The sequence below is a fragment of the Lepidochelys kempii genome, chromosome 5 (assembly GCF_965140285.1).
Source record: "Lepidochelys kempii isolate rLepKem1 chromosome 5, rLepKem1.hap1, whole genome shotgun sequence".
NCBI lineage: Eukaryota > Metazoa > Chordata > Testudines > Cheloniidae > Lepidochelys > Lepidochelys kempii.
Genome location: NC_136384.1, coordinates 30,536,436 through 30,824,793, shown reverse-complemented (window position 1 = coordinate 30,824,793; position 288,358 = coordinate 30,536,436). Strand labels below are relative to the sequence as shown.

Here is a 288,358-nt window from a genome sequence, read left to right as displayed (position 1 = left end):
TGGGAAGCAAGAAATAAAATGGGGCAAGGACTGCAATGCACAGTCTGGGTGTGATAGGTAAAGTTCTGAAGAATGGGAGCACTTCTCAGGCATTCTGCTTTCTCAGAAAGAGCCAGTGTCCTGGGGAAGAGGTTCATAGCTAACTAACACAAAACAACTTGCAAATACATTAGCAAGCTGTGATTTTTGTGAACTTCCTTTTTGGGGGTTGCAGAAGGTGGAGCAGATGGGTTGTGTGGGTGAAAGTTTGTGCTGGTAAAAATTATTATTTGCAGCAATAAAACCTAAATTCCTCTTTATTTAATGTGCAGATTAGATAAAGTGGACATCTGTAGCGTATTCTTCCCCAATGTCCGATGACTGACCTCTGCTTGGTCTGTAGGTTCCACTCACTGGACCTAATTCATCTCTCACTGAACTAATTCAGGTTTCAGAGTAACAGCCGTGTTAGTCTGTATTCGCAAAAAGAAAAGGAGTACTTGTGGCACCTTAGAGACTAACCAATTTATTAGAGCATAAGCTTTCGTGAGCTACAGCTCACTTCATCAGATGCATATCGTGGAAACTGCAGCAGACTTTATATATACAGAGAGAATATGAACCAATACCTCCTCCCACCCCACTGTCCTGCTGGTAATAGCTTATCTAAAGTGATCATCAGGTGGGCCATTTCCAGCACAAATCCAGGTTTTCTCACCCTCCACCCCCCCACACAAATTCACTCTCCTGCTGGTGTCAGTCTGTTACACTAGAAATTAATTTAGCCTAGTAATTCTGATAAATATGAAGATAAATATTATCTTCAGTGTGACAGATTGGGCGGAGAGGCAGGTGGGAGGATTGTGTCAAACGGTGAACTCCATTTTGTTTTGTGCATGCCATTTTGATTGTAACACTCATTGTAGCCTTCACTTTGTATTATAACCTCTATAATGGACTAAGGCCTAGTCTACACTGAACACTGGTATAGCTGTGTTGGCTAGGAGTGTGAAAAAAATCACACCCACACAGACAACTACCAGCATAGATGCAGCAATGCCAACAGAAGAGTGCTTCTGTTGGCACAGCTAACATCATCAAGGAGGTGATGTTTCTATACTGACAGAACTCCTCCTTCTGTTGACATACACTGTATCTACATTAGGGGCTATGCTGACATAGGCTCTATAGTGTAGACATGGCCTAAGACTTTCGGGTTGTTTAGAAAAAACAGTCTAATTTTGATGAGGCCAGTCTATTCTAGAGACTGCCCTGCTCATGCTGGGGCATGGGACACCTCGGAGAGGGCTAACAATGAGAGGGTTATAAGCATGACTCTTCCCTACTGGAACAATGGGGTTTTTTTTGTTTGTTTTTTTACTAGTAGGGGTATCACCATGGACTTTGACACAGAAGCCAATGGGAGGGAGAGGGATTGGAGCCTGGAATTCCCCCATCTAAAGGACATGGGCAGAAGAGGAACAGAGACATTTTAAAGGTGCGTGCTCTTCTGAGTAACGAGGCCAGATTACTGCCACATACAAGAAGGCCAGGATAAGAAGAGAGAAGGCAGGAACAGCTGCGTAGCCTAAAGAGACTGACTAACCCCAGGACTCCAGGGAGGAGTTAGCTCAAACCAAAGGTTGAGGGCGGGTTGCATTCAGGATTTTGTTGTCTTTCAAAGATCTGTGTTTCTCTGGTGCTTTCCAAAGTAAAATTGACGGTTGTTAAGAACTTCTTTTGCTAAGCCTGTGTTTCTTCCTCTCCAGACACATTGAAGGATTTGATTAATAACCAACACTTCCACAGCCAAGGGGGCTCTGGGGAAATATGTCTATGCAATTGAGTGGCTCAGGAGGACTGAGGCATTTGTTTGGGGGTTTCGGGTGACAAGATAGCAGGGTCCCAATGACCAAGAAGGGTGTCAGACATAGGAGTGAGCCTGAGAGACCAAGAGCTAGAAATATTGACCCAGGGGCTTAGAAGCAGGTGGGGCCCAGGATCTGGGTCAATTTACAACAGACTGGTGTCTGGCCAGAGGGAAGACAGAGCCATTTATAAAATTCAATATCCAGGCATCTCTATTTGCTAAGGTAGTTAACTCCCTTTCTTGGTGAATTTGTGAGATCCTGTTCAAAATACAGGTAATTTTTCCCCCACATTTAATGTCGTGCCAAATCTATTGCTTAAGTATTTCCAGGCTCCCTATGCTGAATTCAAATGTGCAGCTTTATAGCTCTTTGTCTCAGAGGATAACTAGAAAATAATATAGATGTTAGCAATTTCCATCTCTTCTAAGAGCAGCATGGGTGATTTACTGTTAGAAGTTCTGCTCTTTCCTTCACTTACCTCTTGTCCCTCACGCACTGTACATGAAAACTTTCGAATTGTCGTAATCTCACATTGCTTTTCTTATCTTTTTTGCACTCTCAGCTTCACTGTTTAATTTTTCTGTTTCTCCTCAGCATTTAATGTTTGATTCCACATATATATTACTTCCTTGCCTTGGATTATTCTTTGTGGTTCTTCGTCCACGGGCACAGCTTGTAGACAGCCATATACCTAGAAATGCTGAGCTCCCATTAATGTCACTGCGGATTGAGGGTGCACATCAAGTGGCACATCAAGGATTTGGTGTAGAGTATTCCTACACAATTTTGCATATCCTCTTGATATTGATTACTCTTTCATTCCATTTCTTCTCTTTTCTTTCAAAATGCTTTATCCCATTCTGTCACATCTTTCATGCTTCCAAACCTCCCTCAGATGCAATATCCTTGTTTCCCTCTTTTGTCATACTTCAGACAATTACAAACAGACTAAATTCGTAAATGAGTTAAACGTTCTAACTGATACTAAGGTACATACCAAGCACATCATTTCCTTGCTTTCATGTGCTTTGTTTTTCAACTGAACAGCTGAGGACATCATGAAACTCACAACACCTATCTTATACACAAACACATTCATCTTATCAAGTATAAAGCAGTGACCTTATTCACCTTCTCCCATAACTTACTTGTAAAATAGGGAAATATTTGCCTCACACCTGAGGTAGGCCATGTTCAATATTCATAAGGGTTTTGAAGCGCATAGAAATACACACAGCAGTCATTGGAGAAGCCAAATGGTTAGAATCTGTGGTTTTCTGGCTCCTAGCCTACTACACCCTCCTGTAACCAAAGTGTTTCCTGTAGAAAACCATATCTCTGCTCACCCCTGTTCTATGGAATAGAGAGAAACTACGGCCTGTGGGCCACATCTGGCCTGCCAATTGTTTTGATCTGGCCCTCAAGCTCCCACTGGGGAGCAAGATCTGAGGCTTGCCCTGCTCCAGCACTCCAACTGGGGAGCAGGGTCGGGGGCCACTCCACACAGCTCCTGGAAGCAGCAGCATGTCCCCCCTCCAGCTCCTATGTGTAGGGGCAGCCAGGAGGCTCAGCTCCACATGCTTCCCGCACCCCAAGCCCTGCCCCCTCATCTCCCATTGGCCGGAAACCATGGCCAATGGGAGCTGCAGGGGCGGCACCTGCAGACAGGGCAGCACTCAGCAGAGCTGCCTGGCTGCGCCTCGGATAGGAGCCAGAGGGGGGACATGCCACTGCTTCTGGGAGCCGCTTGAGGTAAGCGCCACCCCCCTACACCCCAACCCCCTACCCCAGCCCTGATCCCCATCCTGCCCTCAGTACCAGCCTAATGCTGCCAGTTTCTCCTTTTCACAAATACTGTACATGTTGCTTCCCTTCACTGGGAAGTTTGTAACAAATTCTACCCAATATGTTGCTAATTTTAATTTCAAGGTCTCTATCTCAGTTACTTCCAAACCACAAAGTTGTTCGCATTGTGAATTTTTTTCCATGTTTTCTTTGTAAATTTTGTAACATAGAAGTTTTAATTTGTGATTTTAGCTGTACCATTGAAAACAAAAGGGCAAGTGCTCAAAGGAGTAAAGCCTGTCTCGTCTCATCTTGAATCATCAAGAATGGATGATAGATAAGAAAGAGAATATCATATTCTATATAAATCCATGGTATGCCCACATGCAGATGTGATCGCCCCATCTCAAAAAAAGATATTGGAATAGAGGTATGGAACAGCTTCCATATGGGGAAAGATTAATAAGACGGACTTTTCAACTTGGAAAAGAGACAACTAAAGGGGGATATAATAGAGATCTATAAAATCATAACTGGTGTGGAGAAAGTAAATAAGGAAGTGTTATTTAGTCCTTCTCATGAACACAAGAACTAGGGGTCGCGAAACAAAATTAATAGGCAGCAGGTTTAAAACAAACAAAAGGAAGTATTTCTTCCCACAATGCACAGTCAACCTGTGGAACTCTTTGCCAGAGGACGTTGTGAAGGCCAAGACTATAACAGGGTTCAAAAAAGAACTACATAAGTTCATGGAGGATAGGTCCATCAATGGCTACTAACCAGGATGGGCAGGGGCGGTGTCCCTAGCCTTGGTTTTGCCAGAAGCTGGGAATGGGCAATGGGGAGGATCACTTGATAATTACCTGTTCTGTTCATTCCCTTTGATACACCTGGCGTTGGCCACTGTCAGAAGTCAGGGTACTGGGGAAGATGGACGTTTGGTCCAATATGGCCATTCTTATGTAATATAACCCCTTTGGGGGAGGAAGGTGTCTTATTCTGTTTTGTAACTACAGTTTATGGATATTATAGAATCATAGAACTGGAAGGGACCTCGAAAGGTCATCTAGTCCAGTCCCCTGCATTCATGGCAGGACTAAGTATTACCTAGACCATCGCTGACAGGTAAAACAACAAACAAGGAGTCCAGTGGCACCTTAAAGATTAACAGATTTATTTGGGCATAAACTTTCGTGGGTAAAAAACCCCACTTCTTCAGCTGTCTGACAGATGTTTGTTTAACCTGCTCTTAAAAATCTCCGATGATGAAGATTCCACCACCTCCCTAGGCAATTTATTGCAGTGCTTAAATACCCTGACAGTAAGGAAATTTTTCCTAATGTCCAATCTAAACCACCCTTGCTGCAATTTAAGCCCATTGTTTCTTGTCCTATCCTCAGAGGATATGTAGAACAATTTTCTCCACCTTCCATACAACAAACTTTTATACTTGAAAAGTGTTATCATGTCCCCTCTGTCTTCTCTTCTCCAGACTAAACAAACCCAATTCTTTCAATCTTCTTTTATAGGTCATGTTTTCTAGACTTTTAATCATTTTTCTTGCTCTTCTCTGGATTTTCTCCAGCTTGTCCACATGTTTCCTGAAATGTGGCACCCAGAACTGGATACAATACTGTAGCTAAGGCCTAATCAGCAGGGAGTAGTGTGGAAAATTACTTCTCATGTCTTGCTTACAACATGCCTGCTAATATATCCCAGAATGTTTGCTTTTTTTTTTTTTTTTTTGCAACAGTGTTACACTGTTCACTCCTATTTAGCCTGTGTTCCATGATGACCCCCAGATCCCTTTCCACCATACTCTTTTTCCTAGGCAGTCATTTCCCAATTTGTATGTCTGCAACTGATGTTCCTTCCTCAGTGGAGTACTTTGCATTTGTCTTTATTGAATTTCATCCTATTTACTTCACAGAATTTCTCCAGTTAGTCCAGATCATTTTGAATTTTAATCCTATTGTCCAAAGCACTTGCAACCCCTCTTGGTTATCATCTGCAAACTTTAAAAGTGTACTCTGTGCCATTATCTAAACCTTTCAAGATATTGATGAGAACCAGACCAAGAATTGATCCCAGAGGGACCCCATTTGTTATGCGCTTCCATCTTGACAGTGAACCACTGATAACTTCTCTCTCAGAATGGTTTTCCAACCTGGTTATGCACCCACCTTATTATAGCTCCATCTAGGTTGTATTTCCCTAGTTTGTTTACGAGAAGGTCATGCAAGGCAGTATCAAATGCAAATTATAATTAGCTGTGGCCAAAGTGCTCCATATTATCACTGATAAAAGCTTGAAGAAAAATTGCACATGCTACAGAGATCTCTGAGGATCCTCCTCCATTTTCTCCCATTCCATCTGCAAGAGGATGCATCACATTCATTTCAAGAATGACTAGATAGGTCTTCAAAGCCCACTGGGTAACATTCACTCCTTAGGTGGCTGGAAATGGCTATGAGACACCCTATTCCACCACAAGCTAACTGTGATGCTTTCACTGCATTCCAAATGAATGCTTCCCTAGGGAGCAACGAGAGTCTAAGGACAAGTAGTAAATTGCACTGTGCCATGTGACAAATAACATTATCCCTGGGGTGCTGAGCTGTCTCCAGAAGTACATGTTTGACTGTACACTAGAAAAGAAAAGCTAAACATCTTACTCCTGACTAAGACCTCAGGGTCACCAGTGGGGTAGAAGCATGAGCAATGGAAAACAAGTGCTGTAAGCTGTTTTTTTCCAGCTGACTTCCTAAAAACATGAGGAAGCGGCACAAATACCTTGCTAATATGATAGATCTCGAGACAGAACATCCAGATGTATAGAGTGCATATGAGGACAATCTGTATCAAAGAATGCAGTAGCTTACACATCATTAGGACCAGACCATGCGTGTAGGTGCCTAAATAGGTGGATGAAACAACACAAAGGGATCACAGGAATATTAACTAATCCATATGAAGACAGCATTTTTTCCAGCTGGTTCCTGGACTCTGTTGCATGCTACAAGAATGCAAAGAGTATTTTTGTCTAGTAGGAAGTGTATGTAAAGATCATCATGACTTATCTACTGCTGTAACCTATTCAGCTGAAGGTAATCTTATGGTGCCATTGTAATCCCTTCACTGTTAAACATAGGTGAGCTTTGTTTAAATTCATAACCCTGGCTATTGTACCAGCCTGAACTATTGCGGGGCAGCCACAAGGGACAACAACATACAAATATTGTATGAGCAATAGGTACATCACAACATATAAAAAGAACAGGATACAAACCTTGGCATCTAACAACAACATAAAAAAGGTGAAGACTTGCCATACGTTTAAATCAAAGAGAATTCTGCTCCCTTGGGAAGTCAAAGCTAGGAAAAAACCCAATATTTTCAATGATAGGAGTCCAAAGATAGGTTCACAAATCCACACTCAGTTGACTGCCTGGTTTTCAAACATTCTGGGCACCCAGCTACGCCTGTTGAGGACAATGGAGAGAGTGGAATTTTATAGAAAGCCATTTTACACCCCCTCGCCAACCTTTATACCACCAGAACAGTGTAAGCAAGCTGCAGTGTGCAGCAGAACCCAGCCCATTGATTTCTATTTAATTTATCAAGACATAGTAATCACTCATATTATTTGTATTACAGTAGTGCGTAGAGGCCCCTGTCAAGGTCCGAGCTCGATTGTACAGGTCACTATATGTACATACAGGAATGGACAATCTCTGGCCCGGGGAAATAGAGGCACAAAATGGCAAAGTCACAGAGCAGGCCAGCAGCACAACCAAGAATAGAACCCAGCTCTTCTGAGTTCCAGACCACACTGTGCCTTTTAAGACTCATGGTGTTAAACCTTTGACAGAAGAGAGCTCATTAAATCTAAAAAAGGCTGCATAATTTTCCTATACTATGGTATGGTTGAGGCAGATCAGTTAAAGGTGAATGGAATGCCATATGTTTTAATACTGATGTGACCATTTTGTCTACAAATGTAGAGTAAAATTTTGAACAATGTTTTATTTTTTTAAATAAAAGAATAATGAAATAGAAATTAAACTTTTTAACTCTGAAGCTAAGAGAGATGAATTTCACAGATACCAAGTGTTAATGCTGGCCCTTCCATATGAAATTCTCATCTTGAGGAGCAATAAACAAATTACACCCGTTAAAATACTGAATGTTGTAGTGTTCTATAATTCACAATACTGCTAGAGGATATGTCTGTAAAGTGTTTCCATACTCTTGGTGCTATATAGATAGATAAATACAATTGCATTCAATGGAGCCAACAGACACAATGCACTCCCTTGTGCAAACTTGAGCAGCCCATGAACTGCTCTGACTTTGTCCAAGCTGCCCATGGCCCCAGGGTCCTGATGTGGCAGGCAAGAACAATGAAAGCATGGTGGCACTTCCATCAGAATCATGAAGTATTGGCAACCACCCCACTATGCTGATGTGCTGCCCCTATGCTACCCAGAGATTCCTCCAGCTCTAGAGGAATTCCCAGTGAGGCAGTTTTGCCAATTTTTCTCCTATTTGCACCATATGTGGATGGCATCAAACGGGAATGGGGTCCAGAACTGGGTCCACTGATTTCAATGGAAAGCATCAACAGTGTGAGTAAGGACGGTGTAGGGTATTTTTGCTATTCTGCATTTACTTCTCCCAGAAGTTTGCTGATTTTCATCTAAATGGCTGGTCTTTCATGCTACCTGACTTCTTTTATGTTGCATATGCTGCTGTGCATCCTCAGTAACTATGATTCAGTGGCCTGCAAATGGTAACATTTTTGGTATATGCAATGTACAGTGTGCACATTTCTCTCTCATCTCTGGGTGTCTGAAGAAATTAACAGGTCAAACAGCAGAGCATAAATATGGCCATTAATGTATCAACTGTAGTGTGTACATTTATGAACCCTGTCACACTGAGATTAGACCAGACATGCAGCTTTCATCAGAGGCATGAAATATAAATAAGTAAATAAAGTCTGAATATAAATAATAAGTAAATAAAGCCTGAATACTCACCTGACTTTCCCAAAAAGGGATTTCCCCACTCTCAAAACATTTGTGTCATTTATGTCTCTGTGGGAATCAACCAACTGGAGAGCCCTCTCCTATAAAGCCTCATCAGGTGTAATGAGTTGCCTTTGTGATAAGTCTAACTGCTCCAACATCAGATTCTCTAGTAAGTTTCAACACGGTTAACATTGCCTGCTCTTAACATACTGACAAAGGTAGTAAGGCACCATTGGAATTTGTGTTAGGACTGCTGAGAGTTTATTTAGAGTTCTAATGATGGGCAGTCTAATGATTTAAAGCAGTGGCCTGACAGATGGGCCTACTAGGTTTTATTCTCAGCTCAGGCAATGACTTACTATATGACTTTTGACAAGTCACTTAGTAGTTCAGTGATCTCTCTTTTAACATTGGTATATTTGTAGTTGATATACCTACCTTACAGGGATTTGGGCAGGCTTAATTATTGTTGGTAAAGTGTTTTGGGATGTTCAGATGACAGGCTCTGTTGAAGTGCAAAGTGTTATCAGATGTGTTAATGTTGCTTCCATCTGTCTTATGCAGTGTTTTCTGAGCTTCTCTTCAAAGTCATCATTTAAAGAAAATTCCAAATGACACTAGCTGAACTGAGAACACTTTAGGCACATTTTTTTAAACTTGTCAATAAGGCTAACATAAAGCACATCAAATAAAACCGTGTCAGTGTGGAGAGGCTTAGGCTCAACGATCAGAATGGTTGTATCCACAGTTTTTGAAAGGGTGAAAACTTGTCTCCTTTATTTGTCTTCCAGTTCATGGCTAAGCAAGTGGCATGGAAATTCCCTTCAACATTGGGAGTGTCTTCTAAAAATTCAACCTAAAATTGTAAAGTGGATCAACACATTCTTTTTCAGAAATAAGGGTATAGAACCTGTCTTGCTGCCCAGTGGAACTGCTGTGTGCTACTATATTGAAGTCCTGGGCAAGTTCCAGAGATGAAGCTTTTGGCTGCTTGATACTCAAATTTCAGCTATTGATCAGCGTAAGTTGGCTCTCTCTTGAGTATAGTAACTCACTCAACACTCGCAGTTAGACAGAATTATGAATTTTGTGCTCATCAGAAGAGGGCAAAATACAGGACTGGATGGCTCAGGAAGTTGGTAATAATACAGCAGTTACCATTTTAAAAGTAACTTACCACTTTCTGGCAGTTTCCACTATCTCAGACACTGTGTTGTAGTATCATTTCCTATTCTAAAGTCTGAGAACTACTATTTAACAGAACCTAGGCCCTTGGCTAAATCAGGTAGACGGAGACTGAAAGCTGCTCCTGTCTGATGGTTGTTTGGTAGTGGTCTCAGATGTCCACATCACAATGGAAATGACCAATTTGCTCCTTTGCTAGGATTACCAAGAGTGTGCAAAAGAATTAATGGGTATGGAGAATGATCTATGCTCCAACCTCTAGTTAGGATTCAGATATTGATATGGCAATGTGGGGAAGCTTCCACTACTATCTGTGCCGTAACTGTTCTATGGCTAGATGGTGCTAGGGTGACCAGACAGCAAGTGTGAAAAATTGGGATGGGGGTGAAGGCGTAATAAGCTTTTATATAAGGAAAAAGCCTCAAATATCAGAACTGTATAATAAAACTGTATTATAAAATCGGGACATCTGGTCACCCTAGATGGTGCTGTCACTTATGCAATCTTTCCCTAGCATTACATTACATGAGAGAGAGAGTTTCATCATCGCTAAACCCTTTCCTATGTGGAGTCTGCCTCCAACTGAAGGCATCTCAGTTTGACTTTGTGCAGTCATAGAGACATTTCAGTGAGAAAGGAACATACCTCACCCCACATTTTGCTGTGTTTATAATCCCATTCACTAATAAGATCTCAAAGCACAAACTGATAAGCACAGAGTTACTGATGTAGAACTTGTCACTGTTTAGCTAGAAAGATGTGATGGGTTAATTGCATATAGATGGGCCTGTGCCCATACAAATCTCTCTGCGGGGAGAGTCACGCTTTTGTGAAGCATTTGGAAATCTTGGCTGATCTGGGAATTTATAATCCAGTTGTTTCAATATCACAAAAGCATACCATGCCCTTTTGCAAATAAAATGGGAACTCAGAACACTGTTGGCTCCTGTACAACAAAATCATCAGCCTTTTCATCAACATCACAATGCAGAAATTATAACTTCACGTCCAACCCATCAAATTTGCAAGAATGCTAAGATGGATTTTGTGAAACTTTTGACTTTTTTCCAATGTGTTGATTTTCCACAGAAATTTCCTTGTGGAAGTAATACATGAATTATACAATTACATTACCAGATAACAATTCATAAAATTAGTAGTTTCCAATCCAATAAAAAAAAAGGGGGACTAGTATGGCCTCCACTCAGGCTCCTACATGCTGTTCCAGTGATGTAAAGGAGACACTACCACTTGGGGATAATTCCTCTGGTGCAGGAGCAATGTAGGATTTACAGGAGTAGTCTGACATTGCCTCGTTTACAGCCCTAAGTATTGGGCGTGCCCTGGTTTTAGGAGGGGGCACGTATACAGTGATCTGCATCACAAGGGGTTCTGGGCTTTAAAGCAGCCCACAGGCAACCATGATAATGATGCCATAAATTAGACCAGCCCTGGGGCCACAATGATCCCCACCCAGTTCAGGCAGAATCTAGGTGGTATAAAAATACATTTGCTGCACTCCCACCCTGCCTCTGAGCTATGCCTTTTTGATCGGACTATCCCTGGAAATTCAGTACAGAATCGGCTTCAGTATTTTTATAGGTACTTTCTGAATGTTAGTGAGCAACGCATGAATGTGAAACCAGCTTTATATTACAGAATTAGAATAGGTAGTCATTTTTCTTTGGGGTATGGACAATGCAAGCGGTGTCCTGCCATAGTGAAATTAAGGTGATCGGTTTGATCCTCTAATGCCACATGATTCAAAATCACCCTGGTGAGAAGGGCCATCTGCATTATTCAGGACCTATGGCAGTGTTGCATGAGCAGTGGAGACAAAGGATCAGCCACACAGGGCATTCTCTGTACCCATTGCACGCACCAGAGGCACTGCACTGAGGGCAGGCTGAGGGGCAGAGGGCCTTAAAATGGCAGTTGTGTGGAATTCATGGCCCTAACGTGACCCCAACCAAAATCACTTGGTCTGTGTGAGACGGGGCGTGCCTCACCACTGCAGCGCCTCCTGCTGGCTGTCCAGGGAATTAACACTGGACCCTCTTCTGGTGATGTTTCATCCACTGTCACTTCTGTTTCTGGACCCATGTCACTCCCAGAACTGCAGCATCCGCTTCAGTGACACTGCCCTCCAGCTGTGCCAAACTCTGTCCCCCCATTCCAGGGTGACCTGCAATCTACTGTCCACTCCCTTCAGTGGCAAACTGCAGTCCATGGTCCAGCCACTCCCTTTAGTGGCTCCAGCACCCTCCTTGCCCTTGTGTCAGGGTCTCAGTCTGCAGACCCCTGCAACCTTCCAGGATCTGTCTTTAGCTCCCTATGGTCTCTGCTTGCAGAACTGCTCTGCCCAGGGTGCTTGCTGCTGTCGCCGTCGTTGTGCAAGGCAGCCAGTCCTACTCCCTTCTCAAGCTCTAGGGAGTGACTGACTCTGCTCTGTTCTGCAGCCCTTCTTATATTGGTTAGCCAGGCCCTGACTGGCTGCTCCTATAAGCCCTTCTGTGATTGGCTGCCTCCTGCGCAGCCTCCCGAGGGCTGCTTTTACCCCTTTTCTGCCAGTATGGGCAGACGCCCCATCACTCTGTGTTACGGTTATGTGTTCATGAGTAGCGTTGTCAACTCTTGAGATTTTATCATGAGTCTGGCAATATTTGGCAAGTTCCAGAAAGCCCCAGCTTTTGGAGTCAAGTGATTAAATGAGAACCTCAGCTTTCCGGGTTTTTTTTTCAATGTAAGATTCAAGCAAAGTAAAGCTTGAAAATGTGACCTCAGAGCCCTGTGAAGGCCCAAAACCAGGAGGTAAAGAACCCAACATTTCTTTTTTTTTAACTTCATGATTTCAAAGCCAAGCTCACAGATTATTTTTAGGGCTCACTCAATTCTTGAAATCATGAGATGTCATGTCCTCGAAGAAAAACAGACCCTGTAGCTTTTAGGGAAGCTGAGGTAAGTGACTTCCTCTCAAGTAGCTTGACTTCCGTACTCACACCTTCTGTGGTGAGGTGATTTGGGGGAAGAGGGAGGCATTTGTGTGTACATGTATGCAGCTGTGTCCGTGTGCGCGTGCACTTCTGGCCTAGAAGCTGGGGTGGAACTCAGTGGCGCTTGGATAAACTGCAGTGGTTGACGTCTGTGGTTTGTGCTGTGTGAAGAAGCAAACTGTGGGTTAAACATGAAGGAATTTTCTGCTGTAGCATCAACGTTGATTTTATAGGCTGTTGTCAAATTGCCATGTGGCTGAGCAAAGGTTCTGTTCTGGTTATGCGTGGGTGTGGGTGTGTATACACAAACACATAAATACGCTTTTTTGGAAAATATATTGAAAAGACATTTTCTTTAGAAATTCTGTAGAATTTCAGTGACCATTGAGCTCACACGGGCAGCACAGACTATTCTGAGATCTTCTTCTCAACTGAATTGAATGTACAGTAACTTCAAAAAATAAATTGTAAATAAGACAGCTTTGACATGCACACTGCCTGTCCAGTTACAATGGTCACCACACGTAGTAGCTGGGGGCACATAACTTCATGGAGAGAACCCGTGAGGAAGGCAGCTGTTGGATCTTGGGGGGAGAGGATACAGGCTCGGGAGGGGATCTGGGTGGGACAGACTCATCATGGAGGAGATATTTGCTGGAGGCAACAGAGGATCAAGGCAGAGCCTTGTGCAGAAATTGGGCTTGCGTACACAGGCAAGGAGGAGGAGTGAGGGAAGGGTGGTTGGGAGAGTGAGGAGTTTATGATCTTATTGAGGTAGGAGGGAAGAAGGAAACATACTGCTGGGGAAGGACCCTGGGGGTGGTCATGATACTATGAGGGTCTGTGTGAGTGTCCACTTCCGCCTTCCAATTTTTCTTATTAAAGTTATTCAAATAACTTTATTATTTTTACACAAAACGTGCCTAACTTATATTGCCCTTAATAATCTCCACACAAAGAGACAGCTTTAAAAATGACTCTACATGCTGAACTGAAATGCTTAAATGCCTAAATGATGGGCACACTAGGAATACCTGAATTATGGCTAGGAAAAGGGCCTTCTGCTGATAGTAGTTTCAGTGTCACATATTTTCTCTCATTCTTTTCTTTTCAGAGTATGAAGTCTTCTCACCAGAAGTCTTGGACATTGCAAAGAACGGCAGTGTTTAGAACAAAACTCATTGTGTGCTATGAGCCTTGAAAGGAATTTTGGAACACATTGTTTATTGGATGTTAGCAGCTACTTGAAATTGAACTTTTTCTATGTGTATACATTACCATCCTCAAATCCCACAGGAATGATACACAGATATCCAGCTCTACTGATGGAAAACATAACAGGCTGCATTTGGCCAAGATCTGTCATTCAGAACTGACTTCACTGCCGGGGGAGGGGGGGATTAGAGGCTCATACCGTGTTGATTGGACATTCATTGGATAACACCCCCACTTCTACAAACCATCAGTGTTGTAGACAAAGTCCACCTCATTACCTCACCCTACTTCATTTATTTTTCATTTGGTATATACTTCCTCATGATGACAAAAGGTAGGTGGAGGTTGCCTCAACTGCATTAAATATTCTCACACAGGATCTGATCCTATTCCCATGGAATTATTGGCAAAACTCCTATTGAATCTAAGGGGAACAAGATTGGGCCTAAATCATCAAACCATATAGGACTAGCTTGTGCACCCCTTGCTCATATGGTGGAGCATTTACTCCCCACAAGCAGAGCCATTCAAGCTAGTGAGTAAATGCTCACCAGGGTGAGTAAGGGATCTCCAACCTGGCCTCTGATTACATTGGCTGAAAAGGGTCTTCCTCAGCAACTTGGACCAAGATCTAATAGAAGTCAGTAAGATACGAATACACGATCAAGGCCTGAAGATTCCTGAAGAGATTTATCATACAACCTTCCTCTTAAACTCTGACAGGACTGCAGCTGTGTGATGCTTACATGATTTCACCACTTGACTTCACCCCTCTTCTGCATGGCTGAAATATATTCAGCTCCTTAACTTAGTCCTTCACGATCATTACAGATATCCCTATGCACACCTAAGCAAAGTGGACTTCAAGTTGTGCATTGTCCCCCAACATCTTATACGTATGCTGCTTATCATTTGGAAAATAACAATTTGATTTTGTTTTTCAGGTCTGAGTATTTTAATCAACTCTTCATTGTTCTCCAACTCCCATGACTTTTTGCTTCCATGAACTTAGACCCTTAGTGAGCATTTAAGTAGCAATTCATTTCATGTATGAAAAAGTGTTTTCAATCTAAAGAAAGAGGTAATTATTTAAATGCACCTCAGACACAAGAGAATGGCAACCCAGTACCATATGCACATGCCTTGTTCTGAAGGAAGTGTCTATCAGATAAATTGGGTTTTTTTCATTATATTTCAATTCCTGACAAGTAAGGAGGGTTATCACATGCCTTAATTTCTGCACTGCCTATCTGATCAGGAAAGCACAAATCCCCCCTATGCCTAGGGCCAAAATGGCTTTATGCCCTGGATCCTGGGGTTGTCCATGTGCCAGTCCATACCCCAGGATATGTTAGTGTACCCTGATCTCTGCTCTGACTTACACCCAGCTGCCCACAGAATCAAGAAGTTGTTCCAGCAGCTGGGAATAGCAAAGCAACGTATCTATGCCATGCTCCTTGCCTCCTGGAAACATCCCATGAATCAAGAACCTATGAAGGAGGGATGGCAAAATGGTGCTATGGCAACTATTTGCCACCCAAGAATTGCCCTTTCACAGGGGTATCCTCAGGCCCCAACTTAAGCCAGCTTTCTGCTGCTTTGCAGCCTCAGAGCAAGAGTCAGTCAGTGCAACGTGACTAAAGTTGGACACTTGGAATTAGAGGTCTGGCCCTAAATGACTTCCTTAAGGTCACATAGCAATTTGTAATGCTGAGGATAGAATCCAGATCCCCTGATTCCCAGTCCACTGGACTATATTCCTTCCTGAAGGAATAAAAATCCCTAGATAACTTTCTAATGAATCAAAAATAAAGATACAGGAGTATTTCCAAATATTCAGTACTAAATTACATTTTTTTAATTTAGTAGTGACTAATTATAGCCCTATATCACTAAATAGATACAATTAGTGTCATTAAATATAAAAGCTAAGCAACTGCAATATTACAGTTGAGGTTTTAAGACACAGTTTTGCTTCCACTGAAATCAAAGGTAAAACTCCTACTGACCTCAATAGGAGCTGGGTTGAGCCTTTTAAACGGAGGTGAGCATAGGGTCATATATTATCCTTCTTTGTGCTTTCTTTGTTTCACAGGTATTTGTTTCTTGTTTATATTTGTGTTTACATTTTCCCAGGCTCTCTTAGTGCCTTGGGAAGTCATTTACGGGGCCATGATAATATAACACATTATTACAGCCCCATAAATTACTCCTTGAGGCGCTACAAGAGCCTGGGAAAATGTAAATACAAACACAATTATACAGATACAAAGAGTGCATTTGACTGAAAAAAAGTTGGGAAATACTGATGATGGACAAATGCAAAAATTAAAAAAAATGGAAAAGTACTTTGCAATTTATTTGTTTTTTTTTTTTAATTCAAGAGAGAAAATAACTTTCCAGCAGTCAAGCCCTCCCAGTTATTTTTTGTTTGTTTGCTAATGGACATCAAGCATGTAGTGATTAGCAGTGTCCTCTTGTTGTACTGAGAGTTCCAACTGTTATCTGTATGACATGAAAACCCAATGAGATCTATATGAAAAACCAGTGAAGTTAGCTAAATGACAACAATGTATTTACTTATTGCATCATTTAGAAAACCTAAATATTTAAAATCTAGGTAATGAATATTTAAGGACATCTTAAATATTACGCAGACCACATAGTAAAGAGAAATACATTATCTATTGTACTTATATAACGCCTGTTACCATAGTATCTGAGAGCTTTACAATCTTTAATGTATTTATTAAAGCTGGCCAGAGAATCAAAATCCCCTCAAAAACTTCTTTTTTTAAACAAATTCTCCCCCAAGGTGTGAGAAAATATCAAAGATATGAAGTTTTTCACAGGAAGGGATCTCAGGAAAAACTGCCTTTTGGGAGAGCCAAATAGAATGTTTCAGCTGCCTGCCTAGCATGCCTCTGGAAAATTTTGGTTTTGAAAAAAGGGGTTTTTTGGAGGGAAGGGGGGAATCATTCCTAACAGAAATTCCTGCCCATCTCTAATACCCCTGTGAGGCAGAGCAACTCTATATCCCCATTTTGCTGATGTGGCTCATCTGAGGCATAGAGAGGCTAATTGTCTTACACAAGCTCACACAGGAAGTCTGTAGTAGACCCGGGAATTGAACCAAGGTCTTTTAAGTTCTAGCATAGCACTGCAGCCACTGGCAACTCTGTCTTGGAGAGAGTTCTGGCTCTGCTACAGGTCCTGCAGGTTCTACAATGGGAGGCCATGATAGGATCACTCTCCTCAGCCAGAACCTCTCTCCTTAACAACCTCTCTCCTTAACTTGGCCTGTGTTCCCCGCATGACCTGAATCCCATTCCCTCTTTCACACTGGGACATGAAAGGTCACCTTGAAGGATGAGGCCAGGGAAGATGTAAACTATACTAACCCTACTATGTGACAGTGATTCAATATTGAATCAAAAGGCAGTATGGCACCTAATGACACCCATGCTAACTCCCGTCCAAGCCGGGCCCTATTTAGCCTGTGAGATCTGAGGAGATCCCAGGAAAAGGTTGTATTGCCAAAAGTAGCCTCCATTTTAAGTTGTAATCATGTGATATTAGTTGCTTCATAAGAAGTTTTGGACTCAGAAGTTAATCTCTGAACACTCAGACTAATGTCTGCAATAAAACAAATGTCTCCATGTTAATCCTGGAAACAATAACAACAAAAATAGGCCCATGTCCATTGTTTCCAAAAGTTTCCTTGACTGATTGGTCATAGAGGTTATGGATTTCAGAGGGAAGTGTTGATGTCAATTGCATTAACACTAATAACGGGTGCTCTGGGACTGACCCCTTGTGTATTTGTCAATAGGCAGTCCTCTTGAGCCTTAATCTGGCATCAGTTAATATGCAAATCAAACCTTGGGAAAGGAATCCAAGGATTTGTCTTGTATAATGTTATAGAATGAATTCTTGGTTATAAAATATTACCCTGGCTATGCTGCTGCTGCTGTTGTAGGGTTTGGGAAAGGTATTGTTCCACCTGCAGAAAAAGAGATGAAAAGTAATGAAAAATTTTGATCAGATGGGACATTCAAGGATGGATACAGCTGCTGGAAACAGATGAGGCAGATTGTCCCCCTCACAGTGAAGAGGGAACACTGAAGGGAGCTTATTGTGGCTCCTGGATTTTCAGTCACCTAGCCACAGTGCAAGTTAGAGATACACAGGAGCAGCTCTGATTTACACCTCTGATGTACTAATGTCCACAAGGGGAAAATGGGACTTCCATGATGGGCATTCTGGGAGAGGGAAATGAGCCTGACAGGGAAGACAATGGGGTGTGGAAGAGCAGAATTCCACTAAGCTCATCTCTCCATTAACGTGAGGTTCCTGATAAAAAGGAAACGGTATGTCCTTAGCACTCTCTAGACACATCTCCCTCCCTCCCCTTTTGCCAAGGGTGGGGTGGAAGCAAGAAGAGTTTCTGCCTCTGCCAATGGCGTATTCCCCTGCAGAGTGGCGGTTCTTCAGTCACCACCTGATGACCATTCAGTGCTAGCTGGGCTAAGCAGACCAGAGAATCTGACCCAGACTTATTTAGGCCACTAAAATTATGGACCCAAAACTGTAATCCTTATACTCATACAAGCAGTCCCATTGACTTTAACAGGGTTACTCATGTGATTTAGGATTGCAGAATTGGATCCCCTTACTCTAAAAGCCTTTACCAAGGTGGTAATACAATCCAAACTCCACACACACACACACACACACACACACTTTTTTTCTGAAAGCATTTAAAGTAGTTAAATTAAAACAATGTATTTTTCTAACAAGTCATTTACTCATCCTGATTTATTAAAAGGCAAGGAGGTGAACTGTTAAGGATGTCATAAATTTTATACTATCAATATAATAAGCATAAGCTTTAAGCTTTTTTGTACTTTTTAGACTCCTACAGTTTCATTAATTGGATTTAGTTAAACAGATTTAGAACAGCTTGGGTCCAAATGCGTGTTACCTTTAGAACAGATCTTTCTTAAAACATAAACATAATACCACGTGAGTTTAAAACTTCAAATTAAATGTCCTAACATTGCACCACATCAGTCCCCAAAGTGGGTCCATTCTTTCTTTTTATTTGTAAAATGGTGCTAAAATCCTATTGCATTTTTGTACAAAGTAAACGGATTTTTATTGTATTCTTTTGATCTCCCCTTTTTTTCTGTGACACATTTTTGTAATATTTTCTTTCTAGAGATCATCCAAATCTTCTAAGTCAATACTTCAGAGTTCAACAGTGCTCATCTTCTATGATAATTATAAAATATACAGTGATTTTAGCAGATGGCAAAATGTTCCATGAGAGAAGATACAGTACCACAGCCCCCTTACTCCAGCTGGTTCTGGTTTATATCTAGCTGTCATTCTTTATTTGTGTGCAATCTTTTTAATACACTGTTTAAATATACAGTAATGCTGCTGCTTGTGCAGTGGTATAAATATCAGACACCTAGAGTAGGTGACCACAGCTCTGTTCCATTACCAGGTTTCCTACTCTGGACCAGTTCAGAATTTCAGCTCAACTGGGGATGTGATCAAAGTTTTAAAAAAAATTATTTGCCTCATTTTTTTATAATGGTGCATAAAATGAAAGAACAAAAAGAAGCATCCACTTCAGAAGGTGTTCTCTAAATTGTGGCTGGGGAATGTGATTGAATGTTCAGTTGATTTAAAATAGTAAAACTCTACTCAAGGAAAATCTTTCCTTGCAGAGTTGTGGGGAAGAAGGGGGCTTTGTTTGAGGTGTAAGGTGGTGAATGCTGCCATCATCAAATACTGTTCCAGAAAGCATCCTTCCTTCAGGAAATGGATCTTAAAAAAACATAGTTAGAGAAAAAGGATGTGCAAGGATATTTTAAAAATCTCACAAGGAATAAATGAAAGAGATTTTATTATATAACAAAATGCCTGGTCTTTACTCACAGAAGTAGTTTTATTGATCTCAGTGTGATTTACTCATGAAAAAACTATTCACATGTCTTTGGGTTGCAGCACTCTGAGGATACTCTTGTTAGGTAATGTACTACAACATGAAAATATGAATATGGATTTCCATAATATTATTAATGTTCTCTAACATACAGCACATGAATCTTGACTTCCCTATGAAGTTCAATGCTACACAACCTTTTTAAAGCTTTTCTATAGTATCATTCTGTTGGTTACTAAATATTCTAGAACAGTTTATATTGACTCCAGAGGCAGCTGTTGGGGAGAAAATTCCTCATTTCAAGCCAAATATGGAGTTGGTGGCTTAGCTAAGGAATTGGATACAACCCAAGAATTTGTCAGGTTTTTTTCCTCTCGTGTGAGTTGTCCAATGCCCTCGTCCCCAACTCTAAAGTAATAAAATGTAAAGCATACCCAAAGAGCTTTCTTTACATAATCATTTCTTTAAATGGACAGTCTCAGATCAATTTATGCCTAAAATTTAGGTTTTGTAAAGCTAGGCTTTTACAAAGTATAAAATGAATAGAAAATATATCATGATTTTTTAAAAATATTCCGCTGAAAATAGCTGTTTGTATTTAAAGGGGCCCCTGCAGTATTCATAACTCCATGTGATGTCTCATTTTACTACTACATAAGAACCAGGAAATGAAACTGACTAGAAACAAAACTGAAACAGATTAGTCTACTTTCATTGTCCAAGCAGGGAGAAATGCAACTAATAAACAGCTTTAATCATAGAATCATAGGACTGGATGGGACCTCAAGAGGTTATCTAGTCCTGTCCATTGCACTCATGGCAGGACTAAGTATTATCTAAATCATCCCTGACAGGTGTTTGCCTAGCCTGCTCTTAAAAATCTCCAATGATGGAGATTCCATAACCTCCCTAGGCAATATATTCCAGTGCTTAACCACTCTGACGGTAAGAAAGTTTTTCCTAATGTCCAACCTAAACCACCCTTGCTGCAATTTAAGACCACTGTTTCTTGTCCTATCCTCAGATGTTAAAGAGAACAAATTTTCTCCCTCCTCCTTGTAACAACCTTTTATGTACTTGAAAAGTGTTATCGTGTCCCCTTTCAGACTTTTCATCTCCAGACTAAACAAACCCAATTTTTTCAATCTTCCCTTATAGGTCATGTTTTCTAGACCCTTAATCACTTTTGTTGCTCTTCTCTAGACTTTCTCCAATTTGTCCACATCTTTCCTGAAATGTGGCTCCCAGAACTGGACACAATATTCCAGTTGAGGCCTAATCAGCACAGAGTAGAGTGGAAGAATTACTTCTTGTGTCTTGCTTGCAACACTCCTGCTAATATATCCCAGAATGATGTTTGCTTTTTTTGCAACAGTGTTACACTGTTGACTCATATTTAACTTGTGATCCACTATGACCCCCGATCCCTCTCTTTAGTACTCCTTCCTAAGCAGTCATTTCCCATTTTGTATGTGTGCAACTGATTGTTCCTTCCTAAGTGGAGTACTTTGCATTTGTCTTTATTGAATTTCATCTGTTTACTTCAGACAGTTTGTCCAGACTGGTTTGAATTTTAATCCTATCCTCCAAAGCATTTGCAACCCGTCCCAGCTTAGTATTGTCCGCAAACTTTATAAGTGTACTCTCTATGCCATTATCAAAATCACTGATAAAGATATTGAACAGAACCAGAACCAGAATTGATCCCTGCAGGACCCCACTTGATATACCCTTCCAGCTTGACTGTGAACCACTGATAACTACTCTCGGGGAATGGCTTTCCAACCTGTTATGCACTCACCTTAGAGTACCTCCATCTAGATTGGATTTCCCTAGTTTGTGTATGAGAAGGTCATGGGAGACGGTATCAAAAGCCTTACTAAAGTCAAGATATACCACGTCTATCGCTTTCCACCCAACCCTCCACAATGCTTGTTACTCTGTCAAAGAAAGCTGTTAGGTTGGTTTGACATGATTTTGTCTTGACAAATCCATACTGACTGTTACTTATCACCTTATTGTCTTCTAAGTGTTTGTAAATTGATTGCATCATTATTTGCTCCATTATCTTTCCAGGTACTGAAGTTAAGCTGACTGGTCTATAAAACCCCAGGTTGTTCTTATTTCCCGTTTTTATAGATGGCACTATATTTGCCCTTTTCCAGTCCTCTGAAATCTCTCCGACCTTCCATGATGTTTCGAAAATAATCACTAATGATTCAGCTATCTCCTCAGTCAACTCCTTGAGTATTCTAGAATGTATTTCATCAGGCTCTGGTGACTTGAATACATCTAACTTGTCTAAATAATTTTTAACTTGTTCATTCCCTATTTTGGCCTCTGATCCTACCTCATTTTCACTGACATTCACTATGTTAAACGTCCAATCGCTACTGAACTTTTTGGTAAAACTAAAACAAAAGAGTCATTTAGCACTTCTGCCACTTCCACATTTTCTGTTGTTTTTCCTCCCTCATTGAGTAATAAGCCTACCCTGTACTTGGTCTTCCTGTTGCTTCTAATGCATTTGTAGAATGTTTTTTTGTTACCCTTTATGTCTCTAGATAGTTTAATTTTGTTTTCTGCCTTGGCCTTTCTAATTTTGTCCCTGCACACTTATGTTATTTGTTTATATTGATCCTTTGTAATTTGACCTAGTTTCTACTTTTTGTAGGACTCTTTCTTGAGTTTCAGATCATTGAAGATCTCCTGGTTAAGCCAAGATGGTCTTTTGCTATACTTCCTATTTTTCCTACGAAGTAACGTAATGGTGAACAGTACATTATATTTTTAGATTTTTAATTTTTAATAATTTAAGGTTCTATTAATGACACATACAAAAACTTAATTTTAAATATGACATTTATAACCTGATAGTATCCCTTTCAAAGAAAGCGTATTTTTCCTAGTGCTTGAGTTTCAACTATTAATGAAGGTAGTAATATAGGACCTGTTTTTCAAATGTATGGCCTACCATTTATCTGGTTGCTGTTGTTGGCATACTCATGATCATTAAAACACAAGAAGCAATGACCAAATTTTTCTCAAGTCAGTACAAGGATATATGTTAATGAGGAAATCTATATTTGTTACAATAAATATCTCAATTTGAAATTTGTTTTATGGAACATAGGTTCTATATATGTTGCTTTATTGTGCCTGTGTGAGCTCATGTATGAGAAAAAAGCAGTAAAGTGAAAAAGAACAAAATGTTATCACAACGGGACAGAAAATGCAGCCGTGTTAAGAAAATATTGCTCTGCTGGTAAATATCATCAGATCTTGCAGCAAATAGTTTCAACTGATGAGAAACCTGCTGGCAGGGAAACATAGTTGCCAAATAATATTCAATAAAATAGTGGTAGTGCTTAGGGTTAAAAGCAAATCTGCAACTGATAACTTCAAAAGCATGGAACACTGAAAGCAAATAATGCTTAATCCCAGTGATATGAGAGGTATTTTAAAGATTGTTTTTCTTTGATTGGGAATATCTGAGCAGTTATGAATTTTACAAAATATGTTTCTTGAATGTTATGGAGCATTCTTGATGGAGGAAGCGCACCCAGCTGATGTTGGTCAGCTATAAACACTAATTATGATCAGTTGTTGTGGAGGGGTGTCCCCCTCCCTGCTGCTTCCTGATTCTGGAAGACTATTTCTTAGTCATACACTAAATCGTCAGAAAACTACCAGATATCTAGAGATTGTCTATTCAAATTTGCATGGATGTTCTCAGTTCCTTTAACAGGAAATGAACATAAGCCCTTTATGCAACTAACAATACAGAAACAGCCCATCTGAAACTGTACTGAGAAAGGATAGCCTAGTGGCTAAAGTATTAGCCTGGGATTTAGAAGATCTAGGTTCAAATCCCTGTTCTGCACAAGCTTCCTCTATGATGTTGGAAAAGCTGCTTGTTCTCAGTTCCCCATCTGCTAAATGGGAATAACAGCAATTTCCTATCCCACAGGTGTGCTGTGAGGATAAAAGCATTAAAGGTTATGAAGTGCTCAGATACTGGGGCAAAAGGGACCACCCAGATTCTTGCTTTTGCCTGAGATAGAAGCATCACTTGTACTACACCCTCAGATGATGGGTTAATATGAAGGCTGTGCACTTGGTTTTCCATGATAAAAGCATGTTGGTTGAGGCTAAGTTAACACTGAATGCTTTAAAATGTTTCACTCAGTTTTAAAACACATCAGAATGACGATTGTTTCATTTAAATAATAGCTTCGTGCCAAATTCAGGGTAGGGTGACTATGGTGAGAGCCCCTTAGCTTTAGACTTCCTTTTGCCTGCTTATGTCCACCCACTTTACTTGTATGTAAACCAGCCACTGCGAGCAATGTCTGTGACACAGCTGGCATCCATACACAAAATTGCTCCCAAAAATGCACACACAAAATAAGTCTTAGCCAAAAGTAGCAAGTTTCCCTTTATGGCAGCTGGCCACATTTATCAGGTATCTTTTAAATGTTATTTGGAGATTGATGCTCATGTGAGTGAGGAATGGTGGTATATGCCTGTTGTCGTCCTTGGCCAAGTTCTGAAGGTTCTCATTTCCTTGGTAAAAGGTGATAAATTATTTACTAGGGTCTGAGCATGTGTTTGTAAATAATCACTCTTCTGTGATTCAGCAGTCTTACCAAGATGTCCAGGATGGTCCTCCCTGCATTTGAAATGTACAATTCTATTTTGCTCAGAGACACCTACATCGAATCCATTCTCATAGATAAATATGCTTCCAGGTGTTGCATTCACTTCATCACTTCTACCCAAGTGATGGCTCACAGATACAGGGTATCATCTTTGGGTTAAAATGTACTCATCATGTATGGTCAGCTGCTTGTATTTATAGCCAAGGCTGGGGCTATCAGCCCAACCTGGGCAGAGTAGACACACTGATTTTTCAGACCAGAGTGAGAACCAGGTAATGGAATAACCTGCACAGTTTCTGTACTGCTGCCTTTGATTCTCCATAAAGGAAAAAAAACCCTAATGACATGATAAATCAGATCCATGGTGGTAGGGATCAACATTGGCAGCAGAAAGTGAAAAAAGGTAAACCACTCACAGGTACCTTCACTTTTGGGTACAAGCTCCATAGGATGCCCTCTCACCCTACTTTCATTCAGTTTGGTGCTGCAGTATTTCTTGACAAACCTTTTTCTATTTTGCTTTTAATGGTCTTTTTCTCTGTCAGGAAGGTCTGATACTATCCAATGGAGTGTCCTGCTAAGAGAATTCTATTTTGCACAGCAGTCATATCCATGGCATGACACAGGGAAGAAAGGTAAGCAGTAGGATACAGACCCTGGACTTCAGGAAAGCAGACTTCGACTCCCTCAGGGAACAGATGGGTAGGATCCCCTGGGGGACTAACATGAAGGGGAAAGGAGTCCAGGAGAGCTGGCTGTATTTCAAGGAATCCCTGTTGAGGTTACAGGGACAAACCATCCCGATGTGTCGAAAGAATAGTAAATATGGCAGGCGACCAGCTTGGCTTAACGGTGAAATCCTAGCGGATCTTAAGCATAAAAAAGAAGCTTACAAGAAGTGGAAAGTTGGACATATGACCAGGGAAGAGTATAAAAATATTGCTCGGGCATGTAGGAATTAAATTAGGAGGGCCAAATCGCACCTGGAGCTGCAGCTAGCGAGAGATGTTAAGAGTAACAAGAAGGGTTTCTTCAGGTATGTTGGCAACAAGAAGAAAACCAAGGAAAGTGTGGGCCCCTTAATGAATGAGGGAGGCAACCTAGTGACAGAGGATGTGGAAAAAGCTAATGTACTCAATGCTTTTTTTGTCTCTGTCTTCACGAACAAGGTCAGCTCCCAGACTGCTGTGCTGGGCATCACAACAGGAGGAATAGATGGCCAGCCCTCTGTGGAGAAAGAGGTGGTTAGGGACTATTTAGAAAAGCTGGACGTGCACAAGTCCATGGGGCAGACGAGTTGCATCCGAGCGTGCTAAAGGAACTGGCGGCTGTGATTGCAGAGCCATTGGCCATTATCTTTGAAAACTCGTGGCGAACAGGGGAAGTCCCGGATGACTGGAAAAAGGCTAATGTAGTGCCAATCTTTAAAAAAGGGAAGAAGGAGGATCCTGGGAACTACAGGCCAGTGAGTCCCACTTCAGTCCCCGGAAAAATCATGGAGCAGGTCCTCAAAGAATCAATCCTGAAGCACTTACATGAGAGGAAAGTGATCAGGAACAGTCAGCATAGATTCACCAAGGGAAGGTCATGCCTGACTAATCTAATCGCCTTCTATGATGAGATTACTGGTTCTGTGGATGAAGGGAAAGCAGTGGATGTATTGTATCTTGACTTTAGCAAAGCTTTTGACACAGTCTCCCACAGTATTCTTGTCAGCAAGTTAAAGAAGTATGGGCTGGATGAATGCACTATAAGGTGGGTAGAAAGCTGGCTAGATTGTCGGGCTCAACGGGTAGTGATCAATGGCTCCATGTCTAGTTGGCAGCCGGTGTCAAGTGGAGTGCCCCAGGGGTCGGTCCTGGGGCTGGTTTTGTTCAATATCTTCATAAATGATCTGGAGGATGGTGTGGATTGCACTCTCAGCAAATTTGCGGATGATACTAAACTGGGAGGAGTGGTAGATACGCTGGAGGGCAAGGATAAGATACAGAGGGACCTAGACAAATTGGAGGATTGGGCCAAAAGAAATCTGATGAGGTTCAATAAGGATAAGTGCAGGGTCCTGCACTTAGGACGGAAGAACCCAATGCACAGCTACCGACTAGGGACCGAATGGCTAGGCAGCAGTTCTGCGGAAAAGGACCTAGGGGTGACAGTGAACGAGAAGCTGGATATGAGTCAGCAGTGTGCCCTTGTTGCCAAGAAGGCCAATGGCATTTTGGGATGTATAAGTAGGGGCATAGCGAGCAGATCGAGGGACGTGATCGTCCCCCTCTATTCGACATTGGTGAGACCTCATCTGGAGTACTGTGTCCAGTTTTGGGCCCCACACTACAAGAAGGATGTGGATAAATTGGAGAGAGTCCAGCGAAGGGCAACAAAAATGATTAGGGGTCTGGAACACATGAGTTATGCGGAGAGGCTGAGGGAACTGGGATTGTTTAGTCTGCGGAAGAGAAGAATGAGGGGGGATTTGATAGCTGCTTTCAACTACCTGAGAGGTAGTTCCAGAGAGGACGGTTCTAGACTATTCTCAGTGGTGGAAGAGGACAGGACAAGGAGTAATGGTCTCAAGTTGCAGTGGGGGAGGTTTAGGTTGGATATTAGGAAAAACTTTTTCACTAGGAGGGTGGTGAAACACTGGAATGCGTTGCCTAGGGAGGTGGTGGAATCTCCTTCCTTAAAAGTTTTTAAGGTCAGGCTTGACAAAGCCCTGGCTGGGATGATTTAATTGGGGATGGGTCCTGCTTTTGAGCAGGGGGTTGGACTAGATGACCTCCTGAGGTCCCTTCCAACCCTGATATTCTATGATTCTATGAACTGTTATAGCATGGACCCATTTGGCTCTTTGGCAATATAATAATTGGTTTACCCATTGCTCTGTAGAAGCCCTCTCTCGCTACATGTGAGATGGGAAAAAGCTTACTAAACTCCCATAGCAATAACTCCCTAGCTCTACTCAAGGTAGCACGCTAAAAATATCAGTGTGGACGTTGCAGTATGAGTGGCAACACAAGCTAGCCACCCAAATATGGACCTGGGGTGTCAAGTTTTTATCTAACCTCTCTAGGTGGGCACCTGAACATAACACCACATCTCTGCAGATGGCTTATGAGAGCCATTTTCTATTGATATGCTGGTAAACCTTCCACCATTACAGCGAACAAAGGGGACACGTTACATCAGGAGTGTCACTGTGTTTTGGGGGAAGGGGAACATGCCACATTTTGATTCATCATATGTAAGAAACTCAAACATATTCAGTGCTGCTGATTCTCATTTCTTGTATGGAGCATCAGGCTCATCACCACCCTCCTTACCATGTCGTGTGTCCTTTCTGCTGCCTGTTCAGTCACATTATCCCTTCTCCTCCTTTGAATGACACAAGTACTTTGTAGTTAGAGTCATATGAACTGGAACATGGGGGTACTGCACATTCCTCCTACTCAGCTACTATGGGGCAAAGACCACCTGGTGTTCCCACTCGTGACCACTCTGTCTGTACCCTCTTTCTCCTCCTCCATCTCATGGGCTAGATGGCAGCACCCTCATCTACAGCATTTCCATGATCCTGGGATCTCTTGGGTCCTTTATGTGTAGCATATAAATATATTTTTATATGTCTAGAACTGGCATCAAATCAAGTAATAGTGTTTCTGGGGATGTGTGAGGAGACTCTGGGAAAAAGTTGAGCTTACAAGATTTGTTCTTGTCCTTTTAGCAGGAGGAATAGAGCACTGAGTGAACGCCCCTGGGTTCGACTCCAAAGAAAGAAGAGATGGTAATATTTACAAATTATAGCACCACCACTAAGAGGGATGAAGATATGTATTAACATATTTGTACAGTAGAGTCCACCTTTGCCTGTCATTAATGTGTATATTTTTTAAACATAATTGAAATGACTTTGCTGGGATAAAAAGGGGCAGCACTAACCTCAGCCCCTAAGAGAGAGAGGAAGCTTCTTGCATCACACTGGAATGGATCTGTTTGGCCATAGCTCCCAATAGCCCTGATAAGCTTTGGAGACTCTGTTACCAAACTAAGCCAATGTTATAAAAGACCCTACCCTGGAAAAAGTTTCTGCCATTTTGGTCATTTTGCTTCCTTTGTTAAAGGAAAGCAGAGTTTTATTTGAGCTACATGTTGTTACTGTAATCACATTTGCCACAGTGGAATTATCAATTTAGCAAACTTTATGTGATTGGTTTCAAGCATAGTGTGCCCCTCAATATTAATGAAATATCTGCACTCAGAACAAAGGTAGAAAGTGCCCTGGATGTATCTGTTCCATAAAGCAGTTAATCCTAGTCTCACATCAAACTTTTTCCTCATTCCCATTTCTGGCCTGCCTATCTCAAATTTTGAGATAGTAGAACCGATGGCATTTTCTCTAAAGAAGCTTGCAGTGCCCCTGTTTACCAGAGTACTTTGCGTAACACCTATAGGTTATCACACTAGTTATTTGGCTTGTACAATAATGGGGTCCTCGATAAAGAGGTCATCGTTTGAACCCAAGGGAAGAGTGAAGCATATGTGTTCCTGCAGTTCTTCTGAAGTGGAGTCCTGGAAAATTTCATGTAAACTGTGCATAGCTGTAATGTGAAAGGGGCCATTTGTTTCTCAAACAGGAATTAGTATGGTGCAAGAATTATCTTGGCAGATAAACAGAACACAGGAAAATGTGTAAACAATGTTTTATTCTGTAAAACTTTAAGCAAACGAGCAGCCTCTTTTAAAAGGAAAAAAATGCACCCTCTCATTACCTTACACACACTCACAGCCACACACCTTCCCTTTAAAATCAGTTGACTTTTGTTGACACTTTAGACCTCAGTTGTTTGGTTTGATTTACTGATGGGTAGAAAAGGTGTCAAATGTCAAGCTGAAGAAAATCATTCATGCAAAAACATATTGGCACAGATAACTCTCCCTACGAAAACCACATTCTAGGATTCATAGTGTGGGGAAATTGCTTGTCTTCCCCCATTTCCTAAGAGATTATTCATATGAACATTTTTTTAATTACAAAAAGCACTGCACTCATGACTTTCCCTATTGTAATGTATTGGTTTCATCTACTCGATGGAATGCCTGCCCTTTTTAAATTGTAGGCAACTAAGTTCATCTCTATTGATTGACACACAGAGGAGTGTAAATTCTTTAAAATTACTGCATCTTAAGACTAGTTTCAGAAATTCTTCTTAAGCTCAAGTCATAGAAGGCCTGTACTTTTTGAGCAGACAGCGGCACGTTTAGGCCCAAATCTTCAAAAGTATTTAGGTAGCTAAATCACACTGTAGTTCAGCACCTAAACACCTTTGAGGATCTGGCCCCATGTCCGCACAAGCGCAGTTTAGCTGTTGACCATATCTATTATCAGCAACACATTTATTATAGTGTCACACATATACCCTGGTTATTAGAACTGGCAAAAAAATGCAAATTTATTGTCCAAGTTTTGTCCTCCATTTTTGGCTAAAATTTGAAATGTTGACAAAATAATTCAGTTTTTTGACCAGCTCTAATAATTATCTACAGTAAGTCTATCAACACTAGGGTGCCCAATATTTTACCCCTTTCTTCCAAATATTTATTTGTAAATTGTCGGGTGCATGGGTGTGTTTTTTTTAATGGAAGTTTGCAAAAAATATTCATGAGCAACCCTTTGATAACAAAATGAATGAATCTAACTGTAACCCTTCTGCCTGTCAGAGTTGGCAGCAACAAGGGCCAGGTTCAGTATCTAGGGGTTCCATTCCAATCCAATAACACAATGCAAAACTGGCTCGAGCCCCAACCCAGTGACCTGGGACAAACATATACCACCCCCACTGGGCGCCTCCAAGAGGCAATACTTTCCCTCTCGCAAGCACAGAGTCTGAGTGTAGCAAAAAGCCTTTTAATAACAGAGAGAAACAATGTGGCATTATGTTGGGGAAACACCACCAACAGGATTCCTAACACAACCCATGAGCAAAAAACCCACCCCAAACAAATTGGGGCATGTCCTTTCCCTTTGGTTCTTGAGTCCAGCAACCCAAATCACCCAAAGTCCCAAAAGTCCAACAACCCAAAAGTCTCTGTCCCTGGTCAGGGCAGCCCCAGAGTTCAAAAGTTTATCTGCAGAGTTTTACCTCCCAACCTGGGTGGAGATTGGGGGGGGGAGAGGGGGAGTAAGGGGCACCTTACGTGGTCCAAAGCTGATGGCCCCACCTCTCCATGGGGCTCCGCTCTGCCAGCCGCCCCATGAGCTGCTCTAGGCATCCAACAAACTGCTCTGCTCCACCAGCCACTCTGCTCTGCTCACCGTCCCTCAAACTGCTCTGCTCGCCATCCCGCAAACTCCCCCACTACTTAACACAACACTCAGTGATTTCAGCTCTTAGTAAGTTTAGCTCTTTTGTGATTTCAGCTTGAAGTAGGGGAGCCTCAGTGCTGGTGCACCATTAGCCCAAAGTGAATTCAGCTCAGCAGCCTGTAACTAGACTCCTAATGGAATCAAAATTAGCTCTGATATTCCACAGTGGAGAGAGGAGGAAGTGCAATTAGCATGTAAGGCCCTCACCAGGAGTCGCATGCCACCAAGTATTAATACCTGTCCCCAGCCTCTCTCAATTCACAGAGTTTTGGAACCCATGTCCCTTGCCTGGCGAGTCCCTCCATCATAACAAAAGGCCAAGTACAGTTCCACTGTCCTTGATTCCCATAATCAGGGTAATAACAATTTATTCTTCCTGCCCCAATAACAGAGACACTGGGGACCCCACAGCAGCCAAAGTGACCATTTGGGCAGCTATGGCCTCATTCTAGGCGGGGTAGGTGTGCCTATGCAAATGAGATCAGGCCCTGAAGTTCTTTTCCCCAACTTGCCACACCTTACCACCAGATGTCAGGGTGGAGCTCATCCTGACTCTGCTTACATAACAAAGGAAATATCTTCAGTAAGAGAAAACATTTGAATGTCTAGCTTCCAAAGAGTTGCTATGAACAAAGGGTACAGAATTCTAAAACAAGAACTAAAAACAAATGAATAAGACCCTGCCATTATCAATTGCATTATTATTTACTATTTGTCTTACCATAGCATCTAGGACAGAGGTGGGCAAACTATGGACCCCGGGCCACATCCAGCCCACGGGACCGTCCTGCCTGGCCCTTGAGCTCCCGGCCAGGGTGGCTCGCCCCCTGCCCTTCCTCTGCTGTCCCTCCTCCCCCTCAGCTATGCCACCATGCAGGCAGCATGGCTTGTGCCTGCCCACCTCTCAGGCTTTCTGATAAACCAGTCCTGCCGCTCTGAGTGGCATGGTAAGGGGGCAGGGAGCGGGGGGGGGAGGGGTGGATAAGGGGCAGGATGTCCAGGGGACAGGGAGCAGTTGGATGGGGTGGAGGTTCTGGAGGGGCAGTCAGGAGACGGGGAACACGGGGGTGGTTTGATAGGTGTGGGAGTCCCGGGAGGCCTGTCAGGGGGCAGGGCAGTCCAGGGACAGGAAGCAGCAGGGGTTAGATAGGGGGTGGGGTCCCAGGGTGGTGGTTAGGGGCAGGGAGTGCCAGGAGGGGGCAGTCAGGGGACAAGAAGCAGGGGGGGTTGGATGGGTCGGAGGTTCTGAGGGGGGCAGTTGGGGGCAGATAGGGGCGGGGACCAGGCTGTTTGGGAAAACACAGCCTTCCCTACCCAGCCCTCCATACAGTTTCGCAACCCCAGTGTGGCCCTTGGGCCAAAAAGTTTGCCCATCCCGATCTAGGACCCCATTATGCTAGGCCCTACACAAATACAGAACAAAGAGACAGCCCTTTGCCCCAGAGAACCTGGAATCTAACTATAAGCCAAGAGACAAGAGATGGATATAGACAGTGGAGTACAAGTAAACAATGAGATGATATTGATCACCATGATAAGTAGTGGTGTCCACAAATCTGCAGCCTAACCATTGTCAAGTATTTTATGGGTGTCACAGTATGCATAGTTAGTGATATTGACTAGGTTGTGACACACTGTTCTTTTCTCAGGTCTTGCCAGTAGGTCCCTTATGTATAGCATTTAAAAACATCTATGTATATCATGTTGTATAATACTAAATAGCTCTCCATTCACCCTATTCTGATTTGTTTGCAATGCTGAGAAAAAGAAAACCCTGGCATGCCTAGTGTTTTTTGTTAGCACTTACTGTTCATAAATCCTGTGTGTAAGCTCAATGGGGATTAAACATGGAATTTTACTATGACAGCTGGCTATCCCATGATTATCGTATAACTGCCCTAAGAATCTAAGAGGATTTTTTTACAGTAACATGATTTTCTGTTGGACACCACCCTTTGTGGCATCATGAATAATAAACTTGAATTAGAGTAACATTTAGTAAGGCATTATTATGTTCAAGGAGTGGGAAAGTTGGACATCTTATAGAATTAGCAGAGGAGCTCATTAGAAGATACTGGTATAGGTAAAGCTGATTCATCTTTGCTTGCTTTATCTATGAAAGTAGATACCTACTAGTAATGAGGGATTTTAATGGCCCAGACATCAGTTGGAAAAGTAATAGGACAAAACAATATGTCCAATAAGTTCTTGAATGTATTGGGGACAACTTTTTGTTCCAGGAAACGGAGGAAGTAATCAGGCCATTTTAGACTTGATTCTGACCAATAGGAATGAATTGGTAGCAAATCTGAAGGTGGAAGGCAATTTGGGTGAGAGTGAGCATGAAATGAGAGATTTCATGATTCAAAGGAAGGAGTGAGAGCAGCAGAATAAGGACAATGGACTTCAAAAAAGAAGACTTTAACAAACTCAGAAAACTGGTAGGTAAAGTCCCAATAGAAAAAATCTAAGGGGAAAAATGAGTTCAGGAAAGATGGCAGTTTCTCAAGGAGACAACAAAGGCAAAACTGAAAATTACTGTGATGTGAAGGAAAGAGAGGAAGAACAGCAAAAGGTCAATGTAGCGCCATTAAGCATTCTTTAATGATCTGAAAATCAAAAAGGAATCCAACAAAAAATGGAATCATGGACAAATATCTAAGGAGGAGCACAAAAGGACATGTAGGAACAAAATCAGAAAAGCTAAGGCATAAAATAAGTTACACCTATCACGGGCCATAAAAAGCAATAAAAGGAGGTTCTATAAATGTATTAAGAGCAAGAGAAAGATGAAGGAAAGTGTAGGACCTCTACTTAGCAGGGAAGGAGAGCTAATAACTGATGGCATTAAAAAAGCTGAGGTGTTTACTGCCTATTTTGCTTAAGTCAAGTCTACACTACAAAATTAGGTTGAATTTATAGAAGTCCTTTTTTCAGAAATCGGTTTTATATATTCGAGTGTGTGTGTCCCCACAGAAAATGCTCTAAGTGCATTAAGTGCATTAACTCGGCAGAGTGCTTCCACAGTACCGAGGCAAGCGTCGACTTCTGAGTGTTGCACTGTGGGTAGCTATCCCACAGTTCCTGCAGTCTCCGCTGCCCATTGGAATTCTGGGTTGAGATCCCAATGCCTGATGGGGCTAAAACATTGTCGCGGGTGGTTCTGGGAACATATTGTCAGGCCCCCGTTCCCTCCCTCCCTCCATGAAAGCAGCAGCAGACAATCGTTTTGCGCCTTTTTTCTTGAGTTACCTGTGCAGACGCCATACCATGGCAAGCATAGAGCCTGCTCAATTAACCATCACCGTATGTCTCCTGGGTGCTGGCAGATGTGGTACTGCATTGCTACACAGCAGCAGCAACCCATTGCCTTGTGGCAGCAGATGGTACAATAGGACTGGTAGCCGTCATCGTCATGTCCGAGGTGCTCCTGGCCACGTCGGCCAGGAGCGCCTGGGCAGACATGGATGCAGGGACTACATTAGAAGTGACTTGACCAGGTCATTCTCTTTAGTCCTGCAGTCAGTCCTATTGAACCATCTTATGGTGAGCAGGCAGGTGATACGGATTGCTAGCAGTCCTAGTGTACCATCTTCTGCCGGGCAGGCAAGAGATGAGGATGGCTAGCAGTCCTATTATACCATCTTCTGCCAAGCAGCCATGAGATGTGGATGGCTTGCAGTCCTTCTGCACCATCTGCTGCCAGCCAAAGATGTAAAAGATAGATGGAGTGGATCAAAACAAGAAATAGACCAGCTTTGTTTTGTACTCATTTGCTTTCCCCGCCCTCCCCCGTCTAGGGGACTCTTTCCTCTAGGTCACACTGCAGTCACTCACAGAGAAGGTACAGCGAGGTAAATCTAGCCATGTATCAATCAGAGGCCAGACCAACCTGCTTGTTCCAATAAGAACAATTACTTAGGTGTACCATTTCTTATTGGAACCCTCCGTGAAGTCCTGCCTGAAATACTCCTTGATGTAAAGCCACCCCCTTTGTTGATTTTAATTCCCTGTAAGCCAACCCTGTAAGCCATGTCGTCAGTCGCCCCTCCCTCCGTCAGAGCAACAGCAGACAATTGTTCTGTGCCTTTTTTCTGTGCGGACACCATACCAAAGCAAGGATGGAGGCCGCTCAGCTCACTTTGGCAATTAGGAGCACATTAAACACCACACGCATTATCCAGCAGTATATGCAGCACCAGAACCTGGCAGAGCGATACCGGGCGAGGAGGCGACGTCAGCACGGTCACATGAGTGATCAGGACATGGACACAGATTTCTCTGAAAGCATGGGCCCTGCCAATGCATGCATCATGGTGCTAATGGGGCAGGTTCATGCGGTGGAACGCCGATTCTGGGCTCAGGAAACGAGCACAGACTGGTGGGACCACATAGTGTTGCAGGTCTGGGACGATTCCCAGTGGCTGCAAAACTTTCGCATGCGTAAGAGCACTTTCATGGAACTTTGTGACTTGCTTTCCCCTGCCCTGAGACACATGAATACCAAGATGAGAGCAGCCCTCACAGTTGAGAAGCGAGTGGCGATAGCCCTGTGGAAGCTTGCAACGCCAGTCAGCTACCGGTCAGTTGGGAATCAATTTGGAGTGGGCAAATCTACTGTGGGGGCTGCTGTGATGCAAGCAGCCCACACAATCAAAGATCTGCTGATATCAAGGGTAGTGACCCTGGGAAATGTGCAGCTCATAGTGGATGGCTTTGCTGCAATGGGATTCCCTAACTGTGGTTGGGCCATAGACGGAACCCATATCCCTATTTTGGTACCGGATCACCAAGCCAGCAAGTACATAAACCGCAAGGGGTACTTTTCAATAGTGCTGCAAGCTCTGGTAGATCACAAGGGACGTTTCACCAACATCAACGTGGGATGGCCGGGAAAGGTACATGACGCTCGCATCTTCAGGAACTCTGGTCTGTTTCAAAAGCTGCAGGAAGGGACTTTATTCCCAGACCAGAAAATAACTGTTGGGGATGTTGAAATGCCTATAGTTATCCTTGGGGACCCAGCCTACCCCTTAATGCCATGGCTTATGAAGCCGTACACAGGCAGCCTGGACAGTAGTCAGGAGCTGCTCAACTACAGGCTGAGCAAGTGCAGAATGGTGGTAGAATGTGCATTTGGATGTTTAAAGGCGCGCTGGCGCAGTTTACTGACTCGGTTAGACCTCAGCAAAACCAATATTCCCACTGTTATTACTGCTTGCTGTGCGCTCCACAATATATGTGAGAGTAAGGGGGAGATGTTTATGGTGGGGTGGGAGGTTGAGGCAAATCACCTGGCTGCTGGTTACGCGCAGCCAGACATCAGGGCAGTTAGAAGAGCACAGGAGAGCGCGGTACGCATCAGAGAAGCTTTGAAAACCAGTTTCATGACTGGCCAGGCTACGGTGTGAAAGTTCTGTTTGTTTCTCCATGATGAAACCCTCCCCGCCCCTTGGTTCACTCTACTTCGCTGTAAGCTAACCACCCTCCCCTCCTCCCTTTGATCATCACTTGCAGAGGCAATAAAGTCATTGTTGCTTCACATTCATGCATTCGTTATTCATTCATCACACAAATAGGGGGATGACTACCAAAGTAGCCCAGGAGGGGTGGTGGAGGAGGGAAGGAAAATGCCACACAGCACTTCAAAAGTTTACAACTTTAAAATTTATTGAATGCCAGCCTTCTGTTTTTTGGGCAATCCTCTGTGGTGGAGTGGCTGGTTGGCCGGAGGCCCCCGCACCGTGTTCTTGGGCATCTGGGTGTGGAGGCTATGGAACTTGGGGAGGAGGGCGGTTGGTTACACAGGGGCTGTAGTGGCAGTCTGTGCTCCAGCTGCCTTTGCTGCAGCTCAACCATACACTGGAGCATACTGGTTTGATCCTCCAGCAGCCTCAGCATTGAATCCTGCTTCCTCTCATCACGCTGCCGCCACATTTGAGCTTCAGCCCTGTCTTCAGCCCGCCACTTACTCTCTTCACCCCACCACTTCTCCTCCCGGTCATTTTGTGCTTTCCTGCACTCTGACATTATTTGCCTCCACACATTTGTCTGTGCTCTGCCAGTGTGGGAGGACAGCATGAGCTCAGAGAACATTTCATCACGAGTGCATTTTTTTTTCTTTCTAATCTTCACTAGCCTCTGGGAAGGAGAAGATCCTGTGATCATTGAAACACATGCAGCTGGTGGAGAAAAAAAAAGGGACAGCGGTATTTAAAAAGACACATTTTATAAAACAGTGGCTACACTCTTTCAGGGTAAACCTTGCTGCTAACATTACATACATAGCACATGTGCTTTCATTACAAGGTCGCATTTTGCCTCCCCTCACCATGTGGTTACCCGCTCAACCCTCCCCGTGGCTAACAGCAGGGAACATTTCTGTTCAGCCACAGGCAAACAGCCCAGCAGGAACGGGCACCTCTGAGTGTCCCCTGAAGAAAAGCACCCTATTTCAATCAGGTGACCATGAATTAGATCTCACTCTCCTGAGGATAACACAGAGAGATAAAGAACGGATTTTGGTTGAATGCCAGCAAACATACACTGCAATGCTCTGTTGTACAATGATTCCCGAGTATGTGTTACTGGCCTGGAGTGGTAAAGTGTCCTACCATGGAGGACGCAATAAGGCTGCCCTCCCCAGAAACCTTTTGCAAAGGCTTTGGGAGTACATCCAGGAGAGCCGCGAATGCCAGGGCTAATTAATCCTTTCAGATGCTTGCTTTTAAACCATGTATAGTATTTTAAAAGGTACACTCATCGGAGGTCCCTTCTCCACCTGCCAGGTCCAGGAAGCAGCCTTAGGTGGGTTCGGGGGGTACTGGCTCCAGGTCCAGGGTGAGAAACAGTTCCTGGCTGTCGGGAAAACCGGTTTCTCTGCTTGCTTGCTGTGAGCTATCTACAACCTCATCATCATCATCATCCCCAAAACCTGCTACCATGTTGCCTCCCTCTCCATTGAAGGAGTCAAACAACACGGCTGGGGTAGTGGTGGCTGAACCCCCTAAAATGGCATGCAGCTCATTATAGAAGCGGCATGTTTGGGGCTCTGACCCGGAGCGGCCGTTCACCTCTCTGGTTTTCTGGTAGGCTTGCCTCAGCTCCTTAAGTTTCACGCGGCACTGCTTCAGGTCCCTGTTATGGCCTCTGTCCTTCATGCCCTGGGAGATTTTGACAAAGGTTTTGGCATTTCAAAAACTGGAACGGAGTTCTGATAGCACGGATTCCTCTCCCCATACAGCGATCAGATCCTGTACCTCCCGTTCGGTCCATGCTGGAGCTCTTTTGCAATTCTGGGACTCCATCATGGTCACCTCTGCTGATGAGCTGTGCATGGTCACCTGCAGCTTGCCACGCTGGCCAAACAGGAAATGAGATTCAAAAGTTCGCAGTTCTTTTCCTATCTTCCTGGCCAGTGCATCTGAGTTGAGAGTGCTGTCCAGAGCGGTCACAATGGAGCACTTTGGGATAGCTCCAGGAGGCCAATACTGTTGAATTGTGTCCACAGTACCCCAAATTTGACCCGGCAAGGCCAATTTAAGCGCTAATCCACTTGTCAGGGGTAAAGTAAGGAAATCAATTTTAAGAGCCCTTTAAGTAGAAATAAAGGGCTTCATCATGTGGACAGGTGCAGGTTTACATCGATTTAATGCAGCTAAATTCGACAAAGTTCTAGTGTAGACCAGGGCTTAAAGGTTATTGCTGACCAGCTACTCAACACAATTAACATTAACTTGTTCTTTCACTATTTTGGATTGCATTCCTTTCCTCTGGTTTTTAAAGACTATTTAGATAAGATGGAAGTATTCAAGTTGGCAAGGCCTGATGAAGTTCATCCTAGGGTACTAAAAGAACTAGCTAAAGCAATCTTGGAACCCTTCGCAATTATGTTTCAGAACTCCTGGAGGACAGGTGAGGTTCCAAAAGATTTGAGAATGGCAAACATAGTATCTGTCTTTAAAAAGGGGAACAAAGAGGATCAAGAGAATTATAGACCAGTCACCAGTGAACTTTAATACCTGGAAAAATACTGAAACAAATTGCTAACCAATTTGGAGGATAACAAGAGTGTGATGCATGTCTAGAAAGGGTTAAACATCCTGCAAAATAAATGACTCAAATTCAACCCTTAAAGACTTGTGGTAAGGTAATGGTTGTGTTTTTGTGTATTTACATATGTATGAATAGGGTCAACAATGTAATCAACAGTCCCTGTCTATGCTGTATTCTGATAATTCAGAGATCAAAAGAACATCCTAGCATTTAAATGAATTGTAAACATGGGATATCTCTGTATTCATCTCTCTTTGACATGTAATGTGTGAATGGTGGAGGAACAAGCAAATTGCCTTATGTTAATTCTATAGCTAAGTACCAGGTGATGGACCTCCTTCAAAGTCATCCTAATTACCGTTTTTTCCCCCAAGGAACTCCAACTTGTCAAAAAGGACATGAAATTGTATAAAAGATAGTTGGGTCTTGATCTGCTTAAGGTTTCATGCAGGGGAGGCCTACGCCATAAAGACTGAGATCCCAGTTCTAACTGAACCACCCTGACATATAAACATTGGACTATTTCTGAAAGAACTCCTAGCATCTACAAAGCTCACCATCTCTGCTATGAATCTGAATCTTTAGAACTGAACTCATGTCTATATAGATATTGATCTTTTAACATACTTTCTCTCTTGTTTTTTAATAAAATTTAGTTTAGTTAATAAGAATTGGCTGTAGCGTGTATTTGGGTAAGATCTGAAACATTCATTAACCTTGGAGGTAATGTGTCCGATCCTTTGGGATTGGTAGAACCTTTTATTTTATATGATGAAATAAGATTTTCAGAAGTCATCATATTTGACTTAGGTACCGGATGGAGGCCTGAGGCTGGATCACTTTAAGGGAACTATGGTTTTGGACTTCTGAGTAACCAGTAAGGTAATAAAGAAGTTTTTTTTTTATGCTGGCTTGGTAAATATAAAAATTGGAATATCCACTAGCTTTATGGGGATTGTCTGCCCCGTTCTTTGCAGTGAGTGACCACAGCCTAAGTGAGTGACCACAGCTGGCTCCCACTGAGCCACGGTCACAAAGGATTACAAGGAATAGTCCAGAATAGATTGGTCAAGAACAAATCATACCAAAACACCCTAATTTCCTTCTTTGACTGAATTACTGGCCTAGTGGGGGATGGAGGGTAGTTGAGATAGATCTTTTAGTAAGGCATTTGATACAGTCCCACATGATATTCATATAAGTAAACTAGGGGAAAATGGTCTAGATGAAGTTACAGAACAATTTTTCTCCCTCCTCCTTGTAACAACAATTTTCTGGAAGATTCTGCTTTAACCAGACACAAGTCGTTGGGCTCAATACAGGAATCACCAGATGAAATTTAGTGGCATGTGCTATACAGGTCAGGCTTGATAATCTAATGTTTTTTTCTGGCCTTAAACTCTATGAATCTATTACTATAAGGTGGGTGCATAACTGGTTGAAATATTGTATTCAAAGAGCAGTTATCAATGGCTTGCTGTCTAATTGGGAGGACATTATCTAGTGGGGTCAGTCTTTGGTTCAGTACTATTCAGTATTTTCATTAATGACTTGGACAATGGAGTGGAGAGTATACTTATAAAATTTGTGGATGATACAAGCTGGGAGGGGTTGCTATCACTTTGAATGAGAGGATTCAAAATGACCTTGACAAATTGGAGAATTGGTCTGAAATCAACAGGATGAAATGCGATAACGATAAATTTAAAAGTACTTCACTTAGGAAGGAAAAAATCAAATGCACAAGTACAAAATGGGGAATGAGTGGCTAGATGCTAGTACTGCTGAAAAGGGTCTGGGTGTTACAGTAGATCACAAATTGAATATGAATCAAAAATGTGATGCAGCTGCAAAAAAGGCAAATAGGGGTGTATTAATAGGAGTGTCATATGTAAGACATGGGAGTAAAAGTCCTGCTCTACTAAACACTGGTGAGGACTCAACAGGATACCATGTCCAATCTGGGTGCCAAACTTTAGGAAAGATGTGGGCAAACTGGAAAGAGTCCAGACAAGAGCAACAAAAACCATAAAAGGTTTAGAAAACCTGTCCTGTGAGGAAAGGTTACAAAAACTGGGCACGTTTAGTCTTGAGAAAAAAAAACAGAGGGGGGGGACCTGATAAGTCTTCAAATATGTTAAGGGCTGTTATAAACAGGATAGTGATCAATTGTTCTCCATGTCCACTAAGGTAAGACCAGAAGTAATGGGCTTATTCTGCAGCAAGGGAGAATTAGGGTAGATATTAAGCAAAACTTTCTGACCATAAGGGTAGTTAAGCACTGGAATAGGCTTCCAAGGGAGGTTGTGGAATCCCTATCATTGGCAGACTTTAAGAACAGGGTGGACAAACACATATCGGGGATTGTCTAGGATTATTTGGTCCAGCTACATTGCAGGGGGCTGGATTTGATGACTTCTCAGGGTCCCTTCCAATCCTACATGTCTATATTTCCATGTATTTCCTAAGGATTAGACAGATTAACCCCCTCACCAACATGCTGGGAGCCTGGAGGGAGGAATATTCAGTGAGGTTCTCTCATACAACATTATCATAATTCTTTCAGGCAGGGATCTGTGGAGGGTGAGGTTTGCTCCACACTGACTCTAGGATTCCCAGCTCCTTCCCTCTACTGCTGCCCTCACAATCCCTGTCCATGAAGCGTGGAAGGGGATTCCACACAAAGGGCACTGCAGAAAAGGGAATATTACTTGGGGCTTTCTTTATGGTAGAATTTACTCTACCTGCTGGACGTGGGTTGGAGATGAAGGAATGATACATGCCCCCCCACACTTCCCCTCACATGTGGAGCCCAGGATCGATGGAGGTCCATGTCCAGACCCAGCATCCAAAGTAGGACAGGACTTTTAAGGGTGGCTTCCTCTGTAAAGAAGGACAGAGGCTGGCACATAGAAGGCCCCCTCCATGAACAGTCATGGTGGGAATGACCTTCCCCTCCCCTCCCCTGTTTCCAGGAACGTATCTGGGGAAGAGAGAGTTCAATCTGAAATTTCACAGTGGCCTTTTGTTAGAAGACAAATATGGTGCTGAGGAAGAAAAGTGCACAGTGGTAGTGGAAAAAAAGTAAAATATGAATCCTTAATTGCTTAGGCACACACTTGTGGTCAGTGAAAACGCTAACATATTTCCACTTACATTTGCTAATTAAAACATTCAGTGCATAAAGTGACTACATTTCACAAGAAAAACTGTTTATAATCCTTGTAATCTGTTGCTAATTCCTTTAGGGCATCATTTACCCAAATTTGACCAATATGCTTAACTGTTAAAACAAAATTAGCATAGGTTTGTGTTGTACAGTACTTGGATTGCACGTAATTAAGAGTGCATGAGCTCAGTTTTCCCCTTAGCATTTAGTTTGGTTTTATAGTTAACATGGAGAGGCAAACGTCACCCTGGGGTAATTAATATTGTATAAAGTAATGAGGAGCAGGGGCAAGAGTCTGGCTGTGGGGTTATAACGGGTGGGCAAACTTTTTGGCCCGAGGGCCACATTGGGGTTGCAAAACTGTATGGAGGGCTGGGTAAGGAAGTCTGTGCCTCCCCAAACAGCCTGGCCCCCAACCCCATCCACTCCCTCCCACTTCCGGCCCCTGACTGCGCCCCTCAGAACCCCCGACCCATCCAACCCCCCCTACTCCTTGTCCCCTGACCGCCCCCAACCTTAACTGCCCCCCTGGGACTCCACCCCCTATCCAACCCCCGCTGTTCCTTGTCCCCAGACTGCCCCGACTCCTATCCACACCCACACCCCTTGACAGGCCCCCGGAACTCCCACGCCGATCCAACCCCCCTGTTCCCTGTCACCTGACCACCCCCCCAACCCCAACCCATCCAATCCCCGCTGTTCCTTCTCCCCTGACTGCCCCCCCTGCTGGAACCTCTGCCCCATCCAACCGCCCCCTGTCCCTTATTCAATGCCCTGCTCTCTTACCATGTCAGCTGCCGCTCAGAGCAGCAGGAGCTCGCAGCCCGCCCGCCCGCCTGCCCGGCCAAAGCCAGCCACGCCACTGCCCTGCCCAGCAGGAGCGGCGGGCCAGAGCGCTGGCAGCGTGGTGAACTGAGGCTGCGGGGGAGGGGGGAAGTAGGGGAGGGGCCGGGGGCTAGCCTCCCTGGCCGGGAGCTCAGGGACCAGGTAGGACGGTCCCATGGGCTGTAGTTTGCCCACCTCTGGGTTATAAGATACAACAAAACTGGAGAGTCAAAAGAGGTTCACATCTTTTGTGAACAGCATGTGATAAAGCAGCAGATCTGAAATGCTTGGAATGATTACAGGGTCTTTGGAAAGAGAGTAGTATTTGGCTAAAGCTAGAGAAGTGGATAACCACCTGACCATGTAAAGTATTTCTTACTTAGTCTTCTGAGCATACTAACCCTGGTCTACACTACAGGGTTAGGTTGAATTTAGCCGCATTAGGTCGATTTTAAAATGAATGTGTCTACACAACCAACCCCATTCCGTCAACCTAAAGGGCTCTTAAAATCGACTTCTGTGCTCTTCCTCAGCAAGGGGAGTAGCGCTAAAATCAACCTTGCTGGGTCGAATTTGGGGTACTGCAGACGCGATTTGACAGTATTGGCCTCCGGGAGCTATCCCAGAGTGCTCCAATGTGACCATTCTGGACAGCACTTTGAACTCCACTAGCCAGGTACTAGCTGATGCACTAGCCAGCTACACAGTAGAAGCCCCAGGAAATTTTGAATTTCATTTTCTGTTTGGTCAGCATGGCGAGCTCAGCAGCACAGGTGACCATGCAGTCCCCCCCAGAATCAAAAGAACTTCAGCATGGACCGAAAGGGAGACACTGGATCTGATTGCTGTATGGGGAGAAGAGTCTGTGCAGGCCAAACTCCGATCAAAAAGAAGAAATGCTAATATATATGCCAAAATTGCACAGGGCATGGTGGAGAGAGGCTACAACAGGGACACACTGCAGTGCCGCATGAAAGTGAAGGAGCTCATGCAAGCCTACCAAAAGACAAAGGAGGCAAACAGTCGCTCTGGGTCAGAGCCCCATTCATGCTGCTTCTATGATCAGCTGCATGCCATTCTAGGGGGGGACCCTACCACTACCCCACCACTGTCCATGGACACCTGCAAGGGGTGAGTCTCACACAACAGTGAGGAGGATTTTGTGGATGAGGAAGAGAAGGAGAATGCGCAGTAGACAAGCAGTGAATCCGTTCTCCCCAGCAGCCAGGACCTTTTCATCACCCTGGAGCCAATACCCTCCCAAGATGGGATCCCCGACCCTGAAGCCAGAGAAGGCACCTCTGGTGAGTGCACATTTGTAACTACAGTACAGGGTTTAAAAAGCAATAATGTTTAATGTTTTATTTGCCCTGAAGAATTGGGATGCATTCGTGGCCAGTACAGCTACTGGAAAAGTCTGTTAACGTGTCTGGGGATGGAGCAGGAATCCTCCAGGGACATCTCCATGATGCTCTCCTGGAGGTACTCTGAAAGCCTTTGCAGAAGGTTTCTGGGGAGGGCTGCCTTATTTCATCCTCCACGGTAGGACACTTTACCATGCCAAGCCAGTAGCAAGCAGTCTGGAATCATTGCAGCACAAAGCATGGCAGCGAAAGGTCCTGGGTTTTGGTCGCATTCAAGCAACATTCGGTCTTTATCTTTCTGTGTTGGCCTCAGGAAAATGATATCATTCATGGTCACCTGGTGGAAATAGGGGAATTTTTGTAAGGAAACAGTAAAAGGACCCCATCCATGCTGGGTTGTTTGTGCTTGACTAAAAGGGATCATCCCGGAGAATAGCCATGTGTTGGGTGAGGGGAGGTGTATGCTACATATCCACCCAAAAAACCGCACCCCCTCCTTTTAAATGTGAAACCCAACTGGCATTGCTTGCTATGGGAAAGGATGGTGCTGCAGTTTGAAACCATTCCCACATGTTATGAAGGCAGAAGAAGCCAACCCCGCATATCAAAAGGCTTACTATGGCTGCCTGGAAACCGAATTCTGTTGCCCAACCGTGTGTGATGTCTCACCATACAGCAGGCACTCAATATAAAAGGCAAAATGAGACCTTGTACCTAAAGCAACATGTTCTGTGTGCTGTGAATTGCTTGATTCACTGTTAAAGAGTCTCCCTTTTGTTCTCAGAAATGTATCCTCTTAAATTTTACTCTCCCTTTTTATCTCCCCCAGGTGCAAATGTTTATATGCTCCTCCTATCATCTCCATCTGTGAGGTTATCGTAGATTAGAAGGCAAAAAAAACCGCACTCACGATGACATGTTTTCCGATCTCATGCAGTCCTCCCACACTGATAGTGCACAGCTTAATGCATGGAGGCATTCAGTGGCAGATACCAGGAAAGCATTAAGTGAGCATGAAGAGCAGAGGCAGGAGGAGATGTTGAGGCTAATGGAGGAGCAAACGGACATGCTCAGGCATCTGGTGGAGCTGCAGGAAAGCCAACAAGAGCACAGACCCCCGCTGCATCCATTGTATAACCGCCTGCCCTCCTCCCCAAGTTCCATATCCTCCTCCCTCAGACACCCAAGAATGTGGTGGGGGGAGGCTCTGGGCACCCAGCCAGTCCACTCCAGAGGATGGCCCAAGCAACAGAAGGCTGTCATTCAAACAGTTTTGAATTGTTATGTGGCGACGTAAGCAATGTGTCCTTGTCCTTCCCTCCTTCCGCACCCCACCCCACCCGGGCTACCTTGTCAGTTATCTCATTTTTTTTTTTAATTAATAAAGAAAGAATGCATGGTTTCAAAACAATAGTTACTTTATTTCCTTTGCCAGCTGTGATCGAAGTGGGGAGGGTGGTTGGCTTACAGAAAATTAAAATCAACAAAGAGAGCAGGTTTGCAGCAAGGAGAAACACACACAGCTGTCACACTGTAGCCTGGCCAGTCATGAAACTGGTTTTCAAAGCCTCTCAGATGCACAGAGCACCTAGCTGTGCTCTTCTAATCGCCCTGGTGTCTGGCTGCTCAAAATTGGCCACCAGGCGTTTTGCCTCAACCTCCCACCCCACCATAAACATCTCCCCCTTACTCTCACAGATATTATGAAGCACACAGCAAGCAGCAATAACAATGGGAATGTTGGTTGCGCAGAGGTCTAACTTAGTCAGCAAACAGCGCCAGTGCGCTTTTAAACGTCCAAAGGCACATTCTACCACCATTCTGCACTTGCTCAGCCTATAGTTGAACTGCTCCTTTCTACTGTCCAGGCTGCCTGTGCACAGTTTCATGAGCCATGGTAGCAAGGGTAGGCTGGGTCCCCAAGGATAACTATTGGCATTTCAACATCCCCAACGGTAATTTTCTGGTCTAGGAAGTAAGTCCCTTCTTGCAACTGCTCAAACAGCCCTGAGTTCCTAAAGATACAAGCGTCGTGCACTTTTCCTGGCCATCCCACGTTGATGTCAGTGAAACGTCCCTTGTGATCCACCACCAATTGTGTGATGCAGCACCATTGAGAAGTACCCCTTGTGGTTCACGTACTGGTTAGCAAGGTGGTCCGGTGCCAAAATAGGGATACGTGTTCCATCTATCACCCCACCACAGTTAGGGAAACCCATTGCAGCAAAGCCATCCAGTATGACCTGCACATTTCCCAGAGTCACTACCCTTGATAGCAGAATGTCCATGATTGCAGTGGCTATTTGGATCACAGCAGTCCCCACAGTAGACTTGCCCACTCCAAACTGATTCCCAACTGACCGGTAGCAGTCAGGCATTGCAAGCTTCTACAGGGCTATCGCCACTCGCTTCTCAACCGTCAGGGCAGCTCTCATCTTGGTATTCCTGAGCTTCAGGGCAGGGGAAAGCAACTCACAAAGTTCAAGGAAAGTGGCCTTACACATGCGAAAGTTTCACAGCCACTGTGAATCATCCCATACCTGCAACACTATGCAGTCCCACCAGTCTGTGCTTGTTTGCCAGGCCCAGAATCGGCATTCCACTGTATCAACCAGCCCCACTGTCGCCATGATGTCCCAATTGCCACAGCCCATGGTTTCAGGAACATCTGTGTCCATGTCTTCATCACAATCATCCTCATGCTGGAGTCTCTTAGCCCGGGTCCGCACATACTCCAGGATAATGTGCAAAGTGTTTACGATGCTCACAACAGCCGCGGTGAGCTGAGCGGGCTCCATGCTTGCCATGGTATGGTGTCTGCATGGGTAACCCAGGAAAAAAGGTGCAAAATGATTGTCTGCAGTTGCTTTCACAGAGAGAGGGAGGGAGAGAGAGGCGACTGACGACATGTACCCAAAACCACCCTCAACAATGTTTTTGCCCCATCAGGCATTGGGAGCTTAGCCCAGAATTCCAATAGTCAACAGAGACTGTGGGAACTGTGGGATAGCTACCCACAGTGCACCGCTCCGTAAGTCAACGCTAGCCAAGATATTGAGGACACACTCCACCGACTTAATGTGCTTAGTGGGGACATACACAAACGACTCTGTAAAATCAATTTCTAAAAATCAATTTCTATAAAATCAACCTAATTTTGTAGTGTAGACATACCCTTAGTATACTGTGAAAGAGTCAAGATGATGAAAGGCAAACAGAGGGAAAAATTACTAATAATAGCTTTAAATTAAGAATGACTCATTTAATAGTTGTTTGCAGTGTTATTATAGCTGTGTTAGTCCCAGGATATTAGAGAGAAAAAGGTGGGTGAGGTAATATCTTTTATTAGACCAACTTCTATTGGTCAAAGACTCCACAAGCTTTCAAGCTTAAACACAACTGTTTTTCAGATCTGGGAAAGGTACTCAGAGTATCACAGCTGAATACAAGGGTGGAATAGATACAGCATTCAACTTACATTATCTTTTGCAACATATATTAAATCAGCAGTTTATACCTCTACAGTCAGGAGATAAAGGAGTCCTAAATCCAGTGTCTTTATTAAGTCCATACTATTTGGTGTCTTGTGGAGTTATGAATTTTAGTTCTCAGGCTCATCTTTTAAAAGTGTTGTGCAGGTTTCCTTTGAGGATGTGGACTGACAGGTCAGATATGCAGTGATCATTTCGTAAAAAGTGTTTGTCCATGAGTGATATGGCATTTTTGTCTTTTACTATTTTTCTGTGAGAGTTCATTCAAGAGCATAGTGATTGTCGGGTTTCTCCCACTCCATTGTTGCTAGGGCATTTGATACATCGGATGAGGTTCCCCACATGTTGTGACAGGCATGCATAGGACCAATGGATCTTGACAGTGTGTTGTGACGGGTATTGATCATCATAGCAGTCAAGATATGTCTGCAGGTTTTGCATTTGTTGTTCTGCAAGGCCTGGTGCCGCTTTGAGTTGGTGTATCCTGGTCTGCAGGGAGCTTCCTTCTGATGACGAGCTTGGCAAGGCAGTGAATTGTCTGAAGGCCAGAAGAGGGGGTTCAGGAAAGATTTTTCAGAATATGGGTCTGTTTAATAATAATTAATTCCAATGCATTTGATTCATGCTTCTATATATAGCAATAACTAATTTTTGCATGTACAGTTTGATTCAGAATAAAATGAGGGCTAATATGTTTTAGATGCATGAAAAAAGTGAACTTTGATTTCGTTTCCTAAATGTTTCTAGATTTTTGTATGAATCAAATGTTGTAAAATTCAAGAACAACTGAAAAGGGTGAAATCCTGCTGTTATTGGAGTCAATGGAAATACGGCCATTGACTTTATCAATGCCAGGATTTCACCCCAGAGCTTATGTACCTAAGTGCCAATGGCCATTTTAAAAAGCTGGCTAACCCCTAGAAACCCCTTAAATAGGTTTCCCTGCTATTTATAATCTTGCTATTCTATCAAAATAAAACGGTCAGTAATATTGCTCAAGAAGAAGATATTTTCACTTATCAACTCGTGACATAGGACTTCCAGTTCCATTTACTCTAGTGCTTGTAAGGGAGCCAGAGCAACTATAGCTCCTAGAATTCATGGAGAGAAAATTCAGGAATACATTAATTCTCTTCTGTAACGTTATAATTGAAAGTCATTTTCCACCATTAGTCAAGCTATTTGGTTATGAACTGTTTTGTCCTCTCGTAAAATGTGTGAGATAATCATCATCTTGGTCATGACTGGGAGATTGAACTGGGAATCTCCAGAGCTAAAAGCATGGGCCTATACAATTTGAGATAAAAAAGATGAACATCTATAGCTTGAAACTGTAGAAGAGGGAATGAAACACACCACAAATTGAGTTACATATGCACATACTGACTTCTGCCCAAGAGAAACTCAACCCAGCTCCTGAGTGCTTAACCGAGACTCTCCCCTTTTAGATCATCTGGTAGAGCTGCTGGCATAAAGTTCCATCTTAACCGTGGTAACAAGCAGGCTACAAACAGTGGCTTTGATTCCACTCTCTCTTCCCATGGTGTAGATCAAGAGTAACTTTATGGATGTCAATGCACTTAAAACCACTGTGAGATTACAATTCAATCTAATGCATCCATGCAGCCCTCCAAGATGGGGAGTTTAGTTAATTAAGTCTGATGTAGTTACTGGCCGGTTGAAGACACTCATTTCTCCTTCCTTTTTTTCTCCCTTGTTTATCCTCTTTGTTGCATCTCTCCTCTTAGTCTTAATTTTTCTTCATGGCTTTCTGCCTGTTTTTGCTTTTGGGGTGAATTCTCTCTCTCTCTCTCTCTCTCTATTTGCACATCTTTCAGTCTCTGCCTTCTGTTTCAGCCAGGTCTGCAGCTGCACAAAAACTCAGACGCTTTGGTGTGACCATGTCTATGTACTGAGTCATATTCATGCAGCAAGGCAAAAGCTAGCTTAGTTGCGTGGCAGGTTTAGAGTCCTCCTGCAGCTGCTAGTCTGGCATGCCGTTCAAGAAGTGGTGGGTTCATAATTGGGTCACACAGGTGACTATTTGCTGTAGATATCTCACACTTTGAGCTGACGCTTAGATACAAGGTATCCCACTTTGACAGCTACAGGAGGGAAAGAAAGAGGATATTCACTCTGAAGCTATCTGTATCGTATTATCTTGAATAGACTCACAAATTCTCTGCTGCCAGACTATTAATTTCTCAGGTATATTTGTGTGAAACAAGTGACACCCAGTGGCTGGTTCAGTTAATTACTATTTGTATTTAAGCCTTCACTTTTTGAGCCAGGTAGTCTGATGATCCTTCCCTTGCTCTCTTCTTTTATCTGCTTCCCGCCTAGGCTAAGGGCCTGTAGCATATTAACCTATCCTTCTGGCTGAAGATAGCTAGACAGCTCCTTCAAGAACTGCTCCATGAGGGCATGCTGAAGAGGGACTCCAGGCCCTGGTCTACACTGTGAGGTGGAGGGGGGTAAATTGATCTAAGTTAAGCAACTTCAGCTATGTGAATAACGTAGCTGAAGTCGACGTACTTAAATCGACATACCATGGTGTCTTCACCGCGGTGAGTCGACTGCGGCCGCTCCCCCATCCACTCTGCCTGTGCCTCTCATAGTGCTGGAGTACAGGAGTAGAAAGGAGAGCGCTTGGGGGTCAATTTATCGTGTCTAGACTAGACGTGATAAATCGATCCCCACTGGATCGATCGCTGCCTGCCAATCCGATGGGTAGTGAAGACATACCCCAGGATTAAGGGGGCAGATAAAGGAGCAACGACCTCACTTTATCACAAACTGGAATCCCAAATTTTGTACCACCATTTGACCACCAGGTCAGTCACAACAAATGCTGTTTGAATCTTAAAGCAACACTAACAATGTTTTTTAAAAGGGGTTTCATTGTACTCATATGAAACCACAAATCCAAGGGAGCTGCGTGGCACTTTGGGTCATAAGGAAAGGAAGGAGATAACTGCACTTGGCAAAAATCTAAAGCTGCACTTGACTGTGAGCATTTATATTTTGCTCCTGAAAAATATACATGTATATTGATAGCATAGCATAGCAACAGCCTATGTAATCTCAAGTGGGGTTAAGGGGTGAGACCTTGTGGAGGGGGCTGTAAGCATCCAAGGAATATTTGTAAACACTTGAAATTAAGTGCAACCAAATTCAAGGACATTTTTGTGGGTTCCAGAGCTCAGTCATTTCTGTAATAGACAGTTCTGTCGAGGATGCCGCCTACAGAGGTAGGGAAACCATCTCTGTTTTCTCAGTTGGAGAGAAAAAATTTAACAGGGTACCTCTGAGAATCACATGATTTGGAAGGAGTTGTTTGAACAGTGTTTGGCAGATCTCTAATTTGGCCTGTGACAGGTTTCAATTGGTCCACCGAGCCACTGGGGGGTGGTAGGGAGCTACTGCCTCACTGGCAGGCCTGGGTCACACCTCTTTGTCACTGGGGAATTAGCGGCGGGAGGTGCACCGGCCAGAGTCTGCGGCACGCCCCTGAGGCGGGGGGAGCGCCGGCCAGAGTCTGCGGCACGCCCCTCAGGCGGGGGGAGCGCCGGCCAGAGTCTGCGGCACGCCCCTCAGGCGGGGGGAGCGCCGGCCAGAGTCTGCGGCACGCCCCTCAGGCGGGGGGAGCGCCGGCCAGAGTCTGCGGCACGCCCCTCAGGCGGGGGGGAGCGCCGGCCAGAGTCTGCGGCACGCCCCTCAGGCGGGGGGGAGCGCCGGCCAGAGTCTGCGGCACGCCCCTCAGGCGGGGGGGAGTGCCGGCCAGAGTCTGCGGCACGCCCCCTCAGGCGGGGGGAGCGCCGGCCAGAGTCTGCGGCACGCCCCTCAGGCGGGGGGAGCGCCGGCCAGAGTCTGCGGCACGCCCCTCAGGCGGGGGGAGCGCCGGCCAGAGTCTGCGGCACGCCCCTCAGGCGGGGGGAGCGCCGGCCAGAGTCTGCGGTATTGTCAGGATTCTGCTACCCGAGGCGGGTTGGCCGGGGTAGGGGAACGCAGGCCCACCCAACTCCACTGCGTTCCAGCCCAGGGCCCTGACAGTCCCGCCACTGGGTCAGCGGGGAGCCATCCGCAACACGCTGACCAAATAGACCCACCACGCTGTGCAGTTCTGCCCCTGGGCTACTTCCTACCTGGTCTCTCAAGCGGGTCCCTCTGGTCCCTCCAGCTCGTCAGGGTATTCAGCTGCTGGCAGCTCCAGCTCCTCCTCTGCGTCAGGCTCACGCTGGTCCAGGTTATTGCCTGGCTCCTCTAGTTCCTCCGAGTACTCGGCAGCTGGCAGTCCTGGTAGCCCCAGTCCTTCCTCCAGGTCAGGTTTCTTCTCGTCCAGGGCCTCCCCTGGCTCGGCAGAAGGGTCTGAAGGGAAAAGCCAGCAATCTGTGTCTATCTCCCTCTCTGGTGCTGCCCTGACTGGGCTAAGGGCCCCACCCTTTGTACTTCCTGTTCCACCCCTTCCCTTCCGGGGGTTGGAGTAAGCTTGGTCTGGCCCCTCCCACACAGGCTGAGCGAGTGGCTCTTTACCCTCTGGTTCGGCAGGAAGCCACCCTGGCTCCCTACATGGCCATTCTGGAATGATTCCAAAAGGTAGATCTCCTAGAGCAGACTCAGGAATAGGACAACATTTTCATACAGCATGAGCTGAATTTATCATCTTTATGTTGTTCCTTTTGAGATATGTCTGATACTCAGATTTCTTAGAAAGAACACAGGTAGTTGAGACTCTTCATAGCAGCCCTAGCAAATCCTATGCCATTTAAACACTGACAGAACAAATATGCAAACATACAATTACCAAACCACTCCAGAAATCCAAGACAAATTCTGTGGCTGAAAGAGTGAGGTAAAGAGTGAGTACCTGGAAAAATAGATTAACGTGGCCTATGTGGTAGAGACATAACAGGAACATCTCCAAAAACAGGATGTTCCTTATCAACAAATGTTGGTAAGGAAATTTATTAAATGGCTTAGATTTTTAACAAACAATCCAATTAGGTAATGGATGAGCATTCCACACTGTGTAATTATGTTACAGATTAAAACTCATTAACCAATAATATTTAAAACAAATGTCACAAAACACTTTCAGTAATTTCTTGGGTGTCTAATATGAACATATGGGCACATGACACACTCTTTTATATACTTCTGCTTACTTATAAAATGTCTTGGATAAATGGGAGCAATCTGCTTTGTCAATGAATCCTGTGATCTCCCTGGTTGAGAACAGTATACGTGTTCACGTTTCACGTCATTGAATAAACTGAATCAGTTTCTTTAGTTTCTATTCTGTTCAGGTTCTTATACCCTGCCTATCGCTGCGGTTTATGAGTACCTTGTCTAAATCAGTTTATAAAAGCATTGTTCTAACTCAAACTGTTTTTTAAGGTACATCTTCTAACGTACATGTTGTGAATTTAGTGCTTGTGAAAAATCCTGGAGTCAAAACTCTGCAAGCTGAATCATTATGTTCAAGCATAGACAGGTAAAGAACGTGGTTGCCTGTCCTGACCTGCCAAAATGCTACAAACAAGCAGACTTAGCCATTTTCATTATGACTGCCAGCAAACGTCTCCAGTTTGATGGCACATATTAACTGAGAACTACGAATCATTTGACGTAGGCATTCATTATGTGGTAGACTTTTACCTACTACAGACATGGGGTGGATTCAGTCCAATGAGCTAGAGCTAACAAGTGCTCTCTAATTCTGAGACATCAAATCCTAACTAAGTGAAAGTATTTTAAAGACCTTCTTGTAAAATTAATTTCTGTTTTATTCTTTTTTTAAATAGCTTTTTTCCACTTTACACCACATACAGTCTCCTTATTCTTGCTATACCTCTTGCTTTCAACATAGTGCTTTACTCTTGGCTGTATTACTGTTAACATTCACGCTTTATTATACGTTTTCAAATGATGGTTTTCAACACTTTAGGGTTTAAAATAAAGTTAAAATCATTGTTGCCATAGAGGGAAATAGCTATAGAAGCCAGAAACATGCCAATTCCAGGAAAAACATGAGCAAGCCTAATGCCAGCTATGAGATTCAGTAACAGAAGAATTTTAGGATCCCCACCACTACCAATGAGTAAGGTTTCTCAATAGAAAAAAAGTTAAAAGCCATCATGGGCTTGGCTGACATGTTACTGAAAGCCCTCAGTACCTGGGGAGAGCAGGCCAATCTTTCCTGAGAAGGAAAGATCCTTTACAAAAGAACTATGCTGTAACAATCCCATTTCACATTCTGAAGATAATGTATCCTCCCATTAAATGTTATTTTTATAACAAACTATTTGATGTACACTTTTTTATGGCTAAAACAAGGATATACTTTAATTGCGGGAGGACATTTTGGACCAAATTTTCAAAGAATGGCACCTACGTGATTAACTGCAAAATGTGAAAATGCAAAGAGGAAATGGCATAAAAAAAATACATGTTTGTAACTGCTCTTACGCAAGCTATACAGCATCATTTGGGCCTTGGTGGCATTTGTTACTATGCTTTCTGATGACTGAAGGTAAAGTGTTAACATTGCCAAGCTGGGCAATTATCTTGTGATAACTCACATCGTGCACCCTCTATTGTGAGAGTCTAGGTGTGTATACTATTTGGGGTGACAATCTTTTAGAGTCTGTCCCTTCTGTGAGCATAGGCAGTTCCTTCAGGGCAGCCAAGATCCAAGCTAGGAGTCTCCTCTTCAAAATGCTCTACCTCCTGTGTCACATTATCTTGAGTTACACCTTTCGGTGAAAACAATCTCCAGATATATATATCACCTGTCCCTTCTTTTAGTCCAAATGTATCTGTCACCCACAAGAATACTATCAAGAAAGGGGAAGATTGATTTATTTTAAATTATAGATCTTAAATTTCAAGTTCAAAGTAAAATGTTTAAAGTTGATTAATTCTCACAGAGAATCCTGCCTTTTCTTACTTTGCATCCTGTGTTCCTCATTTCAACTTCAGCAGCTTGTGAGGTACATTTAAAGGTTCTGTTCTCCCATCAAAACAGACACACAATTCCCATTAGTAGCAATGTAAATTATGAACATATAGAATACAGATTGGACTAAGTAACTTGCAGTGTCTGTCATCTTAATGCCTATGCAATGTTAAGGTACAGAGTGAAAGATTTTCAAAGACAAAAAGGTGCACTTAAGTGTCCAATTTCTAATAAAAGTTGACTCTTATTTGTGCCTTTGAAAGTCTCCCCTGTACTATACTAATTTAGTTTTCTTCACAGTTTAATGTCCATAAAATGTTATCATGAAAAAGTTAATGTTTCCCTGGCTCCATTATAATATCAATTCCATCATCTATGTCCACTTTTTCCAAAGCAAAGTATAGATGATTAAGAAAACATTTGAAAGCCATTTTCACCCACCAAGTAAACTGTACCAATTTTTTCCAAGCCAAATACTAAAGTTTTTCTTAAAAATACATGCCACATGGGAAGCAAATCCTGAAAATAAGTGGACCAAAGAGGGATAGGATGACTTCTGTCTGGAAATGAAAAATACTAATTAACTTTAAAACACTGGCAAATATTCATTGCAAAGAGCATAATGCTCCGGAGTTGTTTAACTTCAAGCCACACTGATCAAAACCCAAATTGCTCCCCAAGTATTACTTAAGTTTTTGCTGTGACCCAAACAAACAAGTTTTGGAAGACTAGAAAATCATAGGCCTAAAAAACAACAAAGGCCAGATGCACAAGGGGGACTTAAACACCTAAAGAGGCAGTTAAGCACCTAAGTCCAACATTTAGATGCCAGTGGCGTTCACAAAGCCACTGCTCAGCTGCTGCCTAACCCTGTAGGCACTGAAAGTCCCCAGAGCACCTACATTTCTGCCAGTGAGCGTGTGCACAACCACCTAACTGACATCACTGAGCAGTTTGGTGCCAACCTCACGCCTAAGCCCCAGCAAGATTCACAAGCCAGGCATTCTCCCAACTATCTCACTGCAGGGCCCAATGCAGTAGGCACACTCAGAGGCTTCCTAAGAGCACACTTACCAGATCTTGTACATTGTTGTCATGGTACCCATGCCCCCCTTATGCCCAATAGTTAGCACCCTCATCCAAGATGTGGAAGAACCAGATTCAAATCCCTCCTCTGCCTGATTCAGAGCAGGGACTTGACTCCTAGTCTCCCACATCCCAAGTAAATATCCTTACCACTGGGCTATGACTATGCTGAGGTAGGACTCTCTCGAGCTCCCCGGTGGAAGTTGTTCCATTTCGTATAAATGCTTCAATGGGCCATTGTGAGTGAGACTCTAGCCTAGTGTTTAGCACACTCACCTAGGAGACCCCGGTTCCAGTCCCTGCTCCAATGTTTAAGAATTTATACAAAGTGTAACAGCTTCAAATAGGAAAGAACACCCCACCCCATAATACGCTATAGCCCAGTGGTTAGAGCACGCATTTGGGTGGCAGGAGATCTGAGGGTGTGTGTGAGTTCGAGTCTCTGCTTCTAATCAGGCACAGCAGCAATGTCAACCCGAGTGTCCCTCATCCCGAGGGCTCCAAACATTGGGATATAGAATATAAAGGGAGGGGTATCACCATCTTTCAGTTTTTCTTGAGAAAGGACTGACTTAGACACCTAAATCAGGAGAGAATTCCTGGCTGTGAATCCTGAGTGGAAACAGGTGCTCATTATGAGTGATGTAGCCCAAGCGCCACTCTCTTCCCTCGCATTTCCTACTGGCTATCCTAGGCAGCACCCCACTCTGCTTGCTGGCTTCTGTGAATCCCCTTTTTAGACTCCTAAGTCTCCCCGTGCATTGTATGGGAAGCCTGGGAGCCTAATTCAGGGTTGTGAATTCCACAAGGCAGGAGATCACCTAAAAGTTAGACATTGCAATGTGTAAGTCCCCTTTGTGAATCTAGCCCCATGTTTTAAATGCCATCTTTTGCAGCTTAACAATGAATTTGTTGAACACATTGCCATGGGAAAAACCTCTTTGCTTTCCACATTGGGTGAAGGGGTGTTTGGTTTCAGACTCCTTATCAAGATGCTCATTTACTTTTTAATTAAAAAGATGTAGCCATTATAAAATGCACATACAGCTACTTCAACCCAACACACCTAGAAGCCAGAGTTCCCTTGCTCATGATCTCCATTCAGCCCATGCTCACTCTTCAGCCAAAGACCTGAAAGTAAACAGAAAAGTTTATAGCATCACCTCAAACTGGCTTATGTACTATGGTGATACAGTGACACAACATGTCATGAAAGGCAACAGATTGTCTCATCCAGACTGACTGTGGAAGCTAATTCGAGAGAAGAGTGTTCAACAATAACACAGGTCCACCAGTCTGCAAGAGACTAAATCCTTCCACTCTTCTCGAGCTACCCATGGGATACACACTCAGAGGGGACAGATACTACCCCACTACACTCTAAGTGCTTCCTCTATATCAGGGGTTGGCAACCAATGGCACGCATGCCAAAGATGGCACGCTGCTGCCTGCCAGGGTCCCAGCCGCCCAGGCAGCAGCGTGCCATTAAAAGTCCTGCCTGCCCCAGCCTGCTCTTCTCTGCCCCCCACCCCCCACCCAGTGGGGGAAGGGTGAAGAAGCTTGTTCCTGCCGGCTACTGCTCAGGGCAGGCAAGCTCCCCTGCCTCTTCCACCAGCGTGCTGGGTTCCTGCCCCCTCTCCTCTCCCTCTCTGTCACCGGTCAGCTGATGGCCCTTGCTAGGGAGGGGGAGAAGCGGAGCCACGCGCTCGCTGCTCCGGGGAGGAGGCGGAGAAGAGGTGGGGATGGGGCCTTGGGGAAGTGGGGGTGGAATCAGGGCATATCCCCTCCAGCCCCCTGCCGTGAGCCGCTCAGGGCAAGGGGCTGGGCGCACCCCCACGACCCCAGCCCACACCCTAAGCCCTCTGCCCTGACCCCTGCACCCCCCTCAGCCCTCTGCCCTGACTTCTGCACCCCCCCACAACCCCAGCCCTCTGCCCTGACCCCTGCACCCTCCTCACACACCCCATGCCCTGACCCCTGCACCCCCTCAGCCCTTTGCCCTGATCACCGTATCCCCCCATGACCCCAGCCCTGACTCCTGCACCCCCACACATACCCAGCCCCCCACACCCTGTGCCCTGACTCTTGCACCCCCCACCCTGAGCACCAAACGGGAGCACCTGCACACTCGCACCAAATGGAAGCTGCCCAGGTAAGCACTCCACACCCAAACCTCCTGCCCCAACCCTAAGCCCCCTCCCTCATTCTAGCTCTTGGCCAGACCCTACACCCCAACCTGCTCCTTCACCCCCAGCCCTGTGCTCAGTGCACTCCCACCCTCAGCTCAGTGCAGAGAGAGAGGAAGAGAATGGGCTAGAACCAGGGAGAAGGTAGGTACCCACTCTATGTGGGCAGCGCCAGGATCCAGACTGGCAGTGGGCTGAGTGGCAGCGGGCTGAGCCGCTCAGCCCACTGCCAGTCTGGAGTTCTGGCTGCCGGCCCCTTGCCAGCCGGGGTCCCGGCCACAGGACCCGCTCAGCCTGCTGCCGGCCTAGGTGAACGGAACCCCAGGCTGGCAGCGGGCTAGCAGCGTAAGATCAGCATTTTAATTTAATTTTAAATGAAGCTTCTTAAATATTTTGAAAACCTTGTTTACTTTACAAATGACAATGGTTTAGTTATATAATATATAGACTTATAGAGACCTTCTAAAAAACGTTAAAATGTATTACTGGCACGCAAAACCTTGAATTAAAGTGAATAAATGAAGACTCGGCACTTCTGAAAGGGTGCTGACCCCTGCTCTATATGTACCAACAATACTGTCATTGTCTGTTTTGTGGTTCAAACCCCCACTCTCATCTATGCCTCTGTGGGCAAGCACTAGGAACACAGACACAACAGTCTCTTTTCCCTCAGTCTCAGATGATAGTGAGATTGGGCTGCAATGTGATCTTCCATAGTGGTCTCCAATACCCATTGAACAGGCTGGGTTCAACAGGCAGATGGGCAACTGTGCAATAGCATCGTCTAGGGAAACAGAACTCCATCCACTCTCATGGTCTGCAGGTAAGTTCAACCGCTTCAGGGTCACCCACATGGATGATTGTTCACAGATCTAAACACAGATGCTTAACCTTCATTTACTGGCAAGGAATTCATTGACCAATGAATCAGCAAAGTGTCAATACCAAAGTCAAGCCAAAAACCAGATTGAAAGAGGTCTAGGAACTCAAATGACTACAAAACCAGCAATTTCTCAGGATTAGGAAATGCTAGAGACACGGCATAACTGGTGCGTGGTAAAGCTGTCACTATCCAGAGACAGAGTGTGCTTATTGAGGGAAGCTGGCACCTTGTCCTCCCCTAAAGTATGCCCGTAATGGTCACAATGCTCCCTCTCTTGCTGTTTGCTTGCACTAACCACAAAAGGCACAAGTTTGTCTTGTAGTTGTGGCCTACGGCTCTTCCTGTACTTCTAGGAGGCCCCTCTGAGCCAGGGAGACTAGCAGAATCTCAACCATGGACCTAATACTGTTGTCAGCATGTCATACTACCTGTCCATTAGGATGAGATGGCCCTGGAACCCTCATAAAATCCCAAGGCCAAGAAATGGGAGCAGGGGGTAGAGAGAGATTCCTGCTGATGACCACTGTGGGCCACGCTGTGCAATACAAGGGTGATTTTAGCAATACTTAGCACTTACATGTACTGTAAATACATTAATTATAGCTTTTAAAATTGCATGTAGTACCAAACCAGTTCTAAACTGACACTTCAAAAAGAGAACGGTGATGTTAAAATAAAGAGTTGGTGTGCCTATAAATCAAAGGCAAAAGTCATCTTCCTGTGGTGTCTGCATGTTAGTAAATCCCTCCTAAAAGAAAAAACCCAAACATTTACGTTAATTGTCTCACAGGCTATAATGACGATAAAACTGTGATTTTCTGATTTAACATTTCTCAAACAGTTCTTCCTATCCACATCTGTAATATTTTAATAAAGAAAACAGGAAACTGCTATTATTGCATGGGACAACTTTAACATCTGCTAGAGCTTTTCAAAATGTGTGCTAGCTGTTAATTAAAAAAAATTCCCAGGAGCATAGAAACTATCAGTTACACTATTTAACAGAATAACAATTTTATACTGAACTAGAGAACAACCACAATCTTTTTTGTAGTCATCTCTTTTTGACTGTGAAGCCCTCTCAGCCCTTTTGTCCTTCTGTGACTTCCTTCCCACAAGGGAGATGGGGTTGGACAAAAACCAGCTCTCCGGGTCTAATCAGCATAGAACTGGGGAGATGGAGAAGAGGTTCAAGAAGCAGAGAGACCTTGTAGGACCTTTACGAGCACAGATCTAAAGCCTGATTGCAAAATATCCACAGTGCTAGCTAATTCACACATCAGCGTATTCAATAAAAGTACATATGCTGCAAAGAACAGACTTTTGTCCTATATGTAACACCTCTGCTCTTCATAAACAAAACTGAGATGTATAAGGCACAAAGCTATCTCAGAGCCCCACTGTCATTCATTCTTCAATGTTTACTTTATTACTTTAATAACCTTGTTTGTACACAACTTGTTCCCTTCATGAGAGAACATTGGCTTTATTATGTGAGCCATCACGTAATCATACAGCCAAAGCCAACATGGTTCTAATTTTCTCCTTGTTCGCATACTAAGAATATTGATACGAGCACAGCAGTTAAATATGGTTTATTAGTGATTCTGCTTCCTTTGCTCTTTCTACAGTTGCCATGCAAGGATTAAAATACAACCTATATAAAAAGGACCATTTGAAAATTTCAAGAGGGGTGGATTTAAAAATTAGATAGGGGATTTTACATAACAGTTTCTTTAAATTAGGTAATAAGTTGGACCCAAAAATGCCAGTGTCCTAAATCAAGGTTGTGTGCAAAACTGGACTGGAGGTTCCAAAGTTCAGAGGGAGGTAAAGACAGATTAATAGACCAAATGATTTAAAGTTTCATTTTAACATTTTTCTTCACGGACTTCTTGTTATCCAAATGTTTCATATCCATGCTTATGGAGATAAAGGTCCCGCATCCAAAAAGGCCACTGAGATCAATGTCCTGGGAGCAACCATTCTTCCATTTTAAAACCATTTAATTCCAAGCAGAGTTTTTCACAACAAGATTTTAGGATAGGTGGCTACAGCAAAATATCTAATTAGACATTTTTAGGAACTTGCATCTTTGAAAGTTTTAAACCAGCTACAATAGCATGTTCTGTTTCTTTTATACAACACTAAGGATCACATGAGAATAGTCTGTAACCTAATTAATGTAATATTTATTTTCTATGAGTGACTACAGAGCAACTGGATTATTCAAGTCACTGCCATTTTAGCAGAGGAATTTTTTCACCATCCTACACCAATCACAGTTGCTGGAACAATACCCAGTAAATTGGCAAATTTCATAAATTTAATATTTGAACCACTCTGCCTAGATATACGAACAAGGCGGCCCAACTTTCCCAATATTCAAACTCTTGAATGTAAAAAGTTCTCCTGTGGGATTGGAAAGTTTGCTCAAAGCAAAGCTCCACACACAGCAGTGGAGCATAAAGTTTATGATTAAGTCATTACAAAGTAAATCTGCAGGACTGGAAGAAAGGAATTGCAGCCTATGGTGCCTCTTCTGATGCTTGAGTTTCCATCACTTTCCATCTCTGAAGAAATTGGAGTCCCACTATACTTTCCAGGTAAAAAAAACTAACAGTTGATACAGCAGGAAATGAGTTATTCATTGCATCATCATCTCATTTTAAAAATACCAGAACAAAACACAAGTTTGACCCCTGGAGTCACAGGCTAACGTTTCATTAAGTACTCCTTTTTAAGAGCCATGTTAATACAATTTACACTATGCCATCACTTTGTAAGGTTGAATATGAAATGCAAGTTATTGTGTTGCAAAGTGCTTTCATTCCAGAGGATTGCAGATTACTTTACCGATTTATTCATTCAAGTTATATACTGGGATCACTTCACCCCTCACTGAAATGCAAGCCACATCTGAAGTCAAAACAGATAGTAACAGTAGAGTGCAAAACGACACACAGTTTAGGGCAGAAAGTGAATGGGATACTCGATAGCAGAAAGTGCAGGAGAAATGTATGAAGGCAGAATTTAGTTACTGAACTTGGAATGTGGCTGGGACATGGTATTAACATAGTTTAAAAAAATAAATCATGGACATTTTATTCACTATCCAGGTGCAGGAACTCTTACAATTTAACCAAATTTTGGTACCACAAAGGGTCCTGGCTCCAAGTTGTAATCAATCAAGAGGAAGAGAAAGCTACCTATTGAATCAAGGCCTCTGACTGCTGCTCCTGGATAGGATACCTACAAGAAAGAGCTAAGTTCTGACCAGATCCAAACTTGAAGAGAACAGCTTCCTTTTTACCCTGGGAAACCTGTCTGCAAGATTGCCTGAAGTTAGATTGTGTACTTAAGTAAGCAAATATAGGGAGATCATCATCCACTTTTATTTTAAATGTCATCAAGTGTAGAAATGTCTAACTTAGATTATTGGTACCATTACAACAATCTACGACCCCCAGCTGAAAGGACTAATAGTGAACTACATACTAAAAATATAAGAATTTTACCTCTTAAGATCAAGATGATTTAAAAAAACAAACAAACTTTTATTCAAATTTTAATCAAGAGCTTGTCAGCTCAGGACTGGTAACTATTGGTGAAAAATAGAAGCATCCAAAGAGATTTTGCTACAAAGGGCATAAAACAAACCTGCCCTGCCTTCAGTATAATGTTGATGCTGTGACTCCCAAAGTGGAGTGTCAGGCTAGTTACCTTTTTAGGCTACGCTATACTGAAGAGGAGATGACCAATGATTATGAACAAAAACCACATTCTTTAAACTTTTTTAATAATTCTCTGATGTTTTATGATAAAACACAGTTCTAAAGTTAATCCTGGCACCTCTGATCCATAACAAATTACATTTTTCATTTCAAATACAAAGGAAAAGGCATTTTAAGAAAAGACTAACTTTTAGTTAGCTACATGCAAGCAGAAATAAGTTGGACACTGCAGCCAATAATACTCAAATCAGACTTGGTCAAGCAAAAAAATTAATATTCCATGATTACAAAATTGCCCTCTATTTAAGTCCCTTTTCTCCCCTCTCTCTCTTTTTCTTTTTGCACAGACCCAACAGAAATATAGCTATTAATACAATTATATTACGAGGCCATACATACTGCATTCAAACATAGCTGCCCCAGTGTGTTAAGTTAGAATTTAATGACTCAAGTATTCCTATGCTGTGTAACAACATATTTATGCTTATATGCTAATTTTATTTTTGAGCTTATAGAAAAGACAGATTTTTAAAAAGGCTGTTACTTTCATACATTATTACATTTCTTGATATACTACCTGTTCAAAAAATGGGTTTTAAGTTATCCTTACATAAAAACAGAGGTAGCTAAGTGGTAATATTTCTCAAATGCTATTGAGTTATGCAAGGTCCCAATACATGATGTGATTAAAAAAATCAGTTTTATAAACAGTTAGGATGGATCAATTTTAAACTTGCTTCATAGTAGTTTGTTTTCCCCAGATGTTAATGCTTTCTAACACAAATATAACTATTTGTATTTAGCTTTTGTCACTGAGGACAACTGCTACATCATTGTGCAAACATGATTAATTCATTTTATTAGGCAAATATTTGAGTTCCATTCAAGTACTCTTAACATAATAAAAATAAATTAGCACTATATGCCATAAACTGATTTACCGCTTAGCCGTACTTATTATGAAAATTTAAATAGTGCACTTAATTAGATTAAGGGAAAGTCAAATATTGAAAACATTGATTGTAAGATTGGTATGCTTTTACAGTCCCCAAACGACAGCTGATTAATTTTAAAAAATGGTAATAAAGAAACTCTTGATTTGCATTTTCTCCAGCATCTTAAATATGTTAAGAAAGTGCCTTTTTCCAGCATTACAAAAATGTTGATTAAGAATGCATCAAAATACATTTGAAAGTAGCAAAATATAATTAAAAGTCAAAAGTGAACCGAAACTGAAATATCCTGCAGTGGACAAGATTTTGCAATCAGGTTAGTGTAGCAACTGCTGGTGCCCAAACAGAATTGATTGCGGGATTGGGGCCATTGTTTTCTCAGAACAGTTGAAATGGCAACAACTGTAGGAGGGGATAAAGATTTGAATTAGTTGCATTTGCTGAAAAATATTTCAGCACTTTAGGTGCATATGTTTATATCATGTCATACTTGGAAACTAATGAAACAGGTCCATGAAATCCTACATTTCAATTTATATTACCTAGGTGACTACTAGGGGAGAGGAAAAAAATTCAGTCCAACTGGATTCATCTAAAGATGAACTCATTCTGCTGAAGTGTTCCTGATTCATAGCATCCATAAAACCCACAACAGAAACACAATTCAGGTTTTTCTAGACACTTAACGTAGTATTGATTTTTTTCAGATGTCAAAATTATATAAGCCAATTTATGCACTCGTGTTTTTTTCTCATAACTTTGCCTTACATTCTGATGTACAAAATAATGGTCTTTTTGTTTTTCATACTGGCCAAATATTAACTTTGATAAGTGATTATCAGTATTTACATCTGGTAGGATTCTCTGACTTTGGCCTGCAGGGCATCACAGGTCTTCTTGGCATCTCCTAAAAGCATAGCGGTGTTGGGTTTGTAAAAGATAGGATTGTCCACAGCTGCGTAACCGACACCCAGAGATCTCTTCATAACAATGATCTGCAAAGGGAAGAGTTTATATTCGACATAGCACATATCAACCTTCTCCCTCAGTGCAGGAGATTTGAAAATAATCTCAATACACAAAATAAAAAAATAAGTGATTTGATATTATGTCTTGCAATAGATGACTTTATGGGTGCCAATATACAGAATATACTACTTGCAAGTCAATGTCACTCTGTCACATGAACAGGGTAGACAGGTGGCCTCCAAGTAATGTTCCACATTTCCATGCAGGAAACATAGGTTTGATTCTCAGTCTCCACCTCACCCCCGGCATAGGTAAGGTGTGTTCCTAGACCCAGGGAAGGAATGGCTTGCTTTAATCAAAAGCAAGACCAATGGCTGACTAGGGACTGTACTGGCACCCACAAGCCCTAACCCAATGCTCTCCAGCCACTGAGGGTATGACTACACTACAGCTGGGAGAGAGCGCCTCCCAGCCTGGGTAGACAGACTTACCCCAGCTCGGCTCGAGCTAGCATGCTAAGAATAGCAATATGAATGTTGTGACTTGGGTGGCAGCTCAGGCTCTGGGTCCGAGCATGACTAGCTAGCCCAAGCCTCTGCTGGGTCCACACTACTAGTTTTAGGATGTTAGCTCACATGAAGCTAGCACAAGTCAGTCTACCCAGGCTGAGAGTCTCACGCCGAGCTGCAGTCTAGACTTACCCTGACGACGGCTAGGAGCGTGAAGAATTATTATACTAAAACACTCCCAAGGGTGCACTGGACGCTGTACAAAATACTAAAGAAGTTAAAAATACAATGAAAATGGATGTAACAAAATGCAGGATGTGACACCTTAATTGCAAGCGCATGTAGCATCTCAGATCCACAGCACTTGAGACTGGGTAATAATGATCTGGTTAAAAAGTCTTATTGCACACACAAGTTACCTATGGAAACTCTACTCTTGACCACTGCATTTAAAGTTTACTGCGCGGGAAACAACACATTTAATTAACTGGGCAGAAAAAGCTGACTGCAGAAAGATGTCAGGAAGGCCCTTAAAGCATGATTAAAGAATCCCCTGACATCACTCCCTAATGTTTGATTGCAATGACTGGGAAGTGGATAAAGTGAATGATCATCTTTTAAATGTGAGTTACCTAAAGTCCATTGTTGGCTGTAATATTGAGTTGATTCAATTCTCCTCAAGAGTCTTCTGTGCTCTCAAAGGTGCTTAGTTCTAATCCACAGTTAACTGTTTCAGGCTGTGGAGCTCCAAGAAGCAGGCATAGCTTGGCAAAATGGTGCCTTCTTAGTCACTACAGCTTAACAGATTTTCATCCTCTAGAAGTTGAGCAATTTAAGACTATGCCAGCTTCAGGAGCACAGGTTTTTCCAACCTTCAGTGAAGTCTCTTGTTCGCCACAATCTTTTCATCTGATGTAGGATAGCTCTACATTATTTTTACACCTTATGTATCACAAAGGAACCGAAGCAAGACTTTGGCACTCAAGAATATTATACAAATAAAGCAACTGCTTTCTATTAGAACCCAGCCTCTCGGTAACAACAACCAAAAGAAATATTTGCGGGAAGGTCCTGCACCAATAGTTGATAAGATCACATTCTTGGTAACTATTTTCCAAGATAACCCGTTGTGAAATAATGGGTTGTCAGTTCTGAAGAAACTGTTTAGAAGAAACAAATACGTTTGGGATAATTAATGCTAGAGCCAATTAAGGAGATTAATCAGTGGACTTGGAGGTAGGGAAGTTACTGGAGCATAATGTGAAATGAGGCCATAACAAAGCATTCTGCATGGATAAAACATGCTTATATGTATTCCTCCAATCATGATAAAGGGCTATTGAGAGAACACTAATAATAACCCCATCACTCTGAGCACTTGAGTGTTTCAGGATGGCAAATCTGAATACTGAGAATTCACACTAGTGACAAGGAATAATTGATAACATTTGTACTGCTGCACTGATACAGATACTGTTGGGGTGAGGTGTGGATAAGAGGTAGAGTTACATTTAAGAATTTTCTACATGCTAGATCATTTTTCAAACCAGACTAACTCCTTTGGCTGCTTTATTAGTTTCACTATCTGAGGAATGACAGCTAATAAGGAAACGACATGGCTGTCTGTCCACTCCACCCTTCCCCAGGCCAACAGTGCCAAATATACTTGCCAACCTAATTCTACTCTTTAGCCTCATCAGTTGTAGCCACCATTAGCTTCTAATGCCATTAGCTTCTAATGTCTAGTGCTCTGCAGTGCACTTCTGAAGCACAGAATATTCTGTTGTGCACAGTGCAGTACATGATGGGGAAACTTCGTATGCAAACAGAAAAAGTAGGATAATCCTATTAGCATCTCCAAACAAAAGCTGTTTTAAAAAAAGGTGGATAAATGAGGTTGCTACTATGTTTTATTTGTTCGCCTTACCTGTTTTGACTTCCAAACTTCTAGAACTGGCATTCCAGCAATGATCGAGTTAGGATCCTCTTGAGCTGCTGAATTAACTGTATCATTAGCACCAATAACAAGGACCAGGTCAGTTTCTGCATTAAAAAAATAAAAAGGAAAAAACAGAACTTGAAAAATCAGGAACCACAATACAGAAGTTACTATGAATATTGATTTGCATTACGATAGCACCTACAGTGCCAACAGAGAGTGTACAGTGCCTCACACAATGGAGCCCCAAACTCATTGGAAGAGTCCCTACCCTGAACAGCTTACAACTTAAATACAGGTTTCAGAGTAGCAGCAGTGTTAGTCTGTATCCATAAAAAGAAAAGGAGTACTTGTGGCACCTTAGCCCTGGTCTACACTAGGAGTTGAGGTCGAATTTAGCAGTGTTAAATCGATTTAACCCTGCACTCGTCCACACGACGAAGCACTTTTTTTCAACTTAAAGGGCTCTTAAAATTGATTTCCTTACTCCACCCCCGACAAGGGGATTAGCGCTGAAATCGGCCTTCCTGGGTCGAATTTGGGGTACTGTGGACACAATTAGATGGTATTGGCCTCCCAGAGTGCTCCACTGTGACCATTATGGACAGCACTTTCAATTCAGATGCACTGGCCAGGTAAAGGCCCGCAAACTTTTGAATTTCAATTTCCTGTTTGGCCAGCATGGCAAGCTGCAGGTGAGTGCAGAGCTCATCAGCAGAGGTGACCATGATGGAGTCCTAGAATTGCAAAAGAGCTCCAGCATGGACCGAACGGGAGGTACGGGATCTGATCGCTGTATGGGGAGAGGAATCCGTGCTATCAGAACTACGTTCCAGTTTTCGAAAGGCCAAAACATTTGTCAAAAATTTCCCAGGGCATGAAGGACAGAGGCCATAACAGGGACCCGAAGCAGTGCCGCGTGAAACTTAAGGAGCTGAGGCAAGCCTACCAGAAAACCAGAGAGGCGAACAGCCGCTCCGGGTCAGAGCCCCAAACATGCCACTTCTATGATGAGCTGCATGCCATTTTAGGGGGTTCAGCCACCATTACCCCAGCTGTGTTGTTTGACTCCTTCAATGGAGAGGGAGGCAACACGGAAGCAGGTTTTGGGGACGAGGAAGATGATGATGATGAGGTTGTAGATAGCTCACAGCAAGCAAGCGGAGAAACCAGTTTTCCCGACAGCCAGGAACTGTTTCTCATCCTGGACCTGAAACCAGTACCCCTGAACCCACCCAAGGCTGCCTCCCGGATCTGCCAGGCGGAGAAGGAACCTCTGGTGAGTGTACCTTTTAAAATACTATACATGGTTTAAAAGCAAGCATGTTTAATGATTAATTTGCCCTGGTATGCGCAGCTCTCCTGGATGTACTCCCAAAGCCTTTGCAAAAGGTTTCTGGGGAGGGCAGCCTTATTCCGTCCACCATGGTAGGACACTTTACCACTCCAGGGCAGTAGCACGTATTCGGGAATCATTGTAGAACAAAGCATTGCAGTGTATGTTTGCTGGCATTCAAACAACATCTGTTCTTTATCTCTTTTGTGTTATCTTCAGGAGAGTGATATCATTCATGGTCACCTGGTTGAAATAGGGTGCTTTTCTTAAGGGGACATTCAGAGGTGCCCGTTCCTGCTGGGCTGTTTGCCTGTGGCTGAACAGAAATGTTCCCCGCTGTTAGCCACGGGGAGGGGGGAGGGACTAACCAAGTGGTGGGGGGAGGCAAAATGCGACCTTGGAACGAAAGCACATGTGCTGTGTATGTAATGTTAACAGCAAGGTTTACCGTGAAAGAGTGTACCCATTGTTTTATAAAATGTGTCTTTTTAAATACCGCTGTCCCTTTTTTTTTCTCCACCAGCTGCATGTGTTTCAAGGATCACAGGATCTTCTCATTCCCAGAGGCTAGTGAAGATTAGAAAAAACCACACTCGCGGAAAAAAACCACACTCGCGATAAAATGTTCTCTGAGCTCATGCTGTCCTCCCACACTGACAGACAACAGACGAATGCGTGGAGGCAGACAATGTCAGAGTGCAGGAAAGCACAAAATGACCAGGAGGAGAGGTGGCGGGCTGAAGAGAGTAGGTGGTGGGCTGAAGAGAGGGCTGAAGCTGAAAGGTGACGGCAGCATGATGAGAGGAGGCAGGATTCAATGCTGAGGCTGCTGGAGGATCAAACTAATATGCTCCAGCGTATGGTTGAGCTGCAGGAAAGGCAGCAGGAGCACAGACTGCCGCTACAGCCCCTATGGAACCAACCGCCCTCCTCCCCAAGTTCCATAGCCTCCTCACCCAGACGCCCAAGAACACAGTGGTGGGGCCTCCAGCCACTCCACCCCACAGGATAGCCCAAGCAACAGAAGGCTGGCATTCAATAAGTTTTAAACTTTTATAGTGCTGTGTGGCCTTGTCCTTCCCTCCTCCACCACCCCTCCTGGGCTACCTTGATAGTTATCCCCCTATTTGTGTGATGAATGAATAAAGAATGCATGAATGTGAAGCAACAATGACTTTATTGCCTCTGCAAGCGGTGATCGAAGGGAGGAGGGGAGGGTGGTTAGCTTACAGGGAACTAGAGTGAACCAAGGGGCGGGGATTTTCATCAAGAACAAACAAACAGAACTTTCACACCGTAGCCTGGCCAGTCATGAAACTGGTTTTCAAAGCTTTTCTGATGCGCACCGCGCCCTCCTGTGCTCTTCTAACTGCCCTGGTGTCTGGCTGTGCGTAACCAGCAGCTAGGCGATTTGCCTCACCTCCCACCCCGCAATAAACGTCTCCCCCTTACTCTCACAGATATTGTGGAGCGCACAGCAAGCAGTAATAACAGTGGGAATATTGGTTTCGCTGAGGTCTAACTGAGTCAGTAAACTGCGCCAGCGCGCTTTTAAACATGCAAATACACATTCTACCACCATTCTGCACTTGCTTAGCCTGTAGTTGAACAGCTCCTGACTACTGTCCAGGCTGCCTGTGTACGGCTTCATGAGCCATGGCATTAAGGGCTAGGCTGGGTCCCCAAGGATAACTATAGGCATTTCAACATCCCTAACGGTTATTTTCTGGTCTGGGAATAAAGTCCCTTCCTGCAGCTTTTGAAACAGACCAGAGTTCCTGAAGATGCGAGCGTCATGTACCTTTCCCGGCCATCCCACGTTGATGTTGGTGAAACGTCCCTTGTGATCCACCAGTGCTTGCAGCATTACTGAAAAGTACCCCTTGTGGTTTATGTACTTGCTGGCTTGGTGCTCCGGTACCAAGATAGGGATATGGGTTCCGTCTATGGCCCCACCACAGTTAGGGAATCCCATTGCAGCAAAGCCATCCACTATGAGCTGCACATTTCCCAGGATCACTACCCTTGATATCAACAGATCTTTGACAGCGTTGGCTACTTGCATCACAGCAGCCCCCACACTAGATTTGACCAGTCCAAATTGATTCGCGACTGGCTGGTAGCTGTCTGGCGTTGCAAGCTTCCACACGGCTATTGCCATTCACTTCTCAACTGTGAGGGCTTCTCTCATCTTGGTATTCATGCGCTTCAGGGCAGGGGAAAGCAAGTCAAAGTTCCATGAAAGTGCCCTTATGCATGGAAAGTTTCGCAGCCACTGGGAATCATCCCAGACCTGCAACACTATGTGGTCCCACCAGTCTGTGCTTGTTTCCTGAGCCCAAAACTGGCGTTCCACCGCATGAACCTGACCCATTAGCACCATGATGCCCACATTGCCAGGGCCCTTCTTTGAGAGAAGTCTGTGTCTATGTCCTCATCACTCTCGTCACCACGCTGACGTCGCCTACTTGCCTGGTTTTTGCTTTGTCAGGTTCCGGTGCTGCATATACTGCTGGATAATGCGTGGGGTGTTTAATGTGCTCCTAATTGCCAAAGTGATCTGAGCGGGCTCCATGCTTGCCATGGTATGGCGTCTGTACAGAAAAAAGGCACAGAACGATTGTCTGCTGTTGCTCTGATGGAAGGAGGGGCGACTGACAACATGGCTTACAGGGTTGGCTTACAGGGAATTAAAATCAACAAAGGGGGTGGCTTTGCGAGAAACTGAATGGCCCCCTCCAGGATAGAACTCAAAACTGGGTTTAGCAGGCCGTTGATTTCATGGACGAAGGGAGGAGAAAATGAATACAAAACAGATCTGGTCTATTTCTTGTTTTGAGCCACTTCATCTATCTTTATACATCTTGCTGGCAACAGACTGTGCAGTACGATCGCTGGCCATTGTCATCTCCTGGGTGCTCAGCAGAACACGGTGCAGTATGACTGCTGGCCATCATCTTTTGCTGGCTGCTGATTAAAAGACAGTGCACTGCCGGTAGAATTCAATCGCCATGAGACGAAACTTAAAAGGGAAGTGACCTGGCTGAGTCACTCCCGTGTTTGCCCAGGCACCCCTGACCTCATCGAGGACGGTTAAAAGAGCACCCAGGACTTCGACGACGGCTACCACTCATACTGCACTGTCTGCTGCCAAAAGGCAATAAACTGCTGCTGTGTAGCAATGCAGTACCACGTCTGCCATTACCCAGGAGACGTATGGTGACAGTTAGCTGAGCGGGCTCCATGCTTGCCGTGGTATGGCGTCTGCATAGGTAACTCAAAAAAAAAAAGGCTCAAAATGATTGTCTGCCCTTGCTTTCACGGAGGAGGGAGGGAGGGGGGCCTGACGATATGTACCCAGAACCACCAGCGACAATGTTTTAGCCCCATCAGGCACTGGGATTTCTACCCAATATTCAAATGGGTGGTGGAGACTGCGGGATAGCTACCCACAGTGCAATACTCCAGAAGTCGACGGTTACCTCGGTACTGTGGACACACTCCGCCGACTACATGCACTTAGAGCATTTGTGTGGGGGGACACACAATCGACTGTATCAAACTGCTTTCTACAAAACCGACTTCTATAAATTCAACCTAATTTCGTAGTGTAGACATACTCTTAGGTACTAACAAATTTATTAGAGCGTAAGCTTTCGTGAGCTACAGCTCACTTCATCAGATGCATACAGTGGAAAATATAGTGGGGAGATTTTATATACACAGAGAACATGAAACAATGGGTGTTACCATACAAACTGTAACAAGACTGATCAAGAAAGGTGAGCTATTACCAGCAGGAGAGCGGGGGGTGGAGGGGGAACCTTTTGTAGTGATAATCAAGGTGGGCCTTGATTTCCAGCAGTTTACAAGGACAGTAGCAGGGGAAATAAACAAGGGGAAATAGTTTTACTTTGTGTAATGACACATCCACTCCCAGTCTTTATTCAAGCCTAAGTTAACTGTATCCAGTTTGCAAATTAATTCCACTTCAGCAGTCTCTCGTTGGAGTCTGTTTTTGAAGTTTTTTTGTTGAAGAATTGCCACTTTTGGGTCTGTAATTGAGTGACCAAAGAGATTGAAGTGTACTCCGACTGGTTTTTGAAGGTTATAATTCTTGACGTCTGATTTGTGTCCATTTATTCTTTTACGTAGAGACTGTCCGGTTTGGCCAATGTACATAGCAGAGGGGCATTGCTGGCACATGATGGCATATATCACATTGGTAGATGCTCCGGTGAACGAGCCTCTGCTAGTGTGGCTGATATGATTAGGCCCTATGATGGTGTCCCCTGAATAGATACATTGGCTAAACTGGACAGTATCTAGTACCATTATCTCCTGTTGACCAGCCACTACAGGGAGATGAGACACACCACATACCATTGGTTTCACAGCTATTAGGCCTTCACAGCAAAGTAATGTATAGATCAGAAATCCTATGCTGAATTTCAGGTTCTGGAGAGGAGTGTTCTCTAGTGGTTAGAGATCTTTTAGCCCATTCCCAGCCGATCCCTTAGCATATCCCTTCCAGCCTGTTCCCTCTGCTCTTATGTTCCCCACACTATTTCTGTTCCCCACCCACCCACCTGTATTCCTATCCATCCCAATCTGTTTCTGTTCCCTTCTATTCTTGTTCCTGTTCCTTCCCATCCTTAGCCTGTCTACATCTCCTCTCTGCTCCTTAATCCTCTACCTTTGAGTCAGCATGAGTCTTCCCTCTCGTCCATGCTCCCTCAGCATCAGCAGGGGAAGCAGTGAGAATACAGAAAGGGGCCGGGGGAGGGGAGGAGAACACTGCCCTCAGGTCTCGTACTTGGTGCCACAGCCAAGGGAAAGTCCTGCTCAACCCCTGCAGCCTTGAGTTGGAGCATGCTTAGTGCAGATGGAACTTTGCAGAATTTAGTTGCCAGCCTCTAGCAAACCTCTACTGAACATGTGCCATGGCAATTTTCAGAGGCTTATTCCTTGGCCAAATTTGTGTAAACATTCATGAGGACAGTAAGAGGCACCTTTCTGACTCCAAGGTAACCCCTCTGCCCCATTTCAAGTCTCTGCTCCAGAATATGAAAGGTTAAAACTTGTTAATGAAGCATCTGTAAGAATGTTTTAATCCTTGGCAAAACAAACACTTTTCTCTAACAATGTTCACAAACAGCTGAACTGGTTTTGCTGAAACTTTCCAAAAGATTCAGCCTGAATGGTTAAAAGTTGGTAAATTTATAAAGCATATAATAAGAGAGTCTTCTAATAGAAAGCATTAAGCAGAGCTGGAAACAAAGCTTACCGTTGAAGTTGCCTATTGTTATAGACGTGTGCGGACAAACGAACACACACAGTATATTATATCTGCCTCTATTTTCATTTGAAAAATAAACAAAACATAACCACTGCACATTTCATATACTAGCAAATAACATAGTTTTCAAGTTATCACTCTCTCTAACCTGGGAAATCTTCATTGATCTCATCCATTTCCAGCACAATATCATATGGCACACCTGCTTCTGCTAGGAGCACATTCAGCTGACCAGGCATCCGACCAGCCACAGGGTGAATACCAAACCTAGCAACAAAACAAACAAACAAAAAAAAGAACATACTCATTAGCAGATATATCTTGTTTCATTTAATACTTTAAGGATGTGGCCAAGTGTGGGCTGGAATGCTAGTTCCTAAATGTGCTAATACCAAATACAGAATTACTAACAAAAAAATTAAATCTCCAAAGACAAATCACATGTATTTTTCAGTATTTCCTGGGAGTTTGGGGAGACAGAGTGGGAAGGAAGGAGCTATAGAAGAGGAAGATATTTGAAATCACATAAAGCCACTAGATTACGATTTTATATCTCAACCCTTCAGCCTCAAGGACCACAGATTAAATCCTTCAGCATAAAGCTGTGCCAAAACCAAATTCATGTGTTGGAAACCACAGGCAAGAAAAGCCCCTAAATTTGCCTCTTACCCTGAGACAAGATGGCCATTTATAAGGTTAAAGAACCACTGACGCATCCAGGACAAGAGAAAAAGTTTCCAATTCTGACAGATTTTAATTGGAAATTGAGTAGATTTTAACATTTATTTAATGGAGCAAGCCCTTTTAGTATGCTGATCCACACGGAAGCTGCCTCTGGAGATCCTGTAACAATGAGAATGACAGAGGCACTCCCAATTACAGCAGCAGAGGAACTAGTGGCAGAGGCTTTCAAGATAAGTGAATGGGAAGTGTCAGGAAATACATCACTGGTGAACAACACAGCAACAGTGAAGTAAAGTTTCCACAAGGTAATATTCTACTTCAATAGGGTGGGGTTTTAAAAACTATTTTAAAGATAATTGCCTTTTTCCTGCTCCCTTTTGGCTGACAAATCCTTCTCTCACCAGCCAAAGTGAAACATATATGCCAAATGTTTGTATCTCCCAAACAATACTAGAAGAATTAAAAACATATGAATGGCATATTTGTCTTTGGCTCCCAAAACAGATGTTGGGAAGGCTCCTTAGGTTATCAAGAGCTGCAAATGCTACATATAGTTAGGGGTGTGACCAGAATCAACAACTCTCCCATGAAAAATGGAACATGATGTGGGGTGTTCCACAACCAAAAGGTATCTCCCAACTTTCTCCAGAAAAATCTTCAAGGCTAAGTTAGAGAGAATACTTTACTCTGTTGGTTACAGATAAAATATATCCTTTCAAGAATTCAGACTGGAACACAAGAGTTTCCTTAAATGAAAGTTTGTCCCAATTATCTAGGACTTCAGCCGCTTCTGGATAAAATTATTTTAATTTCTGAAAGATGGGAACCATTGAATTTATCAGGGTAACAAGAGTAATTGCCATAAAATTACTCTCATGAAATGGAAGATTAAACTGGGGCGAGGGGGAGAAGGCTGTGTGCTCTACTTTATTTACTTCATGCAATGAACTCAAATGGGGCATTAGAAATCTGTTTTTAAGAAGTTGGCAGGTAGCTCTTTGCATCTTTTCAAAGAACATGAAATCTCCTTAGAATGAAAGAGGACACTCCGTCTCATGACATGTATTCCTCTAATCCCCAGACTCTGACATTATTAACAACTTTATTCCAATGAGAGGAAGGCAAGAGTAAAATGTCATCTGTACTTTGCTTGATGTATTATGCTGTAACTTTCAGACAAAACAGGATACTATAAAAACATAAGATTGGTGACAAGTTAGATCTACTTTGTTACAAATGAACTTTGTCAGGCAGAATTATGACCATTTCATCTGGTAGTCATTAAAAGAAAAATGCAAGTAATTAAGGTCTTTACAGTAGGAACAGAAGTCTGCTCTCCTTAATGATTATTTAGTTTTTGCTTGATTTTTTTCTTAGAGTGCACATGTTGAGAGTTCTCCTTTTCTTCTCCACTCAATACATTACCATATCAAAACACTGACAAAACGTACAAAGTTAGCATTGCAATTTTTTCTACCCAAGAAAGCCTTACTTAAGAGTTCATCTCTTACCTGAATATTTGTTGGAGGCAAGGGAACACCAGAGGATACAGTTATAGGTATATAAAGTTTTCCAGTACCTTACATCTAGTAGTGCAGCAAAACTACAAATAATGCAGGCCAGAATATGAAGTCTCTACCATATATCCTAACGACATTGCAGAGCAAGTTTAGGTAGCCAAAAGGTTATTCCGAAAATGGAATTTAACCAGGGCACCAGAGATAATATCCACTACTCTGGATGAATAGTAGATGGAGTTTTAGCCATAGAATTTTTGGTGAAGGCAAATGGTCAGGACCTCTGTTTTTTTCATCTCATCTAAATGATGGCAACTCCACAGAACAGTTCCTCCCTGCATCACTAAGGCTACACAGAGGTTAATAGCACCTCCCTACTCCTACTTGATATTCCCCAGCTTATGAATCCAAAGATACTATGGAGAGATTTGTTTCTGTAAAACTGAAAAACTGTCTTAATTATAAGGCTGCTTTTCACCCTTACGTTTGAGCCCAATATAGCAGAGTCTCAAATATTTCCATACTGAGGACCATTAGCCTACAAAAGATTTTCTCATGGTCATTTCCTTCCCACATTACTAATCATAAGCCAACATGTTCTCCAAAGAAGCAACGGTGATCAGAACATGAAAGTAGTACTAGGACAAAATTCAGGAGATAGGTGCTAACTTGCTTTAATCTCATGGGTATGACCACTTAGCTGTAACTCCTCCCACTATTTTAATGCATTTCTTCTCAACAGGTACAGGTATTTACATTTATCAGACCCAAATCACCTCCTTGTCTGCAGCCCCAACTTCTCTAGTCTCTCCTCCAGGCCACTTTGCAGGTGGGTTATGTTGTCCAATACCTTTGATATCCTCCAGTTTTGGAGTTGGCAATTTTGATCATGGCTGAATTTACACAAAGAAATGCCAAAGAGATAATTAAGTGACTTCAGTTCCTGTACATCAAACCAAAGAATCAGAGGTGTGATAAAGGAGCTCTTAAAGAAATATAAAAGAGCTCTGCTTGAAGACTGATGATTGAGCAATAGAAATTTGCTAGGACAGGAGAATTGTGCATGTTTCATCATTATGATGGAATCAGTTCACATAAACACCACCAAAAGTCCACAAACTACAGTTTTTGAACCACTGATGTATCATCATCATGTTCCTATTATGCCTCTGATGTTTAGGGCAGTGACGAAGCTCCTCCATTCCTGTCTGTTTCTAGCATGTCTTTCCCCAGCTGTGCCCCATGTTTTTCAGCTCGGCTTCCATAGCTCTTCACCATGTTGTTTTCTGGCAGCCTAGTTTTCGGTTGCCTTCAGGTGTCCATCTTATTGCTACTCTGGTGATAGAATCAGTTTCCATCCAAAGCATGTGACCGATCCATCTCCAATGCTTCCTGGCAATGATGGTGCTCAGATCCCCTTGGCTGCACTGTGTCAATAGATCTTGGTTTGAGATTGTTCTGAGCCAAAAAGATAAGGAGTATTTTTCTAAGGCAGGTTGTGTGGAATGAAGACAATTTGGACATGTCATACTTTCTCATTCCCCAGCATTCTGCACTATAAAGTAGTGTTGAAAGTATGCAGCTCTGATAAATCTTGAGTTTGGTTTTGGTTTTGTATGTTGATGATTCCAGACTGTATTTAAGCTCCTGAAGATGTTCCTGGCTTTACTGATTTTGTTCTGGATGTCCCAGCTTGTTCCACCGTCCTGGTTGATGGTGCTGCCCAAGTATGTGAATGTTTCTACATTGGTGAGAACATAATCCTCTATCCGTACTGGTGATGAAGAGACAATATTAAGGGTCATGATATCTGTCTTACTGAGGATGATTTTCAGTCCAATTTGCTGGCTGAATGCAGTGAGCCAAGTTGTTTTTTCTTGTATATGGTGTTGGGTATGCGATAGGAGAGCGACATCATCTGCGAAGTCCAGGTCTTCAAGGGATGAGAAGAGTGTCCATTTAATGCCTCTTGGCATGTCTTCTGTTGTATGCCACATTACCCAGTCAATGGCACTGCTGAAGAGGATTGCAGACATAACACACCCCTGACGTACTCCTGTTTTGATTCAGAACTGAGCTCGCTGTAATCAACACTGCATGTAAAGTTGAAATAGAAGCTTTTGATGATGTTGATTATATGGAAATGAATTCCATATACCCACAGAATGCGCCATAGGCTAGTCCTGTGAATGCTATCAAAAGCCTTTTCAAAGTCTATAAAATTTATGTAGAGTTGCTGTTGCCATTCTAAGCACTGTACTATTATGTTTCTTAGAGTGAAGATCTGGTCTGTGCATCCACGCCCCTTCCGAAAACCAGCTTCCTCTTTTCTGAGAACACTATCAACTGCCTCTGATATACGCTGGACTATGATCTTACACAATATTTTGCTTGGCACAGATAAAAGTGTGATACCATGCCAGTTATTACAATCACTGATGTATAGTGATTAGTAATTTTAATGCTGTACAAATATAAATTTAGAATGAGAATAATCTGGTCAACTACCAGTAGTAAGGTCGAGTTAAGGCAACTTGAATATCAGGTAATTTGAACTCCAAGTTCAAAACCAGACATATTGAATGATCACACCACTAAGCACTATTAGATGCTGTGACAAGATGCAAGTATCGTTAAACTTTGGTTCAAGAGTGGAATGGAAGCCAGTTTTATACAAGAGCTGCACAGGAAGGAAAAAGAATACATTATATTTAGCTGGCAAATGTTTGCGATCCTGGTGCAGAGGAAAATACCTAGAATCAGATACAGGACAGCAAAACAAATAGGACAAAATATTAACAGCTTAAAGTTTCACATCAACCACTCAGTAATGTAAACCATGTGCAGCAGCACAGTTGCTTCCAAACTGCTCCCAAATGCAATGATTTTTAGTACATTAGAAGAACTCTTATTTTGAAACATATTAGAAAATCATCACTATTTTGGCAAGGAACAAAGATTTCCCAACAAAATTCTCTTTAGTTTCTAATAAAATTATTTGAGCTTCTTTTTGATTAAAGCTGGCTTATAAATAAAAAAAACAAAATATGCTTGAGGTTTTTATTAAATACTCCAACACAACCTTGTTTCCAGGGCTGATCCCCAAACCAACACGTAAGTTGCCAAGTGAATGAAGTTTCACCTTTGACTTTCCCTCAGCAGAGGCAAGGGGAAGAAGAAAAAGAAGGGGCAAGAAATATTTTTGCTTGATGGGAGGAGTTATGGTATGGATCATCATCTGTCACAGGTTTTGACAAATACTGCCAGAAACCATACACTACACATTTGGGAGGTTTATGAACTGTTTATATAAAATCTATTTGACAGGAGACATATAAATGACTCCCAAAGGGAGTTTGTTTCTGAAAGTCTTGATGACCAAATATGACAGTGGCTTGCCAGTACCCCTTGGAAAAAATTCATGCAAAATTGTCAAACCAGATTTTTTAATATATATATAAATAAATAAAATATATACATTTAGAGATAGAGAGTGTGTGAGTGTGTGTACAGACACTCACCATGATCATGTTGATAAAGATTTCATACAGGCAACATTTACACAGATAGTTAGAGAAATTGTCCCCTCATCTCAAAAAGGAAGATCCTCCTACCAGCCATTCAGGTGAGCATGGCAAGGCTGAGAAGAAGCAATACAGACCAAGTTCCTCACAAACATGGAAGAGATTACACTAGAAACACCAGAAAAAGAGGACACTTTTAAAAATGTCCCATCTGAACACTGTATAACCTTGCAGAATTATTTTTATAGTTACAGATTTGCACTCAATTTATCATAAACAGAGGGGATTTCAACCTCTTGTTTTCACCGCCATCATGTGCAATGGGTGTGACATGTCCTGTTCACTGCACATTACAACAGCAGTTCTTGAAAACAACAAGCTTTTTTACGGGCATAAAATATTTGCCAAACGTATTCTCCCACAACAAGTTTTAAAATAAACCCATTTTTTTTCCTACTCATTCATTCCATTCTGGAAATATCTAAAAATATAACAGGAGAGAAACTTTATGGAAGAAATTGAAAATTGAAAAGATGGAGAATTATTAATAATCTTTAACTGCTTAAGAAGTATCTTTTTCGAGTGTCTTTAATATCAGTGCTGCAAGAACATCAGATTTTCTCAAAAAAAAATTGCAGGAAGTTTTTAGTGTTCGACTGAAAAATAAGAAATTTTAAAGGACCTTCTATTATGCAAATGTTTGCATCTCCTCCTGCTGAACTTATACGTGTCTGGCAAAACGTGTAGGCTACAACAAGTTCAGCCCAAAGAACTAAAATTCATGACCATGCTCTAGTTTATCGGAGGGGTTGGCTCAGTGCTGTACTAAAACACAGGTTCTCTTTTTGGACCTCAAATAAGTCAGATGGTACAATTCTGGGCCCAATTTTCAAAGTCTCTAGTTTCAGAGGCATAACCTTGTGCCCAAATTTTGTACCCATATGAGTTACCAGGAAAAAAAAACCAAAAAAACATGAATACATTTTAGCAAAACTATATCAAAAGATAAAATAAAATGGGGAGCTGGTTTGAAATCCAGCCCTTTATATGGGTTTCTTTTAGAAAAAGCTAGTTTCTGTGGGCAAGTCAGAAGCATTTGGATTCATGAAAATTGATTGGTAGAATTGTTTACACATGCTGATGTCTTCTGTTCTTTGTCTATATATTCTCTGCATATATGTAAAATTAAGCAGTGGGATGAGGGGGCACACTAGGCTGAAGAAGTCAAACCCACTTGTAGAGATGGCCTAGCATTTACAGTACAATGCGCACCCAGTCTCACCACCTCAGGGACATGAATAAAGGGTTACTGTTTCAGACTCTCTGCCAACACAGGAAGACGGTACTGAATTTGTTACAATCAGCTCACATTTGGACTGTCTTCTTCGCAGCCCTATTGGCTAGAAAGTTTCCTTTTTAAAAATGAAAGTTTAGATTCTGTAAAATCTGAAAATGCCATGTGAGCCCTATAAATAAATCTAGACGGTCACATGTTAAGCATTCCCCTACAGTACACACCCTATCGTGAAGAAACAAAGCCTTCCCAAACGACAAAACTAGACACTACCAGTGCTGATGCATTAACCCCTCCCACCCCCCGCCAGCTGAACGGACTGTATGTCAGGAATCCTGGGATACCAGTTTTCTGCACTGATCAAATAGCTTTAATTTTTTGTGCAATTTTGTCTGTGTTGAATTTAAACTCAGTTGCCGAGGATGTTATTACAGATGCAGTAGTATTCTATTTTTAATGCTTACTGAGGACTGAAGAACTTCAGAGTAGGATTTACTATTTGCGGTTAATGTAGTCAATCTTTTTACTCAAAACAGATGAAAAGAAAACAATACTATTTTCCTCAATCCTGAATAAGCTTATTTATATTTAACCCATTGCAGAAGTGGTTCAAGATCATTTCATTGTCATGTGACTCTGGTGTTTGCACTAAAAGAATGCATTATGAATTAACGTTAAACACAACACACAGGAGTCAGTGTTCGGCAATTTTCCTCCCAGAGCACTTCATCCATGTAAAAATAGGATTTCTGTAACTATGCCAAAGTTGATGAGACATAGGGTGCTCTAAGTAAGTTACATCTGCTTCGTGCCTATTTTAGCTTGCTCAACAAATTTTTTTAATTTCTGAACATTTGTAGAAGTTATACACACACAGGATAGCTTGCTCAACAGAGCCCAATTTCTCCCCTTTTAACTTTCTATGCCCTCTGTTCCACACATGCAGCTTCTCTGTTCCCAGTACATACACATCTGCCAAGTCTCTTAAAAAACACACTCCAGTTTCATGGAGAGATAACATGAATGACAACTGAAAGTACAAAGGGCATGCAGATACTCTAGCACTTGTTTATTGCTCATGAAAATCTGAGTTACGCAAAGCATAAGGCCTGATTGGAAAAGATTTTAAACTGTCCATTTTTACAAAATAGACCTTTCAGTCAAGAAAACACTTCCAGTTTTTCTTTTAGTAAAGTAAGACCTCCCCCTGCAACATGGGGTGTGGGTCATTTGCCAGGATTTTGTGGTTATATCTCACCTAAGCAATTCCTGGGCATTGCAAGGGTATCAGGCATTGATGCAACTTGTTCCCTCTTATTCTTTCCCTGTGGCACATAACAGAATTACAGACCACACGAGACCACACTGTGGTCTAATTTCTGTTGTTGGGTTTGATGTGCGGGCTCTGGTTGGTGTTTGTGGCCAGTGATATACAAGAAATCAGAATACATGATCTGGGGTCCCTTCTGGTATTAAACTCTATGACTCTTTAAGGCAAGATTCATTTAATTTGAAAGAATAATTTAAGAATTCAAACTAATTAGTTTTATTTATTTAAATGTAAAGAAAAGTTAAAGATGGCATCCCTCCATATGCTCCAGAAACCCTTAGCATAATTAAAATGCAACACCTAGTATCCTACATGCAGCAGTACAATTTGACTACATCCCAACACCTGTAACCAAAGTAAATTTAAAAACTCAAGTCCACTTACCTTAAAATTTACCCCATTTTCAAATGCCTAAGAAAGAAGATAGGGGCTTTGCCTTGTGTCCTGAGGTCATGAGACACTGGCACACAAGTCCTTCCAAGATATTCACCTATAAAAATTAGGCAAGACCAGCCATCTAGTGACTGAAGTTTGAGAAAAATATTCAGAAAGTAATCTAGATTTTCTCTCACAACTGCATATTCCACTGATTATGGCAGCTAAAAAGTAAAGAACCCACATGCCTGTGGCATTAGTCAACAGATTTAAAATTAAGTGTGTGCACTTTCTTAGACTACTTCAGCACTTGTATGGAACTTCCTTAAACTACTGTAATTGGTTACTATTGCACCTTGAGCAGAAATTTTAAATACATACATTCTATAAGAATGGCTATAAAGTCACACAACTGATATCATGGCCAAAATATAGTGAATCTAGAATGTCTGCAGACGGTGTTCAATATGCTATGTATTTGAGAATTTCTTTATTTTAAACACACCATTAAATATATAATTTAAGAGATTAAAATTCTATGGATGGATGTTTATAGGGTTTGCCTACACTGAATTTAATTCAGATTACGGTAGGGTATGAATTTAAAGTGGACTAGCTATTCCTGATTAACTCCCTATGTGGATGCTTTTGCTGTAGATTAAGAATGCCTTATTCTGAATTAGTTTGATCCATTTCTGAAGTGCATTAAGATAATTCAGAATCACGCCTTTACATGCATTGTAGTGAACCATTCAAGATATATGGTAAATGGAGAGCCTTCAATGACAGCTCTGTGGTACTACAAAGGTAAAGAGAATAAAACTGCTTGAAGACCAAGCGTCTTCCCTCTGGGAATGGATTCTGGGAACCTTCCAGTCTATGACACTTTTTGTAGCTCTACCAGTCAATAACAAGAAAGGAAAAGACAGCAGGAAGGTTGGATAACATGCAGTTTTCTTACATGATTCTACTAATAGATTTAATATGTGATATGCTGCAAGAGCATTTCAAGTCAGTGGTGATGTTAGCAATGCATTTTAATAACTAAAGCAGACTTAAGTTTGCAAACCCTCCTGTATTTCCGACTTTAAGACTTAGTCATAAAATGTTATACATCATGTTACATAATCTATGCTCTTCACTGAGCGTGTTATGACTACAGGCAAAGTTAAGGAAACAGTGTCTCTGAATCAATCATGAGCCATGAAGCAAAAAAAAAAGACCATATGACAAATGCAATTTTTCTTGGCACAGCATGGGCATAACAAACTGATGACAATCGTATGTCCAGGCTGGCACTCAGCCACAGCGGATGTGTGTGTGTGTGTGTGTGTGTCACTGCATCTGGATGCTGGGCGTGCTTGGGTCCTGAGGCACTTCTGACCTACTGAAACCAGAGGGACAGCAGCTGCACTCAATGAACACTGTGGGAGCTCCACAAAGTGATGAAAGGCCTAAATTACCACAAACTGTAAATACAGATTTATTTCATTAAAATACTAGGTAACCACTGCAGCAATCTCTTCCTGAAATTGACTCATTTTAAATATAATCCAGTTACTTCACAAAGCTTCATTCATATTTCTCCCATACAAAGCTGACATACAAGGTGAAATCAATAATACTTTATATCATTATGAAAAAGGAAGCTAGCCCACACAGAAGCCATAAAAGGAAAAATCAAAGAAAGAACAGGATATTGTCATCATATTACCCAAAATGAGGTTCTTTTGTTACATGCCTAATGGGCCTTCAGTATCTTTAATACAATTTGGCTATGCAACCAGCTTCCACTAGTGGTGAGAAAATAAGGGATGAAAAGAATTGCCATGGGAAAGAAAGACAGCAGGGGCCTCATTCAGCTTTCCTACATGCAGATTAAACTGCTACACAGAAGTGCATTATTTTGGGTGATTGCTAATGAACAAATTTTACTAACTGGTACTCTTATCCATCAAATTATATACTACAAACACTGCCAGGTACTATCAATATCATTTCGATGAATGTGGAAAATATTGAAGAAAAAAACACACTAATTGCTAAAACATTGACTCCAAAGCAAAGTCATCATGTACTTAAAATAAACATGCAGAAATTAGAGAATGAGTTTGGTTAACCAGCATCTGTCAGAGTATCTTTTTTTCAATATGACAACTGAGACTTGACTAATTTTTAAGATATTAAATTACCATAATTAAAAAATAGTTTCCAAAACAATTAGCGATGGAGACATGGCAGGTATTGAAAGCACGGGAAAGCTAATTCTTATGAGAAAGGAAGGAGGAAAAGACTAAAGTTTTCATGTTTGTTAGCTTCATTGTGAATTACTTCCCCTTTCTGTAACGTACACTCCATAGAATTTACCCCAATAGAGTAACACTTGTTTTGATTTCCAGCCTTTACCTGTAGAGCTAGAGGAGTTGATGTAAATATGGATGTGAAAATCTATAGTCCAACTTGCAACAGTAACTTCAGGAAAAAAACCTGGCCTCCAAATTCTTATGACTGGAGCTACAAAGGCAACAAAAGCCCATCTCTTCAGAAAGTAGCCACGGTGGGCTGGGCAGACACCAGGAACGTTCTAAATAAATCAGAAGCTAGGTGCTTTTACACCCAAGGGCATGGGGTGTAAAAGACTAAATGATGCAGCACTGTCATTTGGGAGAGTCCAATGGTGAGCTGCAAAGGGACTAGAAGGCTCATGCAGAGTTCTCAGTGTATCCTTTGCAAGTTAGTCTCTGCCACGGACAACAGAAAGACCCTGCGAGGACTTTTAGGAACACGCTAGACCAGAGAGCTAATCTTAACAGAGGGGACTGCCTGATCTGCCCTCCTCAGAATTAGACGTCCTTGAGAAGGAAACCTTTTGCCACAGTTTAGAGCAGGCTATACCACTTCACTGTTAGACATAGACTAAGGGGCTCCTGAGAGATCTCCAAGCACTCCTGCTGCTCTGTATGCCTCTCCTACCCCATCACCAGAGTTGCCAAAGGACCCCAGTGTCTGAAAGCCTGCTAGCACTTGTGCATTTAAAAATGAATTTGCCATCAAGTACTCTGCATTCTTAGCTAACTCATAACATGTTGGTTTTTGGGTTTTTTTTGGGGGGGGGAAGGGGAGACATGACGGACGACATTCAGTGGGTTGTGAGAAAAAGTTGAAATGTAGAATTTTTTTATATGTATTAGCCTTCATAAGAGAGAGAGAGATTTACCCAATATTTTAAATGCAAGCCTTTTTACCCTTTTTAGTGTAAATAAAGCCACCCAGGGTGAGCTGCCCACCTTTTGTGTTTTTACTGGCCACTACCGTGTGTTTTATTGGCTCCTCAGACTGTAAACATTGATTCCATTAGTATAAATCAGTTACTCTGGATTTCATTCTTAAGTTTCCTGAGGAAAATAAAGCCTGTACTCATGGTGTGAAGACTGCTGCCTCAGGGGGAGGTACCTTAACATCCTTCCATCTGGTATTGGATTGATTTCTCCTAGCAGTCCCTTCCCCTTCTTTCTCCCTTCCCTTCCTTCCTGCCACTCCTGAGTTCCAAGAGAGCCATATCCTCTCCTACTTTAAACCTCCCCAGAAGACAGTGACTGTGCAATAGGGAAGCATGAGTGAAGCAAAAGTTAGGGAACAGGGCTCTGTACTATATTTCAGTGAAGTAGACGTTCCTGCACAGAAGTCTCCTTCATGTGTTGTGTCTTTAGAAAACCAAATGACTGTTCTTTGAGAGATACTCCCAAGAGAAGGGGAATATAAAAAAAGAGATTCAACTTCCCAAAGATGTCATGAGCACTTATATTGAGCAACAGTAGTAAATGGTTAAAGAGTGTTGTCGCCATTGCTTGTAAGGATGGAGCCCAGCATGAGAAACCAAACAAAGTAGTACTAAGCTTAAAAAGATAAAGGGTTACTGCTGTACCCAAACACCAAATTAACTGCTGGCATAAATGGATGCAACTCCACTGAAGTCAATAAATGGCACCAATACCTGTGTGATTAAACAGTATCATGAAATTATTAGACTGTTTGGTAGGTTGATAAGACTAGAACGTTCCTCTAATTAGCTCGTTCTCGGATATCAGTAGAAGCATAATTGGTGACAGCAAAAAGACAGACTTCTAGGGCGTTTTCATACAATCAAAAATCCTTTGTTATGTCTCCCTCTACACACACACACACACACACACACCCTCACAAGTATCACAATGGTACTTGCCTGACATGTTTGCCTTGTTCTCTCAGCATCTTCACCAGGTCAGCGATGGGGTACTGAGCTTTCGCTGCACACAGACCATAACCTGAAAGAAATATTCCCCTTACTTAAACAATTGTTTCTCGAGTTTGAAGTAGGAAAAGTTGTTTCATTTACTTTTTGTGGACACCAGAACCTCTAACCATAAAAAAGCTGCACTCAAACATCACAACTACTCATGAGGGTTTCAGCACAACCTAATTTTTTCTTCTTCTTTTTGCTCTCTAGACTGAACTACATTTGTGATATCAATACATCTGTTTGGACAAATAATCTACAAATGGTAAACTTCAGTTTTACAGAAACATACATCCTGTTTTGTTGTACTGGAACAGGAGGCTTCACACAAAAATAGCCAAAAACTGGTGAAGAAGCTACTGTCATACCTTCAAACTCGTACCTTCCACCAAATTTTGGATATCTACAATGCAAATCCAGATGCAGCCTTTAGGGATATATAATTCTTTTACTTTCATTAACTTTGTACAGAAATAATGTATGGGAGCAACATGCATCACCCTTAAAACGCTCAAGGGCATAAATTGTAAGCAGCATTCTTCCAGTAATATAGTGCTGGAAGTACCAATGATAGCAACAAATGCCAAACACCAAAAAAATACATCTGTGTGCCTGTTTGAAGCAAAGGTAACTCTTATGAAACAGTGTATTTGCCTGAACGGCATATGTACAAGGATAATAAGAGTGCTGGTGGAGTTTTATAAATTAATAGTAAGATACTGTCCAATGCAGCCATTGGCATCATGTGGTTTAATGAAAACAAATCTTGAAATATAATTAATGACCAACTTCTCTTTAAAAGGATACTCTGTTACAGAAGTATACAAAACCTACATGTTTTTGGCCATAAAAAAGGTTTTATAAAACCTATGTAAAGTGTTTTCAGGATTTTTATTATCTCAGTGGTTGGATTTAGATATTTATCAGCAGTCCAAACAATAGAACCTTGAGTTACTGGAGAAGAACCACAAAATCTTCCAGTTCTAATAATCCACGGTACAGAAATTTAATTACTACCACTAGCTGTATTATGATAGTGCCTAAAAGCCACAACCAAGATTATAACTCTGTTGTGCTAGGTATTGGCTGTACAGAGTAAGAGACAGCTTCAGACATTAAGAGTTTACGAACTAAATAAACTAGATAAATGGTAGGAAGAGACACCAAGACACACAAAACTGAAGTGACTTGCTCAAGGAGGCTGCACAGTTGGCTAGTGGCCAAGTTGGGAACAGAACTAAAGACTACCAACTCCAAGTTTAGTACCTTAACCACTAAACCACATTGTCCCCTCTTACGATTGTGAATCATGAAGATTTATAACCTGACTACGTCCCTCTAGTATCTTACAATATCCACTGTCACTGCCTCTTACCTGGAGTAATGATAATGTTATTGGCCTCCCTTATCATTTCAACTGCATTGTCCAAGTTGACCTCTGTGTGAGTACCAGTAATTTCCATAGGTTTCCCACCAGCTGTTGAAGTGGTACCATAGCCACCAAGTATGACATTAGCAAGGGAACGATTCATGGCCTGAAAAACAAGGTGATGACTAAATCTAAGGATAACAGAAACATAGTTTTGTGAAGCAAACTTTCTTCTGTATCATGTTTTTCTGAAAATACTCTTATGGTTTAAAAAAAAATTTTTTTTTTACCCGAAATTAAAACATTTCGACAACAACAACAAAAATGGACACTTCAACAATAAAGGGGCTCTGGGGGTGGGAATGATGAAATTTCTGCAAAAGATGTTCCTCGTTTTTGACCAGTTCTTCCTGTCACCATAGAATCTCTAAACCATAGTATGATAATGGCCCTTATAGGTAGCTTGATACGCTGCCACCACAGCTTCAAGCTGAAAAATAAAATAGAACAAAGCAAAATACACAAGCCAAGCTAACCAAATACTAACTCAAACAATGCATTAGGGAACTGAAGAGGACCGAAACCAGACATTGGTGGACCACCAAAAAGAGAGTTCTAAAAGCATGAGCTCTTAGCTGAAAAAGCTGTTCCTCCTGAGAATTTAGTTTCATGGACTGACAACAAGAACCTCTAGCTGACACTAACTACTATGATGCATGCTTTTTTAATAGCTAGGGTCCCAAAATATTCAGGTACTACCAGGAAATAGGCAAAATTCATTGTAATTACAGTCTGACAAACTTTAAAGGGGAATAAAAGGGAAATAACTTGGCTCTTAGGTTAAGAGTGTGCGCACCATGCCAGGTTATAGCCCAGACCAAATCTTTTAATAAGAACGGATGTCAATGTGCATACATACAAATGAGAGGAAAACCCACAAGAAAGTGTACAGTGTCAAATTAAGTGTTTAAACAAAATCTGCTACAGCCTTAGAAGATGTGCCACTCTGGAGAATTCAAACACCTGTCAGAAGAACAAAGAAAGGGAGACAAGGATGTTACAAGTGGAAGGCCTTTGTTCGCAGGTGATGTGGTAACAGCACTTCACAAATCATGAGGACAGATGTTGGGCATGATCCAAAGCCCACTGGAGTCAATGGCAATCCCTCCCTTGACTTAAATGTGCATTGGATCAGACCCATTCTGAGACCTATAAGTAATACACAATTTTGGATGTATGCTATGACGCTTTAATACCCCCCTGTTTCAAGGGAAGAAGAAGAGAAAAATAGAATTTATTGGCAATTGCACGGTAGTGGCTAACTGCCAGGTAATGTGGTCTGGAAAGAGGAGAATGATCCCAACAAAACCCAATTGCCTTAAAGACACAGGGGCTGATCCTGCAGGATATAGAGCAACCTCCAGTCTTGTTGAAGCTTGGGGGGAGGGGGGAGAGAGGGGGAAGCAGCAGCTCCCTAAAGATACACAGGCCAACCCCAAAAGCTTGTACTTTACTTGGAAGGTCTTTACAAGTGAAGTTAAAAGGAAAGAGATACCTCACTGTGCAAGAACACCACGAAATCAGAAAAGGAGACAGTGCCCCAAGATATTACCAGAATAGTTAAGTCTTCTTATTGTCTAAACTTCACCGTGCATTCCACAGACAGGCAATTTGCATAGTGCTTAAATATTAGTTAACGGTTGAACAGCCTGTCCATCTATAGGTATAAACCAAAAGCAAAGGGGATGGGGGTTCTCCTAACAAAGCAAAAACTTTCTAAGAAAATAGGCCTGTGTTAAGGTTGTGAAAGTTGTTTCACTGGCACAGTTTGAGTCATGTTTGCATTATAAGAGTTTATATCATCTTAAATCTGACTTTGCCTACCAGGTCATGGGAGTAAAGTTTCTTTTTCATTATAGAGCTGCTGAAGAATAAAAGCTGTTCAGTCCCATGGATTATAGTAATGCATTTAAAGCGACATTTTGGAAGGCAGTTCATAACATGGAACAAAGTCCATTACTTAGGGGAAGGTAGAAAACTGACACCTGCTGAAAAATATCACCACATTATTGTGTTTATTGCACTTCAGTAACTCAGTTGCAGTTATGCTGATTGACTGTTATCTATACTGGGTTAAAACAGTACAAGAGTCACTGAATATCATCTTAAAAGCTAAACTCTCCAAAGTTTGCAAATATAACATGATTGCCCCTACTCTCCAAACTTCCCTGTGTACAGACCTGATCAGGCCATGCATACCATACCTTTTTACTTATCTTTCTTGAGCAACAGTTTAAACAAAAGTTCACATTAAATTATACAGGACATTTTGCACAATACCAACTCTAATTTAACAGGAACAGAGTAATGGAAGACAGTCATAGTTAGTAACAGGGAAATATCAGGAGGGGAACAGATGGCAACATTGATATGAAAGAAGGCAAGAGTTGGAGGAGAAACCAAAAGGTCTGAAAATTATATAGTGGAAACAGACAAAAATGGCAGTTGTTGCACAGTAAGGACACAGTTTTCTGCTATCTATCCCGCTTAGAAAACGAGAAGGGCTGGAGGAAAAGAAGAAAAAAAGACTAGTGTGGAAGCATTCCAGGAGCACAGTCCATTACTAATACTAAAATAGGATTACACATGACAGGTTAAACTTAAACCCTTAACATTATTCCAGATTTGTAAATAACAGACTAATGTGCATCTGCTGCCACCCAGTGGAGATTCATATTCATCAAACTCTGAACAAACCAATCTAACATCACTTAGGACTGTAGATTACTAACTCAAATGGTAAGTAAAGCCATCATCAGATTGAACCACACACATTACAGGCTTTGTAAAGGTTCATAGCTGAGTTCACTCATGAAAACAGGCTTTCCTGTGAACACAGACAGACAAGTCTCAACCTCATTTATACTGCTAATGGATAAAGATTACAAAGATGTTCAAGTCTGAGGAGTCAGACTACTTAGGTATTCATGGTGTGATCCTTAGCCCACTGAAGTCAATGGAATGACTCTCCCTGATTTCAATGGATTTTGTATCAGATTCCTAGGCTCCAGATCTGCAAAGCATTTAAGAGCATGCTTAACTTTGAATTGAGCACTGAGTCAATGGGAATTAAAAACAGAGTCTTCAGTACTTTGCTGCTTAGGGAAGGGTTGTTGAAATGGGGCCTTATAAAGGAGAAGTGTTTCAGAACTGCAGAAAAGTCAGGCATGTTTGATCTTTGAATTGCTTCTTCTACTTTCACAAAAGGTTCAGTCTGTCCAATCCAACAATTTGAATTAAGACCATAAAGAAATTTACCAGTCTCTAAACAGCATTAACAGGTCATAGCAGTTTTGCCTACATCCCTTCCTTGCCCAGTGCAGATTCTGAGCATGGCTCCCCAGTTATTTTGCAATACAACTTCAAGTATGAACACAATTTCTATTTAATTCTTACCACACACATGATGTAAGAGAGGATGGCACCAGAGGAACCAATGAGAGCGCCAACAATGGTCAGCAAGTTGTTGTTAAGCAGGAAGCCTTCAGCACACAGAGCCCATCCAGAATAACTGTTCAGTACAGTAATAACTACAGGCATGTCAGCACCTCCTATAGCCGCTGTTAAAGTGACACCCTGAAGATGAAAAAAATATATATACATTTCAGCATAACCTTACAAATTGTAAGCAACAGAGATGTGAGTTTTACTGCAGATATTTACTAAAAAGCTTTAAATTAGATCCCAAAATGATTTGATCCACACACTCAAGTATGTTCTACGTAAAAGAGATTAACATATAGGATTTCTGATAATTTCTGCCTTCAAAGATTAGACAGAAAAAACACATTACACAGCTTCACAAATAAGGTCTTTTGTTAACACTGACCTTGATTAAAAATAAGTGATTATATCCCTAAAAGCAACAGGTTTACAATTCAAAGAGAAACCATGCTGCTGATGTACCAAGAAAAAAAAAAGAGACTTGTAGAAGCTCTATAAATATGTTGTGGCATCGTTAAACAGGTCTCTCTTGATCGTCTTTATTTTATCCTATTTGTGAATAGTTCCATTAATTCGTGATACAGTACTTGAGTTAAAAAGGTGAATTCAAATTTTACTGTAATTTATTTTTAAAGTGAACTAAAAGGTATTTGTAAGGTGCTGAATGCCCAAAATAGCAAAGGCAAGAAGGATAATTCAGCACAGTAAACTAGTTTTGTCCTCACCAAGACCCAGATTCAGCAAAACTAAACATATGTGTAAGTACTTTGCTGAACCGAGGCCTAATTTCAGATCCTTTAAAGTCCCACGCTAGCTCCCATTCCACTCCAGTACCACAGTTTTTACCAGGGCATCACAGCAGAGGTGTCCAATATATGTGGTAGGAAGTAGCTTATGATATAGCATACTTCAGCAAAAAGGTAATATTTTACATTTTAAAGGGATACAAAAGTTACACATCTTGTAAAGCTATATGCTAAACCACACCTTACCTGAGTTCTTACAGATTAGCTTCATCTGCTCACATGGGTCCATGATACAGTAGCTCTGGTTTATGGCATGATAACCACTGCATCACAATAGATGATGGGACAATTTTGGTATGTGGCAAAAAAACACCTGACAATTCTGTACATGCTGATTCCCCTGGGCTCCCTTGCTATGTGGGCATTCAGCATATATTGCAGCAAAACAGATATTGCAACAAAATAAATTCTATATGTCAGTAATTGCTGTTCACTTTGTGTATTGTGCGACACACTGACTTACCATAATAGCAGAGAGTGCTGACACTGAACCTAAACAGGTAAGTCCTGTAGTATAACTAGGATCAATCATATATGGAATCATTCCACCAATGCTAGCGGCCAGCAAACCTGCATTCAGTAAGTGCCGGCCTGGCAGAAGGAGTGGTGCAGAGTTCAGGACACCTGGAATCAAACATTATCACATTTAAAACCTAAAATGCATGAGTGACAGCTGACTCCCCCGTCCCCCCCAAGAGATTAAAGGAAAGTAAAACTCCCAAAAACAAAGTTAAATTCAAAGTTAAAGGCAGAAACTGGCAGATATGGCAGTTTCCTAGACAAACTTTACTGAACTAAGTTTCAGTATCTTAGGAGCTCATTGTATTAAAAATGCAAGCATGTATCGTTGGATTGTGCATAACATCTCTAGGGAGGAGACATAGCTAATGAATACCCAGGGAAATGTTATGAGCTTTAGAGAACTCGTTGAAACAATGTGCTAGACAGACAAAGTTAAGTGGGACTCCTAGGAACATCAAATCTATTCTTGCTTGAGACTTCTTTTTTTGGGTGGTGGAGGGGAGGGGGCGCCCTTAGAGATGAGTATTTTGACTTTAACAGGAGGAAGGAACAAATATATCCTTTCCCTGAAGTGTTAATTAAGCATTGGCATTATATAAGTATTAACAAAAACGAAGTTTAAACTGTCAGAATAAAAATCCCTCCCTCTCAGTTGCCCAGTTTTTAGTGCCTTATGATGTTTATTAATTTCTAAAGTTCTCCAGTCACCACAGAATATTCCAAGGTAAACCTGACCTGAATTTCTCATGATAAAAACAAGCAGATTGGATTGGATTGGATTAGAGAGAGAGAGAGAGAGAATGTGAATGCAGAAAGGAACATGCATTACATATACAGTTCTAGCTCTGAGGTGAAGACTTACTTGTGCTATCTATAGCAGGACCAGAAGTACCACACAATGCCAATCCCCAATTAGGTACAGATTCTACATTCATATATATGTAAGCAGAATCAGGATGAGCTCTACCCTGACTTCTGATGGTGAGTCATGGTGGGTTGTAGAAAAGAACTTCAGGGGCTGATCTCATTTGCATAGGCACACACCCCCTGCCTAGATGGTCACTTTGGCTGCTGTAGGAGCCCCAGTTTCTCTGTTATTGGGGCAGGAATAAACTGTTATTATCCTGATTACATGAATCAAGGACAGTGGAACTGTACTTGGCCTTTTGTTATGATGGAGGGACTCACCATCAACTAAGCAGCACTCACTAGGCAAGGGTCATGGGTTCCAAAACCCAGTAAACGGAGAGAGGCTGGGAACAAGTATTAATACTTGGTGGTATAGGCCCCCTGGTGAGGACCTTACATGCTAATTGCACTTCCTCCTCTCTCCACTGTGGAATATCAGAGCTAATTTTGATTCCATTAGGAATCTAGTTACAGGCTGCTGAGCTGAATTCACTTTGGGCTAATGATGCACCAGCACTGAGGCTCCCCTACTTCAAGCTGAAATCACAAAAGAGCTAAACTTACTAAGAGCTGAAATCACTGAGTGTTGTGTTAAGTAGCGCGGGAGCCTGAAGATATACAGCAGAGCAGTTTGCGGGACAGCTGGCAGAGCAGAGCAGTTTGTTGGATGCCTGGAGCAGCTAATGGGGGCAGCTGGCAGAGTGGAGCCCCGTGGAGAGGAGGGGCAATCAGCTTTCGACCACGTTAAGATGCCCCTTAACCACCACCAGCCCACCCCCACACACACACACATCTCTACTGAGGTTGGGAGGTAAAACTCTGCAGATAAACTTTTGAACTCTGGGGCTGCCCTGACCAGGGACAGAGATTTTTGGGACTTTGGGTGATTCTGGGTTGCTGGACTCAAGAACCAAAGGGAAAGGACACGTCCCAATTTGCTTGGGGTGGGTTTTTTGCTCATGGGTTGTGTTAGGAATCCTGTTGGTGGTGTTTCCCCAACATAATACCACATTGTTTCTCTCGGTTATTAAAAGGCTTCTCTGTGCTTGCGAGAGGGGAAGTATCGCCTCTTGGAGGCGCCCAGTGGGGGAGGTATATATTTGTCCCAGGTCACTGGGTGGGGGCTCGAGCCGGTTTTGCATAGTGTTATTGGATTGGAATGAAACCCCTAGATACTGAACTCGGCCCTTGTTGCTGCCAACTCTGACGGGCAGAAGGGTTACATATATTTCATCAGAAAGTAACAAAAAAGGGCTCTGTGACTACTGAAGGCTTTGTGGTCCTACCACACACCAGGAAAGGCGCAATGAAGGTGGGTCCGCCACACCTAGAAAGGCTGCAGGGAAGCAGCCAGCCAATCAGAACCTGTCAGCGTTCACTCCCCACTCTGAACTCTGGAGTACAGAAGTGGGGACCCGCATAAAAGACCCCCTAAATTTATTTCTACCAGCTTAGGTTAAAACTTCCCCAAGGCACAAATCCTTTCTTTGTCCTTGGATGGTATTGCTGCCACCACTAAGTGATTTAGACAAACATTCAGGGAAAAGGGCCACTTGGAGTCCCTGTTTCCCAAAAATATTCCCCCAAACCTCTTCACCCCCTTTCCTGGGGAGGCTTGACAATATATACTAACCAATAGGTTAACAAAGTGAGCAAAGACCCTTTATCTTTAGGACACTAAAATCAATCAGGTTTTTAAAAGAAGAACTTTATAATAAAGAAAATAATAATGGTGGGGGACAGATAGCTCAGTGGTTTGAGCATTGGCCTGCTAAACCTAGGGTTGTGAGTTCAATCCTTGAGGGGGCCATTTAGGGATCTGGGGCAAAAATTGGGGATTGGGGTCCTGCTCTGAGCAGGGGGTTGGACTAGATGATCTCCTGAGGTCCCTTCCAACCCTGATATTCTATGAAAAGCAGCACCTCTGTAAAATCAGGATGGAAGGTAATTTTACAGGGTAATAAAAAAGATTTAAAACAGAGGTTTCCCCTCTAGGCTCAACTTCAAAGTTACAAAAACAGGAATAAACGTCCCTCTTAGCATAGGGAAAATTCACAAGCTAAAACAAAAGATAATCTAACACATTTACTTGCTATTACTTACAATTTTTGTAATCTTAGATGCTTATTTCAGGTAGGGTTTTAAGAGATGTTTTTTTCCTGCCCTGGTCCCTCTCTGTCCGAGAGAGAGAACAAGGAAAGCACAAACAAAACCTTCCCCCACAGATCTGAAAGTATCTTCTTCCCTTATTGGTCCTTTAGGTCAGGTGCCAGTCAGGTTATTTGAGCTTCTTAACCCCTTACAGGTAAAGGAGGGATTTTATGCTACCCTTAGCTGTATGTTTAATGACAGAACACAAGAGGCTCAGTTAAAAGGACCTGCAGTGCCTAAGCAGTTCAGTTCCTGGCTGGGACCAGAGGAGCAAGTAAGGGTGTTTGTTGCTGATCAATGAAGCTCGAGAACAGAATCAGAAGAAAGGTCCTGGTGGTACTTGCATTCAGTGAGGAGAAAGAGGATTTAAGCACTTCAGCCCAGGGGTCAGGGTGAAGAGAAAGGAGCTACAGGGGGAAAGGACTATGAAATAGCAGCAGCAAACCAAAGGAAGCAGTACGTGGCTGCTGTGTGTAGGGGTCTCTAGGCTGGGACCTGGAGTAGTGGGTTGGTCCCTGCACCGGCCATTAGCGAATTGGCCTCAGCCCTGACAAGGAGACAAGACTCAGTTGAGAGGCCCAAGTGAAGAGCAGGACTCAAAGGGGCCCAGCAGTGAAGACCATGGTGAGGGGAGACCAACAGTTCCAGTTGGACTCTTTACCTAAGGCCCAAAAAAGGGGCTAGATTTGAAGGGCCCCAAGACAGTGCTGAAGACCCTAATAAGGGCAGACTGTGTGTTGAACTTCTGTTACCCCAAGTTTGACTCTGTGACTTCACCAGAGGGCTGAGACACTGGAGACCCATCCAGCAAGGGCAACAACCCACAAGGGGTGCCAGAACCAAGAAAAACTGCAGCACCTCACCCAGCAAACAGGAGGAACTCGGGCAATGAGCATCTCCTATCACAGGTCAAGGCCTGTTTATTCAGAAGGAGGACCATTCTCGGGGGAGGGCAAGAAATCTCGGGGGAGGGCAGTCTTCCAGTGCTAGGAACAAAGAAGAGTATTCTGGTATCTCTGGCTCAGTAATGGAAACAAGGATGTCCCATCAATGGTACTACGAAGGTGAAAAGGGAGAGGAGATGGTGGATTGGGGCAGGCAACTCAGGATTTGAGCTCACGAGGTAGCAAGGAAAAGCTGCCCCCTCCTAAAGCACTCTACTAGAGAAATTATCTGGGCAAACCACCTTGTTTGTATATTCTATTTCCACCTTCTGTGTGAGGCCTTGTTTATACAGAGAAATTTCAGCTAAAAATTCCCAGTAGTGCTACTACAAGCTATACCAGGGTTAGCACCACTGTTCCCTCTAAGCTGTGCGTGTACACACAGATCCTAAACCCCGCGCACAGGGCGAAACATCGCACACACAAAAATTTGCACATAAGAAATTTTTTGCGCACACGGCCTGTCAAAAATTAGAGGGAACATTGGTTAGCACTGGTGAGAATTTTTAGCTAGAGTGCCCTAGTATGGACATGGTCTTCGATTTCTTGTACCTATGCACTGAAGTGTTCACTCAATCACTTCCACAGCAATCAACTTATGTCAAATGAAGGATTAGTACTTCAGGTACAGAACAATCATCAGGTGTTGGTGAATCTTTAAAGATCCTATGTATCACAGGAATGTTTATAAATGTAAAAAGAAGAGACAGATTTCATTTGGTATGTAGGCAGAAATGCATCTAAATAAGATTACTTTAATGAATTTGACTGTTTAAAATAGGGTCATGTAACATTTGCGAAGTCAATTGATTTAGTAAAAGAAATCTGTACTCTAAGTGAGAAATCCCATGGAAGTCAGTGACAGAACCCCTATTGACTTTAATAGGGCCATGATGTCACCCTAAATTGTCTACTTGGCCAGATGATTAATGTACTTTTAATTTTAATAAATTTCAGTAAAAGAAAATTATGTCCAGACAGCAAGCATGTACAGTACATGAAATAAAGAAATCCAAAGCAGTACTAAGTTTTGGATAATGTGGGCTAGGGATTGTTTACATTATTTGTTAATTAACATGAGAAATACTGTCCATAAGGAGACTGAACGCAGATCATCCACAAATAAAGCACTACACAACACATTTAAAAAGTGCAAGGCAGCATTTAAAAAACCCCTCAAGTTAAGCCTATATTAACTCACCTGATACACTTTCTGTAAAACAGAATTTTTTTTAACTCCACACACACAGTTTATTGAATGAGTGTGAGAGTCAATGACAAAAACAAAATAAATTTTAAAATTTGCTTTTAGCCAATATGGACAACACTCACCTTGCAGTTTCCCGTAAGCTATGAGGGAGCCACTGAAAGTCACACCACCAATGTATGTGCCAAGATACGCCACAATCTTGGTGAGGTTTGCAGCTGGATCAGTAGCGAAATGAGGATACTCAATCATGTACTCTGCTACACAGGTGAGCACGGCAGCCAAACCTACCAAACTATGGAAAGCAGCCACTAGCTGAGGTAAATCTGAAATCTGGATGCGTTTAGCAATTGTCAAACCTGGTAAGAGTTGGAGACAAAGAATTAAAATATTATAAGGTACTGTTTTATGTGATCATGAGCTTGTGTATTCTGTTCAATAGAGTAATGTCAGTAATTTTGTACCTAGGGGACATTGTACGAATAAGGAAATCAAAAAATCAGAAATTTATTAGTATTAGACAACAGCCACCTGAGAAGCTTCCACTGGAGTCAGTATTCCTTTTATATGCGGCAGCATAGTCTAAAAAGAGAGGAAATCTGACTAGACTCAGGAGACCAGATTTCAGTTTCTCAGTCAGTAACTAACCTGCAGTGTGAGCTTGGGCAAATCACTTAGTCTCTCTGTTCCTTAATTTTCTTACTGAGCGAGCTGGGCAACTACAGATCCATTAGTCTGACCTCAATAGTATGCAAGCCTTCAGAACAAATTTTGACGGAAATAATAATTAAAGACCTGGTGGTAACCGGAAAAAGGGATAAAATGCAACAAGGTTTAACAAAGGTAGATTGTGCCAGACTAGACTACCCCAATATCTTTCTTTGATAACTGTTTTTTTTTAGACAAGGGGAGTGTAGTAAATTTAATCTATTTGGACTTTAGCAAGGCATTTGATACAGTAATAAATGGGAAATTATTAGTTAAAACGGAGAAAATTGGGATTAGTACAGTAATTGTGAGGTGGGTGGCTAAAGACATGACACCAAGGGTTGTGCTGAAAGGTAAATTATCGGGCTGCAGGAAGGTTACTAGTGGAGTTCCTCAAGGATCAGCCTTTGAACTTGATCTCATTGAATATCTTCATTAATGACCTTGGTATTGAGCTTTGCAGCAGGACTGGTATCCCACTTGTTACTATGGCAGGGGGACGTGGGTGGGTAAAATGTACTTTGTTGTAAGCAGGCAGCTCCTTATCTGAGAAGTGGGGATCACAATTTTCATCCCACCAGAGTAAACTGCTTTGATAGAAGGATAAAAGCACTCTATAGGCGCTAAGTTAGAGTAAAGATATCAAAAGTGGGCATGTAACCATGAGCTATTAATTTCACTTGTAAGTTATAAAACTGACTTTTACATGGTGCTGTACTCACCTATGGTGCCACCAAGGGTCATTGCACCTGACATCTGAGCCAACAATTCTGGTGATGGTTTAAGGCCTCCAAGAGTAGCCGCCAAACCTCCGGCAACACCTATCATACCCAAAGCATTACCCAGGCGAGCAGTTCCTTGAGTGGACAGACCAGCCAGAGCACCAACACAACACAAGCCTGAGCCCAGATAGATCATCTTTAAAATAATGGAAACACACATATATATATTAAAATCTTTCTGATCATTATGTGAAAGACAGATTTTTTAGTGCTGATGGTTCACAAAGGTGGATTTGATCTTAACCAACGCTCCTGAGGAGGAGTTAGAGATTTTCCTGTGGTGTGCAAATTTGTTGCTGTAATGTGATTGTGGTCATTTTAAAATCTTGTATTTAAATCAAAATTTGAGGAGTTTTGCTTCAACTGTCCTAATGGGCATGGAAACAATTGTTGATGTTTACTTATGATACATTTGGCTTCCTGTTTACAAAAGAAAAAAAATTAGCTTACATGGATACATTTAAATAATCATTTAAATAGCATAAAATTGGTGTTTGTAAAATACTGTGTTATAAATCCCCGTGACAAAGTTAGTTTAGATTGTTACTGCCACAAAAAATAAAAGGTAATTTATTTCCATTTTCTTAAGTAGTATGATCTGAATCTGAACAAGCAGCACTATAATAAGATATTCTACCTTGTGAGAAATGGGATTATTTTTAAGACCTTCTCTCTTATCATTCCTTCTGGGCTGAATCTTTGTAGACATGGCCTTAGCTCAGAATCCCATCCCTCTACATGTCCCTTGTAAACCACATTTGTTGTGGGGTAAAGTTTTAAGACATAGGTAAAAGAACTCCTACCTTTGTTTTAAATTTTCAAAAAACTCTTCGCTCTCTATTTCGTTCTTAGGTATTGCTAGAGCACTCATTTCAATAGCATTTAAGCTTTATTTCTGCTATTCGTTTTTAAGAGATTTGTTCATAATGCAAAAAACCCTGCTGCTATTTTAGAAATATAAAGATATTTTAAAGAGGTTGTTATTTAGAAACTTTGCAAAACTAAAGTCAATGTCCAGGGTTCATTTGCAGGTTTGGAGCTAGCTCATGGAGTTAGCTAACACTTGGCTGCCTGTGTGGAAATAAACAGAGGATGAAAAGCCATTAATAGTTTGTGCCCTCCAAAGCCTATCAACAGAAAAGTATGACATGTCACTAGCACTCAGTGGATGCTTGCTCTAAAAGCCTGTACTTGACGTACAGACAAGCTCCATATCCCAGCCATCAGGTAAAGGGGAGAGGGAATTCATAATGTAAACTGAAGAGTGAAGCATTCCCAGTAAGTGGAAAGCATGGCAAAGCACAGAGAAGAAAGTAATGCTGAAAGAATAGCAATTCAGTGTGTGGGGGGAGAAAGGGAACAAGACCGACAGAGTGTATTTTTTCCTTTCCCACAATGAAGTTAATGCTACAATAGTTTTGGCATTTAAGTTACTTACAAACCTGCAAAATGTCAGAAAAGTCGTTTGACCTTGTCTTGCCTGGTTCTGATCCCTTGCCCATGTCATCTTACCACATGTATAAATAACGAGGTAAAACTAGAGGCAATTTGAGAAAGAGTTGGGTGGGAGATGAAGGACAGCGGGATACAGTTCCTTTTGCAGGTTTATTTCAAAACCTGTTTGATCAAAGTGATTTGAACACTGTGTACTTTAAGACCAGTTGCCAAATGGGAAAGAGACCTGCTGAAAGCTGGATCAGCAAATGACAGAAAATGAAGGATCTTCTTACCTGTTCAATATTATAGCCACCCTGGAGAGCAGCTGCATATCCCCCTACAAAGACACCAGCAGGGAGCAGGTACAGGTAATTGTATTCAGGGGGATCAGTAGGACGCTTGAACATATCCAGCATTCTCTGCGTAACCAGAAAGCCACCTTGCCAAAGTACAAAAGAAAAAAAAAAAGCTGAAACTAGGCCTTGGCCAACCTACTAGGAAAAAATGTCGTTAATCCTAGTAACCACTGGGACATGAGTAAGGGCTTTGGAAAACTTGGAATCTGGTGTACCAGCCAGTATACAGGTATCTAGAATTAAAGTCATATATAACTACTTTCTTTAGACTACACAGGAAATTCATCCAATTGGAGGGAGGGGTTGGTGGGCTGGAAACCACAGACAGATACCAAGATCTGTAGGACACCACACGGATTTGCAAGGTGGCCTACCCATCTGCCATTACTCTCAATTGTCGACCTGTTCAGCAGCATAGCTCATTGATGATCACACCACTCATCATCCATGCCTGTATCGTACTTCTCCTCTCTACTGTGGGACAGAAATGCACTGACACACACTGGAGTTTCCAATGAAAATTCTGCAGTGGTTGTCCTCTGTTTATGCCACCAACACCCTAACCACATGTCAAAACTTTTACCAACAGAGGTATCAGAAGGGAGATTATGCTTGCTCCCTTCCCTCCCAGTCCAAGCCAGGAACAGTCTTCAAAGGAGTCAGGTGACCTTCCATGTTACATAGTGGAAAGACTTATTTTCCCTATTTTTATTATGAGTCTTTTTGTAGATTGGCCACAATTTTGAACTGGAAAGAAGGGAGATGGACAAATACAATACCATCTCACGATGCAGAGGAATACATGTATTCCATGTAATCACTAAAGTGATTAAACTATAAAGGACCACTGGTGTCCTAAGACTTTCTCCAACAGAAAGTCACATCACAGAAGGGGCACACAAGAATGCAACCGTCAACAACCATACTCGCTTGTTTGCTTTTTAAGTGATTCCAATCCATAAATTAAATTAGAGTCCTTTAAATCTATACCACTACAAAAGTGGAAGGCATTAATGGACTGTGGTCACAGTGCATTTTGATTCATGTTCATAGAAAGTTAACATGCTCATACCGGCAATGTTGACAGATGACACAAAAGCGGCAAGCACAGCAAGACCCTGAGGAGTACTTTCAGGGAAATAGTTTCCTCCCATCAATGCCAGCCCACCAACTGCAGTCAGTCCTATTAGAAAAAGATACAAGTAAGTTATTGAATATAAACAGGTGATTATATACCAAGCAGCGATCTCTGTTCAAGAATCAATAGACACCACTTGATTATAGTTTTGCCAAACACTGTACACATTACTGTAGTTTAATCCCTCTGAATTAAGATTGCCAATAATTTTATTTCACTGCAAAAACTATCCCAGTGTGCTACAGAACACATTAGTAAAAAGTAACAGACCAATATATTTTTGGAATATAACACATTAAATGTTAACTTAAGCAGCACTGGCTGTACATCTATAAATGAAAGGCTGAGTTATTAGGCCACAAATGTGACCTGTTTTGTTGTTCATGAGGGCTGAGAACAGCCGTTATTTCCAAAGTGATGGCCAGTTTACTGTCAATCCTAATTTCATTATTAAAATGGCAGTAATTGCAACTCTGTATGGTGCTGTATAAACATTAAGAGGAGATGGCCTGTTTGAAAGATCTTACAGTCCAGGAAAAGCAGACAAAGCTGTTCAGACTCAGACTAGCTCAAGTGCTGGTGTAATTTTTTAAGGGCAAGGAGCGGGTTTTAAACCTCATGGAGGTCATTAGTGGGAGACTTTCCAGAAGTGAGTTTTGAGAAGGAACATGAAAGATGGCCACTCCAAGTATAAAAGCGTAACATTGAAGAAGGCATGAAGATGAGAACAGGAGAAGGAGAGAGGCTTAAGAGGAGTGAAGCGAGTAAAAGAGGAAGTAGGAAGAAGTGAAACCAGAGATGTAAACACAGATTGTTTAGGACCTGAAAGGTGAGGACTAAGAGACTTGAATGTGATGTGGAAGGGGAGGGAAGCAGAGAGCAGCAAGCCTGCCAGAAAGGAAGGAGACGAAGATGATTTTAGTTGCAGGATTTTGGATAGATTGGAAGGGAGAGGTATGGTATGCAGGAAAGAGGTTACCATGTCCCAAGCAAAAGACAACCCAGTTATATGGCTAATTGCTTTTAAAAATATGCAGTATGTTTGCCTATACAGATTTGTAACTAATTCTCTTTGAAGAATGCTACCAGTAGTTAGAACTACACATGAAATCTGTTATCTTTGCTATTTATGGCAAAAGGTTCAGTTGGAATAGCACCAAAACTGGCTCCGTGGCATCTTAAATACAGAGGATTAAACTGCTACTAAAAGCTCATAAAATATCATAGCTGCACCCAATATTTCCTCTAGACAACACACATAGCTGCAGGGCAGTCACCTACCTGAGATGGCATTAGTCACGGACATGAGTGGAGAGTGAAGAGCAGGGGTCACACCCCAGACCGTGTGGTACCCTACTATTCCAGCTAAACCAAACGTTGTCACCATCTGTGGGAATGCAGAATTAGGAGCTGCAATGCCCAGTCCCAGCAAACTAGTCAGACCTAAGGAGGACAAGGTTAATGCAAAATTGTGATCTCTGAATGGTTTATTTACATTGCTCCACTGAAACTAAGACACATTGAATATGTAAATCAGATTAAGCAGTTGATGACTGTGCATTTCCCGGTGTCCACCCCATTTCCCGAATGTACCCAACTGTACACTATTGAACACCTCTTACTTCTTGAGACTTCTTGGTGCTCAGATACTATGGTGAAGATACAGCTTGGATTAAAAACCCTCCCTCCTCCTCCATCACAGCATTGTACAATAATTCATTATCATCTTGGACAAATGAGTAGTGCACACCTGATGCCAACATTACACTACTCTGAGAACACACACATAAGAACATAAGAATGGCCATACTGGTCAGACCAAAGGTCCATCCAGCCCAGTATCCTGTCTGACAACAGTAGCCAATACCAGTTGCCCCAGAGGGAGTGAACCTAACAGGTAATGATCAAGTGATCTCTCTCCTGCCATCCATCTCCAACCTCTGACAAACAGAGGCTAGGGACACCATTCCTTACCTATCCTGGCTAATAGCCATTAATGGACTTAACCTCCATGAATTTATCCAGTTCTCTTTGAAACCCTGTTATAGTCCTAGCCTTCACAACCTCCTCAGGTAAGGAGTTCCACAGGTTGACTGTACACTGAGTGAAGACCAACTTCCTTTTATTTGTTTTAAACCTGCTGCCCATTAATTTCATTTGGTGGCCCCTAGTTCTTATATTATGGGAACAAGTAAATAACTTTTGCATATTTACTTTCTCCACACCACTCATGATTTTATATACCTCTATCATATCCCCCCTTAGTCTCCTCTTTTCCAAGCTGAAAAGTCCTAGCCTCTTTAATCTCTCCTCATATGGGACCCGTTCCAAACCCCTAATCATTGTAGTTGCCCCTTTTCTGAACCTTTTCTAATGCCAGTATATCTTTTTTGAGATGAGGGGACCACATCTGTACGTAGTATTCAAGATGTGGGCGTACCATGGATTTATATAAGGGCAATAAGATATTCTCCATCTTATTCTCTCTCCCTTTTTTAATGATTCCTAACATCCCGTTTGCTTTTTTGACTGCCGCTGCACACTACATGGACATCTTTGGAGAACTACCCACAATGACTCCAAGATCTTTCGCCTGATTAGTTGTAGCTAAATTAGCCCCCACCATATTGTATGTATAGTTGGGGTTATTTTTTCCAATGTGCATTACTGTACATTTATCCACATTAAATTTCATTTGCCATTTTGTTGCCCAATCACTTAGTTTTGTGAGATCTTTTTGAAGTTCTTCACAGTCTGCTTTGGTCTTAACTATCTTGAGCAGTTTAGTATCATCTGCAAACTTTGCCACCTCACTGTTTACGCCTTTCTCCAGATCATTTATGAATAAGTTGAATAGGATTGAGTTCCTTGGGGAACACCACTAGTTACCCCTCTACGTTCTGAAAATTTACCATTTACCCTTTGTTCCCTGTCTTTTAACCAGTTCTCAATCCATGAAAGGATCTTCCCTCTTATCCCATAACAACTTAATTTATGTAAGAGCCTTTGGTGAGGGACCTTGACAAAAGCTTTCTGGAAATCTAAGCACACTATGGCCACTGGATCCCCCTTGTCCACATGTTTGTTGACCCCCTCAAAGACCTCTTCTAGTTTAGTAAGACATGATCTCCCTTTACAGAAACCATGTTGACTTTTGCCCAACAATTTATGTTCTTCTATGTGTCTGACAATTTTATTCTTTACTATTGTTCCAACTAATTTGCCTGGTATGGACATTAGACTTACCTGTCTGTAATTGCCGGGATCACCTCTAGAGCCCTTCTTAAATATTGGCGTTACATTAGCTATCTTCCAGTCATTGGGTACAGAAGCTGATTTAAAGGACAGGTTACAAACCATAATTAATAGTTCCACAATTTCACATTTGAGTTCTTTCAAAACTCTTGGGTGAATGTCATCTGGTCCCGGGGACCTGTTACTCTTAAGTTTCTCAATTAATTCCAAAACCTCCTCTAGTGACACTTCATTCAAACCTCCTCAGATTTGTCACCTACAAAAGACGGCTCAGGTTTGGGAATCTCCCTAACATCCTCAGCCACGAAAACTGAAGCAAAGAATTCATTTAGTTTCTCCACAATGTTTATCATCTTTAAGTACTCCTTTTGTATCTCGATAGTCCAGGGGCCCCACTGGTTGTTTAGCAGGCTTCCTGCTTCTGATGTACTTAAAAAACATTTTGTTATTACCTTTTAAGTTTTTGGCTAGTTGTTCTTCAAATTCCTTTTTGGCTTTTCTTATTAAATTTTTACATTTACTTTGGCAGTCTTTATGCTCCTTTCTATTCACCTCACCAGGATTTGACTTCCACTTTTTAAAAGATGCCTTTTTATCTCTCACTGCTTCTTTTACATGGTTGTTAAGCCACAGTGGCTCTTTTTTAGTTTTTTTACTGTGTTTTTTAATATGGGGTATACAATTAAGTTGAGCCTCTTTTATGGTGTCTTTGAAAAGTGTCCATGAGGCTTGCAGGGATTTCACTCTAGTCACTGCACCTTTTAATTTCTGTTTAACTAACCTCTTCATTTTTGCCTAGTTCCCCTTTCTGAAATTAAATGCCACAGTGTTGGGCTGTTGAGGTGTTCTTCCCACCACAGGAATGTTAAATGTTATTATATTATGGTCCTATTATAGTTACCTCTTGGACCAGATCCTGCGCTCCACTCAGGACTAGATCGAGAGTTGCCTCTCCCCTTGTGGGTTTCTGTACCAGCTGCTCCAAGAAGCAGTCATTTAAAGTATCGAGAAATTTTGACTCTGCATTTCGTCCTGAGGTGACATGTACCTAGTCAATATGGGGATAATTGAAATCCCCCAATATTATTTAGTTCTTTATTTTGATAGCCTCTCTAATCTCCCTTAGCATTTCATTGTCACTATCACTGTCCTGGTCAGGTGGTCGATAATAGATCCCTACTGTTATATTCTTATTTCAGCATGGAACTACTATCCATAGAGATTCTATGGAACATGTGGATTCATTTAAGATTTTTATTTCATTTGATTCTACATTTTCTTTCACATATAGTGCCACTCATCCCCCCAGCATGACCAGTTCTGTCCTTCCGATATATTTTGTACCCCGGAATGATTGTTGTTAGGATATAGATATTCAGGCCTGTCTGTAAAGGACTATACGCTAAGAATTTAGGTGTATTCTTATCACTTAGCTAGTTTTAGAGAAATAAAAGAAAGAACCAAAATCACTGTCTGCCGGTGTTAGGTCCTTCTCTTACTGTGACAGTCTGAGGCCCTGTGCTTAGGCTAAGATCTTTGGCTAAGCAGCAGAGGCAGCCATAAGCTGGGAAGCGAATGGTCAGATCCTTACATTCCAAATTAGTCACATTGAAATAAGATGCTATTGGGCTGTTAGGAATACAATCCTGTCCTAATAATGCCTATCGCCTCCAGAGAAAGGGAAGTGCCTAGAAGATGTAAAAGGAAACTTCATTTTATAGCATCCTGTCTGGCAAGAACTCACTTAACAATAGCTGGGATGTGAAATCCTTATTTCTTTGTTGTTCTATCACTGTAGTCCCCATCTCCCTATTGTTTGTCTGTATAATTTCTGTCTGGTTCTATGATTGTTTCTGTCTGCTGTATAATTAATTTTGCTGGGTGTAAACTAATTAAGGTGGTGGGATATAATTGATTAAATAATCATGTTACAATATGTTAGGATTGGTTAGTTAAATTTCAGTAAAATGATTGGTTAAGGTATAGCTAAGCAAAACTCAAGTTTTACTGTATAGTCTGCAGTCAATCAGGAACTGTGTGGGGGGAGGAATGGGAACAGGGAATGGGGTGGGGAAATTGGAATCATGTTTAGCTAAGGGCAGGAATGGGAACAGGGACACAGGTAAGGCCCTGTGGTGTCAGAGCTGGGAAGGGGGACACTAAGGAAGGAAACTGGAATCATGCTTGCTGGAAGTTCACCCCCAATAAACACTGAATTGTTTGCACCTTTGGACTTTGGGTATTATTGCTCTCTGTTCATGTGAGAAGGACCAGGGAAGTAAGTGGGTGAAGGAATAAGCCCCCTAACAATTGTGTCCCATTGATTGTCCTCACTCCACCAGGTTTCTGTGATCCCTACTATATCAATATCCTCCTTTAACACGAGACACTCTAGTTCACCCATCTTATTATTTAGACTTCTAGTATTTGTGTACAAGCACTTTAAAAACTTGTCACTGTTTATTTGTCTGCCCTCTTCTGATGTGTCAGATTCTTTATCCTCTTCCATGCTCTCCTCCTGACTAAAACCTAGAGAATCTCTATCAATAGACTCTCCTCTAAGAGAAGTCTCTGTCCAATCCACGTGTGCATCTGCAGCAATTGGCTTTCTCCCATCTCTTAGTTTAAAAACTGCTCTGCAACCTTTTTAATGTTAAGTGCCAGCAGTTTGGATCTACTTTTGGGATAGGGGGAGCCTATACAGAAAGGATGGGCTCCACCTAAACGAAAAAGTGTCCCCAGTTCCTAGTAAATCTAAACCCCTCCTGTCTATACCATCGTCTCATCCACGCATTGAGACTCTGAAGCTCTGCCTGCCTACCTGGCCCTGCCCGTGGAACTGGAAGTATTTCTGAGAATGCCACCGTAGAGGTCCTGGATTTCAGTCTCTTTCCTAGCAGCCTAAATTTGGCCTCCAGGACTTCTCTCCTACCCTTCCCTACGTCATTGGTACCTACATGTACCACAACCACCGGCTCCTCCCCAGCACTACACATAAGTCTATCTAGATGCCTTGAGAGATCCTCAACCTTCACACCAGGCAGGCAAGCCACCATATGGTTCTCCCAGTCATCACAAACCCAGCTACCTATGTTTCTAATTATCAAATCTCCCATTATGAACACCTGCCTTTTCCTAATGACCGGAGTTCCCTCCCCCGGATAGGTAACCTCAGTGCGAGAGGATATCCCATCATCATCTGGAAAGAGGGCCCCAACTCTGGGAAGGTTTCCCTCTGCTCCCATTGACTGCTCTCCTTCTCTGGGCCTTTCATCCTCCTTAACAGTGCAGAGGCTGTCTGACCAGAGGCGGGACAAATCTACAGTCTCCTGGAAAGCCTCATCAACATACCTCTCTGCCTCCCTTAGCTCCTCCAGTTCCGCCACCCTGGCCTCCAAAGCCCGTACACGGTCTCAGAGGGCCAGGAGCTCCTTGCACTGAATGCACACATATGCCAGCCGCCCACAGGACAGGTAATCATACATGCTACACCGAGTGCAATAAACAGGATAGCCCCCACTCTGCTGCTGGGCTTCTGCCTCCATTCTCTCCTACAGCTACCTAGGTTAATGATAGGGTTTTTGTTTAAATCAAGATGTTTTGATTATAGTCTAGTTTAAAGGTTTTAAAGAATGGCAAGTGTACCTCGCCCCCTTTCCACTCCCCTTCCAAACTCCCTCTCGAAACTCCCCGTTAGCGGTCCCTGGTCGCTTGCTCACTGTTCTATAAAGCTCTGGCCTTCTTCATAGCCCCACCCCCTGACTGAGGCTCAGCCAATGAACAGAGGCTTGAAATGCAGGCCTACATTGAAAAGTGATCAATTATGGAAACATGTGGTTCCAGTTTGTTGTCCAGAATAAATCTGCACAGTTTACAGAAATAAAAGGTTTTTGTAATGGGTACTCCAAGCAAATGGCACATGGGATGTGAAAATCAGATGGTTGTCAAAGAGAACTGTGACAGAATGTTGACCTAGACAGTACGAGAGACCCGCAATCAGAAGGGACAAGGGAGCATCTCTCCCAATCTGACCAGACCATGAATAGCCAACTGTGTCACCCTTGATGCACTCCTGCTGACCCATGCACGAAATAGCATTGGCTGTGCACCCCTTGTTTTGCTGAAAATTATTTCTTGTGATGAAAGACAACAGGAAATGCCAAGGTCTGAAGACCAAGGAAGATTGCTGCCTTGCTGTGTAAAAGGTGAATGGAAGCCCATTATTCCTTCTGGCAGATCCAGCCCTAAACATGAGCCAAGAGAACAAGGTCCAGAGGGCCCTCACCCATCTGGCTCCCTCCCAGTGCTAAAAAAGACATGGCAAACTCCCAGGAGGAAAGAAAGGGGGAAATGCCATCCTCGTCAAACTGAAAGCCAGAAACAATGGAACAAGTCTATCTCAACCAGACTGCACTGGGCTCACTATTTAAACTAAGTTACCCAATAGCTGGTAAAGGCTCTCTCTAAAATAGTAATGCCCACTTGGAGACTCCTTAATTAGTAAATCATTAACTCAGCAGTTATAGTTATAGGGGACTAATTATAGCTTATCAGCTCAAAGGCTACTTTGAAATTTGAGTTGGCAAATCCAATAAGACTTTAACTGTCTGTGTCAGCCCAGGTGTTGGGAGGAGTTCATCTCAAGTTACTACTACTGTCCAGATTGCAAATGTACTTATAGCTTTAAATTCTGTACAATGGGAGTAAAGCATTTGTGACAGATATGACAATATCTTGGACAAACCTGACTGAATTAAATTAAAATTAATTCAATAAGGTTTAAGTACTGTAGGAGCCCATTACATTAAAAATGCAAATATTTATGTAGTATTGAGGGATTGTATGTAACTTCTTTTAAGAGGTTATGAAAATGCACTCACTCCAATTATGTAAGAAATCAGCCTTCTGAAGTTTCCCCCTGAAGGGGAAACCCATTGTCTGGCTGACTACCTATTCATGGTGTCTTCAGAGACCCAAACTGGATAAAGGAGGGACTCTCTGACTCACGAGTAGGCTTATTCTGAGGTGAAGCTGTGATGAACCTCTGACCACAGGAAAATCCCTGGGTGGAGTCTGAAGGACTGTTCACCAGACAGAGCCCTTGTTAGAGTAGGGAGATGATCTCTGGTAAGCTTATTACCATGCATGTATGTTCTTTTATTATTTGTTAATGTTTTCTCTTTTACCTTAAGAATACATGTGCTTGCTTAGAAAGCACTGTGTGATAGCTGAACTGTAGGCAATTATACAGTCTACTGTCTCTGAAGCAAAAAATAAAGCAGACCAGCGTAGGGAGCCGGAGTTTCTTGGGGAGGTCACAGTTCAGGAAGGGACCTGTGCAGTTGGGAAATACCCCAGTCAAGACAGAGAGAGACGTGGGTCTCTGCCCAAGAGAGGTACCAGCTGAGGAGCAGGGACCCAATAGCAAGTGCTCTTGCTGGGCCATGAAGGGGAATACAGATGCAGCTGCCCTGAACTGTGACAGCATTGAGCTAAATATCAAGTACAGTTTTGTGTGTGAATTTAATCAGATCTGTGGACCTGAAGGGAGGCTCTGCAGGTGCTGATCTTTATTAATAAACATGCTCTCTGGATTTTTCTTATGCACACAGACAAAGCTACACTGGTAGAAGAGCTTTCTACCTTAGGAAAGGTAGTGCTGAATGTGGTGTCTCTCCTGTTTTGATTAAATACAAAAGCTAAATAAGAGTAACACAATCATGCTGAAATTCCGTTGCAATACTTAAACCATGAGTTTTAAAGAAGAAAAGAAAACAAACATAGCAATTACATATTCTGAATTCCTTAATAGGCTAATGTACAATATTGGTGCACGTAAAATGCTAATTGAAAACCTACTGGCAACTTCCATTGCCTGCTGCTTATTCTTCAAAAACAAACTTGTTCCCAATACTTAGCAAAGTTGGTGGGCAATTAGTGTCTTTTATTGTCCAGTAAAGCGTGAAAAAATTCACTTCCAAAAAAGAACTCAAACACATACACTCCAAGAACTTTGCTGGAATACTAAGTATTTCACAAATTCGTAATTAAGTACGCCAAACATACACACATGCATGCCTAATTACTCTGGACTATTTGAGATGTTGTTATACCTGCATTTCTGGTGAGATTCTTTACGTTTTGTTCTCCAAGAAACAATTATTGCATTGTTTTTACACTAAGTCAGCAGTCAACCAGGTTAGAACTAGTTACTAATGGAAAGATTAAAGTTACTATTTTTCATTAAGAACTTGTCTACATGGTTATGCCCAGGAAAATTCATGTGAATTAACTTTTAAAGTGGATTAGTTACACTGCATCCTGTGTGGATGCTCTTATTCAGAATTAAAGTGATCTTAATTCAGTTCAGCTTGATTTACTTCCAAAGTGAATTAAGATAAACTACTTTCTCCATAAAAAGAAAAGGAGTACTTGTAGCACCTTTAGAGACTAACCAATTTATTTGAGCATAAGCTTTCGTGAGCTACAGCTCACTTCATCGGATGCATTCAGTGGAAAATACAGTGGGGAGAGTTATATACATAGAGAACATGAAACAATGGGTGTTACCATACACACTGTAACGAGAGTGATCAGGTAAGGTGAGCTATTACCAGCAGAAGAGCCGGCGGGGGGGGGGGGAACCTTTTGTAGTGATCACTACAAAAGGTTTCCCCCCCCCGCCGGCTCTTCTGCTGGTAATAGCTCACCTTACCTGATCACTCTCGTTACAGTGTGTATGGTAACACCCATTGTTTCATGTTCTCTATGTATATAAAACTCTCCCCACTGTATTTTCCACTGAATGCATCCGATGAAGTGAGCGGTAGCTCACGAAAGCTTATGCTCAAATAAATTGGTTAGTCTCTAAGGTGCCACAAGTACTCCTTTTCTTTTTGTGGATACAGACTAACACAGTTGCTACTCTGAATACTTTTCCCATGTAGACAAGCCTAAGGTTCCAAGAGGCTGAATTTAGCACACAACACGCTGACATTGCAACTACATCCAGGGTTAGGTAACTAAGTTCTCTCACCTGCAGTGTATGCTGATGCAGTAGTCATAGTTTTTCTAAAAGGTGTGATCATGGCTGCCTTCTCAGCTTCCAGCTCAGCCACACTCTTCTGTTTCACAGGGACTCCCTGAGGAATGTTGTTTGGTGGAGGTGCTGGAAAAATCACCTTGCCATCCTGACAATACAAAAAGTTACAGTTACTGCTAGAATGACAGATGGCTTGCCCAGCTGGTCATTGCTGCTTGTTCAAACAATAAATTATTTAGACAAGAGTCAAGATCCAAATCAAAGAATGACGGGTGAAAATCGGGTTTGTGGCTTGTCAAATAAGAGCCATCATTATGAACAGAATGGTCTTCATAACAAACATCTTTTTAGACAAAGTTAAAGATTATTGTACGGGACAATGGAACCAGAGGTGGGCAGGGGCTGGAACCCCCGCAACGGAAATATTGAAAGGGCGGATGTATGTTTCTGCCCTCCCCTCCCCTGCAAATATCTCAGAGGCAAGGGCAGGATCCAGCTAGGTTTCTGACCCAGAGGAGGGGCTGGTACGCGAGATTGGGCCGGCCATCAGGAAGCAGGTAGGAACAATTCTCTTCTCCCTATCTTCCAACTACTACAGGTCCTGGAAGAGATACTCAGCTTGGGGGAGGGCAGGAATGTGTGTGCCAGCCACTGGGGTGGGGAGCCAGGGCACCAGGAACTGCCATACAAACAGAAGTAGGAACTTCCAGGTCATCCCTCACCAGCCTGGAGCTGGTTCCCCCGCCACATCCAGTCTCAGTAGCTTCCCTCGCTCCCCCTCTTGTCCCTCCCGTTCCCCACTGACAGTAGCATCTCCCCACCCCCATTATTATTTATTCACAGAATTAACATTGTGCTAGGCACCTGAGGGAGTATATTATACTAGCAGCTAGAATTTCCAATCAATATCAGGGCCCCACTATGCTAGGCACTGTACAACATACAGTAAGAGCTTTGCTCTTTGCTAAAGAACTTACAATCTAAAGACACAAGACAAACAAGGGCCAGGAGGGCAAACAGAAGTACAGAAAGGTTAAGCAACCTGCCCAAGGTCATACAGCGTGTCAGTAGTAGAGTGGGTAACAGTCTCCTGACTATCGGCCCAGTGCCTTATCTAAGCCATGTTGCCTCTCAAACATATAGACAGACATATTTCCTGCCCAGAGGAGTCTCTCTTGATTACATGTACTGTTAAGCACACGTTAGGACAAAAAAGCACAATACAGTATCTATATATAACTCATTCCCTTCCCAGTTAAAGTTGGAATATGAGGAAACTAATTCAAGGTCTTATTCCAGGTTCTAGTGGACAGACACCAATATCACAATGAACAATCCCTCTCATTTAAACGTTCCATAAGATCACAAACGAGGCACATTAATATGGAAAGAGGAGAAATTTGCATTACCATTGCCGATGCTGGACCTGTTCTATGAATAAATTAAGGCCTTCAAGTTTCCTTTGGCTTTGACCTACACTAAAAAACAACTTGAAAGGACACTGTCTACTTGATCTATTTTTAAATGTAATGTTAAAATTCTATTTCTGCTAGAGCTCCCTTTAAGTAGAATCTCCTAATTTTTATTTGTTTAAATTCCTTAAAAATAGATTTTAGAAGTTTTAGTTTTATTTTATTTTTCTGCTCCCTTTAGGATGCTTATAAGGATCTTTTCAGCAAGGGGAACACTGACTATAAATGCGAACAGCATAAATGTTTACTCAGAAAGTATTGTCAAAATTCACAAAGCAAGCAAACAAAAAATACAGAAAAACATTTTTGTTTTTTGCAGTTACAGAAATCTTAGGCTTTTCTGTTAACTGTAGCAGGCACAGCATTTTCAGATAAATGTGCTTTTCAAATTGATGGTGGCCCTTTAATAAAAAAAAGTAGTGATAACACAATCATTGCACAGACCAGAGGAATGTTTAACATGAACACAGGAACAAGGCTGTGTTTCACAAGCTACACATAAAAGACAGAGAATATTTACCTCCTTAGGATGGATTTAAGGAGATTTCAATGATAAGTCTGGGAAGTAAACAAAAATACGTTATTAAGACATAGTATGCTGACTTACCTTCATTACCACAGTGCCTCTAACAACATGGTCCAGAGTGCCATAGTCAAATTGGTCCTTCAGATTGAAGTAGAAGTTTTCCTTATCAGGACTTATAGCCTTTAGAAGTTTGGTAACATTGTTGGAGTACAGAGTACTGGCCTGGGTAGCCATTCTACTTGGAAGGTCTGTGTAACCTATATGTGTAACTCCCTAAATAAAACCAAGTGAAATATTTAAAAGTCCAGTATAATTCTCAAAAGAAACAGGGTTTCTAAACATCCCAAACCTTTCTGGATATGCACATCAAGTAGCAAGTTTAGTTTTAGTACAGGTTTGTATAGATTTTAATGAGTTACAAAACAAACTGTTGCATTAAGATTTACACTTATTGTTTGTGTTTTTTACCAACAGTGTTTATATCACAACATGAGTAAATCCATCCACTTTGCACACCATTGGGATTAAGCCTGAATGTTAAGAGGGATGCACTACCTGAGCATTTTTTCATCTCTAATTTCAAAAATACTCTGTTATAACTTCAGGTACTTTAAGCAGCCAGATGAGAGGTGGACAGAATAGCCTATTAAATCTTTTCAGTCTTTTGGGAGAGCGTTAAGGGTGTGTTCCCAGATTGATGAGGGGATGGAAAGGAGCTTTTTTATAGTTGGTTGTCTGGCTGAGTCGAGTTATTTGTCCTTGGCTATATTTGCTTTTTTAATCACAATCATAAAATTGTGGGGCTGAAAGGACCTTAAGAGGTCATCTAATCCATTCCCCCATGCTGAGGCAGGATCAACTATAACTACACCATCCCTGACAAGCGTTTGTCTAACATGATCTTAAAAATCTCCAGTAATGGGGATTCCACAATCTCCTTTCGTAACCTATTCCAGTACTTAACTATTCTATAGTTAGGAAGTTTTTCCTAACATCTAACCTAAATCTCGCTTGCTGCGGACTAAGCAGATTACTTCTTGACCTACTTTCAGTTGATATGGAGCACAATTGATCATCATTGTCTTTATGACAGCATTTAACATAACTGATTATACTAAACTATTAGACTATTATAAGGTTGCCCTTCAGACTTCTTTTCTCAAGACTAAATATGCCCCCCTCCCTTCTTTTTTAACCTTTCCTCATAGGTCAGGTTTTCTAAACCTTTTATAATTTTTTTTGCTTTCCTTTGGACTGCCTTCAGTATGTCCACATTTTTCTTAGAGCGTGGCACCTAAAACTGGACAAAATACTCCAGCAGAAGACTCACCATGTCTAGTAAGTAGTACAATTACCTCCCATGTCTTAGCTACAACAATCTTTGTTAATTCACTCCCGAATGATATTAGCCTTTTTTTGCAACTTCATTTCATTGTTAGCTCATGTTCAATTTGTGATCTACTATAACTCCCAGATCTTTTTCTGCAGTACTACTTCCTGGCCAGTTATTTCCCATTTTGTATTTGTGTATTTGATTTTTCCTTCCTAAGTGTGGTACTAAATGTTGCAATGTTTAAGTTAGTTTCAGGGTGCTTAGAAACTTTCTATATGTATCATTTTATTGTTCAAATCTAAAGAAATAAAATAATTTAACTTCTAAGACTATGAAGACGTATTTCTGTTCTGTGAAACTGAAGTCTGCCAAAGAGATGTAAATTATATTCATTAGCAAAAGAAAAAACAGTTACTATCAATTTTCAACAGAACACAACATTTAACTGAAATAGTCAAATTATTTAACCTACCAAATTAGACAGATTTGGTCTTTTTGAATTAGGTATCCCAAAACAAGTTGAGTTAAATACAGAAGGAGAAAAAAATATCAGGCTATGGCTATTTTACAGCTTATGTTGATATAAGTTATATCACTTAGGGATGTCAATAAGCCACCCTGAGCGACCCAAGTTACACCAACTTAAGTGCTGGTGTGGACAACGTAATGTTGGCGGGATGGCTTCTCCTACCGACATAGCTACTGCCACTTGTGGGGCTAAAGTAATTAAGTTGACAGGAGCGCTCTCCCACTGGCATAGAGTGTCTGCATTAGCAGTTCCGCCGTAAGCTCTGTAGTGTAGCCATAGCCTTTGTCATAGCTGAGGCAGATCAGTCTTTACCAAGTCTAAGAAACATGATCTGTTTAAAGGCAATCCTTCTTGAGCAGGCCTTGAATTACATTTGTCTTTTAAAAATATGACTGGTGACAAAGTGTTAGTCATATATCTTTTTTTTTTTTTTTAAGCCTATATGGTAGACCAGGAAGCTACACATTTTTAGTGTTTAGTTTATAAGCTGTGGAGTCCTCAAACTACACACACTCTTATAAATCCAGAACAGCTGCATAAGAAAGCCCATACCTTGTGTACATAAAGCTCTCCTGGTTTAGTAGTTTCAAAATTTCCTCCTGCTTCTGAAGCTAAATCCACAACAACTGAACCTTCTTTCATTGATTCAATCATGTCTTTACGAAACAAGATAGGAGCTTTTTTACCTGGTAAGACAAGAAAACATAGCAGGCTACACTTACATGTCACATCCTGTGGCTAATATCCATGGGCCAAATTCTCCCCTCAGAGAAATATACCTATCTGCATATAGTTACCACACAACTCAACAGAAATTGTATGTGAACATTAAGGAGGGAATTTGGTCTCTAGTTTGAATGTTTTCAAACTCGTATGTGACCTACATTTGTGTGTATTTGCAGAGAGAAAAGATAGTATAATTTTTTCCCCAAATAAGTGTAAAACCTCCTCATGACCCCTCAAGAAATAATAAAATGCTGTTCTCCCAAAAGCACATTTTTAGTTATGTAAAAAACAATGTTAAAAGATGCTATTCTGCATTTTGTTTTATTTTATTTATCTTTGGGATATGACCTGCAAATTTACCTTTGAAAAATAAACTAGAAGTATTTCTAAAGTGCCTCTGGATCTCCAAATACAAGCAGCAATAGGATCTAGGAGCATTGTCATCCCTATTCATTCCAGGTGTATGGTTTCTGCAGAAGTTAGGCCTGGATCTTGCAAAGGGATTCAGCCAGTGGAATCCCAATGAATCCAGTCAAACTGTGCAAGCGAGTCTCTTTATGCAACAGGGGCCTTAAAAGAGCAACTTCAAGCTTATTTAAGTGAGAGAATGCATTTATTTCTGGATTTTTCTTATGTAAGCAAATATTAAAATAATCTATTGACAAGAAATGAAGGTAAGGAAGCTCTATGAAGAGAAATTTCAGATCTCACAGCTGAAGTCACACCCAACAATCACCAATGCCACACACAAACAGTTAAAAGAATATTAAGGTTGCAAAACAAAGCACTCAGAAATTGCTTGTCCATGCAACCTTAAACTCTGATCCCCCTGGTTTTGATTCAAATTTTAATTACATGATCACAAGCTACTATTGCAGAACGATTTGTCTTATTCACTGCACATGTTCCAGAGTCAATTAGGCAGGAGTTCTGCAGAGCCTCACCTCATTTAGTGCAAATTCCTTTTATATTTACAATAGCATAAAGATAGTACACATAGAAGTCAACAGACTTCATGTTTACACCAGTGTAACAGAGCATAATTTGGCCACCAACATCTAGGCTGGATAGTATAGAATGAATCAAAATAATTTTAGTTATGTTATATGTACAAAGAATATGAGGATTGTGTTAAAAGGAGAAATATTTAAATTAATTTAATCTGCACAGAGTTTTTTAAATTTTGACTGATAAAAGAAACTGTACATTTTCCCAATACCTAATTATTTTCTAGCAAGACTGACGGAACTTCACAAAATCAAGAGTCCTGAGGCTGCGGAAGAGTGCTGAGTGCGTGGCAAAATAGTACATTAGAATCACCAAGGTGAAAGACAGAGAGCCATCCCTGAAAGGTCTAAGGACCAGGAACCCCAACAGCAAAGGAGGCCCCTCTAACAAGAAAGTCCTTGATAAGGGAGGAATAGTGCAGCATGATTCGCTGGTTACTCCCCTCTAGACTGAACACCTGTTTTACATAAGGCATCAGCTGTGGGAAAGACAAATATGGCAACCTCTTCAAGAACTAGAACCCACCAACAGAAGAGGAGGGACAGATTTATGTAAATCTGAATTACCAACAGCCTTCTGCTCCCTTGCACTGGAGTCAAGATAGCCCCAAAGATGCACAAACTTACCTGAGGTTAGTGGAGATTGAATATTAAAAGTATTCAGAGCAGAAGAGGAAAACGTGTCTGCTGCATTGGTGACGTACCAGGAATAAGAGCTGTACTGATGATGATGTCAACTTCTTGGCATTGTTTGGCAAAAAGTTGCATTTCAGCTTCAATAAACTCTTTGGACATTTCTTTTGCGTACCCGCCTTGCCCCTCTCCAGATTCCTTTAAATCTACTTCTAAAGGCTCAGCACCAAGAGATTTGAATTGCTCCAAAGCTGCAGCTCTAAAGGTTTAGACAAAACACAGACCACAGAAAAAAGTCAAGTCAGCTTTTGTAGTGACAATTCAATCCATCCAGGATTTTATTCGAGACCCTTATAGTACCAATGAGAGAGGAAGAGCACAGAGAGAAAGTATGGTCCAATGACCAGTTACTCCTCTGTAAAATGGGCATAACAGCATTTTAGTACATGACAAAGATGTTTGAGGATATATACACATTAAAAATCGTGAGGCACTCATACTATAATAATACAGAACATAATCACCCCAGATAGACTGCAGTTGTTCCTGCACTCACATAATCTTATTATTGCAGGATTTTATTAACGTCAGGTGGCAGCACAGTGCAAAATATAAAGTTTCCAGAGACTACTTTCCAATTTCAATATAATCTTAACATGCAAGGAATTATGCACAGAAATCCTTGCACATCAAGATGTAAATATTCAGTTTGCTGAGCACATGTATTTTGAAAACTTGGAAAGTCTAAGGTGGAATTTAATTTCTGCATCTGAGAAACAATCCATTGGGAAGAATGCTTGCTTCTCCTCCTCCCCCATCCCACACACACTTTATATAATCAATTGTTATTTTTAAATGTAATGGATTGAAAGCTGTTTCCATAATCAGAGTGCTTCTGCCAGAATTTTTGCAGCATTTCACTCCATAAAAAAATTGATATGTATTCATTTTTATTTCTTCAAATTTGACAAAAGGTATATCCAAGCCTTTGGTGCTTGAAAACATAACCAGATACACAATATTACTACCAATACAACGTATAAGGGCTAGAAAATATGACCTATGAAAAAAGATTGAAAAAATTGGATTTGTTTAGTCTTCTCTTTTCCAGACAGAGAGGACATGATAACAGTTTTCAAGTACATAAAAGGTTGTTACAAGGAAGAGAGAGAAAAATTGTTCTTCTTACCCTCAGAGGCTAGGACAAGAAGCAATGGGCTTAAATTGCAGTAAGGGAGGTTTAGGTTGGACATTAGGAAAAACTTCCTAACTGTCAGGGTGGTTAAGCACTGGAATAAATTGCCTAGGGAGGTTGTGGAATCTCCATCATTGGAGATTTTTAAGAGCAGGTTAGACAAACACGTGTCCAGGATGGCCTAGATAATTCTTAGTCATGCCATGGTATAGGGGAGTGGACTGTATGACCTCTCAAGGTCCCTTCCTGTCCTATGATTCTAGGATATGCACACAATAATTCAATAAAAGCAAATCCTTTAATGAGAGAAACAAACATTTAAGGCTCATGAGGGAAATTTTTCTGGGCCACCATTACCCCATTATTCCTGGCTTGCCTCTTAAAAATGCCTTTGGAACAGGAGAATGATCTCTGAGGCAGAGGAAGCAGTCTTAGGATGGTAGCATTTAAAATGTCTCATACTGCTGACTCTGCTTCTCTAACTCAATGCTTGAGTTCCAGGAGCAGAGTGGGTTGTATCTCTGCTTCCCATTCAATGGCAAGGAAAAAGCCTTGCTCAGGAATTCCCAGATGGCCTCACTCTGGGATACAGGATAGCAGGGTTTAAGGGAAACATAGTCCCTTGTGGTAGCCAAGTAGTCCTGGTCTGAGGCAAGGCATGCTGGGAAATAAGAGTATATAAACCTTGCCTCCTCTCTTTCTTTCCTCCCCTGCAGCTTCCAGATAAGCAGAGACCTGAAAGGTGCTGAGGGGTTTCTCCTGAAAGTTTGAACAAGTAAACACTCTTTCATTCATTTTACTCGTATAATCCTCTGGCTTTAGTGGGTTCTAAGCCACTTCTTATGAACAATGTGAATGATTGAGGATATGATTTTTCTATTTTGGGGTGAACTGAAATAAAATCCTTGGCAGGACGATTTGTTTACATTCCACCATTTCATGAAAAGCTAAAGATAAGCTTGAGTTGCCACTAACATTTTAAACACCCACACTTACCTGGTATCAAATCCTCGAACCACTGCTCCCATTGATTTAGCTGCTCCTGCAGAAGCTAGCCCTGCAACTCCCCCTCCAATTATAAGGACCTAGAATAACATTTGTTATTAGAGATCAAGCTACATACAAAGTGATCTGGAAAAGCGGCACCAATTCTGTTTGACATAGTACAGAATTCCCCATAGGGAATGTGACTCATTGACCAGATCTATTTAACAGATTACCTTACCTTAGAGTACAGGGTCCAAATTGACTAGGGTATAGTTCATAATATCACATTATTTAATAAAATTCATTTCTAATGTCTAATAATTTGGGAGTCAGCCCATATACAGCATGGAGTCTACATAGACTGACGTAAGGAATATATGTTTCCACCATTTTACATAAACTTTGGTTTCCCATTCTCAACTGATTTTCTTTCATTCCCCCCATTAAACCCAACCAATGGCCACTTCTATCAGGATTCTAAGACACCAAAGTTCCAGCCTGACAATCCCAAATAGTTTCCAAAACCCTCCCCACCCTGCTAATGCATGAACTGATTTTATATCAGAAGCTTAAACTGAAAAAAGTTAAGCATAAGTGAAATTTATTGAAGTTCAACATTCTTTATATGCAGAGTTGCAGACAATGAAAACTTTGCCTGAATAAGGAGTGACTCAGAATTAATAAACAGGTTCTAAAATCTGAAACTAAAGCCAAGCCCATCAAAAAATATTTAACACCCATCAACAGGGGTTTGCTCTACTCATGAAATCACCTCTGCTACAGAATAAATTTTCTCAGTCCACATACCTTGGCAGGAGGAACTTTACCAGCAGCTGTGATCTGACCAGTGAAAAATCGACCAAAGTGATTTGCTGCTAGTACAACAGCCTTGTAACTGTCAAAGGAAAAAGATGAGAACATAGTATCACTATTTTTCCATGTCCAACTCCCACCCAGCCATTGCAGCAGTCAAAGAGGCACACATTTAAGCATAGGCATAGTTTGACTTCTATATTTGGGGTGGGATGACAGCTCCAGTAAGGCCAATGGGGCCACACGTGGGGAGGGACCAATTCCACGGCTTGCAGTCGGCGGGGGGAGGGGGGAATGCCCCCCTCCTTTCCCCTCCCAAACAACACCCACGCATTTAAGTGAAACATGCAAACTGATGTAAAAGCTATACGTTTATGCTCAAAAAAACACTTGAAAATGTAGTCAAAACAAGCATTTGTCATATGCCATGGAGAAGTGCTAGCCAGTTAAGGATGCAACTCACTTATAACAAGCCACTCTAAACACTTATTTTTGAGCCTCTAATTTTGATTGAAACTTGCCCATATTTATTCTGAACATAAATGTTCTTTAAAAAAGTTTGAGTCTTTTTGCAAAAGTTAAAGTTCCAGATCTCTAAAAAAAAAAAAAATAGCCTGAATGAAATGTTTGTCTGTATGCATCCCTGTAGCTCAAAATGCTTATTACTTCTTTCTATACAATTGGTACTTAAATCTTCTTAAAACCTTACAATGCACTTTCTACTTAAGAGCCTGTATTCGTGGGGCAGTGGAAGATTTCTGATGTCTCTAACCACTCATTCCCTTGCCTGGGGTTTTAAAATGTGATAAATATATTGACACTTAGCAACTAACTTTAACAGTTTACAATCCTGGAAGTTAAGTTCTGCAGCATCAGCTCTCTTAAGTATGCATAATGTGAGGATCTGCATATAGGGAAACTGCAGAGTACAGTAACTGTGATTTAAAGGTAGTACGGTCTGGGTGAGTAAGCACACAGCTGGGAGTCAAGAACTTTCTCATCTCAGGTTTATTAATGAATCCTTGTGTGGTTTTGGATCAGTTGCTTAACCTTTGTGCCTCGGTTGCGCCATCTGAAAACAGATAATAACCTACTTGACCGTAAAGGCGTGTTTGGAGGCTTAGTTAATATTAGTACAGCAGATTGTAATGTAATATGCTTATCACTTCATGCTGCCCCATTAGGTCTTTTCATTGGCCAACTTGCATTTCCGTAAATAGCAACGTGTTGACTAGCGTACTTGTTTCCTACTGTGCTCAATCTTCCCTTTTTTCCAGTGATTTTGCAAAGCGTAAACTGTAAGAAAAGGAGCAAATGTCCTTTTAAGTGCAGGAACGTTATTACTAACTTCTCCAGTGTAGAACGCAGCTTAGTCTTGTGGAGAAGGAAACAAAGGAGCCTTGGGGCCTCATTAAGGGAGTAAAGTTCTTCTGGTGTATGCTTCATGCCTGATTTCCCAATTCTTTTATTTTGGTCTCTGTTTTGTTAGAAATAAACTGGGACTTATTTCCTGCTCACCAGGAGTCCAAACATTTTACAGTAAGATATGGGATACCGACAATTCCGTATCTGCGCTATATTGGTGTTTAACACAATAAGAAACATGCTAATTGTTCTGGATTCACCAAAACATTATTTTAAGTGTATATTCTTTAGGAGGTCTTATGACTATCTCTAGTTCTGTACACAAAAGAATGCCTATTCTTTGGGTCAAAACTTATATTTTAAAGTTATAAAATTTATATTATGACATCCTGTCACATTCTATTAAAACTATATAAGATGAATGAGAAGACATGCAGAATAATTATTCAAGCCATTACCTGGTTTTCTCTAGTATAATTTAAAAAATAACATCAGCTGTATACATCCACAAACAAGCTGGTAATTTGCCTAGAGCAAGAGGCTAAATACATTTTGAAGGGCACAAAATGTTTTCTTACTTTGAAGAGTGACACTTTCACGCCTGTACAAAAAAGCAAATGTTCATAATACCTGCTGACAGCCAGTTTACCAACTAAGCTGTCACCACAGAAGCTACTGAGAACGCAAATCCTAGGGGAGTTTAGGCTTTCAGTCCCATCTGCCATGCTTGTGGGTTTCATTTAGAGCACTCTATACTGTCTTATCCCCAACCTCTGTGTTGGACATTAGTCACTCTGTGTATCTTAGTCTTTCGCTATCTCAACTATAGCTTGAGCCCACTCTGATCTAATTCATTGGGTGAGGCACTACAAACAAGTTCACAGATTAAGAATTGCTTTCCAATAAAAAAAAAATCTGAACACTGCAAGGCTGACCATAAGAGACTGACAAGTTTAGACAACTCTAATAGACTGATTCTTCTTGAAACAGCTGCATGAAAACCAATGCAGAATTGTTTTGGACACAACATATTAATACCAGAATGTTAGGTTACCTTTATCTAGCTAATTTACAGTCAAGGTGAAAAAAAGTTAGTTCCATACCCTGCAATGTTGGCCATGGAGCTAAGAGCATCATATCCCTGAGCAATGGTGACCCGTGGAACCTGATCCATAGCCAAGACAGTAGTTTTCCTTTCTACAAGTTTATTCAGTAGGTCTGGGTTTTGAGCTGGGTAGATAAAACTAATCAGGGTAGCAGCTGTCTTTAAAAGATCTGCCTCATGTACTCCTAGTGCAGGGTTAACGATAGGAGCCCTCACCTGAAGGAAAAAAGAAGGGTTTAGATTAATCAATACAAACAAATTACTGCATGTCCCATGGAAAAATATGAACAGGCAAAGAGGTTTATTAAGGATTGTTTACACAACTAAACTAATGAAACGTGCCTTTCACTTGTAGGTCACTGATTAAAATCAGACCTAGGTAATTTAGTGGCAGTACAGCAGGGCCGGATTAACTCTCCTATGGTCTGGGGCTATTAGATTTTGTGGGGTCCCTGTATACAAGTCTTTTTACAGAATTTAAAACAAAATGATCACAATTATGGCATCGAGGATATTAATGCTCTAATAAACCTGCCTTTTAATTAACATAAAACCATTCTGTGGTTACATTTCAGTCTTAAAACATGTAGAATATAGTTAATTCAAAATAGCCTATTTCTGACCTTAGAACAGCTGTTATATTAGTTTCTCTCTGGGAGGGAGTTTGGGTGCAAGAGGGGGCTCCAGGCTGGAGCAGAGTTTTAGGGTGCAAGAGAGGGTGAGGGGTGCAGGCTCTTGGAGGAAGTTTGGCGCAGGATGGGATTCTGACCTGAGGCAGGGGGTTGAGGTGCAGGAGGGGTGCAAGGTATAGGCTCCGGCCCGGAGGCAGAAAGCAGAGCCGCCCCCTCCCTGCCACGCCCAGGGCTGCAGAGACGTGCCAGCAGCTGGCCACTTCTGGGAGCGGCATAGGGCCACAGCATGCAGACAGACTGTCTCAGCCCTGCTGCACTGGGGCCTCCTTTAGCCCGGGGCCTGGGCTGCTGCCCCTAAAGCCCCTGCGTTAATCCGGCCCTGCAGTATAGAAATAGAATTCAAGGGTCCTGTGTGAAATGAGTTATTCAGCTGGTAATAGTTTTTGTGAAGGACATGTTTGCATTACTGTAATTAACATGTACACTGGCAGTCTCAGTCCTACTCCTCAAGAGATCAGGAAACCAGTCTACTCTTAAAGATATCACCACCTCTAAAGGCTGAAAAACACAAAGAAGCTTGCACTGCTGGTGTCTGCCTTAGACCCAGAGGGCTTAGATGTCCAAATCTGTTAGCTAGCCAGTCCCTCTCTTGAGCATATTTTTAAGATGGCCACTTCAGAGCACACTGCTGCCATAAGGTCTTTGAATGACAACTGGAGGATGGTGTGTGGCATTTATTCTTAAGCTAGCACCACATGTAGAGCTATTACAGGAAAAAAATAACTGATTTCTTTTCTATTATTAGTCTTAAGAGTGCACGTTCCTTGGGGCAGGGATCCTTTCTACTCAGTGCTCTGAACAGCATTCTCCTTACTTTGCTCTGGGAAATGCCATTACTCTGTGTGTGAACAGCAAGAAGTTGTCCTCAAACCATTTCAAAACTTCTGTTCAAAGGTTTAGTTCTATTTTCCAGCTTAGTAGAGTTTTTAGTGCCCAGATTTGAGTCAACAAATAATCAAGTGATGAAAATTAAAACACAGGTAAAACCTGAAATGTGCAAGATGTGAATTAAACAGTAGCTTTTTTTTTTTTTTTTTTTTTAAAAAAAAAGAGGGAGCTTGAAGTTCAGCAGAACTATATGAAATGGTTTGGAAAAGTCATATATTAGTCATATATTAGCCCTAAAACATTTAAAATACAGTATATTGAGGAAAAAAGAATTACTTTGAGTACTAAATCAGAAGCCAATACTTCCTTGGTCCCTTGGATCTTTGCTCCTGCCTCCCTGTAGTGGTCATCAGAGAATTTGGAAGCTTCTCCAGCACCTGATTCGACTACAACATTGAATCCTTGTTTAATCAAAGCCTGAACACCAGCTGGTGACAATGCCACCCTCTTCTCGTTCTGGAATATCTCCTTAGGAACACCTACAGTCAACTGCTTATATGGGATTCCTGTAAATGCATAGGAAAAGATGGCATTTAGTTTAGCAGTAATAAGAACTATCTGATGTTCTGTTACAGCATTTTCCTGTACTTTGTATTGACACTTATAGATACATCCCACATTAACAATTTTCTGCTTTCAAAACAGATATAAGAGGCTAAGCAATTTTTTTCCAGAAATGTAACATCTTGCAGCTCTACTCCCAAGCATCACTTTTCCTTAATTACCAACAGGTGACAGTAGCAGTTCAATGTAGTAGGAAAGTCAGCTCACAGGCAGCAAGAAGTCTCTAAAGATTCAGATGGGTATAAATTACACTAAAATACTATGGGCTTGACTGGCTTAATGAAAGTACAATAGAGCCTGGATCTGAACCCATACTAATCAGTGCTTGAGCCTACTCTTTTTACAAATGAGTATAATACTTACTTACCTTCCAGGGGTATCTTGTGAAACATAATGGTTTGTAAAGCACTTTGGGATGTTGGATGATGGTTGCTGTAAAAGCTGTTAAAGACTAAATGTTTGTTTGTTTTTTTTAAATTGGGATGACAGCCTATTAGTTTTCTCAGTTTGAAAGTTACAGTCATTTTCAAGAGAAATAAGGGACTGAAAAAGCCAACCTCAGTATTCTAAAAAGCTGAGAAGTTGTGTTTATTACTGACAACTTTGGTTCTCAAATTATCAACCTCTGATTTATGCACATTTAAAGACCCATTGTTGAGTCTCAAGTCTGAAATAGTTTAAAACCGTCTAATCCAACTGGGAATGTCTAAATATCCTCCAGACTGATAGAGATTTATTTATATAACACATACATCACACACAGTCAGTCAACCCTCACTATTTTGGTACTAGCACATTAAAAAATGTGTGCTCTATCGAATCTCAGCCCAGTCCTGCAAACAGTTACCACTTAAGTCTATGGAATTTCCACAGAGGAATAAGAATGTGTGTCGTGCTATTTGCAGAAGGTCCTACATACCATTTGCATTAAGGAGATGGAGATTTACAATTTATGTAGCCTATTCCATCCATAAAGATGGATGAGAGAGATGTGCCAGTCATACTCAATCTGTTTTTGTAAAAGTGAACTTTTGTTGCAAATTAATTTACAAGGTTTTCAATTTGACCATGAATGTTACATCCTTTGATACAAGATGGTGATAAACAGAGTTTGTAACAGACTTTATACAATGTAAACATTTGATACATAAAGTGTATGTTTGGGGGATTTAGGTGTTTGCTCTGCTATCCCACTCCCATCCTTTATTTATACAACTTTTTTTTTTTTAAAGGGGATGTTTTGACTCACCCTTGAGCCCAGAACTATCTTATAGCTATGAACCTGAAACACAAAGTGTTTATATTTAATCTAAACAGACACTTTTTTTAGGTTAATATTCATGCTGTCACAACTTTTCAATTCTTGATAATTATCTGGCATTGCTGCTACAAAAATCTGGATTTGAAGAGCTAATTAGATTAGCCAGTCGCCCACACCCTTTAGAACTGACGCCAGAACACACCTACCCATGAGTGGTAGTAGAAATTAAAGGGGAGGAAACAGCCCAACAGCCAGAGGTGTATTTCATTTAATTATTTCAGCTTTTCCTTTGATATTGACTGTCTTCACCCAAAATTTAATTGCTGCAATGGTGAAGAACAGTTTGAAAACATCAGTATGTAACGTCTACATACTCAGAGTACATCTACAGTTCTTTACATAACTCCTCCCCCATTACCAGACAAAACAGAATTATCAAAATAAGCAGTGTTTAAAGAATGCTACATCACTGTAATAGCCATGATTTGTATCTAAAACAATTAGTCACAAGTACCTGAGAGGTACTTTACAAACATCCGCTTCATCAATATACAGCCCTCCTAGACATCACAATACAACTGGAACAACATCCCCTACTCCCACAGTAGGCAAGTAGGAAGCTTTCTCTGCCAGCCAAATAGGAGTGCCAACAGCACTCTATTCTATTCTCTTGCTGCTTGGAAGAGGCACCTCTTCCCCTGCCTTTCCAGCTACCCAAGTAGTGGAGGACCCAGTCCTGACTCTATCTAATTCAGGTCAGTGAAAATGACATGCTTTTTTAGAAGTGAAATTAAGCAGATTATTGTCAATTTCACTCTGTGGCTCAGGGAAGTTCTGAACAGCAGAGGCTGATTTGGGGAAAGCGGACACAAAATGGCAAAAGGAAGGGAGAGAGTGGAGAAAACACACACACACACACACACACACTTTTACAAAGCCAGGAAGGAAGGAAGAGGAAGCTCCACAGTGCAGTGGCATCTGGGGAGCCTGAGGGAAAAATCAAACAATAAAAGGGAGAAGAGCGTGATCAATCCCTTATATCATTCTGACACTGGAGGGAGTGAGAACACAAAAGAACACAAACTTAATCTAGACAACTGTAAATTTCAATAAGCGACTTTAAAGCATTTTCTGCTACCACATGTTCAAGTTGCATTGCTAATTGATCGTTTTATTAGTTTTCTTTTTTATTCCATTTATTTTCCCCTGATGCTGTGTGGAAGGCTCAGGGGAAAATCCACAGTGTGACAGTTGCAAAGTTTTCTCATTTCTTTCACTCATTCTGTTAGATGTTACTTGCATGAAAGATGTATTTCTCTGGATGTTTTAATCTGATTTAGTGTCCTTTCTAACAGACACTACAATCTATCGCCAATATGGAAAGTTTTGCCCTTCACCTAGAAACAGGGAAAGCAGGTCACTGAGAAATACCCAGTGATTTTCCTGCTCTCCACCAACTCCACAAATGCACTACACGCTTTCCACCAGCCATAAGACTCCACTTCAGTACAGTGCTGCCCACTCACAATCATCAGCATCTAGCTGGTAGTAATCCAGTATGCTTTTCAAGCCCTGTATCTCAATCTGCAGGCATTTCATTTCCCAACAAAAAAGACCAGCTGTTTAACAATGCAGAGCAAAGAACTATATTAACGGGTTAGGGCAGGACACCACAATCACTACATCCAATGGAAACTACATGAGATATTCTGCAGGTGATATTTTACACAAGCAGAATTTAAATATAGTTGAGCTGGAACTTGTGGGTTATCATCACTCTTCAAATGAAATTTAAAACCCAGAAGTATCTCCAGGAGTGCATTGTCCACTCTCATTCTGAGTCATGGGTTTAAATAACAGGCTACATTTACACCTGGAGCTGCGGTTGTGATTCCCAACTTGAGTGGACATACTCGCGGTAGCTCTCATCAAACTAGTTCCCTAAAAACAGCTGTAGCCATGGAAGTATGGACAGCAGCACAGGCTAGCCTCTCTGAGAGCATACCCACAGAGTCCAGGCAGGTTTATACTTGAGGCTGCTAGCCCATGCTGCCACAGCTACTCCTCTATTTTAGCACACTAGCTGGAGGACGTTTACTGAAGTTGGAAATCACACCCCAAGATCCAAGTGTAAGTGTAGCCTAAGTTGTGCAGGGAGGGGAGTGTGAAGCATTTCCTACTGAAATACCAACAGCACTTCCTGCAGAACCTACCCATTCCATATAGCCTACATAGTTTGTAACATTAACAAGATTCTACAGGGACTCAAGTACAAGTGGAGACTTAGCCTTTTAACTGTAAGTCACGAGCTCAAGAGCAGCCTCTGGCAACAGCAGATGTTTTGATGGCTTATGTGAAATTAGGTTTATTTTGATCCTGTTCCCATCAGACATGTGCAAACCTCACAGCACAGAGCCTCTCCCTGCCTTCCCCCCACCAACCCAGTTGGTACTCAAGAGGGGCCAAGGACTGAATAGGCATGGAGACTGACCTGCCCTCTTACCCTACATATCAGAATTGAGGTAACTTGGGGGGGAAATGTTGTGACGGTTGAACTGCTTCCCATGCCATGGATAAAGGAATTCAATTTCCTGGAACCTCGCACAGGCACTGAGATGCCATTAAACTTTTCACTCATTTTCCATTCAAGTAATAGATACATAAAAGCTTGCTGATGCACAACTATCTAGCTTAGGTAATGAGAGGCACTTTATCACCTGGGTATCTAAGGTGGGATTCCAAAACTGCATAGTCCCATTGACCTCAAGAACAGTATACACAAACTGTAACAAGTAGAAATATTTTTAATAAGGCAACATACTTGCTGCTGTGATGCTGTGAAAAGTAAACAGCGAACTCAGCTGCTCATTGATGAGACTTTCAAAGTGCACATGGCCTTAAACAAATCTCCTCTCAACACAAAATAGGTAGACAAATTAGATTCCCAAGCTTTTAAAAGTATCTAACAATTGAAACTGAGCCTATTAGGAGTCTACTCTCCATTTAACTTCCACTTAAAAGATTAAATACTGAACAAGTCACTATATTAAACTAACAGGAAAAGTTAACAAGAACTGGGTAGAGAAATCAAAAGAAAAATACAAGCCCTTTTTTTCATAGTACTTTAACTTCAGAGAGTGCCGTGATACAGAGTGATACCAATAAATGTTATCAGAGAGGAAAATCAGACATAGTTTGCTGGGGAAAAGAGACCATCAGATTATGTGCTATGTCTTTAGGATGGGAAGGAAGGCACAAAACTCAGCTAGTTACCAACTTTAACATCAGCTTCAGAGGAAGCTGCTCACCTGTTCTCAGAGTTCTGAAGTAAGACGAGGAGACATTCTGAAGAACAGTGATGTGATGAAGACAAATGAATGGTGTAGAGAAGGTAGATCAGATGCTTCTAATTCCACATCTTATTACAAGAACAAGGGGACAATGAAACTGAAAGGTAGCAAATTTAACTAATGAAAGGAAATGTTCAGGGCTTTCTTTTTTAATAGACACAATAAACAGTTGGCCTGTGGAACTCATTGGCACTAAGAGCTTAGCAAGATTTAGAAATAATTGACAGTTACAAGAATATGAAATATTACAAAGGAAAGATTTTTAAAAAGCTTAAAGAAAAAAAAAAGGAGTTTAGGGAGGGATATGCACCATCACACTTCAGGGCATAAACCAATCTCTAAGGGAGGGTGTAGGAAGAAACGTTCTTTGTGAGCAAGTTACTCCATAACTGCCTACTGCAGGGTTTTTGCACCTTCCTCTGAAGCATCTGGTAATGGCCATAGATGGAGACAGGATACTGGACTAGATGGACCATTGGTCTGCTCCAGTATGGCAATTCTTACGTTCCTAAGAGACGAAGAAAATGGCAACCAGAACAAACAGTGACATGAAAGAATCCACCCTTCAATTTTACCTTTAATTTCAACTTTTCTACTGACATCCTTTCACTAACCTCAGTCTTACAGAGCACACATCAAACACTATACATCACACAATGTGGAAACAATCTTTAAATAGATGTAAGTATAAATATCTTCCAATGAATGATTTCTCAGTGGTAAATCTCTTCCCCATTTTGCTCGGACTATTTAATCTCAAATGGAAAAAGGGAATCAGCACAAAGTTTCCCTTTTTATTTTTTTTTTAAATAAAGGCTAAGCCTCTTCTGCAATACAAAGTGAGATATGGGGATATAATCTGAGGTAGCACCTACAAGCCTAAATAGCTAAACAAATGTACTAACATTTTTCAAATTATCTTCTTCTTTATAACAAGCTGATTCTGAATGCTAAATAATGTTTAATCAAATATAGATTTACATCACAGTAATTTACTAATTTTATTTTTAGAAATTGTGATTCTGAGGTTACAGTGAAATTTAGTAATTTAGTTCATATGCTGATGAATTTATTTATAGAATCCCCAACCCAAAAGAAAGTATTCAACAGAAATAAAAGTATACCTAGTCAATAACAGAGAAGAACATGACATTTTGTTCAGAAATTTACCCTTCATTTGCCTTTTTTGTTTATTGAATCCCAATGCTCAGATTATCAAAAACAAAAAAGTGGTCCAATTGAATCATCAACTAGCAGGGTTATTAAGTTTGGTTACTTTCAGTGTTAAATACTGGATGGCATAACAGTAAGTGTCACACACACATGATATTTCACGTGGATTGATAGTTCTGAAGACAGAAGTACTGTGTAGTTAGTAAATACTTTAAGGCATAACATCAAGTATCACATGAAGATGTCCATCCTAATCTGTAGAAACAATTACTACTGACTATCAAAGAAGCTGTCAAACTGCAGTCTGTGTCGTCTGTGGACTACCAGCAAAGTCTTTTTATGGCCAAAGGCTAAATTCTGTCTTCAGATTTTAATACACTAAATTCCCATTAGGCCCAGGGACGCATCCAGATTCGGGGAAGCATTTAAATATGTGCTTTAGTCTCTTAAACTTCATCTATAGTTGAACGGGTTTGCCTATATAGCTACACCAGCAAATCCCCTAAATGCAGACACAGTTTATGTCAGCAAGAGTTATTTTGATGTCATATTTTATACTATTCCCTGAATTAAATAAGATATACTCTCAAAAGAACACTTGTTGGAATAACATCATCTATCCTAGGGCATAGGATACATACATCTGTTAGAGGTGAGGTTTTTTCCCCACAGCTATGCAAGCAAAATTTAAGTGTAAACTAGGCCTTGGATAGCAATGGAACCTAAGCATATGCAGAAGTACTTTCCTAAATCAAGGCCATACTCAGTAGGAGCTCTGAACATATACTCAGGAGCATAATTTGGCCCCAAGGTGTTGGGAATTGGGAGAGGAGGTGGTTAAGGAGAAACTCTGTTACACAGTGGTCTGTGAAACAAATGTAAAGTTGTACAGTTTCTAATGCACTAGAATTAACTCAAATGATTCAGGGGCGAGTTTTGTACATTTTCATCTAAGCAGTACCTTTTCAAAATATACTGACTTAGGAAGTTTAATCTCCATGTTTAGAAAGGAAAACCTAGTTGCTCTACAAAATTGTTTTATTAAATTAATTTACCTGGTTTTACAGGTGCCTGACACCAGAGTACCTGATGGGTTTGGAACATTCGCAAGCATGGCATCTTCACAGTCTGCACTTTTCGTGACATCACATTGTTGAAGAGAGGATTTGAGCAGCTGATAACTGCTGTACGCAGGAGGCTCGCCATGTTGCCTGGGATCTAACAGCAAGGACTGCCACGTGTGAAATCCCTGCTGCAGCCTTGCTGTGCACAGAAATCACAAACAGAGGCATTAACAATTAATGGTACTAGAGAGATGAACTGTGTAGAGTCAGATGCTTATTTCAATTGACAAAAACCACACAAAATGCCCATCTGTCCCCTCCAAGTAGAAAACAAAGGCCACTTTTTCCTAAAAAGTCTGAACCACCATCAAAAATAGACAGATTGATGGCAGGAATAACAGTACCGTCAATGTACACAGCATTTTATTAGCACTAGTTCAAAGTTATAATACTCAAATAGGCAGGATAGATACAGGTCCCCTTTTACAGAGAAACAGAAAAAGTGTACGTGACTTGACAAAAGCCACACTAAATCAATGACACTGTGGGTATGAGATCCATTTCCCTACTCAGTCACATGCTTCATCAACTGCCATGCTTCCTCTTAAATATAAGAGGCATTTACAGCCCTCAATATAAATTGATATTTGACCATTAAAACTAAACCTTTAAGTGTTATAAACAAATGTTGATCCAACTAGTGAGAACTGATGTCAGTGACCCCCACCTCCAGAGAAATCTAACAACAATAAATCACACTTGCTTTTACATCCATTTTAACTATAGACTGATAAAGTCAATTGACTGTAATAAAATATTTTACATTACCTTTTCCTGTTGCCATGTAAGATGCAATTATTACTTAATTCAGACATTTGTATTGCTTATCAAAAAGTAGAGACTATGTTAGTGAACCTAAGGTTCAGCTTGAAGGTATACACCACTATACAATAGCTATCAAGTAGGTCACTATTGTCATCAGGATGCTGTCCTTCAGGATTAAGTCAATTTTACTGAAATTAAACAATTAGTCAGGATTTATGAAATCTGGGGTACATGAAGTTCACTCCATAGAAGTATAGATTGTGAAATCTGATAAATCAAGACTGAAGTCTAAATCTTCAATTATAAAAAACATTAAAAAAGGAGAAAATAGAGAGAAAAACCAACTTGCATAGAGATGCATGTAGACTTTTGGCATAGGTCTTAAGAGAGTCAAGATAACAATTCCTTCTACTGAAAGTTTTGGCATCAGCCGTTCCAATGTCAGACTCTAACCACAGCTAGCAGAAACATTTGCTAATTTTGAAGGATTGGGGCCAGTGCATTGCACACAGATGAACCTCTGCATCTCTGTGTGGCCCAATGACTTCAATGAGAACCTGGTAACATACAACATCTTGCATGAATGGTGCCTTTCTGATGTATCTGTCATGTTCACTACCCTAATTTGTTGGTCTCCTCTTTAGCGCCAAGTACAGTTCTGAATGCCTACACCAAACACTGGCAAAATAAAACAATAGCCATGAACTACCGGAGTACACTGATTCACATGCAATATTTTAATTTTTAAAAAACACAACAATAGGCTGAGATATGCTAGGACAATTCCGCTGTTTTGGCAAGACACACAGCTCTCCTAGCTGAAAAAACTCCAGCCCCTTTCCCCCTCTCCCCTGCCCGAAGTACCCAGTCACCACACAGCGTTCAGTAGGCAGCTATGGTTTCTAAAGGAATTACCATAAATAGAAAACATTGTAGCACAGTAAGTTACAAGTCCTCATGCCACGTATTCAGACAGGCACTTAGGATAAGAAATCTATCCCCTTCATTCGTAGTAGGGTTAAATAAACATGAATTGTGCCACCTCAGGTTACCAAGCAACATTTGTCTGCGAAACGGTCCCCCTTTAAAGGACAATCCTCACCCAACCCCACCAATGCACAAAAACGCGCTACCACGTCGGCAAGCTCCACAAGCAGCCGGCGTCCCGACGCCGCTCTCATTGGCTGCTTGCATTGAGCAATACTATTCATGCCTTACCCCAAGGCCTGTCTGATTGGCCACCGCCCGTCACCTCGTCAGTCACTCTCTCCTTGGAGTCTCCAAGTCCACTCATTGAAACAGCACTGAAATAATTTGAAATTCCTCGCCTAGAACTTCTGCGCGTTTAACTACCTAGCCTGCGCCTATCTTCCAGCCAATCGAAAAGACATGCACATTATGAAAGCAGCATGATCTGATGACTGGAGCACAAGAGTGGAAGTCAGCAGTTCAGAGTTTTATTTCTCGTGCCATAAATGACCTTTTTGACCTTGGCCAAGTCATTAAAGCTCTTTGAGCCTCATTTTGTCCATCTATATTTACATTCTGTGCCAAATGCCTTGAATCGAAGAACTATTTAGCACATGTAATTTCCATTACTTCACTGGGAATTGCTGGTACGATCAGCTCTTCATTTGTCTATATATAACTTAGAGCTAACACCTACAGGAAAGAAGTGATCTACAACGTTGAATTAAAAATGCTACAGCCGTGCAAGCATGACATCAGGCAGACTCACTGCATCTTCCTTTCCCTCCACATAAAACACATGCATACATCCACGCAGCAAGCTTCTTTTCACTTAGTCTCACAGCTTCCTTCTCCGTTCTACAGCCCCGCCCCTAAACCTTTACAAAAACTATGTTTCCATGAAAGCCACATTGTGTCTAGGTAGCACAAGGTCATCTCTCCCATTACTACTGTAGATCTGTCCTCTATTGTTGCCTCAAACTCAATACATTATCCCTCGTTACGACAGTGAAGTAACAGAAACTGAATCCTTGCTTCCTGCAAGTTTCATTCTTCAGACTTGATTTTTCCAAAATTTTTTCTTGATCACCACGTTTAACTCACTCTACCGGCCTGCACTGTAAAAACCCATCTTGAAATGTGATAGAGAACTGAACTACCACTGCTGGGATTTTCTCATGCATTGTTTATACCTCAGCACTGTCCTGCTATTGTAAAAGATAGAAACTTCCTTTTGTTCAAGTTTTTTCCCCCTGAAAACCTTCTTGCATCCAAGTTCTCTCGAATCAGCAAATTATACTGAGTCTCCAGCCCCAGGATCTACTTTCATTTAGTTTTTGTTTAGTATTACCCCACACCTCGTGATTGAGTGAAATGGGGATAGAGTAGGCAGCAGCTGTTTTACCCCCGTTGCAGTTCCAAAGAGAAGAGAATAGCACCTACTGGTTCATCCCTCCCCTGCTCCCCAAGCACTTGCTGCAATTTCAGTAGAAGGGGGGAGCAGAGAGAATAAATCAGCCTTTACTCCATTGCATGCCAAGCATCTGCTACATATAGTAGAAGGATAAAACCAGCTGCAATTGCAACGGAAAGACAGGGTAAAAAGCAGCTGATTATCCCCTAGCTCTGCATGCAATCGCAACTGATTAACCCATCCTTTTGCTAAAGAATAAATAAGACGCCTCCCCAGCCCCCTTATAGGAAACAATAGCACCCACCGGCCTCCACGTTGCGCTCCCTCCGACCCCTGCTCCCACTGCGCCGACCTTCGGGCATGAGCCGGCGCGCGCCAGGGCCCAGCCAAAGGGGCGGAGCGAACGTCCTCCAACCCGGAAGTACTGGGAAGAAATCTAGTTCAAGCGCTGCAGGCAAAGCGCGTCACGTGATCTAGAGAGTACCTAAATAGCGGATTTCATCACATGACGCTCATAGAACGTCTGCAGTATGGACCGGCGCGTGCGCCTGTAACTGTTCCGCCAAGCTCGCTCCCACGCTGCACTGTGCCGTGGGGCGAGTGTCTGCCGGCTGCTCTCCTGGCTGGCGCGGGCCGCGTCCTGGTGCTGCCAGCCGTGTGGGGGGAGGTCAAAAGCCGGGAAGAGTGTTTAAAACTAAGATATGGCGGGGTCTTTTTATTTGCCTTGTGGTGTTTCTAGGTCTGGTTTCCAAGCTTTTCTGGACAGCCCTGCAGGATAGGCGCTTCTTTAGTGAAAGCTAGAGCCTCGTGCAGTGTCCCTATTTCAGCAGCTGAGGCATAAAGAGAAACTCCAAATATTGTGAGATTTGTCTTAAAAATCACCAGAGCTGGAAACCACTGGAGTCTAGGGGAGGTGTCCTTTGTTCTTATTGTTAGGGCTAATGGTGGCTAGATGTATCTACATCTCCTTTGCTGTGTGTAATATGTTGTCATATGTGTGTTGCAGATTGCAGACAGGCACATTCAAGAAGGCAAAAGTTTGGGGTATAAAGTGCCTTAGGCATCTTGCTTAACTAATTAATTAGCTGAGTTTTGTTCAGGAAGCAGTCTGAACATGTAAAGCATTGCATAAATAGTACATTTTATTAGTTCTTGAAATGTGTGTGCTGTAGCAAAAGATCCTCTTTTGTGTGACAATCTTAGTGTGGCCTATACACCACAAAAAGGAGTGACTATAAATTCTAATTATTAGGATATCAGTAAAATAGGTAACATGATGCTTTACAGAGGACTGCTCACAAGGAACAATTTATCAGTTTGCCCATTTTATCTTCCATTTTTGTAGTCTCAAAATTCCTCTCTAGTGTATTATTTACAGGTACAATTTAGGCATTTTACAGTGGAATAGGCATTTTTGTAAGTTTTAACCTATCTGTGAGTGCAAGATGCCCCTGAGGTGGTGCGTCCTTTTGTGCTATGGCAATGAGTTCCACACTTACTTTTGTTTGTTTTAAACCCCCTGCCTAGTAATGTCAAGTCCAAAGACAGCATTAGAATCATAGAATCATAGAATATCAGGGTTGGAAGGGACCCCAGAAGGTCATCTAGTCCAACCCCCTGCTCGAAGCAGGACCAATTTCCAGTTAAATCATCCCAGCCAGGGCTTTGTCAAGCCTGACCTTAAAAACCTCTAAGGAAGGAGATTCTACCACCTCCCTAGGTAACGCATTCCAGTGTTTCACCACCCTCTTAGTGAAAAAGTTTTTCCTAATATCCAATCTAAACCTCCCCCACTGCAACTTGAGACCATTACTCCTCGTTCTGTCATCTGCTACCATTGAGAACAGTCTAGAGCCATCCTCTTTGGAACCCCCTTTCAGGTAGTTGAAAGCAGCTATCAAATCCCCCCTCATTCTTCTCTTCTGCAGGCTAAACAATCCCAGCTCCCTCAGCCTCTCCTCATAACTCATGTGTTCCAGACCCCTAATCATTTTTGTTGCCCTTCGCTGGACTCTCTCCAATTTATCCACATCCTTCTTGAAGTGTGGGGCCCAAAACTGCACACAGTACTCCAGATGAGGCCTCACCAATGTCGAATAGAGGGGAACGATCACGTCCCTCGATCTGCTCGCTATGCCCCTACTTATACATCCCAAAATGCCATTGGCCTTCTTGGCAACAAGGGCACACTGCTGACTCATATCCAGCTTCTCGTCCACTGTCACCCCTAGGTCCTTTTCTGCAGAACTGCTGCCTAGCCATTCGGTCCCTAGTCTGTAGCTGTGCATTGGGTTCTTCCGTCCTAAGTGCAGGACCCTGCACTTATCCTTATTGAACCTCATCAGATTCCTTTTGGCCCAATCTTCCAATTGGTCTAGGTCCTTCTGTATCCTATCCCTCCCCTCCAGCGTATCTACCACTCCTCCCAGTTTAGTATCATCCGCAAATTTGCTGAGAGTGCAATCCACACCATCCTCCAGATCATTTATGAAGATATTGAATAAAACCGGCCCCAGGACCGACCCTTGGGGCACTCCACTTGATACCGGCTGCCAACTAGACATGGAGCCATTGATCACTACCCGTTGAGCCCGACAATTTAGCCAGCTTTCTACCCACCTTATAGTGCATTCATCCAGCCCATACTTCCTTAACTTGCTGACAAGAATACTATGGGAGACCGTGTCAAAAGCTTTGCTAAAGTCAAGAAACAATACATCCACTGCTTTCCCTTCATCCACAGAACCAGTAATCTCATCATAAAAGGCGATTAGATTAGTCAGGCATGACCTTCCCTTGGTGAATCCATGCTGGCTGTTCCTGATCACTTTCCTCTCATGCAAGTGCTTCAGGATTGATTCTTTGAGGACCTGCTCCATGATTTTTCCAGGGACTGAGGTGAGGCTGACTGGCCTGTAGTTCCCAGGATCTTCCTTCTTCCCTTTTTTAAAGATTGGCACTACATTAGCCTTTTTCCAGTCATCCGGGACTTCCCCGGTTCGCCACGAGTTTTCAAAGATAATGGCCAGTGGCTCTGCAATCACAGCCGCCAATTCCTTCAGCACTCTCGGATGCAACTCGTCCGGCCCCATGGACTTGTGCACGTCCAGCTTTTCTAAATAGTCCCTAACCGCCTCTATCTCCACAGAGGGCTGGCCATCTCTTCTGCATTTTGTGATGCCCAGCGCAGCAGTCTGGGAGCTGACCTTGTTAGTGAAAACAGAGGCAAAAAAAGCATTGAGTACATTAGCTTTTTCCACATCCTCTGTCACTAGGTTGCCTCCCTCATTCAGTAAGGGGCCCACACATTCCTTGGCTTTCTTCTTGTTGCCAACATACCTGAAGAAACCCTTCTTGTTACTCTTGACATCTCTGGCTAGCTGCAGCTCCAGGTGCGATTTGGCCCTCCTGATAACATTCCTACATGCCCGAGCAATATTTTTATACTCTTCCCTGGTCATATGTCCAACCTTCCACTTCTTGTAAGCTTCTTTTTTATGTTTAAGATCCGCTAGGATTTCACCATTAAGCCAAGTTGGTCGCCTGCCATATTTACTATTCTTTCGACTCATCGGGATGGTTTGTCCCTGTAACCTCAACAGGGATTCCTTGAAATACAGCCAGCTCTCCTGGACTCCTTTCCCCTTCAAGTTAGTCCCCCAGGGGATCCTGGCCATCCGTTCCCTGAGGGAGTCGAAGTCTGCTTTCCTGAAGTCCAGGGTCCGTATCCTGCTGCTTACCTTTGTTCCCTGCGTCAGGATCCTGAACTCAACCAACTCATGGTCACTGCCTCCCAGATTCCCATCCACTTTTGCTTCCCCCACTAATTCTACCCGGTTTGTGAGCAGCAGGTCAAGAAAAGCACCCCCCCTAGTTGGCTCCTCTAGCACTTGCGCCAGGAAATTGTCCCCTACGCTTTCCAAAAACTTCCTGGATTGTCTATGCACCGCTGTATTGCTCTCCCAGCAGATATCAGGAAAATTAAAGTCACCCATGAGAATCAGGGCATGCGATCTAGTAGCTTCCGTGAGCTGCCGGAAGAAAGCCTCATCCACCTCATCCCCCTGGTCCGGTGGTCGATAGCCGACTCCCACCACTACATCACTCTTGTTGCACACACTTCTAAACTTAATCCAGAGACACTCAGGTTTTTCTGCAGTTTCGTACCGGAGCTCTGAGCAGTCATACTGCTCCCTTACATACAGTGCTACTCCCCCACCTTTTCTGCCCTGCCTGTCCTTCCTGAACAGTTTATAACCATCCATGACAGTACTCCAGTCATATGAGTTATCCCACCAAGTCTCTGTTATTCCGATCACGTCATAGTTCCTTGACATCACCAGGACCTCCAGTTCTCCCTGCTTGTTTCCAAGGCTTTGTGCATTTGTATATAAGCACTTGAGATAACCTGTTGATCGCCCCTCATTGCCAGTATGAGGCCGGAGCCCTCCCCTCACAGACATTCCTGCCTGTGCTTCCTCCCGGTATCCTGCTTTCCCACTTACCTCAGGGCTTTGGTCTCCTTCCCCCGGTGAACCTAGTTTAAAGCCCTCCTCACTAGGTTAGCCAGCCTGCTGGCAAAGATGCTCTTCCCTCTCTTCGTAAGATGGAGCCCGTCTCTACCCAGCACTCCTCCTTCATGGAACACCATCCCATGGTCAAAGAAACCAAAGCCTTCTCTCCGACACCATCTGCGTAGCCATTCGTTGACTTCCACGATTCGATGCTCCCTACCTAGGCCTTTTCCTTCCACGGGGAGGATGGACGAGAACACCACTTGCGCCTCCAACTCCTTTATTCTTCTTCCTAGAGCCACATAGTCCGCAGTGATCCGCTCAAGGTCATTCTTGGCAGTATCATTGGTGCCCACGTGGAGAAGCAGGAAGGGGTAGCGATCCGAGGGCTTGATGAGTCTCGGCAGTCTCTCCGTCACATCACGAATCTTAGCCCCTGGCAAGCAGCAGACTTCTCGGTTTTCCCGGTCAGGGCAAATTAATTAATGCATTCATAGCATTAATTTCAAATTTTAAAATGTTAAATATAAAGTGGATGTGAGTGAAGGTGAATGTGATTTGTAAGGAGATTTTTAATGAGGGAAGCCCTAACCCTAAATCAGAACAACTGGATCATGCTCAATAGTAGTACTCAGAAGTCTAGTAACAGTACTGAAAATAGCAACCTCAAAAGTTCAGACCCCCCCTCCCAAAAAAAAAAAAATCATGAGATTATTTTAAAAGGATTAAATCGTGTTTTGGCCTGTCTCATTTTTGAAACCCCTCCCTCCCACCTGTCTCTAAATTGTGTGTGACAATTACAGTGTTGCTAATTCTCACGTTTATAGCCTGTATGGTTATAGTGGGCACAGGCACCAAGTTTTCAAAGTGCCGGGGGGGTGCTTGACTGCCAGCTCTGCCCCGAGTCCACCTCTTCCCCCAAGGCCCCACCCATGCCCCACCTTTGTTCCACCCCCTTCCTACCCAGTTCCACCCCTTCCCTGAGCATGCTGTGCCCTTGCTCCTGCCTGTCATGAAACAGCTGATTGCAGCGGGTGGGAGGTGCTGATCTGCAGGGTCCGCCAGCGGGCGGGAGACATTAGGAGTGGTGGGGGGAGCTGCTGTTTTCTCCAGTGGGTTTTCCAGCCCCAGAGCACCCACAGAGTCAGCGCCTATGGTATTAGGTCCTGCTGTGAGAAATCTTGGTAGGGCCCCAACAAAGATTGGGGCCCATTGTGCTAGACCCTGTACAGACACAATAAGAAAAAGTCCCTGCCCTGAAAAACTTGCAATCTAGTGCAAAATGTAGCAGTGAGTTTATGATGTGAGAGCTGAAACTGGGATCCAACTCAGCTCAAGTAGGGTCTATCAAACATCCATTTGATGGGGATAATTTTTAATCCCTGCAATGATGGGCAGGATTCACATGGGTGACTGAGAGGCGAAAAGCTCTAAAGTCCATAAACAATGCCCTGAGTCATCTAATCCCCACATAACACCTGAGAGAATGAGGCTTCTGGCTGTGTACCCTAACGGGTCAAAAGCTAGAAGGCAAATAAAGAGAAACTTCAACTTTTAAAAAAACTCATGATTTTTAGGCCAATCTCATTGTTTTTGGGGGGACCAAGTTTTGACAGTTTTGGAGCTTACATAGGCAGAGTCTCACATGTTGCTCTCAGCAGCTATGTCTTCACTGCAAAAAGGGCTTTTTTATTTTTTTTTTACAATGGGACAATGAGTGTGGATTAGCTATCCTGCTGTAAAATTTTTATGGAGACAAGATACTGTAGTTTTTTTACCATGAGGTCAACTACACAAGGTCAGCACTATACCCTGTCCTATAGCTGACCTTGTGTAGTTGACCTCATGATAAAAAACTACAGAGCCTTTTCTCCATTAGCATTTTACAACAGGATAGCTAACCTATTAGGAGCAAGAAGATGAGTAATGGGGCTAGAAGGGGTTGAGGGGCAAATGAGTTGAAAGTCTCTAGGTAAAGAGGAGGGGTGGGGGGCAAAGGGGTCATAGTAGTGGTCTACTAGAGACCACTGAATCAGAAGAAGGAGGTGGATGAGGTACAACAACTAACAGCAATATCTGAAACACAAAAGCTGGTAGTAATGGGGGCTTGTGATGGGGCAGCTGCCCCTCACTGGCAGAAAAGGGTTTAAAAACTCCCCTAAGGAGGTTGTGCCAGAGGCAGCCAATTTAAAAGGGGCTGAGAGGAGTACCCAATCTGGGCCAGGCAGGCTCGTATAAAAAGGGCTGCAGAGCAGAGTTCAGTCGCTGACTGGAGCTTGAGGGGAGAAAATTAGGCTCTTAGAAGAAGAAGCCCCCAGTGCCTGGGACACTTCAGTGCTACAAGCATGTACCGGGGGATCTAGAGAGCTCCTGGCAGGCTGCTAGGGCCTACAGGCTGAGGCCCTGAAGTAAGGACAGAAAAGGGTGCTGGAGCCACATAGAAAGTGGCCCCAGGACAAAGGACTGTAATTGCCACTGAGGTAGTGGCTGGATGGAGATTGCAAGTCCCCCAGAAGGGGAGAACACAGTGTGGCACAGCTGGATAGCAGTGTCACTGAAGAGGATGCCGCATTCCTGGAATTGGTGCGGGTCCTGGAGCGAAAGTGATAGCAGCGAGGCACCACCAGAGGAGGGTGCCCTGGTGAGCAAAGCTAATTCCCATGGCAGCCAGCAGGAGTCACCAGAGTGATGAGTCCCACCTCACCACCGGGCTGTTAACTGCCCAGACATCTGTTGGAAAAGTAATACAGCAAAACACAAAATCTCCAGTAAATTTTTGGAATATATTAGGAACAACTTCTTGTTTCAGAAGGTGAAAGAAATAATTAGGGGGACAGCTATTTCGGACTTGAGTCTGATCAGGGAGAAATTGGTTGTGAGTTTGAAAGTGGAAAGCAATTTGGATGAAAGAGATCGTGAAATGATAGATTTTATGATCCTAAAGAAAGGAACAAGTGAAAGCAGCAGAATAAGGACAATGGAATTCAAAAAAGCAGACATTAACAAACTCAGAAATAGTAAGAAAGGTCACATGGGAAGAAAATCTTCAGGGGAAAAATTCAGGAGATCAGGCAGTATCTCCAAGAGACAATATTCAAAGTGAAATAACTATCCCAATGTGACAGAAAGATAGGAAGAATTAAAAAAGCCAATATGGCTCCATCAGGAGCTCTTTAATGAAGTGAAAATCAAAAAGGAATCCTACAAATGGTGGAAACATGACAAATTGCTAAGGAGGAGTACAAAAGAATTGCGATTTGTCCGTACATATTTTTGCTAAGGGTAAGCCACAAAATGAATTACAGAAAGAAGACGTTCTATAAATATATTGGGAGCAAGAGGACAATGAAGGAAAACGTAGGTCCTTTATTTAGCAGGGAAAAGAGCTAATGCTCAATGACATCAAGAAAACGGAGGTATGTAAGGCCTATTTTGCTTCAGTCTTTGCTAAAAAGGTAAATTGCTATCAGATACTTAAGACAAGTAATGTTAAAGGGGAGAAGGAATGCAAGCCACAATAGGGAAAGAATAGGTTAAAAAACATTTAGATAAATTAGATGTACTCAAGTTAGAGGTCCTGATGAAATTCACCCTAGGGAGCTTAAGGAACCAGCTGAAACAATCTTAGAACCATTAGCCTAGGCGCCGACTCTGTGGGTGCTCCACTGGGTGCTCTGCACCCACCAGCAGCCAAGCTCCCCTCCCCGCCGCACCTCACCTCCACCTCCTCCCCTGAGCACACCGCGTTCCCGCTCCTGTTATGCCATGAAACAGCTACTTTGCAGGGGCAAGCGCTGGGAGGAGAACCAGGGACACGGTGCACTCAGGGGAAGAGGCGGGGCGGGGATTTCGGGAAGGGGTTGGAATAGGGGCAGGGAGGGGATGGTGTTGGGGTGGGACTTTGGGGAAACGGTTGGAATGGGGGCGGGAGCAGAGTGGAGTCGAGCACCCACCGGCACCAGCAGAAGTTGGTCCCTATGACCATTAGCTATTATCTTTGAGAACTCATGGAGGACAGGTGAATTACCAGGGATCTTGAGAAGGGCAAATATAGTACTTATAGTTAAAAGGGGGCAAAAAAGGACCCAGGGGAAAAAAGAGGACTCAGGAAATTATAGACAATCATCCTAACTTGAATACCTCAAAAGACACTGGAACAAATTATTAAGCAATCAGTTTGTAAGTACCTAAAGGATAATAGGCTAACAAACAGCCAACATGGATTTGTCACAAAGAAATTATGCCAAGCCACTCTAATTTCCTTTTTGGACAGGATTACTGGCCTACAGGATGCGGTTAGGGGGAGGGAAGCTGTAGATGTGATACATCTTTAGTTTACTAAGACTTTTGACACAGCCCCACATGATATTCTTATAAGCAAACTAGGAAATATAGTCAATTTACTATAAGGTGGGTGTAGAACTGGTTGAAAGACAGTACTCAAAGTAGTTGTCCAAGGTTTGCTGTAAAACTGGAAAGATATATCTAGTGGGGTCTGGCAGAGGTCCTGGATCTTGTGCTAGTCAGTATTTTCATTAATGACGTGGATAATGGAGTGAAGAGTAGGCGTATACAAATTTGTGGATGACACCAAACTGGAAGGGGTCGGAAATACTTTGGAGTACAGGATTAAAATTCTAAACAACCACGACAAATAGGAGAATTGGTCTGAAATCAACAAGGTTAAATTCAATAAAGAGAAGTGCAACATACTACAGTTAGGAAGAAAAAAAATCAAATACCCATATAGAAAATGGGGAATAATTGGGTAGGCAGCAGTACTGCTGAAAAGGATCTGGGGGGTTACAGTGGATCAAAAATGGAATATGAACCAACAATGTGATGCAGTTTCTAAAAAGGCTAAAGTAATCCTCTGGTGTATTAACAACAGTGTTGCATGTAAAACATCAGAAGTAATTGTCCTGCTATACTTGGTACTGGGGAGGACTTAGCAGGAGTACTGATTCCAGTTCTGGGCACCACACTTTAATATGGATGTGGACAAATTGAAGAGAGTCCAGAGGAGAGCAATCAAAATGATAAAAGGTTTAGTAAACCTGACCTATGAGGAAAAGTTTTAAAAAAACTGGGCATGTTTAATTTTGAGAAATAAAGACTGGAGGGGGAGGAGGCATCTGACAACAGTCTTCAGATACATTAAGAGGACTTTTATAAAGAGGACTGTGATTACTTGTTCTTTATATCCACTGAAGCAAGGGAGATTTTGGTCAGAAATTAGGAAAAACTTTCTAACTATATGGATAGGTAAGTACTGGAACAGGCTTTCAAGGGAGGTTGTGGAATCCTTGTCATAAGAGTTTAAGAACAGGTTGGATAAACACCTGTCAAGAATGATCTAGGATTACTTGGTGCTGTCTCAGTGCAAGAGGCTGGATGAAATGACCTCTAAAGGTGCCTTCCAGCCCTACATTTCTATGCTTTTGTGAGTCTATGAAAATCTGTTTGTAGGCCAGGCCTAATACTAAAGTAATAGTTTCACCATGGGTTGGTTATACCAATATAACTATACTGGTTAAATTCACACCTTAGATAATATTGAAAAAACTTTTCCATGCAGATGAAGCCTTAGCAGCAGTTATAAACGTCTTATGTAGTGCAGCTACTAGAGGATGACACAGAGCCACACCTTTGGAGTGAGGCGTCTACAGCTAGGAGCTTCCTGGGATGTGCAGCTACAGTGCTGCCAACTCTTGCAGCATTTGTTCCTGGGGGCACATGATGATATGAGACTCTGAGTCTATTAAAAAAAGAACTACGTTTTTGGCCCTCAGAGTTGCAGAGAAAAGCTTAAAAATGTGACTGATACACACCCGAATGCCTCCAAAGCTGGGTGACAAGTAAAATAAGTCCACATTCTTGATGAGTTTTTTAAATCTCAGATGTGTCTGGGAGCCTGGCTGATGATTTTTGAACATGTGGGGTGAATCACACTGCACTAGCCAGGCAAAGTTTATTTCTTCCAGGGTAGCAGAGCCCATTTTATGCAGGGATGGCCCTAGACCAAATGGTACCCCAGGCGGGGAGCGTCTTTGATGCCCACCTCTCCCTTCCACTTCATTAGTTAAAATTTTCAATGACTGATGCACAATTTGTGTGCATAATTTATCCTTGTCATATAAGACAATAAATTTGCATGTTGGTAGCTGTAAATTTCTATTTATTCATGCCATACATAAGCAAATAAATCATTTTCTCTAAGCTTATAGAAACTTTTTAATTTTAAAAATAACTGAAGTGTACTAACATCTAGAAATTAAACTGTGCACCAATATTGGGTAGATCAGTATTACATAGTGTTAGCATAGGTGACAGCCTTAGAATGTTAACCCTAGTTGTTTAGTTCAAATAGTTGCTTTTCTCACCTTTGCCCTCATGAACTGAAGCACGGTGTCAGAGATCCAAAGACTGGCCAATGGCATTTTCAAGTGATGTCAGTCTCTTATCAGCCATCATCAAACCAAGATATGTTTTGCATGAGCAGAATCTTTAAAGCTATCCACACATTAGAAAAAGTGTCCTTCAGCTCTGCATCATGAATGAATTGGAGAACTTGGAGTGAAGAGTGCTTCCCATATTGCAAAACATGATGGATGTTGTCCAATTCAATATAAAGATCTTTTTCATCAATTTCTGAACATCCCCCAGGTGTCAGCATCCGGTGAAGGTCTGTACAATAGATCAAGAATGTTTTCTTATTCACCGGCATCCTACTAAGCTCATTAAAAATAACCCAGCTGTTTTTGTGGTGCTTCATTTCTCTGAACTTTTCTTGGATTGGATGGACACTCAAGCAGCGTCAATGAGCAAGCAAAAAACCTCCCTCTCGAATTTTTTTTCCAAGCTTCCCATCACCTTAGCTCTGCCCTTATAACCAAACTGTCTCTTCTTCCAAGGAATACGAGTATCCTTGAAGACAGGCTCAACTCCTAAGTTTTCCACCATTTCTTTGGCAGCAGTGATGGCATCTTCAAATCTGTCTCTGTAGGCCACTACAAAATCAAGGCAGCTTCTCATCAAAGTAGTAGTAGTCACAATGTCCATCGACTGAGTTTGTAATGCCTTGCTTGCAATGTTTACTTGTAACAGGATATTGTGCCAAACCACAACTGAGACCAGAAATTTGAAGTCAATGATCTGGTTTGCCAGGCTTTATGCCTCATGTCGGATTCCAGCTTCAGCTTTAGTGCCAGGTTCATCAGGGCATTGTAAACCTCAGTCACTTGGTACCTCATTGGGCTTATGCTGTCAATGCAGCTCACCCAGCAAGTGTCATTTAGTGGCTTCACGGTCAGATTTGTAACATTGTCCGTGAGGATCTTCCACATGATAGTTGATGCTGAAAACAGGACATTTATCCTTTGCAGTATTCCAAAGAGAGACTGAATCTAAAGAAGATGACTCTGCATCTGACACAACCAGGTTGAGGGAATGGCAGCCACAAGGCATGAAGAAAGCTCTTGGATTCAGTGCAAGGATTGTTGCCTGGAAGCCACTGTTTCTTTCCTTCATGTTTGCACCATTGTCATAGCCTTGGCTGCAGCAGTCCTGAAGCTTTATTTTGTTCTCATTCAAAATGTTCAGAAACAGTTGTGTTAGGCCTTTTCCAGTAGAGTCGTCCATAGACCGGAAACCGATAAAGTTTTCCTTTACTTGGATACGGCCATCCTCGTCGTCAACAAATCGTACTGTAAATGACATCTTTTCATTGTGACCAATATCGGGAGTGTAGTCTGTTATTACAGCATAGTTATTAGCTTTGCTGAGCCGCATCAATATGTTATCAAGCACCTTCCTCCTTCCCATAGGGACCAATCAATTTGTTTTGAATTGTTTTGCTGCAGTAATGGTTCATAGCTTCTTTATGAACTACTCAATGTGTGTGCTCATGCATAACATCGTATTTCCAAGGAGCTCTACCAAACCAAGGAAATTACCATTATGTTCTGTGAATAACTTATCTGACAAGCCCTGGAAAGCCATGTTATTCTTTGCAAGAGTGTAATTGAGATCAGACATCAAGCACATTCCTCCAGTGTTGGTTCTCTACATTAATAGTGTGCTAGTTTTCTGCATCTATGCATTTAGTCAGCTTGAGCCTGGACTCTGCCTCCAACCATTTGGAGTAGACTGGGGTTCCCAAACTTTGTTCGCAGCTTGTTCAGGGTAAGCCCCTGGCAGGCCGCGAAATGCTTTGTTTACCTGAGCGTCCGCAGGTAGGGCTGCTCGCAGCTCCCAGTGGTCGTGGTTCGCTGTTCCCATCCAATGGGAGCTGCAGGAAGTGGTGGCCTGGCCCGTACCATTTCCCGGAGCTCCCATTGGCTGGGAATGGCAACCCGTGGCCACTGGGAACTGTGAGCAGCCATACCTACGGATGCTCAGGTAAACTGTCATGCCAATGGTCTAACAGGAAACTAAGTGTTGTCCACTGTAATAACTAAGTTATCACAGTCAACAAGGAGGGGATTATAAGGTTTGTTTTTGGCTTTTGCCATTTTGTTTGCCCTTCATGTTTGACACCCTTCTTGTTCGTCAGTTGCCACCCTTTTTTAGTAAGAGTGGGAAATAGCCTGCCTAGTAACAGGAGAGCATAAAAGGCCGGCATGCTTCACAGGGCATCCCAGAGGCAGCCCAGTGTCTGCAGAATAACATCAAGAAAGAAGATCAACATACCTGTTTGAGAGTTCCTGATCTGGTATCGTTGTTCCTGATCCTCATCATCCAGTCTGTGGTGTTCCTGGTTGTGGTCCTCTTCCGTTCCTGTTCCAGTCATGGTCCTGATCCTGTTGTGCCATCCTTGTTCCCCTCTTGGTATCCCTCTGAAATAGTGATGTACGGTTTTACCTGTTTATCTTGTTAACCCATTTCTAGTGTAGGGTCCTGGCTTCATGTCAAATTTGTGTGTTAACTACAGTAAAAACTTTGTAATCCAACATGTTGGAGGAACAGGGGGTGCCGGTTAGTCAAAAATTCCAGTTAACTAAGAGTTATACTTACCAATAGAATATCAATTTCTAAAGAATTAGAATACAATAAAAAGAATAAAGTATAAAATGGTATACAGGTACTCACCAATCCAGTAGTAGTACTTCACTGGAGAGTGGTTGGTTTTCTGAAGCACTTAGTTGTACACAGGTAAAGTTTTCAATACAGTAAGTTCTTATGACACTACATATCACTATGGGCAGCGCATGGCATACACCCAGATTATTAAAAATACACAAACTATACTGAACATAGTTTAATCTTTCATGATTCAGAAGGCACTTCAGGATCTTCTAGTGCCTCAGGGTCATCATTCTCAACATCAATTCTTATTATTGTAGAAGGTTTAGGAGATTGGGCTGAATCTGTAATGACCTTATGACTCACCCTGGAAGCTGCTTTTTTGAATAAATCCCTGATAGCTTGCTTACTTGTCTTCTACCTCTTTTGCATAAAAGTAAAGTGCAGAATGTACAATAGCATAACCTCCTGAGCAGTATACTAGTCCTGGTTATTAGACTGAAGATTTGTATTGGGAGATATCAGAAATGCCAGTTAATAGAGCTTTCCAGTTGATAAAGTGCCAGATAAAACAGCTTTTACTGTACTCAGTTATTTTAATAAATCTTATTGTTTGCACCCCATTAATTGCCTAGTGCTCTTCCTTTGGTTGGCAGATCTGGGGGTGAAGGGGTGGGGAATGGAGGGGGATTGCTACTGGTGATCAGATACAGATCAAGGGGGCTTGGGGCTCCTCTGGCCATGGTGGGGAGGCTCAGCGCTCTGGCAGGCGGGACCTTGGGTGGAAGGGGTGGGGCCGTTGGGTTAGCCTCCCCAAAGGCAGGGGGTTCACCCGGCACTCATGGTTGTTCTGTTTCAGATCTTTTCCCATCAAATTTACCCTTTGCTGTAAACTAGATTTTACTTGAGCTTTTCACTTCCTGTACTGAACTCCTGAAGGCTTCTTTGGAGACATCTTTTATTTTCTACAAGGGAAAACAGAAACTAGTAGGCCTGGTTTACACTACACAGTTAAATCACGTAAGGCAGCGTATGTTCACTTAATTATGTCAGTGTCTACACTACAGCCTTGTCCCGCTGATGTAAGTGCCCTACTACACCGACATAATAATTCTACCTCCCCAAGAGGTGTACGGCTTATGTTGGTGTAGTTAGGGCAATGCGGTGTCTACATAGACAGTTACTTACGTTGGCTGTTAGCCAACAAAAGCTGGGCAGATAGAGCCCAGCTACCCCCTGCTCCTCATGAGAGTTGGAAGAATGGACCCTGCTCCCAGCTGGGAGCCAGGGCAAGAAGCTTAGACCCCACTCCCAGCGGAGAACTGGGAGGTGAGAAGCTCCAGGTGGCTTCCCCTATTCCCAGCAGGGAGCTGAGGGGGACGGGGCACAGTAGCCAGGCTTCCAGCAGGGAGTTGCTAGTGGAGCTGAGAGATCTTTGGCTCTCGGCTTCTCACACTGCCCCTTAGGTTGGTGGAAGTGCTCCTGGGGGGGAAGTGCACCACCAACACAAAGAAGGTAGTGTGGACATGCACAACTGCAGTAATTATAGGCCACAGCAGGCACCTGCCCGTTCTCCCCAGGGCGCTATAAGTTTACTTACCCTTAGGGAGAGCAAATGTCTATGTTCTGCAATCTTACAAAGTCATCAAACATATGTTAAGCATGGCAAAAGAAGTAACAGTATTTCTTTTATATTGTTGCATAGATAGGGTTCAATAGATACCTCTGGCATCTCATTAAAGATGTCCTTTATTAGTCACTACTTCCACTCTTCAAGTCTTAAAACACCAGTACAATTACCCAATAAAACAAGGTTCACGATATCATAGCTAGGCTCTCGCATCACTTCATTCTTCTCTCTCACTGACTGACTGGTCAGGAGGGGGATGGCTGACAACATCAAGGAAAATGTAATTTTATGTAATTAGATGTAAGGAGTCTAATAGGGGCGGAGTTGGGGGGGGGGACAACTTTGGGGAAGGGGTTGGAATGGGGGTGGGGCAGGGCTGGAGTCCGGGCAGGGCCCAAGGGGGTGGGGGGGGGTCTAGCACACACCGGCGCCAGCAGAAGTTGGCGCCTATGATCTGAAACATTTTACCTCAGTCTATTTTCCCTTTTGTCACTAACAACAAAAACAGCACCCGAAGCCCGGCACCCCCAAGCTCTGCACCACAGGCGGTCGCGTGCATGGCATGCCCCTAAATCCAGCCCTGTTCTTATGAATGGGTTCAGCTGGCAGGGAGCTGGCCCTTCCTTGAAGCTGCCCCCTGCTCCCCAGGAGAGTTGGGTCATGGCTGGACCCCACTCCCACGCCACCACCCTGCCCCAACCCATTCCCCGTGCCGTGAGGTGGGGAGAATTCTGAGCTATTTAATGCCCGTTAGACGCTCCTCCTAGGGACACCGGGTCGGGGCTCGCTTCCCCCTGCCCCGCCCGCCCTAGCCGCGCACCCCGACCCTCGGCGGGGTCCGGGTTACTATGGTGACGGAGCGGTGGGAGGCCTCCCGGCCGCTCGGGGGCGCTGTGAGCCGCCGCCCAGTGTGGGATGAAACTGAAAGTGAAGGGCTCAGGGCTGCCGAAGCCGCCGTGAGGGAGGGAAGCGGCCCGCGGGAGCTGCCTCGGGCCCGGCCCCTCGCTCCCTCCCCTCAGCGCTTGAGCGACCCGGCTCGAGCATGTCGGATTGCTTCGACCGGGCTCCTGGTGCCGGCCGAGGCCAGGGCCAGGGCCGGGGCCGGGGCCGAGGTGGCGGCGCCCTGCTGAGCGGATCCGGCGCCGCGGAGAGCGGGAGCAGCGGGGCCCGTCTCGCAGGCAGCGGCTTCCACAGCTCGGGGGCCGCCGAAACGCAGCACAAGCCGGGCTTCCTGCAGCAGCAGGAGCCGCTTCGGCCGCCTAAGACAGCGCCGCCGGGCACCGGAAACGCAGGTACTGCCCGCCACCGGGCAACGGAGCCCCGGGGAAACCCTTCCTCCTCCTCAGTTACCGGGCACCGGGACTCCCCTCCCCCAGCTCTGGGGCGCCGCAGCCCCGGGGAAACCCCAGGGAACCCGCTCCCGTACCGGTCACCGGAGCCCGCTCCTTCTCCTGCTCGCTGGGACGCCGTCCTGCCCGCCGCGCGCCCTGCTCTTCGAGGGGCACCATAGCAGAGGCCCCGAGACCCACGTCTCGTCCCAGTGGCGAGCTGCCCTGCGCCCCTCGCCCAGGGGCCCTGACCGAGCGGCGACCTAACAGCCCATGATACAGCCGAGTGCCCCCCCACCCCCAACAGAACAGAGCCAGGTCCCCCCAGGGCGCTGTAACCATCTCGCTGGCGCCTGTACCCAGGTTGTTAGATGTGATGTTGCATTATATTATCGCCACAGGCTTCCCCTGACCATCCTCGTCTGTGTTTTCTATCCATCCACACGTCTCTTTTATTTGGCAGCAGATTGTGAGGTCTGTAGCTCAACCTTTCATAAATGGTTCCCTCCTCAGCTCTCTTCTAAAGCAAATTTTTTTCTGTAAAAATAGTTTACTGAAGCAGATAACAAAGAAACAATACTAGGTATCAAATTTTTTACTTCCATAGCTCAGCTAGCTAAAGATAACAAAGATATAAAAATACATGTGAAAACGCAGATAACTTTTTAAAACAAGAAATATCGCTTGATCTGTTCAGGCAATGACTTACAACAGGGTGAATGGGAGGGGGTGTCTGTTAAAATATAAATTCAGCAATTTTCATAGTATTTGTCAATAAATGACAGTCTTAGAAGAAAAGGAGTACTTGTGGCACCTTAGAGACTAACCAATTTATTTGAGCATAAGCTTTCGTGAGCTACAGCTCACTTCACTTTTTTTTTTTCTTTTTGCGAATACAGACTAACACGGCTGTTACTCTGAAACCAGTCTTAGAAGAATTACTTTAAAAAAAGTTGAGAAATCCAAAAGATTAGCCAAATGTTTCTTCAGACATCTGTAATTTAGAAATGATGATTTTTGTAGTTTCAGATTTTTTGTATAATTGTCTTAAAGGGGACCTGCAAAAAAAGAAAAGAGGTTTTCGCTTCTTTCCAAAGTATAAAAAAGGCCTAAAATGTGTTTTGTTAAAAACAAAGTGGTTTTTTTGTGTTGTTTTGTTTTTGTTTTTAAGGTTAGAAATTCAGATCCTGTCTACTCTGGAAATTTTTGTGGTGATTAGAGAACTATTTAAGGCTTGGATCCTGCAAACACTTATGTATATGCTTTACTACCATGACTAGGCCTATTGCAGTAAATAAGCCTACTTAAGGTAGTAAACTTAAGCCAGTGCATAAGTGTTTTTATCAAAGCCTACATTATGACATCATAAGAAACTGAAAATTGAGCAACTGAAAAGAGAAGAGATTTTTAGTCAAATTGTATAGAAGTGTCTTGTTAAAACATTTGGGAGAAAATAATGTTTGCTAAAGATTCAGAGCCTTCTCCTGTTTTAGTTAAGGTACAAGAAATCACAAAAATCTGAGATCCTTACAAGTTTTCTAGCAAAACCAGTGAAGACCAGACTTGACATTTCTTAGAAATACCAGGTAAACAAAAAATCTCTTAAAACTAAAAACCTTTTAGGCCTTAAGAGCACAATACAAATTTTAAAAAGTTCTCTGCAGGTTACTTTATGTGTAACTCCTGAAGTCATCTTGTTTTCTCTTCCATCCCCCAAGAATATGAATTCCATTGTATGTTTTTTCCTTGTGTGAAATTACAGAACTTTGATAAATTCTAGGATTGAGGTGTTAACGTATAATGATGGCTTTTAAAATCTTTACAGAACATATGCCACAGACAAAAGTCCCCCCTGTATCACAAGATAAAATTGCAGCTCACGATTGTGGATCAGCAATGGCTAAACCTCAGTTGGTTGTGGCACCAGTGGCAACGTCAAAATTGTCAGTGAATGCACCTGAGTTTTATCCGTCGGGATATAATCCTAGTTTTACAGTAAGTGTTTAATATTCTGTCTTTGGTATCTAACTGGGTTCAAACTGTTTATTTTTTCTCATAATTTTTTGGTGTGAGATGTTACAGGTTTGAAAGCACTAGATTACCCCCACCAACTTCAGCCATGCCGGAGGTCCACTTCCTGCGGCAGTAAATTGGAATGTTAGGTGATCTGAATGAATATTACAGAATACACAAAAGTCTTTGTTGTGGGTTGATTTTCTGTCCCAGATAACTGCATTCCTTCTTGATTACACTACAAATTGATTTGACCAATATCCCAGCAGGCAGTCTCTTCCTGAGACTGCAATGCTTCTTCATGACCAGCTTATAAGTATAATGCAAGGTGAACCTCTCTGACCATCTACGCTATTGTCTTGAGTGTTACCTCTGTAATAATTCCAGTCCTGGGGAGGCATGTGAGAATTCTTGGAGTCTTTCTTTCCATTTATTCCATGATAATCACTCAGATCATTTAGCATTCCAATGGCATTGTCTGAACAACCAACCCTCAAACTTCAATGCTGTTATTTTGTAAATGGTGGGACAATTATTTTTATATTATACTGAGAAACTATGTTTTGAGAAACATAGGTGGAGAAATAAAAACTGGATTTTAAATATGATCCTTTAACATCACTTGTAACATATAAATGCTGATGTGTTTAACTGGCTAACAGGGTAAAAACTTTTTGTACATGGATGAAACTAAATTTATGTGACATCTGTGGTTGGTAGCTTCCAATTTCTAATCATATTCCAATTTTAACACGAGCTATATTAAAATATGGGGAAAGAGAACTGATTGTAATGGGTATAGGGTCCGTCACCTCTAAATCGGAAGCTTGTATTTGGAGCAACTATTGCTGTCAGACGTTCCATCGCCTAATAACCAGTAAGCTGAATACAAGGGGTAGCAAGTAGTATGGTTTGTCAGTTTCTGAAGACAAAGGAGTAGGGATGGAGATTGAGCTAAACCTTCCCTGAAAAAAGTGGTCCCTCCAGAGCATGGTGAAGGCACATAAATGTTGCCTTCTTTGTTCCAATTTGTCATGTCCTACATATTGATTAATGTTAATGGTTTTTTGATATGATGCTCCTGTTTAAAATGCTGGTACCCATTTTGCATGACATAAGGACCAGGACAGAAGTATAAATGGAAGCAAGAATACTTTGCTTTCTAAAGATATATTAATTTGAAATACGTAAATCAAAAGGTGCAGTACTTCAAAGCAGACTGCATAATTGGTGTAGGATAGAAAACTGTGTATCTCCTGTTTAATATATGTGAGTGTTTCTCATATGAGAATTAATTTTAAGATGTTTAATGATTTGATCAGATGACACTTACAACCAAAGGATTGTTGATTTCAGTTCATTAAAGATTCCCTTATACTTTTTTGCAAAAGTAAGCAGTTGAACTCTTATTCAGATCAAATTCAAATTGCATAATTACTTTGTGCCTAAAAGTCTCCCAGTGCTTTCACTTACAGTATTAGCTTCATAGTCTTATCTGCAGCATAGTGTTGCTGTGCACTGTTAAATAGCTGCTGTAGTTCAGAGATAACTGAAGTGATTCTTGTATCGCTTATATTTAAATTTATAAAGCCATTTGGAGTCCTTCAGGATAAGATGCTATGTGAATGTAAGAAGCTGCTGATGGCAAATCTATTTCAGTGTGCTAAGTTCCAGAGTTAATTTTTGGACTGTGTTCTTTTTGTTAGTACTTCTGTATTATCTTCCTCTTTTTAAAAAAAAAAAAAAAAAGGTCATGGGTTTTACAGAGGGACAATCAGAAACAGCCTTTTTCTGGGTGCAGGGGGGCTCTGGGTGCAGGAGGGTGTGAGGCTCGGTGGAGTTGGGAGGTTTTGGGGAGCTTGGTGGGTGGGGTGTTTCTGTATGGGGAGTCCAGATGAACAGATTTGTGAGTGTTCAGAGCTTCCTGCAGCCGGGGGGAGGTTTCTGGGGGCGGGTCTGACCCAGCCCCAGCTGCTCTTTGCAGGGGAAGAGCAAGTTCTGTCCTTCCCCAACCCAGCTCTACCCACACAGGCTAGGAGCCACCAGCCAGGGCGTCCTCAGCCCCGCTCCCCGCCCCCAGTGGTGATTTATCTCTCCGCTGCCTACTCCAGGAACCCAAAAGCAGGAACCCACACTGCTGGGGTAGGGCACATGACCACTCTTGCATTTTCCCTTTGCTTCCCCATCAGAAAGTCATTTTTCTGCGGGGAAGCAAAGAAATATAGTTCAGTGGTTTGAGCATTGGCCTGCGAAACCCAGGGTTTTGAGTTCAATCCTTGAGGGGGCCATTTAGGGATCTGGGGCAAAAATTGGGGATTGGTCCTGCTTTGAGCAGGGGGTTGGATTAGATGATCTCCTGAGGTCCCTTCCAACCCTATGATTCTATGAAATATGTGGGGGACAGTGTTCACTATATCTGAGGGAACAAAAGCATTTTTCTCTCCCCTCCCAACCCTTATCTCTCTCTCTCTTCCCTCCCCCCCCCCCCCCCCCGCTTACTAAGGGTGGGACAGACTTGCAGCCAAGGATTTGACACACAGCTTTTCATCTGTTTCTCTATCTCTCTCTAAAACAAACAATTGGTCCTTCTGTGTATCAGGTGCCACCATGCTGGTCCTATATTGGTAGTAGTAATACGTATAATGCATTTTTCCCTCCCATTTGGTACCCAGTGTCCTCAGACATAATTCCCTCAAAACTATAGTACACTAGAGCTGTATATGATGGATGTGGTACAGAAGTTATCCTTTAAACTACAGAGGGGGCGTATTAATGCAGGGACACGTCTAAGCTAACTGAAGCTTGAGGCCACCCTCAAAAAATGAATTCAGTTTTATCCTCCTACTTCTCCAAGATGAATTGTTACCTTCCTCCCATCTCCAAGTCCTTCATCTTTATGCCAAATGAGGGTGTCCAGTACATCCCAATAGCTGCTGCTTCTGATTGTCAGCTGTTGCTTTTACTTGTTGGTGTGTCTGCACTCCCCTCTGACTGTGGAAGCAGATTTCAAGGATGCTGTTTGAATCTACACCTGTTCTTCTGTACCTGCCTAATGTGAATAGTGGTTGCTATGCAGTAACTCAGCAGTTATGGGAAAGAAGAATTTTACTTTATTTTAGAATACTTAATTTTTTTTCACATAATCACATGATAGTTTACTGGATTATTAAAGACTGCGATACTTCTTAATGTAGAAATACAATACCTAGCAAGCAGTGTAAGGATTTGTTAATTAAGCATTACATATAATAATAATTTGTGTAAAATCATTGTCAAGTTTAGTGTTGCTCAGATATTATTTAAAATTGACAATTGTGTTTCAATAATTTTTTGTTAACTCACTATAGAAGGGATTTGTCATCTTATATGGTATGAAGGAGTCTTTACAAAGTCACAGTTCCCCAAAGTACTCTTGAATCAGTTTGGTCCCTTCAGTAGGGTCTATAACTTATCAACTATTTGTCAACTTAATTTAGATAATGTATAGTCCTGTAAAATTGAACCAGATAAATATTTCTATTTAATTTTAAAACAAGTTAAGGGGAAAACATAAAATGTTTTTGGGAGACTGTTAAAAAATGTTGTTTGTGGGACTCATTGCTATAGGAAGTCATTGAGGCCAAGAGCTTAGCAAGATTCAGAAAAGGCTTGGAAATTTATATGGATAATAAGAATATTCAGCCTTATAATACTTAATACTAACAATTTTTGGAGGGGATATTAACCTTCATGCTTCCTGGTTTAAACCAATGTCTAACTATTAGAGATTAGGATGAGATTTAATGTGCGAGGAGAATCATCCCACAGGTGCCCACGGCAGGGTTCTTACACTTTCCTTGGAAATATCTGGTGCTGGCCACTGCTAGAGAGGATACTAGCACGTATTATTTTAGATTGCTTTTTAAGTAGCCTCTAACCATAGGTGTATTACTTCATTGCTCTAGGATTCCTCTTTTGAAGATGGAGGTGATGGCTATCCAACTCTGACAGAATACGTACAGGATTTCTTAAATCACCTCACTGAGCAACCAGGCTGTTTTGAAACTGAAATAGAGCATTTTGCAGAGACACTGAATGGTTGGGTCACTACAGATGAAGCATTACAAGAGCTTGTTGAACTCATCTATCGACAGGTAGCCTGTGTATTGTTCTGTTTATAGCATTGTTCTGTTGTAGGGTTTTGCTACAGAGCATGAATTTATTAAGTTGTGTAAGATACATATCACCAGGAATCCTAGTTTTCTCAGATAAAAAAACATAATCAGTGTTTCTCCAAAATTAAAATGAAATCGGACAGCGGGAGCCCCACTGCCCAGGGCTGACAGTATCAATTTCCCATATTCTTGTGCACGCGCTGGTGGTACCGGGTTCTGCTGTGTATGTTTTTATTTTTTTTAAATGCAACAACTAAAGAGTCTCTTTAAAACGCAAATTCTGTTTGTTTAATCTGTAGCAAATGGATTTCTAGGATTGCTGCATGTCACCGTATATCAACTAGCATTTCTGTGTACATGTAATATTTTTATAGTATATTCCCATTCATACGTGAGATTGATGTTTCTGGCAAAGCTTTTTCCCTGTAAATTGAAAATAGTGACTGGAAGTGGGTTACTCTTTCATAGCTGCAAGTGGGAGGATAAATATCACTTGTTTGTTTTTGTACTGCCATTTCCAGCTGTATTCATTTCTCTGTTGCTCTCTGATAATGTCTTGCAACTTAGGCATAGACTTTTTCTACACTGCAAAAAAAAAATAAATTAAAAAAAAGCACAACAGAGAGTCTGAGAGCCTGGGTCAATGGAGGTTGCAAGGTTCCTGCTACAGGGCTAAAAATAGCAGTGTACAGGCTGGGGCTGGAGTCCGGGTTCTGAAACCTGCAAAAGGGGTGGGTCTCCAGGTTCTGGCCTGAGCCCAAATGTCTTCACTGTTGTTTTTAGTCTCATAGTGCAAGCTCAATGACCCGGGATCTGAGACTCATTGCTGCGGGTCTTCCTTTCCTTCCTTCCTCCTCTCCCCCCCCCCCCCCCCCCATGTACATATATCTTTAGTTTGAGATTCACTGATATGTGGGACTGAAAAAGATACTTGTAGTCCTCCTTCTGAGGCTCACTTTTAGTTTCTTGGCGTTTGAGGGCTGCCAGGGGCATATGTTGGAGTTCATATAATAGAGATTAATGAAAGATGACATCAGGTTCCTTTGAATCCTCCTTTCATCACAATCAATGAGCAAGTTAACACTTCCCAGAGCTATTGTTGCATATTCTCTGTGAACTCAGACAGACGTTGCTTCATCAGTTAAAACTGAGTCAATTTTTGAAGGTTTTCCTCTTAATAACAGTTAGAGATTTACTTTTTAAAAAACAAAAGCTGAGACTGGAAAACAATTGAGGGATCTGCCTATATCCCTTTGTGTGCCTGACACTGGGAAATGCTTCTCTACTGGCTGAAGGTTCTATGCTTCCATTGGAATGTATCTATTTTGGAAGATCATGATTGAAGAAAGAGCTAATCTCTGAGGTAGGTAGGTCCAGTTCCATGGATGGCCATGAATATGAGGATGAAGATCTTGAATTGAACTATGTACTAATTGGGGAGGCATTGGAAAGAGCTGTGTTGCTAAGCTAATCATAGAACTGGAAGGGACCTCGAGAGGTCCTCTAGTCCAGTCCCCTGCACTCAAGGCAGGACTAAGTATTATCTAGACCATCCCTGACAGATGTTTGTCCAACTTGCTCTTAAAAATCCCTAATGATGGAGATTCCACAACCTCTCTAGGTAACTTATTCTAATGCTTAACCACCCTGACCGTTGGTTAGGAAGTTTTTCCTAATGTCCAACCTAAACCACCCTTGCTGCAATTTAAGCCCATTGCTTCTTGTCCTATCCTCAGAGGTTTAGAAAAATTTTTCTGTGCTAATGAGCTAATATCAATTGTTCTTTCAGGGCTTTTGGCTTAATTTCATGCAACATTTGTAATTGCTACTTGTTACAGAAAGTGAAAAATAACAAATGTTGATTGAAACAAAAATTGTATCCAGATTTAAAATAGAATTTGAGAACGATCTTAAAATATTTCAGGACGGTGTAAGTTTATAAAGTGGTTTTGGTATCTGATGTGTGAGATAATTTGAAGAATATTGAGCTGAATGAATGGTTGATCAGTCATATGGGAGACTAGCCTGTATAAAATTTCTCATATTTTTCCAAAAAGACTGATTCCAATTAAGCAAACAGTTCATCCAACCTTCCTTTATCAGTGCTTCATTTGGCAGCATCACTATTATTTCTCCAATTTTAATTCTCTATGGAGCACCATGAATAGAGAACTAGTGTATGAAACTCAAATTTATTGTGGGGGAGGGAGGGAGGGAGGAAATAGGTAAAACTTTTTTCCATGTATAAATATGGAAGTAGCAAGGAGATTTCACGTAGAGTAAAATTGTCTGACAATTTTAATTTTTTTTTTTTTTTTTTAACAATTAACCAGGTTTTGCTTTAGTGTGTGTTTTTGAGTTGCTGTGATTTCCTCAAATGGGGTAGAGGAACCAGTGGAGATAAACCACCCAAAGTGATACAGTGCATAATGTATACGTTATGACTCCATCTTAAACATAAGGCACTTACAGTATCCACACCGAAAAGCTTGCAGTTCTGTATGTAAAACACAAGAATATAATATTTGATTTCCCAATCTACAAATTAGTTAGGCACACAATTATTCTTGTATCTCATACTAGATAAAATTATACTTTTACCAACTTAATTAATTTTTTCAGCATCTGACCTATTACAAAAATTTCAGATAAATAAATTCCGGTGTGTGATGAGCATTTGCTCAACTGCAGCTGTTCTAACTAGACAGAAGTACAGATCTTCTTAAAAAAAAAAAAAAAAAACCAACAGAAAACCTGTCAGTTCTGAATTCAGTTCTGTCTTCCATGATTTGACATCTACAACTTTCTACCATTTTGATGCAATGGTGTTGTCACACTGTCCTTTGGAAACATAGAATTTGGGCTTGAAACCTGAATATTCAATTTTTAAATGTCAGAGAATGACAAAATTTAGGATTACATTGCATTAACTACATTTTGGGTCTGAGGATGGGAAGAGGCGGTTTTGTTTTGGGTTCCGTTTCTGACCTTGATTGGATCAGTCATGTTGGCAAAGTATTGAAAAAGTTCCATAGAATCAATTTTCAATTTTGTTCTTGTGTGGTTCCAGTTCTTCACTTAGATCAGATGAGATTCCAGTGAAACTGCAACACTTTCTTCAGCCTGTAATCTTTCAAATCCCTCTGAAACCTCTTTCAATTATGTTTGTTATTTTAATACCCTCTTATATCAAATGGGTGCTGTTTCGATGGCCTGAATAGTGCAAATTTAATCATATTATCACTGTTGGATAGACACACAATCTTCCTAAGAGATCTAGAGTGTCTTAGGGAAGTTGAGGCATGATTTCTCCTTTTTCAACCAACCATTACACCAGTTAGTGGTTTGGGTTTTTTGTAATTTCCACAGTTGTGCTACTTGCTAAATGGGTTTTAAATAGTGTGCTGAATGCCCATACATTTTATTTTCATTAAGAAAATGGTAAAGATCTCCATGTCAGTATTTTTCTCATCCTTCTTGAATGGTATCTTTTGCATTTTGGACATAAAGCTGTGTGGTTTTAATTTCAGATGTAGAATTAATAATTAAGTAGGAATGCATTTTTCTTCTATGGCGTATAGCCATTATTCGATTATCCTGTTTGACAAACCAATTTACCTTGTCAGTATGGATTCTTAATTCTTTCCTATCTTTCTTTATTTGTAGTCTTTAGCAGTGGAGTCACAAGTATAAATTTGTCTGGTGGAGTATATCGAGGGAAAAGTGTTTCAATCATCTTTTAACTTATTCATTTTGTGCTACATTGAAGGTGATATTAGCATAAAGGAACTTTGTATCTTCCCTATCAAGTTCAAGTCTGGCATAATCACAGAATTTACCATTTTTGGGATGTTGCAGTCAAGCAAGCTTCTTCTGAAAGAAACTGAAATTGAAGAGTTGCTAGAAGTTCTGACTATGATGCCTGTATTGAGAATGTATTGCTTGCAGCAGCATCAAACTAATCAATTTTCTGCTATTTCATTTCAATAGAAAAAATTTCAATGACATGTTTGATTTTGAAGAATCAGAAGAAAATGGCTTCCTAGAAGAGCATGAATCCATTATTCATTCCTGAATAACTCTTGATAACATTTGTTTTAATTATTTCAGTCCAGTCATTTGTTTTGTACCACTTCCTTCATTCAGTTTTAGGCACGTTGAGTCAGGAATTAATAAGCAAATGTTTGCTAATCACTAAACAGTCAGTTTGTTTTACTGAACAATAGCTTTTCCATTTAGCTTTGCCTTTCAGAAAGAGAAACAACCATCTATGTGAATTCATCACTGAAGACTTAAAATGAACTAGCTGCCTTCATAGAGAGCAACATTATCAAATACCCAGCACACCTCCGTTTAGTTTCTAGACTCCAGCAAACCAAGCCCTCCTAACAGTTCACAATTGTACCCAATCCCATCTCTTCAGCATCTGACTGTTGATTGTAACTGCTAGCCATGACCCTCTTTCTAATCACCAATGTTATTTACCCGTTACCATTCTTCACAGGCTTCTAGAGGGCTCTTTAATTTTCATATTGCTCCTTAATAGGAATAACAAAAATCTTGATGTCCTTCCTTTTTCAATTTTTAGAATAGATTTTCATTCACAGATCAAAATGTTTCTACTGTTAAAAAACACAGCTTTTCAAATATTTTGCTCATTTAATTCGGAGTGATATAAATGTTCAAAAAATAGACCTCCCTTCCTCCCAAAATTAAGTACTGTCTTTTTTAGGAGAACGGGGAGAAAATAAAAGTTTTGCAACCTTGACTAGTTTATAATGGTTTTGACTCTGTTTCTCACGTGTTAAGTGCTTTGCCTGTTGAGTGATGCACAAGCATTTTTAGTTGAGGTTTTGGCTATTTTTATGTTCACAGCATTCTTAGGTTTCTGAACTTTGATCTAAGTATTGACATTTAGGTATTGTTTAGGTAAACAATAAATTACTAGTGGGCAAATAAACTGGGCATTGGGATGTGAAGGGGAGGAGGAATTAGGAGACACAGAATCATAGGGTTAGAAGGGACAGCAAGGGTCATCTTGTCTAACCCCCAGCCAAGATGTAGGATTTGTTGTATCTAATCCATCCAAGACACGTGGCTGTCCAGCCTCCTTTTGAAAACCTTCAGTGAAGGGGCTTTCACAACCTCCCTAGGCACTCTGTTCCATTGTCTTACTGTTCTTACAGTGCCTTTATGCTGGCGGGTGTTGGCATTTTTATGAAGTCAGAACTTCACGGTGTGGGAAAGCTTGTTTGATATTGAATTGCCATTAGACTCTGAGCAATCCTTTGCTGAAATTAAGCATGTTACAAATAAGTTATTGAAGTTCTCTCTTTTTGCTTAGTCTGCTGCTCTATGATATAGCCAGCTTTTAAGAAATCCATTGGTGTTGATCAAGTGCTTTTACTGAAAGATAATCTTTATTTCCTAATGAGCTAATTTTCGTTTATTGTGAATAATAATTTATTTTTCTGAATTTATTTTGGAAGGCCACATCTGTCCCCAATTTTTCCTACATGGGAGCACGGCTGTGTAATTATCTATCTCATCATCTAACCATTAATCCACAAAGTGGAAACTTCCGGCAGTTGTTACTTCAGAGGTCAGTATCTACCTGTATTTTTATGATCAGGAAAAACTAGTATGCTTAAAAATGACTTGTTTTCCTCGTCTTGTATTTTCCCCCCCAAACTTAGTTAAAGGAGTCAAAATACATATTTAATATAAAGCAAGGTTCAGACTGACATTTTAAATGAAAGCTACATATTCGAGACCAAGATACTATTTTTTGATGAATTTATGAATTAATAAATTACTAATAAAGCTGACTGGAAACTAGTTCCTCCAAAAATCAGTATAGTATCCCCGACAATCTTTTTCAAATTTTTCATAATTTCTAAAGTGTCCTGAATTAGTCTCTTGTTTGAAAAGGAAAATGTGCTTCCTCGGTGAAGTAACTTGCACCTTCCCCTTGAAATTCAAGAGTGCCATATCTCTGCAGCATCTGTATCATATTGCTTCTGAATTTCTCTTGCATGTCAATATGCTCTGCTGCTGTAACCAACAGTTCTTAAATTCCCTGAATTGTTTGTGTTAAAACGATTTTTAGGATTTTGATATTTCACTTTTTTGTTTTCAAGTTTTTTATGTCTTCTGATTCAAACTGTAGAGAAATACACTTATGAGACTAAGGGAGATTAAATGCAGTATAAAAATAGGATTCTCTCTTCAGAGTTCTTTTGGCAAAGCACTTTATTTTGAATCAAGAGTTCTGTTGAGGTAATCCTGTTTTTGAAAGAGGAGTATTTTTGGCCTCTAATAAATTATGGGGAGCACTTTTTATTAGTCTGTATGGCAACAGGCTTGACAGATTAGTGCACTTGAAAGATATGCTTAAATTTACAGTTTTTCTTCATAAGATTTAGTCTTTAAAAGAAATTATTCTTCCTTTTGCTAAGGGTCCTTTGGGTCATTGTCAGAGCTGTAAAGATTTGTTCTTTTCCTCTTAAATCTTTCTTATACTGCAATCAGTAGATTTCTAGCTAAACACATGTTAATCAGCATTGAGACTATCATCCTATCAGTGAATCGGGAGAAATCTGCTGCTGGGCAATAAGAGGCACTAATTCTTTCCCTTCTTAGGAGTCTGAATTTCTAACCCTTTGACCGCCCAGGAAAGATACTAGACATTGAATAGATGTTCTTTCTTTTAAATAACTTTTGACTTCTGTGGATTCCGAGGAACTCTCCAAAGGATCCACTCCTCTATTTCATTATTAATAAAATACTTCATTGGAGCATGTTCCATTACCATGTTGTTGAATATTTATTTCCTTCTTTCCCTGAGTGATTTGTGAGCATCATAATTATAGATTATTAATATTAAATATTACACTCAGATAATAAATATAGGACTTATATTTCTATCACTGACAATATTAATTTGTAAAGTCTACCGTGACCTTTGGTAAATTGTCCCAATAGTTAATTACCCTCATTGTTTAAAAACTTACACCTTACATTCTACTTTTTGTTTTGCTAGTTGTCAGATAATTTTATTCTAAGCAGTACTTTATTTCCCTGCTGGAAAGGCAAGGTTGACCACAACTCTGTGAAACTAAGTATAGTGCACAAGTGATTTGAGATAGAGATGGAAAGTTCAGTTGCTATTTAAAGCAAATTATTTTCTTAGAAAACAAATTAAGGACTTATTCAACCTCCCTTCTAGTTCTTCTATTCATTTGTTAGTTTCTGTTTTATTTTGTAACAAATGAAATTGGGGAAAACTCTTGGTTACACCCATGTGAGTTAAATAAACTTGTATAGCTTTTAGAAAACCATTATTTAATATATATTTATTAAAATTACAGGGTTAGTTACACCTCTGTCCCCTTTCGGGGTTGGGTCTCTTGTGCTTTCCTGTCTCAGGGTGGAATCTCATGATTCTTCCACTCTTAGTCCACATTTTCCAGTTGTTGTTAGAACTCAAGTTGCATGGCTTTGTGTGTGGAATACAGTTTTTGAAACGATGGTGTCAAGCTGTCTGAAGAGGCTCATGGACGTGAGTGCCAACCTTAGGGCAGATTGCCACAAACCAGGGCACAAGCCCCAAACTGGTTGTATGTTTTGTAGGGCTGTCAAGTGATTAAAAATATTAATAGAGATTAATTGCGTTGTTAAACAATAATAGAATACTATTTATTTAAATATTTTTCGATGTTTTTCTACATTTCCAAATATATTGATTTAAATTACAACACAATACAAAGTGTGCAGTGCTCACCGTATGTTATTATTTTTGTTACAAATACTTGCACTGTAAAAACTATTTAAAAGTAGTATTTTTCCGTTCACCTCATACAAGTACTGGGGTGCAATCTCTTTATTGTGAAAGTGTAACTTACAAATGTAGATTTTTTTTATTTTTTTTTTTTGGTTACATCACTCAAAAACAAAACAATAAATCTTACAAGTCCACTCATTCCTACTTCTTGTTCAGCCAATCGCTCAGACAAACAAGTTTGGTTACAATTTGCAGGAGATAATGCTGCCCGCTTTTTGTTTACAATGTCACCTGAAAGTGAGAACAGGTGTTCACATGCCACTGTTGTAGCCAGCGTTGCAAGATATTTACGTGCGAGATGCGCTAAAGATTCATGTGTCCCTTCATGCTTCAACCACCATTCCATGCTGATGATGGGTTCTGTTTGATAAAAGTCCAAAGCAGAGTGGACAGACACATGTTCATTTTCATCATCTGAGATAGATGCCTTCAGCAGAAAGTTGATTTTTCTTTTTTGGAGGTTCGGATTCTGTGGTTTCTGCATCAGAGTGTTGCTCTTTTAAAGACAACTGAAAGCATGCTCCAAACCTCATCCTTCTCAGATTTTGGACAGCACTTCAGATTCTTAAACCTTGGGTCAAGTGCAGTAGCTGTTTTTAGAAATCTCACATTGGTACCTTCTTTGCATTTTGTCAAATCTGCTGTGAAAGTATTTTTAAAACGAATATGTGCTGGGTCTGAGACTACTATAATATGAAATATATGGCAGAATGCAGGTAAAACAGAACAGGAAACATACAATTCTCCCCCAAGGAATTCAGTAACACATTTAATTTATGCAGTATTTTTTTAACAAGAATAATCAGCATGGAATCATGTCCTCTGGAATGGTGGCCCATGCATGAAGGGGCATACGAGTGTTTAGCATATCTGGCACGTAAATACCTTGCAACACCGTCTGCAAAAGTGCCATGCAAATGCCTGTTCTCACTTTCTGGTGACATTGTAAATAAGAAGCAGGCAGCAGTATCTCTCATAAATGTAAACAAACTTGTTTGTCTTAGCAATTGGCTGAACAAGAAGTACAACGACTGCATGGACTTGTAGGCTCTAAAGTTTTACACTGTTTTATTTTTGAGTGCAGTTAAGTTTTAAAAAAAATCTACATTTGTAAGTTACACTTTCACTAGAAAGAGATTTCACTGCAATACTTGAATGAGGTGAATTGAAAAATACTATCTTATCATTTTACAATGCAAATATTTGTAATAAAAATAATATAAAGTGAGAACTGTACATTTTGTATTCTGTGTTTGTAATTTAAATCCAATATATTTGAAAATGTAGAGAAACCTCCAAAAATATTTAATAAATTTCAATTGGTATTCTATTGTTTAACAGTGCGATTAATCACGATTAATTTTTTTAATTGCTATTAATTTTTTTTTTAGTTAATCATGTAAGTTAACTGCAGTTAATCAACAGCCCTAATGTTTTGTATTAGATTCCACCAATCAAGTAACAAATGTGAACTTGACAAGCACTGTAACAGACAGTCCCCTGGGACACTCCAGTTTATCTTGCCACCCATGCAAGCCTGCCTTTGTGGTAGATGGTCCCTTCCACCAAAAATCACGACGATATTCTGGTTACTCCAAATCCCAACGAGCCAGTCACTTACCACAGGTCACTTTAGCTCTCTCGCCAAAGGCCGTGCTTGTAGCCAATTCTGTAATAAACTGAATACAGATTTATTAATTAGGAAAAAGAAATTAGTTATTTTACAAGGTTAAAGCAGATAACCATACACACAAATGAGTTAGTCTGAAATTCCAAAAAGGTGATAGTAGCTGCTCTGTCTGCAAGCATTATGTCTTTTAGGGCTAACCAAACTAAGCGACTTGGGGATCCCTGGCTTATGCTTAGAAATATTGCCCTCTCCCAATTCCAAGCAGCACAGTGATGATGATTTCTCCTTAATGTGGATTTCTATTCCCTTCCCCCAGCGTTCAAACTGTGATGGGATGAGTGCTTGTGCACCTAGAATCAAAATCGTAGGACTGGAAGGGACCTCAAAAGGTCATCTAGTCCAGTCCCCTGCTGTCTTCATAGGTGCGAGGGAAGCAATCGACAAAGTCTTTTGTCCACTGATGTTCCACGATGGTTTGTCTGGTGTTTATGGGCCTTTTTTTGTTGGGGAGGAAATGATATGGTAAACTAGTACATCGCACTTGGTAATGCTTCTCTCCTGACTGTGGGGTATACAATCTTAGCAAACTTTTTATAGTTACAGAGCAAACACTTAAATATCACCCGATGATACGGAATACGGATAATATTAGTAAGATTAATACATGCAGCATCATACAAGCATTTCATAAAGTCTAAAGACTAAATACATTCTTAGAACTCTAATATCTATTTTAACAATAGTAACACACAGGTGAGTCAGATTGGTTTCCAGCTATGCATGTGTCCGTGTTCAGTTAGGCTTAGGGACCTTGGCATGAGCTGGCACCTCGTCTGCCAGCATCACAGATGGCACTTTGGAAGAAAAGCTATAGAAGCTTAGGCTTGAAAAAAGCAGAAGCAGGGAGAATAAGGGCATGGCTATACTTTCAAATGTAGAGCACTTTGAGTTAAACCAGCCTTCTTAGAGTGCAGTAGGGAAAACGCTGCAGTCTGTCCACGCTGACAGCTGCAAGCACACTGGCATGTCCACATTTGCGGCACTTGCAGTGGCATTGGGAGCAGTGCATTGTGGGCAGCTATCCCACAGAGCACCTCTTCCCATTCTGGCGCTGTGGGAAGGGGGTGGGGAGTGCGGGGCATTCTGGGTGCTGTCCCAATGCCCTGTGATGCATCAGTTTGAATCCAAGCAATCCCTCTGCTTCCGTCCACAATTGGCACCATCTTTCAACATTTTTTGTACTGCGTGCTCTGTCTTCCTTTTCGGTCTGTGGGAAGGGAGCCCAAACTGCTGAGGAATATGCTGACGAGTCTCACCAGCACATCGCATTTGGCAGTCGAGTTACTCCTTAAAATCCAAAGTGACAGTGAGGACTCCGACAATGATATCGACGCAAGTAACGCATACGACACAAGATTGCTTGTGGCATTCATGGACATGCTCACCACCGTGGAATGGCACTTTTGTGCTCCGGGAAATGAGCACTGAGTGGTGGGATCACATCGTCATGCAAGTCTGGGATGACGAGCAGTGGCTGCAGAACTTTCAGATGAGAAAAGCCACTTTCATGGGACAGTGTGAGGAGCTCGTCCCCACCCTGCAGCGCATGGACACGAGATTGAGAGCTGCCCTGATGGTGGAGAAGCGGGTGGCTTTTGCAATCTGGAAGCTGGCAACTCCAGACAGCTACCAGTCGGTCGCTAACCAGTTTGGAATGGGGAAGTCGACCGTTGGAATCGTGTTGATGCAAGTTTGCAGGGCCATTAATCGCATCCTGCTCAGAAGAACTGTGACTCCGGGTAGCGTGCTTGACATTGTGGATGGCTTTGCACAAATGGGTTTCCCTAACTGCGGAGCGGCAATAGATGGCACACACATTCCAATTCTGGCTCCAGCCCACCTAGCCTCCAAGTACGTTAATCGGAAGGGGTATTTTTCTATGGTTCTCCAGGCGCTTGTGGATCACCGTGAGTGTGTCACTGACATTAACACAGGCTGGCCCAGAAAGGTGCATGACTCATGCATCTATTGGAACACTGGCCTGTTCAGGAAGCTGCAAGCTGGGACTTCTTTCCCAGATCAGATGATCACCATAGGGGAAGTCGAAATGCCCATTGTGATCCTTGCAGACCCCACTTACCCTTTAATGCCATGGCTCAAGAAACCCTACACAGGGAGCCTTGACAGCAACAAGGAGCGGTTCAACAACAGGCTGAGCTGGTGCAGAACGACTGTGGAGTGTGCTTTTGGCCGTTTAAAGGGCCGCTGGCGCTCTCTGTATGGGAAGCTGGACCTGGCTGATAACAGCATCCCCGCGGTTATAGCTGCTTGCTATACCCTCCATAACATTTGTGAAGGGAAGAGTGAATGATTCACTCAGGCATGAAACTCGGAGGTTCAACACCTGGAGGCTGAATTTGAACACTCAGAGAGCAGGGCTGTTAGAGGGGCCAAGTGCGGGGCTACAAGGATTAGGATGCCTTGAAGGAGCAATTTGAGGCTGAAATCCACCAGTAATGTTTGGTGCCCTGCACGGGAGTGAAGTGCATTGGTTCCAATGTTAGCAGGAATCTGTTTTTGCTACATATGATACACTGACTTCCAGTGCCTGTTGCTTTCCTGGGCAAGGTATCTTTCCGAAGGTATCTTTTACTTTATACAATAATAAAGAAAGTTTTCAAAGCCAAAAAATCCATTTAATGAAAAGAAAATGCATTTATTGAAAAGAAACACAACTGCCTGGGAAACACAAAGGGCAAAGGGATGGGGTGAGGAACGGTACAATCACAGGTTTGCGTATGTCCTGTTATCATACTCAGCCTTCCTGTTTGGAGTGCTGTGCAATGAGTGCTGCACTTCAGGATGTCTATACTGCATGGTGATGGGGGTTGAGTGCAGTGGGTAAGGGTTGTAGTTTTCAGGGCTGGGTGGTGAAGCTACAAGTGTTGGAGACAGCTGGTGGCAATAAGAACCCAGATGTTGGGGAAAGTGGGTTGGAGGTGACATGGGGGCACAAGGGAAAGAGTATTGGGACAAGAGCTGCGGGGGGTGGGGTGGGCATGGTAGTGCTCCGCCACGAGCTCCTGGATCGAGTCCGCTTGGTGCTCCATGATGCTTATCAGCCGCTCTGTGCTTTGGTGCCGGCAGTCCACATTCTGCTGGCGGACCCTCCTTTCACTCTCCCATCACTCCAGCACTTTTTGATTTTCATTAAGGGAGTGCTGCATGACTTCATGCAGCATGTCCTCTTTGCTTCTACATGGCCTCTTCCTGATTCTTTGCAGCCTCTCAGCCGGTGATAACATGGACGGCTGAGATCTCAAAGTTGGATCTGTAAAGGCAAAATGCAACACTTAACAGAGGCAGCATTGTTCACACCAGACAGAGCAATGATCCTCCGTACTTAAGGAGGGCAAGCACAGTCTGCACAATCGCATAATTTGCCTGTCCCAAAGTAAGCAAACATAATCCCCAGGAGCCCCAAAATGGTGAGTAAGCACAGGGTCAAGGGGGACTGATTCTTTCATGGCTGTATTGTCCTCTGGGTTTCTGTGCCTTGGGGAGAGCCAACAGCTACAGGAGGCCCCTATACTGAACACTGTCCCCACATTTTCCGCAGGAGTTCGTCCTGGAAGATACCTCGATGCTGAGGGTGACCTGGGAAGCAAGAGAGGGTCTTCTTCCACAATGCAGCTTCTGCCCTGGCCCATATGCAGCTTGCCTGTGTACAGCAATGGTCCCCCCACCCCTCATGGCACAGTGGCGCGTACATGTTAGCTTGCCTGGGACAAGGACCACAATGGCTCTCCCACAATGCCCAAGTTCTGGATGAGACCTTTGAAGGGATCACTGAGGCAGATTACCACTATGTGTGAGAGTGCATCAATGCCCAATTCCGCATCTAGGCATGCATGCAGCCCTAACCCTGCTTGCCCCAAGAGCTCTCACCGAATAACTTCCTTCCCAAAATAAAAGCCAATTACCGGGAATCTCCTATGGTGTTTGTCCTTCCCGAAGCATTGGCCTCTGCAGCTGGCCACCTTCCTCCTGGCTTGAGAACAGCTCCTGGCTGCATGCATCTAGGGATGCCAGGGTATCTTCCTCCTCAGCACCCTCGCTCCTGCTTTGCTTTTCCTCCTCCTCCGGCCTTGTTGGACTGTACTCTGAAGTGTCCATGGTGCTACTGGGAGTGGAGGTGGGGTCGCCCCCAAGTATCGCGTCCAGCTCGTTGTAAAAACGGCAGATAGAGGGAGCAGCACTGGAGCAGCTGCTTGCCTCGCAGGCTTTGCAGTAAGCATTCACCACCTATTTCACTTTAATCCTGTAGTGCAGTGCATCCTGGTCATGACCCCTTTCCATCGTGTCCCTTGATATCTGCCCAAAGGTATCATAATTCCTATGGCTGGAGCGCAGCTGGGACTGGACAGCTTCCTTCCCCCAAACACTGATGAGGTCCAGCACCTTGCCATTGCTCCATACTGGGGATCGCCTGGCGTGTGGAGGCATGATCACCTGGAAAGATTTGCTGAGAGCACTCCACGCCTGGCTGAGCAAACAGGAAGGGGATTTTCAAAATTCCCAGAGAATTTAAAGGGCGGGTCTGACAGTTTGGTCATCTGAGGGCAGGGCAGTAGAGTTCAAAGTGATGACGAGAGTGGCTAAAACAGGCAATGTGGGACACTTCTGGAGGCCGATCAGAGCGCATTAACAGACCAGGGCATCCACACTGGTGCTGCGGCGCTCCAGCGGGGGCTCATCAAATGTTATTCCACTCACTGAGGTGGAGTACCAGGAGCGCTCTAGCCACGGAGTCAGAGTGCTCTACGTGCCTTGCCAGTGTGGACGCATCATGAGTTAGAGCGCACTGGACTGCTTTAATGCGCTCTAACTCGCAAGTGTAGCCATGCCCTAAGATTTGTCCAAGACCAGTATAGCAAGTCCACTTCAGTATTTCGGATTAAAATTTTATCGTTCCCAGTCCCCAAATCAATCCATTAAACCGCAATCGTAGTCAGCTCTCTAGAACTGTGCTTAGAAACATGAGTGTGTTCAGGAAGATTTGCCTTGTTAGTTCATCTAGAAAACTTAATTAAGGTTGCTCATGTGGTTTTCTTATCAATGTTGACACTGAAAATCCAGGAAATAACATTAATATTTATGCCAACCTCAACTTGCATGTTCTTCAATCCAATTCCTAAATCAGTCATACTCCTCAGCTTCACAACCAAGTCCCTTTCTGTTCCATCAAATTATCACTGACAATGCTTGATAATGAAAAGGATTGGTCCATAAGATTCTCTGTTGCTGTGTACTGGTATGCACATTTCCAAAGACCTTGTTTGGTATGGGTACTTAGAGTTCTATACAAAATTGCCCCTTATTCCCTTTCATCTTTTTTATGTTCTGTATTTCCATTCAACTGTAGTCCACCATCTCATTTTGATTTACAATTAAACCATATATATCAATCATTTATAACTGATGGGCCAAGGTTATAGGGGTGATACATGTTAAGTGGTGTAAAATAGTCTGTGGTGTTGCACACAAAGCCACTAACAGGAGGATATCAGAAACTATCATTTAAAGTATCCTTACTCAACTTCTACTTACTGTGTGAAGTTACATCTTTTTGGACCCATTTACCAATATTTAACTTGTATAGGGACAATGTAGGGAAATAATATATATCAGTGATATATTTAAAGAAGTATTGTGTTCTGTTCCATTTTGCTGTCTGCTTCCATTCTTTCAGCACTAGAAAACTTGCCTTTTTTTTTTAAATCATACAATTAAGTTAATTAATGTAAAAGAAGAAAATTCCTATTGTGTGTATGAAGTCCTATACATTCCTTCATGAATTAGTCCCTTTTTTATTGATGTACTGTATTCAATGTCCTTGAGATATTTTCTATTCAGTTTAGTAGTTCAGAGCATTATAGCGTGTTAAACAGTTAACTCTTATGAACACTAGAATTTCTAGCAGTAACTGTAGTTTGATTCTGAGGATGTTTTTGTAGGTGTCAAACGGAGTATGAAAACAGAGATCAAGCAGCAAAAGGTGATGAGGCTACTCGAAAACAATTTCATGCTTTTGTGCTGTTCCTAGCTGAACTTTATCTTAACCTCGAGGTAAGAAAAAAGTTCTGTATCATGGCCCTTTTTTGTTACTCATTTAAAATTTCTTTTTAAAAAAAAAACAGATTAAAATCAAATTTTATAAATCTTTTATGTTACTGAACCTTTAACCATCTAGGAACTTCAAAACTGATTCATTGTCATCAGAATCTCAGAAAACAACACAAGAACAAGTCATTTAGAGAATAAAAATGCTTCTAATAAATTATAATAAGAGCAGCTTTCTTAAAGTCAGTATTTGATACAGATGCTTTCTCTTTCTTTCTTAAGCTAGGGCAGACTAATCAGCATGAGGTGTCTCCTTTCTCTGTTTTGAAATGAGATTTTTGCCCGGTGAAACCACCACAATATATATTATTGTACCCAAATCCAAGAACCAGCTGATAGGGGAAGTTTCTTCCTAACTCTTATTAGTTAGAATTTGTCTTATGCCTTGAAGCATGCCAGTTCATTTTCCATATATATGAGGTTTTTTTTAAATCTTACCCTGGTGAGTTTCACAGGTTAAATGTGGTATGATTTTTAGAAAGTATATATTGCCTTTCATTGATTTTTTTAAATTTGATGCATGTTTCAAATTTCTTGAATGTTCCAATAAGTTAAGTATGTGCTTTGCTGTTTTGGAGACCTAATCACAAAATAAATGTATGTATTGCACATTAATTTGTTTATAACTAGACCTCAAAAAAGCCATTTGCTCATTTGCTGATGGCAGTCAGACAGTTTTCCCAGATGACAGCCATCAGCTCTTGCAGAGTCTAACCTTTATTTAAAAAAACAGTTTCTAGAACATTTAATTACAAAGAGAAGTTTCCAAATGTGAGGTGGAGGGGAGACAGGGCACATAATGGTGTGGTAGAAAGGTTTTTATTCTCAAGAGCTTGGGATGACCTTTGTCACTCATGAATGGGGAAGTCACAACAAGCATTTATGTAGGTCTTCCCAAACAAGTGCTAATACAATCATTATGCAATACCATCCAGCAAGTATGCTGTATGTCAAATTTTATAGAAAACCTACTTTAGAATTTTTGGGGGGAGTTTTTATTAAACTTTTTCATATTCCTCTACTTGTCAAGTCCAACTGCTGTATTATCACATTGAACTGTACAGAATTGAAGAGGGGAAACCTTTATAGCAAACTTTAGAAATAATCTGAATCTATTTTAAGTGTTCAGACATGGTTTTTGGTCATTTGTAGATTAAGGGAACAAAAGGACAAGTAATGCGAGCAGAGATCCTGCAGACTGGCCTTCGGGAATTACTGAACGCGCTTTTTTCTAATCCTGTGGACAACAATTTAATCTGTGCAGTAAAGTTACTGAAGGTAGGAAGAGTTCAGCATTCAGTGTTTTCTTTCTTTTAAAAGTGTATTGTAACTGCTACTTTTTGTAAACTTAAATGTTGATGAAATATTGCAGGTTTTGTCATAATATAACCAGATTGCCCTGCTGTATGAAAGTAAGTACTTGACCAACACTACCTTTTTATATGAAAATATAACTTCTGTGTTGAGATCAGTTAACACCAAGATATATTAAAGAAAATTGCTAGTTTAATATTTTCATGTTAAAATAGCTCCTTAAAGTGATTGCTATATTTTTGGATAGTTGCCTCTGAGATAAGGAGAGAGAAAACATTGCCTGCTAGTGATGCAAAGTGGAAGGAATTAACAATATGGCGGTTGCTATAGTTTCTGCTGGTAAACTGCAGACGATCTATAAAAGTATATTAAGAGCTGAAATCATTAATAGAATTTTATATGTAGCCATAACAAATGCAAATATGTTCATGTTTCAAAACATTGAAAAGCATTTCCTCCTTTGCACACAGAGCTCTTCTTCAGGTCTGGAAAACTTACTCAGGGTTTGTTCACATTTGCAGTGCTGCTGCAGCACAGCTGCACCACTTAGTGAAGACATTGCTTTCGCCTTTCTCCCATCCATCTGGGTACTCCACCTCCCTCAGCGGCAGTAGCTATGTTGAAGGGAGAAGCCCTCCTGTCAACCTAGTGCTGTCTACACTGAGGGTTAGGTTGGTATAACTTCATTGCATGGGGGGGTGGATTTTTCTGAGCGATGTAGCTATACTGACATAAGTTGGTAGTGTAGACCAGGTTTCTCAACCCGCGGGTCGGGACCCAAATTGGGTCTCCAGAATGTTTCCAAAGATCACATGGCAGCTCCTGTCCCAAGGGGCTGGCTGGGCTTGCCTACCTATTCCAGGCACTGCAACCTCTGGAGTCCCAGAGCCCCTCAGGTTTGGCCCAGTCATCATGACAACGGGAGTCTGGGTATGCCAAATTTGAGTGAGTGGCACTGCAACCCCATGAGCCAGGTCACAACTCCACTCTCACAAATTTGGTCCAGTCAAGGAGGCAGGTCCAAACGTGAGCTGTGCTGCATCCCCGGAAGTTGAAATGCCTGGAGCAGAGCGCCACACCCAGCCAGCCCCACAGCACAAGAGCTGCAGAAGCCATCACTGTTGGGTGAGTGCAGGGCAGAATTCAACTGAAACCACCCCAGGGCCTCTACCGCCAGACTATTTAGTGTGTCATGACAGGACATAAACATTTACAAATGGGTCCTGAGCCCAAAAAGGTTGAGAACCACTGTTGTAATAAGCCATAAATCCAGTGTCTCTATTCAGTCCATGATTTTCAGTGTCTAGCAAAGTTATGTTTCAGAGTAGCAGCCATGTTAGTCTGTATTCGCAAAAAGAAAAGGAGTACTTCTGGCACCTTAGAGACTAACAAATTTATTTGAGCATAAGCTTTTCTGAGCTACAGCTTTGTGCTCAAATACATTTTTTTAGTCTCTAAGGTGCCACAAGTACTCCTTTTCTTTTAGCAAAGTTAAGAATATAAGCTCCTACCCATCGTCCTCTTCAAAGGAGACCTACATAACACTTTCAAAAGATGAGACTCGGAGCTTACATTCAAAACTTTGCTATACACTAAAATCATGGACTAAATAGAAACACTGGATTTATGGCTTATTACAACAATCTATAGCCCACTAACAACATCCCCTCCCACCTCATCCCGCCCAGTTGCTGCTGCCTCCTCCTGTTTCCTTTCCTACCTATGGCTGGAGGGGTGTTAACAGGCCACTTTGCCTTGAATAGTCCTTTTTAAATATGCATTAACTACTTATGCTAAATAATCTGTTCCATCTTGTATTTACCTATGACGACTGATCTATACTACAGAGTTAATTGGATATAAAGCAGCTTATTTTACAGCTTTAGCTTATTACAGCTTGTAACGAGGCTGGTTCTGGCGGGACCCAGCTGAGAGTGCCAATTCAGGACAAATTGCTTAAAGCAGGGCAGTTGCAGCCCAACGTTGGGGTTTCTGTGCACACTAAGGCAAACCAAACCAGCCAAACAGAGAAGACCCACTGGCTAACCACAAGTCACACAGGCAATTCCCTTAGATACTCCAGTTTCCCAGTATCACTACCAGTGCCACTCGTTATGGGGACAAATGGTTATGAAAACCAATACCCCAGTAAAAGACAAAAGGTTCTCTTGATCCCAAAGGACCAAGCCCCAGACCCAGGTCAATATACAAATCAGATCTTACCCACAAATCACGCTGTTGCCAATCCTTTAGAATCTAAAATCTAAAGGTTTATTCATAAAAGGAAAGAAATATAGATGAGAGTTAGAATTGGTTAAATGGAATCAATTACATACAATAATGGCAAAGTTCTTGGTTTAGGCTTGCAGCAGTGATAGAATAAACTGCAGGTTCAGATTAAGTCTCTGGAGTACATCCACAGCTGGGATGGGTCATCAGTCATTTGTTCAAAGCTTCAGTGTAGCAAAGTCCCTCCAGAGGTAAGAAGCAGGATTGAAGACAAGATGGAGGAGCTGCAGCAGCTTTTTATATTCTTTTGCCATGTGGTCTCTGCTTTCTTTGTCCCAAGGAAAAGCTGTCCCTCACATGGCCTAGAAAAACCTCAGAGTTCTGTCCATAGGCAGGTCCCTGCATACCTTGCTGAGTCGCAAGGTGTGTCTGCCTTCTCTCAGTGGGTCAGTTGTATAGCTGATGGTCCTTAATGGGTCATCAAGCAGGCTAGGCAGAGCTGACACCAACTGGTCTGGGGTGTCACCCAGAAGCATAGCATAAGTTTGAAAAACAGACAGTATAGACCTAATACTTATATCTTTAAATACAAAAATGATACATGCAAAAAGATCGCATAATCATAACCAGCAAACCATAACCTCGTCTTAGACACCTTATTTGACCCCCTTTATACAAGATTTGGTGCCACTGCAGGACCTTGGTTGCAACAATGTTCTATATGGTCCCAGTTGAAGTCAGTAACGTCACACAGCTAACTCTGTAAGCGACTACACTGAAATGTAGCTCCCTCTCCTGTAACTTGCCCACTACACCAACTTAATAACTCCACCTTGATGAGAGGCATAGTGCTTAGGTCAGTGTAGTTAGGTCAATGCAGTGTCAGCGTAGACACTCTCTAAGCAGACAGAAGAGAGCTCTCCCATCGGCTTAATAACACCGCCTCCAAGAGAAGCCCTCTCCTGCCAACGTAGCACTGGATTTTTCACACCCCTGAGTAACATAGTTATACCAAAGTAAGTGTGTAGTGGAGACCTTGCATAAGTTTCCCAGACATGAAGAGCTCTTTGTAAGCTCAAAAGCTTGTCTCTCTCATCAACAGAAGTTGGTCTCATAAAATACATTATTTCACCCACCTTATCTCTCTAACATCCTGAGACTGACATGGCTACAACAACGCTGCATAGAACAGTTGGAAGTTTTGGCAGATAAGTAAAGGAGCAATTGGTTGGTTGGTTTTGGTTGTGTGTTTTTTGGTTGGTTGTTTTAAAATGTAAAATTTATTTGCGTTGTTTGAGTCTGCACATAACTTCAGCAAATCATTGAGAGTCTAAGTAGTTCATCTCTAACTACTGCAATTTAAGAAAAATAAAATTTACCTTTTCTCTTGGGATGATACCTAGTTACAGCAGTAGTTGTGACATCACAAGTATAATTGGTGTTGGAGAACAGGAGATCATGTTGTTCTGAGAACTGCTTCTATGATATCATCCAGGGTTTTTGCAGCTAAAAATAAGCCAAAAACAGCCTCTACTTCAAATAGATATCCAAATTTGAATTTTATTTAAGTTTAGGCTTCTGAAACCATATTTAGGCATTTAATTAAGCAGCCTGATATTCATAGGTGCTGAGCTCCCTGTGATTTAGTTATGAGCTGACTGGGTGCTGCAGATGCTTAGCGCTTTGAAAACTCATTTCTTTAGGAACTAAATCTAGGCTTTTATATCTTCATTAAATGTCCAAGCTTGGAATTTTTGAAAATATCTACAGTAGAACTATATAAATTAAAAACGTGGCGCTCTTTTTGAAGGTTTGTTTTATGTCTGCAGCATTTAAGATTTGGGGGAGTTCAGCTTATTTAAAAAAAATAAGTAAGGGAGTATAGGCACAAAGACTTCTGTTCCTTCTGTAGCTTTTTTCGTATTTCACACTTCTTTATTCATTCTGTTTTCCAAACAGCATTTAATCTGTTTTACATAGATTTGTGGTTGAATATTTACTACACCTGATGAAAGATCCTGAGTAGTTCATGAAGTCTGTGTAGAAATACATGTTTGGCCTTTTCCATTAAGGTAATACAAATAACTCTCTGGCTTACGGTGACCATGGTTACAAGTTCTGCCCTCAGTTACAAGTTAAAACTGCTAATCAAATATTTGACTGTAGTTGGCTTATCAAATGATCTACTGTATTTTGTTATCTTTTATTTTTGAAGTCATCAGGACAAACATGCATTTCAAAATCATTCATCTAAGACAGTGGTACCAGTAGAATCGTTCTGTGTTCATCTGATCATTTGAAAGAAACATTACTATCTTTTGTTAATTGGGTATTATATGGGATTTAACTTGGCAACAATTAAGTGGCATTTTCTAACTACAGAAAATATAGCAATATAACTTTAAAAATATTTGACTTTGTATATAGTAACTATAATTTCAATTTCAGAGTAGCAGCCATGTTAGTCTGTATTCGTAAAAAGAAAAGGAGTACTTGTGGCACCTTAGAGACTAACAAATTTATTTGAGCATAAGCTTTCGTGAGCTACAACTCACTTCATCGGATGCATTCAGTGGAAAACTGTTAGTCTCTAAGGTGCCACAAGTACTCCCTTTCTTTTTATAATTTCAATGGATCCCAAAACAGTTTAAAAATATATATTGCACCAGTGAAATACAGCAGCTCTGAGGCTGGAGGTCAGCAACCAGCTAGTGTACAGTACACAATAGTGGAGGCAGGGAAAATTTTGACAAAGATCACAAGCAAATCCTGGCTCTTCTGAGAGTGCCAAGATATTGTTAATCTCTGTACACAGCAGTCAAGAAGGCCTTGATTTTTTTTTTTTTTTTTTATACTGTCAACAGTAACGTGCATAGTACTTAATTTATATTCCTGAGAGTGAAGAAGGGCCAAATCAGTCTGGTTGGGTTTGAAGTCTGTTTATTAAGTCTAGCTTTATACATGATATATTACTCAATAGACCAACATTCGCAATTGCCATACGCATCAGTCATAACTTCATTAGGAAAAAATAGATATATTACATTTTAGTAATAAGGGACAGAATTTCAAATGAGTCAAAAGTCAAAGTTTCAGGTAAGGTCTAATCTTGCTGCTTTCTTCTCTCATACTTGTAGTCGTATTGGTCTTTTGTGATTCATAGAAGTTCTAAACTTGCATACAGACTGTGTTCTTTTTCTCTTCTTTAATTTCAGATATCCTAAAAATACATTTTTTTGAAATATGGAATTTGGGAACTTAGTACCAGTTTTTTTAGCTTTCTGTCATAAATCTAAATAAATACTACATTTATTTCAGAATTTAGTTTTGAAATAACATTGAAGTTTATCCTTCTCATGGTATTTTTGCCTAGTTGCAAGACCTATGAGGTAATGTCTACACTAAGTAATTTAGGAAGAGCTCCTCATCTCCCAGTGATGTGTGGGTTTTTGGGCAAACCTAGTGATATATCTCTCTTTTTAGGGGAAATAATTATCATAAAAATTGTAAAATAGAAAAGTCTTCATTGCTTGGAAAAACACCATCAGGTTTTGTGCACATGTTTAAAGAGTGAACCTTGCGTGGCTGCTTTAAAGTCTTGTGAGGTTACTGAAGAGTTGTTTTCAAGTTGTGGTTAGTGTAAAGTCCTGAAGATAACATAAATGGCAACAGGGCTGGTCATTCAATTTCTAAGTAGCATTACAAAGTGGAAGGTTCAGTGACCAAACTCACTTTGTTTACAAAAACCAAAGACCAGCTGTTGATGAACTACCAACACAATTTAATGAGAATTCATTAACTTATATCGGAGGTGGGCAAACTGCAGCCCGCAGGACTGTCCTGCCTGGCCCAGGAGGCTTACCCCCGGCCCCTCCGCCACAGTTACGCTGCTGCGCGAGCAGCAGGGCTACGAGATCCTGCCGCTCTGAGCGGCATGGTAAGGGGGAGGCGGTGCGCGCAGCGGTGGGGGGGTTGGGTAGAAGGTCCCAGGGGGTAGTCGGGACAGGGAGCAGGGGACGGTTAGGGACAGCAGGTCCCCGGGGCAGTCAGGGAGCAGGGGGCAGTTGGATGGGGCGGTCAGGGAACCGGGTGGTTTGGACAGGGCGTGGGAGTACCAGGGGGCCTGTTGGGGGTGGGGGCGGGGGAGGGACAGGGGACAGGGAGTGGGGGGGTTGGATAGGGGGTGGGATCCAGGGGGAGGGGGGCGGGGCAGGCAGTTTGGGACAGGGGACCCCAGGAGGGGGCAGTCAGGGGACAAGGAGCAGGGGGGTTTGGATGGGTAGGGGGTTCTGAGAGGGACAGTCAGAGGGCGGGAAGTGGGAGGGGGCGAATGGGGGGCAAGGGCGGTGGCCAGGCTCTTTGGGGGGCACAGTCTTTCCTACCCGGCCCTCCATACAGTTTCGCACCTCGATGTGGCCCTCAGGCCAAAAAGTTTGCCCACCCTAACTTACGCGGTCTGTAATGTTATGAAATTAAAGACATCTAGAAAATCAAGGTTAGCTTTTCCTTTAGGGTAGTCAAATAATGTGTCTACACTTGTCACAGAATTCCATGAACCTTAACTTATTTTATGTAGTGCACTTACATGCTTTTTTATTAATAAAATATGCCTTATTTTTTTTTTTTTTTAGTTGACCGGATCAGTTTTGGAAGATGCATGGAAAGAAAAAGGAAAGACTGATATGGATGAAATGGTCCAGAGAATTGAAAATGTTGTCCTGGATGCAAATTGCAGCAGGTGGGAGGAAAAATTAGTTGATCATTAATTCTTCACTGCTTTTCTTTACTCGTGTGGGGTTTTTCTACTTATTCTTCAGAGCTGTATGTCACTTAATATTTCTGCTGTATTCAAATTATGTCAATGTACAGAATGCATTCTTTGCAGAGTTATAGTAACCTTAATGGGTCTTTGTTCTTATGGGCCATGAGGTAATATACTTTATGCTAGAACATTCCCATACAGTAAAACCTGTTTCTAAAGAATGACTGGGAAATTTGTACATGTATAAATTAGATATTTTAAGCAATTTAATATAGATTTTAACCTTGGGTATTAAAATACCTTTTCAGTGCTATACTTCTATAGTGGACTTTATAATTTTTGCTTTTGTTGAAGTAACTTTGTCAGTTACAATATTTCTTGATTTTGTTCACAGTTTACCACCTTGGTAATTTATATACCATATGCGATGGTTGGTTACTATAGAATATCATGAATATTGTATATTTCACTGCTAATATATCTCTTCAGTATATTCATTAATTTGAACCAACAGCACTTCCAAAATGTACTGTTGTGCAGAAGAGTTAAGATTAGTTTTCTAAGAGAACATTTTGGATGCTATAATTATAAGTGGCAAAACTATTCCTGCTAGAGTATCTTGCATAGAACATGTTCATTAAAGATATTGTGAGGGAGATTGACTTCGCTAGTATGAGGATTTATTGACTTTATTCAGTGTCGCTGATCATCCCCAATAATTATTCTGCCTCCACAGTACCTCCTCTGTCTCTTATGGATCTGATTAGAGGTTGGAGAAACAATGGAGGAGTGGCTGGGTAAACGTCACTCTAATACAGGGGTTCCCAAACTTTAACAACCCGTAAACCCCTTTCATTAAATTGTGAAATCTCGTGAACCCTCTCCTAAAAATTAATATTTCCAGGGATTTAAGTTTAAATTTCCTCAGTGTGATGGATACGCTTGCTTTGCTCTGCATAGCTCTTGCAAGTCTGGAACCACTGGAGAAAGATAAAGTCTCAGGTCTGGTTCAGCATCAAGTCTGTTTCTGTATTTGGTTTTCAGATGTGTATATGAGGAAAATGCTTTCTCACATAAGTATGTTGTTGAAAATGGTAACAAAACTGTAATAGCTTTTTCTGCCAGAAGAGGGTACTAGTTTCTTAAACTCAGCCAAAAGTTGATTAATGACAGATTTCTGAAACTCCTTTTCAGTTCGTAATCACAGGAGATCTCAAACAATTTCTCTTTTTCTCAGTATTCAATATGTGTGTTGAGAAAGTGGTATCATCAGAAGGGTTATGAATCCAGTCATTATCGCCTGACATAGCTGGAAAATTGTGCAAAGTCCTTTTAGGTGTGCAGTTATATTGGTTTTAGTGCACTGATCCAACTGAAGTTTATGTTCTGCCAGGAAGTCATGAAGAGTACTGAAACACTCAGTTTGATTGTTTTTCAAACAACTTTCCCAGAACTGCAACTTTTTTTTTATCATGGATTCAACTCGCTCTTGCACATTGAAAACATTATACTGAGGCCTTGAAGAGATAAATTTAGGTAATTAATTCTTGAGAAAATATCTGCGAAACAAGCTAGGTTCTGGAGCCAGACGTTATTTTCCATACAGCTGGCAAGGTGGAAAGGGTGGCTGTTGAAAAAAACTAGGATTTCCATTCTAAGCTCAAACAAGCGCAAAAGGATTTTGCCCCATGAGAGCCATCTAACTTCGGAGGGGGTCAACGGACAATTGTGTATATTACCCATTTCTTCACAAAGTATGTGAAATATTCTGGAATCTGTTGGCCATCATTTTATGAAATTCACCATTTTCACTGCATTATCCAGCATTTCCTTCAGTCCCTCAGGCATGTGTTTTGTTGCAAGGGCTTGTCTATGGCTACTGCAATGAGTCCAAGAGACTTTTGATGCAACCTTTTTTGTTTGATCTACAAATCTAGTATACTTGCCCGTCACTGATGTGGCCCCATCAGTGTAAATGCCTAGGCAATGAAACCAATCTATTTCCTTTTCTTGAAAATATGCATAAGTCAGATTGAAGATCTCTTTTCCAGTTGTACGTTCTTCCAATGGTCAGCAAAACAACAAGTTTTCTTCAACCATAGCTTCATTCACATAACGTACAAACCACAGCAAAATAGCTAGATTATCTACATCAGTTGATTCATCCAACTGTATAGCATAATATGGACTATATTTCACTCTATGTACCATTGTAGTCTCTACATTATTTGAGATGTCATTAATTCTTCGTGACAATGTATTATTGGCAAAGGTGTCAATCCTTTTTGCAGCCTTTTCTCTGAGCATGCAATGAACTACATCTTTTATACATGGACCAATCAAGCTGTCTGCTATGGTATGGGCTTCTGATGCTTTTGCTACTCAGTAGCTCATGCAGTATGATGCTTCAAGTGCATTTGCATTATCAGTACTTGCTTTGGTTATAAAACTGGTAATGTCACTTTTCCTCTCAGCTAATTTTCGCTTGAAAAAATGAATAGGCTTGTCGAGTTGTGCAGGATGCCTAGTTTCTAAATGGCTCCGAAGTAAAGAAGGTTTGAGGCTGCTGTTTGTTGAACATCACCACAAATTACACACAGTGGTTTTGGACATTCTTGATCACCAATGCAAGTAAAGTCATATTTTATATAATCATTGTCATATTTTCTTTTCTTTGTAAGTGACTTTCCAGGACCATCATGATCATTAGACTTAGATTTTCCACAGTGTGGACTTGAGGAAACACTAGCTGATTCTTGTGTCTTTACACTTTCCTTTTTCAGCCACTTATCCATTGAACTTGTGTACAAAATATTTATTGTGTTGTAATAAAAATAACAGATAGAATGCTAACAACCAACAAACTAGAAAATGAGAAGATTCACTCATGTCTCACTGAAGCAAAACAGCTCTCCAGAGAGAATGACTTAGTATCGAATTACTAAGGCACCTTAATGCTGCTACACTGGCTACAATGTGGTTCCAGCTGGTTTGGCGCTCAAACCCCTTTTCTTCCACCACTAGGGCCATTCCTAGGGGGGTGCCCCATGAGGGACAAATTAGCCTGGATCACCCCCTCACATATAGCATGGCCCCTGCTCACTCTGCCCTTTATGCTGCCCAAGTTCCCCTGTTGGCCAAGGATTCGAGCTGCCACCTGCGCGTCTGGGGTCCCAGCTGCTGCCCTGCCCACCACGGGGCTCAGGCTGCTGGCCCTTCGCGGGGGTCTGGGCTGCCGGCTCTGCCCTCCACGGGGCTTGGGCTGCTGGACCCCATTGACTGGGACTCAGGCTGCCCGCTCAGCGCTCCACTGAGCTCGGGCTGCCAGTCCCTGCTGACCACTGGGGCTTGGGCTGTTGGCCCCAACTGCCCAGCCCCTCACTCCCTGGGTCTCGGGCTGTCTACCCTGCAACTGGGTCCCGTTTGCTGCCTCCCATGCCCGGCGTCCTCTGGCCACCATTAGAGAAATTTTTCTGGCTACCCCCTGTAATATGGTGCGAACCCCCAGGGGTGTGCGAACCCCAGTCTGGGAACCACTGCTCTACTACATTCAGCTTCAGGACTTCCACAGAGAAATCTGGACAGGAGTTTATTCCATCCCTCTGAGTTCACAGATCACAGAATATCAGGGTTGGAAGGGACCTCAGGAGGTAGTTCTTCCAAGGCTGCTATTACACAGCCATGGTGGGACCCAGACAATTGCAGCAGGTGTCCTGTCAGAGAGGAAGGCCAGTGGATCAGTAGTTGTCCTTGCAGGAACCTTGTTGCTGCTCAGTAGCATCTGTGGCAGGTATTACACCTGAGAGCTTCTGGCTTTGCATGGAAGGAGATTCATTTTTGTAGATACCCCAAGATCACTGGGAATGGGAGGACCTACAGCCTCAAAAATCCATGGTAACCAAAGCCTCTCTCACCAGAGGAAAAAGTCAAAGGTAAATTCAGATAAGTGAATGTTGTTGAGTTTTCATCCCCCCAGCTTTCTTATGCAGGCTTTTCGGTGGGAGGGGTAATAATGAGTGAAATTGCCCTGTTGATGTAAAATCACTGACGGCAATGCTGACATGAAAGAGAATGTTACAGACTCTGCTTGATTCACTCTTGCGGCAGGTTTGATATTTTACTGGAAACGGAAGTATTGTCTGTTGTGTATCATCTTTTCAATTATCTATTGAACTCTGAGGGAGAAAAGCAAATCCCTGATCTTGTGCCTTCTGTAGATCTAGTTGAGAGAAAGTATAAAGAAAAGTATAAAATCACCTCACTGCATCCAGATCCTGACGGGAAAAGAGAATTTATCCGAAATAAATCCCGGAACAAAACAAATCTGAAGGATTTATTGTCTTCAAGGTTCAACTGTATATTAAAAAAAAACAAACATGTCCTCCAGTTACCCAGTACTGTGACCACCTGAACATAATTGGATTTTTTTGTTCTGTTGCACGAACTTTATGGCTGTTAAGCCACTTCACGCAAATCAAAAGCCTTTGTAGTATCTTGGATTTTGCTTACTATTAACACTCAACTTTAAATAATTTGTGAGTTGTTACTTTTCATGATTTTATCATGCTGTATGCTCATCAGTAATTTTTTTTTAGAACAAGTGAGCTTTGAAATATGACATTTAATTTTTTTCTGTCATTGCACATATTTCATTGCCATTGATGGACTTACAATATCTTCCTTCACAAAAATAGGTAAGGGGAAAAATGGACTGTAAGCGATACTTTCAGGTATAAGTCCAAAATGATGATGATTAAGTTAAACAACTAAAATTTTGGGAAAGATTCCTCCAGCCTAGACAGTCATACAGTAAACATCTGGGAAAATTTCATGTTACTCATAAGAAGCGTAATGGGAACAGGATGATGATGACTGTTCTCGTATTCTCTTATCATCATGTTCCTATTACGCCTCCTATTATGGCATTTAGGGCAGTGATGAAGCTCCTCCACTCCTGTCTGTTTCTGGCAAGTCTTTCAGTTGTTCCCCAGCTGTGCCCCAGATTTTTCAGCTCGGCTTCCACAGCGCTTCGCCATGTTGTTTTCAGGCAGCCTCGTTTCGCTTGCCTTCAGGTGTCCATCTTCTTGCTACTGTGGTGATGGAATCAGTTTCCATCCGAAGCACATGACCGATCCATCTGCAATGCCTCCTGGCAATGATGGTGCTCAGATCCTCGTGGCTGCACTGTGTCAATAGATCTTGGTTTGAGATTGTTCTGGGCCAAAAGATACGGAGGATTTTTCTGAGACAGGTTGTATGGAACGAAGACAGTTTGGGCGTGTCACACTTTCTCATTCCCCAAGAACAGTACATCCTCTAATTTTATAAATAGCTACTTACTTATAAATGTAATAGTTTTTTGTTCTTTGTTTCATATTGCACGTATAAGTGGATGTGCTAGCTAAAATAGGGAGGGAACTTGGCATTTGTAATTGTATTTTGCAACGCATAAGAAGCGAGTAAAGATGTAAAACATCATTTGAATGTATTGATATTATGTATACTGTTTAGTCCTACATAAGTGGAAAATGTAATATCCTGGGGGACGATATTTAACATGTCAATGTGATTCTCTTGCACACTTGTTTTCTGTAATTGATTACGTTATACAATCAGAATTACTTCACTGCATCCGTGGTAAGAAACTAGCTCGCATATGTGTTCATTCAAAATCAATTGTGGTGGCAAAATAGATAGATTTTCTAAAACCATTTTACTGTAGATTTGTTTAGTAACTGCTAGAGTTTTGATATCTTACTGGTTTTTTAACCCTTTCTCTTCCCCCTACCTTTAGCTATAAATGTGTGTGAAACATTCTCTTTTAATTATTTTAAGGGACTTTGACTTAAATTGTAGCATATGCAGTGTTACAGAGATGTTGGATTGTAAAGAATCTTGTTTGGTTTTTTTTTACATTTTAATACAAAGTACTTAAGCAGTTCTTGGTGCTTTTTGTCTGTTTGCAGAGATGTAAAACAGATGCTTCTGAAACTAGTAGAACTACGCTCAAGTAACTGGGGTAGAGTTCACGTAACCTCAACATATAGGGAAGCAACACCTGAAAATGACCCCAACTATTTTATGGTATGAATATACTCAGAAACATCAATTGTTCAAGTTGATGTATTTTCGTAAAGAAATGCATAGAAATTTTGTTAACCTTGATAGATGTTCTGGAAGTAGTAAAGGCAATGAACAATTATCCTGTTTATATTAAATACGTATATAATTGACTGTGTCATTTCAATTTTAGAATGAACCAACATTTTACACTTCTGATGGTGTTCCTTTCACTGCAGCAGATCCAGGTATGTCTCCAGCTTAGCATAGTCATTTTCCTAAGAAAAATATAGCTAAGGGTACGTCTACGCTACTCACCGGTTCGGCGGGTAGTGTTCGATCTATCAGGGATCGATTTATCGCATGTAGTGTAGACATGATAAATTGATCCCCAATCACACTGCCGTCGAGTCCGGTACTCCACCGCGGCGAGAGGCGGAAGCAGAGTCGACGGGGAAGCAGCAGCAGTCGACCCTGCGCCGTGAGGATGCGAGGTAAGTTGACTTAAGATGCGTTGACTTCAGCTATGCTATTCTCGTAGCTGAAGCTGCGTACCTTAGGTCGATCTCCCCCTTCATCCCCCCCCCAATGTAGACCAGGCCTAAGTTGAGGAGGCCCTGTCCAAATAGGCACAAAACAATTTTTAAATAATGGAATTAGTGCAGTTTCAATGGCAAGTAGCGTGAAGACAGTAAAGCAAACAAGTGATTGAATCCTTCCAGTGTGCCTGCAGATGGGGACCAGAGAAAAAACAAAGCTCTTCTTATATCACTCCCTCTGTAAAGGGGGAGAGCTGGCTTATCCTGCTTTGTTGTTTTTCCTGTTTTCTAGCTAATGGAGAAGGAAAAAAGCCATCTTGTATTTTATGTGCACTCCTTATTCTCCTCTCCTAAATTTAGCAGCAACTTTCTCCTGTGACATGATCTGTTATTGCTGGGAGAATTTTATCCTGAAAAGAGCTGAACTAGGTCTAAAGAACCCATTATGGCTTGGGCAGACATGACTCCGACTCTGAAAGAGATATGAGGCAAGCCGCAGTGGGGGGGGTGGTTGTTAGTGGGTTATAGATTGTAGTAATAAGCTATAAATCCAGTGTCTCTATTTAGAGTCTGGGTGCTAAGACCAGGACACATCAACTCAAAGCAGCACCTGACCCTGCCAGAACAACAGATGCAAAACCTGCAGACATATCACCACTGCTACAATGATCAACACCCTCCACAACATACTTTTCTTGATCCATGAGTCCTTCACATGTGGTCTACTGCATCCACCGCACTAAATGCCCCAATAGCCCCTATGTGGGTGAAACCAGACAGTCATTATGGTCTTGAATAAATTCACACAAGAAAATGATAAAAGACAAAAACATCCTATCACCTGTGCGTGAACGCTTTTCACAAAGGGATCACTCTATCCATCCTCATCCCCAAAGGAAACTTGCAGAGCACTTACAAAAGACGAGCTTGGGAGCTTAAATTCATAACTTCACTGGACACTAAAAATCAGGAACTGTATAGAGAGACTGAATTTATGGCCTAATACAACAATCTATAACCCACTAACAACCCCTCAGCTGCTTCCCCCTCCCCCTCTTCCTTTCCTCCCTGTGACTAGAAGGGTGCTAATGGGCCACTTTGTCTTGAATGGTCCCTTGAAATATGTGTCAACTATGCTAAACAAAATGTGTTCCATTTTGTATTTAGCTGTGACATTTTGAGTATATTTCCCGGGCCTGAAGAAGAGCTCTGTGTAAGCTTGGAAGCTTGTGTGTCTCACCAACAGAAGTTGGTCCAGTAAAAGATACTACCTCATCCACCTTGTCATTAATATCTTGGGACCTACACAGCTATAACACTGCATGCAACATTTGAAATTAGAAAGGAAGATCACTTTTCTGCAGTATACATATCTCATTGTTTATAGAGTCTAATAAAAAGGCCATGTTCATACTGTATCATTGGGTGCTGGACTAATCTTACTCTATTTTAAATTACATTCTAATTTTACAAGACCTCTGAGAAACGTTCATATGTTAAAAGTAGACTATGTATAAACTTACAATATTTTTTTCTTTTGTAGATTATCAAGAGAAATATCAAGAGTTGCTTGACAGAGAGGATTTCTTTCCAGATTATGAAGAAAATGGAACAGACTTATCAGGGGCTGGAGATCCGTATGTTTTGTTTTAGTCTGATACTTTTGCTCAAAAATGTCTAAGTTGCATTTCAGTTTTTTGTTTAAGTTTTTATTGATTTTTTCATAAAGAAGCACAGTGAAAAGTTCAAAAAGGTACATGCCTTATAGCTTGGATATATTTCCAAATATAACAAGCTTCATGGGATCTATAAAAGATTTATGTAATTTGACAGTTTGTCAAAGCTGCAAGACCAGACAATACTACATAGACATAACATGTTTGGGTGGGGGTAACAGTAATAAAATATGAGAAAACATGCATGAATAGGGAGAAGAGAGAAGGATGAGGTGAGGAGGGGTAGGTGGAATGGAGGTCTGGCATTCTTAGAGCCATCCAAGAACTAATTTTACAAAAAAATGGAAGAGTATAGTCTTATGCCCAGAATAGAGCACTGCAGTTTTGAGAATACAGGCCCTACACAAAATACAAAGCATCGTATTGAGGGTTATGGTAGACTAAAGTTGGGGAGTTCTGAACATCTTAAGTTGGAAAATCAGTATTTATTTCCACAGCAGTGTTACCTTGGCTGCATTGTACAAACTACATATAATTAATTAAACACAAAAAACTACAGAACACTAATGATCCAAAGTCAAGTACTCCAAAGTTAGGAAATGCCAGAATTAAAGTTGCCTGTTCAACCTTAATTTGGTCTCCTTCTATGTCTGCATTATGATAGTCTTTAATTACATCATCCCATACTGTTTTTTCCCACAGAACCCCTGCCTCATTCAATGCACATGCTGAACGACATTCACTGAATGAGCTACCATTCAGTATTTCATTTTATCCTCATTGTTCAGTATAGCCCCATGCCTTATTAACTGCATGCTGTTCAAACTCTGCTCTGCATACAGAATTACTAACTTTCTCATTGGCTTTTGTATAGTGCTTATGACTATAATATCTGAACGCTTCACAAAGGTATGTCTCTTCACAACACTCCTGTGAGTTGTATGGGTATTATCCCCATTTTAGAGATGGAGAACTGAGGCATGGAAAGACTAAGACCAACCAATTTTGGGTGCCTAGTATGAGATGCCTAGACCTGATTCTCCCCCCCCCACCCCCGACCCTCTCAAGTATTTAGCATTCTAGTATTTCACTTGTTCAGAGCACAGCCCCCGTTGACATCAGTTTCAGCTTGAGTGCTTGGCACTTCTACAAAACAAACCCCACAGTCTCAAGTCAGACACCCAGAAAATGATGAACACACAGTTAGTGGCCACCTGTGAAAAATCTGGTTTAAGGGACTTGCCCAGCTTCACATAGGAACTCTGTAGTAGAGGCAGAGAGAGAATCTAATTCTCCAAGGTAGCATTCAAATGCCTTAATAGTGAGACAGACCATCCTTTGCCTTCCTGCAGGCCATTGCCTCAGTCAGTACACACCTTTCAGCTTCTGCAATGAATGAGGTGTGGCAGACTTACAGTCAGTAGCCCCCATCAGACAACCTTGATTCATTCCCAGATCTATCTTGTGCACTGAATGAGATGGGTCATGTGGAAAAAAGAGTATGTTTTCATGTAATTATTAGACTACTCATAATGCAAACGAACAAGACAACTGAATTAAGGTTGCAATCTTTCATATGTCAGCAAATTGGAGACCAGTTTGTCCATCTCAAACTTATGTACTTTATATATTCGTTCATAAGCTGAATTTTTTTAGTATAAAAGGGAAGCACCAGAGAAGGGGGTCGGCTTATGAATGGGTATAGAGGGGGGGAGAGGTGGGACACAGCCCCTCCCCCCAACAGAGGGGGCAAGGAGAGGCAGCAGAGCCAGAAGGGAAGAGGCGGGGCCAGAGTCTCTCCGCTTCTAGCCACGCTGTTCTCCCCCCAACCTCCGAAGCAGCTGCCGCTGTGCTGCTCGACCCCACCCACCAGAGCAGGCTGTGGCTGCGCCACCCGGCCCACTGGAGCACACTGTGGCCGTGCCGCCCGGCCCAGCCCGCTGGAACATGCTGCAGCCACACCACCCGGTCTGGCCCACCGGAGCAGGCTGTGTCCGCACTGCCCAGCCTGCCAGAGCAGCTCCAGCCAGGCCAGACACATCCTCCTGTAGCCCTCTCCCCAATAAGGTGGGAAGGGATGGGATGAGGAGAGGTGGGGGTCCCAGACTAGGGGTGGGGTCATGTGGGGGGGTGGTCACAGGGGTTACTCCCCTGACCCCCAGCTTCTCCCCCCAGAAATATTTCCCCACCAGTTGCTGTCCCGGCCCGTCGGGGTAAGCAGCTGGTGTTCCAGGACACTTTGTTTACTTAGGTTTACCTCCGTGCCTGCAGACACTTGAGGTAAACAAACCATCTCGGACTGCCAGTGGCTTATCCTGGTGGCCTAGGAGCCAGAGTTTGCTGACCCCTGAATTATAGGGTTAGCTTATGAATGGGTCATAAAAATTTTCCATTTTTACTTATCCATCTTGCAGGGGGGTCAGTTTATAAATGAACCAGCTTATGATAGAGTAGATATGGTACTGTTTTTTTCTGAATAAGGTTGTTTAATTAGTATTTGTTTGGGGAAATGGTGTGTATTTGAGAAAGACAATGTCAATCGATAATGGTCAGACTCCTCTTGTACTCTGCTACAAGTTGGGCTGCAGCTCTGTAGCACAGCTGGCTTCCATTTCTGTAACACTTGGACACTACATTCTGTGGTAAACTTCAGGTAAATTTTAAAAAAAGCTTTTATTGAATTTAACATGGAAAGGAATAATAAGTGCAATATCCCTTGAATTTAGTTTAACCCTGAATTTTATGGTATCACTACATTTTCAGTTTTCTACAAACGTTAATGACAGTGCATTACTACACTGTTGCTGGCGGCTTTTTCCATTCATGAGGTAACAGTTGAGGCTTTTCGGAACACAGGGGTGTGTGGGAGTAGGGTTTGGTTGTTAGTCTCCGTGCTTTCCTTCTAGAAAAAAGGGATACATCCAGTACTTAACAGCAGCCAGCCACTCCGCTGCCCTCAGAGCAGTAACCACTACTGAATGAAACTGATAGACATGGCCATTAGCTGGAAGTTTTTATTACAATGAGAAACAGTGAAATAATTAAGTCTTGACTTTGTCATCAGGTTTCAGGGCTTTACCCACTGATTTCAATGAATTTCATGTGTCTCAAATACATTGTTACAGACTCTCTGCAGGCTTGGGGAGACAACACTGAATTCCTTTCAATTCAGTTTGCATTTGGAAGGTTTTTTCACAACCCAAAAGGCTAGAAATGACAGCTTAAACGCTGATTCTGCATTGAGAACTGTTGGCTGCCCTGAGGCCCACTGACCTCAGTGGGGCTCTAAGGGTATGTCTACACAGCAAAGAAAACCCTGTGCCTGGCCTGTGCCACCCGATTCAGGCTCGTGGGGCTCGGGCCGCAGGCTCTTCATTGCTGGATAGGCTTCTGGGCTCAGGCTGGAGCTTGGGCTCTCGGACCTGTGGGGTGGGAGAATCCTAGAGCTCGGTCTCCATCCTGAGCCCCGAAGTCTGCACAGCAATGAAACAGCCCTGCAGTCCTAGTCCTGTGAGCCCATGTTGACTGGAAGGGGCCAGGCACAGGGTTTTCTTTGCTGGGTCGACCTATCCTTAATGGGTACACAGCTCCACCTGCATGGTCTGTGTTGCAGGACCAGGGTCTTAGATTATACTGAACAATATTGCATCAGTAGTTGGTTTAAGTAGCAAATTTTGAAGCTGTGGAATCTGAGTACACAAGACCTAATAATCGGCTTTCTAGACTCCTAATGGGACAAATTAATTTGTCATGATATATGAATAAAAGTTAGATACAGTATTTGAGCTGGGAAATTGACATGTCATTTTGTTACCTTAGAGACTAACAAATTTATTAGAGCATAAGCTTTTGTAAGCTACAGCTTACTTCATCGGATGCAACTCACAAAAGCTTATGCTCTTATAAATGTGTTAGTCTCTAAGGTGCCACAAGACCTCCTTTTCTTTTTATGGATACAGACTAACACGGCTGCTACTCTGTAACCCGTCATTTTGTTAGTTATGCATATAGATCGGGGTGGGCAAACCTTTTGGCCCAAGGGCCACGTCTGGGTGGGGAAATGCATGCAGGGCCATAAATCTAGGGCTAGGGCTGGGGCAGGGGGTTAGGGTGCAGGAGGGAGTGTGGGCTGTGGAAGGGGATGAGGTGAGCAGGAAGGGGCTCAGAGCAAGGGGTTGGGGCAGAGGAGGGGTGCGGGGTGTATGAGGGGGCTTAGGGAAGGGGGTTGGGTGCAGGAGGGGGTGCAAAGTGCAGGATGGGGCTCGGGGCAGGGGGTTGGGGTGCAGGAGGGGCTCATGGCAGGGGTGCAAGGAGGAGTGCGGGAGGGGGCTCAGGGCAGGGGTTGGGGTGCAGGAGAGGTGCGGGGTGCAGCAGGAGGCTCAGGGCAGGGGGTTGGGGTGCAGGAGGAGTGCAGCAGGGAGTTAGTGCAGGAGGGGTTCAAGGTGCGGGCTCCGGCCCGGCGCCGCTTACCTGGAGCGGCTCCAGGGTGGCAGCAGCACGCAGTGGGGCTCAGACAGGCTCCCTGCTTGCCCTGGCCCCGTGCTGCTCCCGGAAGCAGCCGGCACCATGTCCCTGCAGCCCCTGGGGGAGGGGTGCAGAGGGCTCCACATGCTGCCCCCGCCTCTGGGTACCTCCCCCGAAGCTCCCATTGGCCACAGTTCCCGGTTCCCAGCCAATGGGAGTTGGGGGGGGGGGGGCAGTGCCTGTACTGAATCTTATAAACTGAACAGATATGTCAAACCTCCAAGGATCTCCTAAGCACTACAGGAAATAGTTTTGGTTATTCACTATCCACTTTGTTACCAAACATAGTCCCAACATGGCAGTGTATTGTCTGGTGACCTTCACTTTTTCTTTTTCGTAAAAGAAAACAGTACAAATATAGCCTAACAGCAAATTTTTTTAAAAAATTTTTTTGTAGGTACTTTGATGACATTGATGATGAGATGGATCCAGAAATTGAAGAAGCATATGAAAAATTCTGCTTAGAATCGGAACGTAAGAGAAAACAATGAGATGTTATGCACAATATTAGCATAATAAAGCAGTTTAGGTATGATTAGTAAACAGGGAAAACCAAGAGAACTTGTCACATGTATACCAAATTAAGGATGTTGAGTTTCTCTGAGTATTAAAGTTATGCAATTTCCATTTTGTTAAACTGAATCTGCCAAAAATTGTAAACTTATGCCCTGTAACTTAAAATGTTGTGTATATATCATAGTTTATTTTATGTACAGTTAAATGAACAATGTTTTGGCTGCAATAAAATTGTTTTGAGAAGTATCACATGGAAATAAAATTTTACTAACTGGGAAATGTCCCATTTAAAATGCTAAATTTACCTTGGAAGAAATGAAAACCTTGAGTTAAAAATAAATTGCTCACTTATTTTAGTATACACTAGGATTGCCTCACCCTTTTTATCATACAGGAGTTTTCTGATATTACATATTTTTAGGTTAGGAAACTCAACTGCAGATGGGTAGATTTTTTTAAATGTGTATCACAATCATGAAAAAAGCTAGTTGTTTTTTTTTTCCCAACGTGTGTGGCGGTATTTGGGGTTCGTTTCTGGAATAAACATTTTTAATATGTGACATCATTAATACGCAAGCACTGCTTTGGAAGCCAGGTGCTTTAAGGACACTTGCCTATTTTCAACTTTTACAAGCAGAAGCTTCTGCTAAATATTTTTGCATTCTTCTACAAGAATACATTAATGTAACTAGGTTTTAGCCCATGCTCTACAACGTGTGCAGCTTTGAATCTATGTATTCTTGAATGTGATTAACATGATTAACATGTCTACCCTTCTGAGAGAGCCCCAGGACACTTCTTATTCCTCTAATTAATTTATACAATTTATTGTGTTGATTCTGTAGTTTGGTTTGTATCAATTTTTATATTTCAGATATATTAACAAATTCTGAAGTCAACTGCTGCTTGTCTCCAATCTAATAATTTGTATTGTAGTTTTTCTGAAATACCCAAAGACAATTCTTATTATTGCCTATAATTCAGTTGTAGTGGTTCATGCTATTTGGTATTGGATAGATGAAGTAGAACCCATTACCAACTCAAAATGCATATGTTTCCAACTTCCCAAGAAGTAAGTAAAATAGCTTATGTAAAGAAAACACATGTTGTAAATATGCATGTAAATAGTTCTGTTAATATTGCACTGTAATACCTTTGGTACAATAATTTGTGTCCGCTAATACTGTTAACATTGACTACATTTTCTTGCTGTTTGTTTAGCATATTAGTTTAGATTAAGTTTTGAAAAATAAAATTTAACTAGCTTTGTTTCCTTTGGAATATTTTCATTGTGCTTTTCTTTTCCTGGTTTCAAAAAAAAAATTTGATTAGAATTTTTTGTTTCCCCAGTTTATTTTAACAGTATCTGTGTACCCAGTGCCTAATGCTGAAACAACTTACTATCTCATATTCAAGCATTTATCAAATTATACTTTCAAGAAAGCAGCAAATTAACATTTTTTGATTACACAACTGGACTGAGAATTTTTTTCTGTAATACAGATTTGAAAAGCAAATTCATAAAAGGAAAATACATATATACAGGTACAGTATTTGCATTTAAAAATGTCCATACACAATCTGGAATTTGTAGGTAAGAGTAGATTAAATTTCCCTTACACATCTATTCTGCACATTTTCATGTACAAGTACATCACCAGAGAAATAATATAACTAGATCCATCAAAGCAGTTTTCTTGAAAAGAACATTTCATCCAAAACCAATTTGTTTTAACACCTCTCCCCCAATTATTTTTTTAAATCAGACCTTTATCATGGTCTCAGTTTGGGGCAAATTGCACCTGTATTTTCCCCTTAATGGTCCAGCAAGGGTATCCACTCTCAGGCTTCCTGTTTCCCTGGCTGCTGCCTCTCTTGGATGGAGACCTGTCTCTCTCTCCCTTCTGACCAGGATATTCCCAGGCTGAACTGTTCCCTGCCTTCACTGAGTTATTCTCAACTAAAGATCGGCTGCCTAAGCAGGCTTCTCTGTCAAGAAAAGTTTAGTCCATTCTTTATACAGTTCAGGGGTCTTTGATCTGGAGTTTTCCAGGAAAAGGTAATCAATAGACAATGGGTTTTTCTCAAGGCGCAAGCTTCAAAAGGATGGACTCAGAGCTAGGTCATTGCATTCCCCTGTCCCCCAGTATTTCCTAGGAAATCCACTTCAACACATATTGTCCTAAAAAGTCCTTTGACATTCCTGATCCTTTCCAGAGATTGCATTAGTCAGTCTCCGAGAGAAGTTACGTACAATTCCACAATAACGTATACACAATTACATTTTTAATACAGGAAACCCCAAACTTAATTCAAGTGTTTATCTTATTTGTTATATCTGTCACAATAATAGTCTCTCACATGGGGAGGGTTAAAGTAAGTTTTAAACTGATTTTCCTGTTTTCTCTTGTCCCTGTCCCTGCTACTGGATGTAAGCGGGAGGCTTCCAAGCTGATGACTTCACTGGTAGAAACCAGCAGGCAGCTGAGTAGTGTTCCAGTTGCTAGCCTAACTCACTAACCAGTCTGTCAAAATTCCTGTCTGCTACTTTTTTTTTTTTCTTTTTAAATAGGCCAGCTGGGGAGTGAGAACAAGGGGTAGCAGAGCCCTATCAATTAATTTTGGAGAATTCAAAACCTACCTATTTTCTTCAGAGGTTGGAGGAAGCTATGCAGTAGTGTTGCTTGGAAGACTTATTTCTTTAGGACCACAATGAGTGGTGAAGGAAGGGCCTTTATCTTGAGCTGCCTGTTTCTATGTAAGTTTTATACCACATTCTTCACTATGTTGTTGTTTTATCCAGCAACAATGTTTTCTTGGTCTCTGGCTGCTCTTCTAGCATGTGACTGTACGGTAAGAGAAGAATCTGTTGCTGCCACTGCCACTACAGAGTTGACTCAAGAAAGCCACCCCAGCCACAGTCACTGATTCTCTAGAGCTGCTGGTCAAGACTCTTGAGCACCTGACATTGGCTCTGTTTTCTGGCTCTCCTCCCCACTCCTCAATGTCTGTATATGTGTATGACTTTCTCTCTCTAGCTTCCACAATCAAATGTTGCTTATTCTCCTGGTTTGGCTCTTCTATGTCGCATTTCTTTCATGTTTGTGTGTAACTGCAGTAGCTTGGTGGCTGAGATCTAGATGCCTATTGGTAGTGTCTTCCCGTGTCGGTATTTATATGGTTAATCCTCCCGTGCTCTATCCATAGAGACCCTACTTGGAAGAAGTCAATTATAGAAAGCCTACCTAATGTGCCTCTCCTTGAGGTCCACAGATTTCCTAAGAAAGATTCCTGAAAGAATGAAACAGCTACTCAGGAGTCGAACAGATGGTAACAAAAATCAAGTGACTTGCAGTCAAACTGGGAGACTTAACAATCTGTAAAGGGTATTTTAATTTAACGGTGCCCTGTCCTGCTCACTGGGACACTGCCTGCACTCTTTTGCTGATAAGGTCACTAAGCCCCTCCACAGCCACTGCTTACACAAGCAGGAAGTGGAAATTGGTAAATAATTTTATTTAAAAGTACTTGGAAAAAATTGGTTTCATTCCTAAATGCCAAATCTAAATTTTAAGACTATATTTTACAAGATTTATATGAATGATTCTTTGTATGTGAGGAAGGCATGTCCAGAATTATGGATTTGATACTATAAATGATGTGATAATTTATATTACAAATAAATAATTCTTATCAGGAATTAAGGCTTCAGTGCACTGGGCACTGTAGAAATATAAAATAAAAAGATAGTCCTTACCCCCAGAGAGCTAACACTCTTGACTCTTTATTTTACAGATCTCAGTAGGTGGACAGAACAGGTGTGTGAGAGGAGGAAGGGGGCATGAGGTAACAATGAAAATGAGCATATTTTGTATAGAATGCAGTAGTCATAAATGATCACCTGTCTAGCTCCTATCAGCTGGCAGTGCTTTTGTAGGCATGGTGTCTCTTGGGAAACAAAAGGTGGTGAAGAAGCAGATAATGGCATTCAGGGGGTGGAGGGGAACTTGAGGAAAATATATTCAGTATTTTCAGCACTTGCACTTGAAAATGAATGAAGTCTAACAGCCCAGGGAAGTCTAACAGGCTCCAGCATGGTTCCCAGAGCTGCTGCTGCAATGCAGGGACCTTTCAGCCCTGAAGCCCTGGTTCTAGTGGTATTGCTAGCTACAGCCTGGCCGTGCCAGCACTGGTACACATTGCTCCTGGAAATGTCTATTGCAACTCCGGTCACCCTACCACTCATCCCAGACCTAATCACGCAGGATCACGGCTGCCTCCGGCATCCGATCCTCAAGTCGCTCCACCTCACAGCATGGAAGCTCCATGGTTGAACGCAGTGGAGCTGTCCTGTTCTGATCAAGTCAGGCAGGTTCTCCCTGGCAGTACGAAACCCTCCACAAGGGCAACGTACCTTGCCAAGTGGAAGAGGTTCTCCATCTGGTCAGAGCAGCACCATCAGTCTCCAACGTTGCTTTGGTGCCATTTATACTGGACTACCTCCTCCATCTTAAACAACAGGCACTATCCATCTCGTTGATAAGGATTCACTTGGCTGCCATCTCTGCTTTCCATCTGGGTGCAGATGGCTACTCAATCTTCGCGAATCCAATCATCAGCCATTTCCTTAAAGGTCTTTACAGACTATACCCACAAGTACGACAGCCTATCCCGGCTTGGGACCTTAATCTGGTCCTTTCCAGACTTAGGGGCCCACCCTTTGAGCCACTGGCGACGTGCTCCCTGCTTTATCTCTCATAGAAGATGGCGTTTCTGGTGGCAATGACCTCAGCTAGGAGAATGTCGGAGCTCAGGGCCCTTACATCAGAGCCCCCTTACACCGTATTCCATAAGGACAAGGTTCAGCTCAGACCTCACCTGGCTTTTTTCCCTAAGGTTGTCTCCCAGTTCACATCAACCAGGACATCTTCCTCCCAGTATTCTATCCTAAGCCGCATTCCAGTGGTAGGGAGGAGAGGCTTCACTCATTAGATGTCCGCAGGGCGCTAGCCTTCGATATCGAGAGAACTAAGCTGTTCCGAAAGTCCGTCCAGTTATTCGCAGCGGTGGCCAATAGAATGAAAGGCCTCCCTGTCTCATTGCAGCGTATCTCATTGTGGATCATATCATGCATTCGGTAGTGCTATGACTTGGCAAAGGTGCCCGCTCCGCCGATCACCGCGCACTCCACCAGGGCTCAGGCCTCCTCAGCAGCATTCCGGACACAGGTCCCCACACAGGAAATCTGCAGGGCAGCAACGTGGTCCTTGATATACACACTTTCACCAGGCACTGTGCGATCACTCAACAGGCCAGAGATGACACAGCCGTCAGATGAGCTGTGCTCCAATCAGTGGATGACTCCATCCCCACCTCCTGAGCTTTGGCTTGTGAGTCACCTCATTGGAATGGACATGAACAAGCCCTCGAAGAAGAAAAATCGATTACTCACCTTCTCGTGACTGTTGTTCTTCAAGATGTGGTGATCATGTCCATTCCAATACCCACCTGTCCTACCCCTCTGTCGGAGCAGCTGGCAAGAAGAAACTGAGGGGGTGGGTGGTTAGCAGGGCCCTATATTGGGTGCCATGAAGGCGTGACTCCAGTGGGCGCCCAGGCCGACTCTGTGGACGCTGCTAAGGGAAGAATCTTCCGGCTGGCATGCACGCAGCACCCACACACCTGATTGGAATGGACATGAACAACACATCTCGAAGAACAACAGTTACGAGAAGGTGAGTAACCGTTTTATCTCCTCTGTATTATGCATCATTCAGTTTCACCCAGTTATTGAGCACAGTAACTTGTTTGGATAAAGCAGACCTTACAAAAAAAGCATCCAGTCTTGATTTGAAGACAGCAAGAAATGCAGTATCCACTATTTTCCTTGGTAGTCTATTCCCATGGTAAATCACACCCATTCTTAAAAATTTGTTCCTTACTTCTAATTTGAATTTGTCTAGCTTCAGCTTCCAGTCATCCACTGGAGGCCAATTTCTTGTGATGCCTTTCTCTGCTAGATTAAAAAAGCCCTGTAGTACCCAGTATTTTCTCCCTGTGAAGGTACCTATATACTGTAATCAAGTCACCTCTCAATCTTTTTTGATAAACTAAACAGGCTCTTTAAGTCTCTTAGTGTAAAGAATTTTCTCCAGCCCTTGAATCATTTTTGTGGCTCTTCTGCACCCTCTCCATTTTTTTAGCATCCTTTTTAAAATGTGGACCCCAGAACTGTACATAGTAATTTTGTATGTCTTGCCATGGCATTGTACAGAGGTAAAATCGCATCTCTACTACTCCTGTTTCTGCAACAAACGATACACTAGCTTCTTTTGTGACAGCACACACCAGGTGCTTATGTTCAGTTGCTTCTCCACTCTAACCCTTATTTCTTTTTTCAGTGTCACTGCTTTCCAGGATAAAGACCCTCATTCTATAAGTATGGCCTTCGTTCCTTGTTCCTAGATATAGAACTTTGCATTTGGCTTTGCATTTTGTTTGAATAGATTCAGAGTACCAATCAATCCACATCCCTCTGTACAACTGTCATGTCTTCATAATTTACCATTCAGCTAATTTTTATTTCATCTACAAATTTTAACAGCAGTGATTTTATATTTACTTCCAGATCATTTTATGAAAATGTTGAATAGCATACGGCCTCATACCAGCCCCTGCAGAAATCCACTAGAAATGCCCCCTATTCGATGATGATTCCCCATTGACTGCTAATTTTTGAGCTGTTACCCAATTCTTAATCCTTTTAACATGTGCTTTACTGATATTGTATAGAGCTGTTTTTTTAAAAAATCAGAATATTGTGTGGGTACTAAGTCAAATGCTTTGCAAATGTCTAAGTACATTACAAGTTTGGTAACCGCAGAGAAGTAATCTCGTCAACTAATGAAACTGGGTTTTTTGACAAGACCTGCTTTCCAGGTTGAACGGCATTAGTTATATTCCTGACCTTTACTTCTCTAGTAGTTGAATCTCTTTTCAGTTTTTCTATTATTTTGCCCAAGATTGATGTCAGGCTAGGCAGTTTATAGGTACCCAAATCATCCCACTTGCCTTTAGTAGAATATTGGCACAATATTAGCATGCTTACAGTCTTCTGGAATTTCCCTGGTATTCCAAGATTTATTAAAAATAACGTAAGTGGTCCAGAGCTCTTCTCAACCATCTATTTTAGGACTCTTGGGTGCAAGTTATCTGGGCCTTCTGCTTTAAAAATCTTTATCCCTGGTAGATGTTAGCATCCTCTTCAGTTACTAAAGAACCAGAAAGTACTTCATCTTCATATGCTACAAGTTAATCATCCTACATACTTTAAAATACAGAATAAAAAAACTAGGACTGTCAAGCGATTAAAACAATTAATCGTGCTGTTAATAATAGTATACCATATATTTAAATATGTTTGGATGTTTTCTACATTTTCAAATGTGTTGATTACAGTTACAACACAGAACACAAAGTGTATAGTGCTCACTTTATATTTATTTTTAATTACAAAGATTTGCATTGTAAAAAGCAAAATAAATAGTATTTTTCAATTCACCTAATACAAGTACTGTACTGTGGTCTCTTTATCATGAAAGTAGCTCAGTGGTTTGAGCATTGGCCTGCTAAACCCAGGGTTGTGAGTTCAATCCTTGAGGGGGCCATTTAGGGATTGGTCCTGCTTTGAGCAGGGGGTTGGACTAGATGACCTCCTGAGGTCCCTTCCAACCCTGATATTCTATGATTCTATGAAAGTTGAACTTACAAATGTAGAATTATGTACAAAAAATAACTGCATTCAAAAATGAAACAATGGAAAAACCTACAAGTCCACTCAGTCCTACTTCATCCAATTGCTCAGACAAACAAGTTTGGTTACAATTTGCAGGAGATAATGGTGCCTGAGTCTTGTTTACAGTGTCACCTGAAAGTGAGAATGGGTGTGTGACAGGTTGGATCACAGAAAACCCCTTGGGAACTGCCAACTGATGTGCTGAGACTACCTCTGAGCCCATTTTCACTGGTGGCTTGGGATTTCAGTGCCATATCTGGTTCGAGCCGGACACTCTAGCCCGCTACAAACAGACCCAGGTCTGAACAACATCCCCCAAACGCTGCAGGCTTACCTGAAAACAGCTTAAGAAGTGTTCCTGTCTTCAACACTCAGATGCCCAGCTCCCAATGGGGTCCAAACCCCCAAATAAATCCATTTTACCCTGTATAAAGCTTATACAGGGTAAACTCATAAATTGTTCGCCCTCTATAACACTGATAGAGTGATATGCACAGCTGTTTTCCCCCTCCCTCTGGTATTATTCAGTAACCCAAAGTATGTATTAAGTAAAAAGTGATTTTATTAAATACAAAAAGTAGGTTTAAGTGGTTCCAAGTAATAACAGACAGAACAAAGTGAATTACCAAGCAAAATAAAATAAAACATGCAAGTCTAAACCAAATACTGTAAGAAAGTGATTACAGATGAAATCTCACCCTCAGAGATGTTCCAGTAAGCTTCTTTTACAGACTAGTCTCCTTCTAGTCTGGGTCCAGCAATCACTCACACCCATGTGGTTACTGTCCTTTGTTCCAGTTTCTTTCAGGTATCCTTTAAGGGTGGAGAGGCTACCTCTTGAGTGAGACCAAATGGAGGGGTCTCCCAGGGGCTTAAATAGACTTTCTCTTGTGGGTGGAGACCCCCTCCTCTCTCCTATGCCGAATCCAGCTGCAAGCTGGAGTTTTGGAGTCACATGGGCAAGTCACATGTCCATGCATGACTCAGAACTTTACAGGCGGCAGCCATTGCTCACATGCTACCTTGAAAGTCCCCAGGTAGACTTCTTATGTGTATTGAAGTCTTCCAAGGTTCCATTGTCTGTTAAGTGTTTCTTGACTGGGTACTTAACTCACAAATTCTTTTCTTAAGAAGCTGACCAAATGCCTTACTAAGGCTACTTAAAATCAAACAAATACACAGCCAATATTCATAACTTTGAATAAAAAATGATACATGCATGCATACAAATAGGATGAATATATTCAGTAGATCATAACCTTTACAGAGATTTGTTACATGGCATATATAGCATAAAACATATTCCAGTTATGTCATATATACATTCATAAGCATATTTCCATAAAGCATTATGGGGTGCAACATCACAGGGTGTTTGCATGGCACTGTTGTAGCCTGCGTCACAAGATATTTACTTGCCAGATCCGCTAAAGATTCATATGTCTCTTCATGCTTCAACCACCATTCCAGAGGTCATGCATCCATGCTGATGACGGGTTCTGCTCAATAACGATCCAAAGCAGAGCGCACCGACAAATGTTCATTTTCATCATCTGAGACAGATGCCACCAGCAGAAGGTTAATTTTCTTTTTTGGTGGTTCGGGTTCTTTAGTTTCCCCATCAAAGCGTTGCTCTTTTAAGACTTCTGAAAGCATTCCACACCTCATCCCTCTCAGATTTTGGATGGCACTTCAGATTCTTAAACCTTAGGTCAAATGCTGTAGATATCTTTAGAAATCTCACATTGGTACCTTCTTTGCATTTTGTCAAATCTGCTGTGAAAGTGTTCTTAAAACGAACGTGTGCTGGGTCATCACCCGAGACTGCTATAACATGAAATATATGGCAGAAGGCGGGTAAAACAGAATAAGAAACATAATTCTCCCCCAAAGAGTTCAGTCCCAAATTGAATTAATGCTTTTTTTTTTTTTAACGAGCGTCATGAGCATGGCAGCATGTCCTCTGGAGTGGTGACCAAAGCATGAAGGGGCATACAAATGTTTAGCATATCTGGCATGTAAATCTCTTGCAATGCCAGATACACAAGTGCCATGCAAATGCCTGTTCCCACTTTCTGGTGACATTGTAAATAAGAAGCAGGCAGTAGTATCTGCCATAAATAACAAACCTGTTTGTCTTAGCGATTGGCTGAACAAGAAGTAGGACTGAGTGTACTTTTAGGCTCTAAACTTTTATATTGTTTTGTTTTTGAGTGCAGTTATGTAACAAAAAATATCTACATTTGTAAGTTACATTTTCACAATAAAGAGATTGCACCACAGTACTTGTGTGAGGTGAACTGAAAAATACTATTTCTTTCATCATTTTTAAAGTGCAAATATTTGTAATAAAAAATATCAAGTGAGCGCTACACTTTGCATACTGTGTTGTAATAGAAATCAGTATATTTGAAAATGTAGAAAAACATCCAAAAATATTTAATAAATTTCAGTTGGTATTCTATTGTTTTTATCAGTGCAATTAATCGCGATTAATTTTTGAGTAATCATGTGAGTTAACTGCGATTAATCAACAGCCCTAATAAAAACGTATTGAACATGTTTACCTTTTCAGTATCATTATTAACAATTTTACCATCTCCACTTAGTAATGGACCTATACAATTTTTTTTGTTTGGTTGGGGGTTTTGCTGTTTGTTCCTAATGTACTTACACTATTTTATTGTGCTTAGATCAGCCAGACATTCTCTCCCCCCAACGTCTTTACCTTCTCTTATCATTTTTTATGTCATAACTTCCAATTTATATTGATTGTATTCTAATTCTATTCTCCTGTTTTTCATTTGTAATATACAATATTGCTTTTTTGTTTCTAATTGCTGCCTTCTGAACGAGCATGGGCTTTTAGCCAGAGTTGCCCTTGATTATGGAATTGTAGGTTTGGGGCCCTCTCATAAACTCTTCTTTAAGAACTCCCAATTTTCATTCGCAGTTTTTCTGTCTACATTTTTTTCTTCCACTAAATTTGACTCATCATTTTCCCTAGCTTTGAGAAATTAGCTTTTTGAAGCATCAGGATATATATGTTACTCCTTGTGACCTTCTTCAGTTTGGCCATATTCCGTGTAATCGGGTCATGATCATTAGTCCCTATATATATCTATATCTATCTATACGTGTATGTATGTATAAGTTTTAGAAACTAAGAATATTTTACTACTGGTTGCATGAAACCTCTTGTATGTCTCCCAAATTGAAGTTTTGTCCATAATAGCACAATTTTGCTTTCTACACATTAGACGGGTGCTTAAGAAATAACTCCCCCTATTTGCTGATTTGATTTGCAGGTCTGTAACTGATCCAGAAACTAAGGTTTCCCCCTCCCAACCTTAGCAACCCCTGTGATGTGTCACTCCTTCCTTAGATATTTTTAAGGTCAGGCTTGACAAAGCCCTGGCTGGGATGATTTAGTTGGCGATTGGTCCTGCTTTGAGCAGGGGGTTGGACTAGATGACCTCCTGAGGTCCCTTCCAACCCTGATATTCTATGATCTAACCACCATTTTAAAATCATGGAAATAGAGAGAAATTCAAGAAAGATATTGATAAATTGGACAGGGTTAAGAGAAGAGCCACAAGAATGATTAAAGGATTAGACAAGTCTTATAGTGATAGATTCAAGCTCAGTCTATTTACTTTAACAAAGCAAAGGTTAAGTGGAGACTTGATTACAATCTATAAGTACCTGTATTGGGAACAAATATTTAACAGTAGGCTCTTAAGTCTAGCAGAGGAAGATATCCTGATCCTGGAATTTGAAACTAGACAAATTCAACTGGAAATAAAATGTAAATTTTTAACTGTGAGACTAGTTTACCATTGGAATGATTTATCAAGGGTGGTGGTGGATTTTATATCACTGACTACATTAAAATCAAGCTTGGATTTTTTTTTAAATATGCTCGAGAAAATATTTTGGGAAAGTTCTAGGGCCTGTGCTACACAGGTCAGACTAGATTATCACAATGTGGTCCCTTCTGGGCTTAGAATCTATGACTAAAAGATGGTTCTGCAACGATTGTGATGGTTAGTTACCATCCAATCCCTAGCAGAGACCTAGAGAACATGTTGATCACTGACAATATTGCCAACCATGAGTGCTCAAAAATCAGGCTGCCCAAAATAATACGCTTTAAAAATCATGATTTTTAAATATATATAGTTTTTACTGGTATTCTGTTTTTTAACACTCAGATCATATTTTTAAGCTTTCCTGTGCAACCATGAGGGATAGAAGATTATTATTTTATAAAATAATGAAATCCTATAGTCACATGCCTCCAGGAGCTGGGGCTGTAAGAAATACACTGAATATTAGAATAATGCAGTGATGTCACATCCATTACTGAAAAGCTGATGTGGAAACTGGTTCAGTTCATGTATCCCCAGTAATTTATTTTATTTCAAAAATGCAGATTTAGCACAATTGTTCGCACAGGTTAGGCAGTGGTTGAAAGCCTACCATTTCAGTTTTCTCTTTTGACATTTCTGCAGTGACAGCTTCTATTATTGTGCACTCTTTAAAACTATTTTGATTAGTTCACAGTAACCCATCACCAGATCTCCATATCCATTGCATATATGTAAAACAGCCAGACCATGAAAACTAGTTTTAGGAATAGTATTTCTACCAATGGGTGGACTAGGTACAGTATCATTATACACACACGTCACATGCTGATGTCTTCAAGATCAGTGTTTTCTTACATGGGTAAAGCGCCTTATGGGGTGTCCACTGTCGACCGGGGTGTGATAGTATAAGAGCGGTAGGGTGAGCAAAGAGATGTAGGACCCTCAAACCTCTGCATTTCCACTGCAACCAGGTTCAGGGGCAGCGAGTTATATACAGTCATGGTGCCCAGGCTCCAGCAATATTCAGGGCCTGGGGGCCCAGCTCCACCAATGTTTGGGGCCGGGTCTCTCCCCTGGCCCTGCCTGCTTTTCCCCCACACCTTCCCCAAATGTCCCCCAACCCCCACTCATCTCCCCTGCCTTCGGTGCCTGCTCTGCGGGCTCCCCGCATCAACTGCTGCTGCAGGGTCCTAGTACCCCCCCCTTCACTAATGCCCCTAGCCCTGAGCCTCTCCAATGCCCCAAACCCCTCAACCCCAGCCCCAAACAGAGCCCTCATCCTCCCACACCCCAGTTCTCTGCCCTAGCCCTGAGCCCCTCCCACACCCTAAACCTCTCATCCTCAGCCCTCACTTACCCCCTCCTATCCCCAAACTCCCTCCCAGAGCCTGCACCCCCTCCACCCCCAAACTATCTCCCAGAGCCTGCACCCCTCACTCCCTCCTGCACCCCCTCCCCCACCCAAACTCCCTCCCAGAGCCTGCACCCCAATCCGCAGCCCAGGGCCTGCACCCCAGACCTCCTTCCCCCATTCAAACTCCATCCCAGAGTCTTAGGCAGATTTGGGGTACGGGTAATGGAGTTTGGGGCAGGGTGGGTTCTGGGCACCACCAAAATTTCTACAAACCTGCCACCCCTGACTGTGTCCCATTCCCTGCTCCTGCTATATATGCTCCCTCACAGTCAGCTCTAGGAACAGCTCCCGCAGAGCCAGGCCTCAGCCCCTTGCACCAAGCAAGGCAGCTCTCTGGTGACGAGCATGCCCAACCCTGCTTTGCAGAGCCCTCCCCAGCGTGCTGGAACAATTGTTATACTGGGGGTGCTGAAAGCCACTGAACCAACCTGTAAACTCTGTACCGAACTCAAATCGCCTCAAGCCAAGGGGTGAGCATTACCCTCTGCCCCCCTCTTTCAAGCAGCGAGGGCCGCCCCTTCCCGGCGGCTCCTCGGAAGAAGACGCCAGGGGAACGAGCAGGTGCCAAACACTGGAAAGTGCACAATGAAATGACCCCCCCCGCCTCGGCGAAGGGATGGGCAACGCCCCAGCGCCTGAACAGACCGCAACGGGAGGCCGGTCCGCCGCGGCGCGCTCGCCGGCCTTCTCCCTGCGCGCGCCATGCTGCGCGCGCCAGGCCCGCCGGGCCGGGACAGCCTCCCGGCGCGCGAGAATCTCGCCGCCCCCTCACCACACACACACACACACACACACACACGAAGCCCCACCCACTCCTCTTCTCATTGGGCCCCGGCTACAGCCCGCCAGAGCCGGCGCCGCTGAAGCGGGAGGCGCTGAGCCAGGCTCGCCGGAACGTGGCGGCGCTTCCCGCTCCGCTCCGGCTGCGGTGTGTGACCCGCCGCGGGCGGGGTTGTGGCTGGCCTGGGCCGTGCTTGTGCGGAACTGCCGTTGACTCTGTGTGCTGCACGGGGCACGACGCAGCTACCCTCCCGCAAGGTCTGGCTCCTGTAGAAAGGTGGGTGATAATCCCCCCAGGGCCCCGGTATAGTGCCTGTCTGCGGAAAAGACACAGTGTAGGTCAGGAGCATCGTCCGTGCTCCTCTGTTGTCCTGATGATTGTTAATAAGCAAATGATCAGTGTGGTGAAGCAAAAGGCCCCTTAACTTAAGCCTGCACTGAGCGTTTCAGCCTTGACAGTCAGCAGAATTAATAGAAGTTTCGATATTTACTTTCCTCCGGAACTGTTGATATTTGCCCTGGGACATACTGAATCTGTAAACGAAGCTTTAATAAGGAGTGGGTTTATGTGTATTCATACATATAAAAAGGAGCTTATGCTATTTGTTTGGTCCGTGCATGCCATGTAAAGTAAAAACTTGCTCCACCACCCCATGACATGATAAATTTGTTACTTGTGGATCTGGGACTGTACTGTAATCCTTTTTTGTAGATCTGCTCCTGTTTCATTATTTGTACATGTGCATTAGGAAGATTACCCTTATAGTCTAAGTCTGTCGTCTCTTAATGTAGACTCTCTTCGACAAACATTTTCCTTTTACTGCAATGAAGACTGAAAGTCTCATGACTCTTTATGAGGATGACTCTGTAGAAGTGCACTATACAGATGGATCCAGACTGCTTCTTTCCCCCTGTGGCTCTGAATTCCTGTTTGAAAAGGCACTTCCTGATTCTGCCCATCCTCTGCAGCCAGCTGAAAGGATTCGCCAAAGGACTCAGTTTGTTATTAGTACCTACCGAGTACGTGAGTTAAATTTCTTTTTCTATGCTATCTCCAAATAGAGCAAAAATAAAGGAGAAGAGCAGGTGGGATAAGAAGGTAGTACCATGGCACATTTTTATTCCTTCCATTATAGCAGCAAACCACATAAAAATGTTCTTTAAAAAGGTAGTCGAAATACTGAATGAACTGCCAGTGTTAGCAATCAAAGTAAACATTGTCAGTCAGCTGACATGTTCTTCTCAAATGTATAGAAGCCCCTTGTGGGTGGATGATATATCTGGCCCTTACTATTCCGAAAGTCTAGGTAGATATCTTAATGTTGATTGGTAGTTCACACAGTGCTTTTGCATTGTAGAGAAATTGTGATGGCATTGTTGGTTATCAGTGTACAAATAATGCTGAATTCTTAATCACTATTTTCCTCCCAAAAAGAGGAGATAAAGCAACCACTGAAATGTTCCCACTGCATAGCCAGTTCCATGATAACATGTCTCATACTTTTTCCTCAGGAGCAACTCCTACGAGCACTAGATTTCCGGAACCAGTTTTGTACTTCCTTGTATTTACCTTCAAGTATCATACCTTCTGAAAGGAAAAATGTAAGTTTTGCATACCTAATAATATTTTTGTAAAGTAAACTTCAGTGGGAGTCTGATTCAGTGATTTTTTTTTTCTTTTAGTTTGTTTTACTTTCATAGTATGTGTTCATTTTAAGTTTGGTAAATTAGGTTTAGAAAAAATTGATTTTAAGTTACATAAGAAGAACATCAGAATGGCCATACTGGGTCAGACCAATGGTCCATCTAGCCCAATATCCTGTCTTCCGACAGTGGCCAATGCCAGGTGCTTCAGAGGGAATGAATAGAACAAGTAATCATCAAGTAATCCATCCTGTGTCACCCATTCCCAGCTTCCTCCAAGCAGAGGCTAGTGACACTTCAGAGCATGGTTTTGCATCCCTACCCATCCTGGCTATTAGCCATTGATGGACATATCCTTCATGAATTTATCTAGTTCTTTTTTGAATTCTGTTATAGTCTTGGCCTTCACAACATCCTCTGGCAAAGAGTTCCACAGGTTGCCTGTGCGTTGAAGAAACCTTTGGTTGTTTTAAACCTGCTGCCTATTAATGTCATTTGGTGACCCCCAGTTCTTGTGTTATGAGAGAAAGTAAAGAACACTTTCTTATTTACTTTCTCCACACCAGTCATAATTTTATAGACCTCTATCGTATTCCCCCTTAGTCATCTCTTTTTCCAGGCTGAATTACATTATTAATTGAAACTTGAAAAACGATTAAAATGTTTCAAGCTTCAACTTAGATGTATTGTATGCATGGTCTCTACTGCTGAATAATAAAGAGATCACTTAACTTTTTTTTTTTAGTTCAATTTACCAGTAAGAATAAAATCCAAGACTTGTTGCAGTACATAGTATATCTTCATTTTGGCGTATATCTGGGGTTTGAGGTAGATACAGGATTTGGTTTACTTTGTGTAAGATGTTGGAAACTATTTTATTTAACGTTATTTAGTTTGGTAAAAGCACCGAATATTAAAATGATGGGCACAGTAGAAAAAGTTATACAAGAATGTAAGTTGAAGCAATAATCTGTACGTGGATGTAGCTAGGTAGTTGAGGTGTAACTGATCTAACGTCAGATTTTGACACCTTTTTTGCAAATAGGTTTAACAAGTACATTTTCAGGTACCTCTGAAATGTGATACCACAAAAGGTCTAAATTCATTATTATATTTTAAAATTTCCTTCGGAAACATATTCTAGGCACTTCAAAAGAGATCCACCTCACTAAATCACCACAGCTGCTGCCCTGTTGGTAGGCTTGGAAGGATTAGATTTATTTTTTAAACGTTGTTTTCACTGTACACAAACTGAAATAAACATATTTCTATCTATCATAATTGAAATTTACAGATGGGCAAAGTTTTAAAAAAAAATGCCACTTGAGAACTTCTTAGTTTTTGATTAAAGGATAATTACTTTGTATATTTTGACATGTGATGTTGACAAATTGTGTTTTTAACAGTTAAAAAGCTTTAATTTTTGAGTTCCAGCATCTACTGTCATTAAATAACTATTGTCTGACCTCCCTCCATGATTTTGCACAACTGTGAAAATTTAAATGGATAAAAATAAAAAAATGCTTAAAAATAAACTAACTCTAGCCACTGAAATTATTTTAAAAAAATTCAAATTCTATGAAGCCTACTTACTGGCAGTCTCAACAGAGAGGTCAACGATTAAATGAGCATGAGCATAGTAACTAAATTACTCCTTTAGAACTGGGTACAGTTCTGCTACAACAGGAAGAGGTACACTTGAGAAGTGAAGTGAGAAGTCTTATTTTATAGATAAATAGGAACCTTCACTCTTCACCACTGTCACCTTTCAGAAGAACTAAATTCACTTAAAATAGATTTTACTACCTTCTGTTCATTTTCTTCTTTTTAGATTCTTCTCTCTGATATCTCAGAAATCAATTGGCCGAGCCCCAATGCTACTGATGCAGCAGAATGTATGGATAATGGCAGTGTAACAATCTCATCCTTAGATGGTCATGCTTATCTCTGCATGTCAGAACTGCAACAAGAATTTACAGTGCAGTTTTTATGCAAAGTAAGCCAAAAGTATGCAGTGTCTTCATCTTTCTCTGAAAAAAACAGCAATAATGAAAACAAAGGTCAGCATGGAAAATCAAGCCGAAGTTTTATCTCAGAAATGTTTCCTAAACAGATGAGAATGGAGAATAAGAAAGAGGAACGTTGCTGGACTGTAAACAAATACAGGGAACTGGACAAATCAAAGGACTATTTAAACCAAATAAAGGGACAAGATGAGGCCCCATTGTCTCTTACATGCTGTTCATCTGAATACATGTGGGTTATGCAGCACTGGTCTGTTTCCTCATATCCAGAAGAATGGAAATACCCTTTGTCCTTGGCATTAATGTTCTATCAGTTGCACACTGATAACATACATAAAACATATGTGAAGAATAAATGCACTAGAGATAGAACTGTGGGATCTGATGTTTTAAAGCAAAGTGAAAAAACAAAGGCAGTTTCTCATCTGCCTAGAGCTTTGCCACTCAGCTGTAGTGCACCACATCTACACAGGTAACTGGAAATGTTTGCTTTTTAATTTTGTGTAATATATTACAGTTCCCTAGATCTGAACAGCAGATCTTCAACAGCCTGGTTGAATATTAACCATCATAAATGTCTATTTAAAATAAAACATGTAACAAACACCCTTTTCTTACAAACTTCATGAAATGTGGTATTCATAAGACCAACAATACTTAAACCGGTGTAAGAAATTGTAATATCAATCTGAAGAAAAATGCTAAGCTTTAATAGTTGGTTTGTTATGGAGAGAGAAGCTCTACTTAAACAAATATGCAATTAATAATGAGGATATTGAAAAAATACATTACAACCACTTTAGGTTTTGGGAAAATAATGCTTGGGAAGTTTGCCAGCGGCATGGACTATTTTTTTTTTTTTTTAAACTTTATTTTCAGAAAAAGGAAGAGGATGGGAGGGGTGTTGTTGGTTGTTCACAAAAACATGATTCATATTTGATTATAAGTAACTTTTTCCATATAAAGGATGAGCGGGAAAGTAGAGCTCTAACTTAGAAAGTCAGATTAAATGGTGGTAATTGAGCAGACTGAGTGTCCTTGAAACAATTTTTTTAAGGGTCACAAAGTTTGAACACTGTCTCACGCCAATTTACTCTGAGACCTTTCATTGACCTGAAGAATAATTTCTTAGCTAGTAGGGTGTTTCTCAATTCATCCATTTGCAGTTCCTGAATATGCGCTGCTTCTTTAAGTGAGTTGAGTATTGCATTTTATATATATATATAATTTTTATCAAAAATTAAGCAAGTTAAGCAAAGATTTCCCTGGCTTCTTAGAACAGTGCAAAATATTAGTAATAATACTGATAAACTGCAAACTTACTGCAGCTTTTCTGTCTTTGACTTTTGCACAGATGGAGTTTCTGTGACTTCTTTCTACAGAGGAAGCAAGACAGTGAACATAATTCACACCCTCTACTAATAAAAATTGTTTGGTGCCAGGGTATTGTTTACAGGTAAGAAACAAATTTGTTCACTTTTGGAAGCTTGTGCACTTCTATGGGAATTAGGCTTTTAAAAGATGAAATTTCCAGATTCAAATCCCTATTTTACTTACTGAGGAGTTACATTTAATGTTCTGATCATGTTTCTGCTGTGTTTATCAGAGTTCATTACTCTGAAATAAAACTTTGTAGACTGTGACTGTGGCCATTGTGGTATTAGCTTGGGAGTAAACATTTGTCACTGAATTGAAAAATGTTTTATTCAGTCATTTTTTAATTATATGAACTTTTAAAAAGGTGCTTCAGAATTTCTTGTGCTTGAAAATTCTGGGCTGGGTACGTATTTTACAAATAAAGTTAGGACTCTGAAACCCCTAAATTTAAACCCATTTAAAACCCCTAAATAAGAGGACTGGTGGATTTTTTTTTTTTTTTTTTTTTTGGAGTCGGGTGGGGGGAGGGGAGTATTGCGCTCCTGTAGGTCCTGTGGACATCTGCTGGAGTTTGGCTCCTCTGAAAATCATGCTCCTTGATTAGGGCTAATTTCAGGCAACCAAGTTTTAATATGCTGGTCTCAGTTTCTAAATGAATCCAGATTTAGCAATCAGCCAAACTTTAATATGGACTAATTGTATAGATTTATATGCAAATCATTTAAAATAGGGCTGTCAATTAATCGCAGTTAACTCATGTGATAAACTAACTCAAAAAAATTAATCGCGATTAAAAAATTAATTGCAATTAATTAAAGTTTTAATCGCACTGTTAAACAATAGAATACCAATTGAAATCTATTAAATATTTTGGATGTTTTTCTACATTTTCATATATATTGTATTCTGTGTTGTAATTGAAATCAAATTGTATATTTGATTATAAATATTTGCACTGTAAAATGATAAAAGAAAAATTTTCAATTCACCTCATACAAGTACTGTAATGCAATCTTTGTCGTGAAAGTGCAATTTACAAATGATTTTTTTTATTACATAACTGCATTCAAAAACAAAACAATGTAGAATTTCAGAGCCTACAAGTCCACTCAGTCCCACTACTTCTTGTTCAGCCAATCGCTAAGACAAACAAGTTTGTTTACACTTACAGGAGATTATGTTGCCCTCTTATTATTTACAATGTCACCAGAAAGTGAGAACAAGCATTTGCGTGGCAATTTTGTAGCCTGCATTGCAAGGTATTTATGTGCCAGATATGCTAAACGTTCATATGCCCCCTTCATGCTTTGGTCACCGTTCCACAGGACATGCTTCCCTGCTGATGACGCTCATTAATGCATTTTTTTAATTAAATTTGTGACTGAACTCTTTGGGGGAGAGTTGTATGTCCCCGGCTCTATTATGCCATATGTTTCATGTTATAGCAGCACATGTTGTTCATTTTAAAAACACTCACTGCAGATTTGACAAAATGCAGAGGAGGTACCAGTGTGAGATTTCTAAAGATAGCTACAGCACTTGACCCAAGATTTAAGAATCTGAGGTGCCTTACAAAATCTGAGAGGGACAAGGTGTGGAGCATGCTTTCAGAAGTCTTAAAGGAGCAACACTCCGATGTGGAAACTACAGAACCCAAACCATCAAAAAAGAAAATCAATCTTCTGACTCAGATAATGAAAATGGACATGCATCGGTCTGCACTGGTTTGGATTGTTACGAAGCAGAACCCATCTTCAGCATGGACACATGTCCCCTGGAATGGTGATTGAAGCATGAAGGGACATATGAATCTTTAGCATCCCTGGCACATAAATATCTTGCGACACCGGCTACAACAGTGTCATGAGAACACCTGTTCTCACTTTCAGGTGACGTAAACAAAAAGAAGGCAGCATTATCTCCTGCAAATTTAAAAAACTTGTTTGAACAATTGGCTGAACAAGTAGGACCGAATGGACTTGCAGTCTCTAAAATTTTACATTGTTTTATTTTAGAATGCAGGTTTTTTTGTACATAATTCTACGTTTGTAAGTTCAACTTTCATAATAAAGAAATTGCACTTTAGTACTTGTATTAGGTAAATTGAAAAATCCTATTTCTTTTGTTTTTTGACCATGCAAATACTTGTAATGAAAAATAAATGTAAAGTGAGCACTGTACACTTTGTATTCTGTGTTGTAATTGAAATCAATGTATTTGAAAATGTAGAAAACATCTAAATTTTTTAATAAATGGTATACTGTTATTAAGTGTGATGAATCGCGATTCATTTTTTTAATCGCTTGACAGCCCTAATTTTAAAGTAAGATTATTTAAATGCTTCTTTCACATTTGCTGTTTAACTGTCTTTATTTGAAAAAGTTTCAGTTGTCCTCAAGACACTGAAATGAGAGACTTTGGTATTTTGTCCTTCACAGTAGTATAGTGGGAAAGGAAATACTTTAAAGATTCATTCTTTCTCTAGAATATCTGTTTGCCAAATAACAGTGAGCGTGAAATTATTTCTGAACTTTCCAAATGTTTACCCTACATGAGCAGACTGGCTGTTAAGGCCCCAGTTCTGCAATTCATTCCACATGTGTTTCCCTGTACCCATGTAAAGCCATTTGGACTTCAGTGGGACTTTTTGTGGACAGAGCACACTGCACACCCAGATTAAGTTGGAGAATTGGGCCCTGGTCTAGTCATAGATCACATAATGTTATGTGATCATGTAATGAAAAATCCTGTATCATATCAAAATAACTATATGCAACGAAGAGGTGGTAAGGTTGCGAAGTTAGCATTAAATCTGAATTTCCTGTCTCTTGCAGGGTTTAATCAGAACTTCCCTCTAATGTGGACGTACACCTCACTCCTCCATCATTGCTATATTTCATTTCCAATACCTGTGGATGAATTATGTTTTTATGGGATAGCTACTTATATTTAAGAAACTAAAAAAAGGCTCTCTCCAATTTTGTAAAAACATAAAGCTAAGATTCCTTTTTAAAGGGGAAAATAAAAAGTAGCAATAAGAATACTGTTTGGGGAAACAAGGAAATAACTTTTCATGTGGTGGCTTTGGTGAAAGGATGTGTATTCACATCTAGTAAATTTAAAAAAAAAAAAAATTCCCTTTAAATGGCAATACTGATAGTTAACGACTTTTGTGTTCTGTCTTCTGATCTCATAGGCTTATCCATGATATTGAAAACTTTATAGAAATTTATCCTGGAGATGGATCAGTTTTCAAGTCAGAAGGAGCATTTTTGGGAAACTATTTTACACATTATTCAGTTCACAAAGAAACAAGACAGGTGGGAATCGCACTACTTAAAAAAATCAAACTGTTTTACTACTTGAATACTACTCCTAATTTTCCATTCAGTGTTATCAGCATATTTCACGTTAAGAAACTGCTATAACAGGACAGGTTTCAGAGTAGCAGCCGTGTTAGTCTGTATTCACAAAAAGAAAAAGAGTACTTGTGGCACCTTAGAGACTAACCAATTTATTTGAGCATAAGCTTTCATGAGCTACAGCTCACTTCATCGGATGCATGGACAGTTTGTACTAAGACATTGTTCTAGTTTAAGTCACACTTTAGTATTTTGCATGAAAGTTACACTGAAGATTTTTCAATAATGTATTTTTATCACTTGTGAATTAGAGAAAAATCTGGTTAGAACATTTATCTCAAACTCAAAAAAGTAGGTATTGTTATCCCATATTCTCCGTTTTTTTTCCTCTGTTAAGATTTTTCCCGTTAAAAACTTCATCTTGAATTTATTTTTTTTTAAATAGCATCAAATGTCCAGAGTGTCAATTTTAAGTGGTAGCTCTCAGTTCTTAAGCTCTCTTACTAAATTCTGATCTCCTTTATTAAAACAAGACAAATAAAAGAGGCAGTGTGGGGCAGTGGACAGGACCTAGCAGACCTGGGTTCTACTCCTTGTTCTGTGACTGACCTACTTATGTTTGGACAAGTCACTTCACCTCTCTGTCTCTGTTTTCCCTCTCACCCTTTCTTTCTTATCTATATTTATTTTATGTTCTTTGGGGCAGAGCCTATCTCAAGTATTTGTACAGTGCCTAGCATAATGGGTTTGGGGATATCCTGATTTTTGCTGGTGCTGCGATAGTATAAATAATAAAGGGGTGAGTGGAAAAGAACAGAAAATACAGGAAAATGCAGCTTGTGTGTCTAGGATGCAGTTCAGTTGCTAAATGACCGCAGGTGGCACAGCAAATGACTGAGTTGGCAACTGCAGACTCAGTAAAACCTCCACAGTGAATCAGTTTATAAGATGGTCACAGCAGAGTGTTGCAAAGTGTAACTTGTTCTGGCTGTCTAAACCAGGCTCTTAAAATGAGGCACTTGAAGGGGGGCGGGATGGAAATTGACTCACACGGTGTGTGGATAACATGAACCTTAAGTTCACGTCTTAGGAGTTGCTAAGAACACAACCCTAGAAATAGTTATGTTTGGTTCTGTCTCCTTACTTGGTCTGGTCAGAATATCTTTCAAAATCAGATAATAGGAATTTAGCATCACAGTTGGGCCTTGGTGAAAGGCCTTGGTCCAAGGGGATGACCATGACAGGATGCTTGTTTGATGTGGTGGTGGTGATGCCTCCTCCCATGCTGAATAAGATGTCTGGTGTGCCTCAAAAAGAACCATTCAAAATAGGGGCGGCAACCTTCATAATCTTTTTATTCCATCAAAATTATCCAATCAAAATAAGTTTCTGATGTTCCATAGAGGCAATATTGCTTTAAGATTTCGATGCATTGTCATGATAGTTTTGTAACCTCACCAGGTCAAGGTATAGTCATTCATTCCGTTTATATTTTCTTTGACTGTTCCCTGCTTTCTCTCAATATTTTATTTAACATGTTGACAAGGGAAAATGACTCCCTTGCCATCTTTCAAGCACTTTGGATAGTTTAAGAATTTAAAGCAGGGTAAGGTTCCACACAACAGGTCTCAAAACTGGTTCATTACTTGGAATAGCATCACATTTACAGATGATAGGCCAAAATGTGCCCTCATAAAAGTACTCTGTTCCTATTTAGTCTGTGCAATTTTTGTACTTATGTCTGAGTGTAGAATATGGTCTAATTAATATGACTGCCCTGTAGCTTTGAAAGGATATTCTTATTTGTCCTTCAGCACAAACATGCTGCTATAACAGTTCACTGGGCGAAAAAACGCCCCAAACTTGGTATCTTGCTAGTTCTTAAATACCGCAGTATCTATAAATAAGTCCTCTATTTTCTGTTATGTTCTAGAGAGAAGAAAACATGTATTCAGCAAACAGTCTGCCTCCGGATACACCAGAAAGTCCATACTCCATCTGTTCCATTATTACCCAGGCAACCAGGTGAATTACTCCTTTTGTTTTATTTTTGTTATATGAATTGCTCTAGCCCTTTGGAAGGACATTCAGTAACAAAGATGACAAATAATGATTACCATGTTGTTCTAGTTAGACTTCAACTATAACTGTGAGTATAAGAAATAAAGAAATTAAATTATATCAACAGTATCAGAAAAATATATAAACATAATGAAATTAGGTTACAAAATAGACCCTTAATAGTAACTGTGTGTAAATGAAGCTACAGTAAGTAATTGTGCAGTGCAGCATGTTTTCTGCATATGAGAGATGTATTTTTTCCTTCTCAGAATTCTCCAGTACTGTTACAAGACTAAACTTTCATTAACCCATAATTACAGTATCTGCTGCTGGAGAATGGTATGTAACTGAAGACTTGTAACTTGTAGACTTGTAAGTATGTTAACATTTGAACTGTTAGCATGTGTTTAGTAGGGTCTATAGACAGCTTCTGGGTAAAAGAGAGGTGGTGTTGGAATTAGTAATAACATTTGAAATTCATAATATTGATCTGGCTAACAACCAAACACTAATTTAGCCATAAATTCCTTTATTAAATCCAAAGGCCATATGGTATTTACACCATTGCTCTAAACATGCCTAAAAAGCCTAACTAATAAGCAACTTACTATGTCTATAAACAGTACAAAACATTGATAAGCATTTGATCAAGATACTTACAAATGAGCTAAACTTGTGGGTGCTTAGACCCATATTGGTCAGCTTCAGTGTGGTCAGGCAGGTATTAGCAATGAAGTAAGAGTTTACTTTTTATACCCTATAACAAACAAGTAATGTCATTGCCAGTTACTGACTTCAGCTAAAAACCAAGTTGAGACAATTCCCCCTTATTTCTAGTCTTAATCCAGATAAGAATTAGACCCTCCTTTCTTCCCAAGGCCTTTCCTTTCGTACCTTCTCCCTCCCACCCCCAAGCAGAACAGTGGGAAGATTTGGACTTGTTTCTTTTAAGATAGATTTTCTTTGTCTTGTTACTATAGCTCTTTATTTTATTAGTTACTTTTGAAACCATACATTGGGGTGGGCAAACATTTTGGCGTGAGGGCCACATCTGTGCATAGAAATTATATGGCAGGCCATGAATGCTCACAACATTTGGGTTGGGGTGTGGGAGGGGGTGAGTGCTCCGGCTGGGGGTGCAGGCTCAGGGGTGGGGCTGGGGGTGCAGGCTCAGGGGTGGGGCTGGGGATGAAGGGTTTGGGGTGCAGGAAGGGTGCTCCAGGCTGGGACCAAGGAGTTCAGAGGGTGGGAAGAGGATCAGGGCTGGGGCAGAGGGGTGGCTCAGGGGTGCTGGCTCCGGGAGGCACTTGTTATACCAATAAATTAAAAACCAGCAGGATCTTATTAAAAGGGGAAAAGGCAAAATACCACATTTATTGTGAATACAGAAAGAATCATAGTAGGCAGTTAGTTATAGTTATAACATTCCATTCAATCTCATATTTATTCACACATTCATTCATACACACACACACACACAGAGGTTGTTATCAAGGTTGCAAGGTTGTTATCATAGTTACCAGCCTTAGAGTTGCTCGTGCCAAGCCACTGGCCAGGTAGCCTGGACATGAGGAGGGAGCAGGGGCTTGTCAGATGCTCATCGATATGCTCCCGGAAGTTGGTTTGCAGAATCAGACCCCAAAGTTCTCACTTTCTACAGTCCATTTTTATAGGAATTTCTTCCTATGCCAATCTATGGGAATTGCTTCATCATGCTGTTGCTGAATCAATCAGCAGATAGCACATTCCTGGCGGCTCCGTTCTGCTAGATGTTATCTTGTTCTTTGGCTCTCCCATTCTTGAGGCTGTTGGGTGGATTCCAGTCTGCCTTCCGGGGGTCCTCTAGTTATTTCCACTTGACGCCTTTTTCAGCCGATGGACACTGGATTCTTAGCCTGGCACCTCCCTGATCATTCAGTTATTGTCCACACCAAGCATGCATCCACATACATCCTCTATCTCTATTTTAATCACAATTGTTAATACAACAAAAGGGCAGGGAGTCTCTGGGTGCCGTTTCTGTTGTTACAGAGTATTGCTTTGAGTCTCTCTCTATGTGAAATGCTTTGAGAACAGACTCTCTTAGAATGTACTAACGCAATTAGCAGCTTGCAAGTTTCACACATAGAGGGAGAGAAACAGTACCAAAAACCAAGAGACTTCTTAGTTTAAATTCCAGGGTATTACTAATTATGGGGAATCAAATTCATTTGTGATTTTAATACAGAACTTCTTTAATATGATCCAACACACTTACCTCGAGCAGTTCCTGGAAGCAGTGGCATGTCCCCTCTCCAGCTCCTGCGCGGAGGCACGGCCAGGCAGTTCTGCTGTGCATTGCCCCATCTGCAGGCACTGCCCCTGCAGCTCCCATTGGGCATGGTTCCTGGCCAATGGGAGCTGTAGGGGCGGCGCTTAGGGCGGGGCAGCTTGTGGAGCTGCATGCATAGGGGGCCTGGCTGCCCCTATGCAAAGGAGCCGGAGGGAGGACATGCCACTGCTTCTGGGAGCCACGCAGAGTGGCCCATGACTCTGGTCCCCGGCTGGAGTGCCGCAGCGGGACAAGCCCCAGACCCCACTACCCAGCGGGAGCTCGAGGGCCAGATTAAAATAGCTGGCAGGCTGAATGCGGACCGTGGGCCATAGTTTGCCCGCTCCTGCCCTACAGCCTTCCCACACTACAATACTAATTATTTTCAAGGCCTTCTTTTACTTGCTGTTTGGGGGCTTTTTATAAGAGACACACACAGATATCTATATCTATGATCTGAGATCAGCACTAATCTTTTACCTTCTGGATTGCTAATTTGTGAAGTGGTGCTCTGCTTCTCTTTTCTTTGTTGGTTAAGTCACACCTGTAACCAAACTTAAGATAACTTCAATTCTTTTGTGTTACATGTATTCTACAGGTGGGTATAAGCTAAGAACAAAGACCTAGGACTAGCTGGTGGGGCCTGAACCCTCTGAATGTAAGGGGATGTCAGCAAGTCAGAGAGCAACATAAGAATGGCCAAAATGGGTCAGACCAAAGGTCCATCCAGCCCAGTATCCTGTCTACTGACAGTGGCCAATGCCAGGTGCCCCAGAGGGAGTGAACCTAACAGGTTATGATCAAGTGATCTCTCTCCTGCCATTTATCTCCACCCTCTGACAAACAGAGGTTAGGGACACCATTCCTTACCCATCCTGGCTAATAGCCATTAATGGACTTCACCTCCATAAATTTATCCAGTTCTCTTTTAAACCTTGTTATAGTCCTAGCCTTCACAACCTCCTCAGGTAAGGAGTTCCACAGGTTGACTGTGTGCTGAGTGAAGAACAACTTCCTTTTATTTGTTTTAAACCTGCTGCCCATTAATTTCATTTGGTGGCCCCTAGTTCTTATATTATGGGAACAAGTAAATAACTTTTCCTTATTCACTTTCTCCACACCACTCATGATTTTATATACCCCTATCATATCCCCCTTTAGTCCTGGTCTACACTGGGGGGGAATGATGTAAGTTATGCAACTTCAGCTATGTGAATAACGTAGCTGAAGTCAACGTACTTAGATCGACTTACCGCGGTGAGTCAACTGTTGCCACTCCCCCGTCGACTCTGCCTGTGCCTCTCGCGGCACTGAAGTACAGGAGTCGACAGGAGAGCGCTCGTGGATTGATTTTATCGTGTCTAGACTAGACACGATAAAATCGATCCCCGTCGGAACAATTGCTGTCCGCCGATCCAGCGGATAGTGAAGACATACCCTTAGTCTTCTCTTTTCCAAGCTGAAAAGTTTAGCCTCTTCAGGGACCCGTTCCAAACCCCAAATCATTTTAGTTGCCCTTTTCTCAACCTTTTCTAATGCCAGTATAACGTTTTTGAGATGAGGGGACCACATCTGTATGCCGTATTCAAGATGTGGGCATACCATGGATTTATATAAGGGCAATAAGGTCCTCTTTGTCTTATTCTCTGTCCCTTTTTTAATGATTACAAACATCCTGTTTGCTTTTTTGACTGCCGCTGCACACTACGTGGACATCTTCATGGATAGTTCTCTGATGACTCCAACATCTTTCTCCTGATTAGTTGTAGCTAAATTAGCCCCCATCATATTGTATGTATAGTTGGGGTTATTTTTTTCCAATGTGCATTACTTTACATTTATCCACATGAAATTTCATTTGCCATTTTATTTTCCAATCACTTAGTTTTGTGAGATCTTTTTGAAGTTCTTCACAGTCTGCTTTGGTCTTAACTATCTTGAGGAGTTTAGTATCGTCTGCAAACTTTGCCACTTCATTGTTTACCCTTTTCCCCTTCTCATTTATGAATAAGTTGAATAGGACTGGTCCTAGGACTGACCCTTGGGGAACACCACTAGTTACCCCTCTACGTTCTGAAAATTTACCACTTATTCCTACTCTTTGTTCCCTGTCTTTTAACCAGTTCTCAATCCATGAAAGGATTTTCTCTCTTATCCCATGACTACTTATTTTATGTAAGAGCCTTTGGTGAGGGACCTTGTCAAAGGCTTTCTGGAAATCTAAGTACACTATGTCCACTGGATTCCCCATTGTCCACATGTTTTTGACCCCCTCAAAGAATTGTAATAGATTAGTAAGACATGATCTCCCTTTACAGAAGCCATGTTGACTTTGGCGCAACAATTTGGTTTTTCTGTGTGTCTGACAATTTTCTTCTTTACTATTGTTTCAACTAATTTGACCGCTACAACCAGGCAGGGAAGCAGGTTACTGGTGTCTCAATAAAAAAGCTGCACTGTGAATCTGGTACAAATTTAATATTAGTAATAACATAATTTTAAATATAGTAAATTTTATTTTTTCTTTAACACTTGGTTCACATTAGATACCAGGGACAGATGGAAGAGAAATGCTGCCAGTTCCGTTGCATGAAACAGTTATTCCCAATGTGGGAAGACTTGTTGCATATTCAGATAATAAAGTCCACGCTCTGTTTTGTGATGGGATGACCCTGAATATGGTTTGGGATTTCAGCTCTTGTTGTGGAAGAACACAGGTAATTCTCAGGAACAGGGAAAATAGCTGTTTTTAAAATCTTTCTATCTGAAGGTGGTGTTAGTAAATAAATGTGAAGTCTAGGGAAAGTTTTATATTTGGTTCTGATAGGCATAAAAAGCAAATTGTGCAGTTGGGAAGCCTCCATCTGCCCTGAGTTTGTAAGTCACATTGGTTATACACTGGTTCACTGTCACGAGCTGGTAAATTGATATTTCATCTAGTTAAAAATCTGACCTTTCCTTATTTGCCACTATTGATATATTGCCAATATTTTAACAAGGGGGAAACTTTTTCTCCTTTAGCCTGTAATGGCAACCCTTGTCTCAAACCATAACTAAGGAGAGAGGCACTGGTACTTATAAGTTTGTTTGCTATTATGTGAATTTTGCTGGAACTGTTTATCCTTGAAAAATATACTAAGTCTTGATAGTATAAGAGTGCTCAATTTTTTTTTTTGTAATTTGAAATGGAGTTTATCTCAGACGATCATCTCCTCTCAGAAAAAGTGTTAAAGTAAAAGGATGGGGTATAACTTCACTTACATTTACAAATTATGTAATATTACCAACTTCACAAAAATGAGTAAATCACCAAGACTGACATGAAGTCCTGTTTACACTGGACAAGGAAACCATATTAATTTCCTCTAGCAAGCCATACTTAAGCAAGCTTACTAGGCCAGTACTGATCGTATCTAAAGGCATGTGAGCTGTAGCTGGTTAGTTCTAGTTGAGAGCATCATTCTTGCCCTTCTTTTGCATCCTCTAAGAAATTAACAAATATTAAACACATTTCCCAAGCACACTTTTATTTTATTTCTTCTAAAAAGTTTGACACTCCTTTTTGTATTATTTTTTGGCATTAAATACGTCCTTTATCAGCAAATATTATAATAATGCAATATATGCTTCCTCTGTGATAAGTGACATGTGGAAATGGGATTCCATATTTATTTTGTAAATCAATTCAGTTTTCAAGTAAAAAATACTACTGCTTTTTTTTTTTTCCTGAGTGTCAAGTTGCAAACTCAGCGTTGATGGTGAGATTGAGAGTTGCTATGTGATTTCTAGTTCATGCATCATCGCTGGTAATAAGACTTGCCATTGAATGTTTAACAGTTCCACAGATAATGCTTGAGCTTGGGGAAAGAATCCAACTCACTCTTCTGTAGCTCTGTTGCGTTAGCATGTTAACTGAAGTAAAAAATACTTGGGGATGGGGGGAGCATTAGCAGATGTGACTAGTACATGCAGAGTAAGATTTGTTAAGAAATGATGTTTCATTTGTATGAAGTTGCTACTCTAACAATAACAACTTGAGGATCAAGACAAATCTATAACCTCATTCTACGGATGAGAGTAGAAGGAATTAAAAATTCTGAAAGACTGGACATTTCTTCACATGGGGTCAGACTGGAAGAGAAGGGGTTGAATTTTCCATTATTCTCAGACAGCACATTGAAATCGGTGTTTGGGCAATTCTTGGAACCAGGAACTCCCAGTTGGTGGTGTTTCTGTGATCATGCCACCAGACCACACCTTACATCCATAGCCAGATACAAAAGTTTAAATGAAGCATTTGCAGATATTTCTCTTTGAACTAGCATATGCTGTTGCTGTTATTTAAAGTAGGTATACCTCTTTGATTCCACTGCAGAACAGTTATGCTCTTTTGTCTGTCTTTTTTCCAAGATAAATCAAGGTGCTACCACAGGATGGTGTAAAGTAATCTGTCCTGATGGGGCACAGCAGCTAATCCAGATAAATCATCCTGGACTCTATGAAAGGTATAGCTGATGCATGGAACAAATTTAACAAATTCAGGAATTCAGTAAAAGTTTTTTGTGTCAAGAAATGTAAATAGTTGAATGTGTTTCTGTAAAACAGACTGTGGAAAAGGTTGTACCTGACTGACTAGCAAAGATCCAGATTGCACAGCTTAGGGCTTTAGACAGTTAATTTGATGGGATATTCACTTATTAATTTAATCATTTTTCCATCATTCTGAATAATAGCTATTAGGAGGTGAGGGAAGCAAAGCCTGTCACCTGAGGGATGCACTCAAGAGGGACTGCCATGGGGTCTAACTGTGATGCTACTTTTAATTGCTGGGGGGGGGCTCAAATAATGTATCCTAAGCAAAAGGGCTAGGGAGAGCACTTTTTCTTTGCTGAGGTACACCTGATATCCACAGCTACTTAAAGGGTTCAAAAAGGTTGCTTAACTTAAATTCTCTAAGAATTATTTTTATACAAATATTAACACAAATTTGATCAGACAGCAATTCTTGAATTATTTTAATGTTAATTTTCTTGTATCACTTCCATAAATTTGTTACGGCCAATTTTACTCACCATGATGACACAAATAGTCTAACTGAAGTTAGTGGGACTGCTGTTGTGAATATGCAAACGAGAGAAGCAGGACTTAACCCCTTAGTTTGCTCATTGGCAGGCAGTTGTGTTAATGATGCAGTATAACAGCATGTAGTTTTTCTTTTAGAAAAACAACATGCTATGTCCTTATCCATTGTTTCTTGGACAGCTGCTTAGGGTGTTCAGATGCTGCTATGTAATATCTTACATTTACGTAGCTCTTCTCATCATAAAGATTATCCAAGTAACTTGACAAACCGTGCACACCAGAAATTACTTGATCACTGAGATGCAACCAAGTGGACAACTGGCACACTTCGCAATATAGGAGTGGGAAAACTGTGGTCAAGGGCAACCTGTATTCTTACAAAAATTCCTGTGGACTTTTTAATATCCATGCAGAGAAGACAATACCTCAGTTTTAAAGTTGCATTCAAATCACATGCATATCAAACTGAATGGAACTTAATTCATGGAACTCCTATATTATGAAGTTTAAGGGCTGAGTTGACCATATAGCATTCAAAACTCTGGTTTTTGGTTCCAGTGAGTTTGGGCATATCAAATCTGATGCTTTAGACCACTAAACTGTCTCTTTCTATCTTCAGTATCTAATCTCCTCTTCTCTCTATCACCTGAAACTCTAAAGAGTGTTTCACAAGCAACAAATTAAATGCAAAGTAATGTTCCTTGTGGTTTTTTTAGACATCATAAAATGTACTCAGTTGTACGGTAAGGTTCTTTTCATTTATATACAGGATTAATAAAAGGAAAAATTTCTTCACTGGGTAATCGCTTACTGATTCTGGAAGGTTTCTTGTTTTCCTCTTTTATCAAATTCACATAAGAATATCCTGGAGGTTAGCTCTATTCTGTTCCATTCCCTACTCCAGATTTATTGTTTTATGCTGTCAGTTTTCTGTTCAAATTTAATTAAGGGGTATTTGTCTGATCTAAATTATTATTTTTCTTTTTTATGAATTGTCTTCTGAATACAGATACATTGAAACAGTAGTAGCATGGTGCAGAAGTTTGAATGATGAGGAGGGAGAGACTCTTCCTGCAACTGAGAGAAACTGGTACTCATCACATATAACTTGCTATTCATAGTATAGAAGGAAACCACCAAAGTTTTAAACCCTAAATATGACATACTGCATTTTTTTAAAGATGAAAAATTTAAACCCATTTATATTTTGACTCCACATAATTTTTCTTACAATATTTTAAACTATACAGGCAGCTTGTGTTTAAACAGAGGCTTGTTTCCTCATATCTATTTTCTGTTTCTGTATTGAAGCCATAATGCTGAAGCTCTTGCCAAAGCAGAAGACAAATATTAAACAGTGTTTTGACTTTGTTGCAAGATCAAACAGAGAAACTGGGCTATGAGAGAATCATCCTTATTAAAAAATAAAATACGTCCATAATAGCATAGGAAATCCAGAAAATTCTAGTCCCAAAATGTATGCTTCCTTGTGACAGTTTACTATAAAAATTTTATAATCAGAAGAATATTTAAATTCTGTGTACACTCCGATCATTTTGGGAAGTGCTCAGATAGCATGGTAATAGGCACTAAGAACACAGATTATAAATATGTACTTTGAAGGATAGGTACTGGCTTTGTACTCTTCCTGTTGCTAAAGTGTTTGTTTGAATAACCACTATTCTGACCCCACAGGAACACATCTTGTGCTTCTACAGAATCTGCAACATTAGTGAAAGGGACTATTTAATCATATTTATGTCTGAATTAGTTTTATTTTTATTAACTGTTACAAGTAACATCTAAAATTACTACCTCAGAGATAGTTAAGGAAAAAATCTTTTATTGTTTGCTTTGTGCACGTCACAGGATTTTATATAAGCAGTTTATGTACAGTTTTCCGTGTGTGTGTCTTACACAACAATAGAGGAAACATTTTTTTTTTTTTTTAAATAGGGAAATGTGATCACAACCCCACAGTAACTGGCAGAGGGCTTTAGGGGCAGGTGTAGTACTTCCAACTGACTTTTTAAATTAACTAGACTTCTAGCTGTGTCCTTTTTGATTAATATGTAAGCTATTCCCTAGCACTGTGCTGACATTTAAGAATACTGGTACACCTATATAATTTGGCATTAAAAAGCTCTAGATTGATTGAATTAAAATTGGCGGGGGAGAATAGTCTCAAAGTAGAGCCCTCATCCTGTAAACAATTGCACATATTTAACTTTATTCACGTGAGCAGTTCCATTGACCTCAAAAATATGAAGTGGGGGGAGGAAAAAGCAAATCATTCTTTTACTTGCACAGGTCATCTATAAAACTGCATAAGGAAATAAAATCATAAGGGCGAAAGTACACATGAGAAATTTTTCATTATCTATCCTGCTATATAAAATAAGTTTGTTTTTTTTTTATTTTATTTTAACAGGTCTGTGGTTGCTGAACTTGAGAAAATACATAGATTTAACTGTATCCTTTCAACAAAAATTTCTTTTAGCATATTTTGAGTGCTAAATGACCGTGTCCCTTTACTCCTTTTATTGTATAGGTCTCTGCTTTCAATGGTTACTATTTTATTGTTTTTAAAGTTTCTGCCCAGTTATTTATCCTAGGCCTGCCCCCGTGTCACACCACTGGAAACGCCAAAAAACTGGCAGAACACACAGAAATCCTCAAAAGGGAATAGTTCTGTTGTTCAAACTTCTATATTGTATCTTTTTATTAACCTTTTATTGTAAAGAGGAGTGATGTGTATGCCTTTTGGGCATAGACTTGGACTAGATAACAAAGTTATCAAGTGCCTCAACTTTTCTCCATTGTTAAGCCAGCTGAAAAAAACCTGTTACTTCATATACTCAAAACATCATGTAATTATCCCTAAATTTACTTTAGCTTTTTAACATGCCTTGTTAATTCCTTTAGACTGCACAATCTGATATCTTCCTTGATGGTTTTTCTTTTAAATACGCTTTGATATATACAGGAAAATACTAATTTAATATAGATATTTGATTGAAATAAGATGCGGACATATTAAAGAACTTTCACATATTTGATTTCATAGTTTTATTTATTGGTTGCAGTATGCGTTGGCAATTGAGAACCATGGTTAAAATATTTAAAATTTCTTTAATTATTAGAGGGAAGACAAAACAGAAATTTCCTTAACAACGCAACTGCTAGTCTTACTGCAGAACAGCAATGTTCCAAACAAGACTTCGTCTATGAAAAATAATCCATCTCATATTACTGATAGACAACCAGAAAACAGTTTACCTGAGGATATTGGTGAACAGAGCATCTCAGAGGCTTTGGAAAAAACTTCAAAAGTCATCCAAGATATTGAATCTCTCCTAGCTTCTTCTGGGAAGTGACACTGGAGCAAGCACTTGAAAGACAGCTTTATTTAAATGTTTATGGGCTCTATCCTGCAGTCTTGTGCATCAAGTGGGATTTCTGGGTGTTCAAGGAGTGAAAGGTCAGGCCCTAAGAGCTGTAGTTTTTGTTCTGAATAATTGACTCTGTCCTTCTGTAACAACAGAATTCTAATATGCCATACAAAGGATAGAACAGAAACAAGGTATATTTATGTAGTCTGGTTCTACTTACAGGTAGGGCTTGAGTAAAAGTGCCTTCTTTAATAGAAATTAAATGACAATGCATGTTTGTAAATTCCAACATACATACAGAATTGTTTTTAGCAGTTGTTACTGGTCAAATAACTGACTAGGCTATCGTAATCTGGTTAAGCAATTTTTAAATTTGAAAATCTTTTTTTTTAAGAGATCAAAGGAATATTTAAGATGGCCCCTGAACTATTTCTGCTCTATACTTTTACTGTAAAATACTATTTTAAGAACGTCTGAAAATAAACAGTTTTGTGTTTTATTTAATGAATACTTCCTTATAGTGCCTTGCCTAAAACGAAAATAAGTTTTAAGTTATCATACTTATACATACTGTAGATAAAGAAAAAGTCTTCTAGAACATCTTGTCTGTTCCTAACCTTATCAGCCAATACTACTAATCTAATCGCCTTCTATGATGAGATTACTGGTTCTGTGGATGAAGGGAAAGCAGTGGATGTATTGTTTCTTGACTTTAGCAAAGCTTTTGACACGGTCTCCCACAGTATTCTTGTCAGCAAGTTAAAGAAGTATGGGCTGGATGAATGCACTATAAGGTGGGTAGAAAGTTGGCTAGATTGTCGGGCTCAACGGGTAGTGATCAATGGCTCCATATCTAGTTGGCAGCCGGTGTCAAGTGGAGTGCCCCAGGGGTCGGTCCTGGGGCCGGTTTTGTTCAATATCTTCATAAATGATCTGGAGGATGGTGTGGATTGCACTCTCAGCAAATTTGCAGATGATACTAAACTAGGAGAAGTGGTAGATTCGCTGGAGGGCAGGCATACAGAGGGACCTAGACAAATTGGAGGATTGGGCCAAAAGAAATCTGATAAGGTTCAATAAGGATAAGTGCAGTGTCATGCACTTAGGACGGAAGGACCCAATGCACCGCTACAGACTAGGGACCGAATGGCTAGGCAGCAGTTCTGCGGAAAAGGACCTAGGGTGACAGTGGACGAGAAGCTGGATATGAGTCAGCAGTGTGCCCTTGTTGCCAAGAAGGCCAATGGCATTTTGGGATGTATAAGTAGGGGCATAGCGAGCAGATCGAGGGACGTGATCGTCCCCCTCTATTCGACATTGGTGAGACCTCATCTGGAGTACTGTGTCCAGTTTTGGGCCCCGCACTACAAGAAGGATGTGGATAAATTGGAAAGAGTCCAGCGATGGGCAACAAAAATGATTAGGGGTCTGGAACACATGACTTATGAGGAGAGGCTGAGGGAACTGGGATTGTTTAGTCTGCAGAAGAGAAGAATGAGGGGGGATTTGATAGCTGCTTTCAACTACCTGAGAGGTGGTTCCAGAGAGGATGGTTCTAGACTATTCTCAGTGGTAGAAGAGGACAGGACAAGGAGTAATGGTCTCAGGTTGCAGTGAGGGAGGTTTAGGTTGGATATTAGGAAAAACTTTTTCACTAGGAGGATGGTGAAACACTGGAATGCGTTACCTAGGGAGGTGGTAGAATCTCCTTCCTTAGAAGTTTTTAAGGTGAGGCTTGACAACGCCCTGGCTGGGATGATTTAACTGGGAATTGGTCCTGCTTTGAGCAGGGGGTTGGACTAGATGACCTCCTGAGGTCCCTTCCAACCCTGATATTCTATGATACTTTACAGGATTATTCCCTCCAGGATATTCTCCGCTGCTTTAACTAGTCTTGTGTTAAATTACTAATGAAAAGAAGCTTGTACTACCAATTATTTCCAAAACCCACAACACTCCAATAATTAATAAAACACTCTTAACCTGCTTAATACTGAAAATTGTTTGTTTTTTTAGCATTGATACTTTGGAGCAAAATGGTGGAGGTGTGTATAATCTTCCTGAAAAGGCATTTGGGAGTCCCTGTCATGCCCTATGAATCAACCTGCAACCAACTTTAGTATTAGTTTAATTTCAAGAAAGAAAGAAAAAAACCCTTAACTTCAAAATATTAAACCTGGTGCTTGAAGTTTTTTTTTTTTTTAAACTAATAGTGCTCATCTGTAGATGATGTAAAGAAACTGGAAAAGATCCAGAGGTGAGTGACAAAGCTCAAAGAGAGAGAATGTAAGCCATATGACTAAAGGCAGAAGGAACTGGGTATGTTGAGTTTGAAAAAAAGGAGATGAAGAGGGGACAAGATATCAGTCTTTAAATACTTAAAAGGCTGCCATAAATAAGATGGAGAAAAATTGTTCACTCTTGTTACAGAATGCAGGCTCAGAGGCAATAGGTTCAAACTGCATCATAGCAGATTTAGATTTTCTGCGTGGACTCCTCCTAACGGTCAAAATGACAGACTGGACTTCTACATAGAGTGCTTCCGCAGACATGCACAGGCTGAAATTGTGAACAAACAGCATCACTTGCCCCATAACCTCAGCCGTACAGAACGCAATGCCATCCACAGGCTCAGAAACAACTCTGACATTATAATCAAAGGGGCTGACAAAGGAGGTGCTGTAGTCATAATGAACAGGTCAGATTATGAACAGGAGGCTGCCAGGCAACTCTCCAACACCACATTCTACAGGCCACTATCCTCTGACCCCACTGAGGAGTAGCAAAAGTAACTACACCATCTGCTCAAGAAACTCCCTGCTACGGCACAGGAACAAATCTACACGGACACAACCCCGGAGCCCCGACCATGGGTATTATATCCGCTACCCAAGATCCATAAACCTGGAAACCCTGGATGCCCCATCATCTCGGCATCGGCACTCCTACAGCAGGATTATCTGGCTATTTGGACTCTCCTCAGACCCTACGCTACTAGCACTCCTAGCTATCTTTGAGACACCACCAACTTTCTGAGGAAAGTACAATGCATTGGTGAGCTTCCTGAAAACACCATCCTGGCCACCATGGATGTAGAAGCTCTTTTATACCAATATTCCACATGAGGATGGACTACAAGCTGTCAAGAACATTATCCCTGATGAGGCCACGGCACACCTAGTGGCTGAGCTTTGTGACTTTGTCCTCACCTACAGCCATTTCAGATTTGGGGACAACTTATATCTTCAAGACAGTGGCATTGCTATGGGTACCCACATGGCCCCACAGTATGCCAACATCTTTATGGCTGACTTAAAGCAACGCTTCCTCAGCTCTCGTTCCCTAGCGCCCCTCCTCTACTTGTGCTACATTGATGACATCTTCATCATGTGGACCCATGTGAAGGAGGCCCTTGAAGAATTCCACCTGGATTTCAACCATTTCCACCTCACCATCAACCTCAGCCTGGACCAGTCCACACAAGAGATCCACTTCCTGGACACTACAGTGCAAATAAGAGATGGTCACATAACCACCACCCTATACCGGAAACCTACTTACCGCTATACTTACCTACATGCCTCCAGCTTCCATCCAGGACACATCACACGATCCATTGTCTACAGCCAAGCCCTAAGATACAACAAAATTTGCTCCAATCCCTCAGACAGAGACAAACACCTACAAGATCTTTATCAAGCCTTCTTAAAACTACACTACCCACCTGAGGAAGTGAGGAAACAGACTGACAGAGCGAGACAGGTACCTAGAAATCATCTACTACAGGACAGGCCCCATAAGGAAAATAACAGAACTCCACTGGCCATCATGTAGAACCCCCAGCTAAAACCTCTCCAGCACATTATCAATGATCTACACCCTATCCTGGAAAATGATCCCTGAGTCTCTCAGACTGTGGGAGACAGGCCAGTCCTCACTTACAGACAGCCTCCCGACCTGAAGCAAATACTCCCCAGCAACTACATACCACAGAAACATAAACCCAGGAACCCATCCCGGTAGCAAACCTCATTGCCTACGCTGACCCCATATCTATTCTAGTGACACCATCCGAGGACCCAGCCACATCAGCCACGCCATCAGAGGCTCATTCACCTGCATGTCTACTAATGTTAAAAATGCCATCATGTGCCAGCAATGCTTCTCTGCCAGGTACGTTGCCCAAACCAGACAGTCCCTACATAAAATAATAAATGGACACATCAGACATCAGGCATGGTAACGCACAAAAGCCAGTGGGAGAACACTTCAATCTTCCTGGACATTCTAAAACAGATTTGAAAGTAGCTATATACTCTAACAAAAAAAACTTCAGAAACAGACTTCAAAGAGAAACAGCAGAACTACAATTCATTTGCAAATTTAACACCATTAATTTGGGCTTGAAGAGGGACTAGGAGTGGTTGGCTCCTTACAGAAGCAACTTTGCCTCTCCTGGAATTGACACCACCTCATCTATTGTTGGGAGTGGAATACATCCACCCTGATCAAACTGTCCACTTGTGAGGTAACTCCCTTCTCCATGTGTCAGTATATTTATGTCTGCATGGTAACTTTCTCTCCATGCATCTGAAGTGAGGTTTTTACCTACGAAAGCTTATGCTCAAATAAATGTTAGGCTTTAAGGTGCCACCGGCCTCTTTGTTGTTTTTGCAGATGTAGATTAAATCTCAGTTAAATTGTTCTTAAGTAGGCTAGGACAATGGAACAAACTGCACCGGGCAGTTAGGGAATCTCCTTCCCTGGAGGGTCTCAGGAGCAGGCTGGGGTGAGCCCTCTCCCTTGGATGGTTTAGACACAATACAGGCTCCACCTTGGCAGGGGCCAGGGTTAGACTGTCTGAGCCTTAGGGGCCTGTCTAACCCTGTCACAAGCTGCTCTTGCTTTTCAGCTAGAAAAAAGCATCTCTGGGGCTTTTAACTGTTGGCTGCCCGGGGGTGCAGCTGGCGATGCGTTTACAGTCCCTGACCTAGGCGTGTCCCCAACGCTATCTGGGCTGGCCTGGGGCCATCGGACGCTGCCACCAGAGGGCCGGGGGCCCTGTCTACCTTGGCAGCTGGCCACAGGTTTTCCCGCGCCGCGGCAACAGGCGCCGCCCCTCCCCTGCTGCGGCGAGAGCAGCCGCAGGCGCGGCCAGGGCCCCTGGGGGCGGGGGTCCGGGGCGACGCCCAGCGGGTTTCCGGGGGGCCACCCGCAGGCCGGGCACCGCGCCGGGTGGGGCGGCTCCTGCAGGCCGGTCCGCTAGCCGCTATCCCAGAGTGCTCTGTGCCTTTTCGCGGGGGGGAGGGGCCGCCCGCTGCGTCGCTATAGGGATACGTGGGCCCCGCCGGCGGCAGCGCCTCCCTGTGAGCCGAGCCGGCCCTTGACGCTGGGCGCCGCGCGGAGCGGGAGCCGCCGTCTGGGGAAAGAGGCGGCAGCACCAGGAGCGGCGGGGACGAGAAAGGTCTGCGCTGCTGCCCCGGCGTGAGCGGGGCGGGGCTGGGGTCAGTTCGGGCGGGGCCTCGTCCCGGCCCACCCCGGCGTTAGGCGGGGGGAGTGGAGGGGCCCTGGCGTCGGTCCAGCCTAGGTTGGGCCGAAGCCCTGGTGTCGGTCCCGGCTGGGGCAGCCGGGGGAGCTGGCGCTTCGCCCCCCCAGACGCTCTCTTGGCTGCGTGGCCTCAGAGACTCAGCGCTGCCGCGGATTCCTCTGCTGCCTTAATTAGGCTCCAGTGTCACGCGCCCTGCCGCAGGGTGAGGGAGGGTTCACACACGCCCCTTCCCTTGGCACCAAAAGCTGGGACCCCGCGGGTCACAGCCTACTCAGGTTTTGCTCGGAGCAGCCGAGAGCCAAGACCGCCTAGTCCAGGGATCTGGGGCAGAGCAAGTGCTGAGCTGCTGCTTCGTCATCGCTAGAGACTAGCGGCACCCGGGACAGCTGGGCTTTAGCTCTGCTCTGTGCAGCCAGGTAGTAGTAGATTTACTGACTGCTCTTCAGAACTGCCTCTGTCAGGCTGATAAACTCTTCCATGTGGAGTCCTCCCCCGCACGCCCAACCTGGCCATCCCCTGCTTGCAATAGTTCTGCTACCTGACTTTAGGTGCCTAAAAAATCATAGGAACAACGCTGTGATCTATAAAGCTGAGTTAAGCACCTAGGCTCCCGAAACAAGGGGGGGTGGCAGGGGGAGAGAACTAGAGAAGCATCTAACAATATGATCCACAAAAGCTAGGGTGCTAAACGGGGACTTGCCTAAACTAGCCAATCAGAGATGCCAACAACAGGAGCGTGTCCTATACCCTGCTTCTCCCTCCAAGATAGGTGCCTCCCTGCAGCCTGGATTTAGGTGCTTATCTTTGCTAGCAATCCACAAACAAGAACCAGTCGCTGCTGGACAGTCTCTACGTAAAAGAATAAATGGACGCAAATCAGATGTCAAGAATTATAACATTCATAAACCAGTCAGAGAACACTTCAATCTCTCTGGTCACTCGATCTCTGACCTAAAAGTTGCAATATTACAACAAAAAGTCTTCAAAAACAGACTCCAACGAGAGACTGGTGAATTGGAATTAATTTGCAAACTGGATACAATTAACTGAGGCTTGAATAGAGACTGGGAGTGGATGAGTCATTACACAAAGTAAAAGGAAAAGGAGTACTTGTGGCACCTTAGAGACTAATCAATTTATTTGAGCATAAGCTTTCCTGAGCTACAGCTCTATTTCCCCATGTTTATTTCCCCCCCCCCCCCTTCCTCAGACGTTCTTGTTAACTGCTGGAAATGGCCCACCTTGATTATCACTACAGAAGGTTTACTCCCCACCCCACCCCCGCTCTCCTGCTGGTAATAGCTCATCTTAAGTGATCAGTCTCCTTATAGTGTGTATGATAACACCCATTTTTTCATGTTCTGTGTGTATATAAATCGCCTCACTGTATTTTCCACTGAATGCATCCGATGAAGTGAGCTGTAGCTCATGAAAGCTTACGCTCAAATAAATTGGTTCATCTCTAAGGTGCCACAAGTACTCCTTTTCTTTTTCCGAATACAGACTAACACGGCTGCTACTCTGAAACCTGCTTAGAGTTAGGCATATTAGGCACCCAAGCTGTTTCTTACATGAATGAGTTAGGTACCTGCCTCACTCCTCACAAAACAGCTGGAGGAGGTGGTGATGCCCACGTTTTGACTTTTGGCCTTGACTTAGAGCACTCATCTGGTATGTAGGAGACAGAGGGGTGGAGAGGATTTGAACAGGGGTCTCCCACCTCTGAGGAGAGAGCTTTAACCGCTGTGCTTTTGGATAATCCAATGTGGGGTTCTTGCTGTCACTACTGTTGAAGCTCTTCCAATATGGATAAATAATGGAAGAGTGATAGGAGCAGGAGGACTGGACCCAGGGTCTTTTCACCGCCCAGGTGCATGTCCAGATTACTGGACTACAGAGAGAGGGGTAAATTGGACCTGGATCTCCCACATCCCTGGTGAGTGCTCTAACCATTGGGCTAAAAATTACAAGATGTACACCATCACCTCCCACTTCTCCTTGCCAAGGAGTTCTCTAGTGGACTCTTTTAAAACAGTGGGCCAGATAAGACTGAACTTTCAGTTCAGTGGGTTTCCTAGAAAATATTTAGGAGGGGAATGCAAGTTACCCAGCTCTGGATCCATCCATTTGAAGTTGCAACCTGAGAGGAAACCCATTGTTTGCTGATCACCTGTAGCATGAGGATGAGGTCAGAGCGCTATACTGGATAGAAGAGTGACTCTAAGATTCATGGGTGTGTTTGTTCTGAGCTAACAGCTGTTGTGAACTTGTGACCACAGAAAAACCCCTTGTTGGGGTTTGAACAACTGTTCATCAGTCAGAGCCTTTGCTGGAGTTGAGGCGATCTCTGGTAAGGTTATTAGCATGCATCACATGTAGGATCTTTAGTTGTCTTTAATATATTTTCTCTGTAATGCTTTTACCGTAGGAATAAATGTACTTGATTAGAGAGGGCTGTGTGGTAACTTACAACAGTGGCAATTATACTGTTTGTAGCCTCTGAGGAGAAAATCAGAGCAGGCCTGCTTAGTCAGTCTGACTTTGCTGGGAAATTCACAGTATAGGCAGGAAATTGTGCAGCCTGGAAATACCCTGGTTAGGAGACAAAAAGATGCATGCTTCTCTGACCAAGAGAGATGACAACTGGGGAGCCAGAAGCCCAAGAGTGGACACTCTTGCTGGACCATGGAGGGAGAATACAGTTGCAGTTGCCATGAACTGTGACAGGCACCTCCTTCCGCTCCACCTCCCAGATCTTCAATAGGACTTGATCTGATAGGCATGTTTAGTGGTTGCCTACCAGATCAGGCCCTGCATGTGACTTAGGTGGACAAACATGTATCTTCCCCTATTCGTGAATTGTTCTGGGGCTTAGGCAGGACATAGGCTCCAGGGTGCCTAGAGGGAGACAGCAGATTGCATGTCCCAGGGCACTGAAGTGCCTAAAGAATTTTTACTGCAGAAAATTAGGCTCTAAGTGAGTGTAGGTGCTTACAGGGTTAGGCAGCAGCTAAGGGAGAGTTTCGTGAATTGCAGTGGTGCCACAAACTGGGAATTTAGGCACCTAAATTGCTTCGTGGATCACACCCCTAAGATCCTACCTATGTTTTGCATATTTCTGATACATCCCACCCCAAGTCGACTACTGCTGTAACTTCTGATTGCAAAGTACACTTTTAATGATGAATGTTTATGTGGAAAAATATAGCAGATTAGATTGTTTTGGGTTTTGATCTCTTGTCCCACTAGGTAATCTCTTGAGAGTTTGCTCCAGTGTCTTGAATATTAATAGTATGTGAATGGGGTAGCTTGTAGAATTTGTTTTTTTAGGCTTGAGACTTAATAGATTTTAAGGCCAGAAGGGACGAGTCAAGTCTGACTTCTTGCATAACACGGACAATGGAGTTTTCACCCATTACTTCCTGCATTGAGCCCAATAGCTTGTCATTGAGCTAGAGCAGATAGTTTAGAAAAATATCCAGGCTTGATTTTAAAAGTTAGTGATGGAGAATTTACCACATCTTTTATAATCTTTTATAATCTATTCCTGTTGTTAATTATCATTGCTATTAAAAATGTGTACCTTATTTCCAGTTTCAATTTGTCAAGCCTCAGCTTCCAGCCATTGGGTTTTGTTATGCCTTTGCTGAATTAAAGAACCCTATAGTCTAGTGTCTGGTATCATCTTCCTGTGAACAAAGAATGGCCACACTGGGTCAGACCAAAAGTCCATCTAGCCCAGTATCCTGTCTTCCGACAGTGCCCAATGCCAGGTGCCCCAGAGGGAGTGAACAGAACAGGTAATCTTCAAGTGATCCATCCCATTGCCCATTCCCAGCTTCTGCCAAACAGAGGCTAGGGACACCATCCCTGTCCATCCTGGCTAATAGCCATTGATGGACTTATCCTCCATGAACTTATCTAGTTCTTTTTTGAACCTTGTTATAGTCTTGGACTTCAACATCCTCTGGCAAGGAGTTCCACAGGTTAACTGTGTGTTGTGTGAAAAAAATACTTCCTTTTGTTTGTTTTAAATCTTCTGCCTATTAACTTCATTTGGTAATCCCTAGTTCTTGTGTTATGAGAAGTAAATAACACTTCCTTATTTACTTTCTCCACGCCAGTCATGATTTTATAGACCTCTATCATATCCCCCCTTAGTCTCTTTTCCAAGCTGAAAAGTCCCAGTCTTATTAATCTCTCCTCATGTGGCAGCCATTCTATACCCCTAATGATTTTTGTTGCCCTTTTCTGAAACTTTTTCAATTCCAATATATCTTTTTGAGATGGGGCGTGTGATGGTCTGGACCCCCAAGGTGTCATCCGGTGTGCTGGGACACCACTGAGTCAGACTATTCTACCCTTTCATCTAGTATTGCTGGGCTTGGCTCCCTAGCCTTTTCCAGCCAAGCACACAGACAGGGACACGCCCAGCTTCACAGAGAGACAGAGATCCGTTCTGGGAAGGCTCAGCTTAAGGTGCTTGCCACAGCACCCAGATGTCTACCCCCCCCGTTTGGAGTACAAACCCAAAATTATATAAAATGTGCCTCTTCCTTCAATGTGGAGGAGGGTATACACAGCTTCTGGCCCCCCCAGCTTAGAAATCACATAAACTAGGTTATATTGTAAATCAGAAGTAAATTTAACAACTATAACAGGTGTATTTTAAGTAGTTAAAGAGGTAGCAGACAGAACAAGGCAGATTACTAAGAAAATAAAAATGAGCACTCAAACAGCTTAATACACTAAAGAAACTGGTTACATGCAAGTTCTGATCCTAAATGTGGTTCTAATAATCTTCTTCAGAGGCCAGATGCCCTTCCAGCCTGGGTTCAGTTCTCTTCTTCCAGTTTAGTCTAAAGGCACATCTACACTCGCAAAATTACAGCGCCAGTAGTTACAGCGCTGCTCAGAGAGCACAGAAGGGAAACTGTTGTTGTGTGTTCACACTGACAGCTGCCTGCGCGATAGTGTGTTCACACTTGCAGCGCTATTCAGAGCAGTGCACTCTGGGCAGCTATCCCAGAGAGCACCTCTTTTTCTTTTGTTGCTAAGACTTGTGGGAAGGCGGAGGGGGCTGGGGGACATTCTGGATCCGGTCCCAATGCCCTGTGAAGCATTGCTTTGCATCCTATCAATCCCTGTGCTTCCGTCTGCATTTGGCACCATCTTTCAACGGTTTGTGTACTGCACGCTCTGCCTCTTTCAGGCTGCAGGAACAGATCCCAAACTGCTGACCAGAACGCTGGTCGCTCTGACCAACATGTCCCGAGTGGCAGTGGAGTTATTCCTTAAACTACAAAGGCAAGAGGAGTGCGAGACTGATCTCACCACGCATAGTAGTGTAGCGATTGCTTGTGGCATTCACCGAGGTGCTGACCACAGTGGAACACCACTTTTGAGCTTGGGAGACAAGCACTGAGTGGTGGGATCGAATCATGATGCACCTCTGGGATGATGAGCAGTGGCTGCAGAACTTTCACATGAGGAAAGCCACATTCATGGGACTGTGTGATGAGCTCACCCCAGTCCTGCTGCGCAAGGACACAAGAATGAGAGCTGCCCTGTCACTGGAGAAGCGCGTGGTGATTGCGCTTTGGAAGCTGGCTACTCCAGACTGCTACTGATCAGTCGCTAACCAGTTCGGAGTGGGAAAGTTGACCGTTGGAGTCGTGTTGATGGAAGTGTGGAGGGCCGTTAATCGCATCCTGCTCCGACAGACTGTGACTCTGGGCAACGTGTGTGACGTGGATGGCTTTGCACAAATGGGCTTCCCTAACTGTGGAGGGGCAATAGATGGCATGCACATTCCAATTCTGGCACCAGACCACCTAGCCACCGAGTACATTAATCGCAAGGGGTATTTCTCAATGGTTCTCCATGCGCTTGTGGGCGTTTCACAGACATTAACGCAGGCTGGTCCAGAAAGATGCATGACACACGCATCTTTCGGAACACTGGCCTGTTCAAGAAGCTGCAAGCAGGGACTTTCTTCCTGGACCAGAAGATCGCCGTAGGGGAAGTCGAAATGCCCATTGTGATCCTGGGAGACCTCGCCTACCCTTAATGCCGTGGCTCATGAAGCCATAAACAGGGCAACTTGACAGCAGCAAGGAGCGGTTCAACAACAGGCTGAGAGAGTGCAGAATGACTGTGGAGTGTGCATTTGGCCATTTAAAAGCCTGCTAGCGCTGCCTCTATGGGAAGCTGGACATGGCCAATGGCAATATTCCTATGCTTATAGTCACATGCTGTACGCACCGTAATATTTGTGAAGGGAAGGGTGAAAGCTTCACTCAGGGCTGGACCGCAGAGGCTTAGCACCTGGAGGCTGAGTTTGAACAGCCAGAGACCAGCGCTATTAGAGGGGCATAGCACGGGGCCATAAGGATCAGGGATGCCTTGAGGCAGAAATTTGAAGCTGAAAGCCACTAATATTTGTTGCTGTGCTCGGGATTGCAGTGTTTGTAATGCTAGGAGGTGACTGTGCACATGATGCAAGAAGGGACCTTAACATTATTTTATGTTGTTTGCAGTGCTGTTTTTGCTTTCGCTTAATAGAATAAAGATTGCTTTCAAACAAACACAATTCTTTTATTAAAAGACAACAACCGGAGGAGAGAGTCAAATTAAAAAAATTCATCGGAAGGGAAGCTCTCAAGAGGAGGAGGATTCTCGGGACAGCTACAGATTTGTGTATGTTCAGGGGAACATACCCAACCTTCTCCTTTGGAGTACAATGCACCCGGTGCTGTACTTCAGCAGGGCCAAACTGCTGAAGGATGGGTGTTGAGTGCAGTGGGTAGTGGGAGTCCACACTGCTGGACTGTGAGGAGGGAGGAGTGGAATTCTGCAGGTAGAGAGTGGAGCCAGGAGGTTGATAACAGTGTGTTGGCAGTGTGTGTGGGGCACATGGGAAAGAATTTTGCGACAGCGGCTGCAGGAGAGGGCGGGGGCGGAGCTGCTTGGTTTGAAGAGCTAGTATCACCTGGAGTGTGTCCACTTGGCACTCCATAACTGTTAGGAGCTACTCCGTGGCTTCTTTCTGGTGTGTCGCATTCTCCTTTCGGTCCTTCTTCTCGCTGTCCCGCCATTCCTTGAGTTCCTGTTTCTTGGCAGCTGAGTGCATCATAACCTCATGCAGAAAGTCCTCCTTAGTTCTTCTTGGACGCTTTCTATTTCTCCGCAGCCGTTCTGCCACTGATAAGGGAGGCTGGCCTCCCAAGGTCATCTCTGTGAAGTTTTAAATGCAACATTTTACAGAAGCAGTATTGTTTGCAACAGCGATTCAGTGCTTTAAAACACAGGTAGTACTCTCACACCTGTCACTAACTGGCTGACCCCAAACAAGCACACATGAGCCACAAGACCCCCAAAATAGTGAGTAGCCATAAGGGCAGGGTAAATCACTCTTTCCGGACCCTGCTGTACACTTGGCACGTGGCTCTTGGGGACAGCCAGCACTCTAGGGTGGTTCTGGTAATAATTTCTGTCCCCACACTTTCCACAGGAGGTAATCATTATGGAAAATATTTCGCTGCTGAGGGTGAGCAGGGAATCAAGGGAGGGTCTTCTCCAAACCTGCGGCTTCCACCCTGGCGCATATGCGGCTAGCCTGTGTGCAGCAATGGTTCCACCCCTCCTCCAGTCACGGCAAAGTGGCATGAGAAAGTTACTGTTAATGGGGCAAGAAACAAAGCAGCTCTGCTGAGGAACCTGCAGCAGCAGCAGCAGATTGCCCACTATCTCCACGAGAGTTTCCTGGAGATCTCTGAGGAAGATTCCCATGAAGTGAGGGAGTCTATCAACAGCCTGTTCTGCTGCTCAGACAAGGCATGCGGTGGGAGACAAGCCTGCTTCTTGCAACCCTCCTGCCCCCAACAACTCCCTTCAGCAATTCCCAAAATCAGATCCGCTTACCAGGGGCCTCCTCTCCTGTTTGCACTTTGCCAAGCTCCAACTGCTGTGACTGGCTAGGCTCCTCCGGGGTAGAAAAGAGCTCCTGACTGCATGCATCTCTGGCTTCCGAGTCATCCTCTGTGTCCCCGTCCCCCTCTTCGTCCAAGATTTCCTCCTCGACTGGCACGTCAGCCAACAAAGTATCCACAGAGGCCTTCGCAGTGGAGGTGGGGTAGCCACCAAGTATCCTGTCCAGCTCTTTGTAGAACTGGCCACTTGTGGGCGCAGCACCAGAGTGGTAGTTTGTCTCCCGTGCCCTGTGGTAGGTGTTCCACAGCTCCTTCACTTTTACCCTACACTGCAATGTGTCTCAGTCATGGCCCCTTTTTATCATGCATCGTGAAATCTCTCCGTAAGTATCATAATTCCTACTGCTGGAACGCAGCTGGCACTGCACAGCTTCCTCTCCCCAAATGCTGATGAGGTCCAGCAGCTCGGCATTGCTCCAAGCAGGGGATTGCCTAGTGCGTGGAGGAGGCATGGCCACCTCGGAAGATGTGCTGAGACCACTGCATGCATCACCGAGCAAAGAGGAAGGGGACTTTCAAATTTGCAAAGGAATGTACAGGGTGGGGCTGATGGTTGGTCACCTAGGGGCAGAGCAGTAGAGTTCAAACCAGTGACCAGAGAGGTGAGAACAGGCATTTTGCGACACCTCCCGGAGGCCAGCCACAGCGCTGTAATCGCCATGGTGTCTACACTGGCACCGCAGCGCTGTAGCCCCGGCGCAGAAAGCGCTACGCCTCTCATCAGGGTGGTTTTTTATAGTGCTGCAACTGCACAGTTTCTGCGCACTAAGTGGCTTGGCAGTCTGTACATCTCGGGAGTTACAGCGCTCAAAGCTGCTTCAGTGCGCAGAAACTTGCCAGTGTAGAGGGTGCCTTAGTTGTTTCCAGTCCTCTTGGGTGGGGTAGCAGGGGAGAACTGACCACCAGGATTACGTCACTCCCTACCCTTAAATAGGATTTGCATAAGGTGGGAGTCCTTTGTTTCCTAGTTTGACACACACACACCCCGGCTTGTCGTGGAAAAGTACAGAATTCAAGATGGGTTCCAGTATCGGGTGACATGATCACCTGCCTCTGTAGGACCCCTAAAGAGAAAAAGAGTACTTGTGGCACCTTAGAGACTAACCAATTTATTTGAGCATAAGCTTTCATGAGCTACAGCTCACTTCATCGGATTCATGCAGTGGAAAATACAGGAGGGGGATTTTATATACACAGAGAACATGAAACAATAGGTATTATCATACACACTGTAATGAGAGTGATCAAGTAAGGTGAGCTATTACCAGCAGGATCATCAAGGATCTACAACCTATCCTGAAGGACAACCCATCACTCTCACAGATCTTGGGAGACAGGCCAGTACTTGCTTACAGACAGCCCCCCAACTGGAAGCAAATACCAGCAACCACACAACAAAACCACTAACCCAGGAACCTATCCTTGCAACAAAGCCCGTTGCCAACTGTGTCCACATATCTAGTCAGGGGACACAGTCATAGGGCCTAATCACATCAGCCACACTAGCAGAGGCTCGTTCACCTGCACATCTAATAATGTGATATATGCCATCATGTGCCAGCAATGCCCCTCTGCCATGTACAATGGCCAAACTGGACAGTCTCTACGTAAAAGAATAAATGGACACAAATCAGACGCCAAGAATTATAACATTCAAAAACTGGTCGGAGAACACTTCAGTCTCTCTGGTCACTCGATTACAGACCTAAAAGTGGCAATATTACAACAACAAAAACTTCAAAAACAGACTCCAACGAGAGACTGCTAAATTGGAATTAATTTGCAAACTGGACTCCGTTAAATTAGGCTTGAATAAAGACTGGGAGTGGATGTGTCATTACACAAAGTAAAACTATTTCCCCATGTTTATTTTCCCCCTCTACTGTTCCTCACACATTCTTGTCAACTGGGCCATTTCCAGCACCTTGATTATCACTACAAAAGGGTTTTTTTTTCTCTCCTGCTGGTAATAGCTCACCTTACCTGCAAAAAGAAAAGGAGTACTTGTGGCACCTTAGAGACGAACAAATTTATTTGAGCATGACCTTTCGTGAGCTACAGTTCACTTCATGAAGTGAGCTGTAGCTCACGAAAGGTCATGCTCAAATAAATTTGTTCGTCTCTAAGGTGCCACAAGTACTCCTTTTCTTTTTGCGGATACAGACTAACACGGCTGCTACCCTAAAACCTATAGGGCCCATGTGGCCATTCTTCACAGGGTGACCCACAGGATCACAGGAAGGCTACGCTCTCTTACTGTCCATTGTCTCTTGCTGATGGACCGTCAGCACTGTTGGGCTTTTTCATTGTTGTACCTGAAGTGTTAGTAGTGAGTGTTACCCAGAGTAGCATAGTTGAAATACAAATACATAGTCAATAGTCCTAATTTCAGATACAGAAATGATACAAGCATACAAATAGGATAATCATATTCAGTAAATTATAACCTTTCCAATGATAGCTTACAAGAGTTATCTTGCATAAAGCATATCTTAGTTATGTCATATTCCTACCACAATCATATTTTCATAAGAATATGGAGTGTAATGTTACAGTGCGATTACATCTATACGTAGTATTCAAGATGTGGGCGTACCATGGATTTATATAGCGGCAATACGATATTCTCTGTCTTATTATATATCCCTTTCTTTATAATTCCCAACGTTATGTTTGCTTTTTTGACTTCGACTGCACATTGAGTGGACGTTTTCAGAGAACTATCCACAATGACTCCAAGATCTCTTTGAGTGGTGTCAAGGTTCCTCCCCCACTCTGAACTCTAGGGTACAGATGTGGGGACCTGCATGAAAAACCTCCTAAGCTTACCTTTACCAGCTTAGGTCAAAACTTCCCCAAGGTACAAAATATTACCCCCGTTATCCTTGGAATGGCCGCTACCACCACCAAACTAATACTGGTTACTGGGGAAGAGCTGTTTGGACGCGTCCTTCCCCCCAAAATACTTCCCAAAACCTTGCACCCTACTTCCTGGACAAGGTTTGGTAAAAAGCCTCACCAATTCGCCTAGGTGACTACAGACCCAGACCCTTGGATCTTAAGAACAATGAACAATCCTCCCAACACTTGCACTCCCCCTTTCCTGGGAAATGTTGGATAAAAAGCCTCACCAATTTGCATAGGTGACCACAGACCCAAACCCTTGGATCTGAGAACAATGAAAAAGCATTCAGTGTTTTACAAGAAGACTTTTAATAAAAAATAGAAGTAAATAGAAATAAAGAAATCCCCCCTGTAAAATCAGGATGGTAGATATCTTACAGGGTAATTAGATTCAAAACATAGAGAACCCCTCTAGGCAAAACCTTAAGTTACAAAAAAGATACACAGACAGAAATAGTTATTCTATTCAGCACAATTCTTTTCTCAGCCATTTAAAGAAATCATAATCTAACACATACCTAGCTAGATTACTTACTAAAAGTTCTAAGGCTCCATTCCTGTTCTGTCCCTGGCCAAGACGACTACAGACAGACACACAAACCCTTTGTTTCTCTCCCTCCTCCCAGCTTTTGAAAGTATCTTGTCTCCTCATTGGTCATTTTGGTCAGGTGCCAGCGAGGTTACCTTTAGCTTCTTAACCCTTTACAGGTGAGAGGAGCTTTCCCCTGGCCAGGAGGGATTTCAAAGGGGTTTACCCTTCCCTTTATATTTATGACACGCCCCCCAAATCTCAGCTAGGGTGAAACACTGGCTGGGATTTCTTCCTGGAGCTCTAGGAAAACGGAGTTAATAAGACACATGCATCTCTAAATATACTACCAAGTGCATAAAGACTAACAATATTTTCCACATCTCAAGGACGATTTTAACCAGTTGATTCTGGGAAACTTTCACGGGAGAGTGCATCAGCCACTTTGTTAGAAGCTCCTGAGATGTGTTGGATGTCGAAATCAAAATCTTGGAGAGCTAAACTCCACCGAAGAAGTTTTCTGTTAGTTTCTTTGACGGTGTGAAGCCACTTTAGTGCAGCATGGTCGGTTTGCAGGTGGAAACACCGTCCCCAAACATATGGGCGTAGCTTTTCCAGAGCGTAGACAATGGCATAACATTCTTTTTCAGTGACTGACCAGTTGCTTTCCCTCTCAGACAGTTTTTTGCTGAGAAACACTACAGGGTGGAATTCTTGATCAGGTCCTTTCTGCATTAAAACTGCTCCCACACCACGCTCGGATGCATCTGTGGTTACTAGGAACGGTTTGTCAAAGTCTGGGGTCCTTAGTACAGGGTCAGACATGAGTGTCGCTTTAAGCTTGTTAAAGGCCTTCTGACACCTTCCGGTCCACTGAACAGCATTTGGCTGTTTCTTTTTGGTTAGGTCTGTCAGTGGGGCAGCGATTTGGCTGTAGTGCGGTACAAATCGTCTGTAATAACCGGCCAAGCCTAAGAAGGATTGAACCTGTTTCTTTGACTTTGGGACAGGCCACTTTTGGATAGCATCCACTTTGGCCTGTAGGGGGCTGATAGTTCCTTGACCCACCTGGTGTCCAAGGTAAGTCACTCTGTTTAGGCCTATTTGACACTTCTTAGCCTTAACAGTTAGTCCTGCCTCCCTTATGCGCTCAAGGACTTTTTGTAGATGTTCCAGGTGGTCTGCCCAGGAATCCGAAAATATGGCCACATCGTCAAGGTAGGCGACTGCATATTCTCCTAATCCCGCTAGGAGACCATCTACAAGTCTTTGGAAAGTGGCGGGTGCATTTCGCAGCCCGAAAGGGAGTACATTAAATTCATACAGCCCGAGATGTGTGATGAAGGCTGACCTTTCCTTGGCAGATTCATCTAGCGGTACCTGCCAGTACCCCTTGGTTAAGTCCAAGGTAGAGATGAACTGGGCCCTTCCCAGTTTCTCTAATAGTTCATCTGTGCGTGGCATGGGATAGTTGTCTGGGCGAGTTACAGCATTTAGCTTACGGTAGTCCACGCAAAAACGTATTTCCCCATCTGGTTTGGGAACTAGAACCACTGGAGATGCCCATGCACTTTCAGAGGGGCGGATTATACCCATCTGTAACATATCCTGGATCTCCCGTTCTATAGCAGTTTTAGCTTGAGGAGACACCCGGTAAGGGTGGACCCTAATTGGGTGAGCATTACCTGTGTCAATGGAGTGGTATGCCCGTTCAGTCAGTCCTGGGGTGGCTGAGAACGTTGGCGCGTAGCTAGTGCACAGCTCCTGGATCTGCTGTCGCTGCATACGCCCAAGGGTCATGGAGAGGTTCACCTCTTCCACACCACCAGCACATTTCCCTTCGTAGTAAACACCTTCAGGCCACTCAGCGTCGTCTCCTCCCTGGGCTGTAAACTGACAAACCTTTAATTCTCTGGAATAAAAGGGCTTTAGAGAATTAATATGGTACACCTTAGGCTTTCGGTTGGAGGTGGGGAATGCTATGAGATAATTAACAGCTCCCAGGCGCTCCTGGACCACGAATGGCCCTTCCCACGATGCTTCCATTTTATGGGCCTGGAGCGCCTTTAAGACCATGACCTGGTCTCCTACTTTGAAGGAACGCTCTCTGGCATGTTTATCATACCAGGCTTTTTGCTCTTTTTGAGCATCCTGTAAGTTTTCTCTAGCAAGGGCTAAAGAGGTTCGGAGGGTGTTTTGTAGGTTGGTTACAAAGTCCAGAATGTTAGTTCCTGGAGAAGGTGTAAATCCCTCCCATTGCTGCTTCACCAACTGCAATGGCCCCTTAACCTCACGGCCATATACAAGTTCAAATGGGGAAAACCCTAAACTGGGATGTGGTACAGCTCTGTAGGCAAAGAGCAACTGCTGCAATACTAGGTCCCAATCATTGGAGTGCTCATTTACGAATTTACGTATCATGGCCCCCAAAGTTCCATTAAACTTCTCCACCATGCCATTTGTTTGATGATGGTAAGGAGTGGCAACCAAGTGATTTACCCCATGAGCTTCCCAAAGGTTTTTCATAGTTCCTGCCAGGAAATTAGTCCCTGCATCTGTGAGGATGTCGGAGGGCCAACCTACCCTGGCAAAAATGTCTGCTAGTGCCTGGCACACACTTTTAGCCCTGGTGTTGCTTAGAGCTACTGCTTCCGGCCATCGGGTGGCAAAATCCATGAAAGTCAGTATGTACTGCTTTCCTCTGGGTGTCTTTTTCGGAAAAGGACCCAGAATATCCACAGCTACTCGCTGAAATGGAACTTCAATGATGGGGAGTGGCTGGAGAGGAGCTTTGACCTGGTCTTGGGGTTTTCCCACTCTTTGGCACACCTCACAAGACTGGACATAGGTAGAAACATCCTTGCCCATTCCCTCCCAGTGGAATGACCCCCCCAAACGGTCTTTGGTCCTGTTCACCCCAGCATGGCCACTAGGGTGATCATGGGCTAAGCTCAAGAGCTTGGCCCGGTATTTAGTTGGAACTACCAACTGTCTCTGAGGATGCCAGTCTTCCTGGTGTCCCCCAGAAAGAGTTTCCTTGTATAAAAGTCCTCTTTCTACAACAAACCTGGATCGATTAGAAGAGCTGAGAGGCGGTGGGTTGCTCCGTGCCGCCGTCCAAGCTCTCTGGAGGCTTTCATCTGCTTCCTGTTCGGTCTGGAACTGTTCCCTTGATGCTGGAGACATCAGTTCCTCATGGGATTGTGGACCTAGGCTTGGTCCCTCTGGAAGCGATATAGGGGATGGAGCTGTTTCTGTTGACTGTGAACCGCTCTCCGCTGGTGCACTATGTTGGGATTCAGGCTCCGGCTGAGCCTCTTGTGTAGGGTTATCGGCTGCTGCCAGTTCAGGTTCGGTGGGGCCCTCTGGTGTTGAGGTTGCAAGTACTGGATTCAGTGCTGACACGGGGTCTGGTGTTGGTTGTTCGGCTGGTTCCGGTTCTGGGACTGGTTCCGTCTGGGTCTCTGGGACTGGATCCACTACTGCTGTTGCAGACATTGGCCTGGGGTCCAGGTCCATCACCTCTGACTGGGTCCTGATAGAAGTTTCCGGAACAGAGCTAGGCCTCACGGCTTGTTTAGCCTGGTTGCGGGTGACCGTTCCCACCCTCTTGGCCTGCTTCACGTGATTGGCCAAGTCTTCCCCCAACAGCATGGGGATGGGATAATCATCATAGACTGCAAAAGTCCACATTCCTGACCAGCCCTTGTACTGGACAGGCAACTTGGCTGTAGGCAAATTGAAAGAGTTGGACTTGAAGGGTTGAATCGTCACTTGGATCTCTGGGTTGATTAAATTTGGGTCCACTAAGGAAGCATGGATAGCTGACACTTGTGCTCCGGTGTCCCTCCACGCGGTGACCTTCTTCCCGCCCACACTCACAGTTTCCCTCCGCTCCAAGGGTATCTGGGAGGTATCTGGGCCTGTGGACCTCTGGTGTGATTCCGGTGCAATGAACTGTAATCTGTTGGGGTTCTTGGGGCAGTTGGCCTTTACATGCCCCAGCTCGTTACACTTAAAACATCGTCCAGCTGACGGGTCACTGGGACGAGGAGGGTTGCTGGAGAACGGGGTGGTGGGACGATAAGGGGTCTGGAGGGTTCTTTGGGAGGTAGGTGGGGCTTTGGGCGGCCCCCGGTAATAGGGTGTGGTCTGGGGTGGTCCCTTCTGGTCTCCGCTCCAACTGCGACCAGTTTTCTTCTTCTCTGCCACCTCCACCCATCTGGCTCCAATCTCTCCTGCCTCGATTACAGTTTTGGGTTTCCCATCTAGGATGTATCTTTCTATTTCCTCAGGAACACCCTCTAAGAATTGTTCCATTTGCATTAGGAAGGGCAAATTTACTGGAGAGTCAACACTTGCTCCTGATATCCAGGCATCCCAATGTTTCACAATGTGGTAGGCATGTCGGGTAAATGACATGTCTGGTTTCCACCTTAGGGCTCTGAACCTCCGACGAGACTGCTCGGGTGTTATCCCCATTCTGACTCTCGCCTTGGATTTAAACAGTTCATACTTGTTCATGTGTTCTTTAGGCATTTCAGCTGCCACCTCAGCTAAGGGTCCACTGAGCTGTGGCCTCAGCTCTACCATGTATTGGTCGGTAGAGATGTTGTACCCAAGGCAGGCCCTTTCGAAGTTTTCTAAGAAGGCCTCAGTATCATCACCTGCCTTGTAGGTGGGGAACTTTCTGGGATGGGAAGTGGTACCTGGAGAAGGATTGCTAGGGTTTGTTGGTATATTCTGCTGGGCCTTTATCCTCTCCACCTCCTCCACATGCTTCCTCTCTTTTTCCTTCTCCTCCTCCACATGCTTCCTTGCCTCCATTTCCCTCTTGTGTGCAGCCTCCTGTACCTCCTTCTCCAGCCGCATGAGTTCTATCTGTCTTTCATGTTCCCTTTGTTTTTCCTCAGCCTGAAATTTGGCTAATTCCAGCTGTAGTCGAGCTGAGGATTTGGTCATTCTAACCTCTCTGTTTTTAACTAACTTTACACCTGAGGTTTAGAAATAAACAAACAAAACTTGGCTGTAAAATTTTGCTGTGCTGGAATAGAATACCTATTCTCTGATAGTGATTGTCAGCCTACAGAAAAAGACAATTCCCTTGTCTCTGCTCTGGGCCCAAATTAAAGCAAAAAACCTCCAACTACTTGGAAACCTGCTTACCCAGCCCAACGAAGAAAAAAAAAATTTCTTTTCAAACCTGTGCTCCTTGTAAAACAAAAAAAAAAAATCAAAATCCTAAAAAAAACCCTGCCACTTTTGTCTCCAGGCAAATGGGTAGAGCACACACCCCCTATTTACTTTTAGGAAGAAAAGAAAAAAAAAAAACAAACCTCTGGGTTGGAAGACTGTGAATTTCCCTGCAGGAGTTAAGTACCCTGCCTCCAGGCAAATGAAACCTGCAATTCACAAGATAATCCCCTTTTGTCTCTGCTTGGCCACAAAGCAGAGAGAAACCAAGCTGCTTTCAGTTTCAAAGCTGCCTTCTGGACTTCCTAAAAATTCCTTTTTAAAATCTGTATTTCTAGTTCAAAAAATCTCAACTGGATCTCAAAATGATTTCAGGTTAATCCCACCACTGTGCCACCATGTCAAGGTTCCTCCCCCACTCTGAACTCTAGGGTACAGATGTGGGGACCTGCATGAAAAACCTCCTAAGCTTATCTTTACCAGCTTAGGTCAAAACTTCCCCAAGGTACAAAATATTACCCCCGTTATCCTTGGAATGGCCGCTACCACCACCAAACTAATACTGGTTACTGGGGAAGAGCTGTTTGGACGCGTCCTTCCCCCCAAAATACTTCCCAAAACCTTGCACCCTACTTCCTGGACAAGGTTTGGTAAAAAGCCTCACCAATTCGCCTAGGTGACTACAGACCCAGACCCTTGGATCTTAAGAACAATGAACAATCCTCCCAACACTTGCACTCCCCCTTTCCTGGGAAATGTTGGATAAAAAGCCTCACCAATTTGCATAGGTGACCACAGACCCAAACCCTTGGATCTGAGAACAATGAAAAAGCATTCAGTGTTTTACAAGAAGACTTTTAATAAAAAATAGAAGTAAATAGAAATAAAGAAATCCCCCCTGTAAAATCAGGATGGTAGATATCTTACAGGGTAATTAGATTCAAAACATAGAGAACCCCTCTAGGCAAAACCTTAAGTTACAAAAAAGATACACAGACAGAAATAGTTATTCTATTCAGCACAATTCTTTTCTCAGCCATTTAAAGAAATCGTAATCTAACACATACCTAGCTAGATTACTTACTAAAAGTTCTAAGGCTCCATTCCTGTTCTGTCCCTGGCCAAGACGACTACAGACAGACACACAAACCCTTTGTTTCTCTCCCTCCTCCCAGCTTTTGAAAGTATCTTGTCTCCTCATTGGTCATTTTGGTCAGGTGCCAGCGAGGTTACCTTTAGCTTCTTAACCCTTTACAGGTGAGAGGAGCTTTCCCCTGGCCAGGAGGGATTTCAAAGGGGTTTACCCTTCCCTTTATATTTATGACAAGTGGTAACAGCTAATTTAGACCCCATCATTTTATATGTATAGTTGGGATTATGTTTTCCAATGCGCAATACTTTGCATTTTTCAACATGGAATTTCATCTGCCATTTTGTTGCCCAGTCACCCAGCTTTGAGAGATCCTTTTGTAGCTCTTTGCAGTCTGCCTGGGACTTGACTATCGTGAGTAGTTTTGTATCATCTGCAAATTTTGCCACCTCACTGTTTACCCCTTTCTCCAGATCATTTATGAATACGTTGAAAAGGACTGGGCCCCGTACAGACCCCTGGGGGAAACCACTATTTACCTCTCTCCATTCTGAAAACTGGCCATTTATTCCTACCCTTTGTTTCCTATCTTTTAACCAGTTACCAATCCATGAGACCACCTTCCCTCTTATTGCGTGGCAGCTTACTTTGTGCAAGAGCCTTTGGTGAGGGACCTTGCCAAAGGCTTTCTGAAAATCTAAGTACACTATATCCACTGGATCCCCCTTGTCGATGTGATTGTTGACCGCCTCAAAGAATTCTAGTAGACTGGTGAGGCATGATTTCCCTTTACAAAAAACATGTTGACTCTTCCCCAACAAATTATGTTCGTCTGATAATTTTGTTCTTTACTATAGTTTCAACAAGTTTGCCTGGTACTGAAGTCAGGCTTACTGGCCTGTAATTGGAGTCATATTAGCTATCCTCCAGTCATTTGGTACACAAGCTGATTTAAATGATAGGTTACAGACTACAGTTAGTAGTTCTGCAATTTCACATTTGAGTTCCTTCAGAACTCTGGAGTGAATACCATCTGGTCCTGGGGACATATTACTATTTAGTTTATCAATTTGTTCAAAAACCACATCTGATGACACCTCAATCTGGACCAGTTACTCAGATTTGTCACCTAAAAAGAATGGCTCAGGTTTGGCAGTCTTCCTCATATCCTCAGTTGTGAAGACCGATGCAAAGAATTTGTTTAGTTTCTCTTCAATGGCCTTATCATACTTGAGTGCTCCTTAGCATCTTGATCATCCAGTAGCCCCACTGTTTGTTTAGCAGGCTTCCTGCTTCTGATTTACTTAAAACATTTTTTTTGCTATTACTTTTTGAGTCTTTGGCTAGCTGTTCTTGAAATTCTTTTTTGGCCTTCCTAATTATATTTTTACACTTCTTTTGCCAGAGTTTATGCTCCTTTCTATTTTCCTCACTAGGATTTAACTTCCACTTTTTAAAGGACGCCTTTTTGCCTCTCACTGCTTCTTTTACTTTGTTGTTTAGCCACAGTGGCACTTCTTTGGTTCTCTTACTATGTTTTTTAAATTTGCGGTATACATTTAAGTTGATCTTTAAAAAGTTTCCATGCAGCTTGCAGGGATTTCACTTTTTGCACTGTACCTTTTAATTTCTTTTTAACTAACTTTCATTTTTGTGTAGTCCCCCTTTCTGAAATTAAATGCTACAGTGTTGGGCTGCTGTAGTGTTTTCCCCGCCACAGGGATGTTAAATTTAATTATATTATGATCACTGTTACTAAGCGGTCCAGCTATATTAGCTATCCTCCAGTCATTTGGTACAGAAGCTGATTTAAATGACAGGTTACAGACTACAGTTAGTAGTGCTGCAATTTCACGTTTGCGGTCCCAGGCAGGCTGCGAAGAGCTCCAAAGGGTCTCTCAGAACTGGGTGACTAGGCAACAAAATGGCAGATGAAAGAGCCCCTAAATGCCCACAGGCCCACTATACTGCAATGCATATCAGGCTTGACACATTCACTACACCCAACATAAGTATCATATTATGTGTCTAAAATGTATCGTGAGGTATCATATGTAAACTGGTGACATGCTGGTTCCAGAAATGATTGTGTGATGTATGTACACGTTGAGTACAAAGAGTTATGCATGTGTGCTGGAAATATGTTCTTTAAATGCATTTGGGAGGCAATGCATTAACCCATCCTGCCCTAGACAAAAGAATACGGATTCACCTGTCTGTCTTAATTATAGGCAGAGGACAATAAAAGTACATTACAGATGTAAGCAGGGGCTGAATGAGCTCTCCCCTGACAGCTAATTCGGGAAGGGGAGAGACTTCAGGAGCAAACTGTATTTACACAAACACACCTACTCTGTGTAGGTATCTAGCAGATAGGAGTGGTGTAGCTCCAAGCTTTGGCTGGTGTTGGGTTACAAATCACGTTAGTATGGCATGCAGGGGTAGAGAAATGTTATCAATGTTAACTTCATTGTATGACTAAAGGGGAGCAGAACTGTGCTGAACTTGTCCCAGTTGAGATGTCATCCTCAGCTGAACGGAACTTGTAAATCAGGGGCTCGAATGCCAGACCCCTGTGAGAGTAAGAAGGGTGGGGATAGGTGTCCCAGCCAGGAGGTATGGCCTCTCCTATGGGCCTCCAGTCTGTTCTTTCCCACTGTTCAAAGACAGAGCTAATTAGGCTTCATTAGGAGCCTTTTGTTACGTCAAAGTGCTCAAATGAGAACTGAAATCACTTTTGGTGGGGCAGTGTTTCTGTCCAGTCTGCAAAGAGCTGAAAATCACTAAGAAACTGATATGCAGAGATCACAGCAGAGAGTCAGGAGGTAACAGAAGATAACTGACAATCAGCCAATGAACGAGCGGCTGGCGAGTCGGTAGGTGAACGAGCGGCTGGCGAGGTGGCTGGCCAGAGCAAGTGTTCGGATGGCAGAGCAAGCAAGGTGCCTTCTTCCCAGGTGGGAAGTGAACTCACACAGGTGCACCTCTGAACCCTGGATCCTCGCTGACCAAGGACAACAACTGTGAGTGGAGTGTGGTGAGGGATCAGAGAGGGGCACAGAAAAGGAACTTTTGGTTGTAGAACTCAAGAACATGAGACAGAAGGCACTGCCCTACGCACTCTGGGGTGAGTGTCCTCCTCACAGTTTTATGATTATGAATTCTGCTTGTGGCATTTTCCCTAATTAATGTCAGGTGATGTCCTTCCTTTCATTAAAAGTTTCTTTTCCACACTCAGACTCTGTGATTGTGAGTGCGGAAGTATTGCCTCTCAGAGGTGCCATGGGGTGGTGTGTAATTTTCCCAGGTTACTGGGTATGGGCTTGAGCCGGTTCTGTGTTGTATTGTTCAAGAGGAACCCTTAGATATTGAACGCAGCCCTTGTTGCTGCTGGCTCCACCTGGCAGAAGGATTACACATACAAGGTAAACAAAGCAATCAAATTATCAAGAAATGGAAGAAGGAGTTTACTGAGACCGGGGGCCGAGTCTGCACCCCCAGGAAGTCTTCCTGGCTCTTGAGACAGAGATAATGGACTCTGGAAAATATAAGAAGAAGCAAAGAGATAATGGACTCTGGAAAATATAAGAAGAAGCAAAAAGATGTTCTAGTTATACAACACTTATGGGACAAAAGAGGCCCGAAGTTCTTGGAATCTGTGAAAGGTGGATCCTTCAACCATGTGGGCTGAAGTCTCTGGGAACTGACTATCGGTGAGTAATTGCCTGAGACCAGGATTATAATCTATTAAATTTTGTATACTAGAAAGCATGTTTTGTTTGTAACCAGACCTGTCTCTTTTGTTCTTGGTTAGTATCACTTAAATTCTGTTCTTCATTAATAAATTTATTCTAGTTTCATTACAAAACAGTCTCATTGCTGTGTATTAAAGTGTGGTGTGAGTCTTCACCTAACCTAACAGGCTGTTGTGTACACTTGTTGTACCAATAAAATAAAAACCAGCAGGATCTTATTAAAGGAAAAAAGGTAAAATACCACATTTATTGTGAATACAGAAAGAATCATAGTAAGCAGTTAGTTAGTTATAGCTATAACATTCCATTCAATCTCAAATTTATTCTCACATTCATTCATTCATACAAACATACACACACACACACACACACACACACAGGTTCTGCAAGGTTGTTATCATAGTTACCAGCCTTAGAGTTGCTCATGCCAAGTCACTGGCCAGGTGGCCTGGACATGAGGAGGGAGCAGGGCCTTGTCAGATGCTCATCTGATGCTCCTGGAAGTTGGTTTGCAGAATCAGACCCCAAAGTTCTCACTTTTTAGAGTCTATTTTTATAGGAATTTCTTCCTATGCCAGTCTATGGGAATTGCTTCATCATGCTGTTGCTGAATCAATCAGCAGATAGCACATTCCTGACGGCTCCAAGATGTTATCTTGTTCTTTGGTTCTCCCATTCTTGAGGCTGTTGGGTGGATTCCAGTCTGCCCTCCGGGTGGGGTCCTCTGGTTATTTCCACTTGACGCCTTCTTCAGCCGATGGACACTGGATTCTTAGGCTGGCACCTCCCTGATCATTCAGTTATTATCCACACCAAGCATCCATCCACATACATCCTCTATCTCTATTTTAATCACAATTGTTAATACAACAAAAGGGTGGGGAGTCTCTGGGTGCTGTTTCTGTTGTTAGAGTATTGCTTTGAGTCTCTCTCTGTGCGAATTGCTTTGAGAGCAGACTCTGTCTTAGAATGTACTAACACAGTTAGCAGCTTGCAAGTTTCACACATAGAGGGAGAGAAACAGTACCAAAAACCAAGAGACCTCTTAATTAGTAATACCCTGGAATTTAAACTCTGGGGAATCAAACTCATTTGTGATTTTAATACAGAACTTCTTTAATATGATCCAACATAATCCCCCTTTTGACACTAAGATTTATAATCGTCAGTGTCACTTTCTATGTAGCCTATTCAAGAGAAAGTACTGTGAGGCAATTTGAGTTTGTGATTCCAATTCATGCCACATACATGATCCTAGTGATGTATCTTTACTACAAGGTTCTGGGGCAACAGGCAAGGTGAGGCACACCCACTTTTGAGGAGTCCATTCGGTACAACCTCTAGTGTCCAATAGCTTCCTTCCCTCCCCAGCCCACTGGCTCAAGGTCCAGGGTAGCCAGAAGGATCCCATGTGTAATATGGGGAGTGGGTTAACCTTCAATACCTTTGCCTCCAGGAACTGTTAGTGTGCAATTTTGACAACAATTTCTCCCATTAACAAGTCTGGTTTACAATACTGGAAACATATTGCATCCATTCATATTGATAAGTGTCAAACAATGATCTCTTTCTTTGTTTTAACAAATGCACCAAACCCTTAATATTTCCCAATATGACCCAGAACATTTTGTGTTTCAAAGTAGCTAGTGCAAGTATCTGCATTTCAGTGCATCCCATAGCTATGGCTGTGTAGTTTCCTATTTCTAATATATTTTTTTTCTTATGGATAAGCCATGTGGTAGTATTAAGCCATTACTAAAGATTCCATTGGCCTTTTAGGTTACCCAGACCAATTTGGACCAAGTCTACATTGGCATGTACTTGTTTTTGTATCAGGCTGTCCTGTAGCTGGGACAGAAAGCTTAATTTATTTTTAAGTTCCTGCAGGTCTTCAGTATTTTTTTTTTAACACACAACAGTGCTAGCAACAACACAAAACACAAGACAAAACATAGAACACAGAACACAATTTCTATTGTGACAGTAGATTCATGGTATTGGGTTGCTTTTCAGCTGGCAGCTTTTCCTGATTTTCTGAAAGACAAAAAGAACATGTTTCTACCCCTTTTGGGGTGGCAGATTATTGCTTAAAATATTTCTTTTACAAATACCCTTGCTGATTGCAGGCAAAACAGAGAAATTGCCCCCATATTTTCCTGTTTTTGTTCTATAGGCAGGCCAGGTTTCAAAGGCTTTTATCTTTTAAGGGTTATGGGGAAATTATCCCACTGTTTAGTCATTAAATCCCTGAGTTTTCCTTCTTATACAGCAGACCAAGTTTATAATGTTTTTTCTGCTGTGTTAAGCTTTAAGTTTTATTTACAGGTAATAACTGAGAAGCATCATTACCATACGACCTTAAAGGATTTTTCCAAAAATCATACACACTATACGTTGTTACAGGGATACTTATTATCATTAAATTTATTAAAATTATCTTGTTATCCCATGACTTTTATTTAGACAATTTGTTTGCTGACTAGGTATGTCCTTTATCTGCAGCTCCTTTGTGCTGCTAGTTCTTTCCTTCCTTTATCATTTAGGTAATTTGCATTTTCACAGAAACTTCCTGCTTTTGGATTTAAAGCCATCAGCAGCTCAGAGACTCTATCTTAAAAGGGACACAATCAACTTTCACCAGAGTTTTGATTACTTTTAACTTCTGCTTCCAAAACACACAGCAATCTGAAAAAGAAAACCCAACCTATTGTGGCTCCCTTTGGAGCCCTAATAGCATTTTAATTAAGTAGCATGGTATGTTTGCATTTCTTTTGCCCCTTCTACAATATACCCTGCACATGTTCTGGGGCAAATGCACATTCCTTCCATAGTTTAACTTCTATAACATTATCCAGATCCATTTTTACATAAGGTGTCACTATTTCTTTTTTTGCTTACAGAGTTTTCATGTACCTTTATCAAAGTGACAGTCTGATTACTCAGAGCCATTTTAAGACTCAGTGTTTCTAACATTGCTCCTTTTTGTTTTGTGCACCTCACCCCTGCTGTTGCTTCAGAGAGGCACTGTCTTTTTTAATTTTTTTTTTTTTACTACAACTCTCATCTGCTATTTTGTTACAAAAACAAACAAAAAACAAACAAACAAAAAGAATCCAAAATATTTTTTTTTCTATTCTCCTGATTTTGACTGCCCTGCTGCAGCCACAACTTAAAAACATTTTAAATTTTGTAAAGCATTGAGTTACCTTTTAAGGGTTAAATGCCAAATCCCAAAGCCAAACAACACTAATTACCTGTGTCTAGCAAAAAGGTCTGTCAGTTTTGCAACTTTGAATTAAAGAGTCAAATGGATTTTTAGTGGCATTAACAAAAACAAAACTAACTGGTCCTTAGAACTTTACATATTTACACACACACAGACAGATACATACACATTTTCTTTTCCTTAACATCCCTTCCACACTGCTCTGTTTTTTACATCTTACATTCCCTTTATACATTTGAGGCAGTTAAGCTCCAATAGAACCCTCTTATGTTCTTTTAGCAAATTTGACTAAATTGTCCAGTCAAATGATTTTAATCAGATAGTTTATTTTTGCCTGGCTAATTTACGGACATTCCTTTGGAAAAGGGCCCATTTTTCTTTCAGAATGGCTGCAAAGAAACCAAGAATGCTCTAACACTTTTCCTTTTTAACATTTTCGGTTAAAAGTTGTTTGGGTGAAATACAAAGTTTAACTGCTTAATTCCCTCCAGCCTCTGCAGAGTTAACTTTCTTTTTTTTTTTTTTTTACTCTCTTTTCTCTTTGTAATTATGCCTGGGGGTGCCGTACATAGGACCTTCTCCCCCTTTACCTGCCTCCCTCCAGCCTCTGCAGAGTTAACTTTTTCGCTCTTTTTGTATTCCTGGAGTGCCTCTTTCACTATTTTCAGCTGGCTTTGGGTATTTGTAGCCAGCACCTTCCAATTGTCTGCTCCCTTTTCCATTTGTGCCTTTTCCTCTTTACATGAAGACAAGCGGAGGGAAGAATCCTTACATGCCTCCCACAACAACCAAATTGCTGCTGCATCTCTTTTGGCAGCACTAGAAGGTTTGTATATGAGGATATACTGAGCCAATCTATCCTCTAGGTCCGAAATAGTGCAGACATCAGCTAGGGCTTGTTTAGTCCAAGGACTGTGCCCAAATTTTTGAAGGATTTGTTTAAAAGGTGTAATTTCTTTAACAAAAGGTGAGGTTGGAGTTCCTTCTGACTCCATTCCTCCCTCTGGTACTGGCTTACCCTGTTTTCTTTTAAACATCTTAACATGGATATTTCAATCTCTTTGTCACTGCTGGTATTACTTAGCAAGTGACACAGCCTAGATTCTGAAATCATAGCTTAATCTATGCGTTTTTCCCCTGCTACCTTCCCGGAGGCCAGCAGGTCCCCTGCTACCTTCCCAGAGGCCAGCAGGTCCAGTTAACCTATTTCTCCCTGCTACCTTCTCGGAGGCCAGCAGGTCTGGTTAACCTGTTTCTCCCTGCTACTTTCTCGGAGGCCAGCAGGTCCGGTTAACCTGTTCTTCCCTGCTACCTTCTCGGAGGTCAGCAGGTCCCCTGCTACCTTCCCGGAGGCCAGCAGGTCTAGTTTAATCTGTTTTCCCTGCTACCTTCTCGGAGGCCAGCAGGTCTGCTTTAATCTGTTTTCCCTACTACCTTCTCGGAGGCCAGCAGGTCCCCTGCTACCTTCTCAGAGGCCAGCAGGTCTGGTTTAATCTGTTTTTCCTGCTACCTTCTCGGAGGCCAGCAGGTCCCCTGCTACCTTCTCGGAGGCCAGCAGGTCCCCTGCTACCTTCTCGGAGGCCAGCAGGTCCCCTGCTACCTTCTCGGAGGCCAGCAGGTCCCCTGCTACCTTCTCGGAGGCCAGCAGGTCCCCTGCTACCTTCTCGGAGGCCAGCAGGTCTGGTTTAATCTGTTTTTCCTGCTACCTTCTCGGAGGCCAGCAGGTCTGGTTTAATCTGTTTTTCCTGCTACCTTCTCGGAGGCCAGCAGGTCCCCTGCTACCTTCTCGGAGGCCAGCAGGTCTGGTTAACCTAATAGAAATGCCTAGCTCACTAGAGCTGGCGGTGTGCACACCAATATTTACAATAACTGAGGTTTTTTACCAATATTCCCCCTTTCGCAATTCTCCACCAAAATGTTGTACCAATAAAATAAAAACCAGCAGGATCTTATTAAAGGGAAAAAGGTAAAATACCACATTTATTGTGAATACAGAAAGAATCATAGTAAGCAGTTAGTTAGTTATAGCTATAACATTCCATTCAATCTCAAATTTATTCTCACATTCATTCATTCATACAAACATACACACACACACACACAGGTTCTGCAAGGTTGTTATCATAGTTACCAGCCTTAGAGTTGCTCATGCCAAGTCACTGGCCAGGTGGCCTGGACATGAGGAGGGAGCAGGGCCTTGTCAGATGCTCATCTGATGCTCCTGGAAGTTGGTTTGCAGAATCAGACCCCAAAGTTCTCACTTTTTAGAGTCTATTTTTATAGGAATTTCTTCCTATGCCAGTCTATGGGAATTGCTTCATCATGCTGTTGCTGAATCAATCAGCAGATAGCACATTCCTGACGGCTCCAAGATGTTATCTTGTTCTTTGGTTCTCCCATTCTTGAGGCTGTTGGGTGGATTCCAGTCTGCCCTCCGGGTGGGGTCCTCTGGTTATTTCCACTTGACGCCTTCTTCAGCCGATGGACACTGGATTCTTAGGCTGGCACCTCCCTGATCATTCAGTTATTATCCACACCAAGCATCCATCCACATACATCCTCTATCTCTATTTTAATCACAATTGTTAATACAACAAAAGGGTGGGGAGTCTCTGGGTGCTGTTTCTGTTGTTAGAGTATTGCTTTGAGTCTCTCTCTGTGCGAATTGCTTTGAGAGCAGACTCTGTCTTAGAATGTACTAACACAGTTAGCAGCTTGCAAGTTTCACACATAGAGGGAGAGAAACAGTACCAAAAACCAAGAGACCTCTTAATTAGTAATACCCTGGAATTTAAACTCTGGGGAATCAAACTCATTTGTGATTTTAATACAGAACTTCTTTAATATGATCCAACACACTGTCTCTTTGGAGTGAATGAATTTAATTATTTTTCTGTGTGTCACAGTGAGCGGGCCTGGACACTGCAGAAAGACATCTCTCAGGAACTGGTATTCATTGATTATCACCTATAAGGCCAGGTTTAAACTAGCAGAATCTTGGAGTTTGCTGGTGTGGGGCTACCCCACAGCCTAATCTCCAGCAGAGCTCTCACCTGCTGAGGTAAGGTAGCTTACAGTTCTGGATGTTCTGAATATAATGTCATGAAATGTCAAATTAGTGTGAAATAGGCACTTGTGTTTTAAATGGGAGGGTTTCCTCTGTAGCAAGTTATCTGTTTTCCTGAGTGCCTTCTATCTTTAACTAACGATCAATTATAAAAAATGTTAAGTTTTGTTGATATCCAGAGTCTTTTATAGGTCATCTGTGGTCTAGTTTATGTCATTTCTCATTTGGTGATCATATTTGTTTAGGAACTTATCAGGTAAAAGTTTGGTGAATGGGGATGTTGGGGTTTCTTCCATATTTTGATTTTCTGTTCTGTGCTCATATATATTTTGTAAAACATTTGTAAAGCTTCTGTGCTATGTGAGTGCTTACTGTTACTTGGTTTGATTTGTGCAAAGACAGGACCAGCTGTCTGTGCTTACTGGGATTTGACTGTTTATGTATTTCCTTACCTCTGTAGTCAGAAGTAGGGAGTGTGAATATCCCAAAATGATTTGAGTACAGCAAGCAGGTGCAAATGCTATAATCTGTGGACTGTAAGCCAAATTTGCTATTGAAGTAAGTTGACGCAACTGCAATGAAGTAACTAGAGATATGTCCACTTACTCCAACTGTGCATGCATGCATATGTATGTATGTACAAAGAGCTTTTAATGTCTCTTAATGAACTCTTCCTAAACAGGAGTCCTGTGCATGGTATATTGTGAGCTGAGACAACATCCAGTCTGACATGGAAATCAAGTAGAAGTGGTCTTTTTAACTATATTTCTCCAGTTTTCCAGCTCTTTTCTCCCCTACCCTCCACGCTGTGCGAACCACTTCTTTAATAAGTGCTGCTACTTGGTTGGCTAGGAAAAGGTTTGGGAGATGCTGGGGTCACTTGTTTCTTAAACTGGAAAAAAAAATGGAATTTAATTCTTCAAAGTGTGATGTTTTAAATTATGAATCTTTAAAAAAGTACAAAGACATGCTGCAGAAAATAGTTCATGTTACATGATTACTCTGAAGGGGTACAGTCATGGTTAACAGGCTCTAAACTTGACCTACTTTTTCTCATCTCTATGCAAAGTTCATGTATTATTCATTCTTTTTTCAAATGAATGCTTCAATGAACTTTTTTCTTTAAAATGAATGTCTGGCATATGAAGCACTTTTGGACAATCTTACAATACACTTGCATGTGCTTAGGATGGAAGAAATATTTGTTAAGAAAATTTATTTCAGTTTCAACTTTTGTACGGTTTATAATAAAGAACTTATTTGCAATCATGAAAAATTTCATAACAATGTCTTTCAAAAATAATTTTTAAGGGCACCACTTAACATGAGTATGAAAATAAATTGTCTTATTCAATTAAAAAAAAATTATTTACCAAAAAAATAATGTAGAAGAAAGGACTTTGTGCTTATCAAAGCTTTACTGCATTATAAGGAGATAGCAACCATCATGTAAAGAGTGCATTTTAAATAGAAAATATGCTTTGAAACTAATGTGTTCCCACAGATTTTTGAAATAATACAGGAGCATAACTATCAGATGTTTAGAACTAAGACTGTGTTCTGAGAGGCAGTTTTGTTATGTATGTATGGTAACAAATTGCAGGGGGGAAACAGGTGTGTGTGCATTATATAAAAATATTTCTAGAGGTGAAAGAGGCTGCATAAAAAACTTCCCATAGTAGTGAAAGACTGCAAGTTGTGATGTGAAATTCAAAGCATAAAAAGCTCTGAGGTTTTGAGGATCTAATCAACCCCAGAATCAAAACAACTTGGCTACAAAGTAGAGGCATTAATGTGGTGAAAATCCTGATATGAAAGGAAGGGGAAATCTCGGAATAAGTCTGGGATATGATTGGATATAATTCTCAGATTTTGTTTTATGAAATTGGAAATGTCAAAAGATAGTCAATGCATGAGTGTACTAAAGTGTGTGTTTGTTCTCATTAAAACAGCACACAATTTTTGATTCAGATCCATACTGTTTGGGTCAATGAATTAAGTTAATTGTACTTAGTATTTCTGGAGAATCTTAGATTTTGAGCAATGAGTTTGCTATTAGGATATTACAGCTGGATTTTATTACAGCTGCAGATATAGTTGAGTTTAACAAGTATTTAGTGCTGGTTGCCACATTTCTTCATTAAGACTTTTCTCTTTGATAATTTACAGAATGACTGAAGATTAAAAGGATAATGGGCTGCGTGTATCCTGATGGCATCTTGTGTACAGTGACATGTTACTTGCTATGGCATCTGAGACTGAAAAGGCTCATGCTCTTCTCCAAACTTTCAGCACAGCTTCAGTTATTTCCAGTTTAGGACTGGGAATGTTCTGCTTCATAGCAGACCGACTTCTGCAGTTCCCTTTCATTCAGCAACACGACTGGCTCCGAGCTCTCTCTGATAATGGAGTGCACGGCGTGGTGGGAGTATGGTCCTGGGTGATAGTGATTGGGCTCAGGAAGAAGAGTGACTTTAGTGAAGTCATTTTAGCTGGTTTCCTCTCTTCTGTCATTGATGTGGACCATTTTTTTCTTGCTCACTCCCTTTCATTACAGGTAAGCAAGATAGATCAAAGTTCACTTTGTTTTCTTAATTATTTTTGCATTTCCACCTACTTCTAAACACTGTCAGCTCTTGGAGCCTAAACTTTAAAGTCAGAGGTCTCATTGTCTTGATGTGTTTAATTGGTTACAAAATGTTTTTAAAACATATATAAAAAGCTATATTTTATGTTAAAATTCATTTACATCTCACTGCATATTTTTTTTAAGTTTAAAGGCCCAATGTGGCATTTTTTCTGCCTTTTTAAAAAAAGTGTAGTATCAGATGTAGATATTTAAGTTCTGGAGACTCTATACATGTAGCTCCTAACATTTGTATATCACTCGCTTTATTAGCCAAGTTACACTTTTGTGTGTAGCTTCATACACTTTGTGTCTATTTAAATGAGATTGTTCCTTTTTTTCTTTTAGAATAAGTAGTAAAAGCAGCCAGATGACAGAACGTCCAACTGTTATTTAGTTTAAATAAGATTGACTGTGAAATAAGAATAGGCATTGACAGGTTGAAAATTAAGCCTAGCTAGGGCTCTGTTTTGCACCTGCAGAAGGAAGTGGGGGGGGGAGGTGTAAATAATTACAAGCGAATTTTAGGACCACAGCTATTTGTAGCTATATAAAGTCACTTGTGTGTTGCAATTATTTGTGCTTGCAAATTGTGGAGGAAAAATGGAGACCAGCATTTGAAAAATCTCACTCCTAACAATTTGATGTTCATAGCCAACTACCATTAGGAGGTACTCAAGAAGCAGTTAGAAAAGGAGTACTAGTGGCACCTTAGAGACTAACCAATTTATTTGAGCATAAGCTTTCGTGAGCTACAGCGTGGAGAGAACCAGATTTGAGTGTTCTGTGTAACACATAAGTTAAAGCTAATAAAAAGTAAAGAACAATATAAAAATGTTTCAACTTGGGAAAAATTGAATTTTCTAAATTAAATTTGTAAGGAAGTTTTTGTGTAAAAGGCACTATTATTCGTAACAGAGATTTTAAAATCATACTTGTGATTGAAAATGTTGTACCTCTTATTCTTACAAGATATACCTACAATTGCTATAAATGAAAGATTAGAGAGGGAAATCTCAGTATTTTCAGTTTGTGTACTTTGTGCATCTGACTGTACTCTTTGGATAGTCAGTTTCCCCTTTTGTTTCTGTGGGACTTTCATATAACAGAAAAGGCAGAACACTTTTGAATTTTAAATAGAAAAATATTTTAAAACCACAAAATTGCCAGAGGGCACTTAACTCATTATTTGAAACTGGCTAGTTTTCAGGTTGTCCATGTCCCAAAAAGTTTAGCCAGAATTTATTTTAATGAATACTTGTCATCTGTTCATCCACTTATTTTTAAAAAACTGCTTTGTATATGTGAGTCACTAAATACTAATTATTTTTAAAATCTAGTATTTTTTCTTTTTTTAAAATCTATTCGCTATCCTGAGGCTTTTTTTTCTCAACAGGAATATTCTGAAAATAAGCCTTTTCTTAACTATTTCCAGTAGATGGCAAAATTTCACCAATAGTATGTCAGTGCAAAAAAGATAATATTTGCATGTACAGTACTCCAGCTTGTACTATCATTCCTGTTTTCAACTACAGTACTCTGCTTGAACCTACTTTTGTGAATGATTATACTTTATTTTTTTAAATGCATTTATTGTTTGAAATTTTGTATTAAACATGGACATTAATTTTCTTGCTGTTAGTTTGTAGTCTAGTAAAATAGTATGTTTTTTTTCAAATTCCAACTCTGACAGTCATTATATATTATGAAAATTCAACACCCAGTATTACAATAGATAGTGAAAAACAGTATGCTTATGAAAGGATTGTGACAAGAACAATTGTTTCTTTAGCTACAGTATAGAGGAACTATATTAAGACTTTTCACCTCAAGATTTGAATAATGAAAAGTACCTGCACTAATGAAGAAAGGAATAAAGAATAACATCCTTTGACACCAGTAAGATGTCATATTGTTCATTTCTTTCTTCAACATAAATCTGTAGGACCTAATCCTACACTTGAAGTCAGTGGTCACTTTACCATTAACTTCAGCAGTAGCATGATAATGTATTTTCTTCTCTGTTAGAAATGGGCATTCCTGAAGTACTTAAAAGTATCTAAGAAATCCTTTTATTCATTCTTGTTACAAAATTTTACTTTTAAGTAGCACATTTCATTCTCTAGATAAGTCAGAGTAATGAGTTAAGTATTAATAATAGAGTAACTGTAGATAAATGGATTAGTCATGGAGAATTTTGCTCAGTAGGTTTATCATTTACTACTATTAAAATGTGCCTTGGATAGTTGAGACAGTCCAGGTTGCCTATTGATGGACAGCTACTCAGTTTAACATTTCGTATGTAGGACAGGAATTCTTACAATGGAATAGCCTTTACTTTTAGCACTGTGATGTCAGCACTTGGAATGAGCCCACACTCTGGTATGAGATCCTTTTACACTAAAGATTTGAATCAACAAAAATTACAAACATGATTTTTTTCATTTAGGAATGGATCAGTTCTGTGTAGCATTGTTATCCCCTTTTTGACTTGAGAGCAGTTTCCAAAATTCAGGATCTTTCAAGTTATTTTTGTTAGGAAGAGAAATTGTTGATGGAATCAGATATTTCTTGGATGCAGTTCTGTTCATTTACAAAGAATGTACCAAGTCCTGTTTCACTGAACACAATAGGAATCAGAAAAGAGTTTCTCTACTTACAGTTCCAAGCCTAGTTTCCGCCATCACTGTATTCTAAAAGCATGTTCTCTACTGTATCCAAAAAGTTTTCTCTGTAGGCTTTTTCTAAGGGCTATGGTCCCAGTGCTTGTTCTGGATGTCTCCTTGGCTGTCTGCTCCTTCTCTGTGTCTTTCTGTGTATTTTTCTGTCATGCTCACACCCAGCTCCACCAGTCAATCCCCTAGTTCCTGCATTCACTGTATCAGTCCCCAGGGAAATCCCTTGGGTCACACGGTTCAGCTTCTACACAGACTTTACCATGTGCCTGTGTTTTGGGTGGTGCTCCCGTAGTTTCACCTATCTGGTTTCATAAATGAGATCAGTGGTTCTTTACACTTATCTATGAATGAAAGGTGGCTGTTACACCATCAGTTTCAACAAGACTTAGCCCAACCTATAACAATTATATATGAAATAAACTTTTATTTCTTCTAGGGCTGTAAAGCGATTAAAAAAATTAATCGCAATTAAACAATAATAGAATACCAGTTATTTAAATATTTTAGATGTTTTCTACATTTTCAAATATACTGATTTCAATCACAAAACAGAATACAGTACTCACTTTATAGTTATTTTTATTACAAATATTTGCACTGTACTAAACAAAAGAAATATTATTTTTCAATTCACCTATTGCAAGTACTGTAGTGCAATCTCTTTATCATGAAAGTTGGACTTACAAATGTGGAATTATGTACAAAAAACCTGCATTCTAAAGTAAAACAATGTCAAACTTTAGCAACTACATGTCCACTCAGTCATACTTCTTCTTCAGCCAATTGCTCAGAAAAACAAGTTTGTTTACATTTGCAGGAGATAGTGCTGCCTGCTTCTTGTTTACAATGTCACCTGAAAGTGAGAACAGGCGTTCAATGGCACTGTTGTAGCTGGCATTGCAATATATTTACGTGCCAGATGCACTAAAGATTCATATGTCCCTTCATGCTTTGACCACCATTCCAGAGGACATGCATCCATGCTCATGATGGGTTCTGCTCAATAATGAAAGTAGTGCGGACCGACACATGTTCATTTTCATCATCTGAGTCAGATGCCACCAGCAGAAGGTTGATTTTATTTTTTTGGTGTTTCAGGTTCTGTAGTTTCCACATCAGAGTGTTGCTCTTTTAAGACTTCTGAAAGCATGCTCCACACCTCATCTCTCTCAGATTTTGGAAAGCACTTCAGATTCTTAAACCTTGGGTCGAGTGCTGCAGCTATCTTAAGAAATCTCACATTAGTACCTTCTTTGTGTTTTGTCAAATCTGCAATGAAAGTGTTCTTAAAACGAACAACATGTGCTGGGTCATCATCCGAGACCATTATAACGTGAAATATATAGCAGAATGCATGTAAAACAGAGCAGGAGACATACGGTTCTCCCCCTATCAGCATAGAAGCATGTCCTCTGGAATGGTGGCCGAAGCATGAAGGGGCATACGAATGTTTAGCATATCTGGCACGTAAATACCTTGCAATGCCAGCTACAGAAGTGCCATGCAAACGACTTCTCACTTTCAGGTGACATTGTATATAAGAACCAGGCAGCTTATCTCCCATAAATGTAAACAAACTTGTTTGTCTTACTTCTTGTTCAGACGGTCACTAGGACTGAGTAGACTTATTGGTGCTAAAGTTTTGCATTGTTTTGTTTTTGAGTGCAGTAACGTAACAAAAAAAAACGCTACATCTGTAAGTTGCACTTTCAAGATAGAGAGATTGCACTACAGTACTTGTATGAGGTGAACAGAAAAATACTATTTCTTTATCATTTTTACAGTGCAAATATTTGTATTCAAAAAATAATAAATTGAGCACTGTACATTTTATATTCTGTTATAATTTAAATCCAATATTTTTGAAAATATAGAAACATATTTAATACATTTCAATTGGTATTCCATTGTTTAACAGTGTGATTAATCGACAGCCCTAATTTTTTCTGTTAATTCCATTGTATAATCATTTATAGATTAAATCGGTATGAATCCGGATCCTGCAGCTTTGTTCTCCATAACCACCAAACCTACTCTGGATCTTTAGCTTAACAAGAAATAAGCCCCCTCACCCTGAAAGGCCCAATATGCTTGCTGCCAGCTCTGTGTCACTCTTTCCTAAAGATGTCTGCTAGTGTTCCCATTAGTGCTTCTGTCTGGTTTTATGGGAACAAAATCAGCAGTAATAAGGGTACTTTGTTCAACAATGGTCCCTGCTGTTTCCTTCCTCATCACCCCTTCCCACCCTATATCCTCTTCTGCTGATGCCTTCACATGCAAGCTTCTTCTGTAGGAAACTGGTCATGTTGATGAGATCACACAGTGCAGCCTACTCTTTCTTGATCACCACAAAACACTAAATAACTTGATAGGAGCATTGCCAGCAGATCGAGGGAAGTGATTATTCCCCTCCATTCGGCACTGGTGAGGCCACATCTGGAGTATTGCGTCCAGTTTTGAGCCCTCCACTACAGAAAGGATGTAGACAAATTGGAGAGAGTCCAGTGGAGGGCAACGAAAATGATCAGGGGGCTGGGTCACATGATTTACGAGGAGAGGCTGAGGAGACTGGGCTTGTTTAGTCTGCACAAGAGAGGAGTGAGGGGGGATTTGATATCCGCTTTCAACTACCTGAAGGGGGGTTCCAAAGAGGATGGAGCTCGGCCATTCTCAGTGGTGGCAGATGACAGAACAAGGAGCAATGGTCTCAAGTTGCAGTGGGGGAGGTCTAGGTTGAATGTTAGGAAACACTATTTCACTAGGAAGGTGGTGAAGCACTAGAATGGGTTACCTAGGGAGGTGGTGGAATCATAGAATCATAGAATATCAGGGTTGGAAGGGACCCCAAAAGGTCATCTAGTCCAACCCCCTGCTCGAAGCAGGACCAATTCCCAGTTAAATCATCCCAGCCAGGGCTTTGTCAAGCCTGACCTTAAAAACCTCTAAGGAAGGAGAATCTCCATCCTTAGAGGTTTTTAAGACCTGGCTTGACAAGGCCCTGGCTGGGATGATTTATTTGGTGTTGGTCCTGCTTTGAGCAGGGTGTTGGACTAGATAACCTCCTGAGGTCTCTTCCAACCCAAATCTTCTATGATTCTAGGATAACTGATCAGCTTTTGCTAGTGGTCTGTGTGCATGTGGACAAAGGTTCTTTGGAACCTTGCCACTACCATTTGTTATATAGAAAAAAGAATAGTCTTGCTACTGAAGGGCTGACAGTCACATGGCAAGACAAAGTTTCTATTTTTTTAACTTGCTCTGAAGTCTTGAATAGTATCATTTTTATTTTCTATTTAAATTTGTTGAGTGCCTTTCTTGGACTTTTGTGTGCAATTACATTCTATAAAAGCAATTATAAAAATTAATAGATTTTTGAGAGCTCCTTAAATCAAAGTACGGAGACTCTGTATTGAAGTGTACATCTGTGTTAGCTTTATTGATCATGTTTTAACCTACATGGATAGTCAGAAAGCAATGATTAACTCCCAAACTCCTATCCCAGCATACTGTGAGCTCTATGTAAAACTTGGGAAAGATTCTCTGTGGGTAGTTTCTTTTTAGTTGTTCCAAAATCCTCTTCAGGAATTCGGAGGGGTTATACACAAGGCATTCCATTAGAGTGAACACATCCTGCCTTGTTAATAAGTTCTACCTGAATTCATGTTGCAGCCAGTCAGTGAAGATGCAAATCCTTGCTTCCGGATTGCATGAGAGATCAGTAGTTCTTTTGAACAGCTATTTTTCTTTCCCTTTTAGAATATTAGAATATTAAAAAATTGCTATGCTAAAGAAATGTGTGGCTGCACACATAACGGAGAAAGTTTTAGGTATTTCTAATAGGCACATTTGCAATGTCTTCCCCAGTACATACATACATGGTGAACATTTATTGATCCTCTTGTGACAAACAGGCCACTTGATCTCACCTTAAGCAAAATCTCACCCTTTTATTATTCTGTCTTGACAAATACCTCAACAGAAGCCAATATCCACTTGTTACTGAACTGAGTTAATATTAAGCAAATTCAATGTGATGGTTATTAGCCAACAATTGATCTTAAAAAATTTCATGTTGACCTTAACAATACATGTAAACAATTTTTAGCATTTGAAAATGTTCTTTGTCCATAAACAAGGAATACTGAGACAAGAAGACAGCCAAAATGAGCTGGTGGGTGTTTTTAATTGGATTTTATTCATTTTGCTTTGTTAGAAATTATTACTATGATTAAATAAGGTATATCTAATATTGACAAATTAATAGATTTCAGCACAGTAAATTTAATTTAATGCAAGATGTGTTTGGGTGGTTTTTTTAAATAGTATATTGTACAGTTGTGTATTTCCTGTTTGTTTTATATGCTGTATATTGAATTCCACCACAGCAGCATATTGGATAAGAACAAAAAGAAAAGGAGTACTTGTGGCACCTTAGAGACTAACCAATTTATTTGAGCATAAGCTTTCGTGAGCTACAGCTCACTTCATCGGATGCATCATGCATAGCTGTAGCTCACGAAAGCTTATGCTCACGAAAGCTCATGCTCAAATAAATTGGTTAGTCTCTAAGGTGCCACAAGTCCTCCTTTTCTTTTTGCGAATACAGACTAACACGGATAAGAACAGTTATCTCAAATCTTGAGAGGGAGAAATGAATAAAGATAATAGGAAAAACAGCTTTTATTTGCACTTCTGTGGGAAACAAATGGTTTTTGTTCACTTGATATTTTATCTGTAAACATCCAAGAAGCATTTTTACCTTGTCATGATGGTGCTGGTTGCCAACTGTATTTTTTCCTTTCCACAGGCTGCTCTGACTCTTCCACAAAGACCACTTCTTCATTGTTCTACTGTGATTCCTGTTGTGGCTGTGACATTAAAATTTATTATGCACCTTTTCAGGCTTAAGGACTCATGGTGCTTTCTTCCCTGGATGTTGTGTATATCCTGGACTTCTCACCATGTCCGTGATGGAATTCGTCATGGCCTTTGGATCTGTCCATTTGGAAAAACTGCTCCCTTGCCATACTGGCTTTATGTGGCAATCACAGCATCTTTACCTCATCTGTGTTCATTTGTTATGTATTTAACAGGTACTGGAGAACTAATGTCTATAAAACATGGAATTCGCATTGATGTCTAAGGATAATAGTCCTTGGAAGTCACTTGTTTTAAAGATTACAGAGAAGCTGATCCCTGTGCATTCCTCATGATTTCTAAATTAGGCAATCTGAAGCCACGGAGCCATTTATAATTCCAGAATTGATTATTTGTGGCTACAGAAATCTGTTGTCTGAAAGGTGTTGATGTAATTTCCAGACATCCTCATCTGTAGTGTTCAATGTCAGTTCTGTAATAGCTAATTAATATATAAAATTCAGTCATTCCTAAATATTTAAATTTCCTCCTCCTGCCATTATCTCTGCTATAGTAGTGCCATTCCTCTGGTCACCCTCCACTTTGGGAAATATGCTGTCTCTTTGAGCACCAACTTTCTTTCTATAATTAACATTTGCACAGCACTTTGAAGATGTAAAGCACTACAAAAGTGCTAAGTATTAGTAAGAATTCAGTGCTGTATATCACTTCTGAGAAATATCTAACAGCGGTTTTTTGTAACTTGTTAGTTTACCCCAGTTGAGTCTAACTTCTTGTACTCAGCTGGCTGGAAAAATAGTGCTGTTTGTTTTTTCAGGATGTGCTACTGATTGTCTGGGAACACTTAAGTTTGAACAGTGACTGCTATTTAGTAAAAAGAAAAGGAGTACTTGTGGCACCTTAGAGACTAACAAATTTATTTGAGCATAAGCTTTCGTGAGCTACAGCTCACTTCATCGGATGCATTCAGTGGAAAATACAGTGGGGAGATTTATATACACAGAGAACATGAAACAATGGGTATTACCATACACACTATAACGAGAGTGATCAGGTAAGGTGAGCGTCCTGCTGGTAATAGCTCACCTTACCTGATCACTCTCGTTATAGTGTGTATGGTAATACCCATTGTTTCATGTTCTCTGTGTATATAAATCTCCCCACTGTATTTTCCACTGAATGCATCCGATGAAGTGAGCTGTAGCTCACGAAAGCTTATGCTCAAATAAATTTGTTAGTCTCTAAGGTGCCACAAGTACTCCTTTTCTTTTTGCAGATACAGACTACCACGGCTGCTACTCTGAAACCTGCTATTTAGTAAAATGTATTCCAAGTACTGCTCTTGCATAGTTGCCTGATACTCAATTTCCAAACAACTCTTATCTGGGATTTTTGGTTAGAAAAGAGAAAACAATTAGTTTAGGAGTACTGTGTCTGTGACATTACAGAAGGTTTGCAAAAAGAAAAGGAGTACTTGTGGCACTTTAGAGACTAACCAAGGTTTGCATTATTTAATACTAATAAATATTAATTTAATATTTAAACAATTGTGTTAAAGGCTTATTTGCTGCAGGAAAGTATGAGCTTTAAAGAATTTTCAGTTAAATCCTAAGAAAATTGAAATGTCTCCAGAAATATAGCTATTGTACTAAGAGTTTACTCCTGTATCTATTACCTGTTACTGTGAAGCTTTTTTAGCTGCAGCAGCTTCTACTAAATATATTGTTCCTCTACTTAAAAACAAAAGCACCTCATTATACTGAAATGTTATTATTTTATGCTGGTAAAACGCAACTTTTTGTGTGTGGCAAATTCATGAAAATGGCAGGAATGTGAACCATGAGCTTATTCAAAGTAACCTTTTTCATTCTGTAGAAATCTCTCAGAAAATCCCCAAAACAGAACTGTGTGTGTTAGGTTTTAGTGGATATCATTGTAAGTTGTGAAATATTTGCATCAACCTCTTTCTTAAAAACTCTTAAAACAACAAATTCCAATTTATTTATAGGAGTAAGGATCCAGATTCTTGGCTGGTGTAAGTTAGTGACTTCAGTGGAGCTATACCAACTTACACCACCTGAAGATCTAGCCTGCGGAGATGTTTTTATGGAAGAGAAACTGTAGAGTTGGATTTGTTTAAAATAATAGGAACAAAGAGAAAAGAAAAACTTCTGTATTTTGTGCATTTTAGAGCTCTCTAACTTTACCTCTGCTATTACTGACTCATGGGGGGCTGCATAGACCTGTGCTATTCAGCTGTGCCTACTGCACCCCATTCTAAAGAGTTACTTCCCACCAGTCTTTTCTCTCAGAAGCAGAAGACTCAGCACCACTTGAGTATCATATGGTAATTAGGCTTATGGGAAGAGTGTTGATGCAGTTAATCTGCTTAGCATGAAACCTAAAGGTCTTAAAGTGAGTACCCTCCTTAGAAAGAAAATTTGAGGGAGCAGTATGGCATGAAAAGAGGAAGCTTCTTTAGGGGTGCTTTGCGCAGCATGTGAATCTTTCCCTTTTACATGCAACAAATGCTGCAATGGGCGGCGGGTATCAAAGGCAGGGGGAGGCTGAGCCTCTGCAAACAGCCTTGCATGGCCCTGCCCAAGCCCCCCCCTCCTGGTTCGTGGGGCTCTTCCGCTGTGGCTGGCCTGCAGCCAGGGACTCCACCCCATGTGCCGGGGGTGGGGATGGGAGTGGGGGGGTGGGGCCTCGGGCAGAAGGAGTGGCTGGGGGCTAGCCTCACCGAGCCCAGGGTTCACCCGTCACCCAGGATTGCTGCCCAGAATGCAACACCACAGGAATTTCAAATTGAATAATGTCCTTTTTCGGGAACTGGATAGTTATCCTTTCTTTTTCTTCTTTTTTTTTTTTATTAAAACAATAAGAGGAGAAAACAAAAACTTTTATTCTCCGAATAGGGTAGGGATTTTATTTAAAGTTTATTTAAAAATATAGGCTACCAAATGTTTAGTAATTAAAACCCATGCATGAAGACAATCCATATGGGAAAGTTTCTTCTGTTCTTGCTTCATAGTACAATATTATCTGTATAACTTATTTTTATTTAAAGACTTATGATAAAACTAAAATGAAACTCTCACAAATTGATGGGGGAGAGGAACTAAAGATTCTTAAAGATGATTAAATTTTCAGGTTGTAATCACAGCATTTTTGTACCAGATACATTTCTGCCAATTTTCCTTAAGACTAGTACTATAAAAAAGTTTGGTTCTTCGAGTAGTATCCCTATGAGTGCTCCACTCTTGGTGCACATGTGCCTAATGCATCCTTGATTGGAGATTTTCATTAGCAGTGTCCACTTGGCCTGGGCATGTGCTGTTGGTATCCTTTGCCCTGCACTGAGGTTATATCAGGCTGTGTGGGCAAACCTCCCCCTCGGTTCCTTCTCAACCACCTCAGCTCGAGACGGAGCTAGCATGTTTATTTCTCGCCTACTTTGGCGTTTATGGAGCTTCTCTTTAGTTTAGTTAACTGGCTTGTTAGTTGTAGTTAGCTTAGTGTTCAAAATAAAACAACCCTTTCCTTTTGGTTATGAAGACTTGTTCTGTTCTCATCAGGGAAATTCTCCCTGTGAGGCATGTGCCTGGTTCACTGGAGTTTAAACACTGCCTCTTGTGTAAAGAGGCCATCCCAGTTGATAACAGGCATTCACTGCCTGGGCCAGTCGTATATGCCACAGAAGTGCAACTTCCATCAAGCCCTGAAATTTAGGGTTTGGAATAACTAAGAGGTCAAACTTCAGCTCCTCATGATTAAGTGTGCCCTCTGCCCTCCTTTGGAACCAGGTCAGGACCCCTCTGAACATCAGTCTCCAGAGTTTCTAGTGCCCCATCCACCTTGGTGCAGCATTTTCCTAGCAGGAAGAAATGCTTGGAGCCCTCCTCCCAAATCCTCTCAGAAGAGGAGATCTAGTTCCCCTCCCAGGGATTCTCCCTCAAAAAGATCTCGGTCTCCAGCCAGATCTATAGCCTCAAAAAGGTCTTCCTTCAGGCTCGGTACTGTATAGGGGAAAGGCCCCTCTGAGGGGGGATGTTAGAAAACACAGCTCTAAGGCTAAACAGCGCTCTAGGAAGACCCTGGCACCCTTGGCTGGGGACAGCACCGAACATAGAAGATCTATGCTGTCAACTCTGACTCGTGTCTCGATGCCCTTACCAAGTGTCACAATATCATGTAAGCCTCTAACCTCTTCAATGCCAGCTTCAAAGCCCCTTAAGCTTCTGGTACCATTGGACAAGGATAAACAGCACCATTCAGTACCACAGGACTTCAGATACTAGAAAGACTTGGCAGTGACAGCTCAACCAGAGTCTCCAGAAGGTAGTGAATATCTTTTGCTACCAAGAACCTCTTGGTCACTGGATCTTTTTTGTGTCCCCGGTACCATTGACCCCCTTTTCTGTAGGAATTCCCCCATTAGAAAAAGAGGATGTTGATGATGACCTACCTTCTGCTGCTTCCATTTCAGTACAGGGTTCTCCAGTATGCCCTTACACTAACCCCTTCTCCCAAAGGGGCAGGGAAGATGCTCTGGGATCTCATCATTCCTGGTGGGAGCAACCCTGGATGCCACCTCTTCCCCTGCATGGCCATGCTAGAACCCCTATTATCACCTGTTTCCTAGGGCCTGACCTTATCCCCTTGGGATGATAGGGAGAACGAAGCTTCTTCCCCCACAGCAACAGGAGGAAATATTTGAGGAGCAGGAGGCCAGGGTGGACAAAGAAGCCATGCCTCAAACCACCTTCTCATCCTCTTTGCCAGATGAGGCCCTGATGCCGCCGCCTCCTCCTTCAATAGCCAATCCAGGACCTTGTTAAGCAGGTGGCAGACTCTCTGCAGATACCCCTTGAGGAGGTTGGAGAACCCCAGCACAAGCTGTTGAACATTCTACACTCCAACACCCTCCACAGTTGCCCTCTCTGTTAATGAGACTACTGGAACATGCTATCTGGCAAACCCTGGCTACCTAACACCCACTTCTAAAAGGGCCCACAAGAAATATTATATCCCCACCAAGAACTCTGAATTCCTCTTTTCCCACCCACCTCCCAATTCTCTTTTCATTGATGTGGTTAACGAGTGGGGCAAACAATGCCATCATAAATCCATCCTATCTGACAGAGACCAAAAACCCCTGGACCTCCTGTGAAGGAAGGCCCATTCATTGGCTATGCTGCAATTACTCATTACAAATTACTAAGCATTGATGGCCAAGTACAGCTTCACCAGCTACATGAAATATGGTCATTTATTGAACATCTCCCTCTAGATCAAAGGGAACAATTTGAGGCCAGTATGGCTGAGGGACAGTTATTGGGAAGAACGTTGCTGCAGGCAGCACTCAATACTGCAGACACCAAAGCCCATTCTATTTCTATGGTGGTGGTGACGAGCAGGGCTTCCTGACTACAGTTGTCTGGCTTCCCAGTCAAGGATCTCCCATTTGATGGATGGAAGTTGTTTTCAGAGAACACAGATGAGTTGTTACATACTTTCCAGGGTCACATTACACTTAGGCATCTATACTCCTGCAAACAAATGTAAGTTCAGCAGATCACAAAAGGTACTAAGATCCCACCCTGTACAATTCTCCGGATTCCAGAGACCTGCAGAACCCCCAGAAGAAAGGCAGGTTCCAGAGGAAAAGACAGTCTAATCCATCTGACATTGCTTTGTAACAGGTATCATCATCAAAGCATTAGTTTTGATGGGACAGTTGAAGGTTCGAATTCCCTCCCTCATTAACCTGCCAGCTTCATTGTTTTGCTCATCTTCCCCCATTTGGAAATAGACTCTCTCGTTTCCAGCATGCCTGGGACAGTATCACCCAGACAAATGGGTGCTGGAAGTAATATCATCGGGCTACACCATCCACATTACTTTCCTTCCTTCCTCCCTTCTCATTCCCCTTCCCGCTTCAGGGACCCTCTTCACAAGCCCCTGCTAAGGCAGGAAATAAAATCTTCTGTTAGGCACAATAGAACTGGTACCTGCTCAATACAGGGGAAAGGTTTTCTATTCAAACTATTTCCTTATACCAAAGAGGAATGGAGGGTGGCGACCAATTCTAGATGTCTAAACAAATTCATGAGATCCCAGAAGTTCAGGATGGTGACCCTGAACCTGAAGGCTATAATTCCTTCTCTAGATTCAGGGGATTGTTATTTGGCTCTCGACCCCCAGAACAAGTACTTCCATATAGCAATGCATCCATCTCACAACTGATTCCTCTGATTAGAGTAGACCAGGATCATTTTCAGTATTGATTGCTCCCTGTGCTCAGCTCCGATAATGTTCTTGAAGGTTCTATCAGGAGTGGCTCCCTATCTATGTCGTCAGGCTATTGTGATATTCCCTTATCTCGAGGATAGGCTACTCAAGGGTCAATCTTACCGAGAAGTGTTGACCATATTCCACAAGAATAGGGTGTCCTTATGGCCACATCCCAGGTTTCTCCCTGAAGTAACTTCCGAATTTCACCTGAATCAGACCATATACCTGCCAGTTTTCTTCCAAAAACTGCATACTTCTAACCAGGAGACTGTTCTCCACACTCTAGATGTGAGGAGGGCATTATCCTTCTACCTGGAGAGAACTAAACCATTTTGTAAATCCAATAGACAGTTTGTTTCGATTGCAGGTAGGTCAAAAGGCTCTGCCATTTCTACCCAGCTACTCTATAAATGGATTTCTGAGTGTATTATAGTTTGCTACCAGGTTGTAGATGTTTCATCCCCATCAGCTTTTTGGTGCACTCGACTAGATCATGATCTATATCTATGGCTTCCCTTAGACATGTTCCCATTTCAGAAATCTGCAGAGTCACTACATGGTCTTCGCTACGTACCTTCTCTAGACACTGCCCTGGTCAGTGCCTCCAGATATGATGCTGCAGTTGGCAATGCAGTTCTCTCTTCTGTGATGGACTCCATTCCGAAGTCCCCCTCCTACTGGAGACACTATTTTGGAGTCACCAAGAGTGGCGCACTCAGGGACACTACTCGAAGGTTATTCACCTGTTCAGTAACTGTGGTTCTTCTAGATGTATGTTTGTTCCTACAAGTGCTCCAGTACCTCCCCTCTTTCCCCTCTTCTTTGGAGTTTCCTCCGAGATTCAGTAGTGCAGAAGGAACTAAGAGAATGGTTTCCCATACAGCCTTGGAGCAGGGCAAAAGGATACCAATGGTGAATGCATGGGCTGAATGGACACTGCTAATGAAAATCTCCAATCAAGGCACGCTCACCAAGAGTGGAACACCCATAGGGGGAAGCATCTCAATGAACCATCTTGCATGGGGTGAGTAACCTCTTCTTCTGTGTTAAACTGCTAGATAGAGAAATCACTTAACAGTGTCATTTTAGTTAAACTGTGAACATCTTAAATGTTTCAAAAATGGTGAACTTGTTTTCACAGCTGCAAAAGTGCATTAAGCAGCATAACTATCATCTGTCACATGTGGCTCTTTCTAGTCTCCCTATCCCCAGGAATTTTTAAAAATTTAAATATGTCCTATGTACACATCACTATCTCTTTGTATTAGCAAAGGTCAAGTCAGAAAAGCACTCCTTTCACTTGGACAAAGTGATGGGGATTGTAGTTGTTCTTAGACCCAGCAGGAGTTTGTGTCACAGTCTTGGACCAGTTCCCAAGAAAGATCTGTCTCCTGCACAAACAGGCTTTTCCCTTGTGGTAGACAAATCCTTTTTGCTGAGGAAAAGAGTTGTCAATCATGCTTCTCATCTGAAGCTTTAGGCAACTTTTTAGGTAACTTGGGCTCAGGCCATTGCAAGCTTTGAAGATAAGGATCAATCCCTTAAATCTGACATTGTATTCTATGGGTAGCCAATGTAGAGAGAAGAAGACAGTTATGTGCTTGTGGTATGCCAGGCTGCTAAGAAGACAGGATGTCACCTTCAATTCTGTACTAGTTGTCCTCGTTTCTTGATGGCTGACTGCTTTATGTGCAGGTAGATTGCAGTGATGTAGTCCAGCCACATGGTGACAAAGGCCTTTCTGACTGCATTAACTCATTTGAAAGTCTTTCACTCTATAAGTAACTTAATGTATTTGAATGCAGTGTTGTTGTAGCCTTGTTGGTCCCAGAATATTAGACACGTGGTGGGTGACTTAATTAATGTATTTGAAATTTACTGCACTCTTTACAGTAAGAGTAAGTATAAATGTATAGAGTGCACCAGTCTTAAATTCACTGAAAATAGTATAGCAAATGCAGAATAATAGCTTAATTTAAAATGTGAGATACTCACCACTAAGGTTTTCCCAGGTGTTAGTTTAACAGTTACTTTAGTGTACAAAGAATCATCACAGGTTGTCATAAATGCTAAAATTCCTGGTTGTATTTTTAAAGTGCAAAACCATTTATTTCCCCCCACATAAACTGTTTTTGGGGGGGTATATGCTGTTTCTCTATTTTGGTAACTTGCTCTTCTGTTTAAATATATATTCAGTTTTACAACTATTTTAAAAAAAATGCAAAAAAACTATGTAAATAGGACATAAATTGTTTTACTTGTCCAGTGGCCTTATTAGAAAATAAGACAGACATCCCCACAAAAATCACACTGCTACTCTATTTTAAAATGCAATTGATATTTTTTATGGGTTCTGGTACAGTTTTTGCTTTAAAGAACTTTAATACTGATTGTGCCTTAAATTAATCTGTGATAAATTATGACAGTTCACTGATCATTGCCTTGCCCAAAGCTGTGTCTTCATATACTGAGTTAAATTGAATTAAGTATATTGTTAACTATCCAGGCTAAGGCATTCACCAGTTATTGGAATAACATTTCGTTTGACTATGAAAAAGCTACTTCATGTTCCTACCTGGAAACAAAAAAGCAGTTGAGGAGAGGGAAACCATGTGTTAAGATACTTCTAAAGAAAATTTAATTGTGTTGAAATTGTCAAGATTGGAGCCAGGGCCATTCTTAGGCATATGCGGCTGCATAGGGCACCTGAAAATTTGGGGCACCCTTGTGTCTTAGTGTCCACCCTTCTGCCTCTTCCTATCCCTGTTCTCCTGCAGGCCCCCACCACAGCTGGCTGCTGTAGCCTGTTGAGTTTTCCTCTAGAGGGGATCTAGTACTTAAAAGTGAAAAAGCCTTCCAGTCTTCCAGACCTATTAGCACAACAATGAAACTGTTAAAGAGCCATTCAAGTGGTAATGAAGCCATTTAACAGGCATTTGCCAATCCCAACGATGTACTGTCAGTTTCTGAATTTACTGAAAAAAGAAAAGGAGTACTTGTGGCACCTTAGAGACTAACCAATTTATTTGAGCATAAGCTTTCGAAAGCTTATGCTCAAATAAATTGGTTAGTCTCTAAGGTGCCACAAGTACTCCTTTTCTTTTTGCGAATACAGACTAACACAGCTGTTACTCTGAAACCTGAATTTACTGAGAAAAACAGTTGTGCATTACTATAATATTTACTCAGAACATGTTAGTCTACAGGACCTTAGTTTAAAATTTGCTTTAAAAATATTTCGTTAATGTGTTGCTGAAGATTATAAAATCATATCTCTAAAAAATCCTTGCATAGATTTTTAGATGCGCAGTCTGAGTATTCATCTTTAGCCTTAAATGCTTGGATCTTCGGACATATAGTTTTTTTAATAAATGCTTCAAAAGACCACCCTTATCTAAAATACACATGTGAGCCCGGACTGCCATCAGGCATAGGGACACCAGTTTAATAATAGTGCATAGGGCCTCATAAATCCTAAGGACGTCCCTGGTTGGAGCTTGTAAATGTGCATTTGCATTGTAATCATTCCCTGAAATAAAAATGAAATTATGAGCAACATAAATACATCAAAGAGAGTCTTCAGTTAACAGAAGCTAATAGAATCAGCCTAAAATTCTCCTTTTTATGTAAATTATACTCCTCATAAGCCAAATTCTATTCTGTTAGTATTACCTTACTTGGAATTTATACCTGTGTAGCGGAGAGTAGATTTTGGTCTTAAGGGCATGATCTTGCTCCCTTTTTCAAGGCAAAACTTGTATTGAAAACAGTCGGTGGGAGTTTTAGAGAGAGTAGGTGAGGTAGTATCTTTTATTGGACCAATTTCTGCTGGTGAGAGAGAGAAGCTTTTGAACTACACAGAGCTCTTCTTAACTTCTAGGTAAAATATTCCCAACATCTCAGTCAAATGCAAGGTGGAACAGATTGTTGAGCATAAGTAGTTAGCATATATTGTAAGGGACCATTGAAGGTAGAGTTTTGTCAGGTTAAAATGGGCTGAATCAATCTCTTAAATGTATTGCCATCTTTTCCCATTCACTATATCACCATCCTAATGGCATTTACAGAATCCTATTGTTTGCATTCTTTAAGTGGAGGAAATCTGTAATTGTAGGATTTTCTTTTAAGTATTACACTGGTATCTGTTAACTGTTGTCAACTTTAGTTTTAAGTCCTCTAAATTGGCCATAAGAGTGAATACTGTACTGCAAGACCGTTTTATTTTACTTGTAACACTATTGGAACATTAAAGATGTTTGACAAAAGTAATTATGATTGTGCTTGCTTATTACGCTCAATCCTTTTGCATTTCTTGGAGGCTTGATGCTTAATCATCACTTTCGATCTGAATTCATTGTCACTTTCCATCTGTTTTCTTTGAATGTAGTTTTTGAATTGATTTTGGGGGAAGGGAAGGGAGGTGGTAATTAATAGGAAACCTCACTGTGCTACGGTTACACTTTGAAATAGTAACAATTACCATATCAACATAAGGCTAAAGAAAATTTCACTATGGTGAGATTCCTTAGTTAAGAAAAAATGGTATTTTGTACCTTTGAGAAGTTTAAAACCATCCCTTAATTTATAGAAATATTTGTCTTATCAAAGCAGTTGCCCAGTGATGTTTAACTGTGCAAGTAAGATGCAAGGACCTATTGAAAACCCACTTTGTGAAGATCCTGCAGGCAACTCAACAGTTCCTTGAGGCCTATGAAACAAAAGTTACTGTTTGCTCTGGTATTATTTTACTGTAACAGCATTGCTGGCATCAAATAATTATGTATATCAGTTGCTAGCACTTAAAACCAGCTTTCAAGCTAACAACATGAAAGCATCCTTACACAATTCAACAACATATACACTCTCTGACACTGAGGGCAAGAGAGAAAAAAAAAACCGAAAGAACAAACTTCAACCATACAGTTAAGATACATAACCATTGGTAACAAACTGAAGCTGTCAAAACTTAAAATACTGATTCTCAAAATGTTCTAAATGGTTGTATCAGATATTACTTTATAATAATTAATGGCTTGTAAGTGAGGTGTCCAAACCAGTGTGTCCAAACCAGTGCCAAACATCTCTGCAGCTTAGGAAAGGTCACATTTCTGACCTTCATGTCTGGCCTCTAGTTCCAGAAAGGACAAAGTTTGAGATTTTCAAAAGTGGCTAGTGAATTTGGGTGCCACAATTTTGTGGAGTCCAAATTGAGAGCTCCTAGAGGAACTGGATTTTTAGAATGTGCTGAGCACCCACGCTCTGAAAATCAGATTCCCTCAAAGCATATAAACTTGAGCACCGAAAAACTGAGAAACCCAAAATTACTGATCACTTTTGAAAATGTTGTCCTAAATCAAAACAGTGGTTCTGGATGGACACAGACACACACACCCTCCAGCCATGAATTTAATGTATTCAGGTACCAAGGTGAAGGACATGGTACAAAAAACGAAATAGAAAAGAATAGGTTCTGCCTCATTTCTAATTTGTAATTTATTTGCTCCCACAAAACTAATGATTTGGAAGTAAATGATATGAAGATTATTCCAGAAACAGAAAGGAAGGTGATGGGGGAGACACTAAATTGTTTATAGTAAGATTCTAGTAAAATATCCATGTAACAATTCATACAAAAGTTTCCCAATATATTTTTCTAGCTGATTTATATTTTTCTTCTATTTGTACAAAATATTCAGATCACAGAGTAAGTCATACAAGATAGAATTTGGTTATCTGCCACTCTTATCCTTCCTGCAAGACTGAAATATATGACTGGATTTCTTGATGGCTTTGATATAGGGTGCTATTGGTAGCAAAAACTTTCAGTGTTTGTACATCTGTAGTCGCTGGAGAGACATATTTCCTAGAGGCAGGCTTCCATTCAATTGACATTTTTGAGAGGATGTTTGATTCCTAATTTGTAAAAGCCTGACAGTGAATTTCTTGTATATTTTGTAGTCAGTGGCCAAATTTGAAGCCAGCAAAGGAGTTTACAAAAGTTATTGTCATGGATTTCTGTATATATTCTTAGCTATACTTACGTTTTATTCCTAATCCTAAAAGTGACTTAAAATGAACAAAAATACCATTGCTGTACTAAACACATGCAAGCTTTAACCAAGTAGCACTTTAATAATGTTAGGAAAATTTTAACATGAAGCAGTTATGTCAGCCGAACCAAAGTTAGGCCAATGCAGGAATGCTCGGAAAGTTCCTGAATGAGATAGGTAGGATGAAAGAATGCTTGTTAAGTTGCAAGGAGTGAATTAAGGAGGAGACCTGCATTCCTGCATTATCGTACCAGATGTTCTGAGAATGAGAAGGAGACGCACTGTCTCCACTCCCTGTTTCTGTTTCATGTATGTTCTTTACTCCTCGTCTCCTGTTTGACAACTGGATTGATAAGAAAGTTGGGGAGGCATAACGACTTGCAAAAAGCTATATACAATAGGGGATAGGTATGCATGCATGATAAAGAACTTTTAACTAACAAAGGGGAGGGGGGTTTGGGCTATTTCATGAATGATCTGTGACGCGACGGACCTGTCTGTAAAAACCTATTAGTTTTACCTAAGAGGTAGCTGGTTCTCTTCGGAGACGGGCTGCTCTCTATTGTTTTGTGCACTGTTCAATAAAGAGCTTATACTTGGACTTTGCTGGTGTTGCCTGTCTCTCTGCAGTCAGACAACGAATCGTGCCATCTGGGG

The 288,358-nt window shown here is 41.8% G+C and overlaps 4 protein-coding genes and 2 long non-coding RNA genes across 19 annotated transcripts; 3 read left to right on the top strand and 3 right to left on the bottom strand.

Moving 5' to 3' along the window:
• Nucleotides 1–45,871: 45,871 nt before the first annotated feature.
• LOC140911253 (uncharacterized) lies at nt 45,872–57,312 on the bottom strand. Its single transcript, XR_012158875.2, has 3 exons — nt 57,054–57,312; nt 52,089–52,311; nt 45,872–50,048 (listed from the first exon to the last, which is right to left on the bottom strand). It is a non-coding gene; the product is annotated as an uncharacterized LOC140911253 (long non-coding RNA).
• Nucleotides 57,313–60,635: 3,323 nt separating this feature from the next.
• NNT (nicotinamide nucleotide transhydrogenase) lies at nt 60,636–153,536 on the bottom strand. Of its 7 annotated transcripts, none has more exons than XM_073343880.2 (24): nt 153,411–153,536; nt 150,022–150,167; nt 133,600–133,807; nt 131,785–131,879; nt 126,473–126,702; nt 124,615–124,832; nt 122,141–122,228; nt 121,343–121,431; nt 119,223–119,410; nt 117,338–117,471; nt 115,005–115,196; nt 112,920–113,073; nt 103,910–104,071; nt 102,563–102,673; nt 101,428–101,573; nt 99,638–99,833; nt 98,333–98,566; nt 92,938–93,098; nt 91,621–91,800; nt 88,171–88,330; nt 86,742–86,823; nt 73,944–74,062; nt 67,149–67,264; nt 60,636–64,738 (listed from the first exon to the last, which is right to left on the bottom strand). In XM_073343880.2, exons 2-24 carry the CDS (start codon nt 150,119–150,121, stop codon nt 64,589–64,591), a joined length of 3,513 nt encoding a protein of 1,170 aa, XP_073199981.1. In that variant the 5' UTR covers nt 150,122–150,167; nt 153,411–153,536; the 3' UTR covers nt 60,636–64,588. The 7 variants fall into 7 exon arrangements, with proteins under 7 accessions (XP_073199981.1, XP_073199980.1, XP_073199982.1 ...); XM_073343879.2 differs by lacking the exon at nt 153,411–153,536 and adding an exon at nt 150,421–152,652; XM_073343881.2 differs by lacking the exons at nt 150,022–150,167; nt 153,411–153,536 and adding an exon at nt 137,121–137,222 and having other exon boundaries at nt 60,637–64,738.
• On the top strand, nt 152,904–198,036 carry PAIP1 (poly(A) binding protein interacting protein 1). Of its 2 annotated transcripts, none has more exons than XM_073343892.2 (11): nt 152,904–153,276; nt 155,138–155,307; nt 159,270–159,458; nt 164,969–165,081; nt 174,970–175,081; nt 176,288–176,413; nt 183,310–183,416; nt 189,407–189,524; nt 189,694–189,748; nt 191,583–191,676; nt 196,637–198,036. In XM_073343892.2, exons 1-11 carry the CDS (start codon nt 153,027–153,029, stop codon nt 196,728–196,730), a joined length of 1,428 nt encoding a protein of 475 aa, XP_073199993.1. In that variant the 5' UTR covers nt 152,904–153,026; the 3' UTR covers nt 196,731–198,036. The 2 variants fall into 2 exon arrangements, with proteins under 2 accessions (XP_073199993.1, XP_073199994.1); XM_073343893.2 differs by lacking the exon at nt 152,904–153,276 and adding an exon at nt 154,806–154,898.
• A 7,056-nt stretch (nt 198,037–205,092) lies between these two features.
• Nucleotides 205,093–210,603, bottom strand: LOC140911252 (uncharacterized). The gene is made up of 2 exons (XR_012158874.1): nt 210,265–210,603; nt 205,093–206,377 (listed from the first exon to the last, which is right to left on the bottom strand). It is a non-coding gene; the product is annotated as an uncharacterized LOC140911252 (long non-coding RNA).
• A 41-nt stretch (nt 210,604–210,644) lies between these two features.
• C5H5orf34 (chromosome 5 C5orf34 homolog) lies at nt 210,645–232,369 on the top strand. 5 transcript variants are annotated; one of them, XM_073343887.2, is made up of 13 exons: nt 210,645–210,893; nt 211,409–211,636; nt 212,129–212,218; nt 214,092–214,756; nt 215,639–215,740; nt 218,858–218,981; nt 220,957–221,048; nt 221,354–221,423; nt 225,942–226,112; nt 227,806–227,900; nt 229,487–229,567; nt 230,909–230,949; nt 231,664–232,368. In XM_073343887.2, exons 2-13 carry the CDS (start codon nt 211,442–211,444, stop codon nt 231,852–231,854), a joined length of 1,917 nt encoding a protein of 638 aa, XP_073199988.1. In that variant the 5' UTR covers nt 210,645–210,893; nt 211,409–211,441; the 3' UTR covers nt 231,855–232,368. The 5 variants fall into 5 exon arrangements, with proteins under 5 accessions (XP_073199988.1, XP_073199991.1, XP_073199992.1 ...); XM_073343890.2 differs by lacking the exon at nt 225,942–226,112 and having other exon boundaries at nt 231,664–232,369; XM_073343891.2 differs by lacking the exon at nt 230,909–230,949 and having other exon boundaries at nt 231,621–231,690.
• A 4,672-nt stretch (nt 232,370–237,041) lies between these two features.
• TMEM267 (transmembrane protein 267) lies at nt 237,042–276,354 on the top strand. 3 transcript variants are annotated; one of them, XM_078852757.1, is made up of 4 exons: nt 237,042–237,333; nt 265,012–265,166; nt 267,342–267,729; nt 275,284–276,354. In XM_078852757.1, the coding sequence occupies exons 3-4, from the start codon at nt 267,406–267,408 to the stop codon at nt 275,617–275,619; spliced, it is 660 nt and encodes a 219-aa protein (XP_078708883.1). In that variant the 5' UTR covers nt 237,042–237,333; nt 265,012–265,166; nt 267,342–267,405; the 3' UTR covers nt 275,620–276,354. The 3 variants fall into 3 exon arrangements, with proteins under 3 accessions (XP_078708883.1, XP_078708884.1, XP_073199999.1); XM_073343898.2 differs by lacking the exon at nt 237,042–237,333 and adding an exon at nt 255,411–258,837; XM_078852758.1 differs by lacking the exon at nt 265,012–265,166.
• Nucleotides 276,355–288,358: the final 12,004 nt, after the last annotated feature.

Coding starts and splice junctions, on each gene's coding strand:
- TMEM267 (XM_078852758.1), top strand. CDS start 267,406: ATGTTACTTGCTATGGCATCTGAGACTGAAAAGGCTCATGCTCTTCTC. Junction 267,730..275,283: donor CTCACTCCCTTTCATTACAG/GTAAGCAAGATA, acceptor TCCTTTCCACAG/GCTGCTCTGACTCTTCCACA.
- C5H5orf34 (XM_073343887.2), top strand. CDS start 211,442: ATGAAGACTGAAAGTCTCATGACTCTTTATGAGGATGACTCTGTAGAA. Junction 215,741..218,857: donor TGCCAGGGTATTGTTTACAG/GTAAGAAACAAA, acceptor CTGATCTCATAG/GCTTATCCATGATATTGAAA. Junction 221,049..221,353: donor ATTATTACCCAGGCAACCAG/GTGAATTACTCC, acceptor TTTCCTTCTCAG/AATTCTCCAGTACTGTTACA.
- NNT (XM_073343880.2), bottom strand. CDS start 150,121: ATGACTGGAACAGGAACGGAAGAGGACCACAACCAGGAACACCACAGA. Junction 121,432..122,140: donor GTAAAGTTCCTCCTGCCAAG/GTATGTGGACTG, acceptor ATGTTATTCTAG/GTCCTTATAATTGGAGGGGG. Junction 64,739..67,148: donor AAGTTTGGAAGTCAAAACAG/GTAAGGCGAACA, acceptor TTCCCTTTGCAG/ATCATTGTTATGAAGAGATC.
- PAIP1 (XM_073343892.2), top strand. CDS start 153,027: ATGTCGGATTGCTTCGACCGGGCTCCTGGTGCCGGCCGAGGCCAGGGC. Junction 189,749..191,582: donor TTTCACTGCAGCAGATCCAG/GTATGTCTCCAG, acceptor TTTCTTTTGTAG/ATTATCAAGAGAAATATCAA. Junction 191,677..196,636: donor TTATCAGGGGCTGGAGATCC/GTATGTTTTGTT, acceptor ATTTTTTTGTAG/GTACTTTGATGACATTGATG.